Consider the following 233,036-nt stretch of genomic DNA (forward strand, 5'->3'; position numbering starts at 1 on the left):
ACACGGAAATAGGAAAGTTCGAGACATGGCCAGCACAATATAAAAGCGGCGGCATGTCCGAACTAAGTTAGTTATCGTTATACCGTCAACCGACAAGCATCTCGCTGCAGCCCCGAAGGAAGACCGAAGGACGACCAAAGAAGTGGCCAAGTACCAATCGACAAAGAAGGAAGGAAGAACAAATACAAGGGCTCCGAACTACGGAATAACCCCCCAAATCATGATCTATTTCAGTCCATGATCCATACGTCAACAACACTCTCTGATACACAGAAGTTTTATTATCTGCGATCTTCGTTAAGTGAAATTGCCCTGCAGTTAGTCCAGAGCGTGCCTATCACAGGTAACAACTACAACACTGCTTGGAATATCCTCCTCGACCATTACAACAATGCGGACCAATTGAAGCAAAGTTATGTTGAGGCACTATTCAAACCGTTTGTACTCAAACGAGAATCAGCGTCTGACCTCCGCAAGCTCGTGGATAGCTTCGAGGCAAATGTAAAAGTTCTAAAGCAATTGGGAGAGCCCACTGAGCATTGGGACACGTTGCTTATCCATCTACTTTCTCAGCAATTGGACCCTACTTCACTACGTGATTGGAAAGAAGCTGCATCATCGATCCCTAACATGAAGTATGCAGATCTTATCAAATTCATACAACGAAGGATCACAGTGCTTGATTCTCTCACGCCACATAGCATTGGCGCTTCACCTCCACCTTCTTGAACCGGCAGCACTGGCTGAATCCGACAACATGCTGTTTTAGTAGCACGTCGTCCGCCACTGCCACCTCTGGGCATCCGAAAAATGCGACCAGCCCCAGATTGACCACCTTATCATCGATAGAAGGCACTTCTCGGATATTATCGACGTACGTACATACAGGGGAGCAAACATCGAGTCAGACCATTTCGCCCCAATTGTGCGTAGCCAATAAACTAAACTATTAGCCTACCCCAAGGATAAACATAGATCGGTTGAGACAAGCTGGTGAGGTGAAGGACTTCGCGACCGCGCTTGTGGAAACGCTGCCGAAGGACACCACCTTCGAGGCGATGTCCTCCAATGACCATTGGAGTATGACCATTGACGCAAGCCATCAGCAGCACGGCCGATCAAACAATTGGCCGCGTAACACGTATCCAGAGGAGCGAGGAGAGCAGACGAGCACTATCCGGGAAGAACACAGCGCTGACCCGTATGCTCCAGCGCTAGACCCGGCAGAACGTAGAAAAGTATAGACGACTGAGAAGGCAACAGTCCCGACTCTTCCAGGAGAAGAAGTTTCGAAGAGTCGGATGAGCAATTGATGCAACAGCTATCCGAGTAAGTTCTACAGAATGTTGATTGCTAAACGAAGCGGTTTTATTCCCATGAACGCCATGTGTTGCAACGAGGTGGGAGATATCCTTCCGGACGAGCGAGAGATGATCGACAGGTGCCCCCTCCATTCTTGGACGAAGTCATCAGTCATCCTGAATGCCGCCTATAAGAACCTGTCCCGAATACTCTTCTGCAGACTTCGCCCCTTGGCACAGATTTCGTTAGAAGCTACCAAGCTGGATTTGTAGGACGGAAATCGACCACTGATCGAATTTTTACTTTGCGGCAGATCCTACAAAAAGTGCACCTGTTCATTGACTTCAAAGCGGGTTACGGCGCCATAGATCGGATCGAACTATGGCACATCACGCAGCAGCACGGATTCCCAGGTGAGGTGGTACGGCTGTTGAAGGCCACTATGGACGGGGTGCAATGTAAAGTGAGAGTGTCGAACATGCTGTCGGAATCGTTTGAATCTCACCGGAGTCTGAGGAAAGGGGACGGACTCTCCTGTTTCCTGTTTAACATCGTTCTGGAAGGTGTCATGCGAAGCGCGGGCTTCGACATCCGGGGCACGATTTTCGTTCGTTCTTTCAAATTTCTCGGCTTCGCAGATGCCATTAATATCATCGGACGAACATTGGCGGCGGTGTGCGACGTGCTCTCCCGAGTGAAAGGAGAGGACGACAGAATTGGATTGAGGATCAATGCGACAAAGACAAAGTACCTGCTTGATGGAGGCTCTGACCTTGATAGCGCCCGACTCGGAAGTAGAGCATCAGTTGACGGCGACGATCTCGAGGTGGTAGAGAAGCTCTGCTCCTTTGGTACGATTGTAACTTTGGACTATAATATAATCAGCACAATCCGAAGGTGCATTGCGCAGGGAAATCGCGCCTACTACGGGCTCCACTAACTCGATCTACTCGCAATGCAGAAGACTCCAGCAATATACAAAAAGCACGATATATCGCACACTGATACGTCCGGTAGTCCTTTACGGGTATGAGTGCTGGACTATGTTAACGGAGAACGTCCATGCCCTCGCCATTTCTGAACGGCCTATCGTACCTATCAAAGATCGGACGCAACCGTGGATGGAGGACTGCAGCCGGAGATCGAGGTTCCTGGAAACGGATTCGAGACCTGGCCTTGTCTTCTTGACGTGTTCGACGCTAAGCAGGCCAACAAGACGAAGAACCGAATCATGAGGTTCTCCAAACATACTTGAGGACAACAGCGCAGGGCCTGTAACACTGCCTCAAGTCATGATCGTATAAATTTAACGTCCAAGCAAGTATGGCAGAGGAGGGTGTTGCTGGAGATCTCACAATCCCTCATACTTGAGAGTGTTGAAAGTTCCTTCACCATTACACGTTAGGCCTGGCGTTTTACTCACGAAATTTTTTTTTCTGGGAATAGTATTGCTCTACCATCATATTACATTTGTTTTTGAAACTAATTAATCATGCAGAATATTACAAATCCACTCATACATACTAGTAGCTAGTTTGTTTAGAAATTGAAATACAAAAAAGGTTTTGTTGCAGTTTACTACAGTTTATTCGGAAAGCAGTATTGGTCATACAGCGTTATTCGGTATTTTCCCGTAAGTTGTGTCGTTCAAGTAAGAAGCTTTGACTCCAGTTCATCCCAAAAGCTCACTAGTAGCCATAGTAAGAGCCGAAAGCTCCGGGATAATGCAGACCAGTACAACGTGTCCTGCAAGAAACACAATTTCCACAACCGCAGTGTCCGGGCCGATGATATGAAGAAACGCTCGGATGGTTAACGTTTTGAATACCGTAATGACAACCAGTGCGATGATGACCATAACCATGTAACTCATTCAGAGTCGATACATAGCCAGTGTAGTGCGGATACGTCCTGAGACATCCTTTAAGAACAGAATATCAATTTGAGTAGAGTTTCGTAGCTAAAGGCCGTGGGTGACTTACCTGAGTAGACTTGAGTGGCACAGGCGACGAACAGGACGAGGGCAAGGATCGACTTCATGGTTGCAATATGGTTGGTTGATTTGTTTGAGAGTTGTTTAGATGTGTAAGCTAGCGGTAGAGCCGTTTGAATGATGATTCCAATCCGCTGCGACTGCTTATAAATGAAAATAATAACGTTTTCCAATACAAGGTATTGTATAGCGTTGGCGTGCGATACGGCTCTGTGGCATGTTTCGTACAGTTTTTTAAGCTGTTGCAACAATAGTTAAAAGTTGTTTACTGTACGCTAAGAGAAAAAAACAAATACACTCGATACATAAATGTTGACGACACAAAAAGCCAGTACAGAAGATAAATGCATATTCTTTAATAAACGTGCTATTAGGTGTGTATTATTGACAAGTGTGTATCAGCTAGACACCAGATGCTGCTACGCAACTCACGTGTGCGTATTTTGCGCTTTGTAACATGACAACGAAATGTAACATGACATTATTTGCAACATTTTTATACACAACATATACACTTTTTAGCGTTTGAACATGTTATTTGCAATTATACTTTCTTTCGAATGTGTTGAAAAATTCATTTCATGTAACAAATGTCCTTCCTTATGCTTAACAGATATAATTTGATAATCTAGTAATTAAGTAACTAATTATAACTAAAACTTATTACTAAGAAACTTAACAAACAGAAATGGAGTGGTTATAGTGGTTATAGTGGTTATAGTGGTTGCATGGAGTTGTTTATGACTTCTATAGGGTTAAAGAAAGAAAGGAAAGATGGTGCATCGACATTGCTGATCAGTATCTTAACAATGGAAATAGCTTGCGTAGAACTTTGTGCACTTTAGCCACTACAATGTTTATTTACTCCTTGAAGAACAATGATTCGTTCAACCATAAAAGGAGGCCATTTATTAGAAGCACTCCTTCAATAGAGAGAGAGTTGAAAAATGAGTATTTTATCACAAGTTTGCAAGCATTAGGGCGCTCAAACGATATTGAGTAGCATTCTTGCGCACAAAGTTCTAGACCGTTAGTAAAAAAGTGTTTATTTAACATTTGTAATTACTCATAGTTAAAACATTGACAATCACAAGTTATGGAAAGGAACAATTTCATATCGTCTGCATAAAGCAAGTGTCCATTGTTTGGTATAACATTGATACCGTCGTTTACAAATAAAATAATTAGGAGGGGGTCAGTTATAAATAAAATAAATAGCTTGTGGTACTCCAGACAATCGTATACATTTTCTTTACAGAGAGCTACCAACTATCTGATACATTTAGACATTTAGACAAAATAGATGAGATCCAACTTAACAGCGGGCCTTCAAATTCAGCCTAGCTAATCTTTGCAACTAGTAACTGATGAGGAAAATACGGCTCGAAAATCAAGATACGTTGTATCATTTTGTCTACCAATAACAAGGTATTTAAATGTAACGGAGACAAAACACATTAGGTTGAAAATTGTCGAACGTTCTGGCATGGAAACATGTTGATGCACGATTGCACTAAAAACGACACTTGCTTTTGATAAGGTGGATAAGGGGTATAAGGATAAGGTGGCCCCCCGGTGTGTGAACACCAAGTGGAAGATGTCGACATAATGTTCCACTGTCCACGGTTTGCTCGAACCCAACACGAGATGCAGCAGCAGAGCCACACCCGCTTGACGATAGAAAATCTTGCAGCGGAAATGTGTGCCAACAGCAACACATGGGAAGCAGTCCGGACCGCCGCAAGGACCATCTTCAGAAACCTCCAAGTGAGATGGAATGAGGAAAGTCCACCTACGGCCAGACGGAGACGACAACAACGACGGCGGAACACGGAACAAACGGGACAGCAACAGCTGCCGCCGTGACCGCACCAAAGGATGACGACAACGGAAGCAGCAGCAGCAGCAACGAGTAACCAGAGCAGCAGCACGAGCTAGACCCCACCGGAAGTAGCGGCTACGGACGGGCGGAATAAAGCAGCAGCAGCGGAAGGAAGGCACGAAGCAGCAGCAGCAGCTGAGACAACTAGGACGGATGACGCAGTAGCAGCATTGGAAAGCAGCAACGCGTCAACAGGATGGGTGCATCGCACAAACGTTCCTGCATGGAGTACTACGCACATCAAGCGCATCGGCAGGGTTCGGATCAGGTCGAGGAGTGGTTTAGTTAGGGTCCCATCGGCTGCCGGGTCCGCTTCACGGGCCCAGCGTCACGATGAATCCCACATAACCCATCTCGGAGGGATTGGTTTGTAGCCGCAAGCCGCCCTTCGAGGTGGGTACCTTTTGAAGGTTCCCTCCCCGTTAACAAAAAAAAAAAAAAAAAGGATAAGGTGGCCCAAGTGTTTCGACTGTTAATTTCAAGGCATCTTCAAAAGGCTTCAGACAAGATTACAGCTGTTTTAACTTAATCAATTTAATAATTGATTTAAATTTAAAAAAAGCAGTCAGTAGTCTCCTCTTCTCGGTAAGTTTTTATTAATTATGATGGAGCGGGGGATGAGTGTAATTAGTTGTATTAGTAGGTAGTGCGCATGTGAGAGAATTTGAGCTCACTATTGATCTTTGGAGGGTATCAACCCCGCCCATCTCGCACAAGAAACATCATTTACTACGTTAGTCAAAATTATGTTAGTGGGGTTGAAGAATTCATGTGCCGTATGTACGATCGAATATGCAAGACACTGAAAGAAAATTGTGTAAGGTAATTTCAATGACCCTTTACCCGTAGAAGAGATCAGACTGCCTTTTAGAATTGAAATCATTGCAATATTTATTCTGGCTACTCTTCGTTCGATTTCTAGCGATGGATAATAATTCTAATAATATACACACTACGAATGAAAACCAACGAAACAATAGCGACGCTCACTTTTTAGTGTAGTTTTGTCGTACTAATTGCATACAGTTGGGTGAATGTGTAGCTAGGTATGCAATCCGCAATACATATTCTATGTTTCTTTTCTAATCGACGCGAGAAGGAGATCGAGATCGACGAGAAAGTTTTGCTAATGATGACATCAATGTACAAAGTTAATCTAAAGGTACACTGCAGTCTTTATCTGTGGATAGATTTATTTGCTCTGCATTTGTTGAACAACCGTACCGAAGAAGCGATTGCTGAAGATGGAAACTTAATTTTATTTTTTCCCCATATGTGTGAGAATTATGAGTGAGGGGGTGTGGTATACCAAGGGGAAGCCGGTGGTGTATGTGATAGTGGCGCCGGACATAACAGGACCGACTATATCATATACACCTTTCGGTCCATTCGGACCATTCGAACCACCCCAGTAAGAAAATATGAAGGATTTTATCTTTAAGCATCGCTTAAATCGAAGTTCCTTAGCGGTATAATTTCAGTAATTATACAGCGCAGCTTAACAGAATCTAGATTATCTTATACGGCGATGTTTAGAGCCAAGTGTCATGCTAAAAGAGCGCTACTTAAACGCTGTTTAAGCAGAAAGTAGAATCGGAGAAAAAAAGTTTATTTCTTCTTTTTCCCTCTCCTCTCTCTAACTCTCTTCTATCTTTTTCTGTGATGAATCTGCTCTCTTCATATCAATTATGATTAACTGCGCCTTATCTCTTCATTTCAGTATTGTTGGAATACATGCGTACCGCTGTATTCCGACACTTGTTGTCAGCGGGACCCAGCACTCACGATCGCAGAGAGCGATACGAGGGAGAGTGAGTGTGGGATAGTAGCGTAGTGCGTGAGAGGTCAAGAGAGTAGCAAGCAATAAGAGTTAGAGAACGTTTAACACGCGCCTAGAAGAATAAATAAATCGTGCCTGCCTAATATACCAGAGAATCTAGCTCTCTCGTCAGCTTTCTATCTCTAACAGTAGATATTATATTTTGAGAGACTAACAGATTTACACTATTGGAGGCTATCGAGAATTGAACTCTGTCCATCTAATCCAAATGTTAAACTCTAGATGGTCTAACGGTATGAGCTATTAAACTATGATGGAAGACCCTTGCTAAAGGACCAATAAGTGAAATGGACGGCTTGTTCAATCTGTTGATTGCTGTTAGCTAGAACTCCAAGTATAACACAAGCTTAAAGGCCCTAACGGGATGCGCTGCAGTAGCGCACTAGCAACTGGATGCCGTTGGGTAGAACTCAAAGTATAACACAAGCATTCAAATGCTAGAGTTAGAATCGGAGGAGAAGTTTTAGAATGGGTAAGCTTGTATTTTGCTCGGAGGAGGTATTTTAAAGACAATAAGCCGCTGTTTCGCCACTAAAGCTGATTTTTTCTGGGATACCACCTTATGGAAAAATTATCATTAAATAGTCTCTATTCGAATTCTTAACAAAATGGTGAACATCATTGCAAGTTAATATTACACTCAATCGACGTAATTTTTCGCAGAAGAATGAGGTACAACCAGTAGAAATATGATCACTACGATGGATCACTGTGACGGATTGAAATGTTGAAAAAATATTTAACTAGTTAAATACGTCATTTTCTCCGGTTCTTCTCCATTTTCATGTAACGACCTGCCAGGACATACAAGCCGTAATTGTCTTACTAGAGGTCAAAGTTTACCTCACAGTCCGACAGCCAATTTATGTTACTGGTGAACGGTCCAGAGGGAAATTGATATCGGCCTTCCCTTAACGCTAACGATTTCATACGTGGCGAATATTACAAGGCGACGTTGTTGATGTGCAAAAAACTAAATGATTAATGATTTCACATTAACCAGATTGGTTAAACCTGATAACTGAAAAGGTTAAAAAATAAATAATAATAATAATAATAAATACAATTACTCAAAACTGTAAATTCCAACAAAAATTGGCACAATACAATATATTACTAAAACTTCGCCTGTAACCTGTGCTTTGTTAATAATTTCGTAACATTCGTATCGTGCGTCTCTTAGTCGCGTGTTTTAATGATTACATTCGCACGGTCCATGTTGTCTGTACGGGCATGGGTACAGCTCGCTGCTCTTCTTGGTCTTGCAACTTTGACAACCGTGGCAAGTCTTGCACGGAACGTGAGGCAGATAATGGGGGCGAACGTGGTGCGATACCAAACTCGGGCAGCCATAATGATGGCTCAGGTAGTTGTTCTCGTAACCCAACAAATCATGACCGGCTACATGATGAGGAAGATAGCCTGTAACTGCAAAATGAAAGATTCCTTTATTTGATTGAACTTTTGTATCGGGAGAGTAATCAACTTACATGAATATGCCTGAGTGGCACAAACGACGAGGAAAACCAACGTGGCTAGTGACTTCATGTTAGTTGTGTCTTAGTGAGAGTCCTTGCGAGGCTATCCACTGTACGAGAGCAGAAGATGTTGAATGGTGCCTGATGTAGAGCGGGAATTGGCTTTTATACATCAACTGTATTGTCAACAGCCTCTCAGTGGTAATGAAACACGTTTCAGTGATAAGGTTGGTTGCCGTGCGTAGTACGAAAAAACCCGAAACACCTGTCTGTGCACGTGTGAGCAGCGGAAAAGCCAGAGCAGTAAGAGATCAAGCAAAAGAATACAAACGTCTATTCAATCTGCCAACGAATGAAGCATCTATTAGTACAATCAATTACTAACATATCAGGCTCTTAACTACATCCTTCTGAAAAAAAAACAAGTTCAAAGCAAAACCAAAATAGATCAAAGACAATAATACACAAAAAGCCATCACAAACCCATCACAAACTCATAACATCCCTAAGAACAACTGGATCAACAGTAACAACATTCAGGATCGCATACAGAATTCAAAACATTAGCAGAATCTTTCTTGAACGTTGTGTCGTTTGATTATGATGAATCCGTAATACATAGAACCAGTTAAAATGAATTTCAATCCTTCAAATCACCTTTTATTATTCTTCAACTTCTTCCTTTTAGTAGCACGAAGGCATACGGGTGGTATAGTTGCATTCTTCAGCACAGAAATATCCATTCCAGAAGTATCCATGAGGGCATTGCTCCTCCTCAAAGGTATGTTCACAGCTAGGTTTGGCTGTAGTGGTCACATAACAATCATAGTCCACCACACAACTTGGTTTACAGGTCGTTGTCCTTGTGACACACTTCTTGCACAAGGGAACTTCGCAATACTCATGGTGTACCTCCTCTTCGACGTAATGCTCACAGCTAGGTTTGGCCGTAGTGGTCACATAACAATCATCATGATGGGCCTCCTCTTCGTCATAGTGCACCACACAACTTGGTTTACAGGTCGTTGTCCTTGTGGAACACTTCTTGCACAAGGGAACTTCGCAATACTCATGGTGTACCTCCTCTTCGACGTAATGCTCACAGCTAGGTTTGGCCGTAGTGGTCACATAACAATCCTCATGATAGACCTCCTCTTCGACGTAATGTTCTGTGCAGGCTGGTTCATGGGTCATCAACGTACACTTTTTGCATGAAGAAACTCCACGTTTTGCAGTATATGATCCAAGACAAACTGAAAGAAGTACATAACTTCGATTATCGTTGCATTTATTAAACGCAATCTATCGCACAGTACCTGTGGAAAACGCGACGATGAACAGGATCCTCAAGATGTACTTCATCTTGAAAAATATAGAATGAGTTGCACTTCCGTGATTCTTACTGGAACCAATGATTGAAGCCATGTCCATCGCTTCCGCCTTATATAGCGGCTTCCCTTCCTGTTTTCCATGCTTACTCCCAGAGATCCAACGGAAGAAAAAATCATAATGAAATGGCAACAATGTAAATTCATGTAGCAACACGCGATCGACTACTATGACTTGACATGAGGCCACGCGTATGTCTGGACGATCCAATCCAGAGTTATGCAATGGTTGTTGACTTCTATCGGAAGTCACGGGCCGTTCTTCGGATAAACATACAACACATGGGAACGTGTCTTCAACTCGTGCGCATGTGAACGATGATCGAACAAAGAACGCACTGTATAAAAGCTTAAGCCATCATGCATTCGTTATTCAACCAGACACACCATCAACTATAGTTTCATAGAAGTCAGACATCCCAACGCAATAACACCAATCATGAAATACTTCCTAGTCGCTTTTGTGTTGGTGGTGGCCGTAGCTCAGCTTGCCGAGGGTTAGTGTACAACAGTCGGAATTTGAATTGGAAAAATATTCTAACGATCGTTGGTTCTTCTTTGATTTGCAGGAAGCTGTTATCCATTGACTACATCGTGTTCGAGTTGTATGAGTCCATTGCCAGTGCACTATCGGGTAGGATATGTCGAGCCGGTGACATGTAACACCTGTGAGAAGAGGTGTTGTCCGATGGGCTACAAACAGGAGGGAGGTCACTGTGTTCCAGATTGTGCCTGTATCCGACAGCTGGTCACCCGGTACTGATCTGCTAGCTATGTGCAAAGCGTGTGTAAAGTGCTGTGGAGTTTCATGAAATACTCGAAATATAATAAATGATAATCGCAACAAACCTAACCATGATCGTTGTATCTTTCATAATATCATTATTTTATGTCAAATTGTACGATTCTTTTTTTATCGAGAAATATTTAGTTGTCTCATCTCACGAAAAGAAGTTTAATTTTCAGTTCGAAAAGCCTAATTACCTTCATATTACGAATGTAAAAGTAAAATAAAAAATTAGTGGGGTTTAAATGTCCTATACAAAGGAATGAAACGATTTGATATACATATTTTTCTAATGATCAGTTCAATTGAGGGTATGTTCTAATGAAAGTAAAATGACCAGTTTTAGTGATATTCCGATTCAGAATGTATCCAGCATTCAGTTTTAATTAAGATGCTTGGTATTGACTCCCTCGAAGATCGAAGCTATCATGACCAATCCAGCCTGCTTCTTGCTCGATTACAGTAAATCGCCGACATTGCTCAACGCGATCGCTTTGTGTGTTCCGAATCGTTCTCTGCGTCTCCTCCTTTAATAATTCTTAGTCTCATCGATTTTGATTATCTATTTGATATACATCGTTTTGTGTTTTGATATTTAGTAACGATTACGTTTTAGGTATGTCAAAAGAATTCAATACTATCTTGAAGTAGTAAGATTCGCTGAAGTAACACCGAAACAAATAGCTCTGTACATTTCCAATCCAAATAATTGCTTTATTAGTTTCACAGATTAAACATCACTTCTCTTGTCGCATACTGCCAGTGCGCCATCAGTAATGACTGGCAATCGTTTTAAGACAAACGCTCTTTCTGACGCATTGGCATCCATCGTAGTTGTAGCCCATTGGACAACACTTTTCGCATGAACAACGTTCGATGGGAGCAGTGTAATGTTCTCGATATTCTAGCACCGGCTTCAAACAGGTCCTACAGATTGTGGTCGACGGACAACAAGCACCTGCGAACGAAAAGGACACATGGAAGTTTTAACGTACACAGCAACTTCATTGGACGGATTCCGTCTACTTACCTGACGAAAGCTGAGCTACGGCCACAACGAACAGAAGTGCTACTAAGAAGTGCTTCATGTTGAGCAGACGTTGGTTGTGAGTATAAAATGATAGTTGGTGCAAGATGACTGAATGATTGCCGATGGAAAAGATACAGCCTTTTATACGGCTGACTTCTTTGTTAAACCATTTGCTAAATATGTTTAGGTATCAGAAACGGATCAGACACAAATGTTTTCGTTCCACAGATTGCTGACTGTGGAAAATTCGCACAATGATGCGTCTACCCTTTTGTATACCAGTAGATAGTGACTTTTTTGTAAACACGTAGATCCAGCACCAGCTCTTTTTGCTTCGCGTCTTGCTGCTGGCTGGACTTTTAATTATAATAAGCTAAGTTTATAGTATCAAAGTTTATAGTGTCTAATTATTGCATGTTAAAGCACATTGGTTGGTATACATGTTTCTGTTTATTGATTTACATCGCACAATTCTCAATGGTAGGCGTCACGTGCTCTGTACAGCTGTGTGTAGAGAGCAGGTCTGCATTTCAAGCATTCGCAGTTATTATATCCGTGGTGTAATCCTGCGTACGGGTAAGGATAAGCATTGTGATGCAACTCTTCTAGGTAGCCCTCTGGATTCCGCTCGGTGAAGTAGAAACTCTTTCCACAAGAAGAGTAAGATACTGAGCGATGGAAGAACAACAATTATTAGTCGATGAACGAAGCTTTTGTGTCTAGTCGCTTACCACAATGGATCTGTGCAACGCAGGCAAGGAACAGAGCTAATACGACAATCGTCTTCATGTTGAGATCTGCAGTTCGGTCAGTTTGGCGTTTGGTGATGGTTTATCGAGCGTTGGATGCTGTGAACTGATCCTCGTTGTTGCTGCTGGATGTATTTATACGACATATTCCAGCTGAGCACTCATTGTTAGAAGTACATCAATAAGCCTACATGAAAATGGTCACGTTCATGCGATAGAAGATGAATATGTTGTTGTGCAATGTCTATAAAAAAAGTAATTGTTTTAAGTATCAAATAATAATAAATATCTCGGTCTTTACATTTGCCTATTCCTTCAATGACCGATCACTCTAACAAAAACGTGTTGGGGTACAGCGGGAGAATTAGAACGGGAGTGTATAATTAGTGCAACCTTTACTAGTAGGTTTCTATTCCATAGGACGCAAAACATTCATCCAAACAAACGTAAGTAATTGGATAGTATATCTAGAAGAATATCTCAACATGTTCAACAAATTGTACAAAAGCTTGCGAATACACGTGCCAGTGCTGACCTTGCAAGAACTAGCGCCGCGATTGACTGTTTACAAAAAAAGACCCACCACTATACGAGTTACAAAAAACATGTATTCACGTATTATTCTAGATAGTGTGTTGCAAAATAATGCAAATTTGTTAAATAGCTCGCAAAAAATTATCTTCATATTCACACTAAATACTATGAACGTGTTCGATAAAATACATTAAGATAAGGTATTTGCATATTTTTCAAAGGATGGAAGAAATTTAAGGCATGTTTGTTGTGATTTAGATACTTCGCTTGGTTTGGTGCTCCGTACATGTATGTATGTAATCAACATGACAAACCCATACTGAAAAGTGAATTTTATCTTATTGCGTGTTGATAGGTAGGTGATGCTGACACCAACTTAGCTAAAATACCTTTATTATTTATTCCCTCGATAGATGGAGGTAAGTTCAGTTGAGTTTGGTTTAGTTTATTTACTGCGCTTAATTCACATTTCACAATTTTACTTTAAGCAATATCGCACTCAAATTGGCATTAAAAAAAACTATAGGGAAGAGGATACATCGGTTAGTCAGTATTTCCGTTGCGTTAAACTCTTTCCGAATGGAATTATTCGAATAACAAACTTTTATTTCATTCTAACAGCGAAATATTTACTCTAATAACTTGTTTGAGGGACTTTCTACGCAAATTTAACAAATCAAGAATTTTTACTTCTTAACACGGCCTGGCCGTTTTTAACAAGCAAAAAAAATGAATTTGAACTGAAAGAGTTTGTCTTTCTTTCTCCCAGTGAGTGCATGTTGAATTAATTAATTATCTTCATTTCAATTACAATCTACGCAACACATGACACCTGGACAATCACCATAGCCGAACTGACGCTGGATCTACGTGTTTACAAATAAGTCACTATTTACTGGTATACAAAAGAGTAGACGCATCATTGTGCGAATTTTCCACAGTCAGCAATCTGTCGAACGAAAACATTTGTGTCTGATCCGTTTCTGATACCTAAACATATTTAACAAATGGTTTAACAAAGAAATCAGCCGTATAAAAGGCTGTATCTTTTCCTTCGGCAATCATTCAGTCATCTTGCTATCCAACTATCATTTTATACTCACAACCGACGTCTGCTCAACATGAAGCACTTCTTAGTAGCACTTCTGTTCGTTGTGGCCGTGGCTCAGCTTTCGTCAGGTAAGTAGACGGAACCCGTCCAATGCAGTTACTGTGTACGTTAAAACTTCCATGTGTCCTTTTCGTTCGCAGGTGCTTGTTGTCCGTCGACCACAATCTGTAGGACCTGTTTGAAGCCGGTGCTAGAATATCGAGAACATTACACTGCTCCCATCGAACGTTGTTCGTGCGAAAAGTGTTGTCCAATGGGCTACAACTACGATGGATGCCAATGCGTCAGAAAGAGCGTTTGTCTTAAAACGATTGCCAGTCATTACTGATGGCGCACTGGCAGTATGCCTCAAGAGAATTGATGTTTAATCTGTGAAACTAATAAAGCAATTATTTGGATTGGAAATGTACAGAGCTATTTGTTTCGGTGTTACTTCAGCGAATCTTACTACTTCAAGATAGTATTGAATTCTTTTGACATACCTAAAACGTAATCGTTACTAAATATCAAAACACAAAACGATGTATATCAAATAGATAATCAAAATCGATGAGACTGAGAGTTATTAAAGGAGGTGACGCAGAGAACGATTCGGAACACACAGAGCGATCACGTTGAGCAATGTCGGCGCTTTACTGTAATCGAGCAAGAAGGAGGCTGGATTGGTCATGATAGCTTCGATCTTCGAGGGAGTTAATACCAAGCATCTTAATTAAAACTGAATGCTGGATATATTCTGAATCGAAATATCACTAAAACTGGTCATGTTACTTTCTTTAAAACATACCCTCAATTGAACTGATAATTAGAAACAATATTTATATCAAATCGTTTCATTCCTTTGTATAGGACATTTAAACCCCACTAATTTTTTATTTTACTTTTACATTCGTAATATGAAGGTAATTAGGTTTTTCGAACTGAAAATTAAACTTCTTTTCGTGAGATGAGACAACTAAATATTTCTCGATAAAAAAAGAATCGTACAATTTGACAAAAAATAATGATATAATGAAAGATACAACGATCATGGTTAGGTTTGTTGTAATTATCATTTATTATATTTCGAGTATTTCATGAAACTCCACAGCACTTTACACACGCTTTGCACATAGCTAGCAGATCAGTACCGGGTGACCAGCTGTCGGATACAGGCACAATCTGGAACACAGTGACCTCCCTCCTGCTTGTAGCCCATCGGGCAACACCTCTTCTCACAGGTGTTACATGTCACTGGCTCGACATATCCTACCCGATAGTGCACTGGCAATGGGCTCATACAACTCGAACACGATGTAGTCAATGGATAACAGCTTCCTGCAAATCAAAGAAGAACCAACGATCGTTAGAATATTTTTCCAATTCAAATTCCGACTGTTGTACACTAACCCTCGGCAAGCTGAGCTACGGCCACCACCAACACAAAAGCGACTAGGAAGTATTTCATGATTGGTGTTATTGCGTTGGGATGTCTGACTTCTATGAAACTATAGTTGAAGGTGTGTCTGGTTGAATAACGAATGCATGATGGCTTAAGCTTTTATACAGTGCGTTCTTTGTTCGATCATCGGTCACATGCGCACGAGTTGAAGACACGTTCCCATGGGTTGTATGTTTATCCGAAGAACGGCCCGTGACTTCCGATAGAAGTCAACAACCATTGCATAACTCTGGATTGGATCGTCCAGACATACGCGTGGCCTCATGTCAAGTCATAGTAGTCGATCGCGTGTTGCTACATGAATTTACATTGTTGCCATTTGGTTCGGATTTCATAAAACATCCATTCCGTTGGGGGTTTTTAGCTGAAGATGAAAAACAAAATGAAGGAAAATCGCTATTTTAGAGTCTAAGTATAAAATATTTTAGATTCAAATATTTCATACCTTATAAATAGCTTATTATGTTACGAGCACGAACTTTAAAATGGGTTATTGAGAAACGGAGTGGTAACCAATTCAGTGTCAGCCAGCGAAGCAAGTGGATGTAAAATAAAATCTATCTAATGTAGAACTCAAATGCTACATAAGGCGGAAACGATGCACATGGGGTCAATCATGGGTTCTAGTAAGAATTACATTCTACATTTTCCAAAAAGAAGTACTTCTTGAGCTTTCTGTTCGTCGTCGTGGTTGCCACAGATCGTGATTGTCACACACAGTGTGGTGCACTATGTCGAAAAGAAGGTCTATCATGATGATTGTTATATGACCACTACGTTCAAACCTAGTCCACTCTTAAGTCTGCGTGCTACTGAGAAATTTGTCAAAGTTCGTTATAACTTATCCGATTAAATGAATTATTTAATCTGAAAATGGGGCGGTCCGGTGGTGCATGTGATAAACGGCGCCGGTCCACACGGCAGGACCGGGTTCAAATCCCATCCGGACCGTTCCCCCGTAACAAGGACTGACTATCCTGCTAAGTGGTAAAATAAGTCTAGTAAGCCAGAAATGGCCGGCGTGACCTGTAAGGTCGTTAAAGCCAAGAAGAGAGAGAGAGAATCTGAAAAACAACAAAATTTCAACGAATGCTGTCAGTACTGTTTGGGTAACTTTAACGGCTTTTGCTATTTCTCAATTTAGTTTCTTGGTGGTTTCTTGTAAAGGAGCTAATTGACCCAGAGTGGCTGCATTCAATTCTGAACGAAAATGACCATTGTATCATCCATCTATTTTTCATGTTATTACAATAATTATAGAAATAAATGTATTGAATAGAAATAAGTGTTCAGTTCCCACAGATATACTTGAAACACTACTTATCGTAAGCTAATGTTTGTTCCGATTCTACACAGATCCCGTAGAAATGGTAAATACGTCTAATATGATCTACATCTAGTTGAATAAATTCTAAATATATCATAAATTATATCAGTACATCATCATGATCCTATTGCCTGTGAAACCAGCATCAACGACAACTACCTTAATCGCCAACGTTCGATTCCAAAGTTCTCCCATTCTTAACACCATCAGTGTTACCGATTGATTGTTACCGAAACCTTTGATTGTTTGAAAACCTTGCAGAAAGGAGAAGTTGGTACTTGCGGCCCATTTGTTTTTTGACTGACACGACGATGTTTGCCTGTCCCCCACGCTCCATTCTGAAGATTATTAATAAATACAACTAAACCACATTGACTTGAGTTGGTATACATGTTTCTGTTTATTGATTTACATCGCACAATTCTCAATGGTAGGCGTCACGTGCTCTGTACAGCTGTGTGTAGAGAGCAGGTCTGCATTTCAAGCATTCGCAGTTATTATATCCGTGGTGTAATCCTGCGTACGGGTAAGGATAAGCATTGTGATGCAACTCTTCTAGATAGCCCTCTGGATTCCGCTCGGTGAAGTAGAAACTCTTTCCACACGAAGAGTAAGATACTGAGCGATGGAAGAACAACAATTATTAGTCGATGAACGGAGCTTTTGTGTCTAGTCGCTTACCACAATGGATCTGTGCAACGCAGGCAAGGAACAGAGCTAATACGACAATTGTCTTCATGTTGAGATCTGCAGTTCGGTCAGTTTGGCGTTTGGTGATGGTTTATCGAACGTTGGATGCTGTGAACTGATCCTCGTTGTTGCTGTTGGATGTATTTATACGAAGCTTCATAAAGAATCTCTTGATTCTTGAGAATTAAAGCCCTAGAATTGAAGGCTCGTGTTCGAGAGCGTCACGTTTAAACGATAAGCGTAGGCCCATTAGTAAGCGTAGAATTGTGCCTTTGCAATGTTGTCACATCATCATTTCTGGCCTGCTCATGGTCGAGCACGTCGCGAAGACATGGCCAGGTCTGGAATCCGTTTCCAGGAAACTCGGTCCAGAGCAGCATTCCGCCATCCACGGTTGCGTCCGATCTTTGAGAGGTATGACTCCAAGTGATCCATCCAAGGAGCTCGCTGTGCTCCTCTACGTCTCGTGCCGAACCGGTCGCTCACGACCCATCACGTGCCCCAGGCATCGCATTTACAACCATCAGGATATCTGCACCGCCAAACAGCTCTGCTAGCTCGTAGTTCATTCTCCTGCTCCCGATGCCCTGCTCGCACATACTGCCAAAGATGGTCCTTAGCACCCGCCGTTCGGAAATGGCGAGTACATTGACGTTCTCCGTTAACATAGTCCAGCACTCATACCCGTAAAGGACTACCGGACGTATCAGTGTGCGATATATCGTGCTTTTTGTATATTGCTGAAGTCTTCTGGTTCGCAGGAGTTTGTGGAGCCAGTAGTAGGCACGATTTTCCTGAGCTATGTGCCTTCGGATTGTGCTGCTTATGTTAAGATTGTACAAAGATAGCAGAGCTTCTCTACCACCTCGAGATCGTCGCCGTCAACTGATACTCTGCTCCCCAGTCGGGCTCTATCACGGTCAGAGCCTCCGGCAAACAGGTACGGGTGAAAATCGTGCCACGGATGTCGAAGACCGCGCTTCGCATGACACCTTCCAGAACGAACGGCACTTTTGTTCTGCCAAATCTGCCGTGGAGTAAAGATTTGGTCGGTGGTCGATTTCCGTCCAACAAATCCAGCTTGGTAGCTTCCGACGAAATCTGTGGTAAGGTGCACTAGGCTGCAGAAGAGTATTCTGGACTGGATCTTGTAGGCAGCATTCAGGACTGTGATGGCTCGGAAGTTAGCACAGTCCAATCTGTCGCCTTTTTTGTACACTGGGTGTATGACTCCCAGCTTCCACTCGTCCGATAGTTCTTCCTGCTCCCAAATCCTTTCGATAAGATGATTCATAATGACGGCCAACCTCTCCGGGTCTATATTGAAAAGCTCTGCCACCAGACCATCACTGCTAGCTGACTTGTTGCATTTCAGCTGTTTGATGGCACTGATGACTTCGTCTAAGGATGGTGGGGGCACTTTTAATGTTGTAGAAATCATAAAAATTTGTAAAAAATACTGCTGGAACAGAAAATTCGTTCAGTATGTTTTTTCAATTCAGTTCAACACGATGTAAAAGAGTTTCTCTTGATTGAAGGTTTTACAACTTCCGTTTTTTGCACACACGCAACAGTAAATTTTGTAACATTTTAATAACACAATACTGTTAACATTTTAATAATACAATATCATACATCTATCTAACACCGTTTAGTTGCGTTCGTTTATGTCCTTTGTGAGTTTAAATTGTTCATAAGAAAGTATTTTCCAAACAGCATGTGGAACACATAATTGGATACTTCTCCTAAAATTTCTTGAGATTTAGTCGTATTTTCTGTCTATTTTTACTGAATTCTTGAAAGTCAGGACTGCTTAAGGATGAAATAACACGATTGGTATTTGGTATCAATCTTCCCGGCTAACAGTGAAGAAGAGAGAACCGAAAAAACCCCCAATTTTACTCTTGATACATTCTTTTCTTGAATAGCATTAATTTCAGTTCTTTATGCTAGGTTTTATACATCTATGTATCAGCTACAGTTAAATAACTTAAATTTAGGTTTGGTTTACGTTTTGGGTTTCACGAGGGCATTGCTACAAAAGTACTACAATATTTAAGAAACTAATTTCTTACATTCTAACATGTAAACTAAAATAGCATGTTAGACCAATTGTAGGGTTTACTATCTTTTTAGTATGTCATTCTATTAATAGGTTTATGGTTTATATATCATCACCTAGTAATTTTTTAAAAAATAATCAACTCTGCGGGTATGTATGCTGGTAAACCATGATCAAACAATACATTACATTCGCATTCATATCAACAGTAAAATGTGGTCTCTGACTCATAGGACTTGACTATTTAGCTACGATTAAAATAATTTAATCACATCTGAGCCAAGACGGAAGAATAATGCTGTTTGTCTTATTGGTATTTCACCTTCATGCGGTCGGGGCCTGACTGTCTGGCTTTCTTTGGCTGTATTCACAAGTAGTTGAACATCCAGCTTTACATACATTGTGAGCGCCTTGTATAAAGTAAAATAGTAAAATGAAAGACATTAGGCGAAGAACAAGAACTTTATGTTAGAAATTTGAAACCATAAGAAAAATAAACGAAAAACAAATTAAATAATATAAAACAAAATAATCGTATAAAATAGTTTGTTATAAGTTTCACTTTATTCATAATTTCGTAACATTCGTATCGTGCGTCTCTTAGTCGCGTGTTTTAATGATTACATTCGCACGGTCCATGTTGTCTGTACGGGCATGGGTACAGCTCGCTGCTCTTCTTGGTCTTGCAACTCTGACAACCGTGGCAAGTCTTGCACGGAACGTGAGGCAGATAATGGGGGCGAACGTGGTGCGATACCAAACTCGGGCAGCCATAATGATGGCTCAGGTAGTTGTTCTCGTAACCCAACAAATCATGACCGGCTACATGATGAGGAAGATAGCCTGTAACTGCAAAACGAAAGATTCCTTTATTTGAGTGAACTTTTGTATCGGGAGAGTAATCAACTTACATGAATATGCCTGAGTGGCACAAACGACGAGGAAAACCAACGTGGCTAGTGACTTCATGTTAGTTGTGTCTTAGTGAGAGTCCTTGCGAGGCTATCCACTGTACGAGAGCAGAAGATGTTGAATGGTGCCTGATGTAGAGCGGGAATTGGCTTTTATACATCAACTGTATTGTCAACAGCCTCTCAGTGGTAATGAAACACGTTTCAGTGATAAGGTTGGTTGCCGTGCGTAGTACGAAAAAACCCGAAACACCTGTCTGTGCACGTGTGAGCAGCGGAAAAGCCAGAGCAGTAGGAGATCAAGCAAAAGAATACAAACGTCTATTCAATCTGCCAACGAATGAAGCATCTATTAGTACAATCAATTACTAACATATCAGGCTCTTAACTACATCCTTCTGAAAAAAAACAAGTTCAAAGCAAAACCAAAATAGATCAAAGACAATAATACACAAAAAGCCATCACAAACCCATCACAAACTCATAACATCCCTAAGAACAACTGGATCAACAGTAACAACATTCAGGATCGCATACAGAATTCAAAACATTAGCAGAATCTTTCTTGAACGTTGTGTCGTTTGATTATGATGAATCCGTAATACATAGAACCAGTTAAAATGAATTTCAATCCTTCAAATCACCTTTTATTATTCTTCAACTTCTTCCTTTTAGTAGCACGAAGGCATACGGGTGGTATAGTTGCATTCTTCAGCACAGAAATATCCATTCCAGAAGTATCCATGAGGGCATTGCTCCTCCTCATATGTATGTTCACAGCTAGGTTTGGCCGTAGTGGTCACATAACAATCATAGTCCACCACACAACTTGGTTTACAGGTCGTTGTCCTTGTGGAACACTTCTTGCACAAGGGAACTTCACAATACTCATGGTGTACCTCCTCTTCGACGTAAGGCTCACAGCTAGGTTTGGCCGTAGTGGTCACATAACAATCATCATGATGGGCCTCCTCTTCGTCATAGTGCACCACACAACTTGGTTTACAGGTCGTTGTCCTTGTGGAACACTTCTTGCACAAGGGAACTTCGCAATACTCATGGTGTACCTCCTCTTCGACGTAATGCTCACAGCTAGGTTTGGCCGTAGTGGTCACATAACAATCATCATGATGGGCCTCCTCTTCGTCATAGTGCACCACACAACTTGGTTTACAGGTCGTTGTCCTTGTGGAACACTTCTTGCACAAGGGAACTTCGCAATACTCATGGTGTACCTCCTCTTCGACGTAATGCTCACAGCTAGGTTTGGCCGTAGTGGTCACATAACAATCATCATGATGGGCCTCCTCTTCGTCATAGTGCACCACACAACTTGGTTTACAGGTCGTTGTCCTTGTGGAACACTTCTTGCACAAGGGAACTTCGCAATACTCATGGTGTACCTCCTCTTCGACGTAATGCTCACAGCTAGGTTTGGCCGTAGTGGTCACATAACAATCCTCATGATAGACCTCCTCTTCGACGTAATGTTCTGTGCAGGTTGCTTCATGGGTCATCGACGTACACTTTTTGCATGAAGAAACTCCACGTTTTGCAGTATATGATCCAAGACAAACTGAAAGAAGTACATAACTTCGATTATCGTTGCATTTATTAAACGCAATCTATCGCACAGTACCTGTGGCAAACGCGACGATGAACAGGATCCTCAAGATGTACTTCATCTTGAAAAATATAGAATGAGTTGCACTTCCGTGATTCTTACTGGAACCAATGATTGAAGCCATGTCCATCGCTTCCGCCTTATATAGCGGCTTCCCTTCCTGTTTTCCATGCTTACTCCCAGAGATCCAACGGAAGAAAAAATCATAATGAAATGGCAACAATGTAAATTCATGTAGCAACACGCGATCGACTACTATGACTTGACATGAGGCCACGCGTATGTCTGGACGATCCAATCCAGAGTTATGCAATGGTTGTTGACTTCTATCGGAAGTCACGGGCCGTTCTTCGGATAAACATACAACACATGGGAACGTGTCTTCAACTCGTGCGCATGTGAACGATGATCGAACAAAGAACGCACTGTATAAAAGCTTAAGCCATCATGCATTCGTTATTCAACCAGACACACCTTCAACTATAGTTTCATAGAAGTCAGACATCCCAACGCAATAACACCAATCATGAAATACTTCCTACCCGCTTTTGTGTTGGTGGTGGCCGTAGCTCAGCTTGCCGAGGGTTAGTGTACAACAGTCGGAATTTGAATTGGAAAAATATTCTAACGATCGTTGGTTCTTCTTTGATTTGCAGGAAGCTGTTATCCATTGACTACATCGTGTTCGAGTTGTATGAGCCCATTGCCAGTGCACTATCGGGTAGGATATGTCGAGCCAGTGACATGTAACACCTGTGAGAAGAGGTGTTGCCCGATGGGCTACAAGCAGGAGGGAGGTCACTGTGTTCCAGATTGTGCCTGTATCCGACAGCTGGTCACCCGGTACTGATCTGCTAGCTATGAGCAAAGCGGATAAAGTGTTTCGTTTGCAAGAAGCGGAAATTAGATCAATGCAATAAACCTCACGACAACCAAAATTACTTTAAACATAAATCATTGTTGTATTTTTATTGTATCGTGGTACATTTTAGAGAAGTATCTGATTTGTATACATAAAACCTGGAAATTTCTGCTGAAGGTATAATAATTGTAAGGAATGGTGATCTATAGCGATACTTATTGTAATGAACATTTTTGTGTTTTTCACAAAGTTGAAAGAAATTTCTTTAAATAGTGGGCTCAGTTCAAATCAGTTCACTCCCCAGTCAGTATTTTTAAAATTTCACTTCCTCCGATCGGTTACACTGGATCAGTGCAAAATATAGCTCGTTGATTTAAGTTTATCGACAGTGCGATCATCCATAGCTTTGGGACCCCATTTACCATTCCGCTAAGGGCATTCGAGGAGCTAGATCCGCCAATGGGGAAGGTATAAAAAATATGAAAGGATTTATTTATACGTTTTTCTTCAAAGACAATACTAATGTTATGATGCATTCGCATTAGAGCATAAACAAGCTGTCTGAGCTATGTTTTTGTATGCTATTATTTGTGGCACGAGTTTTTCGTGTGGTTATCTGTACTGGCACGTGTGTACACAAATTGTTAAACAATTTGAAAGACATTGTTTTGCCGTTAACTAGGCTAGGCGATTAATCGAATTTATAATGATTTACACAAAGAAGATACCTACACCAGGTGATTTTCATTTATGGGAAGGCTAGCATTGTGTTTATTTTGTTTGTTTGGCTTTGTTTAAAAGGAATTTTATTGTCCATCTATATTTTCGATTATGAAATTCGGTCGGCGCATCTGCAGCTTCTTTTTAATAGAATAGTTAAATTGATTGAGTAAATTTGTTTGCTCCTTTAGCAAACGCAACAGCAAGGTGGTTTCACACTAATTTGGCTCGAATAATCCTGCATACATTTAGCGCCATTCCAGGTAAATCCTTTGGGACATTGATGCTCATTGTGGTGTTTCATCTGGCAGCAGCAGCCCAACGCTTTACCACAATCGACGGTTTTGCAGCTTGTTTCACATACAACGCATTTATTGCGGCACGATGCATCGTGATCGGTAGGTGATCCTTTTATGAAAAACACAAAACTTTAAGCCAAGTGGAAAATTTTTCCGAGACTTTATTCATTTACCTGACGCATTATGTACAGCCAGTGCAAGCACAACGATCAACACTAGTAAAAACTTCATTGCGTAGTTTGCGTACTTCAAATTCAACCTAGAGGCCAAAATTTTTGATGCTTATGTTATACCATTTGCTTATATAGTGGATACGGTTTTAATGAGATTGAATACCGCTGGCATAATTGTGCATTCTACCGACAATCATTGCAGTGGACAATCGATAAAACGTGCAAAATGCACAAACACATTATGTTTATAATCATTTTAAAAATAGTAACAATTCGAGGCATTGTTTTCAGAGTGACACAAGTTCTTTATTAGCTGTTTGCAAATGTTCACGAATGATCTTCTCCACATTCACACTTCGGGATGTTCGATTCGCTCTTCAAACTGGAACTCGCCGGTTCCTTCGTTAGTGTTTCGCATGGTTCCGCTAGGCAGAACTCTTTCTCCGCCGTTTGACTTCCCTGTCCATAGTTTTGATAACCTGTGCAAGATGATGAATATGTTTTTTGGTGTTAAGTTATTTAAACAAAAGAAATGGATTTCAGCACATTGCTTATCAGACGCTATTTCTTACCTAATATCATATGAGCGAAGACCACCACAATGATAGCGATGTACGAAAAGAATTTCATTCTTCTTCCTTCTTTGAATATTCCTTTGAATAAAATATTTTATTTAAAACTCCGTTTTCTTACTAATGGTGCTGATGTAGATTTGATCCTCCCTTTTATATGGGTGGTCAGCAGTCGCGTTGATTACCTGTTGGCAGTAGGCTGTTAATCATCACGTACCTTGCAGCAAAACATTTACTCCTTCTGGTAGACGATGCCAGTACGTTTGTTGAAATTGCATACCTGCTTATGACCGGTTTGAAGCATTTGTAAAAATTATTCGTTTGTAAAAAATGTATATATATTACATTGTTGCACATATTTCATTACCAGTTGTTGCGCGAAGATAAAATTACTTTGTTCTCTGGGCAGACTTTGTGTGTCAAATTATGTTTCAATACAGTGATACGATTTAAGGAAATTCTATAAACGCTGGAAGATGTTCGATCTTCGTTGATATTGAAAAAAATAATTAGCAATTTTATTCATTTATTTATTTATTTTTGCTTCTTAAGAACAGCCAGGCTGTATCAAGGCTTATTTTTATCACGTAGCCGGATAGTCTGTCCTTGGTACGGGAGGACGGTTCGGATGGAAATTTAGCTATTTTAGTTTTAGATTTTATTTTAGAAGACGAATAAAAACTTGTATTAATCATCGACCATCAACAACTCTTTGCGCCTGTTTGATTAGAATGCCCATGTGTCCCACAATAGAATTATGGTTAATTTTCCAATTGTCCAATTCACTTTACTTAGTAATTAAATGACCTGGGTGGTCCTGTGGTGTATGTGATAAACGGTGCTGGCCCACACGACAGGACCGGGGATCAAATCCCATCCGGACCGTTCCCCCGTAGCAAGGGACTGACTATCCGGCTGCGTGGTAAAAATAAATCTAGTAAGCCAGAAATGGTCAGCGTTACCTGTCAGGCCGTTAAGGCAAGAAGAGAGTATGTAAATCTAATACAATTATTAGACCTACGCATCACAAAACAAAAACCTCTGAAATATATTCTAAATATTTTCAAAAACTGAATTAACAAAAAAAGATAGTCGATTTAACTTCTCGGTAATATTTTGATGTGGTAATTTTATGAATATCAATGGGAGCGCCGTTGTTGTTAGTGTATACCAGTACTCCCTTCTGACTGACTGACCCCGTAGTAGTAAGCAGTAACAACAATGGAGCCGCCATTTCTCGGTTATTATTATTACTCCTCTATGGGTAAGGAGTTGTTATTATTATTATCTAGGTGATTTACATTTACATATGCAGCTAAATCTAATTGTGTTGTCTACTCAAAATTGTTCCGCTAATAGGTAAATGAAGTTGTGTAAGGTAACTCGATTGACCCTTTTCCCGTAGAAGTTAAAGACTACCCAAGTAAAACTGGACAAGTGAACTACCTATACCATAAATAACAGATGTTTCGCTTCTAGCGATGGTTAACTTTTTTTACAGTGGTTGAACACACACAGGCACACGCTCTAATATCTAGTACCCATGTTTTGACGATCGATTCAATTTGCAGTGTAACTTTGTCATCCAAATTGCATACTTTGCGGCGGTTCGTTTGTTGAGCTTGTTCGATATACAAGTTGGGCTAGGAATGAGATTGGTCGGTACAGTTACCACTGGGAAACTTACTTTAATTAATTACAGTAGAACGTCGATTATCCGGGGGCGGATTAACCGTGCGCCAAAAATTGATAGCTGTTCAACCGTTCACATTTGAACATTGTTGTAAACGATATATTTGAAATGATTTTATTTTACGTTCTAAATATTAATTGTTATTTGATAATAATTTGCTTGCTCCAGATTCAATTTTAGCATCAAAAGGATCACTATAGTAAAGTATATAGATACTACATATATACACTTTATCTAGATATGTAAATGAACTTGATATTCTAGGGACTATTATCCGTGGAAATCGTTTAACCGGCATCAGTCCGGTCGCGAACACAATAGTGATGGGTAAATCCGATAAAAAAACGGAATCGCTTCCGAATGACTCCATACATTTTGGAAGCGGCTCCGGAAGGTAGGTGCAGTACTCCGAATTCGGAACCGTCCGGAACCGCCCGGAGCCGTCCGGAGCCGCCTAATCGGCAGCCGGAGCCGTCGGAATCGTCGGAGCCGCCGGAGCCGTCGGAGCCGCCGGAGCCGTCCGGAGCCGTCGAAGCCGCTAGTTGGCAATGATATAACCTAGATTATTGCACTATTAGCAACATAAGCATAAAAAAATAAAGCAATCTTTATTTAAAAAAATTAAAAAAATAAAGTGCTAGCAATAATTAGCGGCTCCGGAAGGTTCCGGACGGCTCCGGCTGCCGACTAGGCGGCTCCGGACGGTTCTGAGCGGAATCGTGGTTTTAACCTAGCCGGAATCGGAGCCGGAGTTGCTATGCTCGGAAGCGGTTCGGAGCCGTGGGTGCGATTCCGAGAACCCATCACTAGAACACACCGTATAATCGACGTTCTACTGTATTTTTTTCCTACGCGTATACATTGTTTTAGGACATGCTCTTGTAGCGATAGTTAAGCTCACTTATTTCTGTATACGCCTAAAGGTATGCAATTGCTTTTCTTCTACTAAACTATTGAACTGTTAGCCTGTCAGCGACACCCACACAGACAGTAGTGCAAGGATGTACCATCAATGAATAAATGATACGAACAAAGTACTACTGCGAAAACCGAAAACCGATTCGTTCGAAATGAGAAAACAAAATATGCAGACCGCATAACAATGGAACGTCTCTCGCTCGTTGTGTATCTGTCTCTCTCTCTTTTACTTGTGTGTTTTTTTAAATTTTGTTCTTCAAACGAGATCTCGTAATATTGTTGAAAAATTGTTCCGTGTTTGGCAACGATCGTTTTTTGTGTGAATTAAATGAAATGAAATGAATTTCCGTGCATCATGATCTGAGATTGTAGGCATAGCAACAAAGTGGGTTCTTGCCTTACGTGATAATGAAATCGTACACCACACGAAAAAAGCAAGGTCAAATGTAGAACGGGCAGCATATACAGCTGTAGAACTGAATGGAATCTGTTTTTTTTAATATCATTTCCTTTACTGTCAATGGCGCTACACCTGTTTCTGCCTGTATGGGTAAATGTTGGAATTATTCCAGTCGGCAACATGACACCCTGACACAGTCCAAGGCAGCATGACTTTGGCTCAGGTCAGCATCGTAGTGCATGCAAAGGACACACCTCTCACACACATCACAGATCAGCCGGCATCGGCCTGCTGTTTTGCAATTGTATTGCACCATGCCCCAGGAATCCCGTCTCCGACCTGCATCTTTTCCTTGCCTTGATTATACATCACAATCGGCATTCCGGAATCAACGCGCGTTGACCTCCAAAAGATTAGCGCAAAAAAAGGTTCGCTTGTCATTCGACACCACCATCGTCAAAGCATTGCTCGCTGATAGCACATGTTTGCGGCATGCGATCATTGCAGTCAGCCGTGCGTTGCGAACGGACAGAGCAACACAGCGGGGACTGTTTGCCTGTGACGTCATCACAACGTCATCGTCGTTTGCTGCGGTCCGTCTGGTGTGGGAAGATTGCAGGAACTGAGCCAGACACGCGCGCACGCCCAGCTCTCCCATTGGCTGGGAACGCAATCGAACGATGCGGTCACGCAACGCACACTCAACGCGATGCCAGAAGAAGCACGCGGGAAAAGAAAAGATGGTTCTAACAATGATCAGATGGCTGCGGATGGATGATCGTTTTGCGTTAAAAAAATTTGTCTTCTTTTTTGTGTGAGCGTGTCTGATCGTGGTTTGTGTTCTGTTTCGAGCATGATCACGATGCTAGAAGCATGGGGAGGAAATAAAGTGATCGTATGTTGTGACCCAATGCACTGATTATGATGCTTGGTTTTTGCTGTTGCATTTTGTAGTCGAAAGTAGTGTAACAAAATAATATTCTAAGCCAATACATTTATTTAGTTTTTAAATACATTTCCTTACAATTCATATTTTTTACAACTTTTTCGTTACAATAAGAACATTCAATAACTTCATTTATTGACTTTTAGGTCACATCAGAATAATTTTAAATAATCTTCTCAATTTTGTCTGCAAATATTTATCACCCAAGGTAGCTTGCACTGTCAACTTTGAAACGAACTCAATTAGTCAACAGACGTTCCAAAGGTCACAAAGAAGGTTTCCTGTAAAACTGACTGTCGAAATGATGCATCATCGATAAATATACGACGCTTATCAGTGTACCGAACCGCATCGGTTCACTTTTCGAAAAAGCACCTAAAATGGGACAGCTTGTGTGTGATATCAACTGGACAAAGCAGATGTGTAGCAATTAGACGACCCTCGGACAAGGGTGTGTATGCTACGTACCGCCAGCTCATTACTAAACGTTATTTCATGATTAATTCTACGCCCCACTTCCTACATGTTGGCGAAATTGTGCTGCGAGTAATAGTAAAAAAAAAATCGGCTCTACCGGGTTAAGCCGGTAACACCGATGGCACTATGCAACTTGACCGAATTTTGACGAAATCCAGTCCGCTGACAAAGTGCTTGCGTTTGCGTATATGTTGGCCGTTGCCCTCAGAGGTCGACTCACCTGCGAAACACACACGCCAGTAAGCCAGTGAGCAATGTGGCGAAGGGAAAGCCAGATGGTAACAATGACAATGAAAGACAGGAAGGAAACAAAAAAGATATGCCACGAATGGTGTTATCTCTAGTGCGATTGCTTTCGGTGAGTGAGGCAAACAATCGAACCACGATTACAATATTGCACGAGAATTTTCTATCGAAGACGCAATAATGACCCTTAATTACGCACTTTACAAGCATTCTAATGATCGACCAAAGTGGAACCTGTTGCATCGTTGAATGGTTTTGCTGCGCGAGAAAAGTACATCGGATCTGATTTACTACAGCTTCCTTCCTTGCTGTCAAAAAAAAAAACAAATCCCGTTCCGTACGAATAGCAAATAGCCAAACCGATTCAACCTATACGCAAAGGACAAGACAGCGTGCCAAACGATAAACAAAACAACGCGCACACCCGCGTACGGGCGAAAAAGGGATGCACGATGCGTTAGAGAGCGTTTAGATAAAGCGCATGCGAAAGAGCGCGACAATACCATCGCAAACCTTTTCTCCCTAGAACGAACGCACGCAATGTGAACATGCGATGTGGTGCTGCAAGTGTATGCGTTACCGCGGTGTACGCGATTTCCGTATAACGCTCTCAGTGTGCCGCATGGTAACGCTCATTCATTGTAAGCAGCTCAAACCGTTCGCTTCGTGGAAGCTGCCGGTACGTAGCATCGTGTGCGCGTAGTGTTTTGATCCTTCCAAACAAACGCGATAAATAAAAGAAAAGATACAAAAAACAGATTGTGATACCAGAAACGTGAAAATTAGTCCCGCAGTAGGCTTAGTGAAATTGTTGCTCTCTGTCTCTCGACGTCTTTTTTTGGGGTGAAAATTACGCACCATTTTCGTGAGAGCGAGAGTATGGAGTGAGACAAAAACAACAACAAAAAGCTACTAACCCCTCAACAGTGACAGAAATCATATGCGCGCAGTACCGAACGAAAACAACGTGTGACCATAGTGGCTGGTGTATTGTGAACCTTTCTCACCTTGCCTCTTCGCTTGGCGTGTTTGGCGCGTGTGTTCGTGTGCATAACAAAACGGTCTACTTCGATGAGTGTGAGTGGAAAAGTGGAAAATTCTCTCTGCGTGAGGAACGAATTTTTGCAACAACGCGGTCAGTCGTCTGTGTGAAACGAAACCCGAAACTGTCAAGGTGTCAAGTCAGTCCGTTCCGTTCCCGTAGGTGAGGACACCTCCAAAGATACCTCGGGCAGCTTATATACCTTATCCAGTGTGGTTTAGCAAATCGTACCGCACCTTCACTAGAATAGTGGTGAACGCATCGAGTGTTTGTGTTTTTCGAAGTTGAACCAGTGACCCTACATTACCCGTAACCATGCCATCGGAACCGGAAAAGGTTTTCAATCCACATTCGGATGTCGCCAGCAAGGCGTACATCAACAGTATGCAGCAGTACCAGGAGTTTTACCAGCAGTCGTTGGAAAATCCGGCCCAGTTTTGGTCGAATGTGGCCAAACAATTTCACTGGGAAACGCCGTACGATCCGAAGAACTTTTTCTCGTACAACTTCGACATCTCCAAGGGACCCATCTTCGTCAAGTGGATGGAGGGTGCCTCAACGAACATTTGCTACAATTTGCTGGATCGAAATGTAAAGAATGGGCTCGGCGACACCGTTGCATACTACTGGTAAGAATAGGTTCCGAATGAGTCATATGCGATAAGGATTTGAACACCGCGAGTCCTTGCAGATTATGTAACTCGCAGCCAACTTTGGTTGTAATCCTGCACACCAGCGTTTACATGCAGTTTGTAGTAGACGAGCGAGATGGACTGTTCGTTTTGTGTGCTTGAAGAGTGCAGCAGAACGTAAGAGCACGAGTAGAACGCGTATAGCGAATGAAGATGCTTTGTTTCGAGTCCTTCGGAAGTGTGTGAAGGATGCGCATACACGGTCTATGGGGTGCAACACCCAATTGATGGAGCAAACGAGCAAGCGGAAGGGAAAGCAAAACCGAAGGTCGAACCTGTGGGGTAGACTAACCACAAAAAGAACACGAGCCATTGCAGGAACGAAAGAACACCTGCAGGCTTACGTCAATTTGATTCATCGATTTTTTCACTCGTTTGTTGTGCTCCTTGGCCGCGAGTTCTTTGGGAATTTTCGGGCACAAAAAAAATCTATCGGCGTATTACGTGCACAGCAGTGGTTTCGTTGTTGCCCGGTGGTATGTTCGATAATTGAACCACCTCAACCTGAACTGCCATTTGCGTAGGTTTGGATTTCCGCAGGACTTGCAAAACCTGCAAACACGGCGAAGTTATCGAACCGAATGGGTACCGTATCGGGGCGGATTGACCGCACCGTTCGGTTACAAGAGCGTCAAATGAATAATGGAAGGAACGCGGTGTTAATTCAGGTCGATTTAATTCGCTCTCCTCCGCACGTTGAGGTCAAGCGTGATACCGTACCTCCGTATGCGGCCAACGAAGCACCCCATGGTGGAGGTGCCTTTCGTTTGAACTGCTGCAGCACTGAACACAAAAACAGTGGATGCGAAAGTTCAAGTCAGAGGCATACACCAGGCCTGTGACGGTTTTTATCGACATAGGGCTATTACTTGTGAAAAGAAAAGTACTAGCACCAACCAACTATACTATCACTGTCGCGACATGAAGTCCGTTTGCATGAGCTGTGTGCTCTACATATTTCCTCGTATGTAACTGGCCAAACGAGAGAGCTTCCGGACATTCTAGAAGCAATTCCACAACCAGTACTTCCATTCTCGTCCAAATGTGTATCCAGATATATAAGAAAAAGTATCCAATCCAGACAACATGTAAACTGAAGGCTAATGGTTAAAAATAGACTTCTTCTGTTACATTCACCGAATCTTTGAACTTGCGGCTTTACTTCCTATTGGTTCTTGTTGCACCAGTTCACTGAGGTCGCCAAGTTCTATCGCTGCATAAAGTGTGGCAAATTGCATCCTTCAAAATGTACCAACAACAGAACAAGATAGCAGCAACTGCAAGGTGATACTCGTGCAAATGCACGATGCAAAAGTTATGCATTCTTCGCGTGGAGGAAGTAGAACAAAAAGAAACACTCCGCACGTGCATTGCTGAGGGGGTTACCGTGGCCATCAATAGTACACGATTTTCAGAACTGCTAGAACCAATAACGAGATACAGGTACAATCAACAGGTGAATGGAAAAAGGCATTCAGCATAAATTTTAACGTACTTCGTACTTAATCCGTCTTAGGAATTCTCTCATCCGTGAGTCGTGCAGCTGCTTGTCGCGTAAATGCGCACGTACACACGAAATCAAACTGGATTGAGCTGATTGTTAAAGTAAATACACCAACGATCGATAGAATACCACCCGCTGTGAGTGGTTCTCAGGGAAAGTGGAAATAGACAAGCGGTTCAATTTGCTAACAAGCCGATTATCAGGGCTATTATGAAACGCAAACATCTTTTCAAACGTCACACAAAGTTGCCTTTCGTATTATGACTTTCCGTTTGGCTCTCCGTTTGGCACATTCAGACGCAAAGTGGGTAAAGAGACTAGGTGGGCTTATCCCTAACGATTTGACACCTGCGCTGTAGAAAAATGAATTAAAATTTGACGTTTGTGGGTTCGATTTTTTGTCAATGTATGTGTGCGAATCATTCGGAGTGTGCTGTGTGTGTGAGTGAAAATATACGTATCACAATCGAACCCATAAACGTCAAATTTGTTTTCAATATGTCTACCGCGTCAAAGCTATAAGCCCACCTAGTCTCTTTACCCACTTTGTTCAGACGTTTCAAAAATCAATGATAACTTGATGACAAACGGAAAGTAAAAAATTTGCATTACCTGTGCCAAACGGAAACCCCGTTAGAGAGAAAATTTTCCGTCAGCCGAAAGCAACGGAAAGTACAATTTTCTTGAGAATTGATTATAAAAAAGTGAATACGGAGGTGTCCAGTTCTTTTGTAACTCATTATTAACACGACATACTACAGTGGGGATAAGATTTGCGACTTCAAAACTCAAATTTTGTTAAAAAATCATACAGTTGCTTCTCTCGACGAACTGCTATTTTGAATTTTGTTTATGGTTTTCATCTTGACAGATTGATTGATCCAAGAAAGAAGTCGATGAAGCTTTCATCGACTCCAACGAGCAACCATAATGCAAATTTGCTTTCCGTTTGAATTGTGACTTTCCGTTTGTGAAATTTCCGTTTGCGTTTCATAATAGCCCTGTATGAGCGTCTGTCGTGGACGTTGAGTGTGCCGGAAGCAAGATTTGATGAAGCATTGACGTTTATTGCTTCGTTTATTCACAGTTACGTAAAGCTTCAAAATTCGCAACAACAAAAAACTCGTTTTTTCATTTGCTTACTTTTGCTCCACTATTTGCGTCACCTGCGATGTTTATTTGTTGATCGTGTGTAGTTAATTTGCTGCTGGCACACTTGCTGTGGAGGTGGAATTATGCCTCGTTCTGCCGAAGCTTTCAACAAACAACCATCTCACGTTCATCTCAAGCTTATAAAATTCAAACTTGCAACAACAAAATTTTTTTTTGGCCGAATAGGAATATGGGATAAGAAAAGACTATGAAAAAAATTTAACACCAAACAAGGTCATGGTAGTGCGCCACACAGACGGGGGAACCGGTATGGTAACGCTTGAATGCCATCGGCAAAACATCAAGCGCAAGTACTGCTTCTTCACCGTGGAGAAGAACGCGCAAAAACCGAATTAAGCACGTGACCGCGAATGTTAGAAGAATGATAATGGCAGAAGTACACACTCAGCATTTCAAAACCAAGTGCCACCATCCTGCCGTCACTCGACTTAATGTAGTGCAGGGAGGGTGAGTCCTCTACGAGATGCTGGTGGTGTATTTTATAAACCTTCACACTGACGATATCTTTTTAGAATGGCCTTTTTTTAATTATTGGAGACTTCCTTTTAATAGCAAATAATAGCTTTATTACAAAAAACACGTGTCGTTACGGTGTTGTTTAGGTGTAAACATTTTAGAATGAAATATTCATCACCTGCCTGTCGGATGGTAGTTTTTTTTTAAAAGGGTAGTGATTTATTTTTATAACTCCAGTCGGTGTAATCGAGCAATACTTTTCCCTTGGTGTGTGATGGAGCTTTGCCATTGAACGGAACCGCTATTTTCCTTCGCATGCACACCACGAACGTGATTACGTGATTATGGTCAATTTGTGCAATTTTTTGTATCGTTTTCTTCTGTTTGTGTTTTTCTACCCTCGTCCGATCCAAACACTATGTTATCTGTCCATTATCTGTTAATTGTTAAATCATACGACACGGACATCTGGAATCAGTAAGCGGTGGTCTTTTGGTTTGCAGTTGTTGGCTGTTGTGTAAGGGAGTCTGTTACCAATTGCCTTGTTCAACCTTGCCTGACCATCAGTTTGACCCCCACTCCGTAGATTACGGCCGAATCAGCAATGGATGCGATTCGAGACACTCTAAAATGGATGTGTGTGTGTGTGATTAGCTTTCTTTTATTGATCGCAATAAACGCACTTTCGGTGGTATGATTTAGTGATTGCAACGCCGGTAGCGATCACTTGTACACAATAGCACTTATTAGCTATCCAACCGCTTATCCTGAAGTTCTATTACTACAAAAATCTAATACAAAAATCTAATAATAAAATGAGACAAGGAATAAACGCAATGAAGCTTAATGTTATGTCCCGAATGAAGCTTAATGTAATTAAATTGAGGTTTGAATATAAATTTTAAAAATATGTTCAGCTGTTGTTCTTTTATTTAATACTGGTTGAAGTTGGTCAGTAGTCAGATTTAGGATAAATTTAACGTTCTATTGAGAATAATCCAAATTTTAGTAATTGAGCTCTTGATATACACATCTTGATATACACAAGATACCAAAGGACTGACAACAGTTCCATAGGGCTGTGTAGTGCGTCCGAACAATAGAGTCGCTGACGTCAAACACACCTTTCCGCCCGTTCGTTTTGATTTTGCATAAACGAAAAAGTTCCAGCAATAGAACAACACTTCATTCCGGCAAAGGGAAACAAACAAAACTCCTGCTGGGGTACGTTAACGTTAAACCACACCGAAACGATTGACGTTGGTAACGCTTGTCAAACAATGTCCGGTCAACACGCGTACCTTGTTTCCCCCTGATCGCGACGTTGGCTAATCGAGATTTGCAGCAAGGTCAGCGGGACATAAAATATCTCCCGTTCCCGGTGCCAAGTTTTCAAACACTTACGGTGTGCAAATTATCAAAGTTCAGCCAGTCAACCTCTTCAATGCCTTAACAACATGACCAGTTTGAACTGGAAATTGAAACTTCTTATCATAACTACACTGCATGTCTGGATGATGACTGATGTACTTTTCTCCGTGACTTTCTCCGTGACCTCGTTTCTCTAGGGAAGGAAATCACCCGGATGACTACAGTCGGCTGACGTACAGGAAGCTGTTGGAGGAAGTGTGCCGTTTTGCGAACGTGCTGAAGAGCCATGGCGTACAGAAGGGTGACCGGGTATCGATCTACATGCCCATGACCATGGAGCTGCCGGTTGCTATGCTGGCGTGTGCGAGAATCGGTGCCGTTCACTCGATTGTGGTAAGAACATGAGACAGCTGGGGATAACTGAAATATACAAAAAAGGAATACTCGCACAACCTTCTGATACAATTCCTTTCTATTTTGACTTTGACTTCCAGTTTGCCGGCTTCTCGTCTGATTCGTTGGCGGAACGTATGCACGACTGTCAGGCGAAGGTGTTGATCACCGCCGACGGTGCCTGGCGTGGTGAGAAAATCCTTCAGCTGAAGGATATCTGTGATACTGCAATGGACAAGGCGGAAGAGCTCGGCCATCATGTGCAGACCTGTATCGTAGTGTCGCACATCAACCGTGTCACACCCGGCAAAGAAGATTGGGACGGTTCGTTTGATGTAGGTAGCAGAGAGATGGTTACTAAAATCAAACGGCTTCACTAACCCTTTTTGATCGCTGTATGCATTGTAGACTCCCTGGAGGGATGGACGTGACTTCTGGTGGCATCAGGAGATGGAAGAGGCAGAGCCGGCATGCTATCCCGAGTGGATGTCAGCGGAAGATCCACTCTTTATGCTGTACACTAGTGGTTCTACTGGAAAACCAAAAGGCGTGCTGCATACCACGGCCGGCTATTTGTTGTACGCGGCTACGACGTTTAAAATCGTGTTCGACTACAAACCGCTCGATATTTACTGGTGCACGGCTGACATTGGTTGGATAACCGGACACACGTACGTTCTGTATGGTCCGTTGGCAAATGGTGCTACCTCGGTCATGTTTGAAGGTACACCATTCTTCCCCGATACGGATCGTTACTGGGAGATTATCGACAAGTATAAGGTGACACAGTTCTACACTGCACCAACCGCCATTCGTTCGCTGATGAAGTTTGGTGACGAGCCGGTGTTGAAACATGATCTTTCTACGTTGAGGTAAAGAAAAATGGGATAGCTTTCGTGCGATAATGATACTTAACCAAACGTCCTTTCCTATCGTGGCTACAGAGTTTTGGGGAGTGTCGGTGAGCCGATCAATCCGGAAGCGTGGCTTTGGTACTATCGCGTGATCGGCAAGGAACGTTGCTCGATTGTGGATACCTTCTGGCAGACGGAAACAGGTGGACATGTCATCACGCCACTACCAGGAGCAACACCGATGAAACCGGGCTCTGCCGTACGTATTATCTTGGCATGTCGAGCTTGATGGTAGAAATTAATTGAACTGATCTTCCGGATATTACAGTCGTTCCCGTTCTTTGGTGTGAAACCAACACTGCTAGACGAAAGTGGCACGGAAATCAAAGGCGAAGGTGAAGGATACCTCGTGTTTTCGCAACCTTGGCCGGGAATGATGCGCACCCTGTTTAACAATCATCCACGCTATGAGTCGACATATTTTTCAAAGTTTAATGGTTACTACTGCACGGGTGATGGTAAGTAATAGAAATGATCAACGACATCCAGAAAAGAATGAGCCATTAATTGTTCTGTCTTTTTCTCCAAAGGTGCTCGTCGTGATGCGGACGGCTATTACTGGGTAACTGGGCGTGTGGACGATATGCTGAACGTGTCTGGGCATCTGATGTCCACTTCGGAAGTCGAATCGGTGTTGACCGAGCATCCACGTGTTTCGGAAGCAGCTGTCGTTTCACGGCCACATCCAGTCAAGGGTGAATGTTTGTACTGTTTCATCACACCGAACCAGAACGAAGCGTTCGATAAAACACTAATCAGTGAGCTAAAGGTGCTGGTGCGGGAACGCATCGGTCCGTTTGCCCAGCCAGATGTTATTCAGCATGCGCCGGGTTTACCGAAAACTCGGTCCGGGAAGATTATGCGACGAGTACTGCGCAAGGTGGCAATCAACGATCGTGATGTAGGCGACACATCCACCTTGGCGGACGAAGCGATCATCGAACAATTGTTTGCAAATCGGCCTACAAACTAAACGACACCGAAAATCATTAATGCAACCGTTCGTTGCAGATCGTCGTCGTCGTCGTCGTTGTCGATGATGCTATAGTTCTAAGCAAAGGGTGCAGAGTTTCGATGGGAATGGAACTCACATCGATTGTTTTAGGTATCTCACTGGAAAGGATAAGTTTCTGTCGGCTTTTTCTGTACCATAACCTACCTGCACATTACACCGAAAGGGACAAATACGCATACAACTTACGCATACGCATATCGAAAACTAATGCTGGACATCGGGGAACAAATGGAAAACAGAGCAACAAAGCAAGACGCGCAGATAGCGAAAAGCATCCTTGAAATTCGAGAATACGTGCATTTGGGGTAGTGAAAACAAATGGCATGGTGCAGGAATACCATGCATACAAAACCACACGCAGCAGCTCGAATTTATCGCGCGAAGGTACCGAACGATGGTATCGGAAAACAAATCTTCCCACCAGTGGGAGATCGTAAGGATTTCAGTGCTGTAGCTTTAAGAGATGCCAGGTGGGAAGACGGTTAGATTGGCTCTGGTTGATCTGATTGGATGAAACATACTTTAAGTAGCTGTTATTGCATTCTAACATATTTAAGGCTATATTTGTTTTAGTATTAAATGTTTGCTAGAGCCACGGTGCTCATCTGTGCTGGGTGGAACTATCTGCCGCTTCTCGTTTGTTGGCAATCTCAAAATGGAAAGCAAATGCTTCACTTTTAAATTAATTTTGCATCGATTAAATCCAGTCACAAGAAATGTTACACTGTTAGACAACGAGAAAAGCGGGAATATTTAGACGAGAGAGACAGAAGGGCGAAAGTGTTATCAGAAAACCTATTTAGAAAAGGGTTAGGAATGTCGCAGAGCGATGTTTTGGGAAGAGACACACAAAAACTAGGTCAGTGTGGAGAATGCGAAGCATACTATGAGTTAATGAGAAAGTGCACGAATACATACAGCCACACAAGAACATTTTCCTTTTCCTCATACTCCTTTTCCCATCCTCCCACACACACACACGTACGTTATCGTAAGATGATAGCATTTCTTCCTTTTTTCCCAGTGTGTAGTTTCTACCGCCATACTATACATACCAATCGCGGAAGAGATAGAGAGAGCGAGTAATACCATGGATATTCAGTTAATCATTTTTATTATTTTCACTGCTTTTATTTTTCGCTTATAAGTTTTACCACAAATAAACACTCACAACGCTTGTCTATGGCACCGTACCTATACACTTGAAACCGAAACCATCCTCCATCATTATGTACACATGTCACTCACGTGTTATTAACCATCTCAGCCACAGATTCGATGACGATTCCATTGAGCTCTACCGCAAGCGTCTGGCAAGGGCGTTACCAATAGATCGCCCGAAGGACGAACAGGAAAAAAGTAACTAAATCAACACATATCATTTTCCTCTTACCATGAATTTCCTGGTGGGAGGAAAACTAAAACCATTTGTAGAATTAAAGAAATTTATGCCACCATAGCATTGTATTAGAAGTTTATCAACTGTTAAAACTGTAGCGCTATATATCTGTTCTCGAGGGCCGGCAAATGATGGTCCTGAGAGTTGTTATCTGAGCTGGAAAAGAGAGAAAGAGAAAGGTTTCTTTTTTTGGACTCGCGCACATGTTCTCCAAAGCCATCATATTAAATGGGGAAAGATTCGAAAACCAATCCATAGTTCCAATTCTTATCATCATCGCCCAACAACGATACATATCATGTAGCGTGCCTACAACAGCACCCTGCCACGGGGAAGAAGGTCGGGTAACGTGCGTGCCCCTTACCGACTCCAGTTCCCCTTTTGCGGTGACTATTTGTAATCGGTATACTTTTGATAGTGGGCACGTGGTGCAATGTAACAGCACTGCAACAGCTGTGCATGGTTGTGCTTGTACGTACCACTTAGTAATTTTACTATACTAACAGGCCTTTCGCAGGACTCACTATTTGCATGTTGTTCGTTCTCGTGAGTCTATACAACTTGAATGATGTAGTGCTCATTCCAGATATGACAAATTAAATGAAAAAAAAAAACATCTCAAATAACTGTACTGAATGAAACGATACTGGAATAAATATTCTACCAGAACATATCAATGTTATGCAAACGAAAAGTGATACTGCTTCTTCATAATTATTTCCATAAATGCTGGTTAGTTCAGGATGTGGTTTGTTCATTCAATGAAATTGAAATGAGCAATGCGCTCTTTATAATATTTCTTTATATCACGCAAAAGCCTTTCGGATTGTATGTGAATAGAAAAATGCCCTAATTGCGTTTTGAAGCATTATCTTTAGCATTGCTTGAACATTGCTTATCATGGTTCAAACCACAACCATAAGCAATTGCTTTTAAGCACAATTTTTCTTCCAATTTAATAGAGTTTACAGTTGGTGCTATCGTTAAATGATTAAATTATTATTATGTTTGTGTGAATATGGCAAAAAATAACAACATTAAGATCAATTTTCTATCGAAAATTGGCAATGTAAATACAATTTTAAATTTAAGCAACGGTCGGTTTGTATGACAGTTTAAATTTCCCGCATTTTTTTTCGACACGTTCTGTGAATTACAGGAGTGTCAAACTCCTCATCCCAATGTAAATAAAATTATTAACAAAATGTTCTGTTAATGCCCTAGAAGGCACAATATACTGTACTCAAAATCACTTTGTATCCACAATACAAACCACATGAAAAAAAAATGTTTTTGTTTTCCAAATCGGGTTTTACTGAACAAATGTTTCGGATTTGTATAACAGTATGTTGCTTATACACCGCTGGCTGTCATGGAAATTGTCACAGATGTGACATGTTGTTTACCAACATAAACGTTCGACTCGTGATAAAAGATTAGAAACAGTGATTGCAGGCGCATATTGGAAGCATAGAAAACATAAAAAAACCAGCAAGAGAAACACCCGAATCATTCCGAACAAGTCCGACTCAGTTCATCGTGCTAAGCGTGCTTTCTTGGGTGGCGCGATATGTTTATTGGTCAGTCCGTTTGAGGCATAGGAACAGTAAACAATAGCAACGGTGAGGGTGGTTGTCTTACCTTACCGTACTAATTGATTGTGCGTTAGTACTTGAACCGTTCTGCACACCATCAATAATGGCTCTGAACTTGGACGAATGTTACGAGCATGTTCTCGGACTGGTGGAAACAGCTGGAAGCGTAAGTCTCAACACACTATTCCTCAAAACCAACTTCTAATCGATAACGTATTATATTGATCGGTTTTGGCTGTTTTTTTAGCTTATCGCTTCCAGAAATTCCCAGCGGAAACGCGTAGTAGAAAAGTCAAGCAATATCGATTTGCTGACCGAAACCGACCAACAAGTGGAGCGTATGCTGATGGAAGGAATCACGGCTAACTACCCTGACCATAAGTAAGCGCAGGAGAGGAAAGCAAAAAAAATCTTGTAGCGAATTAAAATCCATTTCTCCCATTTGTAGGTTCATCGGCGAGGAAGAAACGAGCGAAGGGAAAAAGGCCGAATTGACCGATGCACCTACCTGGATTATCGATCCAGTGGACGGAACGATGAATTTCGTGCACAGTTTTCCCCATTCCTGCATTTCGATCGCACTGCTGGTGGAGAAGGTGGCGGAGATTGCCATCATCTACAATCCAATCGTAGGACAGAAATTTACGGCCCGCCGTGGCAAGGGAGCATTTTTGAACGGTAACCCAATACGTGTGTCCGGGGAAACGGCTTTCGAACGTGCTCTTGCAACAACAGAATTTGGAACGTCCCGAGAGGAAGAAAAAACACGCGTGGTCCTGGAGAACATTGGAAAGCTTGTGCGGCAGATACATGGGTAAGAGTAGTTAAACCATTACCGTTTCGTGATGCTCACGATGTTCTGCATTTCTTCCCACAGCTTGCGTAGTCTTGGTTCTGCGGCCCTAAACATGGCTATGGTGGCACTCGGTGGGGCTGACTTTAATTACGAGTTTGGCATTCACGCGTGGGACATTGCGGCCGGAGATTTACTGGTGCGGGAAGCGGGAGGTGTCTGTCTTGATCCTGCCGGCGGCCCACTAGATCTAATGTCGCGCCGAGTGCTCTGTGCTAGCACGCAAGAACTTGCCGATAAGGTGGTGCTCGCACTGACGCAGTTCTATCCTGAACCAAGGGATTAGAAGAATCAATCATAGTGCTACTTGGCCGACTTCCATCTCCCAAAACTATCAATTGTTACCGTACTTACTGTCCGCAATAGTAGAATGTGCTAAAGTCATTGCAATAATCAACCATATAAGAGCGTTAAATAAATGTTGTTCGAAATCGACATCTACTGTGTATCGAGCTTACTGAAATGGTTTAACTCTAAAACATTCGCATTTTTATTCACGTTGCATTACACTCTCCATATCGCGTGTTATTATGTCCGACCTTCCTACGTTCAACGCTTACACAACGAAATGGCTTTCCTTTTATGCACTTTATCCCAGTCAGTTCCGAAGTGCGTGCTCCATACCTAAACGGTTATGCATATACGTTACAACATAAAAGTGACAGTGTGCGGCAAAAAACTTAACAAAAGCACGGAACTGAACACGCACGCACATAAACATACCCGCAACGAAATCCATCCGAAACAGATAGCACCGAGCACCGGGATTTTAGTGTGTTACCGTTTTTTTTTTCTTCACCTAATCATTTCCGTACAGTGCGCACCATGGCGTGTGCATTATTTGCACCTCACATAAGGAGAGCATAATAAGGAGGGGGGATCAAATTGGCTAAAAGGACACTAACGCTAATCAAAGGCAACAATATGCGTAACAAAATATGTATACGTGTATAGATGTATACGTTCATTTTCAATATAGCTAAATCGTAGTCTCACTTTCTGTCCCACAGGGAGTCTTGTTTTGTTTTTGCTTCCTCAATACGTGTAAAATTGTGCCAATGTTCTACGCATATAGTGTGGAGTGTAGTAGTCCTCCTAGCGCACAAACGCACAACGATATAGAAATAACAATAGATAAATAGATTGAATGTTACGCTTACACTTTTGTTGCGTATTCGAATGAATGTAAAATGATTTTCGTGTATGTAGAAAAGGGAAAAAAGGAAAATATTTTCACAAACATATCGTTTAGCAACATCTTACAGGGTAGCAACAACAACCCATACTTTACACTTAAGTAAAAGCGAAATTTGAAATTGTTTTATCTATGATTCTCTCTCTCTCTCTCTCTCTCTCTCTCTCTCTCTCTCTCTCTCTCTGTTTCTGTTTCTCCATCGGCCAGTGGTAAAATCGAATATATTCGATTAGGTAATGGGATATTGAACAACCCTGGAGCTATTTGTCACGTTGTGAAGCATAATTTAAAACTAAACGGTTCCGTACGCGACGAACATCGAAGGAGAGGAATGATTTAAAATCGAACCTTATCGGACAGTAGAGTACCTGTGTCTTCTTGCCGTAGAGGAAAGTACTACAATATGGCTTAAAATTAGTATCGTAAAAATTACAGCACCAGTTTGTTCACTTAATTTAAAAAGTCTCAATTTGCCTATTACGCTTCCTTCTCGCCTGTCCCGAAGGTGTCGATGATTGTTTTTTTTTCTTCAATGCTCTTGCCCTATCCTGCTGTAAAATGATTTAACGCTAATGCTATTATCTACTCCAGTAACACAGGGCGGGAACTTGTGGCTACATTTCGCTACTGCTATGATATATTGCTCGAGTACAACTCCATTGTCACAACTCTGGAAGGAAGGATGGAACAACGTTTGACCCAAATGGGCAGCATATACACATACACACAAACACGCACACATCGAGATTTGCGTAGAAGGAGAGCACGAACGATAGCTATTGTAATGGCCGCTACTTGCTTACTTATCATCTGCTGGTAAGATGTAACTCTGTTAGTCTTTTATCTTAAATTCCTATCTTGCTTTTGTTGTATCACCGAAAACGCCGATCGGTTTTTGTGGTTAGCCCAGGCGTGGCGTAGATCTTCGCTACTTATTGCCATCGTGTCGTGGTACAGCTTATCGGACATATTCACCGTTCAGCTTGTGGGTCGGCAGAGTACGAACAGCCCAATAAACCATCCTCTATTGCTTTTACTTTAACTAACACCACAACCTTCGGGCCTGGACCTTCGTTTTTTTGTCTTTCACTGAATAAACCGTCTTATCTAGTTGATGCTGCGAGTAAGTGGTAATGGGGTGAAAAATTCACATCAATATTCATGATATGTGTCCAACAGTATAATGGTATGCCTATTTGTTAGCTAATCTGATGTGTATGATGTCACTGATAATGGGGTTTACCTACGGGGGTATGTGGGTACTTATTTTGAATCAACGTTACTCTAACATCATCATCATTGCCTCTTGTGGCGATAGTTTGTATTACCAAGGTTTTTCACTCATTCCAACTGGGAAGTGTTGCGCTCACTGTAGATCTTCCTCGCACTTGGGTACGTCGAAGATTTCTGCAAACAGTGGCGGCAATCGTATGGTGTTCCAGTTCGTACGGAACCATTCCAGGTGTGCGGAATGTTTCTCACCCAACATACGCAGCTCATGCACTCGCGCTTCCAACGCGGGCATTATCTGCAATGCACTGATGCCATTGTTCGCTCTCGAACGTGTGATTTGTACTCGCAGTGCTTCCGCAATACATTCACGGGTTTTAAGGATCAGCTTCGTCTCGACCAGACCGGGCCGGTCGGAGAGTAGGATGAGGGCCGAATACAGCCCAATCTCGGTATCGCTCAGGCAGCAACTGTTGAGACCGGCGGTAAAGTTAAACAGTGCATTGGCGTACTCCGGCTGGAAGGAAACAAACGAACAGGCGATTAATATTGCTTCGGTTGGACCAAACTTTATGGCACCGTTCAACTTACATCGTAGATCGCTTCCAGCTGCTGCCTCGTGATGTACACACCATCGTCAAACGTTAGCGTGGAATCGTTCGTCGAGCGGGCAACATGTGTTAACCAAACTTCGAAAAATCCAAGCTTGATCAGGATCAGCTGATCGTCCTGCAGAAACTCACCAAAACCCGGTACCCGTTTGGCAAACTCTACAATCCGCTGTACGGCCGGTGTCATGCGCATTGCGTACTGCTGCCACAACCAAATCCGCTGATCTTCGAGTGATTCGAGTGGCTGTGGAGGAAAAGCGAACACGATCGTTACTCAACAGTAAATCACTGCAATCCCAGAGTAAGCCACTTACGTTATGTTTCTCGCTGCAGCTGACCAGCGATATCCGGTTCTGCTCTTTGACCAGCTCGCTGGTGTAGGTACAGTGACCACGGTGTGCCTGTGCAATGCACTGGATGATATCGTACACGGACAGTTCCGGCGGTGTGAATGTCAGCGAATCGGGCAGGATCGTCGTTGACGTGCTGATCTCGGCACAACTATTGGTGGACATGGCGGCGTTTGGCGTGCTGTTGTTGATGGTGGTGTTGCTGCTACCGTTACTGCTACTGTTACTGATCGTAGTGGTAGTGGTGGGCATCCCGTGCGCGTTGTTCGTGTGGCCGTTTCCGAGCGAACCGTTCAGCTGTGTCACCGAAGGAGTCGTCGAGTTGACACATATGCTCATGTTTTCCTCACTACAACTACCCGCTTCTCGTGACTTTTTCGGCACGCGACCATACCGAACCGCTGGAAGCATAGCGAAAAAATAAAGTTAGTATTGAAGCAGCGAGGTCAAACTAAACATTTCCCCAACCATTGGCACACGAGCGTATATATGTTTCTGTCAAGTCAAGTTCCACCCTTCAAGTAGTGTGATAGCGGCAACTATTTCACCCTCTGCACGCATATAGTGGCCGCACCGTACCGTATTGGCAAACAGAAAGCGCAAACCATAATTGCATAGCGCCCACACGACGAATCGATTATGCATCCCCTGCCTGGTACTGCAGAAGAACTAACCCTATCTGCGAGAAGCGGGAGTAGAGATATGCAGCAACTAGCATACATTTCACCCCAGGCCCTTTGTACCCTTTTGTGCAGTAAATGGGTCGGTGCGCTCCCTCTCGGACCCACTTCAAACAGCGGAGAGAAGAAAATTGTAAATAAATCGAAACCAAATGCCAAGAGAAAAGTGCCCAAAGAGAGAGGCAAATACTAGACACCATGTTGCGTACCTATGATGCAAATTTTGTACTTCCGCCTCGCGGTGCACTCGAGTTGCAGGATTTGTGGTTCGTTATTTGAACTTTTCCTTTTACGGGACGAGAAACCCCCATCCCCCCACCCTGGCCCGAATAAAACGAATGAGGAATGAGGATGCAGGTTGGGGTCGGACTTTCAAAAAAACGGAACGATGATGATGGTTTCACGGCGAAAAGGGCACTGTAACTGCATGCGGCACCACACTTTACACAGATGTCTTGCGAAATCTGCACCAATCTAATGGTGTGCTGGAACTAATGTAGGTTGTTGGCTATACGCCGCTCTGAGGCATGTGTAATGAATTTGATATTGAGTCATTGTAGTAAAATTAAGTTATTTCAGAACAATTTCGAGGTTGTGCTTTTTTAAATAGGGAGTTGAAAATTAGAACGTTGGAAAAATGTATCACTTTATATTGGGGTTATCAATTTACTAACAATAAAATAAATATGTTATACCACTTGAATTAGTAAGCGCAATATTGTTCGTTGCTATAAATGATGCTAATTTAAATTTTCAAAAAACCAAAAATAAAATATTTGACAATTATTTTTAATAGTAAATTATTTAGTTTTAGATAGTTTCCAAAAGCAAAAGGTAGAGAAGAAGCACGTTTATTGATTTTTTTTAAGATGAAGCGGAAAATTTTCAGGTAGATGTGGATTTTTTCTACCCTTGTTAAGCTTCTACAAAGTTAAATTGAATCTGCTTAATTTTTTTTTATTTTCCTACTTGAAAAGCTTTTTTACGTATTGAGTGAGCCTAGCCGTATTCATATTCAATTTTATTTTAACTAAAAAACAAAAAAATAGGAAAAATTCTTCGGCTTCGACACATTCTAGTTTAACTTTAAAAGAAAAGGCTAGAAAGAATCGAAAACCCTATTACCACATTCGTTTTACGGAAACGGTAATGATTAGGCACGCGAATTGATAAATGTTTCTAAATTGTAACCTATGTCAAAGCTAGAAATATTTATATTTCTCCTTTGCAAAACGGAAATTCCTTCATCAAACTCCAAACTGCATCAAGCATTTCTCTGACATTATGGACCCTCTCCTGCATGAGGCACAGTCCACTTCCGCGTTACAAAAAGTGCAACAGCGGCAGAAGAGGGAAAGAAATGTGTCACGATATTACAGACAGGAGGAGAGTTCAAAGAACCCTAGCGCTACAATTTCCACAAACCTGGGAATGGCCGCCGGTGGTATCATAAATTGCGGAAAGAAATTTGCACAAAGCACCAAGCAGTAGTAAGGCATTTATACTGGAAGTACAACCGCGGGCAGCTTTGTTGTTGTTGTTGTGGTGGTGCATTACTTCACCGATACAGCACGACACCTTTCCGTGGGTGTAGCAGAAGGCAAGCATAACAGGCGCCCCCGTGAAGCGCGTGCAAAATTATGCTACGATAAGCGACCGTCCGACCCGTTCCGGCTTCCACTGTTCGGAGGCTACCGGGAGACGACAAGAGTCATTTTTTCACAACAGTTCACAACGGTAACGAGCGTGTGGAGGATGCAATGCAACAAACTGACTGCACACACGTGCAGTTCCTGGTTGCACTTTTCTTTAGGTTTGTTTTTTTCAGCTGCGTTTTAATCGAGTGACACGCAAGCTAGTTAATATCAGTAACACGGCAGCTGGAATGAAATGGATAGTTGTGTTTCGTTTGTTTCTCTTGTTGCTTGTTGGCGTACATTGGGGTACATTTAATTTCCCTGAGATCCTCGGCTTCACTCCCATCGGGTCACCCTCAATGTGAGCTAACGGCCATGCAACAAAGGGGTGGATCACCTGCACACGCTAATGGTAAGCCCATATCAATTTGCCAAACATTAGTGAAAGGAATGAAAGAAAGGGGACAAAAGCGTTTAAGGGTGATGTTATCGTAATTTTCTTCTAGCTCCTAGTCTAATAGTAAGTTATAATTTCTACCTCAAGTAATTGTGTGAAATGTTACGGTAATCGGTTCTACTAGACATTTGTTTTTGATCTTGAAATGATCAACACGAAATGGCGTTTGTAAATTGATAGATTAAGGTAAGGAATTAATTAGAAACGTAGTTTTGTAGTTAGAACACGAACAAATTTCGAGAGTTAAAATAGAAGCCATTTCTAGATATAATTTCTGGATAATTTGGAGCCATTGCTGGATATTTTCAAATTTGATTGAAATATGCTCAGGGAAGATGTGGATTCTTTCCCATTTTTTGGATGTAGTGAAATTTAAATTGATTCAAATATATTTAATTCTGTAAAATGATTTCCCAACTGCAATTTTGGAAAGCTTTACAACCTATGTGACCTAATGATGTTTTCAATTTAATCATTTCTTTAAAAAATCATTTCAATAAACAAATGTGCTTTAAGAAGCGTTTGTTTCTTCTCTTTAACAATGCGGGTTAATGTATAATTAGCGAAAGGAAAAAAATTGCATCAATTATCTTGGCAATAAATTAAAATATCTGTTAGATATACCAAACAACTTGACTATCAAAAAATATAATTTAAAAATGCACACTCTAATGATTTTAAATATTTGAGTTGTTAGAATGAAATTTGTTGGTTTCTCTTTTTCTATTTTTTACAATCAGACCACCTTTTTAACAGTCAAAACGATTTTTGGAATACTATTGCATCATAAAACAATCACATAAACAGCAGATGGAAATGTTATGAAAATACTCCTTTGAATGAGCAAAATCACGTAGTATTAACACTTGAGTTCCTGGAATATTTTCCAGAAAACTGAAAAATTCTTCAACATAAATGCAATTTTTAAAAATCCTGTAAATGAGCTTGATCATTTTGAAAAGTTTGTTTAACTTTTGTTTCATATAAATTGTATGAAACCCTTCCGCATAATGAGTTTTTCTCGCGCAACTACTCAAGCACAGGAACGGGATAAATTCGTAATTAGATGATTGATGACAGTAGTTGGGATAAACAGAACCATCCAAACGGGATTTGTTACCAATTCTGCCGTGTGACGATCGACACCAGTATCACAAAACCACCGAGTCACACATATGCTGCGTGCGCTTATTTACAAACTGATTTGGACCGCTGAACAGTACGGCGGACATTTGTCATGTTTGAAACACCACCACGCATAATCACAATTTCACAAAAATTACTTCTAGATTTTTTTCATTAAAACATATTTTAATTTTAAACAAAAAAAAGCATAATTACTCGTTAGACTTTGTTGCACATTGCACTGCATTTTGTTTGCATAATTAAGCTGGCGCGAATTAATACTGATCTTTAAAACATAGTTTTATCACACGTCGCAGAACACTTTCACTTTGCTTAGCCAAAGCTTAATGCTGTACTTGGTGGTGCTTTAACTCATCAATCATCACTAAACACTGTACTAACAATAATACTTTGCTAAACACAACACAAAACGATTGTGTTTAACAACGCTCTAAACACTGCTTAACGACAATTATTGCTTAATTTTGATCACTATTTCGTGTTCCAATCGAACCTACCGTACGTGCGACACTGGACCGTTGCACTAAACTGCATACACATCGGTTGCATCTGCGAGCTCAAAACTCCCGAATACGGTTTTGCAGCTTTTTTTTGTATCGTTCAAACCTTCTTCCCTATAGGAAGGGAGCCAAGTACTGTGTGTAACAACCGCTTGGAACACCGATAAGAGAAAACTACCGACTGTCCGGGTGGAAAATAAAAGCGAAAGGTAAGCAAATGCAATCCGGAAAAGCGTGCAACTGCAACCGGCATTTTTTCTTTCTTTCTCTTCAGTTTCTCCCTCCCAGTCACAGTGTACACCACCGCGCACTATCACTTTTCTTCCGCCTTTTGACCGAACCGCTTCAACGGTGGGTGGAGAAGTGGGAAGGAAAATGGAGGAGGGAGAGGAGGAAGGATAGTTAAGGGTGTGTATGCACTTTTGCTGCAAAACCTAGAGACGCAACCGATTGCAACCGATTGCAACCTAACCGAAGCGCGTGATACGATGGAAGGGATTCGCTTCCGGGCACGGTTTGGGTGTTTGTCGGGTCGAAAACGGAACTATATCGCCCTACGAGTAGGATACTGGTGCTGGTGCTGCTGCTTGCCCTTTCATTCCAGGTGTCCATTGGAAGCGTTGAAAGTGCTTCCGAGTGGACAAGTGGAACCTTTCGAAAAAATGCCAAATTAAACCTGGTCTTTGAAGCGACAAAATGGTAACTGTTGTGAGTACGTCGAAATTGAGCGGCAATGCAATGTCGTGTGGTTGCAATTGCACTTTGCAGCAAAAAGGGGAGGACGATTCGTGTGCTCGAAGCAGGAAGATAGGGAAACAAAAACTTTCTCTCCCTCCGATTACGGAAACACATAAGCCCAAATACTCGAATACTCTCTCACACTTACGAGATGGAAAGAGGAAAGCAGAAAGGGAAGGAGGGGGAGGGCTGGGGGAGGGGAGAGAATGGGAGGAACAGACAGAAAATGCACTTCAGATGCAGAACCCCTTCCAACGGCATGCCAGCAGCATTTGCGCCATGCACGCTCGGGTATTGTTGAGGGAAGAAAGGAAGGCTGAGAAAGAGGAGGTGTAGGAAGGGGGGTTGTTTGTTGCACCCGGGATTGCAGAAGAAAATCCCACCGTATCGAATAGAGGGAACAAATTTCCGAACCATGTAAACGGAAAGGAACACAAGGAAAAGTGTAGTTGAAGGGCCCAGCCGCAGTTGAAATGCCCCCAAAACCGATTGGAGTGCAGTTTCGGGCAACCGACGGGCGAAATGCTAAATCTCTTTTAGCGCACCTTTGTATTTTCTGCAGTGTGCGACTCCCAACGCCCCAGCCCACCTCAAAAACGAACCGTTAAACAAAGAAAGGAGCAAAATTGGAACCACAAAAGAGAATGAGAAAGAAAGGGTATTCAAGGCAGAAGAAAAGTCACATTCGTGAGCCCTTTTGTGAACGAGGAAATGCATCTTATTGTGTGTGTTTGTGTTTCCTATTTCTGTCTCTTGCTCTCTTGAAAGAAAATACGTGAAGTGAAATGGAACTACCAGGCAAGGCACCCTCCGCCACCCCTAAGGCAGGAAAAAAGCAACCCCAAAAACTGCATCATTGTGCAAGTGTTGCATTTCTTTTTCCCATTGCGATTCTTCGTGCCGATGACGGTTGGCGGAAGTGTAAAAAAGCTACAGTTTAGAGGTTGTAATGAGTTGTTTGAGGTTTGTTTTGGTGTTGATTTCTTTATGCCTTCCTTTTCGCACTCCATTCACTTGACCTTCGGTAAGACGTTGAAGCTTTCAATTAATATAAACACTGTAAGGAAGGGGACGAAAGAAACGGAGTAAATGTTGGACTCATATAAATATTTAACCCTATAAAACAGAAGTAAGAAAACCAGGCTGAGATTGTAATTATTAAACTGTTTTTGGTGGAATTTTTAACCGGTCCTGTTGTGCGAAGACCGTCGTCAATATCACTACATCACGATGATGTAAATAACATCGAAAATAAACTATTACTTACATAACCTCAACATATGATAAGACTTGGATGGAAATTTTAATTGTAAATGTGAGAAAAAAATCGAATATCTTTGCTTTATCATTTTTTCGAAGATTCAAGAATATCTAGTAAGAAATTCAAAACAATACACCGACAAATAACAACACAAACAATACAATAGTCTCCAAAAACTGTATATGTTTAATTTTCAAAAGTTTTCTCAAAACTATGTCCTGGCAACCAAAAATTAGCAAAAATTTGTCAAAATCCTGTTGTTTTTCACATAATTCACTAATTTATATGCATCAGATTTTTTTACATTTATTTTTATTGTAAGCAATATGCTGATAAATGAACTAAAGCACTAATTAACCATAAAAGTTTGCGGTTTGTTAAAAAAATTATCTCAACATCTCTTTTCTATTTTTATTTTTGTGCTGGTATCATCAAAACATTTTAACTTTAAATTACAATTTAGCATAGTTAGTTTTGATGTAAAGCAAATTAAAAATTTTAAAACTTTAATTACATTATTATAATCTTGGATAATATTTGTATTAAACATATAATTCTAATGATCGAAGAGAATTGTACAAAATTTCTTTAATTAATCACATGATCAATGCAATTTGCATAAAACATTTTCTGTATTGCGAGATTAGCTCTAATGTTAACCCTATTTAATATTTGCTTAATGTATAACAAAAAATTTATCTAAACAAAACCAATAGCAAATTGGTTCGATCTTTTCACGGATTTTAAAAACCCGGATTGCATCTAATTGCAACATATCCATTGTCGGGTTTTCCTATTCCACAACCCCTTAAAAGCTTCTTCCTGCGGTTCTCAGCCATCATCGACTCTATTTTAATCCTTCCATAACGGTACAGCATGCATTAATACCGTTAGAAGGAAATACACAGCAGCCACCACAATCCTTAGCATCCTCCGTACCATCCAGGGCTATTTCCACCCAATTACAGTGTTTCAAATTAAACCTACTGTCCACTTTTCCCTACCGTTTAAAGACAGACCACTGTAACCAGCTGGACGAGGAACCGTTTTCCGAAAGCGAAACAACGAAACAACAACACTGCTGGCCAATAATCATTCCCATGCAAACTGGTTCACATCGTGCCAGCGTGCAAATCAATAATAGCTACGTTTTGTTTTCGGTTCAGCAACATTGGCCATGTGGACAGGACCTTTTCTTCTCGGTTTTGGAGGAGAAAGAAAGATAAAAAGCAAAAACTTCCTGGTAGCAATCGACCCGTTCCTAACTAAGTGGGACTGGGCCTTCCGTTACTGGTACCTCTGAAGGCCCGAAAAGCTGGTGAAAATTATGCTGAGAAAATAGCAAGGAGAACACGGGATGGGCTAAAACAAAAACAACCGCAACCAAACGGAACAAAACCGGTGTGCAATTGCAGTCCTAACCTTTGGCAGTTTGGGGCGCTCTTGCATCAACAACCGTCCAGGCAGCAGCATTGGATTATCTCGGGTGGCTCATCGTGCAAGAGTGCATTCGCCTTTTGTCGGTAGCCGAGCGTAGCACCAAGCTTCCGAAAGAGCCAACAGATACGGCCACTGTAGCGGTTGGTGACTGTAGACCACCTTCAACATTTGGTCCGCTGCTCAGCTTCATCTCAGCATCTGCCTGTGACTAACTTTACGTGGACAAGCAGTAAAAAAAACAACAAAACTAAACTTTCTCATCCTTTATTCCATTTGCTAAAAAGCGACAGGAGAAATTATTCGCTGTAAAACAACAAAAACATACATAGTACAATTCCACTTACATACTGTTTTCGAAACGATTGGAGAAAAACTCTTAAACAAATGTCGCATGTGCATCGGTCCGGATGCAATAGGGGTGGGTTAGGAAAAATTGAAAGTTCGAACGCAAACAACGCATTGGGGAGGCTACACCAACTACAGCTCATACGTAGAAAAAAAAGGTGGAATTTCAAGTTTTTCGGGTTCAGCTTTCCCGGGTTTCCTCCCACTCATGGGGACAAGAAGTTTGCGGATTTCTAGCCGGTTGCGTCATGCTTTGCAACTCTCACTCTCGAGATAAACACGTTGTTCGTGTGTGAGGGGAAAAAAGTATGAATGGAATGATCTATTTCGAAGGAATGTGTGTGTTAAATATTTGATCAACAAAATTTGAACGAAATTTTTTTCAAACATACTAAAGAAAATGCATAAATCGTAGGAAATGGATTGGAAAGCTCAAGGCAACACAACTTGTTATCAAATTATTTTTTTATTCATAGACAATCCATCAAGAGAGATGACTAAAACATAATTGTTTTACGTTCGGCATGTAGTTCAAGGTATTTACTTAACTTAATATTTCACCGAAAGAATCACATTTTTCAGGCTCAATTAAAGTGAAAAACATATTTAGTATGTCTGTCAAAAGCCATATGAAGGAATTACCGCAATAGCATAAGTATGCTAGCATAGCAAATAGCATGCTAAACCACTTAACAATCACTGAAGTAGAAATAGCTCCAGGATCAACAATTGTCAACAGAATAATTTAATTCAACCTAGCTTTGAAACTCAGAAGTAAAGGATTTGTCTAGAGAACGTCAAATATTCATCATATCACCGCTTGAAGACCGTGAGGTCGTGATGGTACTTTAAGTTAAACCATCTATAGAGAGTGCCCGAGCTATAATGGCGCATCTTGGAGATTAAATGTAATTTAAACATCTGAAGGAGGATATATATGTATATCATCACAACATTAACTAAAACTCCCATTCAGAATTCCAACGGATACTTACAATCACGGCTCATGCCCACCGAAAGACATTTCTTGAAGCGACAGTACTGGCAACGGTTGCGGTTAAGCCGTATCACTAGACACTTGCCATCCCGCAGACATCGATACTCGATCTGCTTCTGTATGCTGCGCCGGAAGAAACCCTTGCAGCCCTCGCACGACGTAACACCGTAATGGTAGCCGGATGCTTTATCACCGCACACACGGCAGGCGACGAACGTTTTCGCGGTCGTCGTTGAACTCGCATCGGAACCGGCACACGGTGGGTCTGGAAGTAGCAAAAATAGGAAAATTAATTAAAAAGCAATTAGATTTAGTTTCCCGAAAAAAAATGGCGGGGAAAAAAGAATTCTGAAAATAATTTCGGACAATGGAGCTCCAATTAATCAGGTACTTCAGTTTAAAAATAACCTCTTGGATCAATTTAAAGCATTCATCCAGAGACCATTTAATTCTTGCTCCCGTTCTGTGGACACCTACTTAGGGCGTGTTTGATTAGAATGCATCTTCAGACATACATATGCATCCACTCGCCTTAAAGTGTATGCAAGTTACCAAGCACGTTCTTTCGCAGCTGGAAAAATTATTTGCCCCTTGACCGACGAACACACAGAATGGACTTTGAATATTGTTTTCCAATCCGTTGTGCGTAAATACGATCTCTAATGTACACAAGCAGGCAATGGGAAAGCTTGCTAGCGAAAAGCATAGTCCCAGAGGGATAGGTTAGGGATAATGTTGCATACATTTGCGCTGCACCAACCCATCTTCAGTTACACCACATAGGTCAATGTTACGCGAACGCAATTAGCATAGAACAGAAGGCTCCCTGTTTTTTTGTTTTTGTTTTGTAGCTCGCTTTTGCTCACACTGATCACGATCACGTATCTCTTCCGAATGGTTCCACAGATGCAGATGAAACTTCCCTTCCCAAGGGTGGTCAAATTTATTCACGCTTGGTCGCATGTATAATAGCACTCGAATGTTTACTTGATTGTATTTTAAAGATGTTTGTCGCAGGGTGTTTTGGAAAAGTGACAGAACTTTTATTCCTCCATAGAAAGGAATTTGTGGTTGTTCTATTCTTGGTTCGATAAGAGCTTTTAAGTTTGTTTTATGATAACGTAATTCGTTCTAAATAGAGCTTTAGAACCAAATAATAAAAAAAATATAGACTCCACACTGTGTACTGGGGAATATTGAATACATAGATGTCTAATCAAAATTAAAATCAATTCAGATTTCTTTAAAATAAAGATTCGTTATACCTACATATGTATATGTCATTCTCGACGTAAAAGAAATTGTCTAAATTTTTCTTGTTAAATTGTTTAAACAGTTGAGCCGCCATCTAATGGATGGCAAGAAGAACAAAATTCTATCCATTCTATCACTTTTTACAATAACCAAGCTTCACACCTCGAACATACACTCCTCACGAGCATAAGCACATCCTTGGGCTATGCGGCCATTCCTAACGCATGTGCTATTTATGTGACCATTTCTTCTCCCACCCCTTCCCAGAACCTTTCCCAATCCGATTGCATTACAATTGCAAATATTTCAATTTAAAATCCATTGATCAACACGATACAGTGAGTGTGCGATGGGCCCAGCCGTAGTATGTTGGATGTACATGTTCACGTCCAACCAGGCTGCTCGGTTTGCTGCTACTTCCTTGCTTCGGTGCGCGTTTGGCGAATTCGAGCACCATAAACGGTCCCAAAACGGCGCACGATAACCGGCTACCCGCACCGAATGGGAACGAAACCTCCGGCAGCGACGGTGGTCGCGGACCAGTTCGTTGAACTTGGTGTGCCGTTTTTGTTTTGCTCCCCGTTCGTCGGCATTTTTATGTGGAGCGAAGAAATGTGCGAGCAGTGGATGAAGGTTTTCGCATCAGAAAAACAAAAATACATTAAAGTTCTCGAGTCGGTTGGCCGTGTTTTGAGCATAGCTTGGCGAAAAGAGAGACACCGGTGCCGTACAAATGCGTGATCTCGTTCGTGGACAAAGCTGCAACATAGGTACCCCATTTCATGCCCCAAGCCTTCTACCCTCCGGACGGACATCGTCGGGCGCGATCGTTCTCCAAAGTAAAAGCTCGTGTAACTGTAACGGCCGAAACTGCAGAGCTTCGGAAGCAGCAACAACATCGGACAACGCATTGCGCTGTGGTTGCGTTCGCCTGAACGGACTGATGATCTTTCGTTTCTTCTGCATTGATTTTCCGGCGGGAATACGCAACCATCGTGTACGGCCGGTGCGGGTGCAGGAATCGTGAGGCAATGCGACAGCATGGTCGTTGTGTAATACCACGTACTGCACTTTGGCAGGAAAGCAAACGGACGGCGAGGACCTGCAGTAGGTTGTGCCGATTTACTTGCAATGCTGATTGGCCCGATTGTCGTATGAAAAATTAGAAGTGTAATGTAATATGTAATGAAATTACTTATCCTTATACTTATTTTTGAAGAAATTAAAAAAAACTATTGATATATGCAGTTACATTGATAAAACTAATAATTATTTTTATGATTTCTGTTCGCACAGTATTAAACGAACATTTGTAAAAAATGATTTTTTCGATATGAATTATCGTTCAAAAATTCGTTCTCACTTTATGATTTTTTTTTAATAAAAAACAATAAAACAAATTAAATCTCTGTAACGCTACGAATTAACCCTACAATCAATGAACATATCTAATAAGAAACATATCTAACTGATTAACTAAAAGTTTTTTTCAAAAATACACATAGTTCTACGCCATCGTGAATCACATAAATAGATATATAGAACAATTTTGTTCAAAGACCTGACGAGTTCTTCCACAAAAATAATTAGGGTGTTGAGGCAAAATTTTAATTTTTGATATTTTTTTCAACACACGATTTTTTTATTGTTTTGGTTCCAACGATATTTGCCTCAGTGCTGAAGATAATATTTATCCACATAATTTTCCCGCGTTAAAATACACTTTTCATTACATCAATCAAACGTTTCTCCAAACGAAATCGTGTTCAAGTAGTACAAGCTCTCGTTACTGTTACAAATCCGTTGTAATATTCTTAACACTAGCACGAGTTATACTCTACTTAAAAAGCAATAAACAATATACAATTATTCCAATAAAAAACAATATACAATATATATAATTCCTATCAATGTAAGTTCATCCAACATTGTTTTTTTTTCTATCTGTTCTATTGTTTCTTTTGTTCTAAAAAACAAAACGCCGGATAGTGAGGAACTGTATCAAAATTTTAGCAAATCTTTAAAAAGGGCCATTAAAAACTGAACTCTGCAAGGTATTCCAGCGTACAGCGAAAAACCATCCCGTTGACCGTTTGCTTCTTTCATTCGTTTGAATGTTCCACCGTACATCCATCAACCGGCCAAAGCTTTCTAGGTGACCTACGGCAACATACCGAACGAATGGCTCGATCGCGATCACGAGAACGAAGGGAATTATACTTATTAATAAACTCATAAATGTATAACGGTACACCGCTCTCCTAAATGTAACAATACGCAACGAACGCAGCATAAGGGAATGGGGCAACAAAACCTAGAAAAGAAAGCATCGGCGAAAGAAATTTGCAAAAAAAAAAAAAACGTTCCTACAGCATTTTGCGGAAACACCATGGACACGGTGTGCTAGAGATATTCATCAACATCATCAGGCCGACGTCTTTCACGGTGTGTACACGGCGCGTATACGCTCCGAGTCACACGTCCACCTCCACAATCGTCATCGACGCAAAAGGGGGATATATATAAAAAAAAAAACAAACAAACACAACAAGGTGAACTTCGTCTTCTTCGGTCAGAGAAAAGTGATTGAGAATGAGGTTAGAGATGGAAGAGACAGCCGAACAAGAAAAAAAACACACATGTACTCAATCACAAAGCGTCTTTGGTTTAGCTTCTAGGCATCGCTTAACCTCTCCTTAACCGCCTAAGCTAAACAAGTCTTACGACACGCGGCCACGACCCATCACATGATATTGGTGGCATCTTTTTATATGCCCTCCGGGCACAAGATCGTACCTCGCTGCGAAGCCTTTCCACTGATAGAAGCAGAATCTTCAACACTACAGCATAAGGCTTTCAGCCCTGTTTTTTTCGTGCCATTCAGAACTCACTATAGGGAGCCCGGTTCATTGTACATTAAATCTAGTGACAAGTAAGTCGGTGGAAGAGAACGCAAACGAAACTTTGGATCGGTTTTATTTTTGTTATTTCCTATCGCTCTGTACCAATTCCGCGCCATTGCCTTCTCCAGATCGCTTGGGGATGACTTTGATTGCGACGTACACACACGCACCATCCAAACATAGTTCGCGAAATGAACAAAGCCACTACAGGAGAAGAATCTTTGCTCTTGTGGCAATAGTAAAACTAGCGACATAAAAAATTCCGCTCATTCGCATCTGGTCCGAAACATTTGACTTTTTTGGGGGAGAAGAAGGCATTGTACCGATTGGCACGATCAAACCCCCAAGAACCCGTTCCGCGGTATGATGGTTTGACGGAGAGTCTCCGGTCTCCGTGACCCCTTAGCCGTGTTGCTTCCCAGGCCCACAACGCCACTGCTGTCCCGTTAAGCGTTCGATCTAACAACGAATCGATCAGCGGTTTGTGTGCTGTGTGTTCGTCGTTCCCCATTCGCGCGATATCATCGTGATCCAATCAGCACAAGTCATAATTAATGAGCTATGCTCATGTACGAATTCTGACAGCAGCAGCCAGAGGGCAACCATTTCCTTTCGGCCATCAGATCCGCACATACACACATATTCGGGCGGGTTCGTCGTCTGCGTTGTTATTATTCGTACGCGTGTTTTTTTGTTTCTAGGTTTTTGTTTTGTTTTTTTTAGTGCTGTGCCTATTTCCCTGATGAACGTGCGCTTCTTTCCTTGTCACTTGTTAACGTATCCGAAAACGGCTTCTTTCGCTGACGTAAAGCTTTCTTACCAAGCGCATGCCACATTAGTGTCCATTCGAGCAACCCAGATTACCTAATGGGGCTTACGAATTCCGTGCGTTTCATTAGTCTCAATCAGGTCGGATGGCAATGGCTGTGAATCTTCACGATCATACAAGCGTTTAGCATGGAAAACAATCAGATGTACGGCACAAATACCAAAATTCGAACCAGGCGTAGAGTAGGAACGAAACTCGTCCAACACTGCTTGCGGTCCATGGGAACAAAAGTGGAAGGCGAACGGTTTTTCGCGACCGCTGACCGCTAAATTTCGTATGCAGCTCCGATGCTGCACGTGAATTAGCATCGCTTCATTCAGGTCTGACATTGGTACGGGTGTACACGTATTTCTTCCTTTATCCAATTTACTCACCATAAACTATGCAACTCTGCTTTACTGTGTGCTCTAGTGTTCCGAGTGATGTTGGAGTAACGGATGTCAAACCCCACTTCCCATGTTTCAGCACACTTGCCCAAAATGGGGTTTTTTGTCCAAAAATTTCGAGTGCAAATCTCGAACGAATTTTCATCTGCTCGCAATCTTTACCGCACTTGATAGTCATTTTATGCAGCTGGTTTTTCTCCCGAATGAATGCTCCTAACCGTGATTTTTTTTTGTAAGAAGGTGTGTATCTTCCGTGATATTAGTCATGCACATAAATTGACACGATCCGTGCGGAAAGTGCGCAGAAGCCGAATTTTAAGTCCGTACGATCGAAACCATTGTACCGAAGTGACCAAAAATTTGTTATTTCTTGCGTATTTGGGGTTCTGTAATTTTGGTTATTGCTGACAGGGCATTTATGCATGCATCAGGGCGAACTTTACAGCGAAGTAGACAAGTTCAAGCCGAAGTTCAAGAGTTCATCTTTTGCGTTTTGTCCTTTTGTATGTCCATGAATGACCGACCGTTTTTTGGTACAATTTAGAAATGAACAGATTAAGCATGAGACGAGATTTTTTGTAGCTCCCCAATGAGACAACTAGGAGTTAATAATCCAATAATATGTGTGGCATATCTCGAGGGGGTCAGCGTGCTACAGAATAACATATTTTAAAGCTGTAGTATTACAAAGTGATCATGCTCAAAAGTGCTCATTAAAACGATTTATTAAGGCAATATACAGTGACCAGTTATAGGACCTGTTTGATAGAAAAATTCATCAATAATTTTCCATATAATGAATTATAATGGCTGATTCTTTGCACATCGTGTTACATCAAATGCTTCGATCGATGTTATTATCTCATCCCAGTTCAAATAAATTGTATGTTTGAATAATTATTGTCTCTTCTTCTATGTTTAACGACCATGCAGGTCATGCTGTCCATTTCTGGTTTACTAGACTAATTTTTACCACGTAGCCGGATAGTCAGTCCTTGCCACGGGTTAACGGTCCGGATGGGATTTGATGCCAGGTCCTATCGTGTGGAGCTGGCGCCATTTACAACATACAGCACCGGACCGCAGTCCCAAATATTATATTGGTAAAATTTATAAAATCTTATTTTAGCATCCAAATAAAGAATATTAAAATAAACTCAGTAAAGCTCTATTGTTTGAGACATCCTTTTCACAGCATTAAGTTGGATTGGACTTGTATATCGAAACTATTGAGAATTTGCTGGAATGATATGTACTGAAATATACAGAAAAGATCTTTTGTTTAAAACCCCAATCGAAATACTTGATCTTACCTGCTCGTACTCCAGCACATGATCTCTGAACGCCACCGTCATAGCTCGACGAGGATACTTTCGTCCTTTCCACAACGGTGTGTGCCGTCGAACTGATCAGTACACAGTTACCAGACCCGACCGCAGGCATTAGGCCACTACCGGTTGAATTGCTTCCGTTTATGTGCTGTCTCGAGCTCGGTAATATCCCCAGTCCGGTTCTTGTAGAATTGCACACCGGACTGGGTGGTGTGTCTCGGGCGGGCGACTCGCTCGACTCATGATCACTGAAGCCGCTCTGCGTATTCGAGTCTTCCGGTGTGTCGAAAAAGTGCAAATTAAACTCTGACCCGGCATCAAAGTTTACCTCCGCCAGGTCCTCGTCGATTTTGGCCAGACTCGGGCTAAGCCCGGTACCGGACGGATCGAGCGAATAGATATCCATGCTTTCTCCCGCTATTACACAAATATATAAAAAAAAGGCACAAAAGACCACTCACAAACGCACTGACAGTATCACTAGCACACCATCCCGTCCGGTGGCAGACGGTGTACAATTAACTAACCTTGTAACTAGTAAACTTGGGGCACTGGGTAACATGGCACTTGGGTTTCGCAAGGAAAGATTTACAGCTTTCGTGCGCTCGCTTGTTGAATTTTCACATCGCTACGCTAAACCGTGTCACGTCGATCCATCGAATGGGTGAACAACGGATTCACCACGCACAGACCATGCACGCGACATCCAAACAACGAACCAAAACTCTTTCGAATCGGGGCGGGGAAGCGAATGGAGCAAAGCAACCGAACGAAAAAGCTCGCCCAGAACTCGTTACGCTTCGGTACGATCGTCAGCGCTGCGCGTATCCATTCTGGCGAGAATCTTAACGCATACTGGCCGCGCTGGTAGAAAGGTAAACAGTCAACATGTTCCCGGTTGGATGAACCCCATTTGCAGACCACAAGAACCGCTCCGAACCAGCGAGAGAGTGTACGTTCGCAATGCTCACGGTCGGGGCAACGGCATACTTATACAAGGGATGGTAACCTGGCGGGAACTCTTTCAGAATGGAAGAGATGCGCCTTTACCGTTTGTGTATGGCTATCGGTGTTCAAATACGATCTTTGGAGAGCGTTCCGCAGCATACAGAAAGAAAGTATGTGAATGCTGGATGGTCCAGAAGGGTGATATGTTTTTTTTTCTCTCGGATGAGTGCGTTGTCCCATCGATGGAGAGATTCACAAAGTGTCGCTACTGCAACGTGCATATGCAAAATTGGTACTATTGTTAGCAACAACGGAGTAGAACGACAGAACTTCGGAAAAATAACTTCTGAATATTTGTCGATCATTACAGATGCTGGTCCGGAAGATGAAAAATTGGGAAGAGTTTTTATTTTAGAACATAGCGCTATTTGTAACAGTTGATAAAATTTGAAAAAAAAAACACTCACACACAATTACGAAAATCAGAATTATCAAATTAGAGTATAAAATTACATTTTACATAAACTACTTCAACTCGAAATCTTATAACAACTTGAGCACAAAATGATTTTTTTTGCATTTTTGAACATATTTTTACTGCTCTACATAGCTATTTGAAAAATGCTTTTATTTAAATTTACTTTCATTATTTGTACTCATTTATACTTTCATTAAATCTTTCAATACTAAATGGATTGCACAATGCAACTAACAAATTAAAGTGCGTTATAATCAATTTAACAGACAATTAGATAAGAGGTATCAAGATTAGTAAGGGTAATTTCGTCTCCAAATTCGACTCCACAAACAGATGCTCGAGTGTCACAGAACCCTTCTCCAACGGGCAGTAGGAACGGGTACTAAATAAATCAGTTACGCCACTGTCGATCACCTGCCCAACCTACTGACGGTCTTCCTTCGTTAATCTGCTCAAGAAACAGCATCCGACCTCTCCCGTTCGCAAGGGAATCTTCTTCAACGATCAAGTTCAATGCTGCACCGAGCACAGCTTTAAAGTCAACACCGTGCCAAAACCTACCCCGATGGGCGGGCACACATAAATCGCCAAAGAATGAACGATGCAACAACCGTGGCAGTGGTGGGCAATCGGAAAAGTGCACTCACGTTCGGTGCACGCGAATGACCGGGCTTAATGCAACCGGTGCCCCGTGCCCGGCAAACCCCGGGATGGGATTGCGGTCATCGAACGCGGGCACAAATGGCTCGTGCAGGATAAGCGGAAGGAATTGCATCTTCCCAGAATTGAATGCATCGAGGGAGTTCCTACTTCATTGGGTGAGATGTAGCATCGTTAAGCCAACTCGAATGTGTATCGCTTCAGGTGAGCATAAAACGAAACGCTTGCGCGAACCTTTTCCGCAGCCGATTTTCATCCGTTTTGCGTGTACACACAGCGATCGAATCTTCGCACACACGCACCGGACTGATAAAACTGGGCGCGTGTGCGCCTGCTGGAAGCTGTGCCGATGATGGTTTCGGGCGGCATGAGGATGCCATGGCAAAGACCATGGTTGCGGGATGATGACAAAACCGACAAACGCACAGTTACGGCATTGGGTGATGATGGGTTCGAAACTAGGAATGGGACGACACGAGGAAACAAACAGCATAAACGGGCGATGCTTATAAATGGGTACACAAACAAAACGTAAAAAAAAATACATAACGTATTCCATTCCGTGGCGGTGTGGCTCTGCTTGCAAGAACACACTGAATGTTTTGTAAAACTGGCAGGCGAGCGAAAGAGCCAACAGTGGGAGGGAAAGAGATAAAAAAAAACACCGGGAAGATCGGTCACTGACCCCCCCAGTGGGTGCTTAGCGGGATGCGATTCGATTTTTCTTTTTCCCGCTCTCTATCTAGATAGAAGTAAACAATGAGATTTACCACTCTTATCAGACAGTTAACAATCTCATCTGTTTATTACACAAATCTAAATAATAGATTATATTTTTTTCACTTTTTAAATTCGTTTTAGTATCTCCAGCATCCCTCCTTTGCACAAACTTCGCAAAAAAAGCTGCTGACATTTGACAGGAGTTTTGCCAACAACGCTTTTTTGTGTTGTAAAAGTTTACTAGCGCAAAAAATTTAAAATTATCCTGAAGTGAAAGCCAATTAAATGGGTAAACGATAGATTTGTTTTGGATAAATTGTGTAAGTTAAAATTCGCTTTCAATTTTGCCGAAAGATGCTACAGCCCACAAGGATACACAGGACAAACAGACTCAACGTTGCTCAAAGTTGATTGATCATGAAATCGGAGTGTACCATGCCGATAAAGTGGGGGCGAACCAAATATACGCTAGACAGAAGGCTTTTCTTTGAATTGTTTGCACGAAAGTTAACATAAAGAACCCAAAAACTGTCTCCTTAATATTCCTATCCGTTCCATTAGGTCTCATCCAGGTGGGTGGAACTATTGTGCACATGTGGGAACAGGAGAAAGTCCACAAGGAAGCGTTAGATCGGTTAATCAACAAGTATCGAGTCTGATCGATGGGCCTGCTACCATTTTGAACGCGACAGGATTTACACTTGGTGCCAGAACAGCACTGCTGAGTGAGAAATACGCCATGGCGTGTACGGTTGCTGGTGGATATGTAATTTTTGAATATTACTATGATCGGCTCATCTCAAGTTGGTGAACGATCCGATCTTCACCGACAATTCACCGACCGGGATGAGGCATCACGATACAGGACGAGAATATGTTACAGAACAGGCCCCGATCTCGATGTAATTAAGTTGGGGTGCCGTACAGCGATCAAGATTGCAGAGAAGGTGTAAATACTTCATGACGATCTTGTCCATTTAGAGCTATGTTCCATGTATGTTCCATGCAAAATATTTGCTGTTTTTATCGTGTATACTAAGCAGACAATTTGGGCATGTTGCAGCATTCTGACTAAGAGCTTAGATCTAACTGAATGTACATCATGTATACACTCTATCATTGGAATCAATTTTCCGAGTCCAGTAATTGCTATACTTAAACAGGAAAGCTTAAGAAATGCTGCACTAGCTGGTAGAGGATCGCTAACTTCTGCTGAATCGAGTGATCATAAAAGTGATAAATGTAAATCACCACACACGATTTACTGCGGCCATAAAGGAACATGCACAACTCTCCACCGTAGCTAAAGCGAAAGTATCATGAAGCATCCGTTTTATTGCACGAGATAATCCGGGCAGCTGATATTGCCAAAGCTGGAAGCTTTTGACGGATGATCGCGGGAGAAAATCCATCGCAAGGGAAGTTTATAGTGTCAACCATCCCATTTTGCATATCACATTCGTGCCACAGACGGAGGTTCCAAAGCTCCACCAAAAAGACGTCACAATCCATCCTGAAATGACAGTTGCGCTTGTCATCATCGTTCTAGAGGCATTGGTCGAATAGTTTTTGTAGTGGAAAAAAAACCATCCTCCTATCGTTAAAATAGAATGAAGCACAGGCACAAAAAAGGAAAAAGCGTCCATTACATTATTTGATAATTCATGCTTCATTTGCAGAGCCCCGTAACGATAATGCTTCAACCATCGCCTCGTCGGTTCCGCGTGGAAGACTTTCTGTTCAACAAATGTGAACGCCTTGTAATCCATTTAATACGCTCTTTAACCTGAATACCTGATGCACACACGCCGGTATTTTGGTATCAAGATTTGAGAAGAAGACGTCTTAGAAGAACTGATGGATTATTCGTGCCTTTACCAGACCAGAACCAATAAATCACAAAATCCCCACACTCATGCCGGGGAATCAACCAATTACTGTGGCGGTCCTTTGGGAGATGATAAGAATGCGCATATCAAATTCGTGCAAAACTCGTGGGAAAATCGACCAAGGGCCATTGACCCGCGGACAGAATGCGAACCACCCCATCAGAATACGCTCATGCGTAAGTACGTGCGAACGCGTAAGGTTAGTTAGAAGGGTTAGAAACAAGAAGCAGGGTAGAATCGATTCGCGCGGCCTGGAAGGTGGTAGTAGCGATCACCGTGTGCCATCGTGCCGTTCGCGATCGTGTGTCCGTGCGTAATGAGGCTTAACGCGCGCGAAGAAAGGTGAACGAACTTTGCGGGCCCATCGCAGGCATCGTCTTCGCCGTTGTGTCGTTGCCGTCGCCCGTCATCGCCCTTTTGCCTTTTGGTGCTTTCTTTCTGCTGCTGCTGCTCTCTTCCGTATTCTGTCTTTATTTTTATTATTTTTGGAACGATTCTCCCGGCTGCTGGGTCTTGCGCATTCGGAGCCACTATTTTTTTCTCCTTCTCCTTTTATTGGGCTCTTCACCGTTTAATCGTTTCTTTGCACCTTTCTCCACACGCGAGAGCAAAGATGTTAAGATTTTTTGTTGTTGTTGTCTCGTATCTTTTGGTGTTGTTTCGCTTAACTTTACTATTCCTGCGTCCCGCATCCACCCGCAGAGCACCCAGACTGTCGGACAATTAAAATTTAAAAGAACGAAAAGAGCGCAACGCAATGTTTGACATCTTGATAAGGGAAGAATGGGCCGTTACGAATCGATCTTTGGCGATCGACAAAGGTTTAAGGGATACGATGTGTAGCAAATCTGGAAAGTTGGAAGATGGACATAGTTTGAATGGAAGAAAGTGTACGAAGGTGGATGGAATAACAGCTTTTGCAATAACAATTCTCGTTCCATCGAGCGAGGTATACACATCGCGTCGAAATGTTTGCCAAATTATGCGGCAGATCACATTTTCAACGCACGAAGGCAAAAGTGTCAGCGAAGCGGTGTGTATCCAAAGCTGAACCACAAAAGAGAATGATGAAAAATCGGCACAGGCCAAAGCTTGGCAAAACGATCCATTTTACCATGGCGTAGCGGAGTGTCGCAATTATACGACGGTGCTCATTTCGTTTGCTACATTTAGCTAATTAACTGCTATATAATGAGACTTATTTTGTGATTACTTCCAGAAGCGTGGTTGGTAAATGTATCAAAAAACTGTTTAAAATAGCACAACTTAAAGCAATGGGGTTTTTTATGCTTAATATACAGTTTATGAAACAATTGGTAAATTTTGTATTTTGCAAATCAGTTGCCAAGTTGAATACAAATAATATCCATAATAGTATGAATAATATGAAGTTGGAGACATTTTGTTGTTGACAACCATTTTGCGGATTTTGCTTTCAGCGCTTCTTTTTGGCAATAATTTACTTAAACACTTTTGGTGGTCCGGTGTTATTCTCATTAAGTGAACATGACGGTCCAGTTTAATAAGCCGTAGCTCAACGTTCATTGAGTAGATTGGTTCAGCTAACCGCTCTTAGAGTGATTTATTTATTGACCTTTTTATTTGGATCCCGAATACTTTAAAGCACTTTTGTCCCGATTTTGGATTGAAAACCTTTGCTTACTGGAACTGTATATTAAAGCAGAGTAGAGCCTGTAGAAGATCATTTTCTAAAAGTTAATGATGAATCGTTTTTATTAGCAACATTGTTTTGCTCGATTAGAACGGACTGGCCGTATCAAGACTTATTTTACCACGTAGCAGGATAGTCAATCCATACTACCGAGAGACGGTCCGGACGGAATTTGATCCCCAGTCCTGCCGTGTGGGCCGGCGCCGTATATCACATGAACCACCGCGCCGCGCCATATGAGAAATAATTGTTGTTTACAGTTTTTCAAGTTTCTTCATCTGGTATCTTACGATCACGTCTTATCAATTGAATTCAATGAGCTTTAAAGTTGTGGAATATGTTTTCGTCTTGCTCTCTATCTCATCTCCTGCTACTTGGTGCTATAACTTTAGAAAATATTGATCCATATTTTCTGTCTCTTCTTAACATTTTAAACCGTCGTCTAGATAATCATGCACTCTTGAAGGGATCGAACACCGTTCCTAACGAAATGAGATTCCCATCAGCAACTCAACCGCTGGGAGTTGCGTCTCCAGAATTGGGAATCGTTGTTGATAGGAGGTCTTATTCTCTATTTATATATCCGTATAGTTCATATAGTATATTAGAATAGTCTGTTAGTATATTCACACTTGATCTACAATATCTAGCGATACTTTTCCGCTTTGTGATTTTTGTCTGCTGTAGGAATTCTTTAAATCGCTCATAATCGAGCATTGTCGCCTGCCAATTAAAAGTCCCAGCTTTTCTGGTGGATGCATCGGCATTATTACACTATTTCAGTTTTGCCATGCTATGCCTTTGTTCAAGTGGACGGCATTAAAAGACCTTAAAAGGCGTGTCTTCGAGTGTCATTCCACTAACGTGATCAGCTCAGCGGAGAAGAGTCAGCCAAAATACGTAGCACGATAAGGAGTCATCTCATATAGCTCATAATGACTTCCACATATACGAAGTCCTTCTCTGCATTTTCATCTCTAGCACAACTAAGCGATTTCGTAAAATTGGGAAAAAATCCTTATCTCTGAGGCGTTTCTACTATAAATATCCTTAAAACTTTGGAGGATATATATAACCTTTTATATGTAAAATGGAATTGAACCAGCGAAGTCTTCCCAGTGTACTAATTAGACATGCTTATCTGATGAAGTATAATTTTAGAACTCAACGTACCAGCCAGACCTAATAGTTTATGCTCAGTAATGTATCCGCTTTCCACTTACCTTCATTTTTAAGATCATCCAAACTTGAAATCGACGATTCGGTTGCCGTGTTGATGTAGCCCGGGGATGAAACCGTCTCATCTGCCGAACCGACACTGCACGTCGAGGATACTTCACCGACATTAACAGTGCTGCAGCTACTATTTCCGCCGGCCTGAACCGTACCGTGCCCTACCAGGCTGGCCGTGTTGTGCAGAAGGGTCGTAGTCGAGGAAGCAATTGCCGAGCTGCATTGGGTAAGAATTAACCAGATATCAGCAAGCAAAGAACGATAAAACAGAAGATTAAAATTAGCGCCAAAGGATGGACAGTTAAAAATGTAGATAAACAAAAAAAAATGAGGTCCCGTGAAAAAGAGCGGATTTTAACCCGGATGGGGGAGAAAGGCATATAATGTCACACTATCTTCTCGTCCGTCTCGATCCTTGGTTCTTTTTCCTCTACGAATTGCACTGACCCCTTCCCTTTTGACCGTTCTCCTGTTGGCCGCTTGAGTTTTTTTTTTGCTACCGAACTGGACGAACTCGCCAGCAACAGAAACAAAGAAATCGTTGACCTATATTCAGCTGATCAAACCAGTGCAAACGGGAAATGACTTTTAGCACCGGGAAAATGGGGTCAGCACCGGTGCGAATGCCTGCTAACCGCTTCGTTGGTAATGTTGTTGCAAATGCAGCCGCTTCAAGCAATTGGTATCCGTACCTTTCCGAGCTGTTCGAGTTGTTGGAGAACAGCGAATGTTCCATCTGCTTCGCGTCCCGGTTCCCGGGGAATATTTTTATTCGTAGTTAAAAAACACACACATACACTTCACATTTCGGTACTTCCGGGACACTCAATGCTGTACGTTCGGACTTTTGGTCTGGATTGATATTAAACACACGGTAGCAATGTATGGCAACCTGTAGTTATTATCTAATCATCACATGCTGCACTTCACTGTCTTCGACGACGCACAACAAACACATCACAACACCGCAGGAAGTTCAATCGAAATCACACAACGCACTAAGGAAGGAACATGTCACCAGCGAGCGTGCGAGCGAGTGAGCGCCGTGGTGTGTGCGTACTCGGGAACGTGCGAACCAGGACGACGATTTGCCGTGCCAGCCAAAACACTTGACATCCTTTTCCGCGTTCTTTCGAGTGGTTCTTCTTATGCTGCACACTACCACAATGACGGGAGCAGCACGCAAAGCCGCCTTCGATGAAGTTGCCCACTGCCAGTCCGGGAGAGGTTTCTGTGTGTTGGCAGGCTTCCTGTATGTACTTGCAAGTGAGCAGACCCATATGCTCGGGACATTTTCTTACCGGTGCAAAAGGGCACCACTTTGCTCTCCACTGGAGCCTGCAACTTTCGGACAGGTGTGCGAATCGCAGTAGCTTTGCGGGCTACTCTAGCCCTATCCCATGGTTATGGGATGGTGTTGTTTCTTTTTTATATGTTTCACAGCCTACTGGAGGAAACCAATGGCTACCTGCATTACGCCCGGTTTTCCGTTACTGCACGGAGTTAATTATCCGGGTATGGTCCTTCGGTCGGTCGGATTCTTCCTTCCCCGCGACGCATGACATTGGGTATCCTCTCGACAGAGGGATCTCTCTCTCTCTCTCTTCCTTTCTCTCTCGCGTACGTGAAGTGTTCCCGCGAAAGGGACTTCGTGATGCATGGGAGAGAAAGAAAGAGCATAAACTGCGTAAACTTTGTTCAATCGCTATAGAACCACCAAGCAGGAAGTGCACCGCGAAATGTTACTGCAGGTCATGGACACACTGCCTTACATTGTGTACGAGAGCGCGAGAGCATGTACCGAAAATCGGGAGCACTGCACTTATTGGAAGGTGTTGCAAGTTGAGAAATTAGCAAAGAGATGCACTTTGCAATACAAAATTGAACAACAAAACAAGCAGAAACGGGGTCTTAGCAAAGAAATTGATTGATTGATCTAGAAAATCTCGAAAGCATACAAACATGACGTTGGTTAAATGTTTGTTTTATTACTTGTGTAAAAATACATCGATTAAGTCTAAATAACTACAACGCACAGTTAAGATTGTTTAGTTGCCGTGAGAGTTACTTCGCGTCGACAAACGATTACAACATAAAACATTTAAAACAAAAAAGAAAACACAACGAACACCATCATGAGTTGAAACGTAACATTTTCGAACCCGTTTTTGTGCTTCCGTACCGTTTTTACGCTTTGTCTAAACGTGAGAAACGAAGATGTAAATATTGGATTCAGTTTCGTTACACCTGTGTAATACTTTCCTTCACTTCTCGTTTGTTTTTGTTATAGTTAAGGCACCGTTAGGGAGTTGATGGAAAAAGGATCGATTAAAAAGGATGTTTTAACATTCATTGTTGCTTCATTTGCAAATTTGGCATATGGAGTAGAAACATTAGGGAGGGAAATAAATAATCCTTCAGGGTTAGTTCTCGTTGCACACGTTGCGTTCGAAAGGCACTATTGTCACAAAGAGGCTCACACACTGGTGAAAAGGCACAAACCGACGAATGTATCGTTCTAGGCAACGATTTAACGCTTCATTTTGTCGAGTATCGGTATGATCATGTCGAACGTTGGGCGCTTGCCCGGATCCTCATTCATGCAGATTTTGATCAGCTTCGCCAGATGGGGCGAAGTGCCGGGCGGAATCGTTACCCGCAAACCCTCCGTAGCGATCCGCATACCCGCCTCCATCGGTGTCAGATCGGCGAACGGAATCTCTCGCGTTGCCAGCTCCCAGATGCAGATCGCAAAGCTCCACATGTCGCACGCCTCCCAGTTACGTTCGCCACGCTTTTTCTGCAACATTTCCGGGCTCATCCAGGCGGGCTGATAAACACGGCCACGCTCCTGGAACGAGAACTTTGCGTCTGCCATGTTGATGCGTGCAGTTAGATCATCGTCGATCTGTAACAAAGTAAAAGAAATAAAGCAAATCAATATCACACTTCTTATGCGATCGTGTAAAAGCTTAGCTATACGTACCATAACGTGGAAACTGTTCAGATGATATTCCGGAATTATGCGCTCGAGTGAGTGCAGGTACGCCATACCGCGCGCAATGTCGAGCGCAAACCGGACAGCTTGTGCCGTATCAACCACAATCCCTGCCGTACCGTGGAGCAAATCGTACAGCGATCCGCGTGGCATATATTGACTGATAACGATCAGACTTGACGGTGCATTGCACGCTCCTAGTACGGGCAAAATGTTGGGATGGGAGAAAATTCGTAGCTTCGGAAACTCTTCGTTAAAGTCGCGTGCCACCCGTGCGGTACACTCGCGTATCGCAAGTATCTTTGCAATGATTTCGTTGTTCTGCCAGCGGCCACGCCATGTTTCACCGCCGGGCGTTATCGCTACCTTGTTGTGCAGTGTCAGCTCCTGGATGTTGATACCCTTGAAACGGGACAGCGTAGCATCACGGGAGCGCGTTTTCATACCGGACCAGCCCTGATCCTTGAAACTGATCTTCTTCAGCTCCTGTCCACTTTCTACCGCCAGATTGTGCAAACTGCAAAGCAAAAAGTAACGTTGATTGTACGAGGGATGTTCGGATTACGGATAATTCTTACTCACCGTGTAGCTAGTAACGTTTTTGCCTTATCCAACGGTGTGTCGCCGTCCTTGTTGGCCAGCGAAATCAATGCCCCATTATTGACCAGCTCCTCCGCAATGGCCTGATAGCCCCAGAAGCATGCATAATGCAGTGGCGTGTTTCCATGCTCATTCGCCGCATTCACATCCGATCGATGGCGTACAAGCTGTAGTGGGGACAAGAACAAAAAAACTTGCTTATTCCCGGTTCTCTATTAATTTTGCTTTAAGTTTTCCTTACCATCTGTACAATATCATAATGACCATGGGCAGATGCCAAGTGCAGAGGTATATCGTCGCCCATGTTCGTTGCATTGACCCGTGCTCCACGATGCAACAGCATCTCCACCAGCTTGGTATGTCCTTCCTTCGCACACCAGTGTAACGGGGAAAACCCGTGATCATCACTGAAATGGAAAAGAAAATACGAACAACGGCATTAGTCATGTTTGCTAAAAATATTCAAACGCTTCACAGCACGCCCCAATTCAGGCCTTGTGAGAATGAACATAAACAAACGAGTTTACTATGAGCAGCGCGTAGGTTCATTTCATTCATACTCGCCTCTCGCTACCGTAAAATGAACGATCCCTTGCACGATCCAAATCTCAACCCTCGTAAACACAACATGACGTCATATTTTCGTCGCCACCAGTAGGCGAATCTCTTTAGCACACATAACTTTTATCTTAATCGTGGTTGGTGTATATTTGGATCGATTATTATACAAAATGATGCTGCTTTTTCATTTTACACCTGTTGCAATTTTCTTCCGTTTATGGGTATTGCAAGCAACACCCCATATGACAGCTGGTTCTGGCGACACGGAAAACTTACCCCAAATTCATATCATGCTCGGTATCGTCCAGCCACAGGCGAACCTGAATCGAATTTCCTTCACGACACCAATGGAAAATATCTTCCATTCTCCTATCGTATTTTGCTGTTCTTTTATCCGAAACAGATCTTTTTTATCGCGGGTGGTTTACGGAACTCCCACACGTAAGAATGACTGCTTGGTGTGTGGCTCTATAGAAACGATTTTCTAGACTCTCTGCCGTTGGACAGTGCTGAATAACTGTTTAAAACACAACTTTACGAGCTAACGCAACTTCTGCCAATAGTTTTGGGCAGTTTTCTACGTTTTAATGGCACATTTTTGATGATTTTGCTCTCACTTGCACGGAATTGGTGTGTTGATTTTTTTGGCCGATGAACACTGTGTGTGGTCATGCAAGCGTGTAGCGGACATGCGTGTGACATTTAACGAAAATGGAATTGATGAAATATTTAAAAATATCAAGCGATCTTAAATCGGCTGGAATATATTTTAAATGGTATAGAGCGTTTAAAACTTAAGCGCTTCGTTATAGAAACGCGAAATATTTAAGTTTTGTTTAAATAAATAATTGCGTAAATCAACAATTATAATTCTTAGAATTCACAAAAAAGAAACAAACTGAACGAAACTTTTTGACAGTAGTCGAAGGGTGGATAATGACGTCACCGATATTTATAAACATAGTTTGTATTTGGATTTTCCCGCAATTCGGCTGTTATGTTTTCCCGGACGCAGAGCGAATTTGAATTCCAACACAATAGTGCAATACATAATACCAAACTCAAGAGGGTTTAAATCGTTCTGAAATGTGTGATTTCGAAATGGAATACATAATTTAGCTGCAAATAGCATTTGTATCAACGTGTTCAATTGCCTACCCGCATTCGTTTAGCATAAAACACACACTTGCAGTGCATGTGGAGTCCTGCGCAGCCGCATAACATCACAAATCCCCTGAAACACAACACATCGAAGCATAACAATTTCATTACTCTGAGCAGAAGCGTGCAGTGAAAAGCATGTCCGAGCAAATGGACCAAATGGGGTTACCGCCCGGTTGGGATTGTAAATACGATTCGAGAACAGGTCGCTAGTAAGTATGGCAGATAGTGTGTTTAAACGTTTTGTGTACATAAAATAAGATAAAGGTACGCGTCCACATCAGCGTGAAATGCGTACGAAAATGTGTTGCGTGGAAATCCAACATGGCGATAAGGACGTTCCCTGGAGCGTATCTTATCTGGAAGCCTGTGTGCGTGCGTGCGTGTGTGTGTATGTCGGGTGGTTGTGTTGTTGCATAACTCATATGCGCTTGTTATCTGTGTCATTTCGTGCAGCTACTATGTGAACCTGTTCACCAAAACGACGCAATGGGAGGACCCCCGGGCCAGGATCCGTCAGCTGCAAACTGGAGCACCACTTCACATCTCTAACGATAGCATTTCCATGCAGGTAGGTGGCGAATGTGTGTCACCATGCTCCGTGCGTTTACAACGATCCTTGAGCAGATGAAGCCCAACCAATGCTTGGGGCGTGCTCGCGAGGACCCTTCCAAGCTCTTCCCGACGCGAATGCGTCAAGTGGCCAAGACCAAGTTAATGAGAGGAAAGGCGCACGGGAAGGGTGATGTTTGTAGATGTATCAAGTTGCAATTTTTGTTCCATCCTTTCTAGCTAGTCTGTCTCGATTAGTGTATGTGCTGTTCTATGTAAATGCTCCACTTCAATTCATTTGTACGCCTTTCTCTCGATTTCTCTTTCTATGGCGCCTATGTATCCGTTTGCCCGCTATATCTGACTGTCCTCGGTGTCATCATCCGTTGTAACATTGTACTCTGTAACCGCATTTCATACGTCGCCCGAAAAAAAACACAACCCCGAAACTGTACTGCCGCTATCTAATGGCTGCCCCCTCCGTAAATTGGACCGTGCCAACACGATTCCGTCAAAACATGCCTCCGTAGCCAGTGCATGGTTCTCCCTATCATGTGTACCCTTCAAGTAACTCGTTCTATCCAGCCCAGGCCGCCTTCCAGAATCCACCCTCCGGTGTGCCTAGCCTCAATGCTAGCCCAAACCTTGCCCAAAGACTGCAACAGCAACAGCTTCAGCAGCAACAGCAGCACATCGTAAGTACTAAGTATTCACCATGCGTCTCCATCCATCATCATACCTGTTGTTTGTGTTTTGGTTGATTTTCTTTTCCACCCCTCCAACTTTTGTGCTAATAAGATACCTTTTTCGACGAGTCAAAACTCAAAGCAAAAAGTATGCCAGCCAACCGAACCAGCTGAAGCTTTCAACCGTTTTAGTAATTTAATTAATTTCCTTCTTTGGCACAGGAAATGTCTCCGATGGTACGTTCTAGCCCGCGTATGGGTCTCGGCCGTCAGGGTATGGTAGAGACAACGTTCACTACGAACGTGACGGCAGCGGAAACCGATCTGACGGTGGCTAAAATTAACTCCATGTTCCCGACCGTACCGGAAACCCACATCCGGATGCTGTTGAAGAAGTGAGTACAGTGAGCAAGCGTTCTAAGTGAACGGAACACTCAAATGGAAAATGTCCACCATACATACATACACACACACACGTACACACCACAGGCATACATAAAAAGCACCCTCGGGTTTTGGGCACAAGTTAATTGTAGGCTGTTATACAATTAGGCACTTCAAAAGAGTTAAAAGTTGCTTTAAAATTTGTTTAAAAGAGATATTCTTTAATGGATGATATGCAGAAGATTGAATGACGATTTCGAATATGTGTCGTTAATTCAATTTCATAGTCATTTCTTTAATTCTTATTGTTACACAATATAAGAACAATAAATTGTCACAGATTCAAAATGACTTCGGATCTGAATGGATAGATAACAAAATTAAGGGAATTAACACACTCTGACGGGGGATTTTCGCGATTTAGTTAACTATAAATATCTAAAGGAAATGGAATGAACATGCATATTTACGTGCTTATTCTTCCTTTTTGCTGGCAATAAAAATAAATGTTTGATCTAATTTCTTATGGTACGTAGAATTTTAAATTATGAATGTAATGGGATTTCGGACATAAATATCCATATAATTTTTTTTATGTACGTCGGGTAAAGTTAACGATGAATAAGAATATATATTTTTTTTAGTAAAGTAAAAGAGTAAAATTATTTGAAACTTTGCCGAGCATACCTACTCCCTCATAAAAGCAACTCCCAATCAGTAACACGAAACTCCACGATGCCTTCCGGTGTCCGTGCAGCAAACTAGACACGTGTGTGCTTTGACCGTCTGTTCTCGTTGTTCGTATAATGCTGTGTGATGCTTTATGCCACCTTCCGTCAACATCAAAGCACATTTTGCTTTTTTTGCTCCTTTTTATTCTATCTCACTGCTGTAAGTTGTACAATGCCGTCCGTTGGCTACACAAGCTCTGCGCCTGTCCTTGATTAGCTAAGCTTTTGCTTTTCTTGTGTTCTTCTTCTTCTACTACTACTGTGGTTCATGGCAATGTTTCCATACAACGAGTGCGCTTGCAGACTGCTGCTATCTTTGATCTTTGTTTTTGGCCTCGAAGCAAAGCAAGATGGGATGTGGTGTGATCTGTTACTATTTTTAGGGCTGCTATCACGGCTGTCGCTGGACAAGCTTGTCGTTGGTACAGTGTTCTTACACAACTGTTATCGCTTCATTTAACGTCTTCAACTTTATAAAAGGTTTATCAAACTCACGCATTCCATTGCTTTGTTCGGTCATGTTTTACTAACACACTTTACACACTCACAATGTTTCCCCATTTTTCCCAAAATTCTAACTCGCACGCTAACTCTTCCGTATTTGAATAATTCTCTCTATCCTCCGATGCGCTCTCTAACCGTGTTAATCGAAAACAAAACAAACAAAAAAAAAACTCCTGCTTGCCTCACGTGTTTGCAATACTTGTGCGTGTAACAACTCCGCGTCGCAAACTTGCGCTTCCTTCCCATCCACACAAAACACACGTCCATACGCAACCGTACACGTACGGTGGGTGGGCAGGTACTACAACCGAGAAGCGGTCGTAATAAGCGCCCTGCAGGTGGAGAAACATCCGCTAACGACACCAGGTCCCTACTCAACCCCGCCGCTCGGTCATCGTCCGTTCCACAACACGGCCATGGGCGTTGTGTCCGCGTTCCAGATGACACCGGTACTGGGAGGACGCAGCGAAATGTCTAGCTCGCGGACAGGCAGTCCCGTACCGCGGCCAGCTAGTGGCGCTAGCGGTAGCTATGCTGGCGGATATGGTGGCGGATACGGATCACCACGGAATGGACCGGGGGACGGTTATCGCAGCTCGCCAAAGCCACACTCGTCGCCGAAGATGAAGCTGAGGTTCCTAACAAACGCGTTCTACTTTACTTGCCTGCTTGTGGCTGCTAGTGAAATGATTTAGTCGTTGTTTTACGTTCTGTTATGCTTTCCCACTCTTTGCTAGCTATTGATTTTTATTTTACTTTACATCACACCTGTATGGTTCTTTTGGTTATGTTTTGTTTCAAATTACTGTGTGAGCATTTTAATATTCTTTATATGTTTCAAGCCATATTGTTATTTTCTCTTCCTGTTGCATGTTGTTATATGTGTTGAATGTGATATTCCTAAAGAACATTTCTGTTCACTCTTATTTTATTCGAGTTTTGCTAGCTTTAATCCCTTTTTTTAATAAAAAAAACCCCTTATTATTTCAGAGAAATGTTTCATTTTTTATAACTTACATACAAGTTTTTCTTTTTTCTTACCCCTCTTTTTAGATACATGAAAAGCATCTTTCCAAAAGCGGAAGAAACGCTCATCCTCGACGTGCTGGCTAATGCGGACAATAATGTACAGACTGCTTCCCAGCAGCTGCTATCGATGGGTTACGATAAGCGCGAACAACCGATTCCGCAGCGTAGTTCCGCATCACGCAAAGGTACCGGAACATCACAAGCTACCGAAGATGACAAAAAGGAGGCACAGAAAACACCCACACCGAAGCTAAAGTCACCGGAAGAAAAGAAGAAAAGTAAGTTACGGGGATGTGCTGCGAAGCGAATTTATATTAAACGCACCTGTTTTGCATTTTAGTAAAATCACGCCTTCAGACGAAGTACAAGGATACGCCGGAGAAAATAATTTTAATGGCGCTGGAAAGTGTGGACTATTCGGAGGAGCGCGCTAAAAAGATACTGAACATTGTTATCCAGGAGGATAAGGATAAGAAGAAGAGTGTCAAGATTGAGGCACCACACAAATCTGAGGAAGATAAGGAAAATGCCCGTGGTGGAGGAAGCGCTGGGCCAAGGTAGGTACAATGGGTACATGCAAATGGAAGATTAAAAAACCGTGCGAATTAACAGCAAAACCAAAACAAAACTTAAACACTGATTGCATTATGTGCTAGGGAGCTCTATAGTTTTTTCTGATCTGATCGCTTGACAGAGCTGTTAAAGCAAAAATTTAATCTCCATTAGAATGACAATCAGGCTTTAGCGTTCAGTTTCGGAAGTATATTTTAGGAGCGATACTATGACCGGATAAGCCGGAACTCACTAGCGTGTGTGCGTGTGTGTTTTAGTGTCAGTAGAGTAATTTCCATTGCAAAGCCGCTTTACAAAGCACCACAGTGCTGTGTGTTTCTTTTCTTTTTGTGTATGTCGTATCGTTTCCTTGTTGCGATGCCGCTCCTAAACGTTAAAGTCCCTAGTTTCCATCTGCATGTGTCTCATGCGCGCTTTAGTGACGCTATCGCTGCTGTCCATAGTCCATAGCTGCCAAGCGAAGGTGCAATTACAAACGTTGCGCCAATACTATCGCCCCACATAGCGTAATGATTAGAAAGCTTGATCAACGATCGAAGATCGTGCGATCGTGTGCGAAAGCATCATCGTTACGAGAGTGTCGTCACACAACATGATAATTGCTTTGGTTAGGTCTGGCCTAACTCAACATACCATTTATAGATTTATGTACGAATCTCGACATACGGAAAAACGCAACCTTGTACGTTCTTTCTCTGTTTCTCTCTTCTTATCTTCTATCTTCATTCTCGTTCTCGTTTTTCTTTCTTTTTCATCCAACATTGAAATCATACTCGGCCCGACACACATATTGTGCGAAATTATTGAAATTTGCTCTACAAAAAACAAAACAAAATTGCTTCAAAACTGGAAACCATCAACAACAATCTTGGCGCCGATAACACAAAAATGATCATCCCAATGTCCTTGACAACGTTTTTGATTCCCCGGTGTTTCCCTTTATCCCTTAAACAAATGATGTCATCAAACGACGAACAATTAAATTTAAATGTGTTTTTTCTGTGTGTGTGTTTTTTTGGTGGCACGCATCACATGTGATATAACATCACCGTATCACGACGATCATGTTCGTTACGCCCCGTGCGTGTTTGTGTGTGAACTCTTCTTCTCTCTTTCTCTCTATTCGTGTGTGTCGTTGTTGCTTACCTTCGTGCACCAATTTGTTGCAGTCGAAGCAATAGCACCGCTTCGTCACAACCCCGCACACCGCTGACCAAACGTGCTCACGATGGAGGTGTCCTTGTCGGTGCCCCATCGTCATCGTCGGCAACAGCAGGAGCTTCCCAGGAACCAGGTTCAACTACGGTGGATGGTGCTAAGTCAGCCGAACAGCAGGAGACGGGAGCTGCTACTACAAGCACAACCAAGGGCTCCGATCCGGAAACGAGCCCACCCGGTACAACGGAGGAGTCATCCAGCAGCGATAGTACACCCGGCGATGACTCATCCCCTGACTATCCGTCCGCGAAGGTGCGGGAGAACGGTGCACGGAACGGTACTGTCGGTGTTGGCAAGCAGAGCCGCCCGAAAGCCAAAACCGATCACGCAAAGTATGATCTTTTACTTCCGGTAGTGTGTTCCAATACTACCGTTTTCATATTTTCCTATCTTCCGTGTGTGTGTGTGTATTTTCTGTGTACCTAATTGTGTGTGTGTTCTTTTTGATATGCTCTATGGTTTATATTACTTTGTTGTTGATTGTTTCGTGTACCGGTTTTGTGGTCACGCTGAAGCGGAAAGGTTATATTTAACTGTACTAAAAAGAGTTCCAACTATCAAAGCTCATTCAGATGATGCATTTCTCATAGCGCGTTAGTGTAGGCTTATTGTGTGTGCTTTAGATTCAACTTTGTTTTACAATTTGCTAAATTTGTTCCGGATAACTAATAGATTACAGGAACACAACAGATGCTAATTCTTACTCCAGCTCAAGTTTGTCAAGAAGCGCTATAAAAGAATGCCAATTTTAAAATAATGGACCCGCACCTAAAATCCTAGTCGGAATTGCTAGTAATTGTTTGAATGTTCTCATATAAATGGAACTCTTGGTCAGCCGGGCCATATGCCATTTGTCATTCCCAAAAAGGGTTTTAGCCTGTTTTCCGTTAATAGAATGAGCGTTTTCATTCATTCATTCAGCCGGTCGTTTCGGTAACGTTTTTCAGTGATGGTTTCGTCCAATCACTCATAGTAGTTTATATCGATCTGGTCCCACCCAGCTTTTCGTCTTCGAACGCAACATCGAAAATGTAGTTTCAAAAGTTACATTGTTTCGATCCAAAATGGATATTAATTAGTTGCGGACCAAGAATGCGGATTTCAATCGCAAGTACCCTAATTTAACGCTAGCTCCATTGAAACGTTCCGTTTCTCGTAATCCGTTGTCTATAGTAATTGGCAAATTGTCCAAGGATTATTGTTGTGTAAAAAAGTAAATGAAAAACTTAAATATAATTCACTTGAATGTCATTATTCGATCAGAGGTCGAGCTCTCGTATCGGCATCAGAAACTTATCGTAAAACCCTTAATCGATTTCTAATATGAGTCTGAAGCTATCAATAAGCCAACACTAACATCATCATACGCGCGTAAAACCCCTATCAGTTTTCTGTTTTTTTATCATTCAACCATATCCCAAAATTCCCTTATCATTATGCACGTTATCTTCGCCTTCACCGAACGCAAACCGCTGGTATGTGAGTATTTGTAGTAAAGCATAGATAATCATTCTCCCCATGTGCTGTGTATAAATCGTGTTTAACCTTTTTTCTCACTAATCATGGTTGTTGTTTGAGATACTTTGCACAGTTCAGATCGTTTCCGGTTCCTAACATCGTGGGACACATATACTGGCGGTGTTTTTTGGAAGATTTAGTAGCCTCCCCGTGTACATACCTTAGTAGTAGTACTCCATTAGACGCATGCAGAAGTTAGCACCAAGGGAGTGTAAGAATGTTTAAAAACCCTCGCCTCTGTTTGTCCCTGTCCGTACGGAAAGGATTATCCCGTGTTGGACAAATACACGTTTACGTTCCGTTTCGTTTCTTACCACACACATATCCTTTGCTCTTCCTTATGTCCGTTTTTGCTCGATCGTGCGCGATCGCCCTCGCTCTTTCTCTCTTTCCCCTCTCGTGCTCTTTCGCTCGCCTATCACTATCATGTTCTCTGTTCTCTCTTTACTCCACTGTCCTTGGCATTACATTTTCTGGTGTCCGTCCCCATGCGGTGTAATGTTTAGGTATTCTATTTTTAGAACATCCTCCTCGGAAGACGAATCCAGCGAACAGCTGATGGCAAGCAAGGGCTCCGATGGCAAAATGGATAGCAAATCGTCCCAGCTAGCGTGCCGCATACCGACAAAGGGACCGAACATGAAGCTGTTCAAGGGACCGAACGATGATTTGCTGCTGTAAGTGTGTCACCAACATGTGAGCTTTCCTGTTATAAATATACTTTAACCATTCATTGCAGTACCGACTACGTCACCTGGAACGGTGCCAATCCGGATCTTGCGAAGGGCAGTCAAAAGAAGGCAACCGGCCCAGATCGAGCGATACGCACGGATCGTACGTACAAAGCGCACGGCCCGAATGCGGAACTTTGCAAAGGTCCGGTCGGTTCACTAGCGAAGGGCAGCATGTACTCGCAGCTGATGAAAGCGGACGTGAAGTGTAACTAGTTGTGGAATGCTTAAAATGTTCTCCCGGCGCGATGGAACCGATTTCACGCCCCCCCCGGGGGACATTTGTCCTTTTTGTAATCTCCCCCATTTTCAAAATCCATCCAAAAATTAACGTGATGTTTTGATAGATGTACCAAATTGGCTGATAGGCACATGTGTGCGCACGTGTGCGCACGCTGTGTAGCATTAGTGTTGGAGTTCATTCCTAGTTGTGACACTGTTTAGATGAAAATTTGACTATACTAAGAGAAGGTTGGATGTAAGGGAAGATAAATTGGTCCGATACGATATTGATTTCATACCGACTTTGCCGTGCCATTGTTTTTTTGCCATTTTTTGCATTTACACCAATAATTCCATTCAAACAAAACGGGTGCCAATTTTTGTATGAAGATAACGTTCTTAAAGACGATGGCCTAGTTTTTATGTGTGACCTTAGTGTGTATTACCCGTTTTTTGTTTACTTACTACATTATACTTATTCATGTACTAAAACATAGGTTCGTAGATGCGTAGAGATCGTACGCGTGGCTGCCACGTGTTTATTAAGCTATTACGTTGCCATAGAGACAGGATCAGGATGGCTTTCGTTACGTTTCTCAACCGTATGAGTAAATCATTCCAAAGAGAAAGATAAAACAAAAATCAAAGCACGATAAACAATAGTAATGTGCATAGGGACACAGTTTACTTAGATGAATAGCAGCGACATTTAGCTACCGGCTAACCTATTGATCCTGGCACCATTGTAGTACGCACCTAGTACGCCACACATTTGCGCATAACACTAGGGGGGTGAAAAAGGAAGAGAAGCTCGCACATTTGTTATTGCATACTTATGATAATCTATAGAGACGCGATAATAGAGGTGCAATATTTTTCTAGCAACCGTTTAAAACACACAGCAAAGAATATTATAAACAAAGGTACTTGTGTTTGTGTGTGTGTGTGTCCAGCCGGTCCACACAGAGACACAAAGCAAATCAATTTCAATTATTATACCATCAACACAGATGTAACGAGTTTACACTAGCATCATATATTCGATAGTAGACGGCGAAAACCAGGCGAATGTTTGTTAATGGCTAGGCTAGTTTGTTGTTCGCTACACACTTATTCTGCACGGCCGCACAAGAAAACCCTAGCAAATGAACAATACAATCAACGCGTATTGCTGTACGTACCGGAGGGACATCAAAAGTTGGCCTCGTATCCGTGTTCCCTCCTTTTGATAGTACGTTACGTTTGTGCCTACAATTTGCGATGTCACACAGCTGATACACGTACCGGATGTACTGTTGGGATAATGTTAGGGAAAACAAAATTATCCAACAATTCGAAACGTTACGTACATATGCATACTAATGTTGAAAACGAATCATTAGGACAAAAATAGGTGTGAGTTTTATAACGATGATGTCCTTTTTTTGTACCCTAGCGAGATGAAACCACATATTATCCAGAGCATGCAATCCACCAAAGATCGCTATCAGAGTCTATTTTGTACAAAACATTAGCGTTTATCCATACTTTGGAACGGGGTTTTTAATTTGTTGGCAAACGTGTTTGTTTGTATGTTTTTTTTTTAATTTTTAGTGCGGTAGCTTAATTCCAAAAGCATATCGTTTATACTTTTGTCCAATTTGACCATTAATTGCGATACGATCGGATCATATACGGTGTGACAAAAATGTACCTTACTGCAATGAAGTAACTGCAAATCATTCGTCCTTTTTCCACGCAATCTGCATGAGCGTGTTACTTAAACAATACATACATACATACCTTTCTTCCAAATGTTTGATGTGCCGGACGGACGGGGAAAATGCGTTCAATGGTTCACTATTCATAATAAAGAACAATAAAGCAACAACAGTTTTCGGCAATATTGGAGTTGATTATTTAACTGTTTTGGTTACATTTTTTTTTGCTCGCTTGACTCAACAATCGTACCTGCTGCCTTGCCTGATTTGCTATCACGTTCCAATCAAAGCGTTAACTCAAACGAACGGGCATTTTTTGAAATCGTTTACAAACGACAAATACTATTTGACCAAAACACACCCGAACAAATGTTACGTTTATGTTACATTAGCTTACACATTACCACATAAAGAAGGAAAGCGAATTGAAATGCGAACACCCCTTAAACCTCATCTTCATTTAGCAACATATTCGGTACACCTTTGTTGATTGGAAAAATGCGTCCCGTTTCAGGACATTCCAGTGTCCCCTCGACAACGTCTACCTCCAGCAGGATGTGGTGAAGTTTCTGTAACGTTTCCATATCGTTCTGGATATCGGTGGGCATGGTGCTGGGAATCTCGGAACCAACCTGGCGAAAGAAGCGTTCGGGAAACACGAACAAGTTGAAAGCTTTGCTATACGACTAATTACATGCTAATCTTACATTAGCTGCGGCCTCACAGATTGCACTCCATTCCAGTCTTGGCAGCATTCGGGTGATGAATTCCGAGCTAAAATCTGCATTTACTTCTTTCTTCTCTACGATCTGTAGGGCGTAGTGGAAACCGTTCGATAAATATCATTCCAGGCCGGTAACTTTAGGCGGCAAACAAATACTTACGTTCAGCTTTAGTGGATATCCAACTTTTACTCCACGGATACACTTGGAAGTGAGAAAATTGTACGTTAATAATTTCATGCTGAAGCACGTTTTTATGTATTTTGGTGCAGCGTTATTCTGTGCGGCAGGAAGCCCAATCGGACGTTTGGAATGAACTTCGGCATAAATTTCGACCTATATTTCGTATACCGAAACGTTTGGCGAAATTTGTTCCGGAAATCAGTCGATTTCGCCCAAACAGCGGATTTTTGCTGTCATCGTGCGAATGTCTAGCAAAAAGCTCAATTTCAAAATTAAAGCAAAAAAGCTTGTCACAGCCGTTGCCACAACACTTTTTTTCTATATGTGGCGGTCGATCGTCTTTTTTTTCTCTTGCTTGCTCCTGCTCATTCTAGTATTTGTTCGATTCGCGAGTTCTGTTCTCCGCTGGTGTGTCTTGCATCGCGTTCGTTCGTTCTGCCTGTGGCTTGTCGGTTTGTTTCGTTTTGACTAGTGGTATAGGATTAGACCGTACTATTATTTCATGGTTAGGGTATCCTCGCGCGATGTGCGCAAGGGTAAGTATGATAGTCATATACGGGAGTGATATTGCCAGCTCGCCCATGTGTGTTTTCTGCAAAGATAGTAATGGTAGGAAATATCGGGAATCGATCCCAGACTTACATTTGGAGGTGGTGTTTCAGGCGTCCGCGAACCGATGGTACCAACAATTTGGCGCCAAAAGGATTGATACGGACCAGGTTTTGTTCTACGTGCAGTGCCTCGAACGAAGTACCATCAGCTGTTCTATTATGGTTCTATTGTTGGTGATGCTTCGTGCGCGATGCATCAAAATGTTGTGCACTGATCTGAGCAATAATGATTTTTAGGTTGGTGTTTTTGTACGAGTGTTTTTATTTTTGAACATAGAATGGTGATCCTCGCACACGGACCGTTTTTACGTAGCTTTAGTTTGAGGATTTTACAATGATATTTGTTGAATTATGTATGGGTTTGTTGTTAAAATAAACATTCCTTTTTTCGTAGGCTTTCGTGACATCTAATATGCAAAGCCATACCAGAACATTATCAATCATACATATTCTTGGCTCTTGCTAGATACCGAATAGGATCATTACAGATGTCGCGAAGTACGTTCATGTACAGTGCACTGTTAAATGTTTCATTGCGTTTCAATTCCTACACGCGCCTTTTAATTTAAAGTGCCTGAGCATCTTTTGCACGGCATCGATTGCGCTGGTAAGAACAGAACGCTAGAGAATGTTCCGTGTGTTACGTTCAGCTGTGTTGTGATATATTTTGCATATTAGTTTTCCAGGAAGTGTCGCTACGGTCGCACCCTACAGAAACAGTTTGGCTCACGGACTTAGCTGGTGCAATGCAATGAGCAATTGAATGAAAGGATCGATGGCAAATGAAATGTTGTGATCAGCAACTCTGGCTGGTAAAGACAAGCATTAGAAGAATGCTTCGCGGAACATCGGCCACGCAATCGATTTGTATTAAGAGAAATGCAAACAGAATTATTATTCAAATTAAATTGATAGAACTGTTTATCTTTCACAACACAAAAAAAGCTGTAACGTGTTCCAAAATATGCTATGAAACATAAACATATAGCTACATTAACACATCATAGCTGTGTGTTATTATTACAATTCACAATCAATTCCAATGTTGTTTTAATTGTATTGTTCAGTCTATTATGACTAATATTCCACAACCGTGAGAAGCTGCGGTACGTTCTTCAGAACGCCTTGTCACAAATAGTTTGCGCATTATTTCATCGGTTGATCATTTGACGATGGGTCTGAACGACAAGCCATGCATACATTCATTAAGATAAAAATATCGTTTGAATCAATGGGATCACGAAACACTATTGTTTTTCGTTCCAGTTTTTGACTACTCACGACTGTTTTATCATCATCAGCTTCCATTCATATGATACGACGTATACACATGATACAAATGTTGGGATAATTCTGCAGTGTGAGCATATAACGAATTAGTACTTTGGGGGCTCTTTATTTCACGGTACTATAATCAAATCGGATTCCAACGCCCAAAACGTATATTAGCTCACAACAAAATCGTGATAGAAAACAGTAACATAAAGAGGCTTCGATCATGTTTGCTGTTGTTTTATTTTTGTATGATGTCTTGAACTAATAATTATGTTATTAATAATGATAAAAATTAGGAAAGCAAACGTACAGCGATTCTGTATACGATCCCGCGAACAACTCGGGTAGCATCGATTTGTTGTAAACCAATGCATTTGTTGGTGTTGTTGGTGTTTGGAGCAGTCTGACAACCGCACGGATTGTACACTTTTGTATCGACGGTAGAACGAGCGTGAGTACGAGCAAGAGGGCATAACCCAAGAGAAGCGAACAGCATGAGAAAACTCATCAGACTCGACTCGAGCTTTCTGACCGACTCTCGCTCAGTGTAAGTGCGAGCAGGCACGGGATACTGTTTAGAGGGAGACATTCCGGCATTTGCTTTTGACAAGTCGAAACTTTTTGCTTGGGAAGGTTTGTTTTGATATCGATCGTAACATGCGAGAACTGTCATTGGTTGAGGGGTAGGAATGTCATGTTTCCATGTAAACAGGCATTGATGAAAACAAAACGAAAACACGCGCGTTTTTAAATTGTACAAAATTGTACAAAAATGCTTATTTTGCTTTATCCAATTTTAATGAGCAAAACATAAACATTTTGAAATTATTATTTAACATGTTAGAACTCTTCCAATTGGGTACAATATGCTGGAAATGATTTGAAAAGTCGATTGTTTCTATTCGGTTCATAAATACATGTTGGAATGCTTTTGTTTGCATATCATTTAATACTTTATTGAATTATTTCTTAACCATGTGACGCTTCATAAAAGGGTAAACAACTTCCGGTAAAGGAATAAGCGTATACATGAAACGTAGCAACATTATGTGATATGTTTAAAACCTTGAAACCCTTCAACATGTTCGACAGAATTACATGCTTTCTCTTGCCTGCATGCTCTAAATCACTTCAATCGGCTTCACACCCAAACGTTCCGACAGCTCCGTGCAGGTTTTAATTTGGTTCACATGATAAGGCAGTCCACCGTCCTTATCCACCTTAGCCATGTGGAGTCGCTCCGGATCACCCGCAACCAGTACGGGATGGTTTGGATCAGTCTAAAAATGGTAACAAATCAGTTTGTAATGCTGAGATTTTATATAAATACCCGAAAACCACCTACCATTGGCATATTGCGCAGAATACTATTCAGATCCGATAGTCGTCCTTCGAAACCCGGTGCAAAGCAGGCCGGATTGATGGCCACAAAGCATTGTCCCAGATCGGCTTCCGAATCTGCTCCGGCATGTGTCCACTTTCGTATCTTCGTGGCGTAATTTGCACCGGACAGAATGCCACAAAATACTTCAACCATCGCGCCGAGACCGTATCCCTTGTAGCCGGATGTTACTTCCGTACCACCGAGCGGCATTAGGCAAGCTGTGTCGAACGCAACACTCGCATCCGTTGTCGGATGTCCATCGGGTCCTTGTGCCCAACCGACCGGGATGGGTTCATTTTTACGCCGTTGCATTTCAATCTGTAACGAGGCATGAAGATGATCCAATGAATAATGTTTGTCATTAAAGTTCCGGACTATGATTGTTACCTTTCCGACAGCAACAGCCGTGGTTGCCATATCGAGCACGAATCCATCACCATCCTTTCCTGGAGCACCGACCGAAATGGGGTTCGTACCGAGGGCTGCCTCTTTGCTGCGGGTTGGACTTGCCAGCGGTGAGGTGTTCGTCATGGACATACCAATACATCCCGAGTTCATCGCCCGAAGCGTATACCATCCCGCAATTCCGTAATGGTTCGAACCTAAATCATGTAAAACCAACATGTCTTAGCAATCCTTCACAATTCACAAAACAACCACCGGTACTTACGCTTAGCACAAACCCATCCCACACCAACTTCCTTCGCTTTCCGGATAGCTAAATCCATGCAAAAGTTACCGACAACCGCACCGAGACCATTGTTCCCATCGACCCAAGCGGTAGCGGGCGTTTCGTTGAGAACGGTCGGGACCGCTTCACCGCTGCAAGCATTCTTGTGCAGATCGTTAATGTACATCTCGAGTCGGTTCATGCCATGGCTAAAGTGTCCACGGTAATCCGCTTCCAGCAGTAAATCGGCTTGCTGTTTCGCGTGGGCTACGGGTGTCTTCGACTTGACCAAACAGTCCACCATGAAACGGCGTGCCTCTTCCACGGCCACAAGCCCTTGTTTGGCGGCAACACTGGAACTCATATTTCGGTGCTGCGTGTAGGCAAAGGGTGATGGTTCTGCAAACAACGGAGAATACAATTAAAGATGGGACACGATCACGATCGTTAGAACGTTGTCTCCATTAGCGTGGTAAAATATGGACTGAGAAAGTGATACTATCGAGTCCTGCTATTTGGGTGTTTGTTACCAGGTCAAACCTTATTCTGATAAGAGAAACTGAACCCGACCGGACCGTGTATTTGTGTCATTCGTGAGGGATTTTCGGTTATCTCGGCACTCGTAAGCAAAAGTGCCAATCGCTATCTACCATGTCGTATTAACTTTGCCAGTTAGCACAGAATCTTCCCTTTTGGTGGTCGCTTCCGATAAGAACGCGGTTTCAAAAAAACAAAACAGGTTTTAATTGTTTACCATACACGAAGAATGTTGCAAATTGGACCTGTTTGTCTTTGTGGCAGCGATACCACTTTTGAATAAAACAGATCTCCTTGAAGATCGTTTGCCTTGTGATCGCGTCTTTACGATCGATCGTTCTTACTTACCAAAGTCTTGCCTGCTTGCGAGCCGACAGTTGGACAAATATTTCCGTTTCTGATTCCGCACAAGCACAACACTGGACAAGCTGTTGGACGCTGTTGTACTGTCGCTGGTGGCGCTCAACTGACGAATAGCGAGGCCGGTGCGTGCGTTTGCCGCTATTGCCCGTACCGTCGATGTGATCATCATCGTGGTCGTGCTGCGTGATGATGTTTGCACAATGCTGGAAGATGTGGCAAACCCGCGGCGCGATGACGGTGGTGTTGGTGCCGCACGTGAAATCAGGTTCTGGAAGCAAACGAGCACCGATCGGATGGAGCGTGCCGTTTGCATCGTTCTGAGCGGAGTGCGAGAGAGAGAGAGAGAGAGGATTGTTTCGAAACGAAAGAAAGATTGGATATTTAATGTTGAGCACCAGTAAGGGAAGGTCACGTTTGTTGTGGCCCTTAAGTGACAATAAAATAAAAAAAGGCTGTGTGGGATGGTTGAGTTACGACACCCAATTTAACAGAGTTTATTTTATAAGTAGTGGAAATGTAGCTTTTGATATTGTGTTCGTATAATAAAATAAAATAAAATTCTCTTTTTTATGCTATACAATTTGTAATAATTGATTTTAACAAATGAAGAAAAGATTCAATTGTTTAGTAGGAAAGTAATGATGCTTTCGCCACACCTGCCGTACACACAACCACACACAAACTTCTTATCAACCTATCTCTACACACCACCAGCACGCCAATAATCAAACGTATGCTAACTGATCAAGATGTTTCTATAGTTCCTAATCTTATCAATCCACCGGGTAAAACGGCTACCAAACGCTTGCAACACACTTTCTACTGTGCACGCGGAACAGTCTTTTGCGGGCAACTGCTGGTTGCAGTGATTCGCGCTCAACGAAAAAAAGGGAACCGACCTCTACGCAAGGTTAACACACTCCCGACGCTAGAATGTGCTAAAAATATGCGATTTTTATCCGCTCTTTACACTTATTTCGATACAGTGCTCTGTAAAGTCCCCCGTGCTGGTGCGGTAAGAAGGTTTTGTTTTTCTGTTCGCCCTATTCGTAACGTGTCTTAATTTCGTGCGTGCGTATTGCGGTGCTGGGAAGTAATCGATAAAGTTACAATGGTGAATGTAGTGCCGCGTTACCGGGTCGTTGTGGCTTTACACCTTTTCTTACTAGCTAGTTTTACTTGATAAATAAAGTAAGAACCCGAAACGCGCCGTCGCGGAATGTGTTGTTTACGGAAATGCACCAACACTACGGCACACGGGCAAGGAACGTGTTGTCGGCAAGGGGGAGGGGGGTTGATACGCGCGCAAGTGCGACGGTTCCATTGATGAATTTTACGCTCGTTACAGTGTGTGGTCGATGTTGAGCGTACGCGGTTGGATCGCAGATTTCCGCACTGTTAATTTCCGCGCTCTTTTTTATCCGTAAACTTTTCCATCTCGCGCAAGAGACGTTCTGCATCCTTACGCAGATACGGTGGCACACGGGGCATTTTAACTGCAATAGAGAAAGAGCCGTTAGAGCCGTTCGAACAGCGTTTAATATGGCAAACGTTGCAAGAATAAACTTACTCGTTATATTAACGATCATATTACCACGACCTTCTGGCGTTTTCAAGCCTTCACCATTGAACTGCTTCACCAACGGATAGACGGTAAGGTGCATTGGGTTTATATGCGTCGAAATCGTCTTCGAATCGATCGTCTGCACCTTCAGTTTTCCACCTAACAGTGCGGTGGACAATGGTATGGTGGCGTTGCAGATGAGATCATCGCCGGATATGGTGAAGAAGGGGTGTGGGTTTAGGTTCAATACCACCACTACGTCACTACGGATCTGATCGCCCTCGTGCCCGAAACCCTTCATTGCGAAGGATCCCTGATGGCGCATGTATGGTGTAATCGGAACATCCAATGTATGCATTATCGTTGTATATCTGCCGTTATTCATCACCATGCGTGGATATGTGATTAATTTCGTAACACCTGCAAATAAATCTTCAATATCTACTTCCACTACAAATACCAACGTTGGAATAGTAGCAAGTGATTCCAACTGCAGAACTGCAGGCTGATCAATGCATTCCTCGGTCGGTGGTGGTGGTGCACTCGTAAATGGAACGATGTAAAACTTGCTGCATGCGTGGAAAGGACACAAAGAGGTCAAAGAGAGCTTAGTAGTAGGGAACAAAAATAGCAGACAGAAAAAAATCAATTACGTTCTAATGCTTACTTGTAAATTCCAAGACAATCGCCGCTGAACACATACTCGGGAGGGTGAGTCTTCAGCGAGCCAACATTATAGCGCGCCCGCCACTCTGCGTTTGCTTTGAGTTTCGGAAGTGAAGTAAAGAAAAAACAAAATAGATAATGCAATGTATGATCAAACCAGACCAGTATGCAGGAATGTATACATACTTAACACCTCACAAGCTTCGTTAACCAGTAGCCAATAGTCCTGCTGCGTGAGATCCTTAATCGGGAACATTATTGAACTATAGAGTTTCGAATCCGGATGGCAAAGTGGTGCATAATATTGATAGCTGGCGAACGAAAACATCGAAAGCGATTTACATTATTTCAATGGTTTCCACATTCCAATGTACAAATTCGGGCACATCACTCCACATTTATGGGCAGTTCGACTTAACTTACGCACGACAAACTTCAGTCATTGGCGCGTCAGCGCACACTCCCAAAGCAGCATAATAATTTTGTGTGCTCATTTTAATTTATATAATGTTTTTGTTTTTATTTGAGTTGTTGAAAAGAAAAACGTCGCTATTTGTACTGGGAGTTAAACGCAAACGTAGAAGAGAAACACTTTTCTTGGTAAAAAGCACAATCGCACACGTGCACACACACACCCTCCGGCCTACTGTGACAAGTAAATTTTTCCAAATGAAGGGTCCTTGTTTCCGCTGATTCATGATGACATTAGAAAACTATGCCCCCCCCCCCCCCCACCTCCTCCACAATACACCGAAAAACGCATTCTTTCTAGTTTAGTATGTTTAGTTGAAAGCTGCGCATGTAGCTGAAAATTGCGCCAGCGGCGTGTCTGTGTCTATGGGATTGTGCGTGCAGCGGATGCTGTCCGCGGGCTAAAATGGTTCCCTTTTCGAATAAGATAAGTGAATATAGGCAGCAGCAATCAAGCTCAGGATGCTAATTAGGTGGGTGGATGGAAATTTATTAATGACAATTTTAATCCATTCGTAAACAAAGCCCTAATCTGTCACAATGTCACAAACACAATCAATGTGTTTGATAAGTGCGTGGAAATGGTGTTTGAATTGATCAGTATCAGCAACATGCGAATTTCACCGGATGTGTGCGGGTGCGTTTGTGTATTTTTATCATAAATTTAAGCTTGTAGTTTAAGTTTTTTTTATCGATGAATGTGGATTTTTACAGTGAGGTCTTTCCATTTGCCATGTTTTCATCACACGTTGGCTACCATGCCAGATGTCATCATCCTTTTTCTGCGAAATGAATTGACATCCATTTCGCTCACACAACAGGGATTCGTAAACCGTGCGCGAAAGAGACGAAATTATGAAATTAAAGAAACGTTCATCAAAGTAAAAGTTAGAATGTTTATTTTACTGTTGATTTGGGTAAATGGAAATTTTGCTTCACGAAAAATTATTCTTTAAAAACTTCTGCTGCGTTTGTTCGTACGTGCTTTTTACATCGTAGAAATAGCATTTCGGATGCTGCGAGGCCGATATGGTTCGTGTGAAATTGCTACTGCTAGAACGAATCCGGCTTACTTTTGTGTTCTTGTTGGCTTAACTCTAAAGGTCATGTTTACTGTACTTATGTTGACCGCGCAGCCGTTCTTTGCTTCCTTACTACGGCGGAACGGTCCGGATGGGATTCGATACCAGGTTCTGTCGTGTGGAACCGGCCTCGTTTATTGCATACACCACCGGGCAGCCCATCTGTCGGATATATAGCGGAAAATAGCTTAATATGTTTACATATTGCACAAGAATGAGGCAGCCAATAGGAATGCACACTAATTTCTGTTCTTTTCAAAGTCCCTCCAAATAGATCATCTTCATTAACACAAATTTCACACATATATAACTATACATGTTCACTATTGCAGCACATACATCTTGAAAACGCCGTAAACATAAAACTACTGCTACTTGAACTCAATTCGGATGCTCGCGAACGATCAATGACACCCAACAGATATGAAGGAGATCTTGGAATTCGCAGATCCTTTAAATTTGTAAAGGATTTTTAAATCCTCAAAATTGGAGCTCCCGGATTCCTCCTGGAAATGGATTGTTTCAAACTTGAACCAAAGCTAGGAGATTACCTGTAAATGTAAGTAATAAATTAAGTTAAACAACATCACTCTTAAGTACATAATTAAAAGCCAACAGTCAGTAGAATTGCACAACAAAATATTTATTGAACTCGTCAATTAACTAGATTTTGATTGAATGGTTTTTGTGTCTGTTTCCTTCTTTTATGATACACTTTTTGCATGTGTATATGTGTGTGTGTTTGTGTATTGTTTTTTGTTGTTGGTTGATTTGAACTTGTTGTTACATGTTTCAATTTGAAAATGTAAATGTTTAAAATCACCTTCTCCCGGTTTTATCATTAAACAAGTCTTAAAAACACCCCTCCACGGTCACAAGGTGAATATGTCGTGGAAACCAGTGCCTGACCAGTGTCACTGACCTTCCGGTTTTTTTTTGCTAATAATTATAAGCCTTTATCCTAGGGCTATGGGGCGCAAGGAGTTGTCCAATTCGGAAATGGTGGAATATTGTTTGATCACACAGAAAATAAAAATGTACCTCACATTCGTAACAGCATTCCCTTACATCGGAGGGATTGATTTGCACGTTACTAACGTTGTTCGTTTCGTCCACTTTCCCCATTCTTTTTTTCTTCGTTTAATACAAGTTTAGTTTATGAAAATTGGATTTATCAATGTAGTTTTATACGTTTGTGAAATGTTTGAATTTGTTTTTTTATGTTTCGAGCATAAATTCATTACCTTCGTTAGCCGATCATGGCCATTGGCTGTTTCCAGGTTGTCGCGTTTTGTTTTCTCTCTCTCCTTCTTGTCTCTTTTATATAGAATATCGAGTGTTAATGTTCAAGAAATTGGATTATCTTTTTTTTTTTACATAGACTCACACACACCCTCATGGACATGTATTTCGCGCGGGTTGTGTGGATTATAATTAATTTGATCATTCTTCCACATCCATAGCTCGATTGAAAAGGGTCAAATAAAAAGGAAGTAACAAAACAAACCAAAAAACAACAAAAAACTACAGTAAATTTATTGACTACAAACAGTACCGATTTTGTTTCCTTTTTTCGGTATCCACACCATTCAATTCTTCCTGTATCACCTGTATTTTAGAGATCCTGCGAAACCGTTACAAGACTGTTACTTTTAACGTTAATTTAAACTACTATACGTTCTAAAATGAGATTTTCTTCTTTGTATCGTACGTATCCTTGCACAGGATGTCTGCTCGTTTCGTCTGGTCAACCATCCATTTGTATCATCAATACCCGAGGAATGGGGTGGCATCGTATCTTATTAAAACATTCAAAAAATCTGCTAATGTATACAAATCTCCTTTGGTATATCGTGTCGTTTAAACATACTATCGACTATTAGTCAACTGATCGGAAGAAGTTCCTCGGAATCGGAAGAAGGTTAAACCTAGTTTGGTTTGGTTTGTTTTCTTTTTTGTTTTGTGGGGTTCCGTAATGGGTGTTCTTTAAAATGTTTACCATTCCGGATCTACAACTCGGAAGGAACGGTGTAAATAATGGTGCATTCCATTTGAATAAACCATATGATAGGAACAAAAAAACGAAACAAACTAAACTATACTATTCATTCTATGCTGTATGTATAGAGACGTAAGTTGACTTGTTAGTAAGGCACCGTAAGATTCTTTGTTTGTCTTAAATTTTGTTTCGAAACATGGCCTAGAAATGGTTCCGATGCGATTCCCTTTTTTGTGTGGCTGAGTACCAAAAGCAAAACAAAAAAAAAGGAAGCCGACATCGCACTATAAATGGAGTTCCCGTTTTATAATCTATCCTTGCGTACGGATGTGTAATCGCGAAACGAGTAAAATTGGAACAATGAACCAAAGCAAAATATCTTTAGCACTGTATAGACGTAAGGGGAACACCTTAAATAGCGGGAGTTCCGGAAAAAGTCAGCGGTTGTAAGTTTGGATGGATAGAGCTTTCCTTTCGCAAGGTGACGGTTTGCCATCACTATCACCTTTGTGAGCTATTAATGTTTCCTAACGTTTGTTCTTCGAAAGCACGTGCTTGCAAATGCTTTGGAAAGTGTAACAAAGATTATTCTGTTTTTGAAACTAAGTTTGTAGCAGATTTTGGTTTAAAAAATGTTACTTAAATATATTTTGTAACCATGATTTTGGGAAGCTTTTCTCGTTGAGCCGTTGCTCATATTTGCTCTTTCCACTGGTTTCCCAATAGTTTCCTAAGCTGCTGGATCTGTTGATATTTGGTAGAAAAAAATTAGAGAGCCTCTAAACCAGCGCCATTTTTGATTCGTTCTCTTCGTTATGGCTGGATGATTCATTCGCTTGTACCTTTGCTTACACCTGTGGTAATGTGTGGTTTTTTCCTCGATTATGTTTTCTTGCCTTTCGATTGGTTGGATGATCGTTGTATTCATGATCGTCTGAAAGAGAACAGTGTATGTTCGCTTGTGCACCGCAGGCAGGGCATTTTTGTTTTGTTTTGTCGTGTTTAGCCCTTACCAAATGGTTCCACACCGATCGGTTTAATGCCTCTTGAGCCATTGGACAAACCAGCCTACGCCCTAGAAGCTTAGCGCGCAACGCGTAACGTTAAAATAACTACGGAATGACTGTACCGGGATAATTATGTACAAAAACACGTACGATGTCTGCTAACCGACACCGGTTTACAGTATATGAACTTACGCATGAATTTTAACTAACTTTGGCTTGCATCATTTCACTCTGCAGTTTTTTTTGTTTAGTATTTGTTATTCTGTTTTTAAGTAATCGATAACGTTTTGGGGGGCGGCCAATCCTCGAGTTTGACACCCCGTATGTCGCAGGTTTTTTCAACACCCCCGAAGAATATGTTTAAATGCTAACATACTTTCCCGCTCAATTCACCATTAGTTGATTTGCCTTTGGCATAAAACCGGTTTTGATTGATTTTGTGTGTGAGACTGTGTTGAGTTCGTCACCTAGCATCATCATACCTGTTACCGACATTTTACCTCCTCCAGCACCTGGCTGGCTAGTCTTGGTTGCTACCTTCCGGGATATTTCCCGATAATCGATTTCTCTAGTTCACAAACTCGTTGCATGTCATTTCGCTAAAATAGTTGCCCAGCGGCGAATCGACACCATGGTCGGAGTAGGACGACGATTCGTAGTACGACGGATGGAAGGAAGTTCCGATCTGCAGGTTGTAGCCGTTCGTACCCGTCGGTCCACCATTGTCGTACGTCTCACCAACCGCAGGATTCCCATTCGTCTCCCATGCCTGGGATGGGCTAAGCGTATCGACATCGGATTCGTACGCATTGAGCGATTCCATCACCAGCTGCTGCATCGTGCCATGCGACTGGGCAGGTACTTGCTGGGACTGTTGAGTTTGGGGCTGATGTTCCTGGAGCTGTAGCGGATGGTGATGATGTTGCTGCTGGTGGTGGTGGTGGTGGTGGTGATGGTGTTCTGGTGGACTATGGTTCGCTGACGTTGGACTACTGTTGAAGAACACCTCGGAGAACTTGCCAATTTCCGTCGAGCCGAATGCTTGCTGAAAGCCCGGCAGAGGTGTAATATTCTAAAAAAAAACACATAAAAATTAATCACGATGCGATTTCTGTTTTGCAAACTTCTTTCTGCACAGTTGCGTGACTGAATGGTTCCGACTGGGACCACGTTTTTGGACATCAAAATCAATATGTGCTTATAAATAGCAACATGGGCAGTTTCCGTCTTACATACTTTGTTTTCTACCGTAGGTGTTGTCGGTGTGGCCCGATTCGTTTGTTTCTCCCTGCTTTCGGCGGATAATTTCGTTTCCTTCAGTTGCCTGCTGGTAGGGGTTGGCTTTTTCGTGCGTCTAGCAGGACCTGCACTACGGCTGGGGGACGCTACTGTGGCGTTTTCCAATTCGTTGCTTTCCTGCAGCAGGAAGTGAAAATATTGTGAGTGATTTGGTACATTGGCGGTGGAATTTGGTAAAGAAGAAAACATGTTTTACTCTTCACCATCCGTTAAAAGAAAAAGTTTTTGAAACGTTCATTCATTTTCTTGTTATATTTTTTAACTCCTTTGGGGTTCAAACCATCCGATGAAAGATTGTCTGAAATTATTGAATTTTTCTATGTTCTGTTCTTTTCGTTTTTAAAATAATTTATTAAATAATGGACAATTCATATGAAATTTAAACAATTAATAATTACAATAATTCCAAAATATTCAGTATTTCAAAACGAAATTGAAGATAGCTAAAATGTATGTAGTTCTAATAGTTTAGGTCAAAATTATTCATCGAAAAAAATATCATCTCATTAGGAGTAGGTAAAAAACCTATTCTTTTTCGTATAGTGCATTTTGGAATGTTTTAGGAACAATTAAATTTTATACCATAATTTTCAACAAGGTACAACATTATTGTTAAGAACAAGACTAAAAGATTTCGATAAGTACAGGTAGTTTCGTATAATTTATATTTCTGTAGAATTTTATTTAAAAACTCTATTAAACACTGACGACTTACGTACCTTTCTACCATTGCTTCCATCTTTCGATTTCATTCCATTGGCAGTTGAGTATTTTCTCATACGTCCTGAGAACTGATCTTCGTCGGGCCAGCACAGATTCTAAAACAAGAAGTTCATTTATTTCAAAATTTTGTTTGATTAAGTTTTTGCATTTTTTTTTTTTTAAATTAACAGCAAAATGAAAAAAAAACAACCAAATAATAAAAAAACAAACACATCTAGATTTGGAAATAAAATAAAACTTTAACCGTATATCGTAAACAACCTTTACGTAAACAGTAGCAACGCATCGACCGTCGGAAGTTGGTACTTCGGTATTGTACATATTTACTTCCTTGTCTAGCGTTCAACTCTCTCGCAGTGCGTGCCACACGAACGGAGCAACAAGTGTCTTGACACATGCAAAATAAGTTTATGTATTTTTGTATACAAACAGTGCGCATTCCTATGTTGGGTTAGTAGCAGGTGTGGGTTGATATCGATGCGAGAGAGAGAGAGAGAGAGAGAGAGAGAGAGTGCGTCACGTCATTCCGATGAGATGTTTATCGAGTAATACTCTTGCGTGATTCTACTCTCATTTGTCCTTAACATAGTTTTTTTTAGCAACACGAACCATTTGAAACGATTTCCTTTTGGTTTGCAGGGTTAGTGGTGCGATTTAGCAGTTTGATGTATTTGGTTAGCAAACATTTTTCATTTAGTAATTTTCGTATTTTTTATAGTTGCAATAACATATTGTATTGATATTTCTATATATTTACTGATCTAAAAGAAATATTTAAATGATAATTATAAAATGTATCTCTCTCTTCTTGGCTTTAACGACCTTACAGGTCACGCCGGCCATTTCTTGCTTACTAGACTTTTTTTTACCACGTAGCCGAATAGTCAGTTCTTGCTACGGGAGGACGGTTCGGATGGGATTTGAACCCCATATTATATATATATAAAATATCTAGAAAGCAATTTTTGTTCCTACATGAAAAGATTTTACAAATGTTTAAAGTTTTAAAACAAATTACTGCAAATGTGTAAAAACAACATTCTCCATTGGTTTTCCGGCTAAATTTAAACTCATTTATATTGGTTTCTTTTGAATTTTTTGATAAATGACTTAATAGGTCATCTCTGCCATATATCATGCACTCCATAGTCGGATAGTTAGCGTTGGCCTGTTGTGGCCCTATCTAGGTGTGATTCGATCTACTAACCTCGGTTTATGAATGTCGAGACACATGACATTACGAACGATTCTTATTAACGTGTATCTATGATAACTGTAGCTCCTCAACTCCACTAGAACCGTTTTTATCAAAAGTTCAATTAACATTTGAAGTAGCTTAGGTTTTGCCTTTCAGAAAGTAATTTTTCCTTGCCTCTTTTACGAAACATAATTTGTTCACAACTCCTTCACACGAAGGAACTCCCTATGCGAACGTCAAGGATAAAACCGTCGCGCTGCCGAGAATTGCATGCAGCAAAGGGAACACGAGGGAAAAGCGGCTCGATTGGTGGATGGGCGACACTACAGGGACGCATATGTAAGCCCGTGGCTGCCCATGTCCATACGTGGGAAGGACAAAATACGCCAAAAAACCTACGCACGCAGTCTGCTCGATCGATCCGAAAGCCAAAAGCTTTGCTGAAGAAGTTGCTTGCAGCCCGGATCGATCCGGCCCGATATGCTTCGAGGATTGGAAGGCGATTACTGGTTAGCTGGATGAACGTTTTTTCCCCTAGTTACACAGGGATCCACCATTCCTTTTGTACATACACTGCGGGTGAAAACCCAACATGCCACCAACACCATCACACGCGCAACATGGTTCGCGTTTAAACAAACAAAACGAAGGAAGAATGTAAAAGAGAAAAAAAAAACATTCAAAAAGGACAACGTTTCGCGACTCCCCGAACGGCTTCTGGGAGTGTTTGTGTTCTTTATTGCTGGTAGCGTCGAGCATCCTGGCCGTGTGGAAGGCAGCATGCTGGTTTGGCCCATTTTTACTGCGCAGGATCGATAATGATTCGCCGATCCGATCCGAAATTCACCAGAAGTAGCAGCAGCAGCACCAGCAGTAGCAGACGGTGTTGTGATGTGAAGCGCAAGCATCGAGTGTGCCTCGACGACAACAGCCAACGGACGACATCCGCAAAAGGGGAAGGAAACATGGATCGATCGTTGCGGAAAATGGAAAACAAAAACGGAAAACACTCACCGAGACGTGAGTGGGGAAAGCACGGTGGGGAAAGTGTAGGTAAAACGAAGATTTTCCCGCTTTATGCCTTTCATTGCTTTGATGGTATTTGTGTGTATGGTATGTGTTAGTATTAGTTCGACTCGTTGCCATGGAAGCTTTGCCGGTTGAATATTTTCTCTCTCTTTTTCCTCTCACTCTCATATTTTGTTCTCTTTCATTGGTTTGAAAGGATCCGACAAGCTCGCGTGGAGCGTATTTTAAGGTACATAGGAAAATGCATTTCCGGTTTACGGGAATTTCCACTTGAAGGAGCAACACATACCTGCACATTGGTCCACCCGTACGCTCTTGGGTGATTTCAAACCCTTGTCCATCGCAAACAATAGTCCCACATACAATTGCTACCTTGCCCTGATTGAAGTAAAACTTCTACCACCGACAGGTCGAAATGCTGACGTCCTGAGTAGGAGAAAGGTGCGACGAATGGAATGGAAGAGTGGGAAGGTGGGAAATGTGAAACCCTGTATGCCAAAGCGCGCCATTCACCGATTCATCGGTGGAGACGCGAGGTTTTCCAACTCGTCGCTGGCGTTTAATCGATCATGTGTCGCTGGTTCGAATATCGATCAACAGGAAACTGAAGACAAGCGTGCCGCTTTTATTAGTGAAACGAGTTGATTGCAATAATGGGGCGGTAGTGCTGTAATTCATTCTTAATATCTTAATCATTTAGTCTGTACGACATGGCCCATGATCATTATCAAAAGTGAAAAAAAATGCAAAATGTCCTTAATACCTGTCTTTGATGATTGAATGAATTTTATCAAAAGGACTTTCATATTGAAAAGTAATAATTTAGTAGTTGCTGATTTTAAGTTTCATTTTCCCTTTTAAATTAGAATTATAAAAATCTTTAAAGTGTAAACTACTTTTTCTATGAGGTGTTCCAATGGGTACCTTCCAAAACTATAACTTGCCGCACCAGGCAATGTGAACATAGAGAGCCCCGGGAGCAGACGGCACGAAACACGGTACGTTGGGCAGACTTGTTGAAAATAAATCAATATTTGACAACGTTCTCTTTCACCGTTTGGAAAAGGAGATTCTGTTCGCAAACAACCAACATCGCCCGTTCACAGGGTTTTTTTTTTGGGTGGTGAAGTGAAAAGTGGAAAATAAAAACGCAACAAAAAGCACACACACACACGCAGACACAAATACATGAAAAAAAAAACATACACAAAAAAGCACCCAGGCCAACAATCTGCATCTCACAGCATTTATACGTGGACAGTATATACTTACTGTAAGTGCATCCAGTGATTTCATCCCTGTCGCTGCAGCTGCACCGTTGCTCCCGCTTAACCCATTCACGCCAGCTGGAGCAGGGCTGCTGGTACGGCTACCACGGCCACTGCCACCATTTCCACCACCACCGTACGCTCGATGCAGTTTGCGCTCTTTGGGCTTTCGCATACGGTTGTCCTTTGTGCCGTGCGGGAACTCTGCTGCTGCTGCTGTTGGGCGTCCATCCGGGTGATTTTGATGATGCAAAACCCGAGCAACGAGCAGGGAATGCAGAGAACATACCGAGAACAGAGAGAATGAGGAAAGAAAAAAAAAGAAACAACAAGAAGTCCTATTAATGAAAGAGAGCGCAAGAAGGAGTGTTTCGACGTTTTCGTTGTGTTATTTTTTTTTTCGGGGGGAGTTTTAGCGAAAATTCACCCATTCGTTCACCGTTGTGAAAGGGTTTCGCGTGGGCCATGGTGTGACATGGCAAGTACATAGGGCAAACCTTCACCCGTGGCTTTTTCGGAATCTCTATCGGCAGGTTTTACGGTCCCCCTGGTGGACACGTTTCCCCATGTGGGAAATGGGTGGGAAGGCATATAAGATGAACTAACTGAAGGCTTGTACATAAGTACATGATGAGAAGATGTCACCAGCAAAAGGGAAAGAAAGCACATTACCAAAGAAGCTGTATGTTGCCACAGCTACAGTGTATCGATTCGAATGTAATGGAGATTTGAACAAGGGGGCAAAAAAGCGAGTCACAAACATACGCAAGGGATACATTGGCCTACCGGACAAATAAATCTACTGCTCCTGCGGATGTTCCAGATTGACAACATTTTAAGCTGTGTTTGTGTGGCAGGTTTACAATTACGATTTTATTAACTTCTCTTCTGTTGGCACTGTATAAATTCTGGAGATCGCCCTGTGGTCCTGTACTATTCTTGATTTTATTAACACGTAACGTGTTATACGGATTTAAGGATATCCGAATCCGTTTCTGTCGTGTGAAAACTTGTGTTTTTAGTGCCATACTATCGGACCATGATGTATTATACGGACCATGATGTATTGGAAATAAAGAGCGATCGCGATATCAACAGTGTATATTTGACACAACCTGCACTCTGGTTATAAATGTCCAAAATCCAGTAGTATATACAGTTTTATTGCGGGCATGAGTAAGTTTCTGGAATATCACCAGAATGGAAAACGATTATGCAAAGGAATGTCTATCAGAAACTTCATCATTCTCTCTATTTAAATTTTGAATTCCAGATCAAAATAAAGTGCCGTTTTTTGAGCTCAGCAACAATTTCACGTCATTTGTGAATCTTTCGACTAAAAAAAAACAAACTATTCTAATACGAGCGTTAAGCATGAACCGAAAGAAGTTGTAGTCGATATGTATCAAATTTGGACCAAAATGCTGGTAAAGTAGAACTTCCCATTTACTATTTTCCAAATCCAATTGAATCTCATCTGGACAGTATTCCCGTACGCAGAATAGACTATCCTGCGACGGGTACATAAAGGCAAGCAAAGCCAAAAAATGGCAGACCTCTTGAGGTTGTAGTACCACGGAAGAAAAGGAAGATTCTCCAAGTCTTCCTTCTTTGGTGCGGTCTGGTGGGGGAGATGGTAGCCGCGACGGTCTCTACACGACAGGACCCCGGGTATAAAATTCCATCCGACCCGAACCCCCGTACAAAGAGTTGACGAGATTGAAAACTAACCGATAATAGATAGATTCAAACCTTTTGAAAGAATGGGTGATCTTGGTTTGGAACTAGATCACTAGGCTTCGATACAGCAAGATCTTCAACTTTAGGTCTACTGCGATCTTGAAGATCAAGATTCACTAAGCCTTTTAATTTTTTTTTTGCGTAACTATGAGTAATATTTTTATGTATCAATAGTTTTTAAGAGTTTTGATTATAGAAAAGATGTATATAACTCAACAACCTGTAAAATTATTCAACGTAAAAAAATTATGTCAAAAGATTGAAGCGTATCAGTCATAATGATTAATCCGGTAGTTCTAGTGTTAATATGTTAAAGAAATCGAGAAATTTCTCTCTCTCTCTCTCTCTCTCTCTCTCTTGTTGGCGTAACGACCCTTAAAGATCATGCCAGCCATTTTTGGATTACTCGACTTATTTTACGACTTAGCCAGTCCTTCCAGTCCAGTCTTTCAGGCCAGGTCCGAATGTGATTTGATACCCGGTCCTGCCGTGTGGAACCGGCGCCGTTTATTACATACACCATTGAGATATGTACGATCATGAAATAACAAGGAGTGAATAAAAAAATAACAGGGAATATTTTTCCTTATGCATGAAATAAAAATTTGATAACCTCTGCCTTGGTATATGATCAAAACCGATAAATTAAAATTTCTTCCATGCAATTCTCCGTACACAGAATTCATTATCCTGCTATTGGTACAGTCCAAGATCTTCTCGGAAGACAGACAACTATTTCAATTCAAAAACTTGATCGTCGAATAGCTCATTTTAATAGTTCCGCAATATTGTTGCAGATGAAAGGTAAACTCACCGATATACTTCATCGTAATTGCGTTTCGAACATAACCACACCGACGGTATGTCATCGATTCGTTCACATGCTAGTGTGGTTTCTTGTCTGACAATGTTCCGACTGCGTATGATAATCTAATTGTAGGCAACATTGTGCCGATCGGTGGGGTCTCTAGGATGTAAGGCTTCCCGTGCCCCAAAACGCTCCGGTTGGCAAATTTTCACCAGCTTTGGTAGAAACGAACTGAGCGACCGAGCGGGAGCGTGAAAGTAGAAAAGAAAAAAGAAAGAAACCCCCCGTCCCCACCTCACACCTAAACCGTAATATTCTCGCCATCGTTGGTTCCCGGGGTTTTTGGTGTGGGGCGTGTTTCTATTGATTTTTTTCCTTTTTCTGCTCCACAAAAAAAAGTCCCAGGGTTGCGGTCGCTCAGTTCGCTGTCCAGCAGCAGCGTAAGCGTCATTTCCCGCTAGTGGAGGCGTTGAGCAAAACAAAAACAGCACTCCCCTCCCCATCTCATGTGGTAGCTGCTGGGCAGGCTCCAAGATGCTTCCACTTGCCTGGTGTGAAACACACGTGGAACACACACGCACACGTAGGGAGAGAGCTGGTCCCCGACGGGTGACGGACCAAGCCAAGCCTCTCTGATTAACTTAGAAACGAAGCACCTAGTGGTAGTGGTAGTGTACACAGGATCATTTATTCACAACGGCCCGTGTGTGTGCTGGCTTGGGGTTGCTTATTTACTAGCATGGTGTTCTCGTTTTGGGGCGACTCTCGTAACGGAAATGCTTGGTGAAAGAGTCGTCGGGTTAATGCTATCGATTTTGTGATAGGATCCAACGGAACTACCCAGGGCTTACCAACACCCATGCACGTTGGGTAAGCTGTCAATCTAGCAGACGGGAAGCTTTTGCACGAGTGTGGTGGAGACGCATTGTTTTCTTTTCTACCGATCTACTTAGCACTGTACCGGATCGCTCTCACCAATACACTACACACGTCAGCAAAAACCGTGCCGGTTGTCAACGGTAACCATGATAACGCGCTAGCTGTACGTTGCATTGGTAGTGGTGTGCTCGACAGCATAAAATGCTGCTGTATCTTTTTGTTTTTTCTCTTCCCCAAAATGACGGAACCGGAGGAAATGCGTGTTACAGCGTGCAGAGAGTGAGAAAGCGCACGCATTGAATTGGGCGAAGGGAATGTTAGAAAGAGAGAGAGAGAGAGTCATACATGCGCACACATACATCGAGCGTTCGAGATTCGTGGAATTCGCTCCTTCGTACATACCTGTTGCACCGAGTAAAGCCGTCGATGGAGTGGGTGTTGCGGTGGGCGCTTGAGTGTCCCCTTCGTCCGCTAGCGGATGCTGTGGACTATCAGCCGAGCTGTAGGATGAAGTCGGCAGCGTGTAATCGGAACTCGGCGACGAGTAACCATTCTGCGCACTGAACAAGGTCGACGACGGTGGGGATGGATGGCTCGTCGTGGTGGTGCCACCTTCACTCCCCACACTACCGGTCATGCCCCGCTCGTTGTGACTTCCGGCGAACGTTTGCTGTGGCGGATACGGTTGCTGATGCGTTGGCTGCTGTGGATGGTGATGCGATTTTCCACCAGGATGCTCATGGGTAGCACCGGGACCCACACCGTTACGGTACGGTGGTAGATGGCCGTAGTTAGCAAAGCTCGAATACTGCTGCTGCTGATGGTGTTCGCGCTGGGCATGGTAGTAGGACGATTCGCGAGAACCGAAGGGATGTGCAGCGAGTGCAGCCGAGGAAGCTGGATAATGTCGTCCCGGGTACAGGTAGCTAGCACCAGTGGCCGATCCGCCGTACCCGTGTGGTGCAGCTCCACTAGATCCTCCGCCACGTGCGTACGGTGATTGCGACTGATGGTAATAATGCCCGTAGCTTCCATAGTCACGATAGGATGACGGATAGTTACCATAGTAACCGGTCTGATAGCTCGATGATGCATGATGGTAGCTGCCGTAGTACTTATCGTACCCATCGTACCCACCGTGATGGTGATAGCCGAGCGGAGAAGATCGATAGTCCGTACCGTATCGGCCGCTGCTGGCCAACGGGTACGGGGACGCACTGCGCAGCATGTTGGGCGAGTACGGATAGCAGTAGTTGCCGTTCATCGAATGATGCCTGTAGTCTACGTAGTTGCTACTGCTGCAACAATCCATACTGGTATATACTGGTGCTCTGACGTCGTCCTCACGTCGATTGCGCGTTTCCTTAGCCGGAAGGAAGCGCCGGCGCGCTATTTTTACCCTTAACGCCCAAGCACTAAACCAATTATGCACTATTTATAACCGTTTCGGGTACAGTGGCCACCCGTGCGTGCGTGTGTGTGTTTGATGGTGGAGAAATGGCGAAAGAGCTTTCCCCCGCAGCATGGAAGCTTGAAAGGTCCCGGACGGGTGGTGTGAGATGGGTCGCGCCTTAACGGCGCATCCGGGAAGCATCAACCGATCGGTGTCGTAGCAGGATAGTAGTGTTAATGGGTGGTTACCATGCTTTCCGGATGGGGAAACTCTGTCTTTTGCCGGGCAGGCAATACAATCACATCGTAGAACAGATTTTGCTGATCGGGGCCTACCGATATTCGAGCACTTCGTGCAGGGGTGCCGATTAAACACTGGTTTAGTAGTTGATCGTAGCGATCAACATACGATACACTTTTAGTTGACTGTGCATATTCTCACTTCGAAGAGGCTTTTTTTTTGGTTTACAAAAATCTAACGAAGAAAAACACTGAAATAAGTGTCACTAATATTACAAATGTTATAAATAGTGACTACTTAACAAAGGATTATTAACTTAAAAAATTACACAGAGGGAAGAAAATACACTATAATGTATGAACACAATGGAATAGAATTTCCATTGCAAACACGTGGAATTTTAGCTGGTATTGCATGGATTTCGATGGGTTTACACCGTATACGAGTACACTTATTGTTTGAACTTAGTACACTCCTTTAGTACAGTATATATCTTTCGCTCTCTTCATCTCTGTACTGTCAAAAGTTCGCCGTGTTCTAAGTGTTCTCTTCACATAACTTACGATGGTATACTAAGCGACACGTATGTACTAAAAGTGAAACAAGAAAGCAAACCTGCACCTTTGATGAAATGCGTAGTGATCATTAGTTTTATTTGTAATTTTTTTTTAATGAAAAATATATTTCCTAATTTTCATTTTTCGACGTTTTTCGATAAGTTGCTTTAATATTTTAATTTTCAATCTATACATTCATAAAAATAAAATGTTTGTTTAGCTATATTCCAATTATATGTAGTACAAAACGAGCAGCTTCACTGAGATTATCGCACAGAACACACAAGGACACTGGTTGATAAGGTCAATTAGGTAAACTTTTTAAGTTGTGTAACGCAAAAAATAAATTAAACACGAGTTGAAACATATGTTTAGAAGAAGTTTTCACACACAAGTCCGTTAGTTAGACTGTTCCATTCGGTTTCCGTTCCAGCACTGGTTTTCCTTTACACTGACGCAACTCTCCCAGCTCCCCAGTATGTTGTGTCCGAACGATCCAGCGAGCCGCCGTACTGACCTTCCCATGTCGATGGCGACGCCTAGTTCGGGCTAGCCGAAAACTTTTCCATAAACACACACACACATACATGCTCACACACAGAACCACGCAACTGAAACTCTCGCACTCTCCGGTGTGTGCCTACTCGCGCAAACCACAACGGCACGTTTTGTTAGTCCCAGACGCAAGCAAAAAGGCAAGGGAGGGTTTTTGACGGAACGGTCTACCCATCCTGAAACCGTCTAAACTTTATCGATTATGGAATCGTGTAGTGCAACGGGAGCAATACAATAACTTTTTTCATTCATCATTTTATGGTTCCGATCAACCGAGACATTTCTCCTGGAAGCAATTTTCGTTGAAAGGTTTGCTGTGTGTGTGTGTGTGTTAGTAACAAAGGGGGGCAACATTCACTATAGTGTCAATGTAAAAAGAAGCATACACAAAAAAAAGGCCACCTCACTGTTAATTCTTGGTCGCTTTTTTACAACATAACACACGCACATCGTAGCATAACTCCTTTCGCAGCAAGCGAAACAGTGTGTGATTGTATTGGAGCAAAAAAGAGAAAGAGAGAGAGAGAGAGAGAGAAAGGAAAAACAGGGAGAAAGAATGCTACACTTTCCCCGGCGCGTCCACTGATAAGAAGGAAAATCAATTTTCACTCCGTGTACGACTTTTTTTCGTCTTCTTTCGTTAACTTGAAATACGCGCGCGTTCGTTTTGCAGAATGGTTTTTGTGTGTTGTGGTTTGCTTTTTGATGCACATTGCACATTACACTTGTCACACAATCGATTTTTCCCCACTGTTTAATCATTTTGCATTTGGTTTACAACACAGTGTTTTTGCGGTAGATAGATCACTATTTTGGTAAACTTACTGTCGGAATTGTTTTCGTACCCAAACGTTCCTGAATCCGGTAACTAGTTAGATTAAAGTTCCACGTGTAGCCATGATCACAATCCTTTTGTCGATGCACGTTAGAACGGTCAGGCCGTTTATTTTAATGCTTGCAGTTTGCCACATTTTCCATATTGTATTTGCACGGCTGCCAGAGAGAAACTGACGCGCGAAACGGAACCCTTCGACGAAGGGAGTTTCATAATCATATCGAGAGAGTATTCGCGAGAGTCACAGTGAAGAGAAAGAAGGAAACTAGAATGTTGCAGGGTTAGTCAGCATGTATAGTGAGGAGATGCTTATTAAATTGTAAAATCAAAGTTAATGTGATAAGCTTTAAATATTTTTATAATAATTGATTTTAAATAATGTGTAACATATTACTCTCCCCATTAAACGGCCCTTGGTGTGAATCCATAATGGTGTGTCTGAATACATCATTATTACCTAATTCAGCGGATTTTTTATCTTAATTTTCTGTTTTAGTTCATGGTCGTGGAGCTGCCGCATACAATCGTGGTCTAGACAATAAGAAAGAGTATAAAAACAACGTTTATAAATAACAATTATGTGAAGAGATTTGACGAAACATACTGTCAGCCACATGCTTGCATAACAAAAATTGTGACCACGATCGGTGGACTTCGTACCAGTCGTATGTGACAGAGCTGTGACCAAGCCTTATCTAAGGCAAACGAATAAAAGTAAACCGAAAGCAATACGTTCGTAAAACCTCCATTTGAATTTCATTTCATAGGGGTAAATTATTAGATGAAGTGACTTAAATTAATTTAACTTATTGTATTATGGGTGATTGTAGCGCCGGATAATTAAGTAAATAAGATCTTTAATTATTAGCCCGACTGATCTCGTTATCTTAAGTAGTTGCATAGTACATAAATGTCGAATATACGTTGGTCCACTGGTAACCACATCTAGACAACAAAAAATTTTTTTGGTTGGGTGTAGTACCCCTGCAAAAAAGGAATTCCGCTCAGAGAGAATCAATAGTAGGAGCAAAAGAGTCCACGAGCCGAAACAGAGCCACTTGGTAGGTGTTCATTTTTTTCATTCATGAAATGAGATTTTCTGAATCATGAAAAAAAAACAATTAACCACCGTTTGTTCGTATAATACGCTTTCATTTTCGCTGCACCTATGGACGTGCTCATAGAATAAACGAAAATTAAAATCGGACGATCATGCGATCATGTAACTCTCCCGGTCTCATCGAATCATCTCGAATGAGACACAACGTGCATCAGGTATTGCACAGGCACTCGATTTTTTTCTGAAGGTGTCTGCACGTGTTAGAATGATTCAATACTGGTACGTCTAACCAACACCTGCGGCCTGGATTCAAATCTTCTATAAAGCATACTGCACGAATGCTGTGAGAGATCATTGTCGAATGTAGGAAATCACTTTGCGTACTTTGCTATTGATGCAAAATCATTAACATTGCTTGGAGAAGCTTATTTTAACCTTGGGTAACCTCCGGTGAACGGCGATCCGTAGATGGGAAAATCGCCATGCATGTGAATTAATATGAATGAAACAACAAACCAGTTTTAATAAAAAGGATCTCAACCAATAACGGATTTAAAGCTAGCAGGTTACCGCCAAGGCTCCCTTTGATCAGGGGGCCCCCGGAATACGAAATTGTTTGATAATGTTCTTATTAGAAAAAAGGTTTGCAAACTCGGCATTGCAACTCACCCGGGGGTGGCATCGTGGTTTTGGGGGAACCGAGGGTTGGCAGTTAGGGACTTCAAAGAGAGCACTTTTGAAATCAGTTCATCCCACCGGTCTGTTCTTTCGAAATTTGGTCCCTCGTGGACCGATGCATAAAATAAACCTAAGTTTGTCGACAGTGCGATCATCCTTAATTTTTATAACCCCTTTTTATCATTCCTCCTAACTTGAGAAGCTTGATCCGTCGATTGATCTTAACAGACGACTTAAATCTCAATAACTTCAAAGTAAAAATAAAACAATACAGAATAGAAACTAGAAATTTAATATAATAATCAGAAGAAGCTCAGTCAATTGCGCATTTGCATCTCGTATTATTTCTTTTCATTTCCTCTCGCCTTGGGCTATGCGAGGTGGCCAAAAGATATTTATTTCTATTTCCACTTGCAATTGTTCGTATTTTAGGAGCTTTCAGTTGTTTCAAAATCAGCTTATTTTATAGTTCTTTTAGTTTTGGGACTAAAAGATGAATTAAGAGTATATTTATTATATTTATTGTATGCTGTATTATATTGAATTCGTCGTTAGAGTTTTTTTCGTAACTTTATTGTATACTTTTATTAAAAATAAGTGTTTAACCAAGTGTTTGATTGAGTGTTTATTTAAGCTTTAAATACGCATTTTATTGCATCTTTAGTTCACAAATTTATTGGGAAAATAAAGATGTAGAATCGATTACTTTCGACTGTTGGTTTGCTCTAACCAGCTCTGGAAATTGCAAAAAAGTGCCAACCAAAAATCAGCAAACGCCACGATATATACCGTTGCGGTCAAATCACCAGCAAACGATTGATACCGTGTATGTACACATAACTATGTGTGTTTTGTGTGTGTGTGTGTATATGCAGGATAACAGAACGGAAATCAGTTTCCAATCAACTCATCCTTCGAGCGATGGCAGTAAATTAATCAATGTCCTTACCACCGCATGGTCGACACATGGCCAAAATAATGCCTTGAGAGTGCTGCCCGTAACCCGATAGTTGCGGTTTGATTCGAATTTCTGTCCCCATGTCCTTCACGATTACTTATTGAGAACGATCCACCAGCATAACTGGTCAGGATCGTTGGAAAGCGTTCGATAGCTGGAAACTGTTTTGTATATACTACTCGCCCATACACACATATCTTCACGCTCGTTCGCTCACATTTCACGGATTGGTCACACACACACACACACACACACAACCAGGAGCAAAGGAAAAATTATGGTGGAAAGCGTAAAGAAAGGTAACGGAAAAAACCCGCCACGAACGTTGTGTGCACTTTCCCATTTTGGGGACAATCCTTGGTGCTGTGGTTCGATGATTGTATTTGCGTGAGTTTGTGTGCTTTTTTTTTGTTGTGTTACTCTTTTCGAACAAGGATCGAGTTTCCTGTCGCGCGTTTTCCTTTTCGTTTGGCGCCTTTTGAACGATGCTTGTCGGTGCTGCAATGGACTTATTTCATTTTGGGACACGATATGTGCTTTCCTACAAATGATCGTGAAGATTGTAGCTATGCAGTGAGGGATGTGAGAAAGGTATGATGTGTTTGAGATGGCGCCATGACGAACTTTGTTCCAGTGTTTAATGGCATATGGATTCATGCTTTAGCTATTTTTTTAGAGAAAAAGGTGTTTATTTTAAATTTTGTAAAAAAAGGTTATTCAGTTCTTCAACTTTTACCCAAATACATGCAACTTTGTTCCGAATTTCATCATACAGAAATGCTCATAATTGGTAACCGGAGATCATCTTTCGCAGATAATTGCTGTGATTTCGATCCCGTGCAATTCCATGTGTGGCAAACGTGCCACAGTCACGAATACGAGCCAGCCGTGAACTGTTTGATGCGATTAATTATTTTCACCGTTGTTAGCTGTGTTATCATATGTGCGACAAAAAAAAAAAGAATTATAGAATAAAATATGACACCTTTTTTCCTCCTTTGTTCTCGGACACATTTTTGTGGGCGAGGCACATACATGTTTTGTCTGCTAGTTCTACCATTTGTCGCTACATAATTTATGAAAAGAAATTTATTCTTTACCCTTTACCGCTTTTTTGTAATATTATTATTATTATTTATTAGCGTAGGGACGGCCAGGCCGTATATCTTAGAGACTATCCTTATTATCTAACATTGTAACGCTACTTATAATTATTAGAATAAGGGACATTTCCTTCCCTTATTCTACGGTTGCACCTTATCCCGGGTGAACTCGGTAATAAGTAAATGTTGCGGCATAATAAGTATGCATTGTTGTGCTGCGAGAAACGGATTTTTATGTTGGAGATCATCAGGAATCACGAGGACGAACTTCGTTTTGTCCATTTGGTTCCCTTTTATTCGTTACGCTTCGTTATTTTGCTTCGTGCCCATAGCTCTGTTGATTGATTCCATGTAGCCCGGCGCAGTTCTGGTATCTTCTCCATTCTGTCCAACCTTCTGGACCCAGGGTTGGTTGACCAGTTAGTTTATTGCTATTCTGTCAAAATGTCTTAGAGCTATCAGCGACAAACAACAATAGCACAAACTACTGGGGTACAGACATGGAAACATATAGTAATACAGCACACAGAAACAGTTATGAAGACGATAGTGCGTACTATCTACAGGATGGGAAAGCAGGAAGGAATCACAGGGTAATTCCGATCTCTTTGGCGAAGCCGAAAAGAATCCGTGCGTACACGTAGTCCTTCTGACCCAGAATGTCGCGCATCGGCACAGCAGGGGTTCTTCCTGATGCTTTTTTGTAATATGTAGCACGCCAATCAATTAACTGTTAAAAGCGTTAATTACTGTTAAAGCGTAAGCGTTAAGTTAAAAGCGAATCAATTAACTGTTTATTTTTTTAAACGTGTTTTAAATATAAGTTTTTAAAACTTTCTCTATTTTGAAAATCAAGATATAACAAATTGAAACATCGACCACATAATCGTGAGCCTTCATACATTTGACCGATGCGTTCACACATTTGTCTGTTTTTATTCCACTTGCAAACCCATATCATCGATCGTTCTCGGTACGACAAAAGACTGCCCCGGCTGTAGGCTTCAACAGCATTCCTTCACTCTGTTGGCCGAATGTTGCATACAGGTGGCGTTTGGAAGTAGATGATGGACGGAAGAAGGAGAACTGTGGCGAAAAGGTGTAAATATAGCACCATGAAAGAGCATGAAAATGCGCGTAGGGTGTTGATGGTCGGTCGGTTCATGTCGTTGCGAGTAAACCATGCGGTATGCTCTCGCGAGTCCGTTCCGTTGCGTTCGTACGACGCATTCAGCCCAGCTCAGTGTTTGCGCTGCTCAATGTGGAACGTTTTGGTGGTGTATACAGAGCGTGAGATACAGTTTCGTATCGATTTATGTTGAACGGTGGCGGGAAAATGATCGAATACGAAAATTTACCCGACAGACACGAAAGGTTTTTTTTTTTATTTTAAGACCTTAATTCTTGAAGAATGTATAAAAGAAATGAAAGAGTTACGAATGTGGTAGGTGCTAGTTGTTTTTAAGCTAAAGCACATTTTTATGCTACATTTATATTACTTTGGTTTGTGAGTGCACAAGAGTTCGTGTATTGCTAAATAACTTTCTTGAAAATACCACGTGTTGTTGTTGATTCCGATTTGCATTCGAACATATCGCGAGAGCTTGGCTTAACATTAAAACATTGAGTTACAGAAAAAAATCAATTTAGTGTTTTGTTTTACTTTATTTCCAAAAAAAAATGTAAATTCGCCAAAGATAATTCAGTTTCAATATACCAAAATTTAAATAATAGCACGTGGTTCATTCCAAATGTGACGACACTGGCATGTTTTATAGTTAAAATCAATAAAGCAACAATACGGCTGTCACAACTACATATTTATTTCTTTTATTTAAAAGAATCAATTGGCGTATATTGAGAAATTTATCATATTGTTTAATAGTTTATTTTTTCTCATTTTTCAATTGTAGAAATCTCGACATTATGCCCACATCACATCACACTGTGTGCGTGTTGCAGCTGAAGGGCTTTTCAACACCGAAAGGCCTTTTGCGCAGCTGTTTTTGACACACGGCTCTCTGATGCATAACAATAACAAACCAAATTCCCGTGCAGTGAAAATACAAAATTCTTTTGTGTGAAGACGGCTTAAAATTTTAAAGCATATTGTCGCCTCAAATGTCCACCTAACTTGTGCTCGGTGATGTTCGATTTGTTCGGTTTCATAAGAGAACTGATCGGCAGCATGTTGGCGATATTTTCCTTCGGCAAAAAGAAGCTCTCCAATTCGCTGAGCGTGTACGTGAAGACAAATACCGGCAATACGCTGTCCGTCGATCTGCAGCCGCACATGGAAATTAAGGACGTGAAGGAAATGGTAGCACCACGTCTCGGACTTGAACCGCAAGAGCTTAAGATCATTTTCGCTGGCCGAGAACTTTCCGATACGACCACGATTAGTGTAAGTGTGTAGTGTTGTTGTAAAGAATCATAGCTTTTCCCTTTGTTACATCACTTATTTCCTTTATATTTGATCGCACAGGAATGTGACCTAGGCCAACAATCAATTATACACGTCGTGAAAAGTCGACCCATCTCGGCACTGCAGAAAAAAGCAGCAAAATCAAAGCTAAACGGAACTATTGCGGAGGAACCCTCACCCGATGAACAGCAGAATAAGCCACTGTCGGAGACAATGTCCGAGCTGACGGTGTTAGATGAACGGAATGGGTCCACTGCAGCAGTACGAACAAAGGCACATTTTTTCGTGTACTGTTCGCAGTGTGAGAAGGTCTGCACCGGGAAGCTACGGGTGCGGTGTGGAATCTGTGGCAGTGGTGCATTCACCGTTCATCGGGACCCTACCTGTTGGGACGATGTATTGAAAAGAAAGCGAATTACTGGCCATTGTGAAAACTATGAGATTCCTTGTGTGGTAAGTGAGGGATTTTGGGATTGGATTTGATCCTCCATTAAACTAACATCGTTCAATTGTTTGGCAGGAAAACGATGAAGGTGAGCCACCCTTCACGGAGTTCTACTTTAAGTGTGCCGAACACTCGTCGGGCGGGGAGAAAGATTTTGCGGCCCCACTCAATCTGATCAAAACGAACCACAAAAGTATTCCTTGCATTGCCTGTACCGATGTGAGGTAAATGATCATAGTGTTACCAACCTTTTTTTGGGTTTCATTTTAACGTCGTTTTCGATTTCGTCAGTGAAACGATTTTAGTCTTCCCGTGTGTGGCTGGCCACGTGTCTTGTTTGGACTGCTTTAGCCAATACTGTGTTACCCGGTTGCTGGAGCGCCAGTTCGTAGAGCATCCAACAGGTGGTTACACGTTGCAATGTCCGGCTGGATGTGAAGCTTCCTTCATCGAGGATGTGCACCACTTTAAGCTGCTGAACAAAGAGCAGTACGATCGGTACCAAAGATTCGCCACGGAGGAGTTTGTGTTGAAGAATGGTGGAGTGCTCTGTCCACAGCCGGGTTGTGGTATGGGGTTACTGGTGGATCCAGAATGTCGCCGTATCCAGTGCCAGAATGGTTGTGGGGTATGTGCATTAAACTTTGTGTAGCGAATATTTCAATAAGCATATGAAAATCTCTAATCTTTTACTTTTAGTACGTTTTCTGTCGTAGCTGCCTACAAGGCTACCATATTGGAGAGTGCTTCGAAACGCCGACACCGTCAACGCCCGGCAACGAGCAAGGATATGCGATTGATCCACTGCGTGCTTCGGAAGCGCGTTGGGACGAGGCAACAAAGATTGCGATCAAGGTGACAACGAAACCGTGCCCCCAGTGCCGCACGGCAACGGAGCGTGATGGTGGCTGCATGCACATGGTTTGCACACGATCGGGCTGTGGCTTCGAATGGTGTTGGGTATGCCAAACACCTTGGACGCGTGACTGTATGGCTGCACATTGGTTTGGATAAGCGATTGACTGTGTATGTTGCAAATGTGGGATCGAAATAAACGAATTGTTGTATATTGCTGTTATGAAAGTCCATGCGAACGAACTTGATTTATTCCATCGGAAGAAAAGGTGGACAGTAGTCCAACGAAATACATTCTTCACCTTCCAGTTTTCTTATGTAGCCCTGTCCACAGAAGCACCCTGCGACGCAATTTCCGATGATTTCCTTTTTCGGTGCGAAGCAATATTTTTCTTTAAAAGGTCCACACTCATTGTAGTATTCGTTTGGGCCACATTCTTCTATGATGCCAGAAAAATTGGGAAATAATCATTTGAAATTAAGACGAAATGAAGTTTTCAAGCAAGAAGCTTACCAGAGTAAACGCCAAACAGGGCAAATGTTATGAGGACTATAATGAAAACAGCTTGCGCAGATTTCATCGTCAAAGACATTACACGAATGCGTAATTCGCTTTATTGCTTTATTTTAACACAATTTTGCCTCATAAGTAGGTAAACGTAGTAAGGTAGTCGAGAACTAATGTGACCAATCTAAAATATAACTCAATTTCGAACGGTGATTGTAGTACCGTATTTGTTGCTAAAGAAAACGAGGTTTCTTTATGAAGAATGATTCGTGTATGAATTAATTCCAATCCTTTGTCGAACTTGGTAATTTCCAACAACACCGTCTGGACGTGCTAAGCTTCGAGATGCCGAGTTGACTAATTCAATATACCATAATTAATATTTAGTATTTAAAAAACAAACAAATACTAGTTCAATATATCAGGACCAGACACCAATAGAGTATATGACCCATGGAAAGTCGGAAGTATAAGTATAGTTTTAATGATGAGCAACAGCTTAAACTACAACATTGTACATGATAATACCTTTGCGCTAATGTAAATTAATTAAAATTCTTCTCAAACAGACAAAAAATCAGATTTTTTGGGTTCATTAGGAGCGATTTGAAAAACCTTTCGGTAATGCTTATTACTATTTAATTTATTTTTATAGAACATAAATAAAATAGCGTTTATTTCAAACAAACGAGGGACATTCTTTTCTTGTGACGCACGTTCCACCTTCAAATTCTCTTAAAAAGCCCGGTTTGCAGAAGCATCCGGCAACGCAATCATTCGGGTCAACTGGAATATTACGTACAGCGCAGGTTAGCTCATTCTTGGCCCCACATTCAAGGAACTGCTCGTACTGGCCACATTCTTCTGAGGTTGGTTCGAGCGAAATGGAAAGACAATAAAAGATTCGAAACAATTGATTTCACTTCTCTATCAATAATCTTACCCGTGAACACGCTGGCTAAGGTGAACGTTAAGATGGTAATAACCAAAAACATCTGTGAAGAATTCATCATTACTACAGGTTGAACGCTACGAAAAGACTAAATCAGTTTGTATATGAAAGCCATTGATATAGACGTAGCGAAGGGTAGTGAACGTGAACTAATCAATCCAACGGAATGTTACACCTCGATTTAGTATGGTTAATATGCATTACTTTTTATATTCTGATAAATTATCGAGAAAAGCTTTTTAAATTGTTTTATACAATCAACTGATAAACTTTTCGACTGTTCCATGTGTAATGACTAACAAAATCATATGGATGTGTCGACTGCTGAATGGACGAGTCTGATAAGTAATGATTTATATCTATTGTTTAAAAATCTAACACGATTCAGTTAATTATAAAAAGGTTAGCTTTATTGTATGACCCATTCATTATAGTTAAACTTATCATTAACCTATAATTATAATAAAGAAAAATAAATCATAAAAATACAGCTTTTTAGATTGTTTCATTACGCTGACTTACTTTAAATATGATTCTTAAAAAACGCAAAATGCTGGAGTGTTAAGAAAGTTTTTCTGATGCGTAAGATTAGATTTTTTATTTTCCAGTATGACAAAAATATGCTCATTATGATTTAAGTTTTGGGTTTTCAATACGTGTATGATGTAAGACTTATTTCAAATCACCGATGGACAACTGCTGTCATTGATACAAATTCCATCTTCAAATCCTCTTATGTAGCCCAGTTGACAAAAACAGCCCGGAATGCAATGAACGGTGTCAGTTGGATTATTTTTTATGTTGCAGTTCAGCTCATACTTGGGCCCACAATCATCGTACTTCTCGTTTAGGCCACACCCAGCTTAAGTGGCCGATCGAAACGGGAAGTTAAAAAAGGTTTCGTAATAATTGATCATATCGCTATCGTAAGAATCTTACCAGTGAACACGGTACCAAGTGCAAACGTAAAGATGGTAATAATCCAAAACATCTGTGAAAAACTCACCATTATATTTAGTACACGTTTAACGTTACGAAAAGATTAAAATCGTTTCATAGTATAAAGCCATTTTATAACCAAGTGTAGCGAAGTATAGGGAAAGTGAACTAATCAATCCAGCTAAATGCTAAACGAATTAGTACGGTAAATATGCAATCATTATTATCGATAAGTAAGTAAGGCAAGGGTTTTTTTATTCAAAGAAATAATTAATGCAGGGGTCCATTACAATCAGTTAAGAAACTTTTCGACTGTTCGATTTTTAATTGTCTAACAAAATCCTTTGGATGTATCGAATGTTGAGTGGACGAGTGTGCAAACTTTTCTTAATACCAAATATTTGAAAAAAGTCTAATATTGATTACTTTAATACTAGGCGTCTAGAGAGTAGGAGAGACCTTGCAAGACACTCCCAATACAAACGCAAACGAAAGGATACGAAGAAATTTCGAATCAGATTAACAGATACCGTCCCAGGCAACTGAACAAGGACTACGATTGGAAACTCGGGACATGGAATTACAGATCCCTCACAGCACCCTCAGACACCTGCATTCTTTCGGGCGTAGTGAGGGCCCGCGCTTAGGAATAGTACCAGTTCAGGAGGTACGCTAGAAAGGAGTTACGGAGCGCTTCTATCGCAATGATCGCATGATCTACCAAAGCGGTGGAGAAAATCATGCACTGGGTACAGCGCTTCTGGTCATAGGTGAGATGCGAAAGCGAGTGATCGGATGATGGTTGTTCAACGAACGGAAATGCAAGTTGAGGGTTCCTGGAAGGTTCTTCAAACTGAGCCATACCAATGTGCTTAGTTCGTATCTTGGAAGCACCGATGAGGAAAATAATGCATCAGCTATCCCAGTAAGTTCTACAGAATGTTGATTGCTAAACGAAGCGGTTTTATTCCCATGACCGCCATGTGTCGCAACGAGGAAGGAGATATCCTTTCTGAGGCAATGGGACGGACTCTCCTGTTTGCTGTTTAACATCGTTCTGGAAGGTGTCATGCGAAGCGCGGGCTTCGACATCCGTGGTACGATTTTCACCCGTTCTCTTCAATTTTTCGGCTTCGCAGATGCCATCGACATCTGCGCACACGTCGGTGTGCGACGTGCACACCCGACTGAAACGTGAGGCCAATAGGATTGGATTGAGGCTCAATGCGACAAAGACAAAGTACCTGCTTGACGGAGGCCGTGCTGACCGTGATAGCGCCCAACTCGGAAACAGAGTATCAGTTGACGGCGACGATCTCGAGGTGGTAGAGGAACTTTTGCTACCTTGGTACAAACGTAACTTCGGACAACAACATAAGCAGCACAATCCAAAGGCACATAGCTCAGGGAAATGCCTACTACGGGCTCCACAAACTCAATCCATTCGCAATCCAGAAGACTCCAGCAACACACAAAATCCACGACATATCGCACACTGATACGTCCGGTAGTCCTCTACGGGTATGAGTGCTGGACTATTTTAACGGAGGACGTCCATGCACTCGCCATTTCCGAACGGCGGGTGCTAAGGACCATCTTTTACAGTGTGTGCGAGCAGGGCATCGGGAGCAGGAGAATGAACCACGAGCTAGCAGAACTGTTTGGCGGTGCAAATATCCTGATGGTTGTTAAAGCGATGGCTGGGGCACGTGATGAGGATGCCGGATTCATGCTCCACCAGGAAGGTGCTCGTGAGCGACCCGTTCGACACGAGACGTAGAGGAGCACAGTGAGATCGTTGGATGGATCACGTGGCGTCATACCTGTCGGAGATCGAACGCAACCGTGGATGGCGGACTGCAGCCGGGGACCGAGTTTCCTGGAAATGGATTTGAGACCTGGCCATGTCTCATGGTCTCAGGAGAACAATTGAACAATTTGAAAACCATGTAAACCAGTTGACAATAGTAAAGACTGTCGGTAACGTATTAGTAGATATTAAAAATTAAATTTCTAGCTTATCAGAAAATTCTAATACCCTGTCCTGGCGGGTGGAACCGGTGTCGTTTATCACATACACCAACGCGCCGCCCTATTACTCTTCTAAGTCCATTTTGACACCGGGAATAGCATTGTCCGTTACGCGGCACCATCGTGGGGACGGACGCTTCTTCAGAAGGACGTTCACCGGACCACGGTTCAGAGGACGCACCGCACAGGAGTTCTTCGAGTGGCCAGTGCCTTCCAAACGGTCTCCTACGATGCCGCTTGCGTGGTCGCAAGCACTATCCCGTTAGTCCTTCTCCTAGAGGAGGACATCCGCTGCCACGACGAAAAGGTAGCGAGGGGAAGTCCTGGACCAGACATACGAAAGCGGCAAAGGGAAGAGACCATGGGACGCTGGCAACAACAATGGACAGCCGGAGCGGGGCAGCCGAGATCGCCGGGGATGAGGACGAGGAGAATTATCCCGGACATTATGTCCTGGGTAAATCGCAAGCACGGAGAAATTGATTTTTATCTCTCTCAACTCTTTACAGGGCATGGGTTTCTCCGGAGCTACTTCGTCGAAAAAGGCATTCTCGACGGTTTGCCAAACTGCCCGGTGTGAGAACACCAAGTGGAAGATGTCGACCACGTAATGTTCCACTGTCCACGGTTTGCTCGAACCCAACACGAGATGCAGCAGCAGAGCCACACCCGCTTGACGATAGAAAATCTTGCAGCGGAAATGTGTGCCAACAGCAACACATGGGAAGCAGTCCGGACCGCCGCAAGGACCATCTTCAGAAACCTCCAAGTGAGATGGAATGAGGAAAGTCCACCTACGGCCAGACGGAGACGACAACAACGACGGCGGAACACGGAACAAACGGGACCGCACCAAAGAATGACGACAACGGAAGCAGCAGCAGCAGCAACGAGTAACCAGAGCAGCAGCAGGAGCTAGACCCCACCGGGAGTAGCGGCTACGGACGGGCGGAATTAAGCAGCAGCAGCGGAAGGAAGGCACGAAGCAGCAGCAGCATCTGAGACAACTAGGACGGATGACGCAGTAGCAGAATTGGAAAGCAGCAGCGCGTCAACAGGATGGGTGCATCGCACAAACGTTCCTGCATGGAGTACTACGCACATCAAGCGCATCGGCAGGGTTCGGATCAGGTCGAGGAGTGGTTTAGTTAGGGTCCCATCGGCTGCCGGGTCCGCTTCTCGGGCCTAGCGTCACGATGAATCCCACATAACCCATCTCGGAGGGATTGGTTTGTAGCCGCAAGCCGCCCTTCGAGGTGGGTACCTTTTGAAGGTTCCCTCCCCGTTAACAAAAAAAAAAAAAAAAAAAAAAAAAAAAAAAAAAGTCCATTTTGACACCCTAAAAGGATTTTACGGGCTGGATCGTCCGGTGTCATGAACATGGACATGGACATACCCAACCCATCTAAGTCTAAAGAATCTAAATTCACTGTACGAAAGTAAGTTCATCGTACAAGTCATAGAGCTCGTCATTGTATTCACTCCTCCCTTGTCCTACCACACATACGGGTCAAACAACCTTCAGAGCATCTTCCTCTCGAACACCCAGGGTCGGGTATCGTTAAATCAGTTTCGAGAATGTCTGCTGCTTTCCGTAGTCAGTGAAGAAACTTGAGACAGGGTGACTGGTCATGCGCCAAGCGGAACTGGTCCGTATCCCCGGATATACGGTGGCATTTACACTATGCGCAAACGAAGGACGTGGAACACTATGTGACCTTTAAGAGACTTCGGATTCTCTCCCATTGCATATCATAGCAGAGCATATTATTATTAATTCTAATTAATTAACTATTTTTATTGTACATACATCACGTAAGATTTATTTCACTGCTACAATGGGCAATTTGCTGCAGAAATGCACATTCCACCTTGAACTTCTCTTATGTATCCCGTTTTACAGAAACATCCAGCGATGCATTCATATGTGTCAATGGCCAAATTCTTTTTCAAGCAGTTGAGCTCATACATCGGTCCACAATCACTGTAGTACTCGTTTACATCGCATTCATCTCGCGCTGCCGATAGAAACGGAGAACGAATATATCGTTTCAATGACTTATCATATTTTCAATGGCATAAGTCTTACCCGAGCACACGCCTGCCAGGGCGAGCGTTAGGATGGTTATAACGAAAAAAATCTCTGTACACTTCATCGTTATATTTAAAACAAGTTTTACGTTCGGAAAAAATTAAGCCAGTGCCGTAGCTGAATGCCGTTTTATATGTAAGGCGAAGAAAAGCAAGTGTGAAGTAATGGAACCAAACCACGTGCTACAACACAATTTAGCATGGTGAATTTGTGATACTATTTGTTTTTACATCTTTTTTTACATCATCCAACAATCATAGGGTTGTTGAGTACTGCAAAACAATTGTGTTTATTCCTTTCTAAAGGGAAAAATGTAATTCAACCAACAATACATGGATTTGTGAGTATCTGGATCAAACTGATTTTTTAAAAATTAAACTAGGTGTGTATTAAATAAACTAGGCATATGAATACTGGAAATCAAGTTATAAAATAATGTTGTTACAGTAGCTAAAAAGGTTCTACTATAGTACATAACTATGCAGCTATTCTCAACAAGTCAAAACACTCATTGAACTGGAGAAGTGAAGTTTTTTTCATTAAATGTCTATAACTATAGTTTTATTAAATGCTTTTGTTAAATGCTTCCCGAGACTATTTCAGAGCGAATATTTCAATGATTGAACCAAAAATTATACACATTTGAACATTGAGTGAAAAATGATCTTTTATGTTCCCACATTCGCACTAAAGATTTGTGGAAAATTAATGTACATTAGAGTGAAGCAAGGTTTATTTCAAGCAAATGGTTGGACATTCGTTTCGAGTGACGGGTTGAGTGTAAACTAATTCAATTTAGTGTGGTAAATCATTAACAATAAAAACAACAAAAAATAATAAAACAGGGAAATAACATTCAAACGTAATCATATCAAATGGTATGCTTCTAGAGCAACCCAAAAAAAAAGTTCCTTATGACCGTACTTTGAATAGGAATAACAAACAAACTTGAAATCGGATCGAGTGTCACATTTGCATCGTTCTGAATAACAATATACATATAAGATTGTACAAACTATAAGATTTATTTGTAAGGAACGATTGGACATTCTCTCGCAGTGATGCATTTTCCGCTTTCAAATTCTCTTAGGTATCCCGGATTGCAGAAGCATCCTTTATCGCAACCAAAGGGATCATCAGTTTGACGATCACGTCTGAAGCAGTTCAGCTCAAAGATGGAACCACATTCACTGTAGTACTCATTTGGGCCACATTTTTCTGGGGCTGCAAAATGTAGAAACGGTAAATGATGAAATCATTCGTAGTAATTCTAATTTTATGCCTAAGAATTGCAAATAATATTACCAGAGTAAACGTAAGCCAGGGTAAACGTTAGGATGACTATAAGGAAATAAACTTGTGTAGACTCCATCGTTCTTATTAGAGTACACGCAAAGACTTCGATGATCAAGCAGAGAAAAAAAGTTCTATATTACATTTGGAACCGTAAAGCAGGTGTAAACTTCTTCTTCTTCTTGGCTTAACGACCTTACAGGTCACGCCGGCCATTTCTGGCTTACTAGACTTATTTTTACCACGTAGCCGGATAGTCAGTCCTTGCTACGGGGGAACGGTCCGGATGGGATTTGAACCCGGTCCGGCCGTGTGGACTGGCGCCGTTTATCACATGTACCACCGGGCCGCCCCCATAAACTAATGGAACTAATTAGAATAACCACATTTCAGTTGTAATTGTATTTGTTACGTTGTATGCTGCTGTAATGTACCTAATCAATTGTTCGTATAAAATTGTTTGCTTTATTTACATTAGTTGTAAACTGTTAAATATCTGCAGAAAAAAACGACTGACAAAAAGCAGTTTAATAGTTCCAGTTGGAGGTTAAATAAGTGACCTAATATTTTTCCACAATTTGTTCAGTAAATGATTTGTAAATAGTTTCGTCGTAGTCCTCTTTATAGTAGTCTTCAATGATTAGAACGAGGTTTCTGTATTTTGGTTATACATACGCTTTTATTTCGCGTTGTAGTTTGCTCTAAATTGTTTGATTTAGTAATTTTTACTTTAGAGTATCGGATCATAAATCGACTGATGAAATTAGACTGTAATGTAGGGCGTGTGAAAAGTGAACTAGTTTTTGATGTTACGCGATCTTCATCATGTTGTTTTTAAATATTTTAACATATCGACTCCAGGAAAAAGGTCTACCTTTGGACAGTTTTGAGGAAGGAAATGTCTCCCAACTATTGTTATGAGCAATACGACCAGGCGGGTCGTTACGTTTAAATATTCGTGTACTGTATTCGAAAAATAAATATGTGTTGGAAGCATGTGTCTACAACGTTTAATGTGCCTCCCACAAGTGACATTAGTTGACCACTTAATGACATGATCACCATTGGCGGATCAAGCTTATCGGAGGCCCCAAGTGGAATGCTAGTCAAAGTCCAAAGCTAAAGAAATGTTGTTTTAGAACATTTCTGAAATAACCTGGAGTTTTATTCTCGTCGCGAAGAACTCTTGGGAAATAGGTTAATCTGCCACTGATGATCAGGGCACCAGGGCACTGAAAGGTTCCCGTGGGTGTCTTTCTTCTGTTACAACCGTCGACGAGGAGGGTATAGTATCGTGCAGCTTTATACTTTAACTGTTTCTATTTCACCATTTGTATCGTAATTTACTTTTAGAGTAAAAATTTGTTTAAAAAAGAACACAACAATATGTAATGTGATATAAAGTATATATCAAGCGTTGAACATTTCGACACATGTAACTGAGTGGTGTATCAGGTGTGTTGCTATTTTTCAAAATACTACAATTATTATACATGCTGACACACTATTGGAGATACACACCTTCCGCCGGGCGCAATACGAAGTAGTCCAGGTTTACAGAAGCATCCTTCATAGCACTTATCATAGCTCATATTAAACGGGTTTTGGCATGTTGCTTCGTGTGATAGGCCGCAATCATCATACTCCTCACCGGGAGGACATTCCACATCGTCTAGCATAGAGGATGATTTAACGTACTTTGAGCTTTCAAAGTTTCAAAGAAGAACTAATTAATTATTGAAACATTTACCTGACTGATAAGCCATAACTGTCAGCACCATCAATGCCAAAATCAGAAAAAATTGTAAAGACTTCATTGTGGAGTGTTAATGTTACTGGAATGATTACGTTCAGTGATACGAGGGTGTTGAGCCATTTTATAGTAGAACCCGACCTAATTTAACCTTTTTTGAACGAATAGGTGGATGAATTTCTTATGTGTTTTTGTAAGTTGGGATTTGTCAAGATTTGGCCACATTAGTCATACGACTTTTTTTTTGTTGACTTCTTTATCGACAGGATTCTGATCAGCCGATCAGTAGGAAGAAGTGAGTATAACAATTTTTATAGTAAAGTAGAAATTTGTAAACAATTACTACAATTCTTTCTTTTTGCATTTTTGCACGTATGTAATGCATAATAACAACTGTTACAAAAAATACAAAAATAATATTAAAAAATCATACTTTGTTACGTGATATAAAGTACAGTACATTTGTTGATTATTTTCACAAAATTATTTCTATACCACAAATCCTTAAAAGGACTTACAAAGCCTAAAAGGTATACAAATTCCACCTGCGACATCTCGGACGTACCCTGGCTTACAGAAGCACCCTGCATGACACAATAGGTCGGACGGTTGTGTTCCAGAGTTGCACGTTGGCTCGTATGATAATCCGCAGGTTTCAAATTGTTCACCAGAAGCACATTCTTCAGCAAAGGGTAACGTGTCAAAGGTGAACTAATTTACTCAAACACTATCGACAGATATACTTACCCGGATTAACAGCCATGACTGTAAGGGTCAGCAGTGAGAAAATTAAGAAAACAAATGAAGACTTCATTGCAAAGCGTTTGTGCGTCATATGACACCTTGAGAATGATTACTTTAAGAACTAGCAGAGTATGAACCGTTTTATAGCGGACGATTAATTGCAAAGTAGCGAACGGCATTCAATTTCTGCTTTCCAATCCATTTAATCCATTTAATCCGTCTAATAAGCCATGTGAAACTAATTTTTTTAACTTTTTTCCAACCCCACAAATAAAGAACAACATAGCGCAACTTAAACATATTTTTATTTAGCAAAGTTCGTAAGGGATGCATACGCCACCGGGCTTTTGACGAATCAAACCTGCGTTACAGAAGCATGCTGCATTGCAACTTTGGTATCTTAATACCGGAGTATTAGGATCCTTAAAGCATAACGGTTCACTTGTTTCTCCGCACTCGTCAAAGTGTTCACCAGCAGGACAATTGGAATTCCCTAGCAGAGACAATGGAGGGAATTTATAATTCACATAAATTAAAGCAATGTTTATTTAAATATAGTCTTACCAGAAGAGCCATAACTCATGGCTGTGAGCGTCAACAGTGCCAAAATGAAAAGAACGATTGAAGACTTCATTGTAAAGCGGTTATGAGTAATATGAATTCTTGAGAGCTACGGGACTATGAGCCTATTATATGGCGGACGGATGATTGGCAAATGACGAAACGATATTTGATAAACTTTTTATTTATTTGGATTTTATTCCAACGAGTGGTAAACTCTAGTTTCACAGTTAGTTATGACGATGTTTGACGAATTGGTGAGAAAAGTTGCGTAAGTTTGTAACAGCAGGGTTATTGGGAACATGTTAAGCATTGTTATGAACAATTAATTTCATACTAATTGCACATACAAACAGTTCCATTCTTAATTCGGTTCACCTGCAAACGTTGAACTTGGGCATTCATATAAATTAATCGGTGGGCTGATAATCTATTTGAACAAACTGTTGGCAACACATGATAGGCCGTCCTATTTTCTTACATAAGGCAATTGTACTAATACACTTAATAATTATTAGTTTCAACCGAAATACGAGATGCAGAATTTTGTTTTTTTTTACGGGAAAATTGTGGTGGTTGATGCTCATTTGTGTTAATTTTTGTTGATAATCATCTTATTTTCTACTTAATGAAAAATTGAGGACGATCGTTCTCGTTTGTATGAAGGGTTATGTGATTACTTTCAATGTTTCTGTTTGCGTCTTTCCTGTATTTAAAGGGTTTTAATAATATGCGAATTTGTCTCGCAGAATATTTGTTTATTGGAAGAAAATACCTCTTTTCACGTTTGTGAGAGATTGGTAGGATAATATTTCACAAGTTTTGCTTGTTCAAAAATAACAACAAATTTTATGCAACAAACATGACATTTATTTTTGTTCAATGATTATTCTGTTGCGGACACTGAGATTTGGGAATGCATTCATTGTTGTCGTTTCGCACGTATCCATCGATACAGACACAACCCATTACACATTCGTCGGAGCAAGGTATAACATCCACGAAGCACGTTGCTGGACAGTGCGAACCACAGGTGTCATATCTTTGATTCTCAATACATTTTTCTGCGTACGGATACGGGGCAGATAGTTGAGCATATGACAATAATTGGAAAACATAACAAGAAAATTATTTGATTTATCTTATTTATAACATTTGTAACTTAATTTTACCTTCAGCGGATGACACGGATACGATAAACAGGAGCGCCACAATAAAAAAAATCAACGAAGATTTCATTGTGAAAGATTTGTATTGTGCATCAATTCCCGGGAATGATTACGTAGTGTGCCACTGGAACATGAATCATTATATAGTGGACGGATGGTTGGCATTCGTTATGGCCTTTGTTTTGATTCGTTCGCATACGCATTCGTTATTAAGTGGTAAAATCTAGTTTCCCATTTAGTAATAATAATGTTTGACGAATTGGTGAAAGAAATGTTGTAAGTATTAATCTAAGTACATTCCATACATTTGTACATACATGTTCGTATGTGCAACAGTTTCGTATTGTTCATTCTTAATTCCATTCAAACCAGAACGCAGAGGGAAAGTGTTTGAGTAGTTCGCGTGCTTATGTTTTATTATAACAACGTACTGAACAAAGGGGCGGCCCGGTGGTGCATGTGATAAACGGCGCCCGTCCACACGGCAGGACCAGGTTCAAATCCCATCCGGACCGTCCCCCCGTAGCATGGACTGACTATCCTGCTTCGTGATAAAATAAGTCTTGATACGGCCAGGCCGTTCTAACCGAGCAACAAAAAAAAAGTACTGAACAAATCACGGTTCGTATGGTTCGTTCTTTGCTGTAAACTGGGCATACAGAGCTGGAATCATCTTCAGCAATGGGTAATTATGCGTGACTTAAGTTTGCACCCTTCTAAACCAGCTTACAACGATTTATTTTAACAAGACTTAGAGCGTGCAGAGCACTACGAACACGTCTAACCACCGCTGCGTTATCGCGATCAATCAACCCCGCTTACTTCGAGTTCACGTTTTTATAATTCTCTTTCTTTTATACCGCGGTACGAGTACAGCGGTATCTTTAAGTAATAAAATTAATTCTTACATATACTTCTTCAAGAGATCAATGAAGGAACCATTTATTAAATAGAACAACCAGCTCCTTCATTGACGAATTTGACGTCATCTGAAGCATACTGATATAGTTGCAGCTGTGACAGTCTTCAACAATCTGTTCAATATGATGTGTTCAATATGATCTTCTTGTGCCCTTATTAATTGCATCCACAATATATAGTTACATGATTGGGTATCATGAGTCACCAGCACTATCGATCGACCCCAACACCGTGAGCCCCTCCTTGGAAAGACCTTCACACATCGAGAGGGATAATGTGTGGAATGCAGCTACATCCGCGATAACAGAACTCCCTCAACATCGCGATCACCCTACAGGAAATAACCGTCGTGGAATGTGGAGACATCCCTAGAAGCTACAAGTCTCCCCCAACATCGCGATCAACCCTAAAGGAAGTTACTGTTGTGGAATGCAGAGACATCCGTAGAAGCTAGAAGTCTCCCCCAACATCGCGATCACCCCAACGGAAGCCACCATCGTGGAATGCGGTTATATCGGAGTTCCCCCTCAACTGATAGCAAAGGAGATAGAATCATCGGCTAGGGCTATATAAGGCAGAGGTTAGGAACAAACAGTGGCTTATTTCTCAATTGTATCTCGTAGACGTTGGTGATAGGCTTATGCGGAGTCTTAACAATTATAATAAAATTTTTTTTTATAATAATTACGGGACGACCCGCGTAATTATATGTTTTGGCCTACGTTTTCTGGGTTTCCTCGATTTTCTTATTTACCCATAGCAGCATAGTCAGTCCTGCGTACGGGGGAACGATTCGGATGTGATTTAATAGAAGGTTCTGCCGTGTAAAAGTCGGTGCCGCTACCATATACACGGACCGGTTGTATCCCTTAAACTCAACCCACCTTGAGTAAATGTTATGCTTGTTTTTATTGAAACTCTTAATAGGGAGTTGTTAGTTGCTTAGCATAGGATAGTAGATATTACTTTACGAGAAATAAAGGTCAACACAACTTCGTTAACTTCGTTCACACAAATAATAATAAGCCAATTTGTGCAGAGTCTGCAAAGATGTGATGGAGAGCTCTTTACTTTCCTGTTGTTTCGTTTTTAATTTTATTGTTAAATTGTTATTATTTTTCTGTATCAGATTGTTGTGCGTGGAGGCGCCCAGTTGTTTTACCATTAAAACCGGGACGATACTATACACACTTTGATGAACATTTTAACTGAAATACTTGTGCCTCAGCAGGTTTTACTGAAGGGCTACAATGATGAATAAAGTCAAGGCGTAAAGAACCAATGATGGACGTTCAATAAGGTATTTTTTTTCTCCCGGATCCATTATCCGGGCGCCCAAATCCACTACATAATGGTATTAAGGGATGTAGTCTCGTTAGTCACACAAAAAACAGCTTCTTCAAATCCAATCCAAGTCGTTCCTCTCACATGGAAGACTGGCTATCCATCAAAATGGTTTATTTATCCAGCAAGGAAAGCTACAAATGGTCAACGAGTAAAATTCCCCAGTTTCAAGCGAATGGAGGCGCCCGGTGCTTTTAGTGAATAAAGTCAAGATTGATCTACATTTTTCTAATTCTGTCTTTTTCATATTCCATGTGCAGTACTGTTCCGGTAAATGCTGTGTTTCGGAATCTCGAACTTCCTTAACTGTTATTTTTAAGCTTTAAATGATAAAAATAAATGAGAAGCTTTGCTGTGTGCTAGAAAATCTTTTTATTTGAATGATCCAGTTTAATGTTGGTCGATTGTTGTAGCGACAGTGCTAATAGCATGGACATTCACATTCCGGGATGCATTTGCCATGCTCAGATTCGCGTACGAATCCGGGCTTACAGAAGCACCCTGGAACACACTGCAAGGTGCAAACTTTGTCTTTTTCGTCCCCGCAGGTTTTAGGACAACTTGTACCACATTCTTGATATTCCTCGTTCGGTCCACATTGCATAGGATACTTGGATGCATATGGATGCGCGTAAGGGCAAGCTGTGGAGATGGGAATATAATTGTTTCTTTTTTATCACTTTTTTCATTTTTCACGGACGCATTACTTACCACATAGTACGTTCTGGAGCGATAAGATCAGCACAATCAAACAAGCGATCATCGAAACAGGTTTCATCGTCACGGTATTGTATTGATACAATGAAAGGCGAATGGTTGATGTAACTATGCTGGATAGTACTGGAATGATTTTACGTTGCTTCAACGAAGCTGATTATATAGTTGCGCAAACAAAGATATGGTTCGCACTGGAAGATCATCGAAAAACTATGCAGATACGTGATAAAATTGTGGAATCTGCAAAGCTGCGCTACAACAAGGTCTTTGTGTACGGTGATCGAGCATACAGTGATCGCGGATGGACAAGCTAGCTGCATTATGGACGCATTTTTATAACTGGGTCTTGGACCCGTAAAACTTCATTCCTGGCATAAGAATTCCATACGGAAAAAGATATTCCGAAAAGCTACGGGACGACTCTTGGAAGAAGTGGTTTGTGTGAGGAACCTTTTTTTTCATGAAAACAAAATATTTACAATGTTTATAATCTCATTTTGATTTGTTAATATTTCAATTAAAAATGTATACTTCATTTTCTTGGATCCAGTAAACCCTATATTGCCAACACAATGTTAGGTTTATTCAAATGTGCGTCAAATTTGGGGTTTTTATTTTTCCAATTTTTAAGTTCAAACGATCATTTTATAACGAGATAATTTATCTTTTAGAATTCTTCTATTTCTTCTATCTCCTTCTTCTATTCGTCTTTCTAACAGTTTCTTGAGATCTTAATGTACTTTTTATTAAATTCCAAACCTTTTTTGTTGTAAGTTTCCGAACCTTTTTTCATATTTTGTGATCGAAGCACTTGTTAACTGGTTATTGCAAAAGTGCCATTGAAGATAATTAAAAGCAAGAGTATGCATTACAATTAATGTACTGATTTCAAATGGTGATAAAGAACACCTAATAAAGATATTTGAATGCAATATAATTTGCTTGAATGTTATGTCAGCTGGCCAAAACATTATCAAATGCAATTTAAAGCTTATCTTTTCAAAAATCGTTGTAATTTTTGACGTTAGTTAAGTAGGTTCTACGTAGATTATTTATCATTTCATTTCGAAATGAATAATAGAAACAGTTTTAGGAAAAGTAATCATAAAAATTACTGTTTTTATTCATAAGGAACGGCTTGAACCTATATCATATAAAAATTGGCTAAAAACATAACACCAAAATATAAAGAAGAAATAGACAATAATATAGTAGTAATTCAAAAAAGAAAACAAAAGTAAAAAATTGATCTTTTAATGTAGAACAGAAAAGAAAAATAACAAAAAACTTGGAACCCTCGTAGTATCCGTGAAGTTTGCAAAATGCTTCCAAAAAGAAAACTTTCCCTGCTGAAAATAAAGAAATAATTTCGAAAAACTTTCTGTTTTAATAGATAAGTATCAAAATGTATCCATAATAAGATTAATAATAGAAGAAACAGATTGTATCAAGTAAATATCATATAATTCCATATATTTCGTTTCAATAATTGTATTGTTTCGGACACAAACATCTACGAATGCACTTGTTCTTGTCGTTTCGCACGTATCCCTCCTTACAGAAGCAACCGACTACACATTGCTTGGTGCAGTTTTGAATAGTATCCATATTGGCGCATGTCAGTTGACAGGCCGTACCACAATGCTGGTATTCTTCATTCTCACCACATGTCACCGTTGGATATGGATGAACACAGGAAGCTAAACACAACATTAAATGGAAATACAATGCAAAACCAATTAAATTAAATTGTCTAATTTAAAAACATGTTTATCTTTGTTTTACCTTCGCCCGATGGCACCGAAATGGTAAACAGAAACGCTACCATAGCAACTACTCCAAAGGTAACGTGCATGCTTTTGGAGGTTTTTTTTCACTGTTGATACAAACAAACAAGCTCTCGCGGACTGCTGATGTGCGTATGACACTGCTGGAGTAGCGTTGCTCTAGTCTTATAAATATGGCGATAAATGCACGCACAAAGCTTTTGCAGCGCTTTGTTAGTGCTGTGGATTGCGTATGCGCACGTGAATGAAATTGTTGGCGCATCAACGCATAGGGGAATGTGTTCATTGCGTTCCTTAGCTTGCCGTGTGACGATGACGCATCGTGCGTTATACATTGTAACGCAACGTGAATAATGGGTGAGGTGGTGGAAATAGTAACAGTTGGTAACGTAAATTTATTAAGTCGCTTTCGCTGAGGACAATTTAGGCTTAAAACAAAGCGTTGCTAGGTCAATAAATGCTGACTAGCTACGTTATGCTACGCGCCAGCGATGCCCGCTGGTTTAATAAGTTAATGAAAAAACATAGGCTAAGAAGAATATGCTGATCGACGACGGTCAGCATTTTTAGAGTATATATTCAATTGAATAAACTAAGGAAGGGCTTATTTGCCAAGATCCAGTTGGTGCGTTTTATTATTGTGCTTAAGTCGGCGTGTACTGTGCCTGTCTTAAGCTGCTGCTCCGAAAGACACTTTCGTGTGCGCGACAGTCGCTTTAATTTTAAAAGTTTTGTACTACATATATCGTACTATCTTAACTTACCTTGCACGTAAAATAAATCGCAACTTTTCTTTCATTTTTAACTTTAAATTAGAAAAAAAAACACGTATAATCGACAAATATTCTTAACGACTTCAGAACATTGTTTTTTTGTTTGTTGTTGTTGGTTTTGTTTGAGTGTGTGTTTCATAATGCTGCACTGTATGGTATTGCAACCATTTTGTTTGTTTACCTTTTTTTTGCTCTATTTCGTTTTAACCCATTGTTTCCTTTTGTTTAGTTTTCTTCTGTAGCATTGTTAGCCACTTTCTCTCTGATGGGTTGTGCGTAAGTGTGTATTAAGTGTGTCCATGTGAGTGTGAGTGTATTTCTTAATGTTGTTTTTTTTTTACCTTTGTGTACGTGTACGTGTGTTTACATTATCTTTATTGAATACTTAGACATTTCCAAAGGAGTACAAAATCCAACTCAAGAAACTGTCAGGAAACTGTGTTAGCCGTGCCTGTGTACGTTCCACATGTGCGCGGCCACTTTTGGAGCTTATGTTATCATCCTTTCCTGACGTTCATCTTTACCTACACTGCTGTGCACTGTTCGCTCTCGTTCGCCACTGTTTTGCCTTTGTCTGTCAGCACATGTTTCATTGTTACGATGTAGAATGTTCATTGCTAGGATCGTATGTTTTTTTTGGTTTATTTTTTTCTTCGTTTGTTTGTTTTCGTTTTCACATCTTTTTGTTTTCTTTTTTGCCGACTAGCTAGACTTTTGCTTTACTTCGCCGCTCATGTTCGCTTTCTTGCTTCGTGTTCGAGGATTGTTTGCTAGGGTGCCGGAAAGTTCCGGCGCTTATAGTTAGTTTTGCGGGTAAAATGAGTATTTTTTAGTTTTTAGTTGTTTTTTTTTGTTGTTGTTTTAGTATATCAACGCTTATGTCGTCAACAAAAGTACGGACAGAAAAACGGGAAGTATACAAAGAACAGTTTTTTTTTTGCGGATTTCACTCACTTTTTGCTAGGTGTTTTCTTTTACTCCGTCTCTACCATACTATCTCGCTTTCATTATCGCTCTTTCTCTCTCTCTCTCTTATGAGTTGTTGTCTTTTCTTTATAGGAAATTCGTCTTGCGTGTGTTTTATGTAATATGTGTGTTTGTGTCTGCATGTGTGTGTTTTTTGTATGCATGTGTATATTTGCTTCCTTTGTTTGTGTCTTCTGCAAAACAACGTTTGTGGATGCACGAACGTGATCTACTGATCGTGCCGGTTTAACTCCCTTTGGCTTCGTACTTCCGTGTATCATCGCTAGTAATCTTATCAATAATTGGCACAGGGTTTTAATGTAAGAGATGTGGTTCCTTTTTGAGTGTTTGCATCGTTAGACTAGAGTGTCGCATTTCGAAGAAGTCTGAATAGGTACTTATGGGTACGTATGTATGTATGGAAACAACTAATACGGGCACGATAAAACAGAACAACGTCGTTCGCTTTAATTTCGGTGTGAGAAAAACGTGGAAGAGCTTTCACTTTCACTCACCATAACGATCAGCAAGGATCTTCACTCAACCGAAAGGAACATCATCTTGTCCTACCGCACGCTTCTTCTTCTTTTTTTTCTTCTGCTCCATGAAATTGGGTTTTGTACGATCGTGCCATAAACGATCGTACCTCGTTAATCTCATTAAGGCTCCCAACTCAATCAATACAAACACACACACGAACACACTGAACAACAGAACCAAATCGATTGCCGATGTGCTGTAACGTTGGTTTTGATTTTTTTTTGGATTTTTTCTCCTTTCATTCATTTGTTGTTTTGCATTGTGCATGCATCTAGCGATGAAACATCATCGATATGAAACGTCTTGTGTGTATTAAAATCCTAATGCCGTTGCATGTGGGAATGCGGAAATGGCATGTTGGTTGGAATTGCGCAACAACTCGTACCGTTGCTTGGTAATCCATCCCTGACTATCGGTCATGATTTACCTGTTTATTTAACTAATATATTTCTATCAACTGTCAACGTTTTGTGTTGCATTGTTCTAAGTATGTGTAGTTTTGCAAATATCTTAATTGTTAGTGTGTGTTTTGTATTTTTATGTGTTTTTCGTTTTTTTTTTACTTCGGATTGCTCCAAGGTGCAATGGGAACAGTGGTTTGTAACGGAAAATTTTACAGACTTCTTAACCGAAATCATAAAATTAAACATTTATAGTTTGTTTATTGTTTTAGTTAGCGAAAGCAAAAAATGCAATTACTATCATTCTGAGATAAGTAAAAAAGAATAACAAAAAAAAAAGAACAAGAGAAATGAATGATGAAAGAAATCAAAACACACAACAGTAAACGCAACTTCAAAAAAAGTTAAAAAAAAAACAAATCAAAAATATAAAAAAACGTGCCGTACCGTTCTATATTAGCATGTATCACGTTAGTGTTGTTATCTTGTAATCGTCTACACTTTGCAATACGTGTGCGTGTGTGAATGTAGGGTTCTTTTCTGTAGTTGCTTCATTCGTGTGCAATGTATTGTATGTCGTGTGTGTACATGATTGGGAATGTGTGGTAATCATAATAATCATTAGTATTTTAATAGTTTTAGTAGTGTTTTAGTAATTTTGTATAGATTTTTCTTGTTATATTGTTTGTAGGGTTTTGTTTTCATGTTGTTCTTTACCTTTTCTGTTTGCTGCTTTATGATTCGTTTAAATTTTCATTGTTTTTCTTTTCGACATTTTTGTATTTGCATTTCTAATTCGGATCGATTTGTTTGTTGTTCGGGGTTTTTTTTGCGAGCTTTTACAGTTCGTGTATTTTTTTTTTGCTACTTCTCCTCTTCTGGTATGTTTACGTGTAAGTATGAATTTGCGCTGGTGTGTGTTTGTGTGTATGTGTTTTTATGTATGTTTTGTTTTAGTTTCATTGCTACCTGTTAGTTTGGCTTAATTTTTTTAAATTTATTTTGGTTTGTTATAAAATTCAATTCCCTTTTCCATCGTACATGTACGTTTTGTTGATGTTGCTGTTGTGTGTTGAGTGTTCTTAATTTTGGCTTCCTAACACTTACATTTTACTTCTGTGTGTGTGTTTCTTTTTTTCTTTCCCATTTGTTGCACGTACACACAATCATCTTACAGCCATTAACGAATGGTTGTTTACGCTGCTATTTGTTTATCGTTAATTTTTGTAACGATTTGTGATTCAGTACGATCAGTTCGTCATTGCTTTACCCTGCTGTGATCGATCCTCGACCAGCAGGAAGATATAACAAAGAGCAAGTGTACGGCAAGTGTACGGGTTGAGAATGTGAGCTCCATTCGTGCAGATAGTAAGACATGCCCTGTTTGCGCAAACACCACAAACAGACAACAGAAACACACTAAGTAAAACGTTGTACGCACTTCGTTACGCACAACGAATCAGCGTTTTTAGTTTTAGGTTGCGATAGAGAGTGTAATGTTTTTGTTTGTTATTTTATGTCCTACGGGGAGTTTTTTTTGTATTCGTGAAAGGTATGTGTGTGTGTGTTTAGTTTGTGTAGTTTTTAATTACTATTCTGCCTGTTTGTTTCTGCAGTGGTATTTCATTTGTAAGCCGCTTGCATACGCTAGCTTCTCAATCCGAAGTCTAGTCATTCTTTCACTCGATTATACAGGTTTTATATTTTTATATTCTATTGGTTTAGGATTAAAAATGATCGAAAAGGTAAAACAAACTCTAAACAATTTCACTTTTCTTCCCATTTTTTTCTTCTTCTCGTAACACACGAACACACACACTATCAACGGTATGTTCGGCGCTTTATCATTTTCCCCACACAAAAGTATCTTCCGTGTTGACGTTCATTCTCACCTTAGCACGTAATGGTTTTGTCATGTCTGGTTTTAGTGTTTAGTCATGCTAATGAAAGTGTGTTTGTGTTAATTTCATGTTGCTTGGTGTCTAGTGTAATGCTTACTAATGTTCTGTTTGTTTGTTTGTTTGTTTGTTTCATTTCATATTTCTGCTTGTCCTCGTTCGTCCGTGAGAAGTTTTGTGTGGGTGTTTTGTGGGTGAGTGCCGTGTGAAACAGTAATTTCTTTTCTATCGCAATTTGCAAGATAATTCATGCACTATGTTTCTATAGATCAACGCTGCTCATTATCGTTCCATTATCGCTAATACAAACACGTTTATGGATTTTCTCTTGGTTTTACTCGCTGTGTTTTTGCTTTGTTTCTTTTGACTACTTTTGGCCCTCGTCCAGGCCTCCTCACACGTTCACGATGTTTAAACCCATCTCACTATTGGTTCGCTTAACAAAGAATTGGTTGCCAGCAGTGTGCCACATTTGCTTGACGTACGTACGATGGGGAGGTGTGACAATCGTTTTTTTTAATGACCCGTTCCCTAGTGAGATTGGATTGCTGTGTCTAACACTGTTCAGTTGATATCTCTTTTGCGTCCTTAGGTCTCAGGTGTTTGAGTGTAGAGGTCGATGAACTCTTCGTTTTTGTTGTTACATTTCTGTGTCCTTATAAAAAAGAGAATGATAGCTGGAAACGGTCGTATCTATAAGAGACACCGTTTACTTAGGAAGTGTACTAGATTTGCAATTGAGTTCAAGTTGTGTGTTAGGGCACGGCGACCACGTCATGTCCATTCCGTTTGGATTGATCTCTTAATATGGTAAGAAAACACACTATCAACTGCTGTCGTTTTGCTTCTATTCGATGGCAATGATTATTACAATAACCATCACCGTCGAACTTAATCTGCTCAGAGAATCAGTGATATTCACCTACCATTATGCTTCGCGTCCAACTGTTTTCGTGTTACATCTTTGTGGCGGGAATTTCCAACTCTTCATCTCTTCTACTCTTAACTCTTCCAAGAATCTCGGCTATTTGTAGTACTTAAAAATGGCTACGTGCGCACACATCGTGCCAGATGCAGTAGTTTCATCTTGCGGTACAGTTTTATTTTGCGCACCTCCCCTCTAACGTCAGTATTCTGCACAATTCTGCCAACGTTCGCACTCTACCTAAAGCCTTTCGCAATCCGTTACCGATTGCGTTACAAATTGCAATCCGTCACGTGACAGTGTCCGCATGCTATTGCTCTCTATCTCTCTATCATTCCAACCGATTTGAGCTGCGATCCTTTGAGTGTGCTGCCATGGAACTCGCAAACAATTCGAGTCTTACGCTTAAGCCCAAATACTCAATCAGGATGTTGCAATGCAAGGGCGGGGGTAACGAAGGGATATGGAAAAACGGAGGAAAAGGAATGGATTTCTTGTAATGGTTTTTCCGTTTTGGTTTTGGATCATTGGCATGTTTTGCATGGTTTTTTTTTTTGCTTCGAAAGATGGGTTGAGTAACGAGAAAAGTTTATTTACTTTCATCTTTACGTGATGTCGACGGGGCGTCACTTAAACTAATCATGTCTCTAGGCTTCCACACCGGGGATCCTACAATTAAAAAAGAAAAACAAATGGCCAGATTTAATGACATTGTTCGAATGGTTGTGTTTATAAGAGTAGGTTTGATTTTGATTTGGTTGTTGTTTTGTATTGGTTTGGTTGTTGTTTTTTTTTTACATTCTTTTTAAATCAAATCATTGGAAGCTTTCGCTTCTTTACTTGTGTTGATATATATTTATTTCTTTTTGGTTTTGTGTTGTTCAATTTAGTACTTTTTTTTCAAATTTGTATACATCCAATTTCAGCTAACTTAACTTAAAACCTACAGTAGAATAGTTGCGGGAAATGGGTTAAAGGTCTTTAATATTGGTAGAGGAAAGTTTAACGAAACGACCAGCAGGTTCTTAAAAATTGGTAGAGTGAATTTAATGAATAAAATGAATGAAAAAGTTGTTTGAAAGAAAATGAATAACAAATTACTTATTAACTATGGTACAAAAAATAAAAACTCACAAAGAAGTTAAAAAAAATCAACAAATTACGATCGGTATCGATTCATCACCGAATGGAAGCAAAATAACAGGGAAGTAGTAAACGGTAGTGGGCTACAGGGTTAAAAAGGTAAATTTCTATATTTTAGCAAAGATTGAAGTAACCATTGCTCACCTTCAGCTCGTATGCTTGTTTTGCTTGGTGGCTTGCTAAGCAGTGAGTATTGTACACACACGCATACACATACACGCACACTTTGCTGATGGGGGAAGTTTTGAAATGTGGTGATCTATATTTGGCTAAGTTTGATGTGAAATGTCAAAAGAAGTACTTTATACTGCATCAAGTAATTTTTAGTGAATAATGCTACATAACGCTAGGTTCGCTAGGGTTACGATCTAGTTTGCACATTAACGTGTGCATTGGGATTGGAAACAGTGGTTTAGCTATTGTTTTGCTAAATATGTTTTGTTTTGTTTTTGTTTTTGTTTTTTACAATTAAGGCAAGTACAGTCATGTATTGATCAGTCTATTAAAAAAACTATTTGGTATACTAAAAATGTACTAGTGTAGCACTATTGTTCTAAAATCTAAAATTAAATAAAGTATTTTACACAACTTCACTAAATAAGAATTTCAATAAAAAAAAAGATTGAAAAAAACTGTCACTCATATAAAACATATAAAATGGGAAAATATTGTTTAATAGATACAACAAAAGTAGCGAGGCAGAAGGACTGCATTAGAGGACAGCCAATTCTGTTAGGATGGAACCAGAAGGAGCTAACGGTAGGTACGTAATACAGGTGTGTTAACCATAGGACACTTTCGTGCAAGAACCCTCGTACGTTAGTTCGGTTTTATGGTACTGTTTGGCTAAATGGCTTTTAAAAATTTTCGTTCAAATTTAATAGAAAAAAACAGGTCTCGTAACGTTAGACTGACTCTCAGCAGCAGACAGGGGAAAACAAACACACAGCACTACATTTCGTTACATTGGGCATTGGTACATCAGTATTACCGGTTGTTTTTGGGCTGGCTCAGTGTTTTGGGGTGTACTAGTGAGGTTATGGTAGGATTTGACATTTGCTAGGACGACTACTGCTGCTGCAAAGCTGTCAGTCAGGGTACATTCGCCACGTATACAACTACTCTGCTAATGGCTAAAGTTAACGGGGGGAAGGTTTGAGTGTTTTCTAGTTCGGCAAATAACAGTCGTTTCGGTTCCAAACAGCATGAAGCTGCATGTAAGGCTGTGGGCATCGGTTTCTGCTTACTTATAGCTCTCTTTCTCTCGTTTTTTTATCTATTTTTCTAGTGTTGTTGTTCAGTTTGTTACGTCATTGCGAAGAGTCAACCGTATGCAGCTACATTAGTCTCATCTCGCATCATTAGCTTAACATGTTTCGTTCGCGCGTGTGGGTATGTGTTTGTGTAATTTGTTCTTCCTTGTCCATGTCTTGTCGTATTACAATACCATGCAATACTAGCACCTAGCGAGGAGCGTATGGCTCGTAGTAAGTGTTACTGTAAAATGTATTCGTGTTTAAAATCGTATTCCGCACAACGTTCAACTGTGCTGACACTAGAAAAGGGATGCTATCGTTAAAAGACTTCGTACCATTCGGGATGGGATGCAGATGGAAAACGAGAAAAATAGTAACAACGCATTAGCGTGCCTTCGTTCCATTTCGAAAGTTCGTACTTAGTTGACTAAAAGCGAAAATAGTCTAACAGCAATATGAAAAACTCTCGTTGCCTAACTAACTAAAACATCCTTTCAACCTAGTTCCTTTATCACGGCTACGTAACACCCGGCGCCGGTATGGATTGTGTGTCAGCGAAAAGTGTAACAAATTGTTCATAATTTAATTCCATGCTTTCGTTAAAATTCTAGCTAGCATTCCACCACCATCACCACTACCTAAACTGCCAGTTTGACTTCGTCCACGCGTTCTAACCGTCCAAGCGATAAAAGATGCATTGTAGAAAAATAGAATTTCTCATAAGATATATTTGTTTTAAATGTTAAACGGTTTTGGTATCCTTTTTTGCTCGCGCATACGACCGCACGTGTGTGTGTGTGAGGGAGAAAGAGAATGAGAGAGACAGACAGTGCTCATGTACATTATATAGTATTCATAGTTTAAGTTAAAGATAATCAGTGCAATTGTTTTTTTTTTTTGGCTTAAAATTTTCCGGTACAGCAGCTAGGTGCATGAAGCTTTAAATCGGCGAAATCGTTCGTTTTGTTGCAAATGGTGAGAAAACGAAGCGGAATCAGTGAACGTATCGTTAACGGGTCTATCTAACTTTACGATGTCTTTAATGGAGTAAGGAGTACTTTTATAAAACGTTGTTTTCGCTGTTCTTAAGTATTAACTATCATAATAACGCTATCGCCCATTAATGGTTTCGTTTCAGGCGCCATGTTTCTTTTTTTCATTTCATTAGAGTCGACTAAAATACGACTCAAATAGATATCGAAACTAGAAATTAATTCCACACAACAAGTAAAAACAAAAAAAAACAACGGGTCATAAAGATTACGATCATAGTACGTTACATCAAACGTAACAAACTGGTAACGCAAAACTGTAACGCTCGCTAAATGAAAGTTCACCATTACGGATCGGTGACGCATTTTACCTTGTGGCACTTGAACAGCCTAACAACGAACGAGCACGTAGGGGAACGCGTGTTCTAACCGATTGTCGTATTGTTTACTGCTTTTAGTTTTGTTAAAGTCTTGCAACAACAACCATCATTTTTCCACAACGGTACTTTTTTTTGTTTTGCTATATAAAGTTATAAGAAAAATGTTTACTAACGATCGAAACATACGAATCGGGCACCCTAAGTGTATTATTGAAAGTGTAGAAGAAACTATCCTCTAAACTAAGGTTACGTGTGATACTGCGCAACGGGATGCATTAAACATCGGCATGCGCGTTAGCATGCGCGTTGCGTTGCCTTCGCTTAGTATTAAAATCGTTTCACTTTTTTTATCATATCAAATACCGGTAATCAATATATCGGAATGTATCGCCCTGGCTTATAAGATAATTGGCACAAAATCACAACATTTTCATAGAATATTCTCGTACGCTCGTTGACTGACGTCACTAGCGATGTAGGTCGCGCACCAGCGAGTACTAACTCTAAGAGCAATCTGTTGGCGCCGCCTGTTGGCGTTGTTATTTATCCCGTCTCGCTTCCCTATATGTAATATGTGACCCAAAAAAGGCATCGAAGGATCATTTTGGTGGAACTGAAAAGAAGTACCTTGAAAATCACCTCATTGTACAGACGGGAGATGATGGCACTGGCTTACTGGCATCATCCACATCCATCGGTTCAATTCCTCGGCCATCGTTCCTTTTAGGGAGAAGGGTTCTATTTTTTTGGGTTCTTGTTGTTTTTGTTGTTCGTTTTCAGGGTTGCACAACTTTACTATTATTGTTTGACTACGTTAAGTACGTTGATTTAATTTTGATGTTACCTTCTTATGGTATTCTACTTCCTACATTAACACGGTATTGGCTATAAGAGCGCGTTATGGTTTGTTTTTACTTCGTTTTGTTACACTTCATTATCTTGTATAAACTCACCTGTATTACAATTGTTACCTTGTGTATGTATATATATTAGTATGAATATTGGTTGGCTAACACTTTCCCTAGATATTGTGTACGTTTGCTTGCTTTTGTTAGTTTTGTTTGATTTTTGTTGTTGTTGTTGTTGTTGTTCGGTTACAATGATTCCTTATTGACTTGCATCTCTATTGCTCTATTTGCAGTACATCTCAGGAGAGGGAAACTTTCACACTACGATAAGATTGTGTATATGCTGTATGGTGCTGTATAGCGGTAGTACTTGATTATGAGATATTTTGGTTAACACGGGCTGCACTTGTATTCTGTTGCGATAATATATGGTGTATGTGTGTCTGTGTCTGTGTATGCATGTATATATGGGTACGTATACGTATTAGTCATTGGATTTTCCCTAAAGTATTCTACCTTCACCTTATCCTGTTGTTCACGGTTTTTGTTAGCGTTTGTTTCGTTCGTTTCGGTACATATCAAGGGGCCGGGATGATTTGAGTGTGAGCTAAACAAGGAACTTAAAACAACACAACAAGGATCATCCCTAAACATACGTTTGGGATTGTGAGTGTGTATGTGTGTGTTTTTTATCGGACAAGGAACAGGGTAATAATTTGGGAACAGTAGTCAGGAAGGGAAAAACAACGTGTCAAGTATGGATGGTAGCACCGACAGAGGCGACCCACCATGAGTCAATCGTCGACAGTCGATCGGGGCGGTTGCGGTTTCGTTGCAGCCCGTAATTGAATTCCTGAGTCCCAGTTACGGGGAAAGTTTCCGTGGTCATTCGATTTTCTCTCGCCATCTCTACAATCCAAAGCCAGTCTCTGTCCAAGGTTAGCACAACAAGAACTTCCCGTACAGCAAGCTTGCGGTTTGCCGGTAATTTAATTTTGGAAACGTATTACCCGCCCGGGGTTGCTGTGCAGAACAAGTGGGGAGACAGACCGGGAGATAGGCAGCTTTCGCATCGTTTCATTTGGTTGCCTGGTGCCTGGATGGCATGGACACGAGCCGTGGAATGGTATGGTGTTTGGTGAGGATGAGGAAAACAGATTGTCCACTGACACGCAAAGCTAAAAGGCGCGAAATGGAGTGGTTTACTTGTTGCAAATTTGAATATTTAACCCCATCTGGCAAGGGGTCTTCCTTGCCTAATGTGCATGAACCCTCGTCGAATGTCAGTTCATCGTTCACTGGGTGGAAGGGACATTAGAATGTGCTAAAGTAGGGACGTGTAGTGTGAAACTAGTGTCACTTTTGAAACAAATTTGAATGACTCGCTTCAACTTTCTCTCTCTTCGGTCAGGTGGTAATAGTAACGCAAGATGGATATCATGGATGGTCCGAATCCACACACGGCTTACGGTTGAAATGGTACCGAATCCAGCGAAGTTAGTATGCTCAGGGTAGTAGTGGTTTTGATTTGGTGACAGTGTTTTGATTACATTTCTTCACACTCTTCTGCTGTACTTATTGCTGCTACATGCTGAGGTTAATGTATCAGTTTGGATCGTTCCAAACTGTATTGTGGGTAATATTTATGTATATGTAGTAATGGTAATGTAGTAATCTATTTATCTTTTTTGTTGTGGATTTTTTGATCTGCTGTTTTGCTACCAGTGTGTGGTACACCGGTTGATTCACTCACTCTCGTGGTTACTGTTTTGATTAATTTAAGTTTTTGATTTTACTGCTACAAAGCCATAGGAGATTACGTTGCGTGGATGGAACAGAAGGGATTGGTTTAGCCGTTTTGTATGGGTTGTTGTGTAGTGTCTATCATGCACTGCTTATGTATATTGCCAGATTCCAGGGGTTTTTTTAAATTTCCATTTCCTTTTTGTATCATTTCCATTTTGAGCTATGTTGCACCCTTGATTTAATAAAAAATAAGCTTAAACGTGAATTTCATCGTGATCGAACGAGGGTGATTTATCGAAGCTTGCCTGATGGTACAGTCGGGCCCGGGATGATTTCTTCCGCGCACGACTCTGCCGTGCGCGGGCTTTTTGCTATGGAGGCTTCATGTCCTGCATGATGCACTCCATACAAGAAGCGTGCGACTGGGAAGCGTACTGCTGCTGTTGCAGATGGTGTTGGTGTTGCTGCTGATGCTGCTGCTGATGCTGCTGCTGGTAAGCGCGCCGATCATGCTCGATACGAGCGTAGTGAAGGTTCGGGTTTTGATCGTAATCTAAGAAGGAGGAACTATCAATGGAGCGCGAGGGCGTTAAGCGGTACGTGCGCTGTGGTGAGGCACCCCGGCTATGACTTTTCGGAATTGGCATTGGACCGCGCGGACGCTCATAGTGCCGCTCGGGGGATGGTACACGGCTGTAGAATCGTTGGGGCGATACCCCTCCACGGTGGTGATCTTTCGGCGGCGAGTAATGGCGACTTCCACGGCGCTGTGGAGACAATCCTCGGGGATAGCTGCCACGGGTTGGTGATGGACCACGGCTACTGTAGCTTTGCTGGGGCGATAAGCCACGTCCATAGCTGTGTGGTGAGGTACTTCCTCGATAGTATCCACCGCGCATCGGCGAAGCACCACGGCTCGTATGTCCGGAACGTTGTGGAGACGGACCACGGCTATTATAGCCACGCTGCGGTGAAGGACCTCTGCTGAACGAACTCTGGGGTGATATTCCTTTGAACGAAGATTGGGGCGATAGGGAAAGTCCTCGCGTCAGGGAAGTTTGTGGAGAGAGACCACGTGCATAACATCGGTTCGGTGAAACATCCCGGCTGTACACGTTGAGTGGGGAGCTGGAGCGACTGTACGACTTCCGGTAGTCATTGTTGGAACGTTCCGAGGAGATGCTGTAGCGCTTTTTGCTTCCCTCCACCGAGGAAGCGTCAAAGCTAGTGTTTGGCGAGTACCCACAGGACGATTCGTATCCCTCGATCGAGCGCATCCGTTCGGTACTGCCGACGGATGCACTTCGCTTCGCCCGACGCACCTTCTCTTCGCGGGTATTCTGATAGATATGTGGATAGTCCTTCTCGACGCCAAGATACTCGGTGGATAGCGAGAGATAGCACCGATTACCCGTAGCGGTTTGATATTGCTCATAGTCGGAGGATAAGTTAGCGTCCGTTTTTGACGCGGTACTGTCAGAACTTTCCGATGGTTTGCTACCAACGGAGGGACTGGAGGAACGTTTCAATATTCCACCGACGATAGCTCCACCGTTCGGTTGCTTCTTCTTTAGTATACCACCTTCGGATGCCTTTTTGCCGGATGTAGTAGCACCCCCATTACCAGAAGCAGCAGCAACAGCAGCACTTGGGCTGGAAGCACGTCTTGCCCTGTCGGGACTCTTCTCGATACGCACGTGTCGCTCGATATCGATACTATTGCGCGGAGACTTAATCTTGATGATACGTATTGGGCTCTTTTCGCGCTCTACCGACTTCATGCGCTTGGGCGATTTGGTTTTCTCCAACTTCGGACTCAACGTACCATCTGGCGACGAGTTCGCCGATGATGCACTCAGCGTGTAGCGCTGCTCTGGATGAGAACTACCGTCACCCTCGGAAGAGCTAAGCCGTTCTTTCGTAACGCCCGTGGGTGACGGTTTCTCACCCGTATGTTCCGAGCAGCTGTCATCGCTTTTGCCCGAACCGGAACTGGATGACATGTCCTGTGGACGAGTGACTGGGTGGTCGGTGGAATCGGTCTTCAACGATTGCGGTACGTCGGGGTGGTGGGATTTCTTCGGGGATGGGGTGTAGGAAATATGGGGCGGGGATGTTGCTGTGGCTGTGAGCTGTGTGGTTGTCAGTTGTGTCTGTGATGATGCCGTAGTGTCGGAGGAGGTCGGAGGTGAGCGTGCTAGTGGTGGCGGTGAGGCAACTATTGCCGGTGTAACACTACCGGCATGTGTTGGAGGTGTGCTGTCACTACCCTGTACGGTCTGTTCGCTTTCTAGATGCTTTTCCTTAAGATTCTCCATGTACTCTACTATGTCCGTCTCTATCAGACTGTCGAGATTGAGGTTCTTGAGATGCTTATCCATTGCATTGTCCGCTTGGTCGGTTTGGTTCGGTCGCTTCTCGGTGGCGCTTGGGCCGTTCGTCGGTTCAAACATCTCTACAACACTCTTATCGCTACTGGGAGAAAGTCGCTTACCTAGATCCTTCATCAGCACCGGATGGTAGGTGGCCGGCGGATGTGACGACTGTATCAGGCGCGCCTGGCTGCCGGTGCTGCCCACAGATAGCGTCGAGGTGGTGCTGTGAAGAACGAGAAGCGGGAGGGTCGAAATGTTTTATCGCATTAGTTCAAAAGTAAAGTTTCGTATGTCGTTTGGTGAGATAAAACACTTACCTCAGCGTTAGGTGATTCGGTGTTTTGCCTAGGGATGATTTCGGTTTAACCGTGCCCTGTTGCGAATCATCCTCCCCTTCCGATTTGGTACCGGGATCCGGTTTTTCCTGTTCGCGCTCGCTCATGTTTCGTCTGCATGCAGCAACTTGCTCTACATAGGGGATAGGAAGATTGGACCACAAAAACAAAGAAAAAAAAACCGAAACAAAACATTACAACAGTTTGTTTTCCTTGAGTGATGCTGGTCTTCTTACCTCCGACATCGCCCACCGTCTTGCTGCGCATACGGAACTGACCACTGTACTGTGGTACCGGTGGATCATCCGCTTCCTGGCTGCCCGAGGTCGTATTATCGTAGTCGATATTTCCAGACGAGTGACGCTGATTGATCTTGGATTTCTTCGGCTTGCCAAGCGTCTGAGACCCCTGCATGATCTGTGGCTACAGCAAAATGGAGGAAAGTTACGATAAAAAACTTTACACCCTCGTACAGGAAGGAGAAAGTTTTGCGAAACAAACCTGCTGCTTCGGTCGCTCGAGAGTTTGCGAATTTCCGGAGGAATTTCCGACGCCCGTCATCGAGTTCGTACTGCCGCCCATACTCTTGAGCGACGGTATCGACATGTTGCGAACGCTTTCCCGTATGATCTGTCGGATTGTCTTGAGGAACGCGTTACGAAACTCGGCGGTACTGTGGATGGGACGGTATGTGTGTATGTGTGAGTAGGTTGAATAAATAAATTCCGGATAAGCAATAGCAAACATGCTGGAATGCTGAACGTTCATTCGATGGAAGGAAGTTAGGTTAGTACGTAAACGGTTTTGTTGGTACGCTGTGGTAAAGTAGTTTTTTTTCTTCAGTTTTCTTTAAAATCCCGCAACATCTTGGTAGAGGCATAAACGAAACCTTCATCCAATACCAACCGAGACGAGTGAAACAATCGTCGAATCCCTGCACTGAATCCCTTTTAGCTTCTTTGAATGTCTTTTAACGGTTTTCTTCATCCTTGCTTGGTGTGTTTTTCATTAGGAGCAGGATAAAATGATGTTTGTGTCTACGATGAGTTGAATCGAGCAACGAATGTCAATTACTGAAACGGTACCGGGCGGGTGAGGAAAACAAAAATAGTGAAGTGAAGTTGTTTTCTTCAATCATCGTTTCGTTCGAGAGCTATTACGTTAACTTAAAAAGCTTCCCTGCTAATCCGCAAAAATTGCGGGTACGGTAGCGAACCGAAGCGAATGAAAAGGGAAAGCTCCATGTAATGCATCGATCTTGGCAAAGCAGTGCATGGGTGCACTTTTACCAGTCCTTTCTTCTAGTCGAGTTTACAGTGTAGGAAAACATGGTACAACTGGATTGAAAACTTTTCCCAGGCGATGAGCGAAGATTTTGCAACAGAGTGTACGATTGTGTCCTTGCAAAGCGATAGGAAGGGCGACCCGGTTAAGGAACCCGCTTACCTTCGCTGCATTGTATGCCGGTGCATAAGGATGAGAAGCATCGTAATCCGATTTAAATTAATAGATTTCTGTTATTCCGTGCACATGGTTCGGCACTGAGGAAAGTGTACCGCCAGCAGCTTAAGTGCATATGTGTACGTGTTTGTCTTGGGAATGGGGTGGCGAAAAAATCTATGCTTTTATCCGACGAGACGCTGAAATTGTTTTTCGTCCCGTTACGGATGAGGTTTCTTTCCGTTCAACCTGGTTGAATGTGTGATTGAAACTTTCCATCCATCGAATGAGAAACTTTCACGAGCTCGCTGTATGTGTACGCTGCCCAACGCCAGTTTAGGAGATTAGGAAGCGCTTACCTGTTCGATAGTACGTAGACTTTCTCCGATCGGCGTTGGAGTTGGGATCGAAGGTGTATCAGCTCCCAGAGGAAGTGTGAGTCCATGTCCTTGGCGGAGGAAGCCCTTACCTGTACCTCGGTGACCGGTATCAGCACCTGATAGCGGATGATTTCTACCTCGTTCGTAGCATTCTTGCTCGAAACACCCTGCATCGAAAAGAAAAAAATATCGCGTCGAATTAGGAGTGTTTCTTTATTTTCTCCTTTTAGCTGATTTCGAAAGGGGAACATCGTGGTACGTACCATGAGTTTTTTCTTCTGGCGCAAACGTTCCTTACACAGGAACACCACAGCCGACTTGAAGACGAAGCACATGGCGTGCAGCTCGAGACCCTTCTTGATCTTGCCGAGGAAATCACTGATGTTAAGCCACTCGACGCCACCATAGTAGAGCAGATCACCTAGGTCGTTTGGTGGGTAAGAGAGGGCAAAATTGTAGATCTGTTATAATGCCAACAACAAATAAAGGATGAATGGTTGAATAAAGTAAAACGAAACCAACAAAAGAATGCTAACGAAAGCCAATCTGAGGGAAAGTTTATTTAATAGGGGACAGTTTGTGTCCATACTACCAGGGCTGAGATCGATCGGTTGCTTGCAGGATTTCTGATGCTGGCGGAAGAGATGATCAAAGATCGCACCGTACTCTTCGTGGATGCGCTGCATTTCGTTGATGTGTTCCGCCACCTTTTCCATACCCTTGAGTGCTTCGACCAGATGCAGATGTTCGGCCGCATTCGGGTCGGTAAGATTGCGCAGCTGTTGCAGTAGCAGCGGATATTTTAGAATGCGCTGTATCGGTTTGATGAGGAATGACTCGAGAGTGCTGCTGTGCTGTTGCTTAGGATTTCTGGCGGCCAAGAACTCCTGCAGTGCTTGATTGCCTTCGTCTGTTTTTAGAAGACAGGTTAGGAAATAGGCAAAAGTGGAGTCAATGTAGAAGGTGTGTGACATTTCCGCAAGATGGATCATGGAAAACTTACTTGGATGCAACACTTTCTGTGCCTTGCTGTGACTGGCACAGAAGGATGAGTATAGCTTGAAGTGGTTAACGTAGTACAAAAATGCAGATCCAATGGCAAACAGTACATTCTAATGGACAAGGTTGTAAAATATACGAATAATGAAAGGACTGGGAAAATAGATAAGAGTGACCTTTTTGATTTACCTTAAACTGACTAGGATGCTCCAGCTGATGGAAGTCGGGCTCAAGATCTAGCGCTTCCTCGAGGTTGTTCAGGAACTGGCGCTGGAATGTAACAATCTCTTGGATATTGCCGAACAGGGCGGTAATTTCGGCATTCGACAGGAATGTTTCACGTTTCAGCGGCTCCAGATAGTACTCCAGCAGATTGTTCAGATGCTATTCGAATGCAAATAGGGACGAAATTAAAATAAAATAGAAAAAAATCCCCTTGGAAGAGCATTTTTCTTAAAGGACACTCACCTTAACATACGATTTCTCGGTATCGACCAGTTCGAGAATAACCTTGCGAAGCTTCTCGGCATCGGTTAGTTGACGTGATGGTGTCAGCATGACGTTCGACACGGATGAGGCGACCGAACCCGTTGGGCTAGATTTACGCGTTTCCTGCGGTGACCGGCAGAACCCAGTTACCTGTTCAGCGGACTTGAGCAGATTCTCAATCTCGAAGCTACTGGTACGTGACGATGGTTTTGAGCGATCCATCGCCAACAGATGCGGATCGTTGGAGGAAGGTGCTGGAGAGCTTTCAACCTCGGGCGAATAGACCTCTTTGCCTGCAATACACGAACGTCCTTTGAACGTCATTTGACAGAAGACAAAACAGGTAGGTGATGTGATTTGGCGTAAATAAAATGCAAACGCATCGGTTTGCAGCGACTAGCGAGCAAGGCGACAATCGGAGGCAATGAAATCGTTTTTTTGCGATCGATACTTACGCCAACCTGGTGCGGGAACGATTAGGCCTGATATCATCTCCTCGCTGATAACCGGTGGATCCGATGGTGGTGGAGGACACACCAGCGATTCGATGATATCGTCGGTAGAGCGCATGATGCCGACCAGATCCGGTGGTTCCGTGCGGGAAGATCTGGTGAAAGATAAATGCAAAGTTGTACGAAGGTCACAACGTTGGACAAGCAAAAAATGGAGGAAAGAATTAGATAGAAAAAAGGTAGAAGTGCTTACCTCATCATCATGCATAAGGCTTGTTCTTCCTGAAGCACACTTTCCAAGTACATCATGTCCAGGTCGGAAACGATTGCACCGTTTATCACAATTATTTCATCACCTTTAATGACACCTAAAGCGAAAGCCGATCAGTAAGATAAGACAGGTTCGTGAGTGTTTCGTTAGCCGAGCGTGCAGCGTCCAGATACGTACCGTTCTGCATGGCAACACTCTTGTCTTCGACACGGCTCACGTAGCAGCAGAGCTCGTCCTGCCGGTCAGCGTTCTCGATCAGTTCCGCCTCCACCGAGAAGCCCCACATTTGCTCGAGCGTTGTTCGTTGTAGTTCTACTTGATATAAAATTTTTGCGCACACTTCCACTACCTCATGGGTGTGTAGCTGGAAGGGAAACATGAGAATGCGTAAATCGGAAGGTGTTTTTTTCCTGACATCTCATACAACCCGTATACTTACATATGTTTCAATCAAATCATTTCTGTGAGGAACAAAGTAGTTGTGATCTTCCATATCCCGGCGCTTCTTCACCCGCACAAAGTGTTCCATCGGATTCAAATTTTTGCGACTGCACGCACTGGCCAGAAACTCCTCCACCGACATACCCTCGCGCAGATACACCGTAGCGAAGGTGTTTTCCGGCAACGCGACCTTATAGCTCTTTTCCGGCTCATCGCGCGAGTTGATTTGCATCGAGCGCCGGCTGGAACCACTGTTCGACCGCGACAGTATCGGTGGCCGCCGTTTGGTTGCACCACGGCCCGCTAGCAGATTGTTCAGCAGCGAAGGGGACCGGGCGCAGATGAACGCGTGGAACGACGAAACCGTAAAGACACCGAGCTTGTTGAGCGTATTCTTCGTGGGACGTGATACGTGCGTTAGCAGCGACTTCGGATTCGGAAGCTCGCCGTTCTGCAGCGAAGCCATGTAGCAGCGCAGACGGAACTGTTCGCAGTGCAGACGTTCGAGATTTTCCTCCCACTGAAGGATCTGCTGCTGGATCTGGTGACGTGTGTCCGCATCGGTGACAACGCTCTGCTGCAGATCAGCCATGTGCTTGAGCTTGTGATCCTGTGTGTATGGCGAGATTTTTTTTTACATTATTTGTAAATGGTTTATAATAAAGACGAAAATTTTAAGACATTTCTTGAAAAAAGTGCATCTTTGTTGGCCAAATGAGTATTTGAAATTCGGTTTGTTTGAAAGTAAAACTAATACGTCCAACCAGAAACCCCAACACGACTTACCGATTCTATTGCTTTCTCGAGGCGGAATATTTCCTCCTGCAGCAGATGCAGCGTACCAGTCTTGCCGCGATGTCTGGCGAACGCTGCAGCACAGGCACTGTGTATGCTGTTCACCCAGTTCTCGAGCTCGACCTGACACGGCGCCTGAAACAGGTACGCATCGCCGAACGCCGTGCTGAGGCAGAAGATGTAGTCCCGCTTCGGATGTTCCGGTATCGGTTGCATGATCGCACCGTCCACTATGATCAGATGTTTCGGGGCAGCCTCGACCGAGCGGCCTTCGCGTGAATCGCACGGATAGAACAGCAGGGTCGTACCCTTCAGGCACACCCAATAGCCCTTCCAGCCACGTTTGCGGGCCAGCTCGATCTGATGCTTCTTGCGCAGCAGCCACTTCTTTACCGACAGGAAGCTATCCACAAAATGGTGGCAGCAAAAAATGACAATTGTTAAGAACGTTGTCGATAACAAAGAATGAATGTTTATCTATCGCTTACCCAGCCTTGCGTACGGCGCCGGTACAGTTGAAGGATGCGGCCGCCGTACCGGTCGCTTTCGCTTTGTACGGTGAGGCCATCACGCTTTCCCCGTCGTCCTCGTCCGAAACGGCCGTCGTAAGGCTCATGCGATCGTCATCGGATATCTGTTTGGTAAGTAGGAGTAAAGCAACAAAGCAACAAAGCATGTATTATGGATAAGTTGAGTCGGGACATGTAACGATTAACCATAGAAGGAAAGCCTATTGGTAGTAATCCCATCCAACCGGATGGGACAGTAACCCGTCACGAATATGGTAATACTCGTGGCACGAGTTATGCTGCCATTAAAATGTGAGGTGAAAGTGAGCACGATTCATTGCAATTTGTCACCATCTGTCCTGCTTGTGCTGCCAACCGGGATCAATCTACAGTAAACGTGACGTAGAGGGCGTATGCATCGAAGCGTGAGCATACATTTGCATTAGCGCTTTTGCCCGCTGGCGATGGAATGATTGATTAGGCAGCCGACGGTGGGCCCGGCTGGTTTGTTACAGCTCGATACAACAAAGCGTAAAGTGTGTTGTAAATTTGCACACGCCAAATCGTTGAGAAGGTTAGAGACATATGCGACGCAAAGGGACGGTGTTAGTGATCCGTGCAAAATAATGATGCCCGTAAGACTGTTAACGATGTGTAAAGCACGGGGTGCAATCTTCCCCTTTTTAAGGGAGGGGGGAGGGGGAGTGATAGAAGAGAAGAGAAGGGAGAGATCGGGTGGAAGAATGCATCCAACCGATTGCATATTGGTGCGGCTGGTGTGCGATTGGAAAATGTTGTAGAAAATGATAGTTTTGCCAGTTTCGCTGGTTGATTAAGCACGTAGTAACACGCTCTGGCAAATGATATCGGCCAGAGTGTTGAAGGATTGGGTTTTGATGCAATGTACCGGGGGATAGGCACGGACGTATGTGTGTGACCGTTTAATTAAATCCAATCGTGTGTGGTGTTTTAATTTCATTCGAAATTTAATATCCATGTTGGACGGTTTACAATTCAATGAACATTTACCACAGCTAATATTTTAACATTTGAGGTATATGATGTATGGTTTGGTGCTGTTGTTGCAATTATTTATTTTTGTTGAATGGTTGAAAATAAAGCGCCACTAAATTATACAAGCCTTTATGTGCTGGATTTCATAAAACAAAGGGAACTAAAATTATGTAACTTTAAACCTGATGTTATTTCAATCCTCACAAATACCAAAGCTACAAAAATTTGAAAAAAGTAAATTAAAAAAATGGAAAAACCAAACAACGCGTCCCAAAAGGAAAGGAAATGCTGTAACCTCTATTTCCTAAAGCTTTCCTCGTGAACAATGAAATTGCTCCCAAAATGTTAAGCTGTTTTCCATATTTTCCAAGAAAATGGAAGACAATGGGCTATTGCTTTAAATGTCAACAGCGCACAAATAAAGCACAGTAAAGGTCAAGCGCACTGAAGATTGCATGACAACCCGGAAACATTTCCACCGAACCGATCTGTAAAACCTGGTGCAAGTTCGAAGGTGACATCGAGATGGATGCGAATAGCATAAGGCAAGTAAGCGTATTTGAAAAATCTCATAAAACGGGTATCCTATTTCTACATCTGCCCATGCTGGGAATGGTTTGAGTTGGCACATCAAGTGGTCTACAAGGTGCGCAATATTGTGCGATTAGGATGGAACCACAAACACATGCGCACCGTACCACACGTTGCGATCAGGTGCTGGAACAGGATGAAGGATTTATTTGTTTCTTGTCCGCCAACCGCGAACGGGGTTTGGGCCGTCGTCGTTTGCGTATAAGGGTAAATATAGTTAGCCCACGTTTGCATCTGCTCACATGTGATTTATGTGACGGTTTCGCGGGATTGTAGTAGCAAGAATAATGTGCGAACGTTGCACATCCCACCGCACAGGCCGGGTTTCCTCCAGCAGCGATGGTAAAAGTGCTGGCAAACAGACCGGGAACTGGGAGAGAGTTCCGTGTGGAAAGTAAAGCTGTGTAAACAAGATAATAGTCCACTATCTTTTGCATGACCGTTGTCATCGTTGTTATCCTAGCGTCTCGGTACCGGGATGTACAACGGCATATCATGTTGACGACGTTGACAACAATCCTTCTTCATCTGGTGTATCTCACCGTCATTTCTCTATAATTCATTTCTGTTCTTTTTTTTTTGTTTGGCTGCTGTTTTGTTTGCTCCATCTCATAAACCATACAGAAATGGTGAACGACGATGACGATGATATGCACGGAGGTAAAGTTCTTGTTGACAAACTCATTGGCTGGGATACGTGTATGGGTGGCGTGCATTGCGAAAGAAAAACAATATCCAGCACACTCAACCCGGGGCTCAAATCTTGCTTATGTTGCATGGCCATACCGAAGGCTGCATGCTGCACATTCTGCCATCGTTTGTGAGGAGGCATTTTTCATACGGGCCAGGGATGTCAAACACTAGTTTCGCAAAGAAAGTGTCTTTGGCATTGACTAATTGCCACTGTTTCTATTCCACATGTTAAAAGTAATAAATTAACAACTTTATTAGAGCTTATATAGCCAGTCCAATCAGCTGAATATTCTTTTAAATAACCTATAATTGGAGGAATAAATTAAACGTCAATAAATTAAAGATCCGTTGTCGAAATTACAGACATTTGGGCAGTTAAACATTTTAACATGGGTGTTTTATAAAATTTTAATTTCTACATCAGCAATGCAATGAACTTACTGGAAACTTCATATCACAATATTAATAAATATTAAGAACAACTGGAAATTATTTTCAATGTATACAACAAAATATACAAATTCCTTTCCGTTCATCATCACATATGAGAAAGGTACAGTATGACAAAAAATAACTGTTCGAATCGGTTAATTAACAGATTACTTGTTGGCTGGGATTGATTTTAATCAATTTTAAAGAATATAGTTTTTGACGGCATTTTTTTTCTTCATGACTAAACATTTTGAATTGTGTTACAATTTTTGTTGGGCCATGCAAAGTACTCTATTTGCAAATACCCTACCACACAGAATAAGGTAACCATTTCCTGATAGGAGTATAAATCAAGAAAAGATTGAATAGTTCTTTGTCCAATCTTACACTAACTTACGACCTTAGTAGTGTGCGAGCTTAAAATTTACCTGTCAATCACCTTATGGAAAATTTGTTTTCGCGAACAAATGTTGTGTCAAAAGTTTAAATTTATAATTTATAATTAGTCTCTGTGTGAATTGAACGAACGGTGTTGAATAATCATCGTTATTCATTAAAAACCCTTTTCTTGCATCAGTAATGAGTAATTATTCACCATTTTAGCATTAACTGAAGTTTGACGCCCCTGGCAAAAAACCAGTTGCAGCTAACAGGAACAGGGAACGTTGAACAAAATTTTGAATACAAAAAAAAACATACACGCCCACATGCATGTACGTGAAGTTTCCCGGTTGTGTTATGCAAGCGGTAGAAAATTTTCCACCATTAATTTTCACTTCATCCAGTGAGTGAGGTTGCGAGTACGGGTAAGACATACAGTGCTGTCCCAGCAGCGTTCTACAACGCCGTGCTCGCAATAGTCAGTTCGGAAGGTGCAAAATTTCGCTGCGCACGTCATCACTTTCGGTCCGGGTGGAAAACAGTCAACCCAGGCTAGCGGGAAACCCCAAGGAGGCAGCCTGTTCGGGCAAAAATTGGTCCACATGAAGCTGTGTTATTTTTGGTGTACCATTACGCCGGAAACGCACGGTGCATAGTACTTGCCCAAAATCGGGCAAGCTCTTGGTCCGGTTTTTTCTGTCTTTTCTGGCAACAATGTTGATGAAGCATGGTATATATTTGTGTGATGCACCTGCTGCTACTGTTCTGTTCGGACTGCTCACTGGGAGCTCACCCATCCTTTACAGTAACCACCTTTGAGGATGCGAAAGAAGCGCGGGTGTTGTCAAAACTTTACCCAAGCTCTAGGGGTTTGTCGTACTGACAGGGATGGGGAGAAGGAGGTGAGCGAAAAGCGGGAACGGCTAAATCGAGATTGCTATTGAATCTGTGCGCTGGAGGAATGAAGAAATTCTTCCAACCGTACAACGTGGCCCGCACCCCTTCTCTACCATTGTCAGCTGTGGTTGGGTGCCCAGTTCTTAGCAGAAACGGGTACAGATTGAAGAATGAAAAAGCCCATCCTCCGCACACGACTACACAACGCGTCTCAATTCTCGACACAGAAAAGAACACTCTCGGTAGCAAAGCACTCCGGCATCCGGTTCTCGGCATTCTCTCTGCCCGGGTTTTCCTGCACTACGCTGCACAGACTCCAAGATGCTACTTTAATTAGCATTGTGGGTACGGCAATGTTTTCCTACCGTTCGTTCCACTCATTGTAGTAGCATTATCGTCGTTCATCGTGTCACTTGCCATAGACCGGCAGCACAACTGCTTACGTATTTACAGAACGGATGCAGATGCAATGGTTGCAGGCTTTTGTACTACCGTGCTTCCCAACTACCAGCAGCGGGCACGCCGGGAACACCGGAAAGAGTCGGCCTACTGTGCCAATTTTGCCACCCCTTCGCACCCCCACCGGCTACCCTGGCAAAGCAGTATAAAAAACGGGTCACTTCCGATAAACATTAGCATATCTGGTGCGAAGGAGCAGCACGATACCAATGTACCAGGACCGTGCTGATGAAACACAATGATAGATAATATTTGCAGTATGCAGATTCGGACGGCCCTCTGCTTTAGAGCGGGCGTTGCTTGCATTTCCATCCCACTTAACTGCATGGGTACGGGTAGACGTCATCTTTTATTTATGTTATGCAACAAATCTTGTCCTTACTCTTGCCTCCTTTACCGCTACCGGGCACAAATAAGCTTCCGAAACCTTTTCACCTTATCGGCAATGCATCTCCCGGCAGGGAAGGTGGGAGCTGATCTACGATACGGATAAAGGTGTTACGGATGATGTGTTTCAGGGTGCAAACAATAACAGTCGGCATTCAATGGTAGAAGAGCTTGCGGTACTTCGAAAACGGAGTTTGTTTTGTTTCAATAAAGAAAGCTAATGTAAAAATGTCAAAGTAATGACTAACTGCCGAAATAAGAAATCTTCAATTTACTTAACATGTTTGTACAACATAGCACAGATACATAGTGGAATTGGATACAAAACTGGAATGAGGTACCTCATTCCGATGAGCTGGAATGAACTGGAATGAGTTACTCATAGTTTTCGATTTATTACATATCTGAAGTGATACCATATGTTGATACATGAGGGCAAATATTATTTAGTTTGCTTCTAACTATTGCTCAAAATCTTTCTTAATAATTTGTATCTAATTCTTCCTAGTGATATGTTAAAGATGTATGTAAGAATTATGTTTTGAGAATAAATCAGCGTAGTAAGCGCATTAAACTACTGCCATTCAGAATACCCGAGAATTGACTAAGATAAATACAACACTTATCGAAACACTCACTCTCAGTGTAGTTGTATAAAAGCATACAAGCATACTTGAACATTTTCACATTCGTTCTCGCAGAAAACCCCCTAACGACAACGGCGAAGACAATGGCAAAAAACAACCCCAATGTTCCGATCCATACGGTAACAACGGCACACGGTGCGTGAATTAAGCCCATATCCATTTTTCGAGTCGGTTAGGTAAAGCTACCTAATCCGTTCTCCACAAAATTGTCGCAGCCAACATACGCAACCTCTGGCATTCGTTTGGCATTCGAAAACCCAGAGAATTGATTCGGTTGATGGAATCTTGAGCACTCTAGGAATTGACAGAAATTCCCAATCAAGGAAAAGCTTTCAGCTGATGATGCGTGCGTCGCAGCACGGAATGCATCGTTGTCTTTTGGAACCGCTGGCGTTTGCATCTGTAGTCCGTTAGCTGTACTTTTCGCTCGATGTTCGATGTATGGAAACCAATCAAAAATAGCGCACGAGTTGATGCGTAAAGTGCATGCCGGGTAGGGATTTATGAATGTCCTTGTACTGCGTACAGCGTGCCTAAGTGGGATAATTGTTTTTTCATCCAAGAAAAGCATCTTAAGCACACAATTTTTGTGGCGCATGGACAATACTTGTCCAAACATCAATTTATACTTTTTATAAACAGATGCGCGTGAACAGCGTGTTACTCTGGTTCTGTCTAACTTGAAGAAGAAAAAAACATCCTATTAAAGGAGCTAGAAAAAAAAAATTCACATCATACAACAGAAATGACAACCGTTGATTGACATTCATTCATGTATGAAGAAAACGAGCCATGTCAGCGACACATACTGAGGTGATCATTACGATGGGCAAATAAAAGCGTGTTCCCAATTTCCAACATCCGGCTAGAACAGGTGTAACCATCAATCTATATTTTATGTGTGTGTGTGTATAGGAGTTTTTTTTTGTATGCGAATGTGAAGCTCTAAATCCAAATCGTGAATCGATTTTTATCATTATAAAATCCCATTTCTTGTACGATTTTTTCGTTTTCCTTCTTGTTCTTGCTTCTCTCGTCCCGATTCGTAGGGTGCCATTCTGTCTGTGAGTTTAATGTGGATAAGGCATGATTTATTCCTGATGTGAGTTTGATTGAACGTTACGATTATGGTTCTTCTGTATATGCGCATATTCCAATTGCTACACATCAAGTGCTGGGTGCTAGGTCAAACATTGTACTCAATCCATGCCGACTTCACTGTTTCATCTTCTGGATCACGAGCGTTTCAATTCCGTTGTTTAAATCAGGCATTCTGAAGCTGGTTTGCGAATATTTCGATAATTTCTATCTTCGGAACTATACATAGTTCATAGTATGCATAGACACGAGAAAGGAGAGACGAAGGGAACCTTCGCAAAACCGGAACTCGTACCGATGCAATTCCGTTTCAATCTGCACTGCATCGACATTCGAATCGTTACAGCGTCGAAGATGATGTCATATATGCCCTCTGGGTGGGTGGGTGTTCGATTTTTATTATACCTCACCTCCATTATTCGGTCGATGTCAGGGTGGCATGAATGAATGGTTTCCGGTTTTTGCGAAAGTGAACATCGTTACTCATCCCTTGACGTATTTGCTGCCGAACGATTTGTATTCCTTCGAGCGAAAGGTTCTTCCCCAAATGGGCATAAGCTTTGTGGGACGGTTTCGCCTTATCATGCCACATATGGACGCTCGTTGGGAACGGTCTTTTAACAACTAGTACAAAAAATACTTTCTGATTTGTAATATCAGTTTGTACTTAAATGGGGAAGAAACACTTAAATCCAAATTTTAAGCAAAAAAACTATTAAATTGTTAAAGATTGCATACGGAAAAGGTTAAATTAGCAATATGTAAGAGAAGTTAAGTAATGTGAACTTAAAAAAATACTAACTGAAACAATGGTTTGAATTTCTTTTGAAGACACGTGAGCGTGCAAAATACGAGACTATAGTTGCACCAGGATTTGTCGTATCTTTCTGGGGACAGGGGTTTTCTTGTTTTTTTTTCTTCTTTTTTACTTCACATGCAGTTCTCTTGGCCATTTCGTATGGCACGCTGTTGCTACGAGATTTTTTTCTATTCCCAACTTCCCATCCCGAGGTACAAGGTGACACCTATCTGATTTTTCCCTTTTGCGGGTTTGATTTAGTACCGACTGGAGCAGGGTTGGGGGGTTTGAAAAGGGGTGACGTGAAAAGAGGGCCACACAGAAGAATAAAACACAGAAACATCCTTTTTCGCCATGTTTTCTGTGCTCCGTTGCACCTAGTGTTCCTGTTTGTTGTCAGTTCATCCATTTCCGGATACTAACCGGATAGCACCATTCCCAGGTTGAGATATTCTTTTACCGTGCGATGAATCGAAACGATGAAAATGGCAAGAAAAACAGGACAGGCATGATCGCTCGAAGGATGCTTCTTGTGAATGGGTCTGGAAAATTCATTCGACAAAATTGCAACCAATGGCAACGGTTATGGTCCGCATCGTCCGCACGGTTGAAGATATGTATGACCTGCCAAAGGAAATGTGAAAGATGATGGAAAACATACTGCACACAGTACCCTTATCGCACTGCAAGGTAAGGGTTTGTGCCACTCTGCCCGACAACCAATAAGGCTACTCTGTACGGTATGGGGCGATGAATTAATTCCACGTGTTTGAGTTTTTTCCGATTCACCTGTCTCGATGGCTGTAAATTGTATTATAGGTCCAATGTGTCAGGGTTGACTTGGCAGCCTAGAGCCTCGAGAAGGGGCGTAGCAGTTGGTGTCGGATGCGTTCCGTATCGAAAATGTCGATTTTGCCTTAGTGGAAGTATGAGGTTTTGGGAAAAATAAAATAATGGGTAATTTATTACTTTTGATCATATAGACCGGGGGAAATAAGTAGAAGTATAAACCCATAAAACAAAACAAAAAATTCAACCTTAAGGATAGTAGTAGCAAATGCCATAATAAAAGAGAAAACATCATGGCAATTGCGAAATTTTTATAACAATTTAAGAGTGTATGAGCAACTGTTGAAAAATAGTTGACTACATTGAAACCCTAATATGTTATTGATAAGTTAGTTTCGAGAAAACACATGAAGAATGAAACAGATTAAGGTCTGTAGGATTTACAATACTTACTGTATCGTATCCAAGACTTTATAATAGGTTGGTAGTATTACTGAATATCGCAACTTACCATCGAGCTAAACTTGACAGAATACTTTCATGGAAATTCATTAAGTAAGAGAGTAAATGAAAAAAAGTCAGTGAATTGAACGATTCATTTTCAGAACATCTGATATTTGGTAAGAAGTATTACCATTCGTGTAATGTTAGGAATTTGAGAGTTCTTTTAATAAGTTTTTTTAGATTTCCACATCAAAATTGTTATCACCAAAACAATGGGAATGATGAACATTATTGTTTTTTTTTTTTTGCTCGGTTAGAACTGCCTGGCCGTATCAAGACTTGTTTTACCACGTAGCAGGATAGTCAGTCCTTACTACGAGAGGACGATCCGGATGGGATGTGAAACGCGGTCCTTCCGTTTATTCCACCGGGCTGCCCCAACATTATTGCCATTATTCTTAAAATATTTTCAGTGTTTATAAAATTTCCCAAAAAAGGTGAACGACCACAATGTAAAGGTAAAAAAATCACACAGAAGGCACCTCAGCCATATTTAAACTAGTCTGGTTCTTCTTTATGTTGTGGCATTGCATCCTCAAGAAGTGTCATTTTCTGGCTTTCCTTGACTTACTTCCTGTACTTTGTAAATTTATCTACTCAATATTTAATAATCCTTCAAACTCTTGCATCAAAGAAAAATACTCGCACTTCTGCTGCGAACAACGATTATCCAATGAATTTTCTGTTCCAACTCATTTTACGAAGTGAAAAAAGGTTGATAAATCGTTTAAATTGTGACTTTAAATTCGAAACCGAAGTTCAAATCGATTCAAAATGACTACCACAAAGTGGCAGTCACACATGTAATAATTCCTGAAAGTTCAATGCCGCCAGAGATCAATTCCTTGGAATTAAACCCTTGTAGCGCTTGTTCTAAGAATAAACTCCATTATGTAAATTTCGTGGAAAAAAATACTGTCTGGATCGCAAGTATACTGAACAAATGTCAATTCGATAGACATTATTGTCCGCACTAGAGAATATTTCTTAGGCGAAGGGAGTAATTTTCAGCATAAATAAAGAACGCAAAGGTACTTACTTGGACACATTCCGAACAAGAAAATGGTCTCCTAACATCTCCAGGAATCATTGGAAAACCGTGTTGCTGTTTCGCCTAAATGAAAATTGCATCTAACCGTAAAATGCAATCCGCCACACACTCACGTCCTTCGTGCGAAAGTTTTATGAACCGATCCTAGTTCATCCGCCTTCATGATTTGGCGCAACAAATACAAACAGTTCAAAAGTGGTACAGAGCGGATGTGGAAAAACGGCTAGCCAAAAAGTTGTGTCCGTTCCAGGATGGCCAGAACACACACCAAACCGTAATGGTAAATGTGCATCTAAATACGTGTGGATGTGTATACGAACGCGCCAACTGTTCATTATTAAAACATCAAAGGTTTACTGGTTTACGAGCGTGTGTGTAGGTGTGTGTTTTTTGTGTTTTAGAATTCAAATGAGACAAATCCGTAGAAAAGGGTTAAAAAAGAAAAAAAACGGTAATGCGGTCTGCGGCAGGAATGGTACTGCAAGCAAGTGTAGCGAAAGCGAGAGTACTAGACTCTGTTCCATTCCAGAGACCGGAAACGTAAAATTGCCGACTCGTAAAATGAGAGATTCATCAGGCACGCCACAGCAAAAGGCGTGCAGATTTGCTTTGGATTCACCTGAACGGTGGACGAGACTTCCGGGCCAGCAAAAGCGTTATCCCTCCGCTTCGTAGGGCGGCGAATCCACGGTTAAATCAAAATGCACAAACGATCCGCAGGCAGCATCGGAAGGCAGTGGCACGCACGGTGTAAGGAAACTCAAGGGTCCTGGATCGGGTCCAGCCCGTACGAAAAAAAGTGATTCCGAAAAAAAAACACACACACACAAATGGGTTGGGGGAAAACTGATGATGGTGCAATGTATGTCAAGTAAGACAAATATTTATAGCCCGAGAGTACACGGTTCGGCTGACGAAAGGATCACTTGGGCACAGGAATTGAATATAATATGATGTTTGTACCATCGCATGTTCTTTCTGCTTGCTTTCCGTAGGCGTACGGGCTGGTTTCCGCGTAGGACTTCGGGAACCTTTCGCAACCATGTATGCAAATATATACGGAACGGAAATTTCATGCGCTTCTGCGGGACGCCCAAGCCGCCTAGTATACGCCGCCGCCCACCGTAGATAAGATATTCATAGAACGCACGGCGAAACCGACCGGCTGGAGACTTGGCGACTTACCGACGTACAGTGTGGTACAGGGACCGGTACACAAGTATCCTTTTCCCCCTTGGAGATGGAGATGCAACGGAGAGTGTGGAAAGAGCACTGAGAAAAATTAAAGAACGACAGCACATGGGTCCGATGGGTGGGTGGGTGTAGTGGAAATGGGAGAACAAAAAAAAAGTAAGTAAAAAAAGAAAAAAAACATCTTCCATCTTGTAACGAAACATCGCTCCGGTGCATTTCTTTCACTTACATTGTTTAGGTAAGGGTTTAGGGCGTTTGCCTAAACGTTGTGCCACCACCCGAAGCGATGCTGGCGCATCCAAGCACGAAACGGAACATCCGGCCCAGCTGTCATACTTCTTCTTTCCTACCCACAAACCGCTTGCTGCTTGACATGATACGGACAAGGATGAGTACAAGGTGTCACATTACAAACCGTCCGACGGTTGACTGACACTAGCTGACATGGTTTCCTGCCATGTCCAACCGGGTATGCAAACAGGTCTTTTAACAGGATTTTTCATAAATGTCAGTATAGCTGTAACTGTGAGGTGGTGCGTTTATTCTTCACAATAATAAACAACAGCACCCAAAGGAGAATTTCGATCCAAAAAAAGGGGGTGAAAAGATGAGAAAAAAGGAAACAGACTTACTTTGCAGTGCCTCCAACATGTTCATTTTTCGTGTCCCAACATTTCCGGCCGCATGTTTTTTGGATACTTTCTTTATAAACTCATACAAACTCACGCAACGCAGACAATTGGACATTGGTGCTGAAATAAACACTGCACTGCATAAACATTACCAAGCCATGACCCTTACACACATCCGTGACCCTTACTGGACAACATATACAACGTTAGGTACAATACATTTGATCCGCACTGGATGTATGTGTGTGTCCTTGCGCAACGTTACACACAGTTCTTCCACAAATTGTACATTCATGTTTTGATTACAGGTTACGGTTGTTGTTTGTTGTCTGCGCTTTAAGTTCCTGTTTGAATGTTAAATGAGTAAGCATCGCAAAAGGGTAAGGGCCATGCATCAAGCTTTTAATTTCTGCCGCATTTGTTGGGAGGGTTTTTTTTTGGTTTCGTACATCTGCGATGGAAGCCACCCGTTGGGATGAGTTTTGCAGTGGAAGTACAACTCCCTAGGACACAGTTTTTGATTGCATTACAACGAACAAGTTGGAAAGGATACGGTTTGTTTGTTTTGTTGTTGTGTTGAAATTATTTTTCTTCAATAACATTTTGTTTTCCATCTTGTAACGTCGGAGTTTATCAAGTTGTTTTTTCTCCATCTTCGTATCGTTGAAAAATGCCATTAAAAGCTCGTTGGGTGAAAAAAACTGGAACGAAATCCCATTCACAACTGTTCAATTTAGCTTAGCGCTTAGTTTCAGAAAATGTGATGTGAATGTTAGTAATTTTTTTTTTTAATTTATTCTGGACTGTTGACGCATTAATGGTGAAGCTAACTCATCGCTTTGCACTTTGGTACATGCATTTGACGCAACAGTTCAACCACACAAATGGATTTTGTGTGTGTGTATTTTGTACCTAATTGTTCACCTTTATTGCTAACTGTGAATGCAGGTCCATTTTTTCCCTTACACTTGGATAGCAGCCGTTTATATAAATTAAATTAATTATTCACAATTTATTTTGCTTCTCCTCTGTTTTTGCTATACGGTTTGAGCTAATCGTTCACATTTAAATTGCATTGGAGTTATATGGAAGATATATTTTTTCCAGTGATGGCACAATTAAATTAATGATCCACAAGTTCACGTAATTAATTGGTTGCGTACTGGAAATATAGCAATCGAATGAAAATCATTCTGTCCACCAAATCGGGTATAGATTAAACATCGATTGAAGTACTTCGTATGATAGTGAAAAATCGTTTGAACCTTTATTCAACACATACCGAATGTTAAAGTTTTAATTCTGCTGCAGTTCCATTCATCGCAGGCGAATCATTTGCACCTTTGTGACACTCCAACAAAAAAGGGGGAAATCTTATCACCCTCGTATCAAAGTGTCTATTTTACGACCGAACTCCGTTGTAACTTTACAAAACCGGAAAGTTTGAACAATCGGTACAAATCTAATCTACACATAATCCACTTGTTCGATATGCACAACTGACACACTAAAATGGGGACCTCCACCCAAAATGGTGGCAAAATGATTGAATGTGTTTGAACTTTGGGTGAACTTTTAGCAAAATGGCATATTTGACAGAGGGGTTTAAGCGCATTACACAAGCTTATCCCCGGGTGAAATCATTCGAATCGGCACGATCGTACAATATGATTATGGTTCTGTATAGTTTTTTCCCCCTTTTGCTCACTTGCCACAATTCATCGAATATGCGCATGCATTCGAACGGAATGATGGTTTGAATCGTGCAGGAGAACAGTTTCCCTAAACCGTGGCACTACTTAGCCGATTTTGCTGTTACAACCGTACCCGGTGTAAAAAGGGTCGTCGGAACGAAGTCGGTGAAAAGTTTTCGACTCGTGTGTTAGGGCGGCATGCAGACGGTGCAGAGCGGTGGAGGTAAGTTTATTACACCGCTGCAACTATCGACAGGGAGTAACTTTCATTAGTGCCAACAGTCCGGCAGCAAAACTTTACTGCCGTAAATCTTCCCGTTGGTAGGGGAGAAAGGCCACGAAGTCTATTGGTCGACTGGAAGAACGGTGCCGATCGATCAGCCTTTTCACTGTAATGATGTAGTACGGCTGGCAGCAAAGCTCAGGTGGCATGTGTGAATTACATTAGTTAGATCAGTAGTTTTTCACTCCCCCCAAAAAGTTAGCTGACTTATGGTTTGTGGTCTTTTTGCGTTAGACTGGGCGAGAAAACGAAAATTGAATTGAACGCTTTCCATTTAACGTTTCCCCAGCAAAATACATTATGACAGCTAGTGAAAGGATTGTACGGACGGGTGTTACTTCGGTGTAGGCTTTCGCTAGGTGACAACAGGGTACATCGTGTGATGATTACGATCCACCCCGAGAGTAGCGTTAGATAATTATCATTAAATATCTATTATGGACCAAATGGTTATTTAATACTGTGCCATTTGACCTCCACCGGATGGGGCCATTTGCAGTCCCCGTTTGTGGGTGGAAACATTTCAAACGCTCGTTTTACCGGTTCGTAAAGATGGTACAACGAGGTGTGAAATGGTTCCTGGTAAAAGTAAACACTTTCCTTCAGATTTTCGTTAGGTCAAACCTCGGTATGGGGGATGCGGATTTTCTTCACCTTACTTCAGCGTTTTCCTTCATTGCTTCATCATTTTATCTTCCGTCCCAAAGGTTGACGCAGTGCACTATGGGCAGGCACAGCGTTGTGTGTTTTAATAAAAAATAACTAACAGGATTAACTTTATGTTTTGGTAAAACATATTTGAGTTGACTTTTGTTAATTGGACTGAACTGACTAGTTTCTATAAAATAAAAATTATTATTTTCAAACTTGTTTAATTACAAATCGAATTTTATAGTACAATGATATACACTTTCTATGCTAAATAATCTAATTTGATGGCACATCCTTAAAAATTAGACAAAGTTAGTTTTGTTTTACCATTTCCAAATTTGAAGATTTTAAATACGTCTGAATACAGTAGTCTGTAAGTAGTACATTTTCTAGTAGATCATTTCAAGATTAACCGAAAAGCCAGGACTCTCAATATTTCGGTCGATCGCCTGAAATCTGTGTACTCATAGACTGAAAATCGAACCGCAAGCACTTCAAGTTCAACTGAATCTCCAATTACAAATAATTCCGTTCCTTCGTATAGGGTCATTCGTTTTGGTCGGTGAATTGTAATTCCACTCCGTTTTCATTAAAATCAAGCCTAGTCTAGGAGGGGAGTTCTGTAGCAGTACATTCATAATAGTCTTCTATTGATATGACAGACGATTTTCATTATTCATAGAACTAGACAGAGCAAGTTGCACAAAGAAGTTAAACGTATTAAGATCGTCAATTGTTGAATACAGTGATCCTAGGATCAAAATGACAAAAGTTTTACAACAGGTTAGGCAACAAATGTTAAGTTCAACTGATGTTTGAATTCGTTGGTCCATTAATACGTAGTAAATACCTAAACAAGGAGCATCATAATTTTAAAGAAATATTCTTTTTCCAGGTATATGATGGCGGAATACTTAACTTGAATGTATCTTAATTAGTTAAATAATTTATTACAATAATTGTAATACATACAAATAATTACTTTTGTGGTTAAGTTTACAGTAGCAATAATGGTTGATTTTTTTTAATTTTACCATGACGAGTTTTCAACGTATTATCATATAAAATTTTTTATTATGCTTGTTGTCTTCAAACTTTTTTTAAAAAATATTTTAGTTAAATTTTTAACAGTTATCTCCTGACATACATAAGTTGTGCTCCAACACTTGACCGTTTGATCATATATTCCTTCACAGTGCCAAGGTATATATCATCCGGATTAAGACAGCACACATGCTGTTGTGAGTTAAGAACTACGCACACAAACAACGACAAAAAAGATGAAACACCCAAAAAACCTCAAGAAAAACCCTTTTCCCGCAAGGTCTTTGTAACGCACCACTCGTAACGAAACGACACGAAGCCAGCCGGCAAACGAAAACCTGGCCTGTTCGTTTCATTTTGTCCGGGCAGCATATTCTCGTCTTCCGTCAGCCGGACCACGTTACTGCGCTCGTTCTAATTACTTAGTCAGAAGGCAGTAGGCATCCCCGAGTAGTGGTACCGTCGGTGGGTATGGTACCATGATTTAATTACACCCGGAAAGGAAGCATTTTCTTCCACCCCGGGTTTGGCGACCAGTGAAGCTTTTCTTCGGGTGTTCAAGCGTATAGTGTTACAATTTTCCATTGCCTCTGTACGGTTTAACGCTCGCACGTACGGATTCTGCGTTGTGTTTCGGTCGGTCGACGCATCAGCTTCCGTACAGAGGCTTTGCTGAAGGTTGAGAACTCGCTTGCTGCACAGTAATGATATGGGGCACGAGGTGAAATCGTTTCGCGGAGAAGTAAAGCAAAAGACGCGGTTAAAGCAGGAAAATGATGGGAAGAAATCCATGTTTGCTGATGATGGTAGACCCTTGTATGTGTGAGTGTGTTTTTTTTACTTCCCAACTCTCCGCCACCGCCAGTAACAACAACAACAACACGTCCGACAATCGTTGGCTTTAGGATAAATGCGTCCTTCTTTTTCCGACTGGCAAAAAAAGGTTCGTCCCTTGCCGACCGGATTCGGTGTTTTGTATAACTTTTTTGCGCCCTAGAAAGCTTCCAAACCAGCTGCGTTCGCTTTTTTGTTTCACGCCCCACTTATAGGGAGCCGTGCTTTGGGGGCAAGGACGAACCGGAGGTGCGATGTGCAACATTTGCCGAAAGGATATTTGCCTCATCCCGTTTGCGCTAGAAATCGCCCTCGTTTCAGGTCGGATAATAGAAAGGGATGATAATTTATCTCGTGCAGGATGAGCAAAATAACTCAAACGAGCTGATTTTCACGCTAATATAATATTTCATGAATATTTATCCGCTTACGTAGGATTGCTTTCGTTGCCCGGTTTTTGGGAGGAAACACCGAATGGGGATAGTGGATCGAGTTGTCTTCGGTTCCGAAAATTTCTAGCATTTCTATGATTCCTAAACCCCACAACAGCATGATGTGTTTTGAAGGAATTAGGGACAGGACGGGGCACGACGGTGCCAAATGTTATGGGAGAGTACAGGGTGTCAAAGCAAACCGAAATGAAGAGGAATTTATTTGCGCTTCTTGTTAGGGGAACCGGTAAAGATAGATACGGCAAAGCTTTCAAGGGTATAAAAATCATCGTCCTACAACGTTGTGACATGTTTGTTGTACACTGCTGGTAGTAGGTATACTGTCAATCTTGTTTTCAAACATTTTAATACAAAACGATGCAGAACGCAGCTGCATGTCCGCTCTGAGATACATTCACATCCTAACTCTACCATTCGTACAAAGGATTACTTTAAGCTAATACAACTAAGAGCAATCTAAGCTAAGGATTATGAATGGTATGTCAAGAGCGATAACAAAAAAACTAATAGGGTGATAATGAAACATTTTCAATATATATGTAGAGCTTTATATGCATCAAGAATTCGTCAAATCACACGGAAAGATTAAACGTGATAGTAGAAAGCTTTGTTTGTTCTGTATAACTATCTGGGTGAAGAATTATAACAGAAAATAGAACCAATTGTATTTGATCTGGTAATCTTGCTTTTCTTCAACAATGTAACAAACACGTTAATCCGTGCTTCTGCTGTGCAAAATTTAAACATTTTATTTACATAGAAAGCTCTCGCGTCGAACGCTCTCACATCTGTCAAATGGAATACGGGAGCGATTTATAAAATAAAGCTTTTGAAACAAGCACTAGTCCTTGTAAAAGCTTTACACTACAGCCTTAACGTTAAATCCAGCACTGTTAGTTACTCATTCCAAAGAGAAGCTGGCCTGTGGCAATTGGCATCAGATAGGAAGGCAATACAAGGCAACGATGGGGATTGAAATCCGAACCGATCCGCCATCTTGGGTCAAAGTATTTGCGAGTTTGTGAAGTTTGTGGTTAAGAAGCATGCTAAAGAGAAATATTTTTGCCATGTTTTTTTTTTTCATTCTTCTCACTACACATCATGCTCACTCTCGACCGTTGTAGGTACCTTATTTTTTATCTCCGTTTTGTGGATACCTTCACCGAATCAGGTTTACGATCCCAAGGTGAAGCTGAAGCCCCATCTCATCGGCCCCATCGCAACTAGCTCGCACACAGTATGCCAACTCTTTCTCATTGGTCCTCCCAGCGGACAGTGGTTGGCAAATTGTATTATTTCTTATTCCACAAGAGGCACACTTCCATGCTGTTCGTACGAAGGGGGACACAAAATGAGCTAAGGCAAATGACATTCGGCCCTCAGCCTCGTACGCTTCACGTTCACTTCACGGTAAAGGGCGTGGGAATCTCGTGACAAACTTCGTACCCGTGAGGCATTCCCCGACCCAAAAGAGGTGAAAAATAAATATAAAAAGAAAATGAAGTGATCACGGTGGGTCGCATAGAACACGGGGCAACACAAAAGAAAACGGGGGCCACGACAAAAGTGAACAACTTCAAACTGTAGAGGACAATTCCTAGGCAGAATGCAAAAGACTTGAAGCAGTAGTAGCGATGGACAAAAAAAAAAGAAAAGAAAATCCAAAGCACGCAAAAGGGAAAGAAAATCCACAAGAAAAGCTAGCAAAAGCCAGCTGGTTGGGAAGGCAGCATAGGGATGGGGAAACGCGTGTATGGGAGTGCAGAATGGAGGATGGTAATTTTGTTCCGTCCTGTCCCAGACCCAGTCGTGTACCCAGTGTATCCAGCACACGTATCCTTCATACCGTTGATAAGTGTGCTTTAAAGGAGTACTTGCTCTTGTTTCTCGATTATTTTTCCACCGTAGCTTTTTTTTTCCTTTTCGTTCGGCGGCCCCTTTTGCTGTTTCGCATGTTTCGTCCGTGGCGCAATTTCGGTCCGGACGGTACGGGATTGGGGATTTGCTGTTGCTGTTTGCTTTGTTGCGAATGTTCACACCGCCCAAAAGAACCGTCTGAAACCGACGCGAAAGCTACGGGCCCGGACACCGTTTCCGGTGTATAATGATATTGTTTGCTTCCTGTGGCGGACGACCCCGGAGTTTGAAGGACGGTTTCGGCAGGTCGTTCTCCTTGGTGCGAGAGGATGCTTACGGGTATTCTTCCAGCTCCGGCAAAGGCAAGTCTCCCATAATCATCATTACCGTGAGCGGAATTTTAATTTTTTGTGCCCCCGTTTTGCGACAAGAGGTCGCTCGGTATGCAGCAAACAAAAGGCAACGGTGTGACCTCTCGGTTTCATGGCGAGCGCTGGGTAATTCGTTGGAAAATGGTGGACATTCTGGCTGCTGGAGACGTCGTAAGTGTTACACAATTATACTGATTATGGGCCCGAACGATGCGTTCTGCTCTTCAGCGATGGTAACGGGGTAAGGTTTGCCGTGCGAAGAAGTGAACAGGAAAAAAAAGCGCCAGAAGGCTTTTCGAGCTGATTGAGTTCTTGTTTGAATGTGGAGGAGTTTTCGGTTTCGGGCATCAGAAACGGTTGTGAACCCTTTTCCGTGTAAGGGAAGGCATTATTGTTTGGTTGGTTGGGTTGAAGATGGTAGGTTCATAATTTGCAATCATAACGATATACCGAAGCCCTTGGGAATCTGTTATCTGCGCGAAAGCTTTCCACCCGTTGGCGATCTTCGTTCGTTATCCATCCTAGATGCCAACCAGAGCTGATGAACAAAAACGGACGGATATATCAAGCACGTATTTGAAAGATTATTATGCCTGATTAGAGAATCTACCACCGGCGGGAGCAAATCATCCGTCGTTATTTATAACATTTCTTTTAACCAAGGTAAGGGTTAAAGCATGTCTTCTCTAGTGGTGGCCATAAATCACACGAAATCCAGATAAGAACACCTCTAGCAGGGAACTGATTATGGGAAGCGATCGGATCGTACGGGTATGGAAATTAAATTACATTTTCATCAAGCGATGGTAACTAATCTCCGGGCGTGGCAGAAATGATGTTTTTAAATTTGTTCCCACATAAACGCAACCAAGCAAAACGCGGCGGGACAGATATGGTTTCAAAACAATGCCCTTATTTGCATAAAGGCCTGGTACTTTACGTGCAAAAGTGTGAATAGAAATCCATTTTTAATGCCACCGCTAGAGAACGGTTTCCAGCCGTGTATCAATATTTGATTTAACCATTAGGCGCGTCTGCTGCGGTCAGTCAAACTCTCTGGGGGAAGGTAGGATGAAAGATGTCCAGAGCGTGATTAAATATTCAACACAAAAAACGCATAATGTTGCTGCAGGTGTGCGCTTAAAGCACTCTTTAAAAGCTCATCTTTTCAACCGTAAAAGGGCGGGCTTAAAGTGATCACTTTGCTTGGGGAGTTGACTTTCATCTTCAGACGTATTAGATCATTGTTCTTATTGCGTTTGGGGTGGTGGAGACAAAAATAGCGGAAGGTGATGGTGTGCAGGAAGCATGAGAGCGAATAATTATAACTCAATTAATGTCGACTGATTGCTCAAAAGGGCTTGAAAAAGAATCAAACCTTGTGCGGTGGGTTGGAAGAGGCAACTATATAGCCGAAAAGAGGTTATATGTATAATGCTTAATCGGAAGTTTTGATGAAATGCGAGATGTAAAGCACCGAAATTGATTATTTTCCTTAATAGTCTGTTTATAAGAAATCGTGTTAAACTTTAGTTACGTAGTCCAATGTAAAACATAAACGACTTACTACGAGAGTGGATGAAATTGCTTTGAAATGAGGAATAGATTTTTTAATTCAAATGTATGGAATACCCAATGCCCGGGATAACGCAAAATACAAATAAGAAATACCTTGTGGCTATTGTAACCATCAGAACAAGCGGTGCTGATAACAGGGCAAAAGTCGTAAATCGTAAGAATTACGACTTTACGTAATTACGACTTTACGTAATCGTACGTAATGAAACAATAAAAATGTGGAATTCAGCTTTTTTTCTATTATAAAGAGTGGCACAAGAATATTAGGCTCGCTTCCGTTTAAAAAATAAATTTCCAACCAATAGGATGTTGAAAATAATGTAAAACAAGTGAAAGTAAACTAGATCAGTAATATAATTAAATTTCATTGAAGAATACTGCTCTAGTTTTAAAATTGAAAATCCTTATTAGCCATAAAACATTAAATCTTGTTGAAATATAGACTTTTAACTTTTCTAAAAACTTTTTTTTTTGCTTCCTAAGAACGGCCAGGCCGTCAAATATTATTTTTTCACGTAGTCGGATAATCAGTCCTTGAAGATCCTGATATGTAAGTAACTGTAATTAATGAAAACTGAATGATAAACATTGATTTATTAGTAGTTATTATAGTTCTTTGACTTTTTTCTTGTTAAAAATGTAACCTTGTATAATCTCACAATATTGTTATACATACACAGTATACAGTATTGTTTATCTAATGTACATTTGTTCTGTCGATCATTTCCTTTCCGTTGAATTGGTCTAATTATTTAAACAAATCCTACGGCCATATTTTGTTGCTTCATTAGCTTTTGCTTCTCGAGCAAATGGCAGACAGGGGCTTCTAATTATTTCTCTCCACTTCATGCGGGAGGAGCGAGACAAAGCATCAACCAGGAAGCAAATAATTAAATGCCCTGTTCAAAAATCACTCATCACCGGACGTAGAACAATGTATCGTTCGTCGGTGTGGAAGACAGCAGCAGACACTCGAAAGCGTGCCCGGTAGCCTGACGGCACTGATGGTGGCTGTGAACTCAATTAGGGTCCATCTCGTAGCCAGGACAAATAACGCAAACGTCGGATCGTCGCATGAAAACGATGGCAAATGTCAAAGGTATCATTACGGAATCAAATTGCAGTTGCTTTACGAATCGTCACGCTAAAATTTACCTCTTTGGCGAGTAGAAGCGAGAAAGAATCGAAAAGGGATAGTGAACGATGTCCTGGGGCAAGGGATGGGCACCGGCGTGGCGGTCGGTTGGCGGCAGGTGGTTTAGTGTTCATTCTGCCTTAGGTACGATGGACGAAGAAAATTCTACTGAAGTACATCGCACGGTTCACTTCGCACAAGCACACACCACATAGCACACACAGCACGGACCACGGACAACACCGGCTTTGATGTTTGCGATGTTCTACCGAGAGCCGTTTCATCCTATTCGTTCGAAGGGTTTTGACGTACAGACTTTACCAAAGGTATCGATGATTGGCCGTTGATTAGAATGGAAATCATCGATTGATCACAGGCCTCGGGAACACACAAGCACTCGGGAGATTTTGCTTCCTCACCGAGCTGTTGACGGCCATCCCTCCCTGTTTAGGGCCATAGAATGACGGAGCCGTTTTAGCCGTGTCTCGGGTAATTAATCTCACCATCTTTTGCCGTCACACCGTTGTGCTATTTGTTTTGTTCGGGCACGTTCCTTCGCAACGGTAACTGTCGATAATTCCAAGAGCAATAATCACGGCGATGGAGATTATGGATAGGGTTCCGGGTTTTTGGTCCAACGGACCACGCACATAGTCCCTTTCGCTATTAAGTGCGCCTGATAACACGACTGTCACGACTGTTGTTGCGCAACGAGCGTTAAAGCTTCCGCAAAACATTGTGAACATGAAACAAATAATCAATCCATTAGAAATGGGGAAAATCCAGTTGTTGCATGGACAGAATGGAACCAACCACTTGATTGTGGTGAACGAACTTATGCTGTTCGGTTGGTGGGAGTGATGTTTTCCGATTTACTTTACAAAGCAAAACTTCCCTTCTCGTGTTTCAAACACCCAAAAACCCTGGCAGCTTTTATGAATGCTTTTGTGTTTCTCATCAAATAATCAGCAACAATAAATGTGGCCCCAGCTAAAAGTTCGCCTTTCTAGCCTGGCCTCGGTCGAGATTCAAAATGGTCAATAAAAAGGTACACCGATTAGGCTTATCGCAACACTGAAGGAGGTTGCTCTGGAGACAAACGGTTTTTCCGGTTTTGTATATCCTACATCAAAAAAGGGGGGTGGGCCGAAGGATGGAAAGAAGATGGGCCGGAAAGAAGCAACCGAAGTGGTTCTGGTTTAGCCAGAGTGGCACTTTTAAGGGTACGACGCCCTGCCCAGGTTCGCCCGCCTATAAGCCGATTCCATAAATAATTTCGATTCGCTGTGGATTCGGCCCGTGAAAAAACCATCACACTCGGGGTGAGCAAATTTGCGAAAAGTCCACCTCTAAGCACATTTTGCGGTCGAGAGCTCACAATCGCAAAGCTTTGCGTACGGCACAGATGAAACACAACGTTCGGAGGGTTTTCGTGAGGAAAATTGGGTTGAAAAAAGAAAAGCGGATAAACCGCGTCTCACGCTTCACGATTTGTATGCACGAAGCACGCGTAATGGTGCAAAAGGATGCGAGGCAGCGCGACAGCATAACAATCCATTCAGGTGGAATAAATGTTGGTCGGTCGGCTGCTGTCGGCCGTGCCGCAATAATTTTGTCCCCACCGAGTAACAGCCCCAAACACACCACCAGCAAGCGTACAAAAGCAAGAGGTTTTTAGTAAAGAAAGGTTTTTGTTTTACCTTTTGCTCGCACTGGTACACCTCGGCGACCAGGTTAGTTACGAAGCCAGAGCATTGTGTCGGCGGGGACTGTTTCTGGCATTGAAAATTGTGTGTTACGCCGAGGCATCGTAACGCTTGCGGACGCCTATTGTCTATGGCCTACAGCCGTACTTTGTGCTTCGTGTCAAATTTTTGGACACATTTTGGTGCTCTCGTTTGCTTTTTTGCGTTTTCTTGTATTATTTTGCACACGTTGAGGAATTGTTTTGTTTTTTGTTCTTCCGATTGTTACGTGCCGCTCAAAGATGAAAGGTGAAATGTGTATGAAAATGAAACGCAAAATTATAAATTAACGGTCGCGTGTCGTCATAACTGCTGGCGAGATTCATTTTTTTTTTGTTTTAGCATCCCGCAACAACCAGTACGATTCGGGAATGGCCTTTATTTTCATGTGCAAAATATGAAAAGAAGCATCTATCAGTTAGCACGTGCTGTGACGTTTCATATCGCAGTCGTGGTTCGTTTTATTCCATTTTCTCTTTTCATCATAATTTTCCTCTCCCGCATACGAACTTCCTGGCCCGCAGGTATGTGGGAGCAATTGGTAAAAATTTCAATTTCCACCCAACAATACGAACAATCTCCGACAGCATACGAGAATCGGATGTGGATCAAAAGAGTAGAAAATAAGTAAATAAAATAAAAAAAAATTGTCCATCGTAAGTGGAAATGAAAAAAAGGTCTCCGTGCACACTTGTGCACTCGAAACACTCTTATTGGGTAGAGTGAACCGAAAGTTTCGGTAACCTTAATACTGCCAAAAACCCTGGGCGCTACATGAAAGAGATCAAGCGACTTCTATTGCTACTGCCCGATAAGCAAATGAGAAGCTAAGTAAAGGGAGCACAAAGAAAGTTAAGCGACCGGTACTGACAGATAGTTATAGGAACACACAAATACATGCAAAAACCCCGCATTCGCTTTAAAGCACTCGCCGTAAAGCCCGACAGGTCGATGCGACAGCAAAAGCTTCCCGCGGTATGAATGGCAGCGCCAAGGCGCGACCGGCAAAAGTGCTTCGTGCAAATCGAAATAAATTGATATTTGAAAGCGGAACGATGCACGAAATAGAGTTAGCCGTCGTCTTCTCGAGTGTTTTTGCGCGTTTTGCTTGCTTCCACTTTCAGGCCACCAAGGCAAACAGCAGCGAATGTGGGAAAGCTTTCGCTGGCTGTGCCACAACGGCTGTGTGAGACCGGAACAACGGTTAACCTCGCTTAACCCACCAACCACGCTCGAAGGTAGGCAATATACAAGAAATCGAAGGCGTTGCCGGTGAGCTGGTGAAAAAAAAAGTTCATCTCCCGCAAAAGCCACTTGAAGCGTTCATTTGCCGCAGAAAGGATCCACCCAGGTTCGTCAAGTGGAACCGTGGGGCACTGGTACGGGCATCAAGTTACCCGAGCGAACGAACGAACGAACGAATGGTGACGATATGAAAATCATCGTCACGTACCGGATCCACAACGATTTTCGTATGCCTTTCGATTTTAATGTGTACGGAATTTTAGCAACAATCAGCAACTTTTACGCGGTAGAGACACGAAGCCAAACGCAACATTGCCGTGCGCTGGTGTCGTGTTGTGCCATAAATCGCAAATTTTCTTCCCACCAGTTCAAACCATCCCCACGCATTTTGTCCATATGTCCCAATCGAGTAAGTGGATGGGTGGGTGTGTGTGTTCATAGTGTGCCTAGTCTGCCGTACTCAGTGAACCCCACACACACACACACACCGCCGGGGGAAGAAGCTACCCCACCCGGGTTGGTCCCGAATTGCGCGAAAATGAGTGTGGCGGTTTTTAAGGGCGCCTTGGAGAAATGATTTTGGCAAAGTTTTAACGATGCGTAAAATCAAAAATAGCACTCAAAGACGCACACAACCTCCAAACCCCAACCCCAACCGTTGTAGGGCGTGTGGAGTTGCGTACGCGTGTGAGAAAACCAATTTTACTTTGCTTCCCAAAAACTCTGCCGGCTGATGGAAGGAGTTGTTTGGTACCGTGGCCACCATTATTGGATTTAATGTGTGAAGCATCATAAAGCTTTATAACGTTCGGCTCGACCCGCGCTTACATGCGGAATCCTTGCGTGAGTGTGTACGGTGCCGGAGTGTTGGGGTTAAGTTTCCCAAAAGCAATAATGCTGAAATGAGTATTTAAAGGGGAGTTATCTATTACACGCTAATATGTGCGGGTGTCACATACTACCCGCGGGGTATATAAAACAATAAAATGTTTTTACAAAAAGAAGAGAACAAAAAACATAAAACCTTTCAGTGTAGGGTAACAATTTAATTTTTGGGCAATGGTACTTTGCAGCAGGCATTCTTCGGACGAATATGTGCGCCAATTCACATTGGCAAATGGGTGTGATGAAACTTTTCACCCGAAAACGATTCTTTCCACTCACATTCGTAGAAATAATTTTCTTTCGTTTCTTATTTCTTTTTTTTTTTTGGTTTTGTTTTCGAAGGGCTTTGCAATTGAACTTTCTGGCAGTAGGATTGTTGAAAGGCAAACTTTTCCACGAAAACAGAACAGGAATAAACGCCACAACACGAAATAACGCCTGTAACGAATTGATAAGCATTCGACATTCAGTTTTTTTTGTTGCGAGAAGCTAAGCAACAGCACCAAAAAATAAAGAAGCGAATGCCAAATTAAAACTTTTCATTCTTTCTTCCGGCCTGATGCTTGAACTTTCTGCGGCAATGTACTCAAGCAAAAGGTCACTTTATCTAGGCAAATGTCGATGCTTTTTAAGCGGAAGATTTTTTTTCTCGATCGTGCCTGTTTACTTTATCTCGGTGAGAAAGTCTGCAACATGCGTTCAAAGGCAAATGTTCAGTTTTTCGTTTTGTTGATGTCGGTTCTAAAAATTTATTTCTCCCCCAACTGATTGCTTTAAAGCACACCTCCGGGAAAAGTTCAGTGTCCCGGTTTGGCCGATGCTTGGCGGTATGATTTTTTATGTTTTGATGATCGGAGGGTTTGGGGGGGGGGGGGAGGGTAGGAGCGAATGTTGCGTGGAGGGCGGGTGAATTTCAGGGTACTCTAAATTTCCCAAACCATCCAAAGCGTTCAAAATAGAACACATCCTACGGAGAAGCTATTTTCCGGTTTTGCGCACAACCGATGTCTTCATTCGGGTGAGTTTTGCTCCTTTTTTTGTTTTTTTTTGTTGGAAGTAACTGTTGTTCCGAGTTGCAACGTATACCGATCGCTCTGCCCCAGAGAGATAGACGACGGAGCAGTTCCGCAGTTCTCAAATTTCTTCCACTCAATTTCTGACCCATCGCAAACGGAGAGACAGTGTACCCGTACCATGGATATACGAAACCACCATCGCCGCAGGGCCCATGGTCGTTGTTGTTATTGTGGCTTACCGGATTCAGTTACAGTCAGAGTGTTTTCCGTAGTGCTTAATTATAGTGAGACCCGGCATCTTGGTCCCTTATTTGGCCGCCCCCGGATAGGCGGTTGTTGATGGCGGGGTGTGATAGGAAAATAGTCCGATCTAATGGTGCGATGGTCTAAAAAGTCCCAGAAACCTTTGGTTACAGAGTAAATAGCATTGCAGTCAAAGGCTAGGGGATGCTGGGTTTGGGTTTTTTTATGTTTTTTTTTTCTTTTGTAGAAAAGATATCAATGTCCTGAGAATGATAACAATCTCTTTGCAGTGTGGGGTAAAGGTTATACGCCCTTCTATCGGAAGCCCTTTTACAGCACATCGAGGTTATAATGGGCGTCGGTTTGGAAAGTGAAAGCTTTTAACGCTGACTGCAGTCAGTTTTCCCTTTGTTAAGCGCTCTATCTATAAGCGTGTTGTTAATTTTACTGCTGCAGAAAAATGGAAAATGTAATTTAAACGTAGAAATATGAAAGTTACGATTTTATGAGCAAATTTCATTGAACTCCATTTTTAGCTGAAGACTAATTTTAAATCGCTTAATAAACGAAATTGTAACGTTAGATTTTTTTAGTGACAAAATTCAATAGAACGGGAATCAAATAATGTGATAATGTGATAAAAACAATTTTTCAATTATTCATCCATTCGTTTATCCATTCAACCGAATGAAGCTCTAAAAAGCTTCATCAAGCTTTTAACAGAACACTCGTCCCATGGATGTACGAGAGCATCAACATTGCGATGAATGTGTTCTATGTATCTGTGGACCAATGTGCAGTATACAAGTGTAGAAATTCCATTTGAAAGAACATGCTAAACTCGTGCTTTTGAATTTAAAATCAAATCAAACACGATAACCATCCACATTCAGATTTGCTGTTGTTGTTGTTGATATTGCCATTCCCAAGTGGATCGAAATGCAAATCGAAATCTGTTGCAAATGCTGTCACCTTCCATTGATGGGTTGTGTTGAGCAGCTATTTACTTCAACTCTTCACCACCGACCACTGTTGTGTATGTGTTCTGAGGTCTCAAAAAGAGAAAATAAAAATAAAGTTTTTCCTTCCAAAAACCATCGCAAAATCCCATCTTTTTGTGGGTGGAAAGTGATGAAGTTTCAAAGTGAAAAAGATGACTTTAGAAGACGGACCAAACATGTTAGTGACATCCATCCATCTGACGTGTTTTTTTTTCTACACTTTCTCCCATCTCAACCGATTGGCCAATTCTGTCTTGAAAAGGGAAAAGGCAAGGGTTCTTTCTGTTTGTATGTGTGCGTGTGTATGGTTGGGCGCGTGATGTATCACTTAGCACCGTGAGGACGGTTCATCTTCGATAGGGAGAAGAAATACGATTAAGAAGCTTTAATACGATATAGTCGCAAGTCCTCTTGCGAGCTTTATCTGCCTTCCGGGAACGCAAAACCTTCCGGTACAGTACATCCCCGGTGTTACTGGTGTATTCGGATCGACCCCTGTCACTCAAAGTTTGCCGGGAGAGAGAAAAAATGGAAACGATTTGCGCACCACCGGTACACTCGAGACACCGGTCTTTTGAAGCTTGTTGAAGCTTTCCTCAATCAGTCGCAACGGCACCCATAAACATTTACGGCCAACCATCGTTGGGAATGCAAAAAGATGGATTGGATTTTCCCACCGTTGTTCGACTGTTGGTGAAAACATGAGGGTTCCGGTGACATGGGTTATGGCAACGGGTGACCTTTTGCGAGTATCGGGAGTTTCGTTTCATCGCAGTACATTGGTACATCAAACATCCGGAAGCGGACCGAGAAAAGAGGCAAAAATAAATCAACACCTGATGAGGAATGGAATGTGTTCGAGGGGCGATTATTACGATGTGGGAATCAAATTTCGATCGTCAATATGATTCAATTCGTCAATCGCGCAGATAGTTAGCTTGAAGCACTGCCTTTGGTCCTTTTCATTCGCTATCTCTGCCTCTTTCTTTCCAATACCCCGACACTTTCGTTCGAATCCGATCCAAGAGTCCGGGATTTATCATCATCACTTCCGACGAGGTCAGTAAGGTGATGACTGTGGGCGATGATGGGTTTTGCCGGTGCCCAATTTTCGATCGTAATTGCATTACGCGCGTAGGACTAAATATCAAGGCTACAGGGAATAGGGCTACGTTACCTGATCGAATCTTTAAATCTAATTAACTAGTGTGAAGCTCGACTCCGAAGGTCGAACATCGGGTACCATATCACCTACCTGGAAGAAGAAAGAGTGAAAAGAAACGGAAATAGAGAGAAAATGTATAATTAGTAAATGGGGGCCATAGTGACATTACGCTTGCTGCGTGATAATTTGGATGTTTCGAAGATACATTTGCTACTTGGCACTTGTTTTTTTTTTGCTAGAACTTTTGCGAACAATCCTTAATTGCAACGGGTCAGCGATTCTGCCCCGAAACATAATCGAAGCTAATCAAATTGAACATAAGCACTAGAACCATTCCGGCTGATTCGGGTTCGATCGCGCTGTAAGAATGTCGACGGGCGAAACAAAACGGTCTTGGAAGAATTAATTCATAGCAGGAAACATTTTCCATCATGCCCAGTCATGGAGTTTCCCCACCCGGCGGGACTAAGTGATTACAAATGGACGGAAATAACTAAGCACAAACTGACGTTTCCAAGGAATCACGTAACGTGCTATATCGGTGGGTACCGTTTTGCCCACTCCAAGCGCGTACTCATTAGAAATTATTCCAACACGCTCGACAGCTGTTTGATCTGGAGAGCGTAAAATTCCAATCGGAAATGTAATCAGCAGTCGTTTTCGGAACGACTTCTAATTTCCATTCCCTGCCGTTTGCGGCACGCTTCTCTCGAAACGTACCAGCGACCGTGCCACAAAGTTTCACAAAACATTGCATCCGTATCCATTGCTGTCCTGTGCGCACCGTGCGAAGAGCCGCACGCCAAAATGCGGATGGGGGACAGCAGTCAGCATCCTCGACCGTCGACTGTCGAAGTTTGCCCAGCTGCCGTGCTGAAACTCATTTGAATTCCGAATTACAATTAGACACGCTGAGGCACGCTTACGCTCACGTTCCAGCAAACGGGCATGGCCAAAAACACTACCAAACAAGAAGAACGCTGATCCAAACACCAGAATCGAAACCCCCCTCCAAAGCCATCCACAGTGAAGGCACCCATCACACCTACTCGTTTCCCCTGTACGAAGCAGTTCACAGTTGTTAGCAAATCGTTGTAAAATCGTTCCACCGACATGAAGTCAGTATGGGTCAGATGGAATAGGACGGTGGGTAAGAGTCGGGAAGGTCGGCTCCTTACATTGTGGTGTTGTTTTGGATGGTCAGACTATTTCATATGGACCCGGTATCATGTAAATGGTGCAACTGCAACAACTACACCACGAGGCACTGTGATAGAGAAATTAGGAAAACAGCAACAGACCCTAAAAATCTCACAAAAGCACAGTTGGAAATCTGCGGTGGTTTATACGGTTATATTTTCAATAAAATATTACTTTTAAAATATAACTTATTCAGAATCTTCAATAAAAGGGCCTACAAATTTGAAAAGGCAACATTTTCAGACACATTTTTTCTAGTAGTTGAGATGATTGGGAAGACGAACATTGGATAGCTTGTAAATAGAATTAAAAATCGTTGAATATATTAATTTTAAATTGAATATTTTCTATAACTCTTATAATACAACACTTTTCTGAGCATTTCTGAGTTTAAAACGTTTTTAAGGAAAGGCATATCTTACGTGCAGGAATGTATTTTTAATTGTTTGGACATGTGTTAATAAAATAATAGCGTTATAATTGGTCATTTTAAATAGTTTCGTTTATTTTCCCGAGCTTAATCATGATCGATTTTCAGTGTAAAAAGCGTCATTTGTAGGAAACATTACATTTATTCTGTATTATGAACTGAAATGCTTACGGGGCAAAATTTATAAAAATTCTAAACACAGAAAAACGATACACCAGAAACTGAGCAGGTGAATTATTTACGCGCATAAAATCATGGTCTATTTGTGGTGGGACCAAAAGCATGATATATATTACGAGCATCCTATTGGTCAAACCACCAGAGAAGAATGGTATCAATCCTAGCTTATTTGTTCTACGGTAGTGTTCAAAAAAGAGCAGACGGAATATGCGACATATCCATCGCGACCATGCTTGGCCATATTTTGTTACAAATATTTGTAGAATAGTGAGTGAAAATTTCTTCGCCAATTATATAGTGAGTCCACCCTTAGCATTGACTAGCACTTGTTTCAATCAATTTAAAATGCGACTAGTTTTTGTGCTTAAAAGAGATTTTTTTTTTCATTTGGAATGCAAAATTTGGCCATAAGTTTAGACAACTTCGCAGACAAAAAATTGCTCACAACAAATACTCATTTCTTGAAGACAAAACAACGCAAAATCATATTTGTTCTTCCAATATTATTTTGAAAAGCTTACAAAATTTCACAACAATTGTGAAGTAATTCGCCACAGTTGTCGTGTACATTACATTAAAATAATTGACGTGTAAACACGTGTTATACACTGTCAGGATAATGATTCATCTTACGACCATTTATACATTCGAAACATATGCATATAACGAAGCAGTATAAACCGTACTCCCACTGTGCCGTTGCATCAGAGGTGACCGGTGGGGAATGACTGGACATCAGCAGGCCGAAGGTGGTAGCTGCTAGTTTCCTGTCCACCATTGCCACACGGGATGAGAAACCGGAAAAGTCAGCAAAACGCACCGTAGCAGACGCGCCTGTTGTCCGTATTTCCGTACACAATGCAATGGTGCGTTCAGGGACAGGTGTACCAAGAGGTGTATGGGGTCGAAGGGAGGAAAGTCATGGTTCTGGTGTCGAGATAAATGTGTACATTATGCGAACACGCCTCACTGTGCTGGCTGGCTACTGATAGTGGGGATAGTGGCGAAGGTGGTGTTGGTGATAGTATGTTCTCCCGTACAATGTACAACCGTTCGCTAGCCGTGTGATGCAACACTTTAGTTTGTGGAAGCTGTTCTACCCATTGGCCGACCGACTCCCAGCAACCGAAACCGAGATATAGTCAACGTCGTCTCGGTGTGAGATAGGGCAGTGTCAGATGCTGTAGCATTGTCGATTTCTCTTTTCCTTTCTGCCGTACTGAAGTAGCAGTGTCGATCTACGTCATCGGCTACCAAGCCGAGGCCAGCGTGTGCATGCGCCGTATCGCTACGTAGCGTATGACGTAGCTTGGCGTGGTTCAGCGTTGAATAGTTCCTCCTTCCAATGCCACGAGACTGGTGTGGCAGGAGAAGGTGGTTAAAAATCGGGTTTCGCAGCATAGCGCTATTTTGAACCGTGTTTTAACGTGTGTGGCCCAAATCTTCCCAAATTATCGACCTCCAGGGTAGCATGAATCAACGATTTCCTGCGGGGAAAACGATTTCGCTAGCGGTTTTTGCAGTGGGCGCACACAAACAAAAACGAGCGAACGAAAAAAAGTAAAAAGAAGGCACGACGCAAACGTAACGAGCCTTCGAAAGTTCGATCCATTTTGAGCGTAACGTGTCCCAACCGATGGCAAACATGGTAGAAATGGTTAAAAAAAAACGGAAACTGCAACTGGATTTCATGATTAGAACAGGATACGAAGATGTTTCGTTACAGAAATCTGTCTCCCATTACATCCGTAGCGGAGAAGGCAGAATCCCGGGGTTTCGCTTCTTTTTTTTCGTTCTGTGGGTGTGTAGAGCCTTGCACAAACAACCGACCCATGATGGAGCACCCGCAGGGCACGGATGGTTTTCTTCGCTTCACACGAACCCTTCCACCATGGCGATGGGAAATATGATACAGCTGCCCAGAGACTATTGGAGGCCCGGCCACCACACACCAGTCACGGAGCTGGAGTCAAGGTTTTTCCAGGTCGTCGAAGCTTAATTAGCTTCCGGCGAAGTTAATGAAAGGCGAGCACTGTCTGACGGATGGTGCAGTAGCGGGAAACGGGTACGTACGGCAAGCCTTCCGACCGACAACCCAAGGTCACACCCGGGGAGATAAGCTGGGATTGAGTTGTCGTGCAATTTTTGTACGATTAGGGTGAATTAAACTATTTTTAACCATTTGCCTCTAAAGCCATCTACATGGGTAAGCAAAAGAACTGCAGCAAACCAAAAAAAAAAACGCAATAGGCAACATTATACACTTTTACACAATCAACCGGAAGCTGGGTGGATGGGATAAGGGTAAGTGGAAATGTTGGGAAACATATTTGCAATGCTCTCCTTTCCACCGATCGCAATGCGACTGATGTACAACAAAATATCTTGGCATTGAGCCTGATTGTGAACTACAACGCAAACGGTAACGATATTGAAAGCATTTCCATCGATTCAATTCTGGTCCATCCTTTGGGCGGTTTCTGTGGTTCATGTTTTGCAATTGGAAAAGCGTCGTACGAAAGAAATGGAATAAAACATATAACATATCTTTCCGTACCGCTGCATCTACGGTGTTCCAGATTTGGTCCTTCGTGGAATAGAATCGCAATTGAATTCTTCCATTCTTTGTCGGATATTGAGCGATGTCCTACTTACATAAGGCAAGGCGTTCCAAGAAGGCCGATTTTGCCATTATAAACTGACGAAATTCTAGAGCGCCCAAAGCGTAGCATGAATTCATAAATTTGGAACATCAAAAAATAGATAATGTGCGAATAATCTCAGACAATCTGGAAATATGTTTCAAACCGTACGTTTGAACAAATAAATCTTTGGCAAAGCTTTGTTGTTATGATATTTGAGTATCGGACTTTAGCTTATTAGTATTTTTTGCAAGAAACAACAAACTACCTTGCGAAGAAAGCGCTCGTTGCAGTCCTTGGCCGTACCACGCCAATGTCGATGCCGGTACCGTGAGTTACCGAGCTTGGACGAACCCTTCAGCTCGGCGGCCTCGTTAACGACGCGCCGTATCGTTTGGAACCGTGCCCGATTGCACCGGTGCATCGGCTTTAGCACAGCACCCCGCTCCGGTTCCGACTCCGGACCGGACTTGTTGGGATCATCCTCATCGTCAACCCAGGCACTGAGAACACCCTCCACGAAGTTGTACAGCATCTGAATATTTGGCTGCAGCGGTGCCGATCCGGACGGGGTTTCCTGTAGCGGTTGGATTAGCTTTCGATTTTGGCACACCTCGCGCAGCAAATTCTCACCGAAGTGTACCGTTTTGTGGCGACGTCGGCGCGAATTGAGCGAAGCCGCCGACAGTGACTTTGTGAGCTTCGAACCATTCGAACCGGATCCGGACGCGGACGCGGAACGCTTTTTCGACGACTTGAATGACGAGCGAGGCAGTGAGCAGCGGCTTTCTTCGCGCGACAACCGTCCGGCACCGCGTAACGCCGGCTGTGGTAGCTGCTGCTGGTGTTGTTGCTGTTGCGGTTGCTGCGGGTACATGTAGCTCTCGACATTTCTTGGCAGTGAGTTGCTCTTCGCCTTTGCGGACGGGCCACCGAATGGGGCACCGATCTGACAGCGCGCGTCAGTACAGCGGGGCAGCGAGTTACACTTGTTGTTACATTCGTAGCACATGGGGCCACACTTGGGCGTGCTCTTCGGGAGCACACGGGGCAACGAGGCACACCGGGGCGTATCGTAATAGCTGGTGGTGGCGACAGTCGGCTGAACACCTTCACCACCAAACATGTAGCAGTTCGGATCGTCACACAGTGACATCACCGAACAGCTTGGATCCGGACAGCGCGTCAACGAGGCACTTCGTTCGGCGGAACGGGAATGGGAACCGGCGGCCGGTACGGTACCGCCACCGCCGGGACCGCCACTCTTATGGTATGCTCCCACCGCCAGGGAGGACTTGTTGAACTGGTTGATATCGCCGACAGTGGCTGAACGCTGCGTCCGGTGTCGTCGGGAGCGTTCCTTCTTGGCGGACTTAATCGGCGCCTGAGGCACGAATGTCGATGTCGACGGTTGTGGCTGCGGTTGCGAAGAAGGATACTGGAAGTGTTGTTGCTGATGGAGCGGAATCTGCGGCATCGAGTGTTGCCGGTGCGTGGTGGTTACGGTGGTGACCGGTGCCCGATCGCGTGAATGATACCGGAAGGTTCGTTCCGGCTTCTGAGGTGCTATGCGTGTTTGCGACTGCGAGTGAACCGGCAGATCGGACTGGGACGACGTAACTACCTCACTGGCCGAATGGCGTAATTTACGCTCCCGGTGACTATGCTCCGTCCGGACTTCTTTGCGCCGTACGTCCGTGCAGCTCGATTGTGTTGGATCGAATGTGTGCTTCTTAAGCTGCCGCAGCGGGTACTGTATCCAGTCGGTAGTCGTTTGCTTATGGAAGAACTCCTCATTCGGTCCGAGTGAGTGACGCTTTAGTAGCTTCGCTGCTGACGAGCTCGAACTGGGTACGGGTCCCGGTGCAGCACCTCGCGATATTCTCGACGGATCGTAATGGTGCAGCGTGATCTCCTCTTTATCCTTACATTTCTTCGTCGCACTCGTTTCCTCATTGACCTTGCTGAAGATCTGCTGCTTTTTAAGCCACTCGAGTATATCGTCGCGTGTTAGCGCGATCTCTGCCGGTTGCTGCTGAGCAACACCCCGATCGACAGTTCCGCCCGATATCTGGCGCTGCAGCGGTTTCTTCGCCAACTGCTGCAGCTGCATCTGTAACTCCTGTTCTTTCTCGTACTTGAGCTGAGCACTTTTGGCCTTCTGCAGAAACTCGACACTTTTCTTAAGCGGCAAATTCAGCAACCACTCGGAGATGTCCGACTTTAGCAGCTGTAGATCGCTCGGCCCGGATGAGTGACGCTGATGCCCGTTGCCACCATCCTTCCCATACTCCTCTTCATCACGCCGAGCGGTACTAGCATCAACCGATCGTGATGAATGTCTCTGTTTGAGGTTGCGATCAAAGAATTCCGTTTTGGAGATGGCACCCGTACTGGTGCTTCCGGCTGTAGCTGCCACGGAGGGTAGCATCGGTTCCGACTTTGGCTTCCCGAGATGCCCATTGGCGAGAGGTAGCTGGGCAGTGGTAACGGTCGGTTTGTTAATGTTACGCGCATTTGTTTTGTCGGTGGAGGTGGACTTTTCGATCTCGTACTTGTACTGCTGCAGCTGCTCAATCCACTTGATATCGGCATTGATCTGCTGCAGGAACTTGATCAGCTCCTCGTTCGAAAGCTCCTGGCTTTGGCGCGGCGGTGGCGGTGGTGGTGGTTGTCCTGTCGAACCGGTGTATGCAAGCGATTGAGACGAGTGTTGCTGTTGCAGTGGCTGATGCTGCCGATGCCCGGTAGTGGACGATTTCGCCAGTATGCCCTGCAACGGCGCAGTTCCGATGGCATTGATGGCGCTGGTGGAGGATGACTGGACATTGGAGGTGGCTAAAGTTTGGTGTTTCTGCTGCTTTTGACTTGCGGCTAGTGCTTTCAGATCTTGCAGCTTGTACTGCGTGTTGCAGCGACAGACGGGTGTCCGTCCGCTCGTTCCCGTTCCACCTCCTCCTCCTCCTCCGCTTCCCCCTCCGCTGGCGCCACCACCACCATCGTCACCTATGGTGGGCTTTTTGGCCGACGCCGTCGTTGTTACGTGACTCCGGCCGGGTGCTACGGGAGTAATTTGTACGATCACGCAGCAACAGTGTAGCAGTAGAGTGTTGGGTGACTTTCCTGGGGTGTGTTGTTGCTGCTGCTGCTGTTGCTGTTCGCTATAACCCGCCCGACCGTTTTCGACTGCGGAACCGTTACAAACGGTGGCCGTATCTTGTGTCGAAGGTACGCGCTGCTGCTGTTGCTGCTGCTGATCCGTGGAGGTGTATTGCTGTAACGCTGCCAGAATGAGCAACGGTTCGGTGCGTAAGGCGGTGTAGTAGCTTTAAACAACGTGCCGCGGCGTAACGTTCCGCGCCAAAGGCCTCCTGTGCGTTCTATTGCGCCCTGCCTGCCGTACCGTACGGAAGGGTAGTCCGTATCTGCCCGTACCGAATGGGGTTCTGCGGGATGATGCAACTGTACGTACGGATGCGGTGTGCGGTTGGGTGCGAGAATCACTTCACTGCCACTGCTGCTCATGTCATAGCACGCTTTATGTTGCACTGGTTGAACAAACGCACTACACTCGGTTCGTTTCGCCGTTTCGAAAATTCGAGCTGCTTCTAAACAAAACGAAAAATCACTTCAGCTTTTTTTTCGCCCCAAAGCCTCATAGAAAAGGCTTCACCTTTCGCAGCAGTAAAACAAGGCGTGTCGTTGTAGGGCACCTTTTCCGAGATGTAAGGTGAAGATTGCATGCACAGTAAACTCACTCCACCGATATGGCAACACTCGAGCGGATCCAAAAGGACATCCTGCAACCTAGCACTCACGCAACGGACAATGTCTCGATAAAGCGCATTGCAACCGGGGCGTGTACGAAAATTGAACACTGTCATTCACACGACGCTTTAGCTGTAACATGCCCCAAAAACCGTTAACGGATACACTCGGGTAAGGAGGGTGAAATATTTTCGACTTCTACACTGGAAAGAAAATACAAAAACCGTATCAGCACCACTGGTTTCATTGCCTCTATTTTCAGCTTCCAAATTCCACTTTAACTACACGATGTACACGATGCTGGAAAGATTGAACACAACCTGCACAACTGCATGGGGACACTTCAGCGGTTCTGCTGTAAGGAATAGCTGCTTGCCGCGTGCAGCTGACATCGTCAGTCACATAATTATGCTTCGCTATTATTCGTCCACGCGGTAGCGGTTGGAACGGATTGCGGTCCCAGCAGCAGCAGCAGTAGTAACTATTTCGGGGGGGAAAGTCGTCAAGGCTACCAAAAACCATTGGCACTAAACCGCAATGGCTGCATGGTTGCACTCGCTGTCAACCCTATTCACATCCCTTTTGGAATGCTTATTATAAAGTGCCCTCGGAGAAGTGCTGTTGGCAGACAGGTGACGTAGAAGCAAAGGTTGGTGTTTCATTCGGGGTCGGAGCACAATTATGTAAACTGATTACCGCACACAGTGCGAGGTGTGAACAACAGTGCGTGTAGGCGTGTGCATCTCTTTCTCTTCCCGTGTGTATTTGTATCTGTGTATGTGTGTGTGTGCTTGTGTTGTGCGTGTATTTTGTTTGGTGTTGTAAAAGCACCGGACACGCTAAGGGTGGTACGCGACCGCGACGACGGTTTGTCACTATCACGTCACGATCGTGGATGGTCACGAACACACTTGCGCGCACACTTGCAAGCTGGACGAGCTGCTGGCGGGAGGCTCGCCAGCAATGTCAACAGCAGTAGATCTTGAAAATAGTAAAACCCTGCCGAGGGGCCCAAATGTTACACCGAAACGGTAAAGGATTGGCTGTGGTGACACTTAATTAGATTTTGCAGGCAAGTTCGATGGTGTGGATCCGGTTTTTGCTCTTTAGCGCCCCGTGTGCACGACGTGTTCTATCGCCCTACACAGAGGGTTTTGCTTTCGTCGGTGCCACACACTTGGTCGCCCGCTTTATTCGAAGAACCGCACCAGCTGGCACCAAATGGAAGATGCGGACTACGAAGTGTGTATGGATAATAAACCTTGTCCTTTCCCGATTCAAAAGTGAAATGCAACAAACACTGCCACCGCCTTCGCGTGGTGTTTCTCTTTCTTTCGTGCTGTTGTTGATAGCCTTCCACCATCACAAGCGGATACACGCACGAAATGCGGACGCAGATTTTGTGTTTGTGTGTCCTTTTGTATGTGTATACGTGTGTATGTTGTTTGCCGTCTACTTTTTTTTTTGGTCACAATTTTCCCGTGGCCTTCACAGCCATGTTTTCAGCATCCGTGTGCGTCTTACACGGATGGACAACGCGTTGGGTGGGCCTGCTACACTTGCTGGCTGCTGGCGTAACACTGCACTGCACAACTACGTCACACGTACGACTAGCACGTGAAGCAACGGTGGCACCATTGTGTAGGAAAAATATGCAGCCCGCTGGTACGGGGTTTTTTTTCTTTCCAGCCGGGAAAACCGTGTTTTCCCGTTTTATTTTTAACTTTTCATTTAATGTGAAACAATCGAAACACGCACTTGTCTGTGGGGCTGTGAGAGTGGCACAAAGAAGAAACAAAAAAGCAATACGACACGGCACGGTTATACTGTACTGGATACCGTATAGAGGCAAAAACAGGGTGGTTAACTTTTGCACGTTCGTGGAGGGAATCACACAACGCGAGGAACCACACAGGCCTGGCTGTCACACTGTCAGCACAAGTGTGTGTTTTTGTCTGTAGCCTGGTATAGAACCGAACAACCGAACAGCGAACCGTGCGTACGGGCGCGTATAGGCTACTGCAGGAGGGCCGCTATAAAACTAAACGTTTGAAAAAGGTGGTTTTTGGAGAAGTTGATTCACGGTTATGATGACATGACGCCCTTATTCGCTGGAAAAACAAGTACGCTCTCTCTCTCTCCCTCTCTCTCGCTCTCTTGCTCTCTCGTTCATTGAGTATCTCTTTGCTTTCATATGCTTGTTCATTCATCCTTTCACACTCAACTATAAGGAACGAAGTGGTCAGAGTGCAAAGGAAATAGCGATACATCTCCCTCTCCGAAAAGCTAGTTTGTACAAAAACTCTCATGGGTAAAGTGTCAGCCAGGCAGCATCAGCATCACTAAATGTCCTTGCCTTTTCATTCCTTCGAGATGTTGCGTTCCTTTTGTAACGCTCACACTCGCTTGCAAAGCTCTGCATCTCACGGGCGCGTAACTTTCGCAAGTGTCCTTGCACTCAGGTCGTTTTAGCTGCTCTCATCATCTCTCTTGCGTTGGGTACCGTTTCTCGCAGCATACGACCAAGGTTACTTCGGGACGAAATACCTGCTCCGTGCTCGTGACGTTTACTCCCTGTGCATGGGAAATTCTGTGCTGGGAGTTTGCAATTTTTATCCCAGAAATTTTATCTCAAACTTGAAACGGTTGAAGGTTGCGTGAGAGAGAGACATCGGTGCTCAGCATGCTAGCATGAAAATAGAGCTTGAGGGAGAATGTGTGGTAAAAGGCAGTAAGCTTTCGCGAGTATCATAGAGATGAAGCCATTCTGGCTATGAGCGGGTAACTTTTGATAGAAACATATTGCAAATGTTCGATCTTATCTTGGGTCGTACACACACAGTTCGAGAGATCAATGACAGGATAGTGGGGTCAGCATTGTTGAGAAGCGAGGTGATTTGATTGGAAGTTCTTTTTTTTGCTAAACGTTATCATAGGTTGAGTATATTCTGTCCGGTTTTGTAACATGATATTTATTTTCGCTTCAGATCAAAAGATGGATGCAATCCTATGAAGAACGATTGAAATCAAAACCTTGCTCGAATGTCGTTTACAATTTTGACGCGTTCCCCATTTGCGTTCAGTAGAAAATAATATTCAAAGGGAAAACATATTCATGAAAACGCTACTGCGCAAAAGCTCGGCTAGTAGTTGCAAAATAGCACAGAAGCATGGAAGCTGGACTAGCTCTAGTGTGCTTGTGTTGGTGCACACTGTTGGCTGCTTACAGTGAGTGTTTCAACTGCAGCAAAGCTATTGCTATGGGAGGAGTTGAATGCATTGAGCGATCGGTCGAACAGCTTCCAGCAGACGGGCGAAAGGACGCAATGAATGATATACTTCGCGCTTCCAACGCAAAGCGATTGTTGAATCATAGAAAGAAGAAAGAAACGGGTGCTTAGAGGAATGTTGTTGTAAAAGGTTTGTACAACGTGGTATTCTCGTCATAGAATTTACTAACGTAACGAAATAGATGTGCTATTTATAAAAGCTTATTTTTACTGCGCTCAATGTGTATGTATTTTGACTGATTTTCACTTCTTTTGTTTTTATACACATTCCAACAGAATTAGATTTTAGAAAAAAAGCTTCTCGGAATATTTTAAAGAAACATAAGAGTGGGTTTTGTTGGCGGTATGATAAGATGGTGCTTATGTTAGAATTTATAACTCTAACACGGAATTTGTCAAGCTATTACGAAAAAAGAGAGTCTTATAATTATACCAGGTTGTATTATTTCCCTTCTAAAAGATGAAAATTTTTGATGACAAGTCAAAATATAATTTATTTGAAACCAAGTAAATCATTGTTTAGGTAAAATGTTTAGTATAAGTTTGTTCACGTTTCAAGCATATAGCGATGTCTTAGCATATTTATACTTGGGCACTGTTTTTTTGTAATTTGTTGTTCATAATTTGGAAGAAAGATAATTTATCGTGCGATTAGTAAGCTTATTTCCCCTGCAGATTGATCGATAATAAAAGTTAGATTTAAGAACGTCAAACTACATATTTAAAAAACACCGACCGAAGATATCTTGGGATTCAGTATTGGACATGCATGAAACTCGTGAAACACCATGCGCCTCCTTATCTCGCCATATTTTTAATAAGTGACAATTATAACGGGGTTTTTAAATTTGATATTTTAAGTAAAGCTGTATATTTTTTCAATAAGTTCAGTTTTTGTGTTTCAAAATAGTTATTATTTTTCATAACAATTAGGTTATTCATTTATTAGATGTTTTGATGCATACATTCATTGGTATGAACAACCAGGCGTCTCCATGAGAATAATCCGAGGCTATGATTTTCAGTTTTTTATTGTGCAATTGTTTTATTAAACTATATTTAGATTTGAAAAACAAAAATTAAATAAAGTTGTACTGCATAATAATAAATGCAACAAAACTTTCCCATTTCCCATAAGTACGAGCGATTTATTTTACTACGATGTATAAAGTACCAGGCGTCTCCATCACAATGAGCTTTTCAGTTTTTTGCAAGATAGTACGATATTATTTTGAATTTTCACTAATACACCTACATATTCAATATTGAGCGGTATTATACGATATTCTAATGACAAACAAAATGTTCGTTTACGATAATACACTAGCTTAAAATAACTCCAACGACACCAGCTTTATGGGCATCATCCATCAAAATTCGGAAAGTGATTGCTCTGTTTTGATAGAGCATGTGGTTCTCGGGTTAAACGAGAGCATGACCGGGCGCACCCGAGTGTGTCTCGTAAAGTGCCGAGATTCATCTCGAATCCGCTCACGTGCTTTTGCAGGTGTGCGTAACGACTCGATATACGGTGCTGATGCAGTACTAGTAGCAATCACAGCACAGCGCTCTAGCGCAATTCGGACACAAACAAAGCTCAGATACGACAGTAGCAGCTATCCACCAACACCAACACACAGACAGATGCAACACGCTCCTAGTGGTAGGACGACGTGTAGGAAAAATCACGTGGTTGATATGGTTGTGTACGAAGCGAAGCACACAGCATTTGTATTGTAAGCATTGTGTGTTGGTAGTACAGGCATCTGAAATCCTTTTCTGTATAAGACACCCGTGCATAAGTGTTTGTGATCCTATGGCACCGGAGTAAATGTACGCTTTGCGCTTACAATGTTTGAGTAATGAGGCAAGGAAAGCCTCCGATACGTGTGTGAAGAGTTTAAAGACCTTATTTGTTCCGGGAACTATTGCGTACCGAATATTCGGTAAACGAAATGATGTCACGACTGCTGCACGACACATTGTGCATTTTTATCAACTGATTAATTTTTGTGGCTTTAGGAATAGCACAACAATAACGAAGAAAAAAACCGTTTGACTGTACCGAGCAATGTGGGTCATAATGGTGGCAGATAAAATTGATTTACTTTTTTGCGGCTTCCTGCTGGCAGCGAACGGCTACGGCGATGGTCGGTCCGGGGATCGTGGACGGGCGCTGAACTGAGCGTTCCCTCAACGCTACGACCGTTGCCTCGAGCGGGAAAAGCTGCTGAACTTTCCGAAACACTTTTTCATTGTCCTTTCCAATCACCGGAACGCACACACGGCACGAATTGGTCTGCCTACGGTGGCACTGTTTAGCTTCTAGGTCACGCACGCACGACACACGGAACTCTTGGTACGAGAGTTTGCAAACAATAAATTGACAAAATGGCACGAGCTAACAGTAAACCAAGCAGATTACTACCAAGCGGTACATACTGGATAGCTTTACCGTTTTTGTTACACCCTTAACATCTACCCAATACACGGAACTAACGCTTGCGGATCCAGTTTGCCTGCCGGAAAAGTTGCAAATAATGCTTCATAACGCACCACTATCACGATACTACGCACGCACATTCACGCACCATCCGAACGCCGAGCGGAAGCGTTTCGCAGAGGAAATGCGTTTTCGTTTGGTGTCACTGGTATGGCCTCTTGACGGCTCGAAAACGCACAAAAAAGCAAAGAAACTCCACGACTTTCACCAACACCGAACAGAACGGACGCGCTTCGAAAGCCTGTCGTTCTCTCGCGTAACGTCTCTCATATACATGCATCACATTCGTACACCCACGCATACACCCGCAAGAGACGAGTTCGCTCGTGTATCTGACCCATTTGCTTCGTCATTCCCTCTACTGTTGCTCGCACACACAAATTTAGGCTTTCCGAAAGTGAAACGATCCGTCACGCACACAACGTTAGTAAAAGCGCCTACAGTATGCAATGGCGGGAATAGTGTGGCGCAACTTTCTAGCTTATTATTTTGGCGGAAGTAATGTTTTGAATTATTTTGTTAGTAATTTATCTTCACTATCTCCACTCAATACATACAATTGGTGCGACATGTAAATGAACTTTCGTAGCAACGATCTCACACACACTATTGTGTTGTATTTGTTTTTCGCTTCCGCATTCCTACGCTTGTGGCTTTTGTTTCGATCACCGTCACAGAACACACTGGCTACGCACGTTGACCCACATACAAACGCACGATCAAAAATGTTTCCACGGCCAAGGTAATAATGGTACTAAACCGGTACTCTAATTGAATTGTTTCCGCTGCGAGCGATGATTTATGATTGGACTGAAGCACCTGAAAGCACCCACAGGCCATGACCATGTGGACTACAGCATTTCGGTCTGCTCTGTCGGTCACAACCGTTTCCCGTAGGCTTTCCGATCGATCCTGGTCGATGCCTTTTTTTCGTGCGGGCAAAACTCAGATGTGGTTGTGTGTATTTATAGGCTTTCTCCTATGAAAGAGAAAAAAGCGACCAAACACCATTGGCTCATCCTGACGTCCAGCGACAATGGGAAAGGACATGTCAACGGCGTGCTATATTTAAACACCTTCGCCTCAAGTGACATATCCTGTTTCGGGAAGGGATAACTTTCAGTATGAAGTATGCGTGTGTTTGTGTTATCAGCTCACACGAATCAATGAGAAACGTAAAGCAAACAATGTTGATAGAAACATATGAAGGTTTCGCTTAGATTTTTTTCGTCAAGGTTTTAATTTAAAAAAATGCTTTAAACTAGTTGTACCTATGAGTCAAGACAATTTACTGATTGTGTGTTTTTCTTCTTAAAAATATCGTTAAGCAGAAGCGTTAATTATTACTAGCAAATAAAATTACAATAAATTAATTATGAATGTTGACTCTATTGGTGTTCTATTATTTTTTAATGCTATAAATTTGGTGAATATTTTAAACGGTATTGGTAAATATAGAGCATCAATTCTATACTCTCCGTTAACGAGAAATTTGTTTAAACGAAAAACAAGTTTAAACAAAAATTATCTGCAGATAAGGTTAACAAAGATTATAAATTTGCATAGTGACGTGTTTTTGTATTTTTTTTATGTTCTCTTCTGTTAGTTACGCATTCAACTGTATAGTAATTTTTTGAATAATATGCTTTATTTAATACTTAAGCGTATTTATTAATAATTTATCAAAAAAGGAACGAACATTCCTCAGAGTTTTTTCCCTTATTTACAGAGAGTTTAATTGATCCAATTATTAAACTATGGACAATTACAACGTTTTGTGCATCTCGATTATTATGTTTATCCGTGTTTCAGTGAGCAAGATGCAAACGTCGACAAATGTCAAATAGCATTTCCATTTCTTTCACTGGTCTACATTTTCCCTGCACAATTAGCTCAACACAAAGAACTGTCAGTTATTCTTTTGTGAATTTTTCCCGCCCAGCAAAAAACACCCGCGTACACACACGGACACAGCTTGCATATCAACTAATACTAATACAGCTCATTGTGACATGGTGTCCTACTTTTCGGGACGAAACGTAATTCATCGTCCTTCTGCGAGTTACTTATTTTTGTTCCGAATGCACAAGCTAAGAGGGAGACCATTGTGTGCATGCAACAATGCAACCGGGAGCCAATTCGCTCGGATAAGCATCGGACAGATGCAGCACGGCAAGGCTGGCCGTAAATGTGGAGAGTTGTTTTCTCGCATCATATGCTCCAGTGAGCTTTTCTCTCATTTACTCTCTCTCTATCTCTCTCCCGTGATGTGCAATCACAACAATCCCGTTGGTTGGTCTTTCGGGATCGATCGTTGCCTCGTTGCTAGGATACAGATGCACAGTCCCGTATGTGTGCTGTCATTTGAAAGCGATCACTGAAAAGGGAGTCTGTGTTGCAAAGGACCGCACAAGGACAAAAGACATAGAAGAAGAGTGCGGTACCAACATGACAGCATGCGTCAGCTCTGTATGTTGGAGATAGAGAGAAAACTGCATTCGCTCTCGTTCATAAGAATGCACAAAAGGCACGCGGTACCGAAGACCCGGCTGTTGCATCATCAGCTAGCACAATGAAGCTGCACTATATTTATAGCTCTCGTTCCATAAATCGACACCGATCATCACCTTGGAGACGATGGGCGGGAGTTCCACGGGGCGATGATGCACATTTTTCTCTCATTACTTTCAACTCTTCATCGATTACGACACGGACATGACGGAATTGGAGAATGCGATTTGCAGGGCGATGGGGCTGTGGAGTAGATTATAGCGAGCAAATGATGGATCGGGTCGAGCTATCGTTCACGTGCTTCACAGATTTTCCAGGGACCTCCGGGTGTGCATCAATCCGATGATTGATTGCTTTCGAATGGTTTCAGTCCGCAGCGAAAGTAATAATCAGCAACTCACTTACTAAAATGCAGCCACGTGGAAAATTATTAACTTGTGAATGATTTGTTTGCTAAGCGAAGGCAATGTGTTTTTAAGCAGAGATTAATCAGCAATTTAATTTTTCATTGAGTACGATTATACTTTCTTGTCATTCAATCATGAAGGCGGAGCTATTTAAGTATTACTCAATATTGTTTCAAGTCCTTTTTATTAAAAATTGTTGAACAATTATAATTTAGAATAAAAAGGAAATGTTATACGACTTTTTTCAATCAATGTTTTAGATAAGTTTCATTTACCATGCATCCGCTTTAAATTATTTGCTTCAAGATATCTCACAGTTTATCTAAAAGTTATATACATTCTAGATCGAGAAATAAGTGGGAATTTAAAGTAAATTAATTTTTTTAAATTTTAAGAGCATCTTCATGTATGGTAGCTATTAATACACTCCGCCATATTGCTTAATATCCGTACTCGACAAACCATCGCACATAAATCATAATTGATATTAATTATGTTAAACCATGGAAACATAGATTGAAACATGAATCTCCATCACTGGGAAAGTATTATCTTGTTTCCCTTCCTTCCCATCCGAACCACAAACGAGAATCGGTGAGCAATCAATTTCATTGGAATGCTCCCGGCAAAACAATGCCAATGATTGATTATCAACATTTCACAACTTTCACAAAATCCAAAAACCCCATCCCAATTGTCGTGCCCTGCGGGAAAGGATTCCAGTTTCATCGCACTCAACAAATGTAAAGGCAATGAGATATAACAAAATGAAATGAAATGAAGAAGAAAAAAACTAAACCTGCCCAAACACAGCTGTCACAATGGAACCCGCACCAGTTCATCAAAGTGGTGTCAGATTTGTGTACGTTTGCTGTGGTTCTTTTTTGTCCTATTTTTAATACAGCAGAAAGGAAGCAAAAAACACTCGCTCCCCACACTTAGACACGAAAAAATGTCATTGGTCCAATTCATTCTGTAACGCGATGAAGCGTAACCACATCCGGTTTCTATGCCCGCTTATACTACACCAATGGTATTGGAGCTTTTAAATCAACTTTTACTGGCACATAAAGGGGTGGTAGGATCAAGCAAGAAACGTGAGCAGAGGAGAAGAAAAAAAAACACATACACACAAGCCTGTGAAACCAATTTAAAAACAAACATGGTTGGTGCAATAACAATGGAACAATATTGCGTCGCATTCGCAAAAGGGTTCGCCTGTCTGATGGAAAAAAAGCATAGAGGAAGACCCCCCTATTCATCTGTACAATGGTGAAGAGCAAAAGTTGCCTGATTTCACAATGAAATATTGCCATCAATAAAAGTGCACACTGGTGTCGAATGCAGCTGTGTGTTTTTTGGTGGTGGTTGTTGTTTTTTTCTAATTCTCCTTCCCTTACAGATATTACTCATCGTGCGGTGATCCCGATTGGTACGGTGCAATTGTTTCTGCGTTTCTAATTTCCCGCTGCACAATCTGTGTCCGGGTCTGTGCCCGACAGATCCGACAGTTTATGCAAGCTTTTCGCACTGGTTTTTTGGATTTTGAAGTGCTTAAAAATTCTGCCACTCCACATGCTGTATCGATAAATGGTAGAGAGAAAAAAACACACACACACAGCATTGCTAAGCTTAATCTCGAACTCGTTTGGTGAGGCTTGATGAAAATGCAACTGCAGCCTGTTTGAGGGGGAATGGAGTGAAACTGGAGGAATAGCTGTTTGTTGGCAAGTGTGCAAATATTGAAGATTGCGATTCAGGCGTATACATATATGGCTGAAAGCTACCGAGAAAAAAAAAACGAAAAAGAAAAGCGAACGCACCCAAGTGGGACTGCCTGGTTGAAGTGGTTATAAAATAAATTTGAGCAGATATATTGTACCATTCGGGCTGTTTGGCTGACACTCGAGCACCATTTCAAGTGCTTTGAAGGGGAAAGCTTTTTCGGGAAAGCACACGTGCGCGCACACAATTAACGCACGCTTTACCGGTCTTTCAGTCAACTCCCGCTTAAGTGGGACCGCACCATTCCCCCGAGTGGAACATTACCCGGTTCTATTCGACCAACAATACCGGGACCGACTAATGGTTCACGAAAGCAATTTGAATCTGCGGTCAATTATGTGTTGTTGTTTGGTTGCCACGATTCCACAGCATCCGTTTTAGATTTTGGGTGGAAAACTTAACTGGCAAACCGAGCTTTGCCCACACACAAACACACACAGCGACACACTCCACAAGGAGTGGGAAGAGGGCCGGAAAGGATTATAAATTAATTATCTTAAAATCAACATCCAACCAACCGCGGAACGTACGCTTCACCGGTACCATACCCGTCATCTGCACGATGGTGCGTGCTTCCGTCATCTGTTCGGAATCGATGAAACTGTGCGTCTCCATTACGTATACCCTTTTCCGTCCCCAGTAACCGCAGTTCCGTTAGCAAATTTTGGTGTGGAACAAATTTAGATTCCCACAAAACTGGCTCCCAGCAGTCAACGGCTTTTTTAGCCGCGATTATGCAACCAAACCCCTGAGGTCGAATCGATAACTCTATCTATAAACCCCGAGCAAACTGTGGAGAAGTTTTTTTTTGATTGGTGCTTCCTTTGCAATGCTGTCATCTGTCGCACAGTAAACATTGTCCAGGGAATATTGTGTGTGTATAGTAGAAGTAAAAAGATGAAACTATATTTAAAAGTATAATGAAAATAAATTTAATTGTGTAAACTTTGTTTTTAAAGTCATTTGGTAGTGACAAATTTAGCTCAATTTTACTATCAGGCTGAGATGTAAGATGCGTTTTGCTACAACTGTTGCCTGTTATTAAAATGTTTCACAGTTTTGTATATGACATCTGTCACACAGAACTAAAAAAGGAGGGGCAAGTGTGAAGCAAGTAGAATGTTTACTATATTTATTGAATGTCTCAAATGTGTTATTCCTACTTTTTTGTCCCGAGTGGCAAGATTAAGTTATTGAGAGATTGATTAATAATGGCTGCATGTTATTGTTTTTATGTCAATGGATAGTGGTGCAGGAGTCACTTTGCTGGTATTTCTTATTACTACTAACATTATTTTAATACAAAATTTGTGGTCGATCGAACGCTTTATAACATGAGCTGTTTGTGCTTTTTTCTAATATGCACTTAAATATACAGGAACTTACAAAACTTTTATAAATAAATAGAAACGGAAATTGAACTTTAGTTGAAAAATTTTCAAAATTAAAACTACAACTATTAAATGTAATTGTTAAGAAGTACACTCGCTATCATAAACGCATCACGATCCTCATCTCGCATGGATGGATGGATAACTGTAACCTGAATGTGATGGCTGATAAGAAATAACCGATGTAGATCAAGCAAACAACGAACAAAGATATTGTACATCCGGGATCTCTTTCGCCTCTTGAGTTGTATTACATGGTCTCGTAGAAGGATCGATAAGGAACAAATTTCTCTTACGGGAAGATTATCAGTGAGTATTAAAAAATGTATGTATGTGTACATCAGTTTTATAAATCTGATAACTAACTAAAATATTATCAAATCGATATACCTACTAATAACGAAGTTCTAGCCGAGGGAGGAAAATCTTGTCCATTCGAAAACCCGGAATTTATAAGAAATCTTTAGACCGATTGACTGATTTTTATAAATTATTGTTTTTTTTTGTTTCTACTCGTAAAAAATGAGAAATTTTCATTCAAACCTTTTTTTACCTAATATAATTGTTGACCAATTATATCTAGCTGCCAGATTATGGTATCTTTTTTAACAATAATTTTAAACAGTTGGATTTAGATGTTTTTTGTAATGAATTGTGGATTTAACAAGATCGATTTGTTTAAAGAATGGAGATGTGCTGTAAAATCATCGTTGCAACAAAATATTTAAAAATCATATTATATTAATGTCGAAGTTTTTGTATGAAAATGTCCCTAATTGAATATTTGAAGTAAATCTCCTTACAAAAAACGTTGACAATATTTAAGCTTCTTCATCGTTACTTAAACACCACGATTTTGTAGTAAGAAAAAAGTCATTGCGAGGGAAGATAATGTTTTTCATAATTTTTTGGTTAAAAACATACAAAAACCCTACTCTAATTCCATGATATTTATGATCTTGCTTTGTTTGAAAGTTCCTCATTATGCCACGGAGTGCAAGAACGTAGAAAGGGTGTTACTAAAGAAATAGCGTCATCATAGCATGTCGTTTACAGCATACAACCACCAAGCCCCAACTACCATACTGACACGATTGTTGTCGAAGGCTGATTTATGTACATATTTATTTTGCGCTCGAGAAAGTCGCAGCAGCCGCACCACGATCGTGCCTACAACCGCGAACTATTATTTGTCCGTCACGAATTCGTGCCACCTCCAATGCTCCCCGGCTGGGAGAACCTTAGCGAACGGCAAACCCGGAACAATAAATAGATGTAGATTTATATAGACCGTGTACCGAGCGGAACAGGGAGTTAGTGCTGTGACACTCGGGCAGGATAGACCGATCTTTAGCGCGAAAGCAGCTAAAGGCGTTGCGGATCGGTTCGGAAGCACTCTGGCGGGGCACAGTGTTGACATTTGTCAAAGTGGATTTCATCTCCGCGCGGTCGGAAGTACGGTGTGTACAAGTTCGATGATACGCTCGGCTTGGCGTTGACTGGATCGCTTTTGTGTGTGTTCGATTCGAAGGGAAGTTGGGCTTTTTTCCGCCCTTTCTCTCCCTGTCTCTTTCGCTCTCTCTATCGCCCTCCCTTTGAATTTGCCGGTTAAAGCGATGGAAGGAAGGAAGCAGCGAGCGGAAGGAAGCAGGAAGAATATTAATGTACTTGGGAATTCGACTGCAGCATCCGAATTCGATGCCTGCGGAACGATAGGCAGGCCGGATAAATAAACATTACTACGCCCCGAATCCGATGTTCGACATGCAGATTGATGGTTCGGAATTATCCAACCATTTCTGTGCTACGGATGCAGACTACATAGTGTTCCTTTTGCTGGAGCAGTTTCTATTTTCTGCGTCAGCTTGAGCATATTCGAGCAGGAATATTACCACTGGCCAACAAGCTGATGCTTATTTTAATGGAGCACTTGGTTGCACCAAAAATTTGCATTCTTCAAAGTCAATATTATCGTTTGCCAGAAAGTGCGTTTATAGTTTCCTGATTCCACTCATGAACACTTACTGCTAAAATGCCCTTATGAATGCACTCAAAAAAAAAACAAAAGGAATTACTTTTTTTTCGTTAGCTACACCAATGTGCATAAAATAACACGAATTATATGTACTACTCAGTAAAACATTAAACTCAAAAGATTCATCTTTGGAGGTCTTGTTTTTCGAGCCGAATCGTCAGGTTGTTCGTAGGAAAGTTACGTCAGTAATTGGCCCTCAATTTTCAAACTACCAAACAAACAAAAAAACGAGCAAAAGCACACATCTTACGGCACCTCTACCATTATAATATCGTTACGTTTGCTTACTTGCTTCCAAGCACCCGGCCAATTCATAAGTTAAGTTCACTCGCAAGCGGATGTGCACATTCTCGGTACTTAGTTAAGTTTGGTGAGGCTTAGCTCCCGGGGAAACGGGTGCCGAAAAAGATTCGTTTCACATCAATCTTTCTCCCTCCAAAGTCTACGTCACTGCAACATTGCTACACATAGCGGGCAACACCGCACGATGTACTCAAACAAAAAGCCACTTGCCGCCAACTTCTCGAAGCGAAGCATTCTTTTGACATTTGTCTACACTTGCTGAGGCTCCATTAGCAGTAGAGCAGTGTTTGTGTGTATGAAGAAAAATCGTTTCTACCGAATCTCAGCGGGAAACAAATTATTAGGCAAACTCCAGAAAAGTATCAATACAAGAGTTTTGTTTTTAACATTTCTTTATGGTTAGTAAAGTTTTTTTGTATAGGCTTGTTTTCTTTTTGTTGTTAATCTTTAATTATGTATGTTAGGATCATTTGTGGCTGTTTGTGTATATTTTAGCATATTAGTTAAACAGAAAAAGAAAAAAAAAGCTAATAAAGCCTGTAAATATTTTATGTTTAAAAGCCAAAACTCCCAACTATTGTGACATAATTTTAACGCAAATTACTTTACTCAATAAGTGAAATACGAAAAACAACTTACCACACTTCATAATCAACCCAATACTACAAATGCTACCATAAAGGCGCACGAGAAAAGCGAAGTAAAACTAAAAGTAAGGAAAACAAATGGCAGAAGAAAAATGGAAATCCACGTCAGAAAAAGACCCAGCTTACGACGGGCACGTGACTTGCCATGGCTATCCAGCAATCAGAGAAAACTGCAAATACACACACACACACACACAAATACCAACAATAGAAGAACAAAAAAATAGCAAAATAAAACCTTAAAAAGGAGGAAAGGAAAAAACACGCAAATCATCCAATGAAGCACACGCGCCCTCGAAAAAAGAAATAAATTCCGCACTTTCCACGTCCAATTTAACCATTCCCTTTTTCGGGCTCCCACAAAAAAGGCTCATAAATGGTTGAAGAAAATTTTGACACAAAAGGAAATGATTGTTTTCTGCTTTCCAGTTCGTTAGTTGCACCATTTTTGCGTTTCCTTCTCACGTCGCAGCTATGAACCGGAATGGGCCCGACCATAAGGTTTTTTTTTCTTCCCTCTCTCTCTCTCTCTCTCCCGATTTTTTTTTCTTTTCTCCACGTGCCATATGCTTTAAGAATAGGTAGGTGTAGTAACCTGTCCTGGTAAAGTTGTGGTGTGGTATGATCATCGTTAGAACAAAAAAACACACAGCACCAATACTCTTCGGCCTGAAGTACGGCCGGCAAGAAGTGGGGACCGAGTTTGTAGGCACCAACGCACGATTTTGCGTGCCATTAGATACCATTACGCGGGTGGTTGTTAATAAACGCTGATGGAGAACAGCAAGTAAGCGGATATCTGGCAGCGTTAGCATCCAATCGATGTCTTTACCACTGCACGCAGATATACAGGCACAGGAAAGAAAGATACAGGCACGTTTTCTCATCGTGCAAATACATAGATTTGTTTTCGCTCCGCATCATATGCTTAAATGGCAAAAGTTTACCCAAGAGTCTGTTATTAAGTTGGTCGAAACTACTTTTTGATACTCTCCTCGTCGTTCGGTTTGCAAGTATATTTCGTTGAACAAGATGTTAATGAAATGAATGAAATATTTCGTTGAACGAAATGGTAATGTGTTATTTTATTGCTTTACAGTTCGAAATAAAATTGGCTTTAACATTAAGCATTTAAAAGCGTTTTAAAATTTAATGATGTCTTTTATGTAATCTTTTGTGTATCTGTATTTTTAGTCTATTTAAATGTTTCTTATTTTTTTATTTTAGTTAAAAATAAAAAAAAAATTTTAAATCAATTTTAAAAATTTTTAATCAAAAAGTAATACTTTATATAAAATTAAATCGGCTTAGGCTTGGTTTATAAATAAAAGTATGGATTTCTTTTAAAGAATTTGTTGGCCAAAGAATTATAACAGTCTAGAATAACTGGATTTTTTAATGCGAAAGTTAATAAAATTTGAAATTCTGCATGCATTTAACGATCAAACGATCAAGCATTTAATGTTTAATAATTATCCGGCTATTTAATCAGGATTACATAAAAAAAAAGAAAAAAAAATGCAGTTCATAGCTCATTTAAGTAAATCCCATCCGAACCGTATGGGCGAAGACTGACTATCCATTTTTAAGGTAGAAATAAGTCTAGTAAAAGCCTAAAATGGCCGGCATGACCTTGGAGATCGTTAAGCCAAGAAGAGAGAGAGAGAGAGCTCATGCAAGTTTTTTCCCCAATCTATATTTCTCAAGTATCAATCATCGCGGCACGGGTCTTGATAAAGCTCCTATGGTTTTTAGTCTTAAAGGATAAAGGTAAAAGGATTTCTATAGGAAATGTTCTAGACTTGGGTTAAAACCGTTTAAAATTACTTCATAGAACAAATTAGAAGTTGAGCTTGTTCCTATCGCAAGAAAAGATAAAAAGTTTAAGAGGACCATTCAAGCAATAGATGATGGAGAAACAAAGACTTGATCCAAGAAGGAGTATTTCACTGAACTGTGTGATAACTGTTTAATTTTATTATGTGATCGACCTCAAGTTGTAAACCGGATGAATAAAGTTTTTAGTTAACGAAACCCAAACTGATCCTAGGATTTTTTCCCCTGCGCAAGAGCAGTTGTATCTCTTTTAACCAATTTACCACTTGACTAAAAAAAATCCTTCATCCAACTGAAAAAAACCCTTATCGTACACCTTGCCGTGTGACCGGGTCGATTAATTATTAATTTAAAAAATTAAATCAATTGAAACAGATACTAATATGGCAAGAACCAATATTTAATGAGAAACAGCACTTGGTGGTTCATGAATTAAAATGCTTCTTAAATACTACATTAGTTAGTGAAAGATTTAAGATAAAAAAGGGGTTATAAGAGAGAGCAAGATCATATTATTTGTATAAAATAAAAAGTAAACTCATTTTAAAGCATCTCTTGATCAATTAATGGGATCTTTAGTGAAAAGTCTAATAATTAAATTTTAAATCAAACCCCAAACATTTCTCCACAGGATTATCCCACAAATTCTTCTAAAAAATTATCTTTCAATGTAATTACTAGTCCAGTCATCTTGACGAGTACGCCATTTTGTCCAGAATTTTACTAAAGCTTGTCCAGAATTTTACTAAAGGTTTTTCCAATGTACGAGACGACAAAGCGCCCACAACGTTCATGCTCACAGGAACTTTCTCACTGGAGCAAATGTAGGACATTGAAGGACAAAGCATCAGAATGAAACTCCGCCAATAAATCGTTCCTACCAAAAACCGATATCCATTTGGCGGGAAGGGTGTAAATGCGAACCCTGGTAACCTTCGGTGATCTCTGGCACGAATCTTTCGGTGCGGAACTTCGGAAGCGAATGTTCACGATGGGGTGAAAATGATGAGCCCTGCTCAGCTGGGGTTCAGCTGTGCCACCGGGTACTGTGGTAGTTCATTAAATCAATTAGGATTCCACTCCGGTCCGGAAGATCGAACACACAATCCGCAAAGAGCGATAAAACCGGCCAAACTTTTTCCCCGAAAATCCCCGTTTTTACTTTCCTAGCAGGACAAAAGGGCGAAATAGAAAAGCGTTATTCTATTCGTTTTTTTTGGGTTAGATTGGTTAAGAGCTTGCAGAGCATGGTGCATGGGAAACGGGTGGAGCAAATAAAAAGGATAAATATTTTCCCACACATCTTTGGCCTTTTCTTCCCTTGGAGTGAAAAAAGAACCAAAACGAAAAGAGAAAAAAACACCAAACCATTTACGATAAGCGATCCGTGGTGGGGGTTGTACGATCAGAAAAACGAATGGCTTCCATTCGTGGGGTGGCAAAGCTCATCCGGTTGGAAAAATAAGGTTTGGAACAAAACATGCTTAAGCAAATAGACATGCTTGTACACTCGGCGGTACTGGTTCCTGCCACCGAACGGACTGACGTAAGTTTAGTTATAAAACTTAATTTGATCCGCCCTATGCTGAACGGTCGAAAGCGGCCACAGTGAGGTAGCCATAAAGCAACCGGCACCGTCACCGCCATTGGACTCCGGGACAGCTCGGGACATCTCCGCAGGTCAGGTGGCAAAGTAAATATTTTCACTCGATAACCCGAACATGGGTCGGGTTCGCACAAAGATGTTTTCCGTTTTTGCTACCCTTTTTTCCCCGCATTCCCGTTCCCCAAACCTGCCTACCTTTACTACGCCGGTCGGTAAGACCAATTGAAATCGGTAAATGGTTATCCATTCCTGCGTGCGTTCCTTCGTTCGGCAATCCTTCCGAGTAGTGGTGTCCCGTGTGTGTGTGTGGTGGGTGTTTGCAAGGGGAACGTTTTTTTTCTTTTCTTATTGCTTTGTTTCCTCGCAAATAGCAGAGAGCGAAACGATTTCATTTTTTATTGTTCTGAGTAACGGATCGGCACACACAACCACACACACGCAGAGATATAAACCACGGAGAAGAAAAAAGACTCTACCCGATGCAAAGACAAACCAGGTTTAACGAATTGAAACGGACGGATGTCCTCGTTACTGGATGCGTTCGTTATTTTGGCGCTGGATCGATTCGGTGCTTACGAGGAATGCTGCGTCCCAAAACGTAAATAGCGCACCCATTTTTGGCACCTGCCCCATCTGCTTGCCATTCAGCCCGCCCCTCATTACGGCTCCACTACTTAGCGCTAGCAGTGGCAAACAATTTGTGGCTCCCATTGCAAATCCAATCCCATTTCGTCTCGCCGAATGCGATGGCGCGTCTCGTTGCTCCGGTGCCAATGAGGATGGCGCGTGTCGTGTGGTTAGCATCGTCGGTAAATGGTGCGAAACTCGAGTTTTTCAGTTGGTGAGAGAGAGAGACGAGAAACAAAAATCACCCACAACCAACGACAGTTGAAGCGTTTAGTACACCCAGCCAATGGCGTTACCGGTGTTTGGGTAAAGCGCTCATCAGCAATTCAATTTATCTTTCCAAGAGCCATTTGTTATCATTACGTGGGCCTTACGAATGTGTACGATTTGATATGCATTGTTTTGGTGGGTACTTTTTGTATTTTTATTTTTAATAAATTTCAATTGTACTCAGAATGTATGAAAAACGCGAATGCGAAAGATAAACCAACATCAAACGGTGGGAAGGTTTTGTTTAGTCGCCAAATTTTTATTATTAATTCTTTTTAACATTTTAAAACGATATTTTTAACAATATCAGTTGATTGATGATTTTTTTGAAATATTATTAAATGAAGGTTATACTGTTGAACCTAAGTTGCTACTACCCAAGGGACTGCTGGAAACGAAACAATTCTAATGGTTTTAGAACAATTTTAGTATAAATGCTGTTAGCACTACAATTTAGCATATTTGTTTTTACATTCTTTATATTATTTCTATTAAGAAAAAAAAGCAATAAGATACGAAGAAAATTTCAACATTCTGCTACGTTTGAGAGATATCAGATACTTGTTTTATAATGTGAATATTTCACCCAGCAAATCACTTTCTTACAACGGAAAACTTATGATTTCCACCATGAGCCCATTGTGCCCATTGTTCTTTTATCGTTTTAATTACACTTGTTTCTTTGATTGCGTAGTATGTTTTAAGCATCACATTAAGCACAAAACTGGGTCGTACAAGCTAAAAAACCATTAGACAGTCTCTTACTCTCACTCAAACTTCCACCATCTCCATCCCCATCTACCTTACCGACAATGATACCCTTACAAGCGGATGAAGAAATAAAGAAATCTTCATTAGTGACGTAAATGTCACTAACTTTAATCTTCTCTCGCTTTGTGATAAGCTGTGTCTGTGCGGAAAATTGGAATATCCCATATTAGTGGCGCTGAGCTGAGCTGAGCTGAGTACGGGCATTGCGCGCACACACCATAACAGAACGCGACCACTTTCGTAATTGGGAAGTCAGAAGTGACCAAAAGGCAAAATAAAAGTGTGGAAAAAATCCTCTCCATTCCGTTTTGTTCTGTATGTGTGTTTTTGGCACACGTATGTATGTGTGTTTCATAAATCTGGATTGTGAACGCTACCTTCTCACAAACCGAGTTTCGTGGGGTGTTGTTATCCGTAATAGATATTTCCCTGCGCCCTGAGCTTCATCCTCCTCCGTGGATCCCACTCAGTCAGCCAGTCGGGCCAACCAGCAAAAAATGCAACAGGAGTAAGTGTGCTGGATGGTTCCACGGTCGACGCGCTAACACAACAAGTCAATTTTAATTATCCAGCGCAAAAAGTCACTTCCACTTTGGCGCGCGCGAGAGGAAAAGCACTTCAACTTCCTGTCGACAGGCGAGTGCCGCCATCGTTTGAAATGCGTTCAACAGCCCGGTCCCGCTAGCGCTTTCGTGCCCACTCGTGCCCTGAGACGCCCGTCAACAATGGACGGGCATTGAAGCATAAAGGTTCGCGGTTCGTGCCATCCCCTCGCCACACGCACACACACACTTACACACTGGGGACAGCGTGGGATAAGCATTACGTCATATTTTTATTAAGCTCTGGCTCGATGTAATTATCTACCATCAGTGCTGAAGGAAGCTTTACAAGCGCCCCCTGATGGCTACATAAATGCCATTTCGGTGTCTGGCATGGAAGAGCTGAGCGGTCTGGCGAGTAAGGGAAGTCGCTGTTGTGTCGAGAGTTGAAAAGTTATTTTAAATTTCAGCTTGCCCCGTGTTTTGTCTTTTTTTGTTTATTTGTTTGTTTTTGGTATGTTTGTTTTGTTTTGGCTGTCTGATCCACGATGATTAAGTTACCGAACTGTGTACAATTTGGATGTGCCCGGCACGATGGTACGGCTTATTTGCTGTTACAAGATTTCGATACACTGATAAACAACGAAGCAGTAAACAAAAACCGTCAGGAAGAAGATGATTTGTATTTCCGTGTATTTCCATAATGAAAACTAGATTAAAAATCAGCGACTATCACGGTACACGGTCGAGCGGAAAGCGGATCGAATCTTCTCGCATCGATTGATTTTTCCACCAAGGGCGTCCTTCTGGCTGGCTTTTTTTGAAATTAAATTTCAAAATTAGCAATAAATTAAAACCAATGTCCGTAAAAATTCCATCCGTCCGTACTGCCCGGACCTTGATGTTGGTGGATCGACCAGGTCGTACTTGCTTCTTGCTCTGCTTTTGTTGCAAAAACGGGAAGCAACAGCGAGTAAAGCGATCCCGAAGTATTCCCGAGACCACGATGTGAAATTTATGGTTTACACGCAGCCCAGACTATGCGCATTTTCATTGATATTCAATCAACGGAATATCCATCTTCGTTTTGGTTCAGGTTTTGATTACGTTGATTAATATTATACCAATTTAAATGGAATCGTGCCTTCTTGTCTGCTGGGAAGCATATTTTGATGCTAAAAACAAGGGCGGGGGTTAATGTTTTTCATGCTAATATTTCACTATCGTTTATTTCTCGTTTCAATTATCTCGTACCATATTCAGGGCTACCCAATAGAACTACGGCAAGTCTTCTTGCCGCTTGTTTGACCTTCATCTTTGCTCTGCCGGTTTGCAACAGAGATTCGTCATAGTGATTAAGGTTTTTGACGGTTATCAAGATTTATATAATAATTTTTAACAAATGATCGGACAATACATTCGATGTGACTTTAGTTTCTGACTTTAACTTATTAAATCTAACTTGAAACCGTTTTTCCCATAACCAAGAAAGACTCTTTGACTTTCTACTGGGTACTTTAATTAGCTCTCAGTCAACTGTGGTTTGGTTATTATAACTCTCCGATCTTCTAACTCACTTCTCTAATACTATTTTTTGTATACTTGATATAAAATAATGGATTTGAGTTACTCGATTTAGAATTTTTTAATTGAACATTACTAAACATTAGCAGCATTTGGATTGATTTCAAGGGGCGGCCCGATGGTGCATGTGATAAACGGCGCCAGTCCACACGGCCGGACCGGGTTCAAATCCCATCCGGACCGTCCCCCCGTAGCAAGGACTGACTATCCGGCTACGTGGTAAAAATAAGTCTAGTAAGCCAGAAATGGCCGGCGTGGACCTGTAAGGTCGTTAAAGCCAAGAAGAGAGAGAGTGGATTGATTTATTTAACCGTTTTTTTTAATTTGGTTGCATTTTCACGATGTTAACATGTTCTTCAATGAAAAACAGTTCGTTTTTAAAGTGCAGGATGCTTTTAAAAACATTTATCAAACGAAGAAATGAAGAAAATTCAAGAAGAATTGCATATCAAACTGTTGAAAAATTCAAGCAAACTTACTGCAAAATTTCTTAGAAACAGCTGAAAACCCTGCATTTTTTACATTTTCCAGAATCTTTAATAACTTCGTTATTTTTTATATAATTCTTGTATTCTTACATTCCTTAATTTTTCGGTCTCCAAATTGACATTGAATTATTGCACACTATTTCAAATGAAATAGGGCACTCTCTTTGTCGAGCTACTAAAACGACTCCGCGACATGCTTTTTAGTGGTTTGCAGTATTTTTTTTAATTATTTGCATTGTTGCCAAAGCTAACAAGTTGTTTCATATTTGTTTTATCCCTTATGACCATTTTGCCCCTGATGGTGCCTAGATTGGCCTGCACTTCATCAAAGGCACATTACTTCACGCACAATAGCATTAATTATGTTTTATCTGGTCAATTTTATTTATTGGCCCAACAGTTTACCGTGTGCGGACGGTGCCCACGAACCATTATGCAATTTACGGTACATGTTATTTTAATGCAATATTTTCTCAACCGGCGTCCGCAATACCGGATCGGGGTCGACCCACACCAAACGTTCTCGCTATAACCATAAATTATTTTAACACAATTTCCGTATCCGTTCACCGTATTCATGGCACTCGACAGCCACATCCATCCGGGGACGTTCACAAATCGGGGACACAAGCACGCTTCCCTGCACTAGCCGGGCCATATCAAGTGAAGTACACGCGTATACAACCTGGGCCTCATTAATCAAGCCGACTTTGGGCTATAAAATCATTAAAACAGCCACAAACTTTCGCCACACTAATTTGCATCCCAGTGTGGGAGTTGTAAGGTGCAGAGGAAGGTAGAGGGGTAGGTATGTTCTCGTTTTCTTTTTCATTACTACTTCAATACCGCTCGGTCACAATTTGTTACGCGTGAACGGAACCGAACGCGGTGCTTGTTTTTCTTTAATTTGTTTTATTTACTTTTTGCACATTTTATTTGTTTGCCATTTTTTTGTGTGTTTGTGTGAGTATTGCTGTTATTCCACGTGTCGTTCCAATTTTGCAGGACAAACGAGAAACGCTTGATAAATGTTACGCAACTCTATCGAGCTTTTCTTGGTGAGTTTTTATTTCTTTTTTTTTTCTCGCACCAGCGCTCTCGGCCACCAAAATACGTCACGATTGAAGACGACATGCGGCTTAAAAAGGAAAAAAAATGTACGAAAAGACCAACACGAAACGCGAAAGTGGTTGCCATCGAAGGTATCCTCCTCCATTACCGTCCAATATTGTCTTCATCTTATGGCCATTTTTCAAGCTTTACGCATTCACCAGAATCGTGTTGTTTTATTGTACGACTGTATCGCGAAGCGTGTAAGGCTCTCAAAACACCCATTTTATCATGGTTCTTATAGCTGCTTTTCTGTGATTAGGAAACAGCACCAAAAATAAAAAAAAACGATCCCGCCTTCATCTTGATCGTTTGTCTATTCTCTGCTCTACACATTCTTCTTCCCAGTTTTCTACTTCTATCGTTTAATGTAGCTTTCATTTTCTTGGTGAAAAAAAGGAAACCATCTCACTCTCTCTAGTTAGCCCGGCCAAAACCGTAATGGGAAGTAAAATTGAAGCGAAGCTAATTTTTACCATTCCATGCATTAGTGACAAAGACAATCGGATATGGTGTTGTTGTGTTCGTTTGATTTTCTTTCCACATCGAATGGAAGCTCCCGTCAGCTGAAGGAGCACTCGTCGTAACGGGCGCTTCCAGCAGTTCGCATCACATTCGGCAAAAACATCGATGATGGATTGGATGGGAAGCAATTATAACTTTAACACGGCAGTTGTAAACACATCAAAAAGTCCAAACTCAATTACCGCTGGCTGCACTTTGGTCTCTGCCGTATCGTCTTTTTTTTTCCTCCTTGTAGTAGTTGTTTGCTCTCCATTGAAACGCGTTGTGGTGTGGTGTCCATTTTCTTTGTTCAGATACGAGATATTTGCCACACGGAACCCGAATCAGAAACACGCGTCTTGGACAGAAACACACAAAACATACACACAGTACGGACAGTATCCGGGACGGAACGAGTCTCGATTGTGCTTGAACACCACCCTTCGGAAGTGTATTTCCAGCACTAAACGGGACCATCAATCAGCGGCAAGAAATTAGAAATGATTCGCCCACGTAGAAAGAAAAAGGGATTCGTTTGGATCCTGAGTCGTGCAAAACTTGAAACTGGCCCGACTTGAATGTGGAGAAACAACGAGACAGTAAATGCAAGAATGGCTAAAACTTTTCCTCGGACGATTGGCATCCGGGAACGGCTTGGGAAGACTTGTTGGAAAACTGGGAGTATTGTTGGACGGTTTTTTTTCGTCATCTTCACCCGACACAAAAGTTGTCCTCTATCGAATGCGGTAAACCCGCGGATGGGTTTGACATGTTCGAGAAGCTCTGGTTCGGAACAGCGTGGAGTTGCACGTGGAGTGAGTTCCGAATTTTCGAAAGTACCCTGTCAAGTAAGCGTGTTTCAAGATGGATCATTGTGGGACGAACTTCAGCGATGTACCTTCGGTAAAAAAGGGGTTTTGCAATCGATTGGATTGAAGTTGTACAATGCGACTATCCGCAGGTGAATGATGCTTCCAAGAAGGTGCTCCAAGGTACTATCTTAAATGTTCAAGGTACTTCATGTTGGTGAATGGAGTGCGATGCTCATACAAAACAGTTCCTTGTTATCTTTAGGGTGAACATGTCAATTGAACCTTTTTTACGATCATATGCTGTCTTCCAATTTCCAATTATTCTATTCCAATAAAAAATCTTTACATACTCCTTACAATGTAAATAAATCAAGCAATCATTAATCTTAAAAACCTTTTTCATTCCAATACAACTCCTCCGATAACATAAACCCTTAATATTATTAGATATTTTTAGAAATTCAAGAAGGAAATGTTTTTCCACTGATCCAATTCGTAACGGTGTGAAAACACATGGAAAAGGGTTGCCTTTACACACTAACAGCCAACCCCCGGAGTTCAAGTTCTCTTATCTTACCGATCCGTCAAGTGTCTCCGGTTCGACACCCTTTCCAATCCTTCCGTTTCGGTGTGTATGTGTGTGTGTGTGTTCCGGGGGAATTGCTTTTCAAGCCGTCGCATGATAAATTTGCTGAAGCGCCATCACGAGAGCGCACCGTATCCGATCGACGGGTTTGCCACTTACATTTTGGAACACCTTTTGATTGCGCTCGCTGAACAAACACCAGCCCGGGTGAGCGAAATCACTTCACAGAAGTCAAGATACTATTATACTGTTTCAGCCGGGTACGACACGAGACACGGAGTCGTAGAAATTCCCCGACAAGTTCCCGTTCTACAGTCGCACACGAGATCTTATTCTTTTCGGTTTCACCATCGGACTGAAGTTGTATCCGCCGCCCACCGGAAGCATCGTTCAAGTTGTGGGAGATCCTAAAGATGGGATCCCGTAAGTATAAAGTCAGCTTTTTACAGGTTTCCTGTGCTTCTTTTCAACCATCCTTTTTTGGTTGTGGTTTCTGCCTGTGGTTCCCTTGTTGGTTTACACACATATGTACGTTCAAACAAAGAGCTCCTGCACACCATATGCGCCATACAGCACTTGGACAAGGAATGACAGCCATTGGTCTTTTGCCTTGAATCCAATCCGTAACCAAATCCGTAAAGGAGTGCAGGAGAAGAAGAAAAAAATCATTCAAAACTTTTCACCCGTTCAACCGCAGGACGCTGAGTGGTATGGATCCACCACAACACACGGAACAAGCATCTTGTGAAGAAAAAAACAGATGAAAAACAAGCGGCCATGTACAGCACATACGAGATAAAATGAAAGAAAATTCAAAATTTCAAAAGTTGTCATAGATTTGTAGCTTCATCCCAGCCGACGGTTATGTGGCTTTGCCCGCTTACATTGCCTACCCTCGTCCGCCACACATTCCCCGTGTGGTACCTTTGCGTGATTTATACTCCAACGGGCTGACGGTAGGATTGATAGCTAAGGCATTGATGTGACAAGGTTTCACTCAACTGCGTCGCCGACATGTGCCGGTCGCATTCTGGTGCTTCCCTGGTCACAAACCCTTCATCGAAACGATACCTAAAACGGGGTTTACCTTCGCAAAAGGGATATACACCGCTACATACATATGGCCGTCAGATTTGCGCCTTTGTTGTGCAGCAGTATTTCCGTACATTGTCTTCGAACCACATTGAACGGGTTTCAAAAGCATTTCCTCCCGCCTGGCTGACTACTTCAAATGTATGTACGTTCGGATAAAACATGTTTTAAAGAGTCGGTCGGTCGGATGTTTTTTTAGTATTTAAAACAAACTCTTTAAACCAACCCATGAACAGGAAGCGCACATCTCTTTAACGTAATTACATCCCAATAGATAAATTAGCACAACTTTAATTTACCCATCCGAGCGTCGGTTGGTAGCACTTTTTACATAATGCCACGGGGGAGAAAAAGTGACACAAATGGTAGAACAGCTTACTTCCGTTTATTCGTATTGAAGTTATGATTTCGTTGTTTTTTTTTTTTTGTTGGTTCTGTGTGCCTTTTTCTTCTTGTGCTTGAACGAATATGCCGCCATAGCATGAAACGTTCGACACATTGCCGCATTAACTTTCTGCAGACAAACTTCCGATCCCTTTTGCACCGTTTACACTCACCTGTCCGTTTGCTTATCCACCTTATCCCATCCTACATTCCCGCAACTCCAGCAAAAGGTTTGTCCGGATGTGCAACCGGACCGAATGTTCGAAGGTGAAAGTTTTTTCGCTCATTAATTATGTTACATTTCATGGAAATTATTGTAATTAGATTACTCGTTACCAATCCTCATACCTCGACCGTTACTCGATGTTGTGTCACAAGTTCGACTTACATCGCACCGTGTCTTCGTAGTGCGGGACCGCTTACGGCGCAACGAAAATGAACGGAATTTCGACAAAACTTTACTTGCTAAACTGCTTGCTTCGGTTACAGTATAGCACTCCGGTGCAGATTGTTCCGTTCTGTGTGGCTTTACCGTACAAAAGTTTGATGCGAAACTATTTTCGGCACACGACAGAAACATAATCACTCAATCGTTGTAGCCGGTGGCAAATTACATCAATATGCGTCATGTAATGAACCTTTATAGTTTTAATAAATACAGTGACAGTGAGGTTTCTGTGGCGGTACAACATGGAATGTTTCTGCCATTCTGGGTGCTTAGGATGGGAATTTTATGAACGTTCAACAGTCTCTTGATGAGATATTTATTCCCCCCCCCCCCCCCCCCCCCCCATCAAAAGAGTTGTTAAACTCCTTTATGTGATGCTGGGGAGGATGGGGCTGAAGTTTGTGGTAAATTGTGTAACGTTTTATTACAAACTACTTCCCAGAATGATCGGTTTTATTCATCTGGCTTTTCAGCCTCGGAACACACGGTGGGTATGGGTACTTTCGATTGAATATTCCCCCTAATCTCCTGATAGGATTATTAATCGCAAATCCTCCGATCAATAGCACACTACCCCACCGTGTAGTGGCCCGTTATCCACACTGCTGGAGGAAGCTCTTTTCTGTTGTGGTGTGCATCATCTCTCACACCAGCTACAAAACAAACTCTCAAGTAAATTACCGCAATGCCCATACGGCCCAGTGGTAGCAAAATTCCAGAAATTTCTCTATATGCACACCTTCCACCGAGTATCCCGAGTGCTCCCAAAGTACTGTCCCATTCGGGCGATAAATCAACGTGAAGCAATCAGCATTGGAGCGCTTTTCCGATCGAAGCCACACGCGAATGCCCGTTGACATTGGTTGTTGCAAAATAGTTTAACGAACAGCTATTCAGCCGCTAAGCCAGGGGCTGATATGCCACCCGAGAGTCGCGAGCTTTCCCACGAGACGCGCTTTGGCAGCAGGCTGTGCACGTGCGCGCCGTGCTGCCAATGGGAAGCGCCACAAACACAAAATAGGATTTCGCTTGCGAGTGTAAGTTTATCCGGCGAATCGAGCAGCATTTTATCGGCATTGGAATGTTGTACGGATTCTGGTGCCGCTTGTTACGATCCTGCTCGAAGTTAATCATACAATATGTACAGGGTTTTGCGCAATAGCTGCAACAAATTCCTTTCGCGGTGGAGGTAAGTTTGCTGAATGTAAAAGCATTGCCACCCATCCGCCTGGTGACGTTGGACTGTGAAAGGTACAATCGAGTCGTTGGGTTTTCTTCTGGGAGTTGAGTAAAAAGCATACACGATGCTGGGTAGAGATTATGGAAACGGTGCGGATAGGTTGCGATCGAGAATGAATGCAAACTTGATTCGCTGCTCAAAATGGCTTTGAATAGGGAACAAAATTGCATTGCTCCGTTCCAGCTGATACTAACGGGGACATTCAATTGAAGATTTGTCGGTATTGGTTAATTTAAATTCATCCTCGAAATGGCATTGCCCATTTGTTTCGACGGGAATGTGTTTTGTATTTGCATAAGCATAAATATTGTTCCGTTTTCAAATTCTATCATAAGCGAAATTCATAACGATTTGGTTCGAGGGAATTCCATTACAAAAATTCGTGTAATGAATAGTAAATTTCGGATAGTTCAACGTAGCAATGTAGTTGGAAGAGAAACATTGAATTTGAAGTGCACCTACCTCGGATGACGTCAAGTAGCATAAGCGCGAATCGGTGCTGTCGATCGATGCTTGTTGAACAATTCCGTAGCGTGGCTCTCTATCGCTCATGTAGTCGGACCGCAAGCTGTCTTGCCTATCGAAGACACCTCTGTAGTTAACGAAAAAATGGATATTTATTACACTTATACTCTTTCTGATTCACGTACTTAAAGCTACAATTTACATTAGCGGAAAATGCATTTAAGTTGTCAAACACGAAATTGATTTACAAGATAATTTAATAATTTTTTTTGAATAATTAAATCCTTTTAATTTAACCATCGTCGTCTCTGATTCTGTAACAATTTAATTAAATTAGGAAGGATCTTACCTTTGCTCGAACGAATCGGCCCGATTACTTTTGTAGCCCGAATCGTTTAGGCTCGAGTCTTGCCGCAACGATGGCAGAGAGTCCCATGGGGACCGTTTGTGACCACCACCGGCGTTGCTTTGCGACGAAACCAATCCTGGTCCAGATCCGGACCCAAACGTGGAGCTTCCCGAACGCCAACCGTCCGAGTGCCGGAACCATTGAGCTCGTGCCGACTCACCAATGCAGGATGCGCAACGGGTTGTCGTTGAATAACTGCTACAGAAGTAAAATGTAAGGACATAATAAAAAATGCCAGTAACCAATGAATGCTCTAATATTCAAGCGATAAACTTACTTCGAGTTATGGTCACTGAGATAACCGCGGTCTCGGTCGCGATCACGCTCTCGCTCGCGTATCAGTTCATTGCGATCGCTGTAGTATCCATCGCGGTCACGATCACGTTCCCGAACTGTCACCGGACGCTCGTTTCCGCCCAGTCGGTGTGGCAGCGGAAGTGTCGATGATTTGGCACTGCCTGTAAAGCGACAAAGACAAACGGAAAACGTAACAAAACGCTTAGGAAACAATGGTTCAAAATCACATCACCAAAGACGCTAACTGGTTCGGTGCATTAGCAAAACCACGCTTTACGAAAATTAATTTCCTTCAAGAAAAGCTCCCGAGAGTTTTTGCCTTTAAAACGGGAAGCATTTCCACGAACTAATCCGACCTTTCCTGTGTGGGATACGGATGAGAAAAGACGTTGGGCAAATTACCTTTCGCTAGCGGAGTGATTTCCATCCAACCAACTCACTCCAAAAACCCATCACTCATCGGTAACAAAATGTCAACCCAAGCGAGCTATGTCTATGGCCGTAGACCGTTCAAATCAAATTTAATCAATTATTCAAAATTTTCTACTCCATTTCGTTCACACTGGGCGCTTAGTGACAGTGGCAGCCAACGGTAACAGGTGCCCTTTCTTGTTGCGTTGCAGTTAAGGTATTTCATAGGTGAATGAAAGTGGATGTTTGTTGCTGATTAAATTGTGTCGTTCTAGTCAATACTGTCGCTGAAGGATCCCTAATCCTTTTGATGCTCCTTAATTAAACGCTCGTGCCTCACACAACACATTCTATTTTCAGTGCAAACAAACCAAAGTGTCAAACACGGTAGGGTTTGGGATTTTTAGTCTATTTTTGTACATAAATTGAACGATGAAGGTGATGGGACGCTTAATTTTTAATCAGTTTATCGATATGACGTCATTTGTAAATTCTATACGATGCAAAGATGATTTTCAAAAATATTATATTTTATATAACGAACTATTAATCTACGACAGGGTAGGCGTTTCAAATTGATTTTGTTTTGAAAATTTTGTTGTAGCTTAAACTTATATTCAATTATTTACAATTTTCAAGTCAAATTATAGAAAATTAATATACTTATTTGCACAAAAAATAAATAATACATGATTGTATCTATTTCCTTTCAAAAAGAACCAGGATATTCCAAACAAGAATCTATTTCCTCTAGGCAATTCATTGAAACAGTACAAATCTAATTGAAACACGTTTTGTGTAGCATATAGTTAACATGGGTCTATATTTAATATATGGGTGCTGCATTCGTATAGTACTATTAATGTCAGCCATTTATAAGACAGAACTAGTATCAAATTCCTTCCGGAAGAAAGAAGAATATTTGTTTGATGTTTTTTTTTGGTTGAACACTTAAATAATTTAAAAAACAAACATAACTCATCAACAAGTTAGTCATTAAAACAGTATCGTTAACAATAGAATATTCAACTTTTTTTAGTTCTTTAAGAACGGTCTGGTTTCGAGACTTATTTTAGCACTTAGCAGAATAGTCATTCCATTCAACGGGGAAATGGTCCCGATGGGATTTGATACCCAGTCCTGCCGTGTGGACCGGCGCCGTTTATCACATACACTACCGGGCTGCCTAAGAATATTCAACATAATTGGAGTCAAAATTTGACCTCATCACATCACATTCGAGATACTTTATTTATTATCTGAATACAAAAATACCGGATATGTCATTGAAAAGCACTTATAAACATATAAACGTCAACATTAATAAACATATAGGTACTAAACGTAGCTTGGCTTATTTCGACAGTTTGATCAAGTGGCTATCATTAATTATTAAATTTAATTTTGTCCAGAATTGTGTCCAGAATGTAATTTTCAGGTACAAAAAAAATTGGTCATTAGAAAAAACTGCTTTCTTATTTCAAAGTATAAATATTTTTGGCGGCTTTTACTGCAAATATGAATATTATTGGTTTCCAATATTTTTGAATAATTTCTCTCTTCTTGACTTTAATTTCTGGCTTACTAGACTTATTTTTACCACGTAGCCGGATAGTCAAATCAGTTCTTGATGTGTGGGGACGGTCCGAATGGGATTTGAACCCAGTCCGGCCGTGTGGACTGGCGCCGTTTATCACATGCACCACCGGGCCGCCCCATTTTTGAATAATATGGTAACTAAATACATTACTGGATATTTAAAATTGATACCAGTTATATCCGTAACGCATGCAACGTTATTGTAACAATAAGTTTATTCTCAATTTATTAAACAAAAAATGCAATAAAAGTCCTGTACAGCAAATACAACAGTGCTCATTGTAACGCTGTGCATTACTGCTAGTACAAATATTACAAGGAAATTATACAGCGACAGCATTTTGATCATCAAGCGAAAATCAAACAACAAACTTTTTTTAAAACTATATTTTAGGATTTGAGTTCGGGAAACTTCTCCATATTTTGTGGCACTATAACCTTCGCAGATTTCAGCTTGTATTTTCTTACTTTCCTAATCTTTATTTAGCTGCAGCAAGCCACTCAGTCATATGTACGCGGTAACGATCCGGATCAGATTTGATACGATCACCAACAGACCGCACCCAACCAGAAAATCAACATTGTATGTTAACTCTGTTGTAATAGCGTGACTCTGTTGGTATTGGTAAAGTTCTAGTCATAGTCGGTGTTTAGTAGTAGTTCGGTCAGTAATGCATGACTCAACAACACATCCAGTATTAATTAAAAATCCACTGGACGATGTCTACTAAAGTTTATGAAAGACACAAATAGAAGTAAAGCCCTTAACAACGAAGCAAGTGTGGATTACGTCCGTCACAAAAGTGACAAGAATGCCGAAGATGACATTTATCTGCTCGGCAGTGATCAATAGTGACATACCATTAATGTTTCCCCTCTACTAAATTATTCTCCATATACTTACTTCTACGAATGGGGTACGGGCTACGTTGGTTAGAACCTGGCAAGCTCTCAGCTAGCTCCAAATTCTCCATGCTCTGTGACAGCAATGCTTCAAACGTGTGCAAGCTGTACGACTCTGCATCCATACCCTTTGCCAGAGTATTTCTCAGGTGCATCTCGTACTCCAGCAGCAATCGTGAAGTCGGTGAACCCGGAGTAGGAGTAACATTCGGGGGGTTCTAAAAGATAGTAGACGTAGTTATGTATTTTAGTAATGGTTGATTTTTTTCTTCCAAAATACATTACCTGATGGTGATGCGAGTGTCGTCCACTCTGCCGTCCGTACGGTGGTTGATCCTGATCCGAATTGCCATTGCTCGAACTGGGCGTGGTTGCGTAGCACTGATTGTCGAACATCACATTATCCGATGGTGGCGAACCCTCCACACAGCTTCGTTCACGCTCCAGCTCTAGATAAAGCCCACGTCCGCCGTGCTGATGTCCTCTGCCTATTTCGTGTGACGATCTGTAGAAGATGTGCAAATGTATCAGCATCGATTCATACGATTACAATTGGTTGAGAATGGATACCAACCTTGAGCCAGAGAAGCGGGAGCTCTGACTAGCGTTACGTGAAATGGTGCCATTATTGTTTAACATATGTGCATTGTGAATAGTGTGCTGATGCGTATGAGGAGTGTTGGTTGCGGAGTTATAGTAATTGTAACGACGTCTGCCCATCTCCGGCGATGTCACGGGACTTTCGGCACTTGGCATCGGTTTCAACATGCGCTTCATTGTAGATGAATCTGAGAGTGAAACAAAAAGAAGCCGTTACGATTACACACAATACTCGGATGTTGAATTCGCACACAGAACAGTTCCCAAAAACTTTCACACTAACCAACATTCATATCCTCAGTGCTTTTGGATTTGTTTCGTCTGGCCGTGTTGTTGTTGATGATGTTATGATGCATATCGTGTTGATCACGAGGCTACCGAAAGAAGCGTTGAAATTTAAATATGAAGAGCAGTTCATAGCATCAGGAGTTGGTAATTTAACTTACCATCTCTTCATTGAAGTCCTTCGTTCTAGTGCCGGTACCGGTGGAGGTGGTTTTGGTTGATCGTTCCGGCTGCTGCAATGTGCCACCGGCCTGTGTTCCCTCCGATTTGGATGTCTCTTCGGGACGCTGATTGCCCATGTTGGGACCCGACTCATCTTGCCCAATCTGCGACCCGACATGATTCTGCGTAACGGCTGTTCCGGTGACTGTGCCAACATTGGTCATTGTACTTGTTTCTTGGGACTTTGTCTGTCTGTGGCCAGTTTCTGGGGTAAAATACAAAGCAACAAATTACTATCGAAGTCACCATATTTTAAAAAGAATTTTCAATTTCTCCACACCGCCAAAATACGCCTTTGGTAGGGTATGGAATGTGGGTAGGAATCTGGAGAATTCCTCAATATTTTTTGTGGAAATCTTTTACATTATAGTTCACGTTTTTGTAGATGCTATTCTTACTGTTTCCTATTTGCCTTCATAAAGCGCTTTAGCTACACATATAAATACACTCATACGGAGAGGACACGATCTCCATACCTTGACTATTGATGGTATTTCCCTGAGTATTGTTTGCTCCGACATTGTCGTACAGTGAGGTGCTGGAGGTGGCCGTCGCAATCTTTTCACTACGAAGTGTCTCCGTCTCGGTGGCCCGGTTCGTAGCCCTCGGTAGTGTTGATGATCCTACAAAGAGAAGCGATAGGAAAGCGCATTAGCATGTTATCATTGATCGTTGCATTTCTTCAACTGCCACTTACCGCGATACCGTGGATCCTGGGCCCGAATTCTCGCGTACTGTTCGGCGGTCATGCACGTGCATTGTGGTTCGCGGGCGCGCGATGGACTCGCCGGTGTGCTGAGCGGTTTCCTCTTCGTCTTAACCTTGCCCTTCCCAGGTGGATCAAGTTTTAGTGAATAGCTTGAGGAGGCCTTTCGTGAAAATTTGAAAGAAGGCGACTGTAAAACGTCGCACTATTATTAGGGTGATGAATGGCTATGGCGGGAAGACGGCGCAACGGACTGGACACGGTGTTTGAAATGTTCGGGTGTTCGGGTGCGGGAACGTGAGACAAGGAATTGCGGGAAGTGTGGAGCGAGTGAGTGTGAGGTGCCCGTAGTTGTTGTACACGCTAGCTTAACCAGGTACCAGGCAATGATGAAACATTTTGCATGTGCTTGCAGGCAAACCATCACTAGTGTGATTCATCTCTCTCTCTCTCACTCTCTGTCTTGGATTGGATTCGAACGAGTGACACGTAGGGTTTTTAGATGAAGTTAAATTGGAACGTGTTCCGGCTAGCGTATTCGTGGTGGGGAGATGCTCATTAACTCACAAATAATAGTGCAACATTTTATAGGCAGCATAGTTTAGAGATAGGACAGTAGTAGTAGGTAGAAGTAGTAGACGGGAAAGGTGTGAAGATAGATACGGGCAGCAGTAGTTGATGCGGTTCTCGTCCGATTACGGAGTGAGTTGCGAGACAGTGAGAGTGTGTGGTTTTTGTTGGAAAGCCATCGATCTTGTGATCGTGACCCTCACAGTGTGTTAACATCGATGTTTCTTACGTGCACGCGCACAAACACACATACAGACACACGTACACAATCAAGCAGGATAGTTCGGGCGGAGCAGAGCAGTGTGTGTGCGATCACACGAACACTCCTTGTACACATAGAAACACACAGATCATTTGAAGTGGTAGTAAGAGTAGTAGTAGTTCTAGTAGAAGAGTGGTAGTAGTAGTAGTAGCAATAGCAGTAGAAGTAGTAGTAACAGCGGCAGAGATAGTAGCGCTCTAGATGAAAGATCGTTAGCTATACTTACACAACATTCACGGAACTGTTTGGCATCGATCGGGGATGTAAAGTTCAGGCCCCAGGTATCGTTCGTCATCGGGTCCTTCCAGTAGATGAAACATTCTGAGGCCTGTCCGATGCGTGTACCTAAAACAAGAAACGTACTCTGTCAACCTGGGCGTTACGGTTACCATCAGCGATCGTGTCTATTACCCGGTTGCACTAGTCGCACGTCAAGGATCTTATCCACCTGGCTGTTGTATGCGGTGATGTGGAATACACATTCGGGCGAATCCTGAATGCAGGTGATGTTCACCGGTACCAAATCCTCCGACACCTGCTGCCATTTGACTGTGCCGGCACCGCTGGCCGAAACGTGGAACACTTCCGCCCACAACCTGTAACAAATGAACGGACACAGGCCCAACAGAAGTAAAATCAGTCACCCTTCCTTTTTTTATGCGTCCACTGGGTCAGTCGGTAGTGTGGCAAAGATATGGATGTGAAAAGTTTTGCGCTTTTCCATATTTTTCCAATCTTGCCAACACGAAACCCTTAACCATCGAACCGTACCTCAGGAGATGGCCGTCCCGCCTACGGGATGCTTGCCAAGGAGAATCTTCATAACGATATGCCTTCCGCATAAGCGGTGCACACGAGCAGCTTAGTTTATTACCCATAGCGCAACTTGGGCACCCAGCCTGTCCTCCTGCAAAAGTGATGGGCGAGAACGGAAGCGACAATGAATACAGATTCGAATGAGTTCACGGCAAAGCGGGTTTTTTTCCTTTTCTCCCCCTCCGGTAAACACGGGATGGGCTTGGAATTAGTGGCGTTTGGCTAGCTGTGAAGGATTACGAAGACGCAGTGGCCCGGTGGGAATAGGGCCGGTTGCCTTTTCGCATCTTCGCATCTGCAGCGCTTTGGTCTGGTACGAGACGGTTTCGTTACCTGAGGTTCCTTGCTGTCACCACATCCCACTGACATCGGCCCGTGAAAGAGCTTGGCCTCGGTTCAACGACTGGGACCGCTGATTATGTCTGTGGCTGTAGTGACGGCTGCCACGCTATAATGGAAGAAAAACGCAACGCAACGAAGTGTATTAGTACGAGCCGTAGCTTTTCCAGTACGGGGCTTACGAGTAACCACCGGGGAGTGTGCACACATTTCGGGACCATTGGTTGTGGTGCATTATTGAGGCGTTACGGGTGCGCCTTAAGGGCGTAGGAGTTGGGATGGAACCTACACGAGGATGTACGAGATGAAGGGAAACTGTTGTTCGTACGTTCAATTCATGTCCCAAAAGCGTACAGCATATGCCAGCACAGCAGCAGTATGGGTGAATTTAGAAACTTAAAACTCCAACACGGAACACACACAAACTGCTGCTTACAATGGGAATATTTGGTCGAACGGTTGCAAAGTGCAATTGCTGCTTTCTTGTGAGCTGAGCATCGCTCACTCGCTTCACCATTGGACGCTCGGAGCGGCTACGAGTTGACCTAAATTTATATTTAATACAACTTCCTTCGTTTTTGGCATTGAGCAGTCATCGACAGCAGGAAGCAGGATCTCGTGCGTGAGATTAGGAAGAATGGTTTTGCGGAGAAGCCATTCCTGCTCCACACGTTTGGGAAATCTCACTCAGGAAAGGCGTATGTTTCGTAATTGACATTAAGGTATTGGCGCTTTTGGGTACAAATTGAACGTAACAACCAGCCTGTGAAGGTGGAAATAATGGTGGATTTTGGACGAGGAAGCAGAAGGTTAGTAGGATTAGTGTAAGAATTGCATGCTTTGTGGGTTTTATTTCCTCTTTAGATTTCTGATGAAGTTCATGCAAGGGCTTAAATCAAAATACGGGAGAGGAAGGTAAAGAATGATTTTCCAATAATAATTTTATTTTTAGATGAGTTTCTTTCTTTTAATATCGTTATCATGAGTTAAAGTATGAGATTATAATTCGGGCTACGTAGACTACGATGAACTGTACAATGTACTGCACAATCGATATGAGAATGATGATATAATTGAGCAATGATATCGGTACATGAACACCTCCACCAACAGGATTATGGCCGATCTGATAATTGAGCTATTTACACGAGATACGAGTATACGTATGAAAGCGCTACCGAAAACTACCAAAAAACGCTTCAAAAGCTTCAAAATAAAACGCTCGGATAAAGAACGCAGAACTCAATCGCACAATGCTACCACCTGGAACACACAGATATATGTTACAAAAAATCTTCGCGGAAGATGATTATTGTTTTGCGTAAACATGAAGCAAAATGAATGCAAACGCTTGCAAGCGAATTGCGCTAATATGAAAATGGTGGTAGAAAATGGTTTGTAAATGTTTGAGTAATGCTGTACGCACTAGCTAGCAATAATTGGTAAGAACGAAACACGAAACCAAACAAAAATCGGACTTTACAGTTTAAATTGAGAATAGAAAATGCTACAATAATACAGCACAGCGGGCATTACGCTTTCCTACGCTAGAACAAAAAGTTCCAAAACTTAAAACAAAAGAAAAACAGACAGTCACACCAACACAGCCGCTTTTCAAACTTTGTACACTAGAGATATAGAGGCGAGAAAACAACAGAACAAAAACAAAAAAAAAACATTCGAAAAAGCTGTACAAAACCTGTCGCGATGGTAGGCGCTGAGTTTCCGTTCTTTATTTACCAAAGCTCATTCGCACACTGATTGTTTCATCATTCTCATAGTGTAGTGTTTACTTATGCACCTTTTTAAACTGTCCACGGAGATTATTATTGTAATCACTTGTGTTTTAAGCGTATCGCCAGCAAAACAAAAAAAAAATAGATGTGTGTAAGTACTGTTAAAGTTTTAGATAGTTTGTATTGATTGTCTTTTATTTAGAGCAGCATTTAAGCACCGTTTTACGTTTCCAACTGAGCTTTTTGCTTTTGCTGGCATTTTGTTCGCTCAAAGGAAGTTGATTTTTTGTTTGTTTTTGCACATTATTTTGCTGATTGGGCCGAGTACAACCAAAGGTAAACGTACGAAGCAAGTTGCAGCCCTTGTAACCCTTGTACATTGGCGAAACCACCAAATTTAGCTGTTCTGTTTATAATTTTGTTTTATTTGATTGAAACCAAAAAAGCAAAACGGGGCGTAACGAAATAGTTGTGGATTAGAAAGAGTCAGAAATAAAACATATAAAAGTCAGAATATTGAAGGATGCTACGGTGTGCGTCCTGGACCAAATAATAGCGAAAACAAAACAAAACCAAAAAACAAAAATTTCGTATCGTAAAAAGACATACCTCGAAGTGGCCCCAGCCATCGGCGTTCATCTTGGCAGCCTCTACACTACCCTTAGCTCCCATTTTGTCTTACGAGTGTGTGTCTGTTTTTTTTTGTTTTTTGTTTGCACTGTGGCCCGAGAACGCTCTAACCGGGATTGCTTCTTCGCACCGTTTTGGCCACCGTTTTTTTTTTTGCTGCTGCCAGTTGAAAGATTGCTTTCGTGTGTTTGCTATATCTTTTTTATTTGTTTTTTTTTTGCTTCTTTGTATATCTTTTGTGTCGTACTTGTCACTGTAATATTACGTTTGCTTCGTAGCAGTAGGGTTTAATCCTTTGGAAAATGGCACCAAATGGGGAGCGATTCGGGGTATAAAAAGTTCACTAACTTTTCGTAAGTTTTATATACAGCTAAGGTATGAAAAAATGAAAGTTTTCCCTTATAGATAAAGTAAAATTTTAGCACTTTTCAATCACACGTACACACACGCACAAATTCACACACACACATACACCCGTTCGCCCTCTCTCACTCTCTCGCGCGCGCGTGCTTGTCTTTCGTTCGCTCTCTCGTGGCTTTTCTGTCTCTTTCGGGCTGCTCCAGATTTTCCCACTCTCTCTCTCTCTCTTTCTCTCTCTATCTCGATGGGTGTCAGGGAACTGTTGTCAATTAGGAAAAGGAAAACAAACGAAAATTAAGAGGAAGAAAGCTATGCGTCAAACACACCCATCTTAAAGGAAGCATAGACTGAGAAGAAAAGTCACAATTTCGTAGAAAAATGCCTTACGAATGGGGAAAAGTTATTACGATACAAATGGTATTATTTTTCCTAGTTGGCAACAGAACAATCCTTCTCCCCAAACGTTTCAAATGTCTTCGGTGATAGTGTTCTTCTTCTACCCGTCGTACGTTCTTCCATACTCCTTGGGTACATGTTTCATCACACCGACGGGAAAACTCCTTCTCTTCACTAGGGCGAGAACAAACCAACACCCCGAATACGTCACGGAAAAGGATCTGCATTCACAACGAATGGTTTTCCCCACAAAATGGAATCTTCTCACGCACGGTTTCCCGGTTTACAAACCCTACTAAAATATCAATAAAAATCGCCTACCAAAAATGTCAACGAAATCCGTTTTTTTCTCACATATTTGTGCTTGCGATTAACCCGCACAAAAAAGTAACACACGCCTGTACGGGAAACACACCACACCAAACAGGCTCTCGCGCAACCACTTTCAATCGATCGATGAGTGCGTGAGAAGAATACGGCCGTCCATTCACACTCATCTCACCGTGTCATCTCATAAGAGTGGTACACACACTGTCACAACGCACGCTCGTACGCAACCATATCGGTCGCTCAATCGTAACGGCTCACGCGTGAGAAGACAGGGAGCTATCTCACTGCTCACCATTCACCATTTCACATGCGAGGAAAAGGATGCTGTGTGTAATGATGACAAAACTGTTGTGATCTCGATTGACGTTTTGCGGGAGTCGATAGCTGTTTGCCTTGCTGACCTATCGATTTTGGGGCAATAGAACCTACACGTTACACCACGGGCTCGACAATTGCTTGACGATACGAAAACGATAGGCACCGCAGCAGCTTCCAAGATGAGCTGTGCGTGTCCTAATAAACGACTCACGAGCGACTGAGTTCGTATCCTCACTGGTGCCCACGGGGGAGCAGCACAAACTGTCATAACCTAATTTCCGCCGAGCAAACAAAACGATCTCCCCACGCAATCTCAATCCGCACCAGAGCTAAACACACACGGGAAAATAACGTGGAACAGGGTAAAAGCAAACATTCGCTTACTTCTGCTTAAACACTATGCACTAAACTAGCTCTTCAGCGACTATCTGCCACATTCGCTTTGCTTCGTAGTGTACAAACTTCTATCAAAAAACTCCGCACCGTGTTCAACGAGCTGCTGTCTTCTGAAAAGCCCTATTTTTTGTCATTCCTCACTGGTGCTCACCACACTGCCACACGTACACTAGTACACAGCGTGGCATTCCGGGAGCAGAAGGAAATTTGCTTTCGAATGAGATTTTCCACACTAACACAAGCTTACGGGTACGGGTGGAAAATCCCGTCCGGATGCTGCGCTAGCTGTACGCACTCACACAGCCGTGTAAGCGCTCTCAATGCGAGAGAGAGAGCGAGCGAGAGAGTACATCGTGATGAGAGCCACCAGCAATAGAGAACGTCCTGGCGAGATTTGGCGAGTCTCCCCAACCGACCCACCCTTTCCGTTACATATTTCACGCAGGCGAGGGTTGCTATGGTGCCGCGGTGTACAGAGATGCTGGATGCACTATACTACCATTGAATAAAGTGAGAAGCAGCATCATTCCTTCCCATGCTAACACAGCTACCACACTACCTTTATGGTCATGTTTCGCGAGCTTTCGAGAAGTGGGGCCGCCAGAACCAAAAATGCTATAGTATTTCTCCCGTATGCATCTATTCCGTGCCAGTATTTTTTTTTCTCTCTTTCTCTCTCCATCTCTTTCGCCATCTCATTTGTGGCCCATTTTGCTCTCTGTTACTATCGGGGCACTATCCATCTATTATGCTCTTACCGCTGCTCTCGTCATCTATTTTGTATCCTGCAGTAAACAAAAATTTCATTCACGAATTCGCCAAACGATGACGATTGCGATGGATGGATGTACTTTATGCTACAAACGCATCCTACATACAAACACGCACACATGCACGCATGTACATACGAAATGTGAAAAAAAAAAATTGAACCACCAGGTTCAGTTACACTATTTATCTGTTTGCTATATTTTTCATTGTTTGTTTGAATTCTCGTTAAAAGATGCTCAAACAGCTTTTTAACAGAAAGTGTTAAAACATTTGAGAAGCTAATTTTGAGCTGAATGTTTAAAGAAAGGATTGAACAATTGATAAAGAAAAAAAGAATTATGTTACAGAGTCTCTTGCCTAACTTAAAGACCTGTTATTTATTAGCAAAATAGAAATACTACGATTTTGTTTTTGTTACTTTGCGTGTGATTACGTGTGAAAAAACAATATTTTTTAAAGTTTTAAAACATAAGACGATATCTTCTTTTCATTCTTGACAATACGGCGACCGTTTCAATTGAGTTGTGGCTAATTTTTGGTGTAAATTACCAAAGAACAACTTGTATTTTGTGTGAAAATTTAAAATGAATATATAAACGTCTTATTCGTGAGCGGCATTTAAGTATTGCTACATGGACTAATGGGTAACACGCAATAAAAATAAATTGTTTTATACAACTTATTACATTCAAATATGAATTATTAATTTTCTTTTTAACCTTATCTGTTATTCTCGAAACACAAATAAAAAACAAGTGACCCTAAAGTTATGTTACAGATTGCTTTAGG

The 233,036-nt window shown here is 41.9% G+C and overlaps 17 protein-coding genes, 2 long non-coding RNA genes and 1 pseudogene across 49 annotated transcripts; 5 read left to right on the forward strand and 15 right to left on the reverse strand.

The window, feature by feature from the left end:
- Nucleotides 1-9,179: 9,179 nt before the first annotated feature.
- Nucleotides 9,180-9,689, reverse strand: LOC125767190 (keratin-associated protein 4-3-like). Its single transcript, XM_049433505.1, has one exon. The coding sequence runs from the start codon at nt 9,687-9,689 to the stop codon at nt 9,180-9,182; it is 510 nt and encodes a 169-aa protein (XP_049289462.1).
- Nucleotides 9,690-30,069: 20,380 nt separating this feature from the next.
- On the forward strand, nt 30,070-39,223 carry LOC125769379 (acetyl-coenzyme A synthetase). The gene is made up of 7 exons (XM_049438081.1): nt 30,070-31,126; nt 35,891-36,086; nt 36,188-36,421; nt 36,495-36,958; nt 37,031-37,199; nt 37,269-37,458; nt 37,531-39,223. The coding sequence occupies exons 1-7, from the start codon at nt 30,813-30,815 to the stop codon at nt 37,971-37,973; spliced, it is 2,010 nt and encodes a 669-aa protein (XP_049294038.1). The 5' UTR covers nt 30,070-30,812; the 3' UTR covers nt 37,974-39,223.
- A 1,542-nt stretch (nt 39,224-40,765) lies between these two features.
- On the forward strand, nt 40,766-42,297 carry LOC125769396 (inositol monophosphatase 1-like). The gene is made up of 4 exons (XM_049438118.1): nt 40,766-41,175; nt 41,257-41,390; nt 41,458-41,823; nt 41,887-42,297. Exons 1-4 carry the CDS (start codon nt 41,113-41,115, stop codon nt 42,146-42,148), a joined length of 825 nt encoding a protein of 274 aa, XP_049294075.1. The 5' UTR covers nt 40,766-41,112; the 3' UTR covers nt 42,149-42,297.
- Nucleotides 42,298-42,328: 31 nt separating this feature from the next.
- Nucleotides 42,329-70,702, reverse strand: LOC125769381 (ecdysone-induced protein 78C). 2 transcript variants are annotated; one of them, XM_049438099.1, is made up of 6 exons: nt 69,445-70,702; nt 68,743-68,969; nt 54,448-54,714; nt 45,213-45,649; nt 44,879-45,142; nt 42,329-44,804 (listed from the first exon to the last, which is right to left on the reverse strand). In XM_049438099.1, the coding sequence occupies exons 1-6, from the start codon at nt 69,486-69,488 to the stop codon at nt 44,424-44,426; spliced, it is 1,620 nt and encodes a 539-aa protein (XP_049294056.1). In that variant the 5' UTR covers nt 69,489-70,702; the 3' UTR covers nt 42,329-44,423. The 2 variants fall into 2 exon arrangements, with proteins under 2 accessions (XP_049294056.1, XP_049294055.1); XM_049438098.1 differs by lacking the exons at nt 68,743-68,969; nt 69,445-70,702 and adding an exon at nt 61,135-64,247.
- An 18-nt stretch (nt 70,703-70,720) lies between these two features.
- On the reverse strand, nt 70,721-73,596 carry LOC125769388 (integrin-linked protein kinase). Its single transcript, XM_049438110.1, has 5 exons — nt 73,188-73,596; nt 72,592-72,757; nt 72,333-72,517; nt 71,739-72,267; nt 70,721-71,660 (listed from the first exon to the last, which is right to left on the reverse strand). Exons 1-5 carry the CDS (start codon nt 73,274-73,276, stop codon nt 71,283-71,285), a joined length of 1,347 nt encoding a protein of 448 aa, XP_049294067.1. The 5' UTR covers nt 73,277-73,596; the 3' UTR covers nt 70,721-71,282.
- Nucleotides 73,597-73,856: 260 nt separating this feature from the next.
- LOC125769377 (uncharacterized) lies at nt 73,857-84,103 on the forward strand. Of its 6 annotated transcripts, none has more exons than XM_049438075.1 (10): nt 73,857-74,284; nt 74,529-74,643; nt 75,155-75,319; nt 75,533-75,705; nt 77,228-77,563; nt 77,983-78,236; nt 78,299-78,515; nt 79,701-80,081; nt 81,789-81,944; nt 82,007-84,103. In XM_049438075.1, exons 1-10 carry the CDS (start codon nt 74,211-74,213, stop codon nt 82,212-82,214), a joined length of 2,079 nt encoding a protein of 692 aa, XP_049294032.1. In that variant the 5' UTR covers nt 73,857-74,210; the 3' UTR covers nt 82,215-84,103. The 6 variants fall into 6 exon arrangements, with proteins under 6 accessions (XP_049294032.1, XP_049294033.1, XP_049294031.1 ...); XM_049438074.1 differs by having other exon boundaries at nt 73,858-74,284; nt 81,774-81,944; XM_049438076.1 differs by lacking the exon at nt 75,155-75,319 and having other exon boundaries at nt 81,774-81,944.
- Nucleotides 84,094-84,930, reverse strand: LOC125769403 (multifunctional methyltransferase subunit TRM112-like protein). The gene is made up of 3 exons (XM_049438126.1): nt 84,805-84,930; nt 84,628-84,729; nt 84,094-84,552 (listed from the first exon to the last, which is right to left on the reverse strand). Exons 1-3 carry the CDS (start codon nt 84,880-84,882, stop codon nt 84,364-84,366), a joined length of 369 nt encoding a protein of 122 aa, XP_049294083.1. The 5' UTR covers nt 84,883-84,930; the 3' UTR covers nt 84,094-84,363.
- A 2,723-nt stretch (nt 84,931-87,653) lies between these two features.
- On the reverse strand, nt 87,654-90,564 carry LOC125769383 (uncharacterized oxidoreductase YjmC). Of its 3 annotated transcripts, none has more exons than XM_049438103.1 (6): nt 90,448-90,564; nt 89,651-89,982; nt 88,766-89,164; nt 88,483-88,697; nt 88,057-88,413; nt 87,654-87,991 (listed from the first exon to the last, which is right to left on the reverse strand). In XM_049438103.1, exons 2-6 carry the CDS (start codon nt 89,976-89,978, stop codon nt 87,833-87,835), a joined length of 1,458 nt encoding a protein of 485 aa, XP_049294060.1. In that variant the 5' UTR covers nt 89,979-89,982; nt 90,448-90,564; the 3' UTR covers nt 87,654-87,832. The 3 variants fall into 3 exon arrangements, with proteins under 3 accessions (XP_049294060.1, XP_049294059.1, XP_049294058.1); XM_049438102.1 differs by having other exon boundaries at nt 90,374-90,564; XM_049438101.1 differs by having other exon boundaries at nt 90,322-90,564.
- A 9-nt stretch (nt 90,565-90,573) lies between these two features.
- LOC125769385 (E3 ubiquitin-protein ligase parkin) lies at nt 90,574-116,730 on the forward strand. 2 transcript variants are annotated; one of them, XM_049438104.1, is made up of 7 exons: nt 90,574-90,680; nt 93,781-94,007; nt 114,691-115,181; nt 115,263-115,655; nt 115,723-115,871; nt 115,939-116,275; nt 116,347-116,730. In XM_049438104.1, exons 3-7 carry the CDS (start codon nt 114,924-114,926, stop codon nt 116,659-116,661), a joined length of 1,452 nt encoding a protein of 483 aa, XP_049294061.1. In that variant the 5' UTR covers nt 90,574-90,680; nt 93,781-94,007; nt 114,691-114,923; the 3' UTR covers nt 116,662-116,730. The 2 variants fall into 2 exon arrangements, with proteins under 2 accessions (XP_049294061.1, XP_049294062.1); XM_049438105.1 differs by lacking the exon at nt 90,574-90,680 and having other exon boundaries at nt 93,404-94,007.
- Nucleotides 90,673-92,621, reverse strand: LOC125769391 (chaperone protein DnaJ 2-like). Of its 3 annotated transcripts, none has more exons than XR_007419057.1 (5): nt 92,319-92,621; nt 92,082-92,206; nt 91,897-91,990; nt 90,832-91,798; nt 90,673-90,751 (listed from the first exon to the last, which is right to left on the reverse strand). XR_007419057.1 is itself a non-coding variant. In XM_049438114.1 (5 exons), the coding sequence occupies exons 1-5, from the start codon at nt 92,387-92,389 to the stop codon at nt 91,064-91,066; spliced, it is 951 nt and encodes a 316-aa protein (XP_049294071.1). In that variant the 5' UTR covers nt 92,390-92,621; the 3' UTR covers nt 90,673-91,063. The 3 variants fall into 3 exon arrangements, 2 of the variants coding, with proteins under 2 accessions (XP_049294071.1, XP_049294070.1); XM_049438114.1 differs by having other exon boundaries at nt 90,673-91,161; nt 91,236-91,798; XM_049438113.1 differs by having other exon boundaries at nt 90,673-91,798.
- On the reverse strand, nt 96,744-109,202 carry LOC125769380 (uncharacterized). Of its 16 annotated transcripts, none has more exons than XM_049438096.1 (6): nt 108,989-109,202; nt 105,801-107,265; nt 101,976-102,187; nt 98,473-98,571; nt 97,691-97,870; nt 96,744-97,526 (listed from the first exon to the last, which is right to left on the reverse strand). In XM_049438096.1, the coding sequence occupies exons 2-6, from the start codon at nt 106,708-106,710 to the stop codon at nt 97,023-97,025; spliced, it is 1,905 nt and encodes a 634-aa protein (XP_049294053.1). In that variant the 5' UTR covers nt 106,711-107,265; nt 108,989-109,202; the 3' UTR covers nt 96,744-97,022. The 16 variants fall into 16 exon arrangements, with proteins under 16 accessions (XP_049294053.1, XP_049294051.1, XP_049294052.1 ...); XM_049438094.1 differs by having other exon boundaries at nt 105,801-107,281; XM_049438095.1 differs by having other exon boundaries at nt 105,801-107,296.
- LOC125767191 (serine protease inhibitor swm-1) lies at nt 116,707-128,678 on the reverse strand. The gene is made up of 4 exons (XM_049433506.1): nt 128,548-128,678; nt 128,256-128,439; nt 117,017-117,114; nt 116,707-116,942 (listed from the first exon to the last, which is right to left on the reverse strand). Exons 1-4 carry the CDS (start codon nt 128,612-128,614, stop codon nt 116,752-116,754), a joined length of 540 nt encoding a protein of 179 aa, XP_049289463.1. The 5' UTR covers nt 128,615-128,678; the 3' UTR covers nt 116,707-116,751.
- LOC125769406 (chymotrypsin inhibitor-like) lies at nt 117,633-118,064 on the reverse strand. The gene is made up of 2 exons (XM_049438128.1): nt 117,954-118,064; nt 117,633-117,874 (listed from the first exon to the last, which is right to left on the reverse strand). The coding sequence occupies exons 1-2, from the start codon at nt 118,021-118,023 to the stop codon at nt 117,690-117,692; spliced, it is 255 nt and encodes an 84-aa protein (XP_049294085.1). The 5' UTR covers nt 118,024-118,064; the 3' UTR covers nt 117,633-117,689.
- LOC125769410 (uncharacterized) lies at nt 118,626-119,295 on the reverse strand. Its single transcript, XR_007419058.1, has 2 exons — nt 118,902-119,295; nt 118,626-118,824 (listed from the first exon to the last, which is right to left on the reverse strand). It is a non-coding gene; the product is annotated as an uncharacterized LOC125769410 (long non-coding RNA).
- On the reverse strand, nt 122,727-123,174 carry LOC125769408 (chymotrypsin inhibitor Ani s 6-like). Its single transcript, XM_049438131.1, has 2 exons — nt 123,022-123,174; nt 122,727-122,950 (listed from the first exon to the last, which is right to left on the reverse strand). Exons 1-2 carry the CDS (start codon nt 123,086-123,088, stop codon nt 122,766-122,768), a joined length of 252 nt encoding a protein of 83 aa, XP_049294088.1. The 5' UTR covers nt 123,089-123,174; the 3' UTR covers nt 122,727-122,765.
- Nucleotides 127,102-127,543, reverse strand: LOC125769407 (chymotrypsin inhibitor Ani s 6-like). The gene is made up of 2 exons (XM_049438130.1): nt 127,379-127,543; nt 127,102-127,307 (listed from the first exon to the last, which is right to left on the reverse strand). The coding sequence occupies exons 1-2, from the start codon at nt 127,446-127,448 to the stop codon at nt 127,123-127,125; spliced, it is 255 nt and encodes an 84-aa protein (XP_049294087.1). The 5' UTR covers nt 127,449-127,543; the 3' UTR covers nt 127,102-127,122.
- A 599-nt stretch (nt 128,679-129,277) lies between the features above and the next one.
- LOC125769413 (uncharacterized) lies at nt 129,278-130,133 on the forward strand. The gene is made up of 2 exons (XR_007419060.1): nt 129,278-129,408; nt 129,645-130,133. It is a non-coding gene; the product is annotated as an uncharacterized LOC125769413 (long non-coding RNA).
- Nucleotides 130,134-130,938: 805 nt separating this feature from the next.
- LOC125769409 (uncharacterized) lies at nt 130,939-131,953 on the reverse strand (annotated as a pseudogene).
- Nucleotides 131,954-134,155: 2,202 nt separating this feature from the next.
- Nucleotides 134,156-227,055, reverse strand: LOC125767592 (protein still life, isoform SIF type 1). 5 transcript variants are annotated; one of them, XM_049434330.1, is made up of 30 exons: nt 226,927-227,055; nt 226,567-226,751; nt 226,382-226,500; nt 225,315-225,486; nt 225,094-225,240; nt 224,557-224,822; nt 224,394-224,484; nt 224,085-224,298; nt 223,796-224,015; nt 223,512-223,728; nt 220,578-220,758; nt 220,241-220,498; nt 219,889-220,018; nt 153,647-153,792; nt 153,150-153,561; nt 152,362-152,973; nt 152,100-152,286; nt 151,905-152,019; nt 151,655-151,806; nt 151,179-151,492; nt 150,900-151,094; nt 150,715-150,823; nt 150,304-150,621; nt 149,975-150,132; nt 149,691-149,878; nt 148,393-148,564; nt 148,128-148,314; nt 147,874-148,024; nt 147,676-147,779; nt 134,156-139,485 (listed from the first exon to the last, which is right to left on the reverse strand). In XM_049434330.1, the coding sequence occupies exons 1-30, from the start codon at nt 227,031-227,033 to the stop codon at nt 139,406-139,408; spliced, it is 5,907 nt and encodes a 1,968-aa protein (XP_049290287.1). In that variant the 5' UTR covers nt 227,034-227,055; the 3' UTR covers nt 134,156-139,405. The 5 variants fall into 5 exon arrangements, with proteins under 5 accessions (XP_049290287.1, XP_049290286.1, XP_049290285.1 ...); XM_049434329.1 differs by having other exon boundaries at nt 225,315-225,513; XM_049434328.1 differs by lacking the exons at nt 219,889-220,018; nt 220,241-220,498; nt 220,578-220,758; ... (8 more) ...; nt 226,567-226,751; nt 226,927-227,055 and adding an exon at nt 187,155-190,214.
- Nucleotides 227,056-227,303: 248 nt separating this feature from the next.
- On the reverse strand, nt 227,304-229,799 carry LOC125767714 (uncharacterized). Its single transcript, XM_049434545.1, has 2 exons — nt 229,656-229,799; nt 227,304-227,419 (listed from the first exon to the last, which is right to left on the reverse strand). Exons 1-2 carry the CDS (start codon nt 229,716-229,718, stop codon nt 227,321-227,323), a joined length of 162 nt encoding a protein of 53 aa, XP_049290502.1. The 5' UTR covers nt 229,719-229,799; the 3' UTR covers nt 227,304-227,320.
- Between the last annotated feature and the right edge of the window lie 3,237 nt (nt 229,800-233,036).

This window comes from Anopheles funestus, chromosome 3RL (genome assembly GCF_943734845.2).
Source record: "Anopheles funestus chromosome 3RL, idAnoFuneDA-416_04, whole genome shotgun sequence".
NCBI classification, from domain to species: Eukaryota; Metazoa; Arthropoda; class Insecta; order Diptera; family Culicidae; genus Anopheles; species Anopheles funestus.

Excerpts from the sequence above, each read along its gene's own strand:
- LOC125767190 (XM_049433505.1), bottom strand. The coding sequence starts at position 9,689 with ATGACCCATGAACCAGCCTGCACAGAACATTACGTCGAAGAGGAGGTC.
- LOC125769379 (XM_049438081.1), top strand. The coding sequence starts at position 30,813 with ATGCCATCGGAACCGGAAAAGGTTTTCAATCCACATTCGGATGTCGCC. Across the intron at positions 36,959-37,030 it reads CATGATCTTTCTACGTTGAG|AGTTTTGGGGAGTGTCGGTG; the intron begins GTAAAGAAAAAT and ends TCGTGGCTACAG. Across the intron at positions 37,200-37,268 it reads CGATGAAACCGGGCTCTGCC|TCGTTCCCGTTCTTTGGTGT; the intron begins GTACGTATTATC and ends CGGATATTACAG.
- LOC125769396 (XM_049438118.1), top strand. The coding sequence starts at position 41,113 with ATGGCTCTGAACTTGGACGAATGTTACGAGCATGTTCTCGGACTGGTG. Across the intron at positions 41,391-41,457 it reads GCTAACTACCCTGACCATAA|GTTCATCGGCGAGGAAGAAA; the intron begins GTAAGCGCAGGA and ends TCCCATTTGTAG. Across the intron at positions 41,824-41,886 it reads CTTGTGCGGCAGATACATGG|CTTGCGTAGTCTTGGTTCTG; the intron begins GTAAGAGTAGTT and ends TTCTTCCCACAG.
- LOC125769381 (XM_049438098.1), bottom strand. The coding sequence starts at position 61,558 with ATGGATATCTATTCGCTCGATCCGTCCGGTACCGGGCTTAGCCCGAGT. Across the intron at positions 45,650-54,447 it reads GGTGGGCATGAGCCGTGATT|CGGTTCGGTATGGTCGCGTG; the intron begins GTAAGTATCCGT and ends CTATGCTTCCAG. Across the intron at positions 45,143-45,212 it reads GCTGCAGCGAGAAACATAAC|CCACTCGAATCACTCGAAGA; the intron begins GTAAGTGGCTTA and ends TTTCCTCCACAG.
- LOC125769388 (XM_049438110.1), bottom strand. The coding sequence starts at position 73,276 with ATGGAAGATATTTTCCATTGGTGTCGTGAAGGAAATTCGATTCAGGTT. Across the intron at positions 72,518-72,591 it reads ATTATGATATTGTACAGATG|CTTGTACGCCATCGATCGGA; the intron begins GTAAGGAAAACT and ends TCCCCACTACAG. Across the intron at positions 71,661-71,738 it reads TGAACAGTTTCCACGTTATG|ATCGACGATGATCTAACTGC; the intron begins GTACGTATAGCT and ends ACTTTGTTACAG.
- LOC125769377 (XM_049438074.1), top strand. The coding sequence starts at position 74,211 with ATGTCCGAGCAAATGGACCAAATGGGGTTACCGCCCGGTTGGGATTGT. Across the intron at positions 78,237-78,298 it reads ACCGGAAGAAAAGAAGAAAA|TAAAATCACGCCTTCAGACG; the intron begins GTAAGTTACGGG and ends TTTGCATTTTAG. Across the intron at positions 78,516-79,700 it reads GGAGGAAGCGCTGGGCCAAG|TCGAAGCAATAGCACCGCTT; the intron begins GTAGGTACAATG and ends AATTTGTTGCAG.
- LOC125769403 (XM_049438126.1), bottom strand. The coding sequence starts at position 84,882 with ATGAAATTATTAACGTACAATTTTCTCACTTCCAAGTGTATCCGTGGA. Across the intron at positions 84,730-84,804 it reads GATATCCACTAAAGCTGAAC|ATCGTAGAGAAGAAAGAAGT; the intron begins GTAAGTATTTGT and ends TACGCCCTACAG. Across the intron at positions 84,553-84,627 it reads TCTGTGAGGCCGCAGCTAAT|GTTGGTTCCGAGATTCCCAG; the intron begins GTAAGATTAGCA and ends TTCTTTCGCCAG.
- LOC125769383 (XM_049438103.1), bottom strand. The coding sequence starts at position 89,978 with ATGCAAACGGCACGCTCCATCCGATCGGTGCTCGTTTGCTTCCAGAAC. Across the intron at positions 88,414-88,482 it reads CGGCTGTTGCTGTCGGAAAG|ATTGAAATGCAACGGCGTAA; the intron begins GTAACAATCATA and ends GCCTCGTTACAG. Across the intron at positions 87,992-88,056 it reads TTCTGCGCAATATGCCAATG|ACTGATCCAAACCATCCCGT; the intron begins GTAGGTGGTTTT and ends TACCATTTTTAG.
- LOC125769391 (XM_049438113.1), bottom strand. The coding sequence starts at position 92,389 with ATGAGCACACAAAATTATTATGCTGCTTTGGGAGTGTGCGCTGACGCG. Across the intron at positions 91,991-92,081 it reads CGAAGCTTGTGAGGTGTTAA|CAAACGCAGAGTGGCGGGCG; the intron begins GTATGTATACAT and ends CGAAACTCAAAG. Across the intron at positions 91,799-91,896 it reads GATTGTCTTGGAATTTACAA|CAAGTTTTACATCGTTCCAT; the intron begins GTAAGCATTAGA and ends CCACGCATGCAG.
- LOC125769380 (XM_049438096.1), bottom strand. The coding sequence starts at position 106,710 with ATGGATTGTTGCAGCAGTAGCAACTACGTAGACTACAGGCATCATTCG. Across the intron at positions 102,188-105,800 it reads GGCTTTACTCGGTGCAACAG|CAGCAGCAGCAGAGTTCCCG; the intron begins GTATGTACGAAG and ends GACGCCCAACAG. Across the intron at positions 97,527-97,690 it reads CACCTACGGTAGAAAACAAA|AATATTACACCTCTGCCGGG; the intron begins GTATGTAAGACG and ends GTTTTTTTTTAG.
- LOC125769385 (XM_049438104.1), top strand. The coding sequence starts at position 114,924 with ATGTTCGATTTGTTCGGTTTCATAAGAGAACTGATCGGCAGCATGTTG. Across the intron at positions 115,182-115,262 it reads CCGATACGACCACGATTAGT|GAATGTGACCTAGGCCAACA; the intron begins GTAAGTGTGTAG and ends TTGATCGCACAG. Across the intron at positions 115,872-115,938 it reads ATTGCCTGTACCGATGTGAG|TGAAACGATTTTAGTCTTCC; the intron begins GTAAATGATCAT and ends CGATTTCGTCAG.
- LOC125769406 (XM_049438128.1), bottom strand. The coding sequence starts at position 118,023 with ATGATGAATTCTTCACAGATGTTTTTGGTTATTACCATCTTAACGTTC. Across the intron at positions 117,875-117,953 it reads CTTAGCCAGCGTGTTCACGG|AAGAATGTGGCCAGTACGAG; the intron begins GTAAGATTATTG and ends AACCAACCTCAG.
- LOC125769408 (XM_049438131.1), bottom strand. The coding sequence starts at position 123,088 with ATGAAGTGTACAGAGATTTTTTTCGTTATAACCATCCTAACGCTCGCC. Across the intron at positions 122,951-123,021 it reads CCTGGCAGGCGTGTGCTCGG|CGCGAGATGAATGCGATGTA; the intron begins GTAAGACTTATG and ends TTCTATCGGCAG.
- LOC125769407 (XM_049438130.1), bottom strand. The coding sequence starts at position 127,448 with ATGAAGTCTTCAATCGTTCTTTTCATTTTGGCACTGTTGACGCTCACA. Across the intron at positions 127,308-127,378 it reads CATGAGTTATGGCTCTTCTG|GGAATTCCAATTGTCCTGCT; the intron begins GTAAGACTATAT and ends TGTCTCTGCTAG.
- LOC125767191 (XM_049433506.1), bottom strand. The coding sequence starts at position 128,614 with ATGAAATCTTCGTTGATTTTTTTTATTGTGGCGCTCCTGTTTATCGTA. Across the intron at positions 117,115-128,255 it reads CCGCAACAGAATAATCATTG|CGAATTACGCATTCGTGTAA; the intron begins AACAAAAATAAA and ends AAAGCAATAAAG. Across the intron at positions 116,943-117,016 it reads CCTGTTTGGCGTTTACTCTG|AAGAATGTGGCCCAAACGAA; the intron begins GTAAGCTTCTTG and ends CTGGCATCATAG.
- LOC125767592 (XM_049434329.1), bottom strand. The coding sequence starts at position 227,033 with ATGGGTAATAAACTAAGCTGCTCGTGTGCACCGCTTATGCGGAAGGCA. Across the intron at positions 223,729-223,795 it reads GACACTCGCATCACCATCAG|AACCCCCCGAATGTTACTCC; the intron begins GTAATGTATTTT and ends ACTATCTTTTAG. Across the intron at positions 148,025-148,127 it reads GACGGTGGGCGATGTCGGAG|AGCAAGTTGCTGCATGCAGA; the intron begins GTAAGAAGACCA and ends TCCCCTATGTAG.
- LOC125767714 (XM_049434545.1), bottom strand. The coding sequence starts at position 229,718 with ATGGGAGCTAAGGGTAGTGTAGAGGCTGCCAAGATGAACGCCGATGGC. Across the intron at positions 227,420-229,655 it reads ATGGCTGGGGCCACTTCGAG|CGTGGCAGCCGTCACTACAG; the intron begins GTATGTCTTTTT and ends CTTCCATTATAG.